This window comes from Xiphophorus hellerii, chromosome 16 (assembly GCF_003331165.1).
Source record: "Xiphophorus hellerii strain 12219 chromosome 16, Xiphophorus_hellerii-4.1, whole genome shotgun sequence".
Taxonomy (NCBI): Eukaryota; Metazoa; Chordata; class Actinopteri; order Cyprinodontiformes; family Poeciliidae; genus Xiphophorus; species Xiphophorus hellerii.
The window spans coordinates 21,773,851-22,030,504 of record NC_045687.1 but is presented as its reverse complement, the minus strand read 5'-3'; the positions used below and the strand labels follow the sequence as shown (position 1 = coordinate 22,030,504).

Sequence of the window (256,654 nt, the reverse complement as noted above, 5' to 3'; positions counted from 1 at the left end):
TTGAGAAAGACATGAGACCTGTGGAACACTTTTTTAGAAACCTGTCTGCTTTGTCCAGCTGGCACTCTGTGCACATGACTGCCTGTTTTTTCTTCCTCTACATGTGCACAGTGTGGCTTGGCTGGACCGTTTCCTTCGTCGTGCTCTTCATGATTCTCCAGCTTTCTGTAAATTATTTAATTTCCAAAGGCTGGAGAATCGAGTGGAGCATCATACCCGACATGGGTGAGCCAGTGGAACATCTACAAGAGAACCTAAATATGGTTCAGATGTTCCACTGGATTGCCAAAACTGCTCAGAAAACCCAGAAGCTTTTTGGAAACATGGCTGACATGCTTGAGAAGATAAAAAACCTCTGCATGTGGGCCCGGCCGGAGCTCACTTTTAGGTTCTACGTGGGACTTTGGCTGGTGTTTATCTTCTCATGCATGTTTCCATTCCGGCTGCTGGGTTTTGTCATAGGTGTTTCTGTAGGGATCAAGATTTTTATCATCAACTTGATCTTTGAAAGGTTCCCAAAGCTGCGGCAGCGGTTTGACGTCCCCTACAACTTCTGGGCTAATTTACCCACTGACCTGCAGCTGAGGGACCCCAGAAACACCTTGCTGAGCAGGTGGAAGGCCAAAGCAAAGGCCCGATGGAGCACGGCCCGAAGGAGCATTTCTGATGCTCTTCTCGGTGCCAGAAGGAGGCGCCTTTTCCCTCCACGCTCCCGCTTCATCGGGACCTTTCATGCATGGCGACGTCGGGTATGGCGACGATAGCGGACAAAAGTGTGTCCCAGGTCTCGCAGGATGATGGGAGCAACTGCTTTTGGAAAAGCGTTTCATGTTCAAGGAACAACCAACGGATGTCTTTGGGAAAAGGTAAGAAATGAAGTCACACCTGACGTTACGGTTTCTCCAGCCCCTCCTCTTGATCAAGGAACTTTTGGAGAGGAGCTAAAACTAACAAATTCGGAAGATGAAAGAATCCCAGAACAAATCCTTATTGACCATTTCGAGGCTGGAGAAATCTGACTGGGACTGAACATGTGTCCTGATGTGTTCAGTTAAATCAAATTATGGGATTTAAAGGTAAAAAGATTTGACAGGTTTCCTGTTTGCAGGTTTCTCTCCGGGTGCTCCGGCTTCCTGCCACAGTCTGAAATTAAGACTGTTTAGTTAATTGGCCTCTAAATTGTGCTCAGGTGTGATTGAAACATTTCTTTTCTTTTCCTTGACTAAACCGTTTGCCTGGGTCTGAATTCCTGCCTGGGTTCTTCTGTCTTCATGGGGTTTGCAGTTTCTCCGGTTCTCTCCGGCTTCCTCCCAGAGTCCAAAAAAATGATTGCTGATTTATTTGGCTTGTCTAGTTGACCTTTGCCCCATGTCTTCTTCCCTCTCTTTTGCTTAAAGTAGTTTTGGCTAAAACTACTTTTAGCAAATATCAAAAAGTAGTTTCCTGTTTGCAGGTTTCTCTCCGGGTACTCCGGCTTCCTGCCACAGTCTAAAATCACGACTGTTTAGTTCATTGGTCTCTGAATTCTGCTAAGGTGTGATTGAAACATTTCTTTTATTTTCTGAAATGTTTGCCTGGGTCATCTTGCTGTGGATTGCCACATGACTGCCCCTTGCTGTGGCAATCCATCTGCTCAGGAAGGTGTTTGTGGTTCAGCTGCAGGTCGGTGGGTAAATTAGCCCAGAAGGTGTAGGGGGCGTCAAGCCGCTGCCGCAGCTTCGGGAACCCAGCCTGGGCTCTTCTGTCTTCATGGGGATTGAATGTTCTCCAAGTGGGGCCAAAACTATCCCTCCATCCACTAAGGGGGCAACTTCGTTGGCGCAGGAGCCGAATCCCTGGAGATCCCTGGATCCGGCGGACAATGTCGGCACACGGGCCAGACCACCTGGAGGCGACGAGGGAGCCCTGGGACCACCTGGAGGCGTCGAGGGAGCCCTGGGACCACCTGGAGGCGACGAGGGAGCCCTGGGACCACCTGGAGGCGACGAGGGAGCCCTGGGACCACCTGGAGGCGACGAGGGAGCCCTGGGACCACCTGGAGGCGACGAGGGAGCCCTGGGACCACCTGGAGGCGACGAGGGAGCTCTGGGACCACCTGGAGGCGACGAGGGAGCCATGGGACCACCTGGAGGCGTCAAGGGAGCCCTGGGACCACCTGGAGGCGACGAGGGAGCTCTGGGACCACCTGGAGGCGACGAGGGAGCCATGGGACCACCTGGAGGCGTCGAGGGAGCCCTGGGACCACCTGGAGGCGACGAGGGAGCCCTGGGACCACCTGGAGGCGACGAGGGAGCTCTGGGACCACCTGGAGGCGACGAGGGAGCTCTGGGACCACCTGGAGGCGACGAGGGAGCTCTGGGACTGTGGCTGGCCTTTATCTTCTCATGCATATTTATGGAAATAAATATGTGCCATCAGAATTTGAATAAAAAATGCCTCTGAAATTTGAATGTTGTATATTAGTGCTTACTAGAGGAACTAGAATGACACAATGTTCAGAGTAGGTATTTCATTTCTCTGAGTCTGTACTGTTTATACAGGCAGTTTTAAATATGACACTGAAATTGTTTTTTATGCAAAATTTTATTGAATGTACTTAGATGAGTTCATATATGCTTGAAGTATTAGAAAATAAATTACATAAGACAAACAAAACTTTTTTCTGATTCTTATAATGCAAGAAATGGAAAGTCCTAGAACAATGTACAAATGTACCTACTAGGTTCCTTTTGAGTAAAGAAAAAACAATCGAATTACAAATTTAGAACATTTTAGTTCTTAAACATGTCTACCATAAAGACACTAAAATTCACCTTTGTGGTAACATGATCAGCATTTTGCTTTACATTTCATAAATGGTGAATTTTGAAACTGGTACGGAAGCTTATTGCTATTTAATCCAGGGGGAAAAAATCGAGCGCTATCACGTTATAACGTCATACGTATCTTATTAAAACGTGATAGTTATCTTGTTAAAACATGATACGCATCTTGTATAAACATGATAATTTTATGTCCAGGAAGTGGCGATATTATGCCAGGCTAGTACAGTGGCTAACAGGACTTGGTCGAGTTTCCCTTCATGTTTAGCCTAAAACACGGAGATACTGATGCTGCTTTGCACTGTGGTTGAAACCAATAATAGCAGGCACATGTTACTGGCACCAGACCTCGGGGAATCTGAGCCAGTATCAAGCGGTGCAAAGGCACATGAATCCTTTGCAACCAATTTCTGTGGATCACAGAGGAAGCGAGTTGAAACAATGTTACTCTGGCAGAGCTCGTTTATTCTGAGCCGCGCATTTTCAATTGAACAAACAGTCAACAACATCCTGAGTTTCCACAAAGAAATAAAATAAAATAAAATAAAATAAAATCCTCAAATAAAATAACATAATAGCAAAAGAAATTAAGAAAATCTAATCCTAAATTAACATAACCCAACTGAACAAAACATTCCATCTACAACACACAGTAAATTGACACACCAACGTTTGTCAGTTACAACTGTTTTTTTAACGTTTGTCAGTTGTAACTGTTACAGCGGCCACAAAAGAGATCAAGCCCACCACAAATAAATACACTGTTATAAGAAACAAAAATATTATAATGCTACCCAAACAATACTATGGAAGCCCATTTCTATGGAAGCCGATTTCCGCCATGAAAAAAAAAAAAAAAAGACCAACAGGAAGTCATAATTTCGACTTTCAAAGTCATAATTATGAGATTCAAAGTCATAATTTCGACTTTCAAAGTCATAATTTCGACTTTCAAAGTCATAATTATGAGATTTAAAGTCATAATTTCGACTTTCAAAGTCATAATTATGAGATTCAAAGTCATAATTTCGACTTTCAAAGTCATAATTTCGACTTTCAAAGTCATAATTATGAGATTTAAAGTCATAATTTCGACTTTCAAAGTCATAATTATGAGATTTAAAGTCATAATTTCGACTTTCAAAGTCATAATTTCGACTTTCAAAGTCATAATTATGAGATTTAAAGTCATAATTTCGACTTTCAAAGTCATAATTTCGACTTCAAAGTCATAATTATGAGATTTAAAGTCATAATTTCGACTTTCAAAGTCATAATTATGAGATTTAAAGTCATAATTTCGACTTTCAAAGTCATAATTTCGACTTTCAAAGTCATAATTATGAGATACCGGAGCAGTTGGAGACAAGCCTCCTTAGAATAACAGCTCCGCTCCAGCTCCCAGTTAAATCCTAAATCCAAGGTCCAACCTTTGCTACTGCGTTAAGAGTCAGTAAAAGGTAGGTTCGCCTTTTTTGATTTTTGATTTTGTTTAGATTCCTTCGTTTTGAATGCTTTTTGATCGTGTGGTGTTATGTACATCGTTCGTTGTATTAGCAACATGAGCTAGCTGCAGGTTAACCGTCAAAGCGTGCTAACCTTGTTATAGCATATTTAACCGGGTTTTTTTTAAGTAGTCCGTTAATTAGATTGTTTTTATTGGGGTATCAAAACGTGCGGCTCGATGCCGAGAAGGGAGCTATTATTTTTATAAGGAATCGGACTTACGATGGCGACGTAAAAAGCGTCAAACGGGCCAAATTTCCAACTGCCGAAACGCAGAGCCTAACTGACACCAACTGCCGCTTTTTTAGAGTGAGAAATGAAGAGAATTTTTGACCCCAAACTAATTTTGAGATCGCCCTCACGCCCACAAATATCGCCCAATTGGTATCAAACTCGGTCATGACATCGATACGCCTGCCTGCTCCGGTAAAATGTTTTCGAAATTTCTCTAGGGCTTACGGTTTTCTGTCAAGGTGCTTCAGAGCGAAATCATGCGCCAGGATAACTGACGCTCTCCCAGATTCACGTCCATGTATTTCTGAAAAATTTCTGAGCTCTGCATGCACCATTTTTGTCTCATCACTGCAATTACTGTGAGTGAGCTACAAATATGAATCGTGGAACTATGGGAGAAGACAAATAGCCCTTTCATATGCTTCAAACGGTTTTCCAATACTTCTCTCAGTTCCTGAACGGCAAGGAGTTGTTCAGGCTGCTTTTTCCATATAAACCAATGGGGTGTCTCATAAAGATAGAAATCTTTTTCCACCTTTCTGTGTCACACACACATGACAGTTAGCAGAGGATTGATAACCATAGCAATGGAACACAGGAGGCGATTGGCTGCTGGTCAGGACTACAAATACGCATCACTGTAGTTCTAATCAATACTCAGTTAAAACAGAGGGCTGAGCTGCCATTTAGAGCTACTGGCTGTTTTGGCCAGTAAATAACGGATTTAACCCAAACACTGTTAGACATGTTAATTAGTGTGATCATTTAATATGAAGCTTATGTTTTTTTTCAAAATAAAAGCCTCAATATCCCCCTCAGGATAATGCACCGCCATAGGCGGTGCAATAATATTAGCATGCATTATATTTTTCTCTCAGGTTAGGGAACTGCCTTGCGCAGCAAGGCAGTTCATTAGCATTAGCCTTTTACCTTAAATAAGCTATTAGCTATTTTCTTACTTATTAGCCATGTTTAATATACTGAGTGGAGTAAGTCAATTACAGACAACATTCTAATGATATCCCACATGCTATTGACAGCATGTAGGGAAAGATATGTTCATGGATTTAGTGTGGCAATTAAAATTTCGATTAATGAAAATTTCAAAATAAAAGCCTTGACAATTTTTACATCAGGTATTTGCTCTTTTTGGCTTTATGTGACTTTTTTATCCAAAGCACTGATACACATGGGATTAGTTTGGTCCTTTGAAATGAAGCTTAACAAAAATTTCAAAATAAAAGCCTTGAGTATTTTACATCAGATAGTTGCTCTTTTGAGCTTTATATAACTGATTTAACCCAATGACTATTACACATGGGTTTAGTTTGGCCCTTTAAAATGCAGCATACTGAAAATTTCAAAATAAAAGCCTTTAATATTTTTACATCAACTACTTGTGTTTTGAGCATTATATAACTGATTTAACCCAATGACTGTTATACATGGGATTAGTTTGCACCTTGGAAATGAAGCTTAACAAAAATTTCAAAATAAAAGCCTTGAGAAATTTTACATTAGGTAATTGCTCTTTTGAGCAATAAATAACTGATTTAACCCAATGACTGTTATACATGGGATTAGTTTGCACCTTGGAAATGAAGCTTAACAAAAATTTCAAAATAAAAGCCTCATCATGCCCCTGAGGTTAGTGCACCGCCACAGGAGGTGCAATAATATTATTCTGCATTATCTTTTTCTCTCAGGTTAGCATGACTTAGCATTAGCATTTTAGCTTAAATAAGCCATTAGCTATTTATTTGACTTATTAGCCATGTTTTTTCTACTGAATGGAGTAATACCATTATAGAAAACATCCTAGTGATGTCCCACATGCTAGTGACAGCAATGATGCTAACATTAGCATTTTTGCTAATTTTAGCTGATACACTTACTTTATCATACTGAATGGTGCAAGTACATGTTAGTCAACATTCTTGTCATTCTCCTCATATGATTGCAGCTTTCTTTAGCATCGATGCTAATTTCTAGCATCAGAACGCTGGGTCCAAACCGACGGGCACACTTTGGCAGGCCCCGGTTAAATTTCTTCAGGAATTTTCTAGTTTCAGAGTGCGATAAGAAGTTTATACTCCAAAAATTCAATAAGTTAATATGTATAATTATTTTGTGGCATTAATACAAGCAATAGCTAGTAGGTTAAAACAAGCTCCACAGCTTGATGTATGCACGTTTTGTTATGCATAATGTGATTGACTATCTTTCCCGTTAAATTGTTTTTGTCGATACATAGACAAGAGTAAAATATGGAAGTACAATATGCATCAGTTTTCAAACTGTTTTCTTAGCAGTTTCATGTACACTTATGCTAATGCTGGAGATCTACAGCTTTACATTGACAATATTTACAAAAGCAATTCAAAATAAGAAAAATTGAAAAACAAGGAACTTAAAAAATCCCCAAAACAGGCAGGCCCTGTTGAAAATTTTAACTCCTCAACTTTACTCAACTTTCAGGATACCTACAAAAGAGACAGAGGAGGTTCCTTTGACCTGAACCTAAACCTAAACAGAGGTAAGTTGCAACTCTTGTGAAAATCCAATTTATCATATTATCTGTTTAAATGAAAGTAATTAAGATCAAAACTAAAATCATTCGATGATGTTCATGCACTTGACTCTTTTATAAAGATGGGAATTTCATTTTGAGAATTGTTCAACCATTGAAATATTTTAGGGGAAAAATGTAAACAGAACTTTCAGACCTAAGCTCTACACTTTACCATTTAGTTGGTAGATTGGTAGATTTTTCTTTATTACTTTTATGTAGTTTCTTTGTGTATTGGTTTATTTTTGCAGATCTGTACAGCTGTTTTGTTGTCTATTGTCTTTATTTTAGCAGGAGCTTGAGTCTGAAATACAGTTTCTATTTGTCTTGTAGGGTTTGTCAAGAGAAGTGGAGTTTTGATGACTACACTGAGCCCTCTGTGACAACTGAGGATGAAGAATCTGCATCTTCACATCCCAGACGAACCTCTTCTCTTTCCAGGGGATGAGGACGGCGAACTGCAGGAGGGTGATGGACTCCCAGCATGTGAAAGGTCTGACCTCGTGGAGGGGGGTGTCAAGAAAACCCGAGCTCATCCCACTTCCCCATGCTGGAGATTTAAGTTTAACAGTAATAATAAATAAAGTTATCTTTAAAATGAATCACTCAAGTGACATCAAGGCCCAGCAGTAGACTTAGGTGTCAATAAAATAAATCTGGTTGTGTGTGTTGTTTTTGTCTCATGCTAACTTTGCTTTAATTCTACTTTTTTCTATCTAATCATAAGAAATCATAGTCAGACAGAAAGAGTCATGAAACAGGAAAAGCAGGTTTCCTGGAAAAAGAGGAAGTTTCCAGCCTGCAGATTTATAAAAATAGCTGAGACTATTCCTTATTTTAAAGCATGAAAGTTTTAAAGAATGAAATCTAAACATTTTGAGTAATTTGATAAGATTCAAAATAAAATTTTTATATTAATACAGGTTTACTTGTAATAATACTTACAGTTACATTTGTGAGAACACTTACAAGAAAAACAAGTAACTGTAACTTTGGTATCAAATAATTAGAATCATGGATTATTCTTGGTTTCTTTTCAGAAAAACATCTGTAATAACTCACATTAAGATTATAATAAGTATAATTAATAAGTTATGGTTATAAAATCATAAATGAATGCTAAATCAGAGAAGCTAAAGAAAATAAACGTGATATAAATGTGATTTTGACATTGAACTTGACATGGTGTAAAAAGGTGTAACTGCAATTAATTAAACATCACTGATATGTTGGAGGTAGATGGTAGGTGAAAGGTGAAAGGTTAAGGGAAAAGGGGGAACTAACAGAAGAGCAGAGATGATCAACGCTTTATTTAGAAACAGATTGAACAATGTAAACGTTTCAGAGAAAAGGTCATGCAGGCAAGGGACATAGGAGGTTGAGCAACCCTGAGACATTAGCACAGACATCAGGAAATGTCTGTAAGACAGTGATGGATATGAGATCATCTGTCTAAGCAGTCAGCCAATGAAACAAGCACAGCAACAGTGCTAGCCAATGCAAACGCACCAAAAGGTGGATAAACCCTATAAAAGGTGGGTGCAAAAGAGGAACCTTTGGTTGGATCCTCCGGGCAGCTTCGAGCCAAGAGATGGACAAAGAACTCTGCAGCTGAAGAAGAGCCGGGGCCACGGAGCCGAAGACTGTCCTGCGCATGGGGACCAACCCGTCTGGCCCACAACCTGTGGCTTCAAATCGCACTTCTCTCATCGGCTGGGTTCAGACCCCAAAGACAAAGATGAAGACAAAGGCAAAGACAAAGAAGAAGAACTGGTGCCTTTTTTCCTGCCAGCACCAAGTCCTGTGTGACCTCACGATCCATGCGGAGAAGAAGCCCATCAGACCTACAGAGATCCCTGCCTTCGCTGATCAACTTCCTCCTCCTGCTGCAGCACCTTCTTCATCATCAGGCCAGGTCTGGGGTTCGAAACGCCAAACTCCGTCCGTCTCTCTCAAAGGTTCCCTTTTTTAGTTCTCAGTGTCAGCAGTAGGAAAAGATAGATTAGATGATTGATTTTACTTATTTGATTATTTCTGCTACTGAATTAAGCTGTACTGACCCTTGCAAAAATGCCTTACTAATAAAATATTTAGCATAAAGAAAATCTAAAAGATGTTGTGGACATTCAGTTAATGAGTCACCTTAAAGTTCTTTGATGGTTGTAAAATAGCTGTGATGTTTGATTCTGGAGAGGAAGAAGTGGAAAATGTTTTATAGGTTGCTGGTAGCCCAAATGTAAAACATCATCCTTGGGACTCGCCCGAGTCACTAAAACCTACCTGGTTCAATAACAAATGCAAGTTGTAAAATAGAGAACGAGCGACCGTTAACAGGTGTGCTCTGTGAAACTAGCTGGCTGTAGGCTGCTCAGTCTGGCTAATTCACAGGGGGAAGAAGGGTGGGACACCTGGATGTAGGCCGTCAGAAACCAGGCGAATCGTTTCTCGAAACCAGCTTAAACAGAGTTTACTTCAGTTCTGGACAGGGTAGATCCCAGCAGATTTAGGAAACTCAATTAACCCGTTAGAAGGAGAGCTGGTAGCACATCTCCCCTCTCAGAAGAGGAAGCAGAGAGTGAGAGAGTAGAGAAAGGAGGGGGGGGTGTTGCGCAACAACAGGTTGGACAATAAATCAGTTATATGTATCTCGATACACACGTGATCAATATCAATAGATAGTAAGTCTGACAGAATATTCAATAGAATATTCTCTGAACTCTGATCCAGAACCACATACCATTCTGGAGGATGTAGGCACAGTCAAGGCTTCTCAACCTCTCAAGGCTAGCTCATCTAGGTTGATGGCTTCATTTAACTCACTGGTGAACTAGCAACAAGCTGTTGAGTAACTTGCGGAGCAGCAGTTTAATGTTTCACCACTGTGCCTCATAAATGTTTTTAAAAAACATTATGGTGTGAAAGCTGTGGATAAAATGGGAAAGGTCACATCACCAGTTTGGCAGTATTTCAGATATAAAAAAAATAATTGATATAAAATAATAAAAAATTCTTGTATCGTGAAATGTTTTTCAGTAATATCATTCAACCCTATTCTCATGTTCATAATAAATTTTTTGCAATGTTATGTTTTATTAGACATTATTCATTAGTTATTGTGTGTAATTGTCACAGGATGGATGAGATATATGACTTCTTAAAATCACGGGATGTTTCAGAGGAAGTCATACAACGACTGCAAAAGGATAAGGTAGCTAGATTGCTAAGGAAATCAGTACATTTAGAAGTTATCATACAACACTATTATAGAGACATGGTGAAGACAGATCAGTTTTATCATGTGGCTGTTTTTACTGGGTTTTCCCCCCCATTTTTATAGGTTAAATAACTGTTTTAACTTTTGTTTTCTAGATTGACTCCAGTGTCCTTCTGCTCATGACAGATGATCAGCTTAAGGAGTATCTCCCATCTTATGGTGACCGACTGGCACTTCTCGGATATTGCAGACGAAGGGAAAATGATCCTGCTGGCCGGAAATCAAAACCTTTTGACCGATTGAGAGCCAAGATTTCAAGGAACAAAGGCAACGATCAAAAGCAGATCTCAGAAAATGTTAGCATCAGAAATGCTCAAAAAACTGTTCGAAAAGTTGAGATAGGATGGATGAATTCTCGAGATGGGGAGCTTTTACAAGTTCGGACAAAGAAAGGTGGTGGAACAAGAAAAATTTATGTGTCAAAGGACTGTAGAAAAAATGACTTAATTGAAAAGGCAGTGGGTTTGTTTTTTCCGTCTCAAAGAAATTCACATGGAAGAATTACAGATTTTGAGGTTGACATGACAGATTTCCAGGAACATTCACTTGATGAACATATTACAGTTGGAGAACTTTATGAGCAGACCAAAACTACCTGTTTTGCGTTTTTACCTAACAACCAAAAAGAAGGACACTGGCAGCGACTCAGAACCAGACAACCCCAGTGGAAATGACCAAGACACTTTAAGGTTTTCTACTCACTCTCAAGTTTGCACACCACTGACTCAATCCAAAGCACCAGACAGCATTGATGCCATATATGTTGGAACCAGCAGTGTCCTGACAAACAGCAGCAGTGATAATGTTCACCTAGTTTACTCTACTGATGACATGGGTGATTTGTCCAATGTCCAAGAGCTAGATGCAGGAATCAATGGGGACATTTTAGAAGACAGTGGCACTGTTACCTTTTTCACAGGACACATTTCTGACACAGATAGTGTCAGTCTTGATGACACCCTTCCTCTGTCTCCACAGCCATCTAGTCCAGTGCTTTCTTCTTCACAATTTGATTCTTTGAACGAGCCAATTGTTCAGAGAGAAGGGATTAAGAAAATCCTTGTTCTTCACCGTGGCCAGATCCTGAAAGAACTAATTTCACATTTTTGTGATCCAGGTGTCACTCAGGAGGACATATGTATTCAAGTGGTGCTCCCTGATGGAAGGCGAGAAAAGGCTGTTGATGATGGAGGAGTTTTGAGGGATGTCCTCTCAGAATTTTGGCAGGACTTTTATGAACAGTGTACAATGGGCAATAACTTTAAGGTGCCCCTACTTGCGTCATGATTTTGTACAGCAACAATGGGAAAGCATTGGCCGAATTATTGCCTTTGGCTGGCAAAAACAGAAGTACCTGCCTATAAAACTTGCTCCAGTAATACTGGAACAAGCAGTTCTTGGTTCTATAAAGAGTCCTCTTGTTGATAGCTTCTTAAGGTATGTTACAGAGTACGATCGGATGGTGTTTGAATCTTGCCTTTCAGATTTTCAGAGTGTTGACAAAGAAGAGCTTCTGGAAATCATGGATATCCATAACTGTCGAAGAGTACCAACAGCTGATAACATAGAGCTACTACTTGAGGAGCTTGCCCACCAAAAGCTCATTCAGGAACCTGCCTTTGTTATTGAGCAGTGGAGCACTGTCCTTTCCCCTCTGAGGTCTGAGATGGAAAGTATTACAGCTGCATATGAAAATCTCCAGCCAACATTAAGAAAGGTTATAAATTCAATTGTATACCCTGTAGTCATGAATGCACAGCAGAAAAACATCAGCAAATATTTAAGTTCTTATCTCAGAGAATCAGACTCACAACACCTGTCACTTTTTCTGCGGTTCTGCACAGGATCTGATTTGTTTCTTCAAAAACTATCAGTGTTAGCTTCACTCAACTTCAAGGTATTCAGAGACGGCCAGTTGCCCACACATGCGGTTGCTACCTAGAGTTGCCAGTTAATTATGATAACTATCCAGAGTTTCGACACGAAATAAACAAGGTCCTAGAAAGTAGTGTATGGGTGATGGATATAGTCTAACAGACTTCAGCTGAAGAAACATGTGAGTTTAAGGAATCTTTGGTAACACCTTATTTGAAGGGGTGTGCATAAGACTGACATGACACTATCATAAACATGACATAACATCTGTCATGAACATGAAGTGGAATGTTTATGACAGTGTCATGTCAGTCTTATGCACACCCCTTCAAATAAGTGTTACCAAATCTTTTGTATTAAACTTTCAAAGTTTAGCATTATCTTAACAAGTTTTTTACCTCATCTTAACTCCACAGAGTTTCTACTTTTTGCAATTTATTTTTCTCTGGAGTATTTATAAGACCTGCAATGTCATAGTAGGTACTCTACTACTAGTGTTTTTTGGGGGGGGGGTTTATGTTAAAGTACTCCAAAGTTAAAGTTTAAAGCATAAATTTGAGTTGGCAGTAAAATGTATTTTCTCAATATTTTCTGTTTATTAAATTGAAGTATTTTATATTGTTACTAGAATTTTTTTTACTTTTAATTTTACTTGAGGCTGCAAAAGCTGGTTTGTTACATAATTAAAAATACAATATGGCCGCCGCGCTTGTAAACAAGCAGCTCTTAGTTGCATAAATAATTTATGAATAATTTCTGATGTTTTGTTTCTTATATTAGTCACATAATTTAAATGTTCAGTGGATGAACATGTTGCTACTCTGTTTGAATGCAGTTCTGGAAGAAATGGAGTAAAGTGTTTCATTTACCCTTATTCCTCAAAAATGTTCTTTTGTTTACTCAGCATTTTATTTATATTTTTGTTTAAGTAAACATAACCTTAAAATATTTTCAATAACAGATTGGTGCCATTGCAGTAGCTCAATATCAGATTTAACCAGAAAACAACTGAAAAAGAACACTTTCTTTTTTCTTTTTTTTTTTTTTACACCTTGAAGCATTGTCATTATCGATTATTTTAAAACACTCAAAGGCTTCTCTAATAGCTAAATAGAGACTTTAATTTTGAAGTTCAATAAACCGCTTTTTCCAGTTTATATGTGTGATTTATTTGGGGCGGGGGGAAGCTTTAAATCAGCATTGGGTTGCACACCTGAAAATAATGAGGTTTCTACAGCAGTTCTCAATTCCTTTATTTCCTGTTTAATAATCAGCATAATGTTCAACACTGTAATGCAATGATATTGATAATAAAGGGAAAATATCAAAACCAAAAATCATCTGTCCAATGCATCAATATATTTTTCTAATGTCAGACTTATTTTATCAGCTCAGCATGATTTATCTTATTTTAGTGTCTCTTCTTGCTTAGTTACAGAGCTTGTGAATGGCTTTGACCCATCTTTATACTGGTGCAACAATGTGTTGAAGCAAATGCTGCCACTCTCACAATGTCATCAAATATCTACTGAAGTCAAATTAGGGACGAGGTAGCAAACTGTCAACGCAACAAAATGTTTTTACAATTTATCAATGCAGCTCCAAATCTCTGGTAATCAGCTGTCTGAGTCTTATGTATAGATCAGTTGTTGCAAACACATCATCTGTGACATTCAGGTTATGCTCTGAAATCAGATCCACACAGATACTGAAGACATCTTCATCGCATGGAAAGTCTTTGAAACACACATTAACTATATGACATCAAAACATGCCAACACTATTATATCTTTGTCCATGGTCCAGTCTTATCTTCATCTAGGACTGCCATGCCTGCATTGGAGGTGATCTGCAGCCTGATTGGCTGGCTGTGCCTCTACCTGTTGTTCTGCTCCACCTTCTCTCACCGAGGGCCCGAGTGGAACTGCCCGCTTGGTCACCTTGACCCATGGCGTCATCATAGTGCTGCTGACGGCATACGTTGTGTTTGTTGACGGTCCCTGGCCCTTCACACATGCAGGTCAGCAGGAAAACACAGAAACTGTGATGCGATGGTTCAGTTCGAAGGCAACATGGCGCATTGTTACTCAGAACAATAATCCAAAGCCAATTTACGATGGTTCTCTATGTTTTAAACCAATATTAAGTGGTTTTATTAAGAATGACTGAGATCATTTTGGAAGTCTGATTCCCAGAAGTTGAAAAAAGACCAGAAACCATTCTGCTGCTGTTGAATCTGAAGACATGCTGAGCATGGACACAAAAACAGGTCGGTGGGTTTAGCTTTGCAAGAATAAGGGGTTAAAAGTATCACCACTAAACCTGTAGATCTCAAAAAATGATTTGAAGATGGATGTTATTGGTCCAATAGTTAACATTCTTATAGGATTAAGATTTCATTTTTTTATCTTCTCTGCAGGTACAGAAAACACTGACCCTCCAGATATTTGCCCTGGCAGTCTGCCTCGGCTACTTCTTCTTTGACCTGGGTTGGTGCGTGTGCTACCGGATGTAGTCGCGGGCCCAGTCATGCTGGCTGCATCACGCGCCAGCACTCGTGGGCATCCTACTGGCGCTGATGCATGGGCGCTGTCGGGCTGTGAGACTCTGCGGGGTGATCTTCGGCAGCGAGATCACCAACCCGCTGATGCAGAGCCGCTGGTTCCTCGCCAAGCTGGGACTCTACGACAGCCTGCTGGGCGACGCCGGGAACTGCTCTTCATCCTGCCTGTTCGCCGCGGTGCGCGTCGGCACTGGGGGACCGTCATGTTTTATTGCGAGCTCACTTCGCCCAGGACTTTGCTGATAATGAAGCTTGGCGGCGTGGTCATGTATCTGCTGGCCTGGGTGTTCATGGTGGACATCGCCAGGTTCGGCTACAAGAAGACCAGGGCCAAATACAGGAAGTGGATGGTGAACCGCGAGCTCAAAGAGACGAGCGAAGAAAACCAGTTTGGGCACGAAGAGTGATGATTGAGAAGACTAACTCAACCGCTTTCACATGTTTTTAACAGACGCTCCATGAATTTATTTATTTTATCTGCGGTACAGTGGACTGCAACATTCTTTTAAAGTCTTGTGTAAAAACAATTCTGAAAAGCCTTGATAAGTACATTTATTTTGCAAACTAAATAATGATCTGACAGCGAGCAGAGCATGCGCATTAAGAGGTCCGACCTTTAGAGGAACTGCCAGCAGGGGGCGCAACTACATACATACTTTCCGAGGTGTATGCGACCATGTCATCGCCCCCCCTGCTCCCCGACATAAACTTGTATAACTCATTTTTAATTAATAGTATCAATAATAATAAATGTACATATATGTGAATAAATTGTTGCCCTCAGGGCAATTAAAAAGAATGAAACAAAAAACAGGCAATATTTCATCATTTAATATATATTTGAGCCAAAGAGCCACTTCTGTTAGCCTTGTGTCTAGAACTGCTGTGAGCTGCAGGTCTGAGGCTTTTTGTTAGCATGTTTTCTATCATTCTTATAGCTTCATAGGAAGCCTGATCCAAACTGGCAACCCACATTAATAAAATGGTGAAATAATATTGACCACAAAACAAGGAGGGTTAGGGTGAGAACTGTCCATATAGTACCGTGGAAGAAATGTTTGAAGGCTTGTGCATGAATCAAGATGTATTTGAATCAGCATATAAACGATTTAGTAGGAATGGTGTTGAAAAGGCAAATTAAAGAAATCTGGATTCATCCATATAGTAGACCGCTGTTAAAAGCTTGGAATGCAAATATTGATATCCAATATGTGTTGATGCATATGCATGTTGTGTTTATATTGTATCTTACATGTCAAATTTAACGTGAAATTGGTTTTCTTCTAGGAAATGGACAGAAAGAGAAGCAGCCAAAGAAGGAAATGTTTGTGCTAAAGAAGCTTTAAAGAGATTTGGTAGAGTCTATTTGCATAACCGTGATGTTTGTGCTCAGGAAGCAGTGTATAGACTCACCAACATGCATTTAAAGGAGTGTTCTCGGAGCGTTATTTTTATTCCAACTGGTGATAATATTGTGAAAATGAGTTTTCCCATTTCTGTTTTGAGACAAAAGCTAGATCACAGGATCTTACCCCAAAAGACATGTGGATGACTGAGATAGTTGACCGCTATAAGAATAGGCCGAATGATAATATGTTTAATAATAGGTGCCTGGTTAAGTTTGCTTCAGATTATAGCGTTTTGACAAAAAATGAGAAATGTAGAAATGCAATAAAGTTGAATAATGACTTTGGGTTTATTGCAAAAAGAATTTGGACAAAACCAGCAGCAGCTGTTCGATATGCGCGTTTCTCTGAAACAAAAGAGCCAGAAAAGTTTTACCAAAGCATAATGCAGTTATTTCTACCTTATCGCTTTGATAGTGAACTTAAGCCTTCAAGTTGTGCAACCTTTGGTGAGTTTTACAGAACTGGTTTGTTTGGTTTTGTTGATGGAACAAAACCTTCAGTAAAGTCTGTTGTAGATTTAAGTAGGAGTGAGTTTGAGTTGGAATCTGTGGACAATGTTACTGGTGATGTAATGCTGGAAGACGATGGGCTGAATGGTGTTCTGAGGTTGAACTGGAACGCTTGGAGTGTGTGGTATTACAAAAGGAAGACAAATAGAAAACAGTGATCAGGAACAAATACCTGATTTAAGTCTGCAGTGTAAAGACGTTTCATTATTTGAGAAAAATAAATTAGAAGAATTGAAAGCCTTGCATTGATTAGATCTTTGAATGAAAAACAGTTCTCTGTTTTTGTTTTTAATTAAATCAGGCAGTATTGTTAGCCAAGCTTAATGGAATAAATCCTTAACAACTGCACATTTTTATTACAGGTGGTGCTGGCACAGGAAAAAATCATTTAATCAGGGCAATTGAATATGAATCAAAACGTTTATTGTCGACTGTGCGTCGATAGTTGCTTATCAGAAGTGTTGTTATTGGGTAAAGGAGCACATGTGTAAAAATGTGATGGCTGATATCTGACATCCGGGAGATGAGTTATTGTCACTTCCTGTTTAGTAGTGAAAGATTAGCAAGAACTTCCTGTAGGGTTTGATAGACCAGATAGTGACTTCCTGTTGGAAGTGGGAGGGGCAGGTTATGTCATCAGGTAACCATGTGAATGTGATGAGGGCTGGTCTATAATGACATAGAAAGTCTGATGCAGCTCTGACTTTGTATGTGGAAGTTATTGCACCTTGATGTTTTATGGCAAATAGTCAGACTTTGACACTAAGCCACGCCCACATGAAAAATCCTGTGATAACTGTTTGACCTTCAGTGCCTCAAGGTTATGCTGAGTGATTCTGAAGTCCGTATCTCAAAAGCTGATAACGAGTTCGATCAGATGCGACGTCTATAAAAAAGAGGAAATGGCAACTTTGATCCAAAATGGCCGTCTTCCTGTTGAGTTTGGACCATGGCGACTTTTTTTGTAGGTCCTGACCAGATACACATGTGTACCAAGTTTCATGAGTCTGGGTTGAAGCATGACTTGGGGCTGATTTTTTAAAAACTTCTAGGGGGCGCTGTAGATAAATTAGGCCACGCCCACCAAGGATTCTTATGGATTCCTGTCTGGGGCTGGATAAGGATCCATCCCAGTAAGTTTGGTGCAACTCAGCTTGAAACTGTGGAATTTAGAGCCAAACATATGGCAGCGGCGTGACCTGTCACTTCGCTGCGTCGCCATGGCCACGCCCTCCATTGAAAACTCTTAGCACTTTAAAGCAAGTGAGCCCAATTGTTATCTGTCATCCAACACAAAATCATCTTGATTAGGTCAAGAGAGCCAGAGATAACGCTTTCCAAGAAAAAAAAGGCACTTCCTGTTCTGATGGGGCGGGGCTTAGACGTCAGACTATGACGATATAGGATCACCAGGCATCCAATCAGGATCACTCTTGCCAAGTTTGGTGCAGCTCAGTCGAAACATGTGGAATCTAGAGCCAAACATATGGCAATGGCGTTACAGGTCACTTCGCCACGCCGCCGCGCTCCATCGAAACCAGTCAGGGTTGGAATACACAACCACTCATACCACAGCAGGTACGGAAAACCACAAACGCAAAATTCAATCATGTAGAAATCTACTGTTAATGTCTTCATGTTAAATAAAAAATATTACTTAATATTTAAGTATTTAGTCATTATTTCAGCTTGACTCATTCAGAACTGTTCTGATCGTTTCCATAGCAACGATCAGAAGCAAGACCTTGCCCCAGAAGTCCAGTGAGCTCACTGATGAGGTCATAGATGACATCATGTACATCACAATAGATCAAAGAAGTTCTAAAGACTTAATGTGTTGCGCTCCAACATTGAGCCCAAACAGTTTTCAGAGACCAGAAGCCAAAATGAAGATCAGTGATCGTTTCAGATTTTTTGGATCATTCCATTTTCATCATGGAGCGAATGAGGAGAGCGAGGACGGATTAAACCCCATTAAGATGACCCACAACATGAGACGCTTTGAAAAAGACATGAGACCTGTGGAACACTTTTTTAGAAACCTGTCTGCTTTGTCCAGCTGGCACTCTGTGCACATGACTGCCTGTTTTTTTTTCATCTACATGTGCACAGTGTGGCTTGGCTGGACCGTTTCCTTCGTCGTGCTCTTCATGATTCTCCAGCTTTCTGTAAATTATTAATTTCCAAAGGCTGGAGGATCGAGTGGAGCATCATACCCGACATGGGTGAGCCAGTGGAACATCTACAAGAGAACCTAAATATGGTTCAGATGTTCCACTGGATTGCCAAAACTGCTCAGAAAACCCAGAAGCTTTTTGGAAACATGGCTGACATGCTTGAGAAGATAAAAAACCTCTGCATGTGGGCCCGGCCAGAGCTCACTTTAGGTTCTACGTGGGACTTTGGCTGGTGTTTATCTTCTCATGCATGTTTCCATTCCGGCTGCTGGGTTTTGTCATAGGTGTTTCTGTAGGGATCAAGATTTTTATCATCAACTTGATCTTTGAAAGGTTCCCAAAGCTGCGGCAGCGGTTTGACGTCCCCTACAACTTCTGGGCTAATTTACCCACTGACCTGCAGCTGAGGGACCCCAGAAACACCTTGCTGAGCAGATGGAAGGCCAAAGCAAAGGCCCGATGGAGCACGGCCCGAAGGAGCATTTCTGATGCTCTTCTCGGTGCCAGAAGGAGGCGCCTTTTCCCTCCACGCTCCCGCTTCATCGGGACCTTTCATGCATGGGAACTTTTGGAGAGGAGCTAAAACTAACAAATTCGGAAGATGAAAGAATCCCAGAACAAATCCTTATTGACCATTTCGAGGCTGGAGAAATCTGACTGGGACTGAACATGTGTCCTGATGTGTTCAGTTAAATCAAATTATGGGATTTAAAGGTAAAAAGATTTGACAGGTTTCCTGTTTGCAGGTTTCTCTCCGGGTGCTCCGGCTTCCTGCCACAGTCTGAAATTAAGACTGTTTAGTTAATTGGCCTCTAAATTGTGCTCAGGTGTGATTAAAACATTTCTTTTCTTTTCCTTGACTAAACCGTTTGCCTGGGTCTGAATTCCTGCCTGGGTTCTTCTGTCTTCATGGGGTTTGCAGTTTCTCCGTCTCGTTCTCTCCGGCTTCCTCCCAGAGTCCAAAAAAATGATTGTTGATTTATTTGGCTTGTCTAGATGACCTTTGCCCCATGTCTTCTTCCCTCTCTTTTGCTTAAAGTAGTTTTGGCCAAATCTACTTTTAGCAAATATCAAAAAGTAGTTTCCTGTTTGCAGGTTTCTCTCCGGGTACTCCGGCTTCCTGCCACAGTCTAAAATCACGACTGTTTAGTTCATTGGTCTCTGAATTCTGCTAAGGTGTGATTGAAACATTTCTTTTATTTTCTGAAATGTTTGCCTGGGTCATCTTGCTGTGGATTGCCACATGGCTGCCCCTTGCTGTGGCAATCCATCTGCTCAGGAAGGTGTTTGTGGTTCAGCTGCAGGTCGGTGGGTAAATTAGCCCAGAAGGTGTAGGGGGCGTCAAACCGCTGCCGCAGCTTCGGGAACCCAGCCTGGGCTCTTCTGTCTTCATGGGGATTGAATGTTCTCCAAGTGGGGCCAAAACTATCAATCCATCCACTAAGGGGGCCGAATCCCTGGAGATCCCTGGATCCGGCGGACAATGTCGGCACAGGGGCCAGACCACCTGGAGGCGACGAGGGAGCCCTGGGACCACCTGGAGGCGACGAGGGAGCCCTGGGACACCTGGAGGCGACGAGGGAGCCTGGGACCACCTGGAGGCGTCGAGGGAGCCCTGGGACCACCTGGAGGCGACGAGGGAGCCCTGGGACCACCTGGAGGCGACGAGGGAGCCCTGGGACCACGGAGGCGACGAGGGAGCTCTGGGACCACCTGGAGGCGACGAGGGAGCCATGGGACCACCTGGAGGCGTCGAGGGAGCCCTGGGACCACCTGGAGGCGACGAGGGAGCCCTGGGACCACCTGGAGGCGACGAGGGAGCTCTGGGACCACCTGGAGGCGACGAGGGAGCCCTGGGACCACCTGGAGGCGACGAGGGAGGCCTGGGACCACCTGGAGGCGACGAGGGAGCTGTGGGACTGTGGCTGGTCTTTATCTTCTCATGCATATTTATGGAAATAAATATGTGCCATCAGAATTTGAATAAAAAATGCCTCTGAAATTTGAATGTTGTATATTAGTGCTTACTAGAGGAACTAGAATGACACAATGTTCAGAGTAGGTATTTCATTTCTCTGAGTCTGTACTGTTTATACAGGCAGTTTTAAATATGACACTGAAATTGTTTTTTATGCAAAATTTTATTGAATGTACTTAGATGAGTTCATATATGCTTGAAGTATTAGAAAATAAATTACATAAGACAAACAAAACTTTTTTCTGATTCTTATAATGCAAGAAATGTAAAGTCCTAGAACAATGTACAAATGTACCTACTAGGTTCCTTTTGAGTAAAGAAAAAACAATCAAATTACAAATTTAGAAACATTTTAGTTCTTAAACATGTCTACCATAAAGACACTAAAATTCACCTTTGTGGTAACATGATCAGCATTTTGCTTTACATTTCATAAATGGTGAATTTTGAAACTGGTACGGAAGCTTATTGCTATTTAATCCAGGGGAAAAAAATCGAGCGCTATCACGTTATAACGTCATACGTATCTTATTAAACGTGATAGTTATCTTGTTAAAACATGATACGCATCTTGTATAAACATGATAATTTTATGTCCAGGAAGTGGCGGTATTATGCCAGGCTAGTACAGTGGCTAACAGGACTTGGTCGAGTTTCCCTTCATGTTTAGCCTAAAACACGGAGATACTGATGCTGCTTTGCACTGTGGTTGAAACCAATAATAGCAGGCACATGTTACTGGCACCAGACCTCGGGGAATCTGAGCCAGTATCAAGCGGTGCAAAGGCACATGAATCCTTTGCAACCAATTTCTGTGGATCACAGAGGAAGCGAGTTGAACAATGTTACTCTGGCAGAGCTCGTTTATTCTGAGCCGCGCATTTTCAATTGAACAAACAGTCAACAACATCCTGAGTTTCCACAAAGAAATAAAATAAAATAAAATAAAATAAAATCCTCAAATAAAATAACATAATAGCAAAAGAAATTAAGAAAATCTAATCCTAAATTAACATAACCCAACTGAACAAACATTCCATCTACAACACACAGTAAAATGACACACCAACGTTTGTCAGTTACAACTGTTTTTTTAACGTTTGTCAGTTGTAACTGTTACAGCGGCCACAAAAGAGATCAAGCCCACCACAAATAAATACACTGTTATAAGAAACAAAAATATTATAATGCTACCCAAACAATACTATGGAAGCCCATTTCTATGGAAGCCCATTTCCGCCATGAAAAAAAAAAAAAAAGACCAACAGGAAGTCATAATTTCGACTTTCAAAGTCATAATTATGAGATTCAAAGTCATAATTTCGACTTTCAAAGTCATAATTATGAGATTTAAAGTCATAATTTCGACTTTCAAAGTCATAATTATGAGATTCAAAGTCATAATTTCGACTTTCAAAGTCATAATTATGAGATTTAAAGTCATAATTTCGACTTTCAAAGTCATAATTATGAGATTCAAAGTCATAATTTCGACTTTCAAAGTCATAATTATGAGATTTAAAGTCATAATTTCGACTTTCAAAGTCATAATTATGAGATTCAAGTCATAATTTCGACTTTCAAAGTCATAATTATGAGATTTAAAGTCATAATTTCGACTTTCAAAGTCATAATTTCGACTTTCAAAGTCATAATTATGAGATTTAAAGTCATAATTTCGACTTTCAAAGTCATAATTTCGACTTTCAAAGTCATAATTTCGACTTCAAGTCATAATTATGAGATACCGGAGCAGTTGGAGACAAGCCTCCTTAGAATAACAGCTCCGCTCCAGCTCCCAGTTAAATCCTAAATCCAAGGTCCAACCTTGCTACTGCGTTAAGAGTCAGTAAAAGGTAGGTTCGCCTTTTTTGATTTTTGATTTTGTTTAGATTCCTTCGTTTTGAATGCTTTTTGATCGTGTGGTGTTATGTACATCGTTCGTTGTATTAGCAACATGAGCTAGCTGCAGGTTAACCGTCAAAGCGTGCTAACCTTGTTATAGCATATTTAACCGGGTTTTTTTTTAAGTAGTCCGTTAATTAGATTGTTTTTATTGGGGTATCAAAACGTGCGGCTCGATGCCGAGAAGGGAGCTATTATTTTTATAAGGGATCGGACTTATGATGGCGACGTAAAAAGCGTCAAACGGGCCAAATTTCCAACTGCCGAAACGCAGAGCCTAACTGACACCAACTGCCGCTTTTTTAGAGTGAGAAATGAAGAGAATTTTTGACCCCAAACTAATTTTGAGATCGCCCTCACGCCCACAAATATCGCCCAATTGGTATCAAACTCGGTCATGACATCGATACGCATGCCTGCTCCGGTAAAATGTTTTCGAAATTTCTCTAGGGCTTACGGTTTTCTGTCAAGGTGCTTCAGAGCGAAATCATGCGCCAGGATAACTGACGCTCTCCCAGATTCACTTCCATGTATTTCTGAAAAATTTCTGAGCTCTGCATGCACCATTTTTGTCTCATCACTGCAATTACTGTGAGTGAGCTACAAATATGAATCGTGGAACTATGGGAGAAGACAAATAGCCCTTTCATATGCTTCAAACGGTTTTCCAATACGTCTCTCGGTTCCTGAACGGCAAGGAGTTGTTCAGGCTGCTTTTTCCATATAAACCAATGGGGTGTCTCATAAAGATAGAAATCTTTTTCCACCTTTCTGTGACACACACACATGACAGTTAGCAGAGGATTGATAACCATAGCAATGGAACACAGGAGGCGATTGGCTGCTGGTCAGGACTACAAATACGCATCACTGTAGTTCTAATCAATACTCAGTTAAAACAGAGGGCTGAGCTGCCATTTAGAACTATTGGCTGTTTTGGCCAGTAAATAACGGATTTAACCCAAACACTGTTAGACATGTTAATTAGTGTGATCATTTAATATGAAGCTTATGTTTTTTTTCAAAATAAAAGCCTCAATATCCCCCTCAGGATAATGCACCGCCATAGGCGGTGCAATAATATTAGCATGCATTATATTTTTCTCTCAGGTTAGGGAACTGCCTTGCGCAGCAAGGCAGTTCATTAGCATTAGCCTTTTACCTTAAATAAGCTATTAGCTATTTTCTTACTTATTAGCCATGTTTAATATACTGAGTGGAGTAAGTCAATTACAGACAACATTCTAATGATATCCCACATGCTATTGACAGCATGTAGGGAAAGATATGTTCATGGATTTAGTGTGGCAATTAAAATTTCGATTAATGAAAATTTCAAAATAAAAGCCTTGACAATTTTTACATCAGGTATTTGCTCTTTTTGGCTTTATGTGACTTTTTTATCCAAAGCACTGATACACATGGGATTAGTTTGGTCCTTTGAAATGAAGCTTAACAAAAATTTCAAAATAAAAGCCTTGAGTATTTTACATCAGATAATTGCTCTTTTGAGCTTTATATAACTGATTTAACCCAATGACTATTACACATGGGTTTAGTTTGGCCCTTTAAAATGCAGCATACTGAAAATTTCAAAATAAAAGCCTTTAATATTTTCACATCAACTACTTGTGTTTTGAGCATTATATAACTGATTTAACCCAATGACTGTTATACATGGGATTAGTTTGCACCTTGGAAATGAAGCTTAACAAAAATTTCAAAATAAAAGCCTCATCATGCCCCTGAGGTTAGTGCACCGCCACAGGCGGTGCAATAATATTATTCTGCATTATCTTTTTCTCTCAGGTTAGCATGACTTAGCATTAGCATTTTAGCTTAAATAAGCCATTAGCTATTTATTTGACTTATTAGCCATGTTTTTTCTACTGAATGGAGTAATACCATTATAGAAAACATCCTAGTGATGTCCCACATGCTAGTGACAGCAATGATGCTAACATTAGCATTTTTGCTAATTTTAGCTGATACACTTACTTTATCATACTGAATGGTGCAAGTACATGTTAGTCAACATTCTTGTCATTCTCCTCATATGATTGCAGCTTTCTTTAGCATCGATGCTAATTTCTAGCATCAGAACGCTGGGTCCAAACCGACGGGCACACTTTGGCAGGCCCCGGTTAAATTTCTTCAGGAATTTTCTAGTTTCAGAGTGCGATAAGAAGTTTATACTCCAAAAATTCAATAAGTTAATATGTATAATTATTTTGTGGCATTAATACAAGCAATAGCTAGTAGGTTAAAACAAGCTCCACAGCTTGATGTATGCACGTTTTGTTATGCATAATGTGATTGACTATCTTTCCCGTTAAATTGTTTTTGTCGATACATAGACAAGAGTAAAATATGGAAGTACAATATGCATCAGTTTTCAAACTGTTTTCTTAGCAGTTTCATGTACACTTATGCTAATGCTGGAGATCTACAGCTTTACATTGACAATATTTACAAAAGCAATTCAAAATAAGAAAAATTGAAAAACAAGGAACTTAAAAAATCCCCAAAACAGGCAGGCCCTGTTGAAAATTTTAACTCCTCAACTTTACTCAACTTTCAGGATACCTACAAAAGAGACAGAGGAGGTTCCTTTGACCTGAACCTAAACCTAAACAGAGGTAAGTTGCAACTCTTGTGAAAATCCAATTTATCATATTATCTGTTTAAATCAAAGTAATTAAGATCAAAACTAAAATCATTCTGATGATGTTCATGCACTTGACTCTTTTATAAAGATGGGAATTTCATTTTGAGAATTGTTCAACCATTGAAATATTTTATTGGAAAAATGTAAACAGAACTTTCAGACCTAAGCTCTACACTTTACCATTTAGTTGGTAGATTGGTAGATTTTTCTTTATTACTTTTATGTAGTTTCTTTGTGTATTGGTTTATTTTTGCAGATCTGTACAGCTGTTTTGTTGTCTATTGTCTTTATTTTAGCAGGAGCTTGAGTCTGAAATACAGTTTCTATTTGTCTTGTAGGGTTTGTCAAGAGAAGTGGAGTTTTGATGACTACACTGAGCCCTCTGTGACAACTGAGGATGAAGAATCTGCATCTTCACATCCCAGACGAACCTCTTCTCTTTCCAGGGGATGAGGACGGCGAACTGCAGGAGGGTGATGGACTCCCAGCATGTGAAAGGTCTGACCTCGTGGAGGGGGTGTCAAGAAAACCCGAGCTCATCCCACTTCCCCATGCTGGAGATTTAAGTTTAACAGTAATAATAAATAAAGTTATCTTTAAAATGAATCACTCAAGTGACATCAAGGCCCAGCAGTAGACTTAGGTGTCAATAAAATAAATCTGGTTGTGTGTGTTGTTTTTGTCTCATGCTAACTTTGCTTTAATTCTACTTTTTTCTATCTAATCATAAGAAATCATAGTCAGACAGAAAGAGTCATGAAACAGGAAAAGCAGGTTTCCTGGAAAAAGAGGAAGTTTCCAGCCTGCAGATTTATAAAAATAGCTGAGACTATTCCTTATTTTAAAGCATGAAAGTTTTAAAGAATGAAATCTAAACATTTTGAGTAATTTGATAAGATTCAAAATAAAATTTTTATATTAATACAGGTTTACTTGTAATAATACTTACAGTTACATTTGTGAGAACACTTACAAGAAAAACAAGTAACTGTAACTTTGGTATCAAATAATTAGAATCATGGATTATTCTTGGTTTCTTTTCAGAAAAACATCTGTAATAACTCACATTAAGATTATAATAAGTATAATTAATAAGTTATGGTTATAAATCATAAATGAATGCTAAATCAGAAAAGCTAAAGAAAATAAATGTGATATAAATGTGATTTTGACATTGAACTTGACATGGTGTAAAAAGGTGTAACTGCAATTAAACATCACTGATATGTTGGAGGTAGATGGTAGGTGAAAGGTGAAAGGTTAAGGGAAAAGGGGGAACTAACAGAAGAGCAGAGATGATCAACGCTTTATTTAGAAACAGATTGAACAATGTAAACGTTTCAGAGAAAAGGTCATGCAGGCAAGGGACATAGGAGGTTGAGCAACCCTGAGACATTAGCACAGACATCAGGAAATGTCTGTAAGACAGTGATGGATATGAGATCATCTGTCTAAGCAGTCAGCCAATGAAACAAGCACAGCAACAGTGCTAGCCAATGCAAACGCACCAAAAGGTGGATAAACCCTATAAAAGGTGGGTGCAAAAGAGGAACCTTTGGTTGGATCCTCCGGGCAGCTTCGAGCCAAGAGATGGACAAAGAACTCTGCAGCTGAAGAAGAGCCGGGGCCACGGAGCCGAAGACTGTCCTGCTCATGGGGACCAACCCGTCTGGCCCACAACCTGTGGCTTCAAATCGCACTTCTCTCATCGGCTGGGTTCAGACCCCAAAGACAAAGATGAAGACAAAGACAAAGGCAAAGACAAAGAAGAAGAACTGGTGCCTTTTTTCCTGCCAGCACCAAGTCCTGTGTGACCTCACCATCCATGCGGAGAAGAGGCTCATCAGACCTACAGAGATCCCTGCCTTCGCCGATCAACTTCCTCCTCCTGCTGCAGCACCTTCTTCATCATCAGGCCAGGTCTGGGGTTCGAAACGCCAAACTCCGTCCGTCTCTCTCAAAGGTTCCCTTTTTTAGTTCTCAGTGTCAGCAGTAGGGAAAGATAGACTAGATGATTGATTTTACTTATTTGATTATTTCTGCTACTGAATTAAGCTGTACTGACCCTTGCAAAAATGCCTTACTAATAAAATATTTAGCATAAAGAAAATCTAAAAGATGTTGTGGACATTCAGTTAATGAGTCACCTTAAAGTTCTTTGATGGTTGTAAAATAGCTGTGATGTTTGATTCTGGAGAGGAAAAAGTTTAAAATGTTTTTAGGTTGCTGGTAGCCCAAATGTAAAACATCATCCTTGGGACTCGCCCGAGTCACTAAAACCTACCTGGTTCAATAACAAATGCAAGTTGTAAAATAGAGAACGAGCGACCGTTAACAGATGTGCTCTGTGAAACTAGTTGGCTGTAGGCTGCTCAGTCTGGCTAATTCACAGGGGGAAGAAGGGTGGGACACCTGGATGTAGGCCGTCAGAAACCAGGCGAATCGTTTCTCGAAACCAGCTTAAACAGAGTTTACTTCAGTTCTGGACAGGGTAGATCCCAGCAGATTTAGGAAACTCAATTAACCCGTTAGAAGGAGAGCTGGTAGCACATCTCCCCTCTCAGAAGAGGAAGCAGAGAGTGAGAGAGTAGAGAAAGGAGGGGGGGGTGTTGCGCAACAACAGGTTGGACAATAAATCAGTTATATGTATCTCGATACACACGTGATCAATATCAATAGATAGTAAGTCTGACAGAATATTCAATAGAATATTCTCTGAACTCTGATCCAGAACCACATACCATTCTGGAGGATGTAGGCACAGTCAAGGCTTCTCAACCTCTCAAGGCTAGCTCATCTAGGTTGATGGCTTCATTTAACTCACTGGTGAACTAGCAACAAGCTGTTGAGTAACTTGCGGAGCAGCAGTTTAATGTTTCACCACTGTGCCTCATAAATGTTTTTAAAAAACATTATGGTGTGAAAGCTGTGGATAAAATGGGAAAGGTCACATCACCAGTTTGGCAGTATTTCAGATATAAAAAAATAATTGATATAAAATAATAAAAAATTCTTGTATCGTGAAATGTTTTTCAGTAATATCATTCAACCCTATTCTCATGTTCATAATAAATTTTTTGCAATGTTATGTTTTATTAGACATTATTCATTAGTTATTGTGTGTAATTGTCACAGGATGGATGAGATATATGACTTCTTAAAATCACGGAATGTTTCAGAGGAAGTCATACAACGACTGCAAAAGGATAAGGTAGCTAGATTGCTAAGGAAATCAGTACATTTAGAAGTTATCATACAACACTATTATAGAGACATGGTGAAGACAGATCAGTTTTATCATGTGGCTGTTTTTACTGGGTTTTCCCCCCATTTTTATAGGTTAAATAACTGTTTTAACTTTTGTTTTCTAGATTGACTCCAGTGTCCTTCTGCTCATGACAGATGATCAGCTTAAGGAGTATCTCCCATCTTATGGTGACCGACTGGCACTTCTCGGATATTGCAGACGAAGGGAAAATGATCCTGCTGGCCGGAAATCAAAACCTTTTGACCGATTGAGAGCCAAGATTTCAAGGAACAAAGGCAACGATCAAAAGCAGATCTCAGAAAATGTTAGCATCAGAAATGCTCAAAAAACTGTTCGAAAAGTTGAGATAGGATGGATGAATTCTCGAGATGGGGAGCTTTTACAAGTTCGGACAAAGAAAGGTGGTGGAACAAGAAAAATTCATGTGTCAAAGGACTGTAGAAAAAATGACTTAATTGAAAAGGCAGTGGGTTTGTTTTTTCCGTCTCAAAGAAATTCACATGGAAGAATTACAGATTTTGAGGTTGACATGACAGATTTCCAGGAACATTCACTTGATGAACATATTACAGTTGGAGAACTTTATGAGCAGACAAAACTACCGGTTTTGCGTTTTTACCTAACAACCAAAAAGAAGGACACTGGCAGCGACTCAGAACCAGACAACCCCAGTGGAAATGACCAAGACACTTTAAGGTTTTCTACTCACTCTCAAGTTTGCACACCACTGACTCAATCCAAAGCACCAGACAGCATTGATGCCACATATGTTGGAACCAGCAGTGTCCTGACAAACAGCAGCAGTGATAATGTTCACCTAGTTTACTCTACTGATGACATGGGTGATTTGTCCAATGTCCAAGAGCTAGATGCAGGAATCAATGGGGACATTTTAGAAGACAGTGGCACTGTTACCTTTTTCACAGGACACATTTCTGACACAGATAGTGTCAGTCTTGATGACACCCTTCCTCTGTCTCCACAGCCATCTAGTCCAGTGCTTTCTTCTTCACAATTTGATTCTTTGAACGAGCCAATTGTTCAGAGAGAAGGGATTAAGAAAATCCTCGTTCTTCACCGTGGCCAGATCCTGAAAGAACTAATTTCACATTTTTGTGATCCAGGTGTCACTCAGGAGGACATATGTATTCAAGTGGTGCTCCCTGATGGAAGGCGAGAAAAGGCTGTTGATGATGGAGGAGTTTTGAGGGATGTCCTCTCAGAATTTTGGCAGGACTTTTATGAACAGTGTACAATGGGCAATAACTTTAAGGTGCCCTACTTGCGTCATGATTTTGGACAGCAACAATGGGAAAGCATTGGCCGAATTATTGCCTTTGGCTGGCAAAAACAGAAGTACCTGCCTATAAAACTTGCTCCAGTAATACTGGAACAAGCAGTTCTTGGTTCTATAAAGAGTCCTCTTGTTGATAGCTTCTTAAGGTATGTTACAGAGTACGATCGGATGGTGTTTGAATCTTGCCTTTCAGATTTTCAGAGTGTTGACAAAGAAGAGCTTCTGGAAATCATGGATATCCATAACTGTCGAAGAGTACCAACAGCTGATAACATAGAGCTACTACTTGAGGAGCTTGCCCACCAAAAGCTCATTCAGGAACCTGCCTTTGTTATTGAGCAGTGGAGCACTGTCCTTTCCCCTCTGAGGTCTGAGATGGAAAGTATTACAGCTGCATATGAAAATCTCCAGCCAACATTAAGAAAGGTTATAAATTCAATTGTATACCCTGTAGTCATGAATGCACAGCAGAAAAACATCAGCAAATATTTAAGTTCTTATCTCAGAGAATCAGACTCACAACACCTGTCACTTTTTCTGCGGTTCTGCACAGGATCTGATTTGTATCTTCAAAAAACTATCAGTGTTAGCTTCACTCAACTTCAAGGTATTCAGAGACGGCCAGTTGCCCACACATGCGGTTGCTACCTAGAGTTGCCAGTTAATTATGATAACTATCCAGAGTTTCGACACGAAATAAACAAGGTCCTAGAAAGTAGTGTATGGGTGATGGATATAGTCTAACAGACTTCAGCTGAAGAACATGTGAGTTTAAGGAATCTTTGGTAAAACCTTATTTGAAGGGGTATGCATAAGACTGACATGACACTATCATAAACATGACATAACATCTGTCATGAACATGAAGTGGAATGTTTATGACAGTGTCATGTCAGTCTTATGCACACCCCTTCAAATAAAGTGTTACCAAATCTTTTTGTATTAAACTTTCAAAGTTTAGCATTATCTTAACAAGTTTTTTACCTCATCTTAACTCCACAGAGTTTCTACTTTTTGCAATTTATTTTTCTCTGGAGTATTTATAAGACCTGCAATGTCATAGTAGGTACTCTACTACTAGTGTTTTTTTTGGGGGGGGGGGTTTATGTTAAAGTACTCCAAAGTTAAAGTTTAAAGCATAAATTTGAGTTGGCAGTAAAATGTATTTTCTCAATATTTTCTGTTTATTAAATTGAAGTATTTTATATTGTTACTAGAATTTTTTTACTTTTAATTTTACTTGAGGCTGCAAAAGCTGGTTTGTTACACAATTAAAAATACAATATGGCCGCCGCGCTTGTAAACAAGCAGCTCTTAGTTGCATAAATAATTTATGAATAATTTCTGATGTTTTGTTTCTTATATTAGTCACATAATTTAAATGTTCAGTGGATGAACATGTTGCTACTCTGTTTGAATGCAGTTCTGGAAGAAATGGAGTAAAGTGTTTCATTTACCCTTATTCCTCAAAAATTTTCTTTTGTTTACTCAGCATTTTATTTATATTTTTGTTTTAAGTAAACATAACCTTAAAATATTTTCAATAACAGATTGGTGCCATTGCAGTAGCTCAATATCAGATTTAACCAGAAAACAACTGAAAAAGAACACTTTCTTTTTTTACACCTTGAAGCATTGTCATTATCGATTATTTTAAAACACTCAAAGGCTTCTCTAATAGCTAAATAGAGACTTTAATTTTGAAGTTCAATAAACCGCTTTTTCCAGTTTATATGTGTGATTTATTTGGGGCGGGGGAAGCTTTAAATCAGCATTGGGTTGCACACCTGAAAAATAATGAGGTTTCTACAGCAGTTCTCAATTCCTTTATTTCCTGTTTAATAATCAGCATAATGTTCAAACTGTAATGCAATGATATTGATAATAAAGGGAAAATATCAAAACCAAAAATCATCTGTCCAATGCATCAATATATTTTTCTAATGTCAGACTTATTTTATCAGCTCAGCATGATTTATCTTATTTTAGTGTCTCTTCTTGCTTAGTTACAGAGCTTGTGAATGGCTTTGACCCATCTTTATACTGGTGCAACAATGTGTTGAAGCAAATGCTGCCACTCTCACAATGTCATCAAATATCTACTGAAGTCCAAATTAGGGACGAGGTAGCAAACTGTCAACGCAACAAAATGTTTTTACATTTATCAATGCAGCTCCAAATCTCTGGTAATCAGCTGTCTGAGTCTTATGTATAGATCAGTTGTTGCAAACACATCATCTGTGACATTCAGGTTATGCTCTGAAATCAGGTCCACACAGATACTGAAGACATCTTCATCGCATGGAAAGTCTTTGAAAACACACATTAACTATATGACATCAAAACATGCCAACACTATTATATCTTTGTCCATGTCCAGTCTTATCTTCATCTAGACTGCCATGCCTGCATTGGAGGTGATCTGCAGCCTGATTGGCTGGCTGTGCCTCTACCTGTTGTTCTGCTCCACCTTCTCTCACCGAGGGCCCGAGTGGAACTGCCGCCTGGTCACCTTGACCCATATGGCGTCATCATAGTGCTGCTGACGGCATACGTTGTGTTTGTTGACGGTCCCTGGCCCTTCACACATGCAGGTCAGCAGCAAAACACAGAAACTGTGATGCGATGGTTCAGTTCGAAGGCAAACATGGCGCATTGTTACTCAGAACAATAAATCCAAAGCCAATTTACGATGGTTCTCTATGTTTAAACCAAATATTAAGTGGTTTTTATTAAGAATGACTGAGATCATTTTGGAAGTCTGATTCCCAGAAGTTGAAAAAAGACCAGAAACCATTCTGCTGCTGTTGAATCTGAAGACATGCTGAGCATGGACACAAAAACAGGTTCGGTGGGTTTAGCTTTGCAAAGAATAAGGGGTTAAAAGTATCACACTAAACCTGTAGATCTCAAAAAATGATTTGAAGATGGATGTTATTGGTCCAATAGTTACATTCTTATAGGATTAAGATTTCATTTTTTTATCTTCTCTGCAGGTACAGAAAACACTGACCTCCAGATATTTGCCCTGGCAGTCTGCCTCGGCTACTTCTTCTTTGACCTGGGTTGGTGCGTGTGCTACCGGAGCGAGGGCCCAGTCATGCTGGCCCATCACGCCGCCAGCATCGTGGGCATCCTCCTGGCGCTGCTGATGGGCGTGTCGGGCTGTGAGACCTGCGGGGTGATCTTCGGCAGCGAGATCACCAACCCGCTGCTGCAGAGCCGCTGGTTCCTCCGCCAGCTGGGACTCTACGACAGCCTGCTGGGCGACGCCGTGGACCTGCTCTTCATCCTGCTGTTCGCCGCGGTGCGCGTCGGCCTGGGGACCGTCATGTTTTATTGCGAGCTCACTTCGCCCAGGACTTTGCTGATAATGAAGCTTGGCGGCGTGGTCATGTATCTGCTGGCCTGGGTGTTCATGGTGGACATCGCCAGGTTCGGCTACAAGAAGACCAGGGCCAAATACAGGAAGTGGATGGTGAACCGCGAGCTCAAAGAGACGAGCGAAGAAAAACCAGTTGGGCACGAAGAGTGATTGAGAAGACTAACTCAACCGCTTTCACATGTTTTTAACAGACGCTCCATGAATTTATTTATTTTATCTGCGGTACAGTGGACTGCAACATTTTTAAAGTCTGTGTAAAAACAATTCTGAAAAGCCTTGATAAGTACATTTATTTTGCAAACTAAATAATGATCTGACAGCGAGCAGAGCATGCGCATTAAGAGGTCCGACCTTTAGAGGAACTGCCAGCAGGGGGCGCAACTACATACATACTTTCCGAGGTGTATGCGAACATGTCATCGCCCCCCCTGCTCCCTGACATAAACTTGTATAACTCATTTTTAATTAAAGTATCAATAATAATAAATGTACATATATGTGAATAAATTGTTGCCCTCGGGGCAATTAAAAAAGAATGAAACAAAAAACAGGGCAATATTTCATAATTTAATATATATTTGAGCCAAAGAGCCACTTCTGTTAGCCTGTGTCTAGAACCGCCTGTGAGCTGCAGGTCTGAGGCTTTTTGTTAGCATGTTTTCTATCATTCTTATAGCTTCATAGGAAGCCTGATCCAAACTGGCAACCCACATTAATAAAATGGTGAAATAATATTGACCACAAAACAAGGAGGGTTAGGGTGAGAACTGTCCATATAGTACCGTGGAAGAAATGTTTGAAGGCTTGTGCATGAATCAAGATGTATTTGAATCAGCATATAAACGATTTAGTAGGAATGGTGTTGAAAAGGCAAATTAAAGAAATCTGGATTCATCCATATAGTAGACCGCTGTTAAAAGCTTGGAATGCAAATATTGATATCCAATATTGTGTTGCTGCATATGCATGTTGTGTTTATATTGTATCTTACATGTCAAAGATTTAACGTGAAATTGGTTTTCTTCTAGGAAATGGACAGAAAGAGAAGCAGCCAAAGAAGGAAATGTTTGTGCTAAAGAAGCTTTAAAGAGATTTGGTAGAGTCTATTTGCATAACCGTGATGTTTGTGCTCAGGAAGCAGTGTATAGACTCACCAACATGCATTTAAAGGAGTGTTCTCGGAGCGTTATTTTTATTCCAACTGGTGATAATATTGTGAAAATGAGTTTTCCCATTTCTGTTTTGAGACAAAAGCTAGATCACAGGATCTTACCCCAAAAGACATGTGGATGACTGAGATAGTTGACCGCTATAAGAATAGGCCGAATGATAATGTGTTTAATAATAGGTGCCTGGTTAAGTTTGCTTCAGATTATAGCGTTTTGACAAAAAATGAGAAATGTAGAAATGCAATAAAGTTGAATAATGACTTTGGGTTTATTGCAAAAAGAATTTGGACAAAACCAGCAGCTGTTCGATATGCGCGTTTCTCTGAAACAAAAGAGCCAGAAAAGTTTTACCAAAGCATAATGCAGTTATTTCTACCTTATCGCTTTGATAGTGAACTTAAGCCTTCAAGTTGTGCAGCCTTTGGTGAGTTTTACAGAACTGGTTTGTTTGGATTTGTTGATGGAACAAAACCTTCAGTAAAGTCTGTCGTAGATTTAAGTAGGAGTGAGTTTGAGTTGGAATCTGTGGACAATGTTACTGGTGATGTAATGCTGGACGACGATGGGCTGAATGGTGTTCTGAGGTTGAACTGGAACGCTTGGAGTGTGTGGTATTACAAAAAGGAAGACAAATAGAAAACAGTGATCACCTGATTTAAGTCTGCAGTGTAAAGACGTTTCATTATTTGAGAAAAATAAATTAGAAGAATTGAAAGCCTTGCATTGATTAGATCTTTGAATGAAAAACAGTTCTCTGTTTTGTTTTTAATTAAATCAGGCAGTATTGTTTAGCCAAGCTTAATGGAATAAATCCTTAACAACTGCACATTTTTATTACAGGTGGTGCTGGCACAGGAAAAAATCATTTAATCAGGGCAATTGAATATGAATCAAAACGTTTATTGTCGACTGTGCGTCGATAGTTGCTTATCAGAAGTGTTGTTATTGGGTAAAGGAGCACATGTGTAAAAATGTGATGGCTGATATCTGACATCCGGGAGATGAGTTATTGTCACTTCCTGTTTAGTAGTGAAAGATTAGCAAGAACTTCCTGTAGGGTCTGATAGACCAGATAGTGACTTCCTGTTGGAAGTGGGAGGGGCTTAGGTTATGTCATCAGGTAACCATGTGAATGTGATGAGGGCTGGTCTATAATGAGACATAGAAAGTCTGATGCAGCTCTGACTTTGTATGTGGAAGTTATTGCACCTTGATGGCAAATAGTCAGACTTTGACACTAAGCCACGCCCACATGAAAAATCCTGTGATAACTGTTTGACCTTCAGTGCCTCAAGGTTATGCTGAGTGATTCTGAAGTCCGTATCTCAAAAGCTGATAACGAGTTCGATCAGATGCGACGTCTATAAAAAAGAGGAAATGGCAACTTTGATCCAAAATGGCCGTCTTCCTGTTGAGTTTGGACCATGGCGACTTTTTTTGTAGGTCCTGACCAGATACACATGTGTACCAAGTTTCATGAGTCTGGGTTGAAGCATGACTTGGGGCTGATTTTTTAAAAACTTCTAGGGGGCGCTGTAGATAAATTAGGCCACGCCCACCAAGGATTCTTATGAATTCCTGTCTGGGGCTGGATAAGGATCCATCCCAGTAAGTTTGGTGCAACTCAGCTTGAAACTGTGGAATTTAGAGCCAAACATATGGCAGGGGCGTGACCTGTCACTTCGCTGCGTCGCCATGGCCACGCCCTCCATTGAAAACTCTTAGCACTTTAAAGCAAGTGAGCCCAATTGTTATCTGTCATTCAACACAAAATCATCTTGATTAGGTCAAGAGAGCCAGAGATAGCGCTTTCCAAGAAAAAAAGGCACTTCCTGTTCTGATGGGGCGGGGCTTAGACGTCAGACTATGACGATATAGGATCACCAGGCATCCAATCAGGATCACTCTTGCCAAGTTTGGTGCAGCTCAGTCGAAACATGTGGAATCTAGAGCCAAACATATGGCAATGGCGTTACAGGTCACTTCGCCACGCCGCCACGCTCCATCGAAACCAGTCAGGGTTGGAATACACAACCACTCATACCACAGCATGTACGGAAAACCACAAACGCAAAAATTCAATCATGTAGAAATCTACTGTTAATGTCTTCATGTTAAATAAAAAATATTACTTAATATTTAAGTATTTAGTCACTATTTCAGCTTGACTCATTCAGAACTGTTCTGATCGTTTCCATAGCAACGATCAGAAGCAAGACCTTGCCCCAGAAGTCCAGTGAGCTCACTGATGAGGTCATAGATGACATCATGTACATCACAATAGATCAAAGAAGTTCTAAAGACTTAATGTGTTGCGCTCCAACATTGAGCCCAAACAGTTTTCAGAGACCAGAAGCCAAAATGAAGATCAGTGATCGTTTCAGAACATTTTTGGATCATATCCATTTTCATCATGGAGCGAATGAGGAGAGCGAGGACGGATTAAACCCCATTAAGATGACCCACAACATGAGACGCTTTGAAAAAGACATGAGACCTGTGGAACACTTTTTTAGAAACCTGTCTGCTTTGTCCAGCTGGCACTCTGTGCACATGACTGCCTGTTTTTTCTTTATCTACATGTGCACAGTGTGGCTTGGCTGGACCGTTTCCTTCGTCGTGCTCTTCATGATTCTCCAGCTTTCGGTAAATTATTTAATTTCCAAAGGCTGGAGGATCGAGTGGAGCATCATACCCGACATGGGTGAGCCAGTGGAACATCTACAAGAGAACCTAAATATGGTTCAGATGTTCCACTGGATTGCCAAAACTGCTCAGAAAACCCAGAAGCTTTTTGGAAACATGGCTGACATGCTTGAGAAGATAAAAAACCTCTGCATGTGGGCCCGGCCAGAGCTCACTTTTAGGTTCTACGTGGGACTTTGGCTGGTGTTTATCTTCTCATGCATGTTTCCATTCCGGCTGCTGGGTTTTGTCATAGGTGTTTCTGTAGGGATCAAGATTTTTATCATCAACTTGATCTTTAAAAGGTTCCCAAAGCTGCGGCAGCGGTTTGACGTCCCCTACAACTTCTGGGCTAATTTACCCACTGACCTGCAGCTGAGGGACCCCAGAAACACCTTGCTGAGCAGATGGAAGGCCAAAGCAAAGGCCCGATGGAGCACGGCCCGAAGGAGCATTTCTGATGCTCTTCTCGGTGCCAGAAGGAGGCGCCTTTTCCCTCCACGCTCCCGCTTCATCGGGACCTTTCATGCATGGCGACGTCGGGTATGGCGACGATAGCGGACAAAAGTGTGTCCCAGGTCTCGCAGGATGATGGGAGCAACTGCTTTTGGAAAAGCGTTTCATGTTCAAGGAACAACCAACGGATGTCTGTGGGAAAAGGTAAGAAATGAAGTCACACCTGACGTTACGGTTTTTCCAGCCCCTCCTCTTGATCAAGGAACTTTTGGAGAGGAGCTAAAACTAACAAATTGGAAGATGAAAGAATCCCAGAACAAATCCTTATTGACCATTTCGAGGCTGGAGAAATCTGACTGGGACTGAACATGTGTCCTGATGTGTTCAGTTAAATCAAATTATGGGATTTAAAGGTAAAAAGATTTGACAGGTTTCCTGTTTGCAGGTTTCTCTCCGGGTGCTCCGGCTTCCTGCCACAGTCTGAAATTAAGACTGTTTAGTTAATTGGCCTCTAAATTGTGCTCAGGTGTGATTGAAACATTTCTTTTCTTTTCCTTGACTAAACCGTTTGCCTGGGTCTGAATTCCTGCCTGGGATCTTCTGTCTTCATGGGGTTTGCAGTTTCTCCGGTTCTCTCCGGCTTCCTCCTAGAGTCCAAAAAAATGATTGTTGATTTATTTGGCTTGTCTAGATGACCTTTGCCCCATGTCTTCTTCCCTCTCTTTTGCTCTTTTAGCAAAAATCAAAAAGTAGTTTCCTGTTTGCAGGTTTCTCTCCGGGTACTCCGGCTTCCTGCCACAGTCTAAAATCACGACTGTTTAGTTCATTGGTCTCTGAATTCTGTTAAGGTGTGATTGAAACATTTCTTTTATTTTCTGAAATGTTTGCCTGGGTCATCTTGCTGTGGATTGCCACATGACTGCCCCTTGCTGTGGCAATCCATCTGCTCAGGAAGGTGTTTGTGGTTCAGCTGCAGGTCGGTGGGTAAATTAGCCCAGAAGGTGTAGGGGGCGTCAAGCCGCTGCCGCAGCTTCGGGAACCCAGCCTGGGCTCTTCTGTCTTCATGGGGATTGAATGTTCTCCAAGTGGGGCCAAAACTATCCATCCATCCACTAAGGGGGCAACTTCGTTGGCGCAGGATCCGAATCCCTGGAGATCCCTGGATCCGGCGGACAATGTCGGCACAGGGGCCAGACCACCTGGAGGCGACGAGGGAGCCCTGGGACCACCTGGAGGCGTCGAGGGAGCCCTGGGACAACCTGGAGGCGACGAGGGAGCCCTGGGACCACGTGGAGGCGACGAGGGAGCCCTGGGACCACCTGGAGGCGTCGAGGGAGCCCTGGGACCACCTGGAGGCGACGAGGGAGCCCTGGGACCACCTGGAGGCGACGAGGGAGCCCTGGGACCACGTGGAGGCGACGAGGGAGCCCTGGGACCACCTGGAGGCGACGAGGGAGCCCTGGGACCACCTGGAGGCGACGAGGGAGCCATGGGACCACCTGGAGGCGTCGAGGGAGCCCTGGGACCACCTGGAGGCGACGAGGGAGCCCTGGGACCACCTGGAGGCGACGAGGGAGCTCTGGGACCACCTGGAGGCGACGAGGGAGCTGTGGGACCACCTGGAGGCGACGAGGGAGCTCTGGGACTGTGGCTGGCCTTTATCTTCTCATGCATATTTATGGAAATAAATATGTGCCATCAGAATTTGAATAAAAAATGCCTCTGAAATTTGAATGTTGTATATTAGTGCTTACTAGAGGAACTAGAATGACACAATGTTCAGAGTAGGTATTTCATTTCTCTGAGTCTGTACTGTTTATACAGGCAGTTTTAAATATGAAACTGAAATGGTTTTTTATGCAAAATTTTATTGAATGTACTTAGATGAGTTCATATATGCTTGAAGTATTAGAAAATAAATTACATAAGACAAACAAAACTTTTTTCTGATTCTTATAATGCAAGAAATGTAAAGTCCTAGAACAATGTACAAATGTACCTACTAGGTTCCTTTTGAGTAAAGAAAAAACAATCAAATTACAAATTTAGAACATTTTAGTTCTTAAACATGTCTACCATAAAGACACTAAAATTCACCTTTGTGGTAACATGATCAGCATTTTGCTTTACATTTCATAAATGGTGAATTTTGAAACTGGTACGGAAGCTTATTGCTATTTAATCCAGGGGAAAAAAATCGAGCGCTATCACGTTATAACGTCATACGTATCTTATTAAAACGTGATAGTTATCTTGTTAAAACATGATACGCATCTTGTATAAACATGATAATTTTATGTCCAGGAAGTGGCGGTATTATGCCAGGCTAGTACAGTGGCTAACAGGACTTGGTCAAGTTTCCCTTCATGTTTAGTCTAAAACACGGAGATACTGATGCTGCTTTGCACTGTGGTTGAAACCAATAATAGCAGGCACACTCTGAGCAGGATCCTAAACAGAACGGGACTGCACAGACGGAAACGTCAGTCCGATCCTCTAGCTGTGGCGGCGATCCTAACTGATTCTGGATCGAAGCTGAAGTTGGCTTTAGATTGTAGCTCCTCAGTCCTCTGGCTTGCAGAAGGGCCTTTACCATTCGGTACCCAGAGTGAGGCTGCCTGGATCTAATGTCTCTCTCACACATTGGTCTAAGTCATCATCTGACATGGTGGTGTATAATGCCCTCACTGAAAGACCAGATTCTGCCATCCGTCGATATACAGTCCGTCTAGATATACCCAAGAGTTTGGCGATGCATGGGACAGGGAGATGGAGTTCTAAAAGACTGCAAAGGTAGTCTGAGGATATGACCATCCGTTGTCGCCCAGCTGGTCCTTGCTCAATATGCACAACAGTTGTTTGTTGTTCTTCACTTTGTTTTTCTAAATTAATTAGTCTGTGCAAATGAGCTGACGCATCCAAAATATTTGAAGGAACATCTATCTGACAAGACATGGCATTTAAAAAAATTAGTTCTAGAGTGCAGATAAAGTCCAGGAAATCCAGATCCAGGGGCATACGGTCAAGGACATGCTCCGAACGATCACAGAGTCTATCAAAAATATGATCCAGCAAAAGTTCCTTGAAAAGAGAGAGAGAAAAAAACATGTCAAAAGAATTGTCAGTAAAATAAAAATGTATTTTGAAATCAGTAGGTCAGTATTGAGAAATCACAGTAATATAAATTAAATTATGATATTTAATCTGAAATAAGTTAAAATATGTACTTACAAGCAAACATTTTTCTTGAAAATGAGTTAAAATCAATTGAAAAAACAAAGGGAGTTGTTTATAGTGTTGCTAGGTAACGGAAGAGGTTTTATACCGCAAAATAAAAAGAATGTAAATTAATATTGTATATCAACACTTGTCAGATAAGAGAAGCAGCATTTTGGATGATGTTGTAATGACAACAAATTTCTTAATTAATTCATAAATGAAGTCACCTGAACAATACAGTAGCTGAACAGAATGGGGTTGTGGTTATAATTAATGTCGGAAGTTATCACAGCCCCTCCTTGAAGCACACAAGGCAGCCATATTAGCTTAGTATATTAGCGGTAGCATCTCCTGAAAAATTACACTTTACTAAGACTGCCTGTCTCAGTCTCACCTAAGACAACAATCAAACAACCCAGAAAGTCGCCACCCATCAGTTCTCTTTCAAGATTCTAGACTTGGCGCAAGTGGTATTTCTTTTTGAAATAAAACGGGGTAAATTGGGTGAGGGGCAGCGGGGAGGGGCTGGGGGGGCTAGGAGGTAGCGAGAGGTAATATGCTAGCACTACATGGTGTAAGATTAACAACGGCCCAAAACCGTGTTTTAAATCAAGCTTTAAGATAATGTATCAAACTTCATGCGCAAAATAAAATATACTACAGAAATATGAAAGCATTACGCCTCCATGGTCGCCAGCCTGGGTGACGCTGGTATTTCTTCAATATGACGGTTGCGTCACGTGATTAGCTGGGTCCTGGAATCTGACATCCATTGCTAATGTCTGTGACCTGAAGTCACCTCGCCACTTTTACAGCGAATTTTTAGACGTTGAATTTGAGACAGCGAATTTGAGCAAGTTGAATTGGAGGACACTGAAAATATTGCATTTGAATTTTGAAAAGTTGAATTTTTTTATATGCTGAATTTTTTAACACTGAAAATTTAAACTGTGAAAAATATGTATATTGAAAATTTGATCACTTTGAAATAGGAATGTGAATTTTTTTAATACATGAAAATTGCAACCATGTACAAATAATGACACTGAATTTTTTTTTCATGTACAAATAATGACACTGAATTTTTTTCATGTTAAAAATATATTCTGAATTTATTTTAACACTGAAAAAGTTAGCACTAATATAAAACATTCAAATTTCAGAGGCATTTTTTATTCAAATTCCGATGGCACATATTTACTTCCATACGTGTCAGAAAGAGCACACGCTTCTTAAAGAGACAGAGGCCCATTTTTAAGGTACAAAGTCAAATTACTTTTCAGTCATATTTGATATATAGAGCTTTTTTTTTTATCTACTAAAGGTAACATAGTTACTTGATTGTGCTATAAAACGGTACTATGTGCTTAGAGAATACATAATACCGCCCCTTTAAGAATGCATTCATGTGCTGAAAGTAGTAAATAAATAAAGGAAAATTCATTTTTAATTTAGGTTATTGGTGGATGAAAGAAATGACTTTCTTCCACCGGTCTTCCAGTCTGCTCACTATAAGGAGCAGAGCATCACTTTCCACTCAGATGTTGATCAGAAGACAGAGACATGCATGCCAACAAGTGACTGAGAGAGTAGTAGCGTCCAACGTGGAGCGAGGGAAACACAGATATGTGGAAAGTGCGTGGTGTGCAACAGTGAGTAACATCAGATCTTGCCAATCTGTTGTCTGAGCGGAGGGAAAGGGTTAAGCACCGACGGCTGCACAGGGCAGAGCTCGGCCTGATGGGAAACACGGCTCTGCCTAATTAACGAGCAGTTTACAGCGCCGCTCAGACGAGCCGAGGCGACGGGGCCCACAGCGTCCATCTGCAACAGCCGCGACTTTGATGCTGATTTGAGCCAATGATGAAGTCCTGTAAGTCACGCTGACATCAGGCCGAACACAGGCCTCTGAAGGAAGACAGCCTCGGTGGCTCGCAGTCTGTGCTGCCAGAGTTCAGTATCCAGGACTGAGAAGGACGCCCCTAAATAAAATCCTCTCTAACATAAGTAGAGTCAATTAGTATTTGATTTCATTGCAGTATCAGCATCACTGTTCTGCACCAGTTATTAGCACTATCAAGTAACTAACTTCAGTCATTGTAAAAATATCAAATATGACTTAAAATAAATTTGACTTTGTAATTTAACGCCTTGTAAATTGGGTCGCTGTCTCTTTAAAAACCCCTGCTGTTTTGAAGACTCCGCCTTCAGGAAGTCATCACAACATGGCTCCTCTGTTAACCCTTTAGCAACGTTTTCACCTGCTTTGCACTCAAAAGTAGCTCCTATAATGAGCTCAGATGAGTGTTTGCTAATTGCTGCAGGCTAGTCTGAAGGAGCTGAGTGGGGTCACCGCGGGGGAGGGCTGGTCTGTGAGGCAGAAGCTCAGAAGGTTGGAAACGGCAGCTAAGAGGAGGAGCTGTGTGCCGAAGGCGGGGCTAGGTCCGCCCAGGCTGAATGGTTGGCACGGGAGATTAAAGGATTTCTCAAACATGAATGAAAGAACCAAGGCAACACTCAAAGTATGTTTTTGATGAGGGGAATAATAATATAACAGGACGTAAACCTCAAAAGAGTTGATTTTACAAAATATTGCCCCCTTAATATTTTATTATACCCATCATACCTAAACCAATGATGTCGGACATTTCAGTTTTTCTTGTTTTAAAACCAGAACAGAGAACCACACCATACCAACCATTACCATACTTTCAGAATCTGGTCATTCTACATCTTTTACCTCATTTTTCAAACCTAGAGTCTTGCAGTGCCTTATCTGTGCACATAGTCACACTGATGTGTGAAGTGATCACAGCCTCTCCCAACCGCTTCGGTGTCACTTCTCACAAAACTTGAGAAAGCAGCGACACGCTAACAGGAGGTGACAGTACCAAAAGGCCATGTTGGACCAGAAAAGAGAAGGCAGAGGAAGAGAAGACTCTGCTGGAAGCTCAACATGGCTCGAAATCTGAGTGTGCGTCTTCTTTTCCCGTCTATTTTCAGATAATAGCTCTCCTTCACCTGAGAGGAGTCGGATAAGTCAGGGAAACGGTGAACCTCACAGCCCACGGACATCTCTGTATGCAATTTTAGCTTCATGCCTCAGAAGATTCAATTAATATTTTTACAAATTTTATTTAAAAATAGCATTTTTGGAGGCCTTAGTCCTAGACGCGGATGCCGCGGGTTCAACTCCCGGTCCTGGCGACCTTTGCCGCATGTCCTCGTCCTCTTTCCTGTCTGCCTACTGTTGCGAAAAATACAAGCCACTAGCGCCGCAAGAAACTCTTCGGAGGAAAAAAAAAAAAAAGTAGGATTTTTGACAGACTGCGGGTTAGTTTGTCACTTTGCCCAATTTGTGATCACTTATTGCCTTTTCATCTAGTGCCACTCTGTTTAGGTGGGTAATTTTAATGTATGACAATATAGAGTCATTGTAGATAGGAAAACAAGAGAAGTAAATTTCTGAAAAAATTTCAGAAATTTTGCGATTAGTCTCAGAAATCTTCTAGAAAAAAAACATGGAAATTTCTGAGTTTGAAAATCTAAAAAAGATTTTCAACTTTTGTCCAAAAGTTTAAAAAAATTTTTTTTTTAAAATAGAATTTTGAGTTTTGATTCAGAAATGTCCATGTTTCTTTGCCTAGAAAATTTCTAATTTTTATCTCAAAATTTCAGTCTGTTTTGAATGTAAATTTACTGCATAGATGTAGTTTAAATTGTTATAGTAAAACTGTAAAAAGGCACTAAAACATAACCCTGACCCTCAGTGTAAAGTTGAGTCTCTTATGTAAAGTTTCTGTTCCAGAGGTTTAAGCAAAGGGAACCGTTTTATCTTGACTGACATTTTCGTTCCACTTATCAGTCAAAGGCAACGTTCTGAACCTGGCATCATGACAGGATCCATCATACGGCTTGACTGACGGGAAACAAGGATTTGTTGGAATGTAGATGTACGCTTTGTCCATGAACACCATCATATAGTAAAAAAACAAAAAAAAACAAAAGTATGATTTATTTTCTATTTCTCAATAGTTCATACAAGAACATTTTAAAAAATGCAGTTTTGCTGCCAATTGTCACTAAAGTATATTTTGTGTTTTTATTGCCTTTTTCTTCTTTGAACAATAAAAGTCAAGGCTTGTTTTTGTTGCCAAAAGATGAATTGGGCAAAATATAAATAAATAAATAACTTTTGGCACACAAAATAAAAAAAACACGCTATGTTAGTTAAACTACATTTTTTATCATTGCATTCATATACAAGAAGCATTGTTCTCCTCCCTAATTATCACTATAATTCTCTCCACATGTGGTTACGGAGTGAGGGGCCAATTAAAGCCCCTACAGTCCGTTTTCCTAAACTCACCAGGACTCCGTCAGCTCAGTTCACACGCGGACAACGGTCTGAAGCGGCTTGTCAGGCACTCCGAAGCAGACGTTCCCTTATCTCTGCCGCAGTAATAAACAGTCATCAATGGTAAATGATGATGCATCTCAAAGGGATCCAAATCCGCCTGACTTCAAACACCGAGTCCTTCAGCAGGGGGAAGCTTTGATGTGGTCTGTCGCTGCACCGCTAACCGCGGAGCGCTGCTTTTACACCAGGCTACCGCTGCAAATCCACCAGGGAATGCCAAATTCAGTAGTTAGCAGACTTATGAATGTCATGCTAACAGTTCAAAGTAAGGATGAAGTTAATTAGACATCTATATTTCAAATTTTCTTGCCTTTTTTTTATCTGAGGAATGTCAGGGAAGGGATTTGACTAATGAGGGCTGCAGGCGTAGAAATGTACTTTTAACGGTGTGAGAAAAGGGTGAAAGGTAAAAGTGCTGCTTTCCAACGCCGTCTTTTCCACTTCAATATTTATTTATCCATTTAGCATCTGGAATGTGGCATGTAGAAGCTTGGTTAAATATTTGATGAAAGTCTAGTTTTTAGAAATGCACGAGTCTCAAAATAAACGATCAGTTGCACTTATTTTGATACGAGTGCGATTATTTACATTTATCGAAAATAATTGCAATGATGATTATATCCATGATTAATCACAGTGAGGATTCACAAACAAAACCTGGAATAATAAACACAAAATGTAACCTAACCTAAAGAGTCCCATCTAAATTATACTGAGATGGAAAAGCTTGGAGGAGGAAGCGAGAAATGACATGAAGATCAGTCTGGAGTTTTACACAGAAACAGAAGAAAAACAGTCAAATCAAAGCATGAGGAGAGCAACAAACAAACACAGCAGAGTCTGGGAAAGTGATGCAGCTTTTTTTTTTTTATATATATATCTGTCAGCTTCAAAGTGTGAAACAACTACCAAAACCTGATCACCAATCACATCTCAATCCTACACCTTTTTATTCCAGTTATATTCAAAATCTGATTCAATCGAATGCAAAACGGACCCACTCCACATTCGGACTGGAATACAGTCCAAACTCGGACTGTACTCACACGTAGACTTCTCGGTGTATTTGAACTTGACTTTCTTAAGCTTGGGTGTAGCCAAGCGATATTTCTGCAATGCAAGATTCTCTCTTAACAACAAACACATTGTCTCTCTGACCTGGGCAGGAATTTGTTCCAAAAAAACTCATTTTTTCCCCCCACATTTGAACTGAAACTAATAGGTACTATAATGTGTTTTTCAGCATGTTTTTTTTTTTATGTATTTGTGCCGATTCTGTTTTGTTGCCAAGAGTTGTGGTTCTCTGTAACTCACACCATTAACCTCTGTTTTTGGTTTTAGGAAACTACCGAGGCTTTTCATGCTGTGGGAGGCCTGAGACTTATCAGCATAAAACAGTGTTTGCTGATAGACAGACTGTCCACACTGGGACACCCACCCACTCATCTCAGTGTGGCTGTGTTTATATTCGCCATTTGAAATGAAAAAGAAAGAGTTAGGGCATTATAAGTTTAAATTGTTAAGCACAATGTGTGTAGATGCATGCCAGCGTACATCCATGTGCTGCGTACTTTCCAATGATGTTAGAAATGTTAACATTTATGTGTATGTTGATTGTTGTCGTGGTTTCTAGGTTTTGTTTTCTCTCTCTCTCTGCAGGTTTAGAGGCAGACTTTTCCATTACATTTGAGAAACCCGCAGAGAGATTTCTAGTAAAGTTTCATATATGCATCAAGTGGAGCATGATGGTGAGAGCCGTTGTGAAAGTGAATCTGTTGGGCCTCACCTTCACACTAGAACATCTTTTTTTTTTTTGTGCCACACTGCTGGGCAGGACATATAAAAATAATAAGAAAAAAAAATCAGAAATATTTTAAACAGTGTTCACTTTTTAGACTTCGCCTCATTATGTAGGTTGTCTGCTGAAGACGTCGGCAGTCTTTTCTGTGATTTTGTGATCATTTTCAGATCATATTGTGGCATACTGAAGACGTCTACTGTTTAGCTTTGTAGTTTTGCACATGACGCAAGGTTACTATGGTTACACAGACAGCAAAGCACCAAAAAAAAGCAAAGCTCACTCTTTAATTCCTCTCCATGCTGGATTCATCCTGTCATTAAATTTCACTTCCCATTAGAACAGCAGTGGCTTCCACAGCCTAACATTTGAGCCTGAATTCTCCATCAGTAATCCTCTGAAGGCCTGACTGGAGTTTGCTCTGCCTCTTCTATACAAATCAAGCCAGAACAGCAACAACCGTCACACGGAGTGGACCAGCTTGTTTACAACTCCCAGTAAGAGCACAGATATCCCTCAGCATGCAGACAATCTGCTGAGTCACTGAACTATCCGTTCTCATACCCCTACTCTCCGGGCCAGCTGTATCTCCCTTCGTTAGTCTCTACTAAAAATATCCCCCTTTCCCTCTCTCTCTCTCTCTCTCTGCTTGTAACATACAGAGAACGCCTTGTCTTTAGGGAGCATGACAGCAAAAAGGGAGTTGCCGAAGTATAATATCAAAACGAGGTCGTCTTCCAAGACACGTACTGGTGTTTTCGCAACCGAGACCAGATCGCTTTCACTGGACGGAGACGCGACCGATTGAGTAGCCTCATTTGACCGATCCAACTGCACGGTAAGCACCTTTAGATTCAGAATTACATGGAATGTAGTCGGATCAAAAGGACTTTCCTCTGCTGGTCGCAGAGTTTCAGAGTTCAGAGTTTCAGAGACAGTCGTGGCAAGAAAGTTCTCAGAGTTTGGGCGGCGCAAAATAGTGAACAAGGACTTTTGTGCAACTGCCTACACCTCAACTGCCTTGGTACTGATGTTTTGCAAGTAGGAGGAAGAAGACAGAGAGGAAAACCTGTTGGATAGAAGTCTGATTTAACAACACAGTCAGGTGGAGTGATTTTGGAGTAGAAACAGACGAAAAGGTAGAAAATGGTAAATATGTTCTACTACAGCCCTTTATTAAGTCCACAGGACCTCTAAGTACTTCACACTACATTCAGTCACTGAAGGTATAGGCAGTCAGATTTTTTAGTGTCCTCCCATGTTAAAGTCTGACCATTGGTGTGTCCCATGACTCTCACATCATGTCATGCCTTGTCAGTGCCAAACAGAGATGCTTGCAAGCTGACGTCGCGCTCTGATGTAGCGTTCCGGGCGAGGCCGCTTGGACTTGGTTACGGTTTCGGATTCGCTCCTCAAGCTCACCAGCAGCTTTCAAGCGAAACGGATCTCCTGAGAGACGTGGGAACTGATAACAGACGACCTGCAGTTTCTGTGAAAACTGTACATCTAGATCGACAGACGGGATGTTGGGATTTTTTGGAACCATTTTCGACTTCGTAGATTCATTTTTAGATATGTACAGTACGTGACGCTTTGAAAAAAAACTGTCCTTGAGTTCGCCAGGTCAAAATTATAGATATAGAAAGAAACCAGGACATTTTTTTCCCCTCACTGCCTAACATTAAATCTGGCCAAGGTTTGGTCACCAGACAAAACTTCTTTATCATAGAGTAATGGCTTCTTCATTCCTGAGCGGCTTTTCCGCATATGTCACAATAACACTAGTTTCTCTTTGTATTGTAATACTTCTTTTTACTAGTTTAAACCAGCATATCAGTATTATGATACATAGCACATATATCATAAGCATATTTTGCAACAGAATACATTAATCTCTGGGACATAGAATGGAACAATGGCTGAATATTCCCATAGTGTTTAGATTTGCATAGAACTCTTTGAACAGGTGAACTTGGGACATTTGAGTATGTGGATTTTGTACCCAAGGATGAGCCGGACGTTTGGATTTTTGGAATTTTCTTCCTGATGTCTTACCTGATTTTGTTTTATTTTTGTTTTACGATGTCAGTCAAGGAAGCAGGCGTACCTTAAAATAAGTCTTCAGGTGTGACTCTGAATCAACTCAAAAGCCATGACATCATCAGTATCCACTTTGTTAAATCAAACTTCAAAGAATCCAATTTTTTTTAAATAATAATAATAATAATAATAAAAAATCCATCTCTCATTATTCTGACATTTGAAAAAATTTTTTGCCAACCTAAGCTAGATAAACGTAAAGTTTTAACAATCCTCGCCTAGTCTGAACATTACTTCTAGGATCTTCCAGAATCAAGATGATAAAAGACGCATTAAAAATAGCAACCTAACAATATCGGACAACAAAAAAAGAAATATATATATAAGTCAATGAATGGGAGCAGAAATGTCAAAACAATGTAGCGTTTATTTGATGTAGGACGAAAAGGCTCTCCATTAACTATTTGCGTGTTTCCTGCAGGCTACGCATATTTGAGGATAAACAACACTACATTATGTCTCCCCAGAGGCTGCTCATGCTCACTGGAACAGCCTCCCACACAGTGCAACACATACTCCATTTCCCAGCCAGAGGCTTCCTCAGCCACAGACGGTTTGTAGTGCAGGTGAATTTGGTGGAACGTGAAGATGGAGGAAAACCCTCCCACAGTGTGAGGAAGATAATGTCCTGGCAGCTGCATATATTACTCTTGAAGTTAAAACTTAGTGTTTGGAAGGGGGGATTGGGTTTACTTTATTAATAAAACTGAGCAATGTGTGATTAAATTCTTTAGTCTTGGCACAACCTGATAGTCAGAAATCAATAGCTTCACACTTTGACTGCATCAGTTGTTCTGTAAGTACCAGCCTGGGTAGATAGATTGGTTGTTGTCATGATGTAAAGCACTTTGAATTCTGAAATGTGCTCTACAAATAAACTTGGCTTCAATCCCAACAATGGGTTTCAAGTTATCTTGTCATGGATTAGCGTCTGAGTCAGGTGATTTTGTTACCGCTTAGCACCAATCTGCGTCACTTTTCGTTTCAGTCCCTGTCTGGCATCAGCAGCCTGTTTGCTTTAGTCATCCCAAAGGAGATCCAACATGGCAGCACAAGCTTTTGTTCAGCTCGTTGTAGTGAAGATAAAATGACAGACGACCGCAGCCAGACGGCAAGCTGTTCGTCTTGATCTCTTGAACGAACGCTTAAGAAGTGCGGAAAGCGCCCGTTGTGCAATATGTCTCGTCGTGTCAAAGCGACGTTTCCATGACTCTAAACGATCCAAAAACGTAAATGTAGAGTAAAGGATCTGTCAGGCTGTGTAATTTTTCAGCAAGCGTGGTGTTGCAGTTTTTAGACACGATGTTTTCACTGTCAGCTTGTCGTACTGGAAACACTTATTTCAAGTTTCAAGGTACGTTGCCTTCCAAAAGTAATCAGACATCTTGGACTTTCTCACGTTTTGCCACTTTACAGTAACATCTAAGCGTCTTGAAGTGTCTGAAAAGCACTATAAAAATGTAATGTATTATTATTGTTATTAAAATTCTACATATTTTATTGGTATTTTAAGCAACAACACAAAGTTGTACACAATTATGAAGAGGGAGAAAAAGTATTTGTGATTTTAAAGAGGCAGTATTATGTGTTTCCAAGAACAATGTGCCAATTTTAAAGCACAATCAAATAACTGTTACCTTCCCTTGTTATAATATGACTCTTTTAAAGTCATATATCAAATATGACTTTAAAGAAATTTGACTTCCCAAGACACCTTGAAATTGTACCACTGTCTCTTTAAGAAACTCCTGCTTTATCTGAATCTCCGCCTTCAAGAAGTCTCCTCAACATGGCTCCTCTTTTAACCCTTTAACATTTTTACCAGTGTTACTCTGACAAGTAGCTCCTATAATGACCTCAGCAGATTCGTAGTTCCTCCAGATGTTTTAAATGTGAACATTTTCCACCTGTATGAAAAACAGTCCAGAGTTTTTCTGAGAGAGTAGAGAGGCCTCCCTACTCAGCTATGAGTCAGTAAATAAGGCATTCTGACATCTTTAAAGCAGGCGGACAAGCAGAAGCCAATGAAAATACATCACTGCAATATGCCAATCTTATTCCAGAAAAATTAGCATTATCAACATTTATGAAAACGCTTATGAAATGCTTGTTCCATGTTCTATACAAAGTGGGAACATTTGGGACACAGACATCTGGCTCTTCTCCCTGATTCACTGCTGTGAATCACTGGTTAGGAGCTATATTGTGTTTTTATTTGTGCTGAAACATATTTTGTCTTTGGCATTGGGTGTGTGTGTGTGTGTGTGTGTGTGTGTGTGTGTGTGGGCGTGCGTGTGTGTTTGTCAGGAAACAAACCAAAAGTCAAAAGACGCCTGAGGAGGACACTATAAAGGCAGCTGCTGCCAGAAAGGAGGTCTCTTAGCAAGAAAACACAGACTGTATCAACTCTACTGCAGCCACAAACACACAGCAACTACTGGGTACGACGAAATACACAAAAGGCAACATGGAGTATTCTCTCACAGACTGAAGCTCAGTGATAAATTTATCTAGATGGGACATTTCAGTTCATTGTCTTCTAATCTGTTAAAGAGGCAGAAATATGTATTTACCAGACACATGATGCCATTTTGTTACTTATGTTACTTCGGTTTTTATTAAAATGCTGTATATATCAAATTTGACTTCATAATTTAACACCTTGAAATTGGGTCTCTTTCTCTTTAAGAAGCTCCTGCTCTTTCTGAAACTCCGCCTTCAGGAAGTCATCAAAACATTGTTCCTCTATTAACCCTTTTTATGACCAGCTCAACAGACTCACAGTTCCAGCGGGTGTTTGCCAATTGCTGCTGACTAGTCTGAAGGAGCTGAGTGGGGGAGTTGTGGAGGGGAGTGCTGCGCCGTGTGGCAGCTCAGAGGAGGAGCTTCGTCCTCGAAGGCGGGGCTAGGTCCATCCAGGCGTTTTGCACAGCTGAATGGTTGCCACGGGGATCAAACGATTTTTCAAACATGCATGAAAGAATCCGCTCAAGGCTTTTTTTAATGAGAGAATAAAATTATAACATGATGTAAAGCTGAAACAATTTTACATAAGACTGCCCCTTTAATGATGTCAGATCTGACATGTCCCTTAAGTCTGATTAGTAATAAGTAGCAGCAGGCACTGTAATAATAATTTTAGGTACATCTAAAATCATTCAAACACCTGGTTGTAGATTTAAGCCTGTTTTGCGCGTTTTTATTTAAATTTCTATGCAAAAAAACTTCATGGCAAAACTGCAAATTATGAATTTCTTTCAAATTATATTTCTACATCATTTCTATAATGACTGAGGGTTACATAGTTACTTGAATGTGCCATAAATTTTCACTATATGAATGGAACATTGACATAGTGAACATCAATATTCACTATGTCGAATATTGATGATTAGCTGAACATTAATATTTATGTACACATTAATATTGCATGTTTCCGTCTGCGTCCTCTAAGGGCTAAACGCTAACATCGAGCTGTTAGCGCATGAAGCAAAAGTCAAATCTCGTGTTTTTGAATACAACGTGGCCAATAAAACTGACTCTGGTTGCAGTGTGGCAAAATGTGAAAAAGTCAGGATACTTTTGTAAGGTTCTGTAGTCAAACTTTAAGAGTACAGTCGACATGTCTTCCAGTCCTCTATGGTACCCAGTGCTGGGCTAAAACACAACCACAATGCCTGTCGACATAATGAAGCTAATCTTGTCGTGCTATTTGTCTCACTATGACTGAAATGTTCATGGGCTCTGGAAAGGGAGACGGGGGGGGGGCCCGAGAGGGGTCACATTAAAGGGTCAGCGTCTATTTAAAGCGTGTGAGCGTAATTAGCCCCTAAAAACCTCTCTTTCCTCGCCTGGAGACGGACATCAACAAGGTCGAACAAGGTCAAGAGTTGGAAGTACGGGTCGTTAGCTTATTTCTCCACTCTATCAGTCTCGTTGCGATGCCTGTCTAGAGATTTTTTTATTTTTTTTCCCCAGAGGATGATTAACCGTAGCTAAGGCCTTAGCTGAAGAAAAAGAATTTAAAACAAAGTGACAGAGCGGAGCCACGGAAGGAAAACAGCTCGGCTTTGAGACAACAGCTCCCTTGTCTGTAATCGTCTCTCCACAGTGCGGGATCAGGGCTGTCACAGGGACTTATGTGAACCCATCCTCATCACATGTCAACACTGTGAATAAAGTTACAGAAAGGTTGAAGTGGGAACACAAAAAGTGAAGATGTGAAACTAAAGGCTTAGCAGCCAATACATCACTATGGGAAAAATAGAAAGAAAGAAGCACAAAAATGTGGTTGAGTATTTCTGCTTTATGCGTTGCCAGTTTTGTAGCGATTCCATGTCGCAGCCCATTAAAACTGTTCAACGAGGACATCTAGTGGCCACATTGTTTTCTGCAGTCAGGAAACATAAGATCGTAATAATAAAATCAAACTTCATTTCAAGAAAAGTTTACATGCGCTCATCGTGAGCATGAATATCACATTAATTTTGAGCTCTTTGGATGCAGTTGATCTGCTCTGAGGGTGTGATGGTTTAAAAATAACGTTATTAATATCTAAAAACTCAAAGTGAGTGCATAAGTTCATGTTGTAAGTGAAATAATCTGCCAGTGGATCTAACACTTTTTCATCAATGTTAAAGAATTATTGACTTAAAACAAGCTCCTATTTTTTTTTTATGTTTATCCAATAATCAGTTGTACAGCTGCACTGGACAAATGGATGTAAATAATGAAAAAATACTACTATATTTAATTATTTAAACTTTGGACCAAATCATCAGCTAAATCATTGGAAATTTGACATCTTAGGATTTTCCAACAGGATATTGAAAGCGATCAAACATCAAAACTAGCCTGAGAATAGTTCAGGTTGCCTTTCATTAAGTATGTGGCTGATTGAGTGTGTGAAAAATCACATCTCCACAACCTCTGCACATGTGGGGTTTTTTTTTTAATGATCGCACATCCTGTGCAGAATTTATGTTATTAATTTTTCCTTAAGGACTAAACTTTCCCTACTGACTTCGAAACATGTTTTCTTTTGCAGTTACTAAAGAAAGGGTCGATCTATAATCCAGTTAAATGGCACAGCGAATGCCTCATGAAGCTGGTGGACAAGATGGCCGATCGGGTGAGAAAAAAACAATCCTCTTTCTACATGGTTGAATTAATCATTGCTAATATTCATGTTTTATTTTTTATTGCTCTTCTGTTCTCCAACTAAATATGTCATCTTTATTCCATATCGTCGTGTCCAAGTTCAGCCCCAAGGGTACAACTGCAGTGAGCAGCGTGTGAACTACGTTATTTTTAGCCTTTTGTTGTTTCTTTATGTTAATTTTTTATGGCCGCTGGAGGCCTGAGTGGAAGTGGGTGGGGGAAAAGCGAGCTGGATTTTCTAAACTGGGTCGTTTTTACCTTTGTGAAACTGCAGTTTGAAACCACTTGGCTTCAAACTTTTAGACTTGGCATCTACAAGTTGCCAAGTCCTGAAACGTTTAGATGTGTCCCGTGTCCTACACGCTTGAATTAAATGGTGAAAATGTCTCACTAGCATGCAGTCAACCTTTACAGAGCTCTGCTAATGAGCTAATATTGGAGCTAGGTATGCTGAAGCAGAGAGACTTCTAAAAGTTGCAGGACACCGGGCCTTGAAGACTGGAGTTTGAGACCACTGGCTTAACCCATTGTTCCGACTTCAATTGCCTGTAGTACTTTTACTTTACTTGTGATTGCACCAGTTTCGCCCTTTGGGAGATGAGCGACTCTTAATGCAAATCAAATCAAGTAGCTTACATTGCTTATCTGCATGTGTATTAATTCCAATCTAGTTTCTTGTTGTCAAATACTTTTGCTTTGTCTTTGCAGTCCTTGGGATGTTGGCTGTGCAAGTGGAGAGAGACCCAAAGACGGGTGCCACCGTCATCAAATCAGTGGCCCCCATCTCCTCACCTCCTGGTGCTCCGACATCTACAACCATCTTTGACGATGGGAGGAAGAGCATCCACACCGTTGGCGGTTTGGTAGGTGAACCTTCGACCGAAGAGCTTGGTGAGATATTGACCGTCATTAATGACGTCGGGATGACGGTGCTGCTGGATGATGTAGCAGTGACGCCAAACAAGGCAGAGATTACCACTGGGAATGGAGAAAAAAACAAAAGTCAAGATCACGTCCTGAGTTTCATCACCCCTTATGGCACATCAGAGGAGGACTATACACAGTTGGACAGCTCTGGGTATAAAATGGAAGCTGAGAGGATAAAAGAGTGTGCAAGTGTAAGAATCCCGGATACAGAAGCCAAGATCGTCACCAAAGACACTACAGATATTCTGGAAAACATAAAGGGTCAAAGCCTGGAGGAAGATCCAGTCACTCTTGTGTTCCTGGGTTACACTGACGACTCGCCTGAGGAGGATCACAATGAAGAGGACTACGAAGGCATGCTCACGGCAGAGCGGGTCATTATTACCGAGGACGGCGAAGAACACGTAGTGGAGCCAGGAACCACTGCTTCACTTCAATCGCCCTCGGCAAGCAAAAGAGAGCAAGAGACTCAGGAAAAGACTCAAGGCACGACACTTCAGGATGTTCCACTGAATGATGACGACACAGAACCCGAAGCCCAGAGAGAAGACATTGTTGGGAATGACGGCAGGCAGAAGAAATGTCGGTGTTGCTCTGTCATGTAGAAGATAACTAATGGAAGATTATATATTTTTAGACACATATTTCCCTTAAGCTCAGTCTTTATCAAAGTTAAAGTCTGCTTTCCCCTCCTAGTGGACAGAGCACAGAGTTTCTTTTTCAGGACTCAAGCAAAAAAAATGTGGTCACATATCAGCCAAATAAGTTCAATACTGTATGTTTGGGGATTGCTGTCTGCAATCATGTTTTTGCCTGGATTAACGTGTAATTGGTCAAGTTTTATGTTCTTGTTAGGTACAAAAACTGTGACATCTCTTGACTAGATGCGTCAACAGTGCAGTCGCCACAGAGAACAAAAACATGGTTATGTTGCTATGGATACTTTGGTCTAAGTCTGCTCATGTAGGAGGGATTGCTGAAAAGAATAAGGAGATTTTAATATGTTGAATTGACTTCATTATGCATTATTGGATTAAATTGAGGGGTTTTTTTTAACTTGAAACTATTTAATAATTTTATATATTACGTTTCTTATGTTTGTTGTATAAAAAGAACACCTTGTGCCTACCCAACTCTAACGTCTGCGCCTTTTTAAAATAAATACAGAACGAATAAATAATCTTGATGTAAAGTTGAATGTGACACCTCTTGACTAGATGTCTACTATTAAACTGTAGTGCTAACGTAGGCGTGGTTTGAACCCTCTTAAACCTACGCGTACAAAAACGTTTAACCTTGTACTAACCTTTTATGTTAAACAGAGCTAACCAGCAGGACAAATAAAAACAGCTGACAGTGATTCTCTACTCACATTCTGATAAGAAATAGCATCAAAACCCCTAAATCCTCTCAAATAAATTGTTCACATTATTCCTATATTTTATAATGCTATATTCCAGAGCAAATGCAGATTAAAACATGAGAATATCAACTTTTTGCCTCTATCAGGATGACTTAAATCATAACTAAAGCTTCATCTTTTAAAGAATGGAGGATGACCCAAATAAAGGGACTCTGATTATACATGACCAGCAAATTTCGCTACTTTGTCATCTACCTTTTAATGAAATTGAGGTAAAAAATAAATAACTAAAAAATTATTCAATTTGATACTGAGCTGGCATTTTCCATGCTTATAGTCCATGAATTGCATATTTGATCATCTAATGAAGTAATTTTTTGATGTAAGTTGAGAATGCTGGCAGGATATTATGCACTGATAAATTACTGATCGTGAAACAGGTTTTTATCCATCCTTATATCTTAAACCTATAAACAGTTTTTAGTAAATCATTTTTATGAGCCTTCTCATTTTCAGGTGACGAACTGAACGGTGGCTCATGAACTGGTTGAAGCTTGGGATGTTTTGTAACCTGACCCTGCTTTAAACAGCTCCATGACATCATCACTGTGTTACTTAATGGTAACACAGTGATGCTGCTTGTTCTCTAACCAGTGTCGCTCCCAAGAGAGGGGGGGGGGGGGGGGCATGGCCCCCTCTTGAAAAATGTAAATATGAACAAATAAATAAAACTGCTTTTTCTTTTTTCCTTGCATTTACTTGTGTTATTTTTTCTCTTTTGTTGTGCAACTGGGTGCCAGGCACAGGAATTATTGGCCCTTCACCAATGTGTTCTCACTATGGTATATACAAGTCATTCCAAATGCACATCACATTAGCTACTGTGAATGATTGTCTTAAGTAACTGCAGAAGTTAATTTATTTGACTCCTCCTTTTGTTATGTCGTTTATTGTAAATTTGAGTTTTGTAAGCTGCAGTTGTGGAGGCCTGGTTTTGACTTACGTATAGTTATAATTATTTCATTTATATAGACTGGTTGACTGGTAACAACTTGCTCCTTAAGGGATCAATAAAGCTGTTTTGACCTGACCCGGCTTGTACGTAGGGTTATGGATATCAAAAGCGGTTGACCACATAAGCATTTCACACCTTTTCAGCTTTTTAACACTGCACTTTGAATCTTAAACTTGTAAAATACTATAGAAGCCATCTATGATTTTTTTTCCCCATTTGATTCACAGTTCTACACCCTGTGAGGATCAGTTGTGTACGACCCCAATGAAACTCTCATAAAAACCTGAGAAGTTGAATATTCCAGGATGAGTTTTTGGATGCAACTTTTTCTTCCAGTACACAATCTGGGGCAGAAAGGTGCTCCACATGTTGACTGCATTATTTAAATATTGAAGTATTTGAGGTTTTTTTCTGTGAAGGAGTTGCATTAAAACGTACCTTCTGAAACATAGATCAGATTCGACATCATTAGAATTGTGGACCATAAACTTTGCTCCTGCTCTGGAGTATCTGTAACCAAGCTGCTTCTCAAAGAGGAGGATTTCGTTTGTGCACGACACAGAGGACAGGAGGATACAGCTGCTAAGCAGATCACCTTGATCATTCATATTTCCATCGAGGTACTGCCACACACGGGCAACGACAACAGCTCTGTAAGGTGGGTCTCTTCCTTTAAAATCTACACAAAGTATGAATTTTTAAATGCGTTTGTTGTCTGTTGTACTCAAAAACAGCCAGGTTTGAACAGCACTGTTTTTGTAATGATGTAAAAAGTAGTAGTAACATTTTTTTTTATCAAGTCATAAGGCATTGCTTTTCCCAAAATGAGCACCGACAGATTAATTGTGTGCATTTTTCTGTGTGGGTTTTTAATTTGATCATGACCAGGTCCAAAACCGGACGGGACCCCAAAGAAAAGGAGCCGCAGTTTGATCCACCGCAAATACGAAGGGATTTATGGGGAAAATCAAGTCTTATTTTAAGAATCTAGGCTTAGGTCGGTTTAGAGGAAAGCTTAGATTATGTGTAGTTAAGATTGATGCAAAAGGTTCGGAAAATACACTTCCACATAGGGAAACAAACAAACATGGGAGCTGTCCAAGACGGTAAATGCTGAAATCACAAAAGTACTTCAAATATGATTGTTTAAATTATTGGTTTCATGCAGTAAAACAAAATGTTCTGCAAAAATAAAGTGTAAACAGGTTAAGCTCATTAAAGTGCATTAATATGTCTCGCTGGAAGAGCTCGGTGAACTACTATTGATAATCCAAAGGTGCGGTGTAACTGGCTTTAAATCCCTCAGTGCAGGTGTAAATATAGACCAGCTGGTTCAAATCTGCGTTGTTGTAAATCATAATTAGCCTAGAACATGTTAAGTTTAAAGAAAAAAATTTTTAAAAAGGTAATCGGATACATTGTATACTGATTAATAACATGAGAATAAAATTCTGTCTAGTCCAAGCAGAGCAGTTCGATTAGAGCTACTAAAGCACTGCCATGTCCCAGATCAGTTTATTTACTGAACCGACATGAATCGCCAAATAGAGTATTAGAGTCTGAGTGGCCAGCCAGTCAGGCAGACACTGTCCACACAGCTTTCCTCTGTTTAGACAGACGGAGGAAAGCCGATTACTCTTTCCCTTTATCAGCACAACTGAGAGGACTCGGACACGGAGGCAGAACAATGTCACCCGGGCAACACCGTAGCTGTGCACCAAGATAAATACAGAAAGCTAATTGAATTCTTAGTTGCTTTGATGCTTCATTAATCCATACACTTAAAGCCATATTTACTGTACATACATTATGTAAAAAAATTAACCTTTTATTTTCTCAATGCCAGACAACAATTCAGACTAAACGTTTTTTTCTGTTTTATTTCAGGTAGAATTGGCAAATTATTTCTAGTTGGGGTTTTTTTTTGTCTGTATGAGTGGCGTCAAACATTTTGGGTTTACTCACACAGGCTTCTCACACCCATTTACTCAAAATTTGGCCCCTTTCTCCGAAAAGAACAAGAGTGACTGTGTTAGGTTGTCGGTCAGCTTACTCACACACACATCTTGAAATCTGTCTACAAATATTCCTACCATGAGGCGTGGCCAAATCAACTTTTCTACTGGCCTCGTCTGAGGTGCCGCTGGTTCTAAGGACCTGAGATCAGGACTTTCTGGTAGCCACTCCAAAACACAGATTTTCTTGCCCTTAAGACATTTTGTCATCTATTTGGTGGCATGCTTATGCTCATTGTCTATTTGGAACACATGTTTGTGTCCAAGCCTCAACTTCCTGGTTGATGATTTGAGAGATTGCTTCAGTATTTCCACTTAATGTAATTTCTTTTTTGTGAAATGCAGAACTCATATAACATGCTACTGCCACCACTGTGCTTTACAGTTGAGATGGTTCTTCAACTAGCAAGCTTCTCCGTTTTTCCTCCGTTTTGTAGCAATAGGTGATTATGACCCAACACTTTTAATGTAGTTTTATAATGTCACTGGACATGTCTCCAAAAATCATGGTCTGAGTTAATTTATAATCTGTAATCTGACATTTATGTTGCTTTTTAATCAAATGGCCTCTTCCTGGCTGTTTGGCCTTTCAGTACAGGTTTCATTTCACTGTGGACAATGACACACTCTCGTTACCTTCAGGCAACATCTTCAAATGTCCAAAGTTTTCCTCCTGATAGCTTAGTTGGTTTCCTTTGATTTGTCCATGAGGTCACACAGGGAAGCAGGGTGTGTGTGTGGGGGTGGGTGGGCGTGTGTGTGTGGGCAGGGGAGGGGGCGTGTGTGCGTGTGTGTGAGGTGTTGCCTTAAAATACATTCACAGCTCTGCCTCCATTTAAGTCTTCAAGAAGCTTACAAAGCCACAGCATCATCATCTGGGCTTACTCACATTACCTAAAGGTTTAGTAATTTTAGTAGATGCAAACTTTTACATTTGAAGAATGTCATAAAAAAACTATTATTCTTGCATTACCATATGTACACATTTTAAGAAATCCTAGCTGACCTAAAACAGGAAAGGTTTGCTCTGATTTAACATCAGACAGAATGTTTACGTAAATGTCTGGTTACAGAGAAATGTCTTAAGTTTAGTGACAACTTTCATAGGGTGTCAGGTAAAATGTTCCTTCATGCATCTTAATAACTCTTGACTGGTGGTTTGTGATCTTTGCTAAAGGGAAGGTAATTTTAAAGAAAAGTTGTACACTGTCTTTGGATTGTAGACTTCTAGATGCGTGAAATAAACCATAAGACCTTTTAGAATGTGGCAAAATTTCAAATGTTCAAAATCATCACTTTACTAAAAATACAGGCCCAAGTCAGATGCTGTTTCCCACTTTTAGGAAACAACGACCATTATTTTAGGAATGGTCAAAATGTTTTCCACCCTTTGCATATCAGCAGAATAATCCAGTTATTGGCATAATTAAATTGTCTACCTCAATAACTATTTATGTTGTTATTTTATTGCAGCCTATTGGATCTAAAGGGGAAATACCAATAAACCTCTGAGTGTGTCTAAAAGTTGTCATTCAACAATATATCTCAGCTCATCAAGCTTTCTCTCCCAGAGCCATGGATGTAAGTGCATAAATCAGGACTGCAAAGACATGACCCAAAATACAACGAATTGCTCCAAAATCTTTAAAAATTCAAAAGATGATGCCGAAGTTTATTGTGATGCTCCTGCGCAGATCAAGCAGTACTACAGCTTGATGGACGACGATGAAGGGCCGGACGATGTGTTCATCCAGCCCCATTCTCCTCCGCCCTGCAGGGCTGTTTTGTCGCCAACAGAGGGAAGCAGAAGCGCAACACCAGCTGATTCTGGTGTGTCCCTACCAACCGAAGCGGCTGACGCAACAAGAGCTAATCCCTGCAGCTTAGCCAGGCACCATGGTGAGAAGCAGTTAATGGCAGCACGGAACGAGCTGGATGAAGAGATAACCAGTACAATGCAGCCCTCAATGGAGCCTATGGATGACACATTGCTTTCCAATGACATGAACTCTACATCAATGGATTATCAAGACCAAAAATCCACGGATGACTCAGCTTGTCTGGTGGAGCGACGCCATGACAAAACTGGAAAAGCAGAGAGGAATAACACATCAGGGGATGAAGAATCAAATGAGGAGCCTGAAGATGGCCCAAAGCCATGGAAAGAAGAAGAAAACTATAAACAAATATATACAGACGTGGATGGAAACCTGGGGGATACAACTAATCAAGAGAAAGAATGTGACAGAAATTACAAAGGTATTTCTTGCCTTGAGAGAGACTTGGAGTTATCAAGGACATTGTCTGATCTCAATAAAATCAATGATTTCACATTTTCAGAGCCATCAGAATTTACCAATGATGGAACGGAGGAAAGAACCAAGTGCGGTACCAAGGAAGAATATGTCGGAACCAGATCTTCGGACAACATCCTCACAAGCTCTGAGCAAGAATCTGAAGAAATGATTGAGCAGGTCGATGGGAACCGGAGAATAGCTTCTGACATCCAACAGGGAGAGCAGCTGCTGCAGCGTCTGCAAATGGTGCAGCTACGACATGATGACATCCCAAATACATCCCAGGAGATTATCAAAGTGGCAAAAGCTGAGGAAGAAGATAAGTTTTGGTCTGAGGTTGACAACGGGGGAGTTAGAGGAAAGAGTGTAACAAGTGACGAAAATGAAGAGGAGGGGGCATCAAAGGAGAAGGAACGGAGGGCAAATGTGACAGAGAACACAAACAATGAGGACAATGACACAGAAGCAAGGACAACTATGTCAACGCCACCAGGAATGGCACAGCACAAGCAGATCAACACAAAAGATGCAGACGAGTCTTTGGACGACTACAGTGAAATCTTGCTATCTTCAACTTTGCCACTTCACAGCCCTCGTGAAATGCCCGGTGAAATACCATTCATTTCTGCCGGGCATCGATTTTCAGCTGCTGAAACTTCAATGGAGAAACAGATCCAGGAGACGGCGCGGGCCAGGCAGAACTTGCAGAGGGCTGGGGGTGTTTTCAACCTTGCAGATAATCCGGATGTGTTGGAAATTCCATTCAAGACAGATGTTTCTCTTGAGTCACTCCTTACGAAGGCGTGTACAGTCCAGCAAAGCCAGTGGCAGTTTTCTGAAAAAAAGATGCAGAAAGAGATAAGCCAGGAAATTCAAAGGGAGCTGGTGCTGGTCAACCAGGGTAAGATTCCTGGGGAGTACTGCAAAGGGGAGGCCCGTCAGCTAAAGGAGACAAAACTGCTGTTTGAGGCTTTTCAGCAGGACAACATGGAGGGACCTACAAGGCATAAGAAGCTCCCTACCACAGCAATGAAGGGTCCCGTTTACCCCTCTGTTCTGGAGCGCACACGAAGCCTTGAAATGTTTTCCCTCAAGACCTGTCTTGTCTCTAGGGCGCATTCTCTGAGACTGTGCAACTCTACAACCCTCGAAGGAGACAAAAGTCCAGAAACCCTCAGATCGAAGAGCCCAACTGGGGGTTCTCGTGACAAAACGCGCTCATCTCCTTACTCAAAACACGACAAGCACCTACGACTGCACAGGAGCATGGACTCAATAAATAGCGAATCCTCCGCTTCCGCTGTGGAGTTTACGGGTAAAACAAAGGAAAGGCAAGGATCCCCCATCCTGTGGCAAAACCCTTTCTTCAAGCTGCGCCCAGCCATGGCCCTGCAGCCGGAGGTGGAGAAGGACATTCGGGAGGCTAAGGAACGAGAAGAAGAACTGCGCAGACAGCGGTGCACTCTGTATGGGGAGGACAGACACAAAAATGAAGATGAAGAAAAGCATCGGTGTACAAAGACGCTTAAATCAGGTCAGTTTGCATCAGCGTGATGCATTTGATAAAACATTCATCAACTGAGCACATACAAGGATTAAATTGAGAAAAATAATCGTTTATACAGCAGGACTTTTCCTTCTTTAATGCTTCAACAATCAGTCGACTAGTTCTAGTTTGAGAATCACAGGGATTTGTATTTGTCCCAACCACCCAGGCCTTTTGGCTCTTCAATGTATGCCTCTCAACATTAACATCAAGTAGTGTTATCTAATGAGTCTTATCGCAAACTTGGTGTCCTCCTTGTCACTTGTGGTCAAGGGCGGTTATTTTAGCAACAAGCTTGATCTGAGTCTATGGTTGCCAGCAGGCTGAGTGACAACAGGAGGCCTGTTATCTGTCTTTATTTAACATTTACGTTTTAATGGACAGCATAGCTACCCAGGAAAAGTGTGACAAGGTAGGGATATTTGTGAATTTTAAGTATTAGGTGCTTTGAGTCCTAGTTTCTAAACACAAAAAGAACCTTGATAAACCACCAAGTTATAGCAGGAGTTCTACTAAAGAGCTCCATTGATGAGTTAAAATATGCAATAATAGCTTCGATATTTTGTAGGACATATTATTAATTAGCAAGATATGTTTTATGGAAATTATAAAATTCCATCCATCCATTTTTCTTACACCGTTATCTCATTGGGGTCGGCAGGGGTGCTGGTGCCTATTTCCATCGGTCAACGGGTGAGAGGCGGGGTCACCCTGGACAGGTCGCCAGTCCATCACAGAGATTATGAAAATATAAATTTGATGTAGTTTAAGACGTTTTCTTATCATTAGATGCTTTTATTGAGAGTTACCAATACAGGAAATAAAACAGAGAGAGGAAGAAGGAAGATATGGATGGCTGTGTCGAGGACTATGGCCTCTATTATCTCTATTTAGGCCAAAATCAGCTTCTTCCTAAATGGTGGAGTAATCTCAGGCAATCTTGTTCTAAAGTGGGAACTGTATGCTCAACAAGTGAGATTGCATTAACAATATTCTACCCTTATGTTTAAACGTATGAAAGTTGACCACTGCTGTGCTCAAAAAAACAAACATTACAATTTCTGTGGTTATATAACTTTGTGTTCATTCCCATGCTTGTGTTTAAAATGAGTGAAGCGCTCCAATAAACACATATGTGTAACACAGTTTCTTAAAATCCAGAATTCCTTTGATACTCAGTTAATTAGGATAATATTTTTGGAGAAATTAGGTTTATTAGTTTTAACTTAATATAGTAAGTCATGCTATTGTTGTGAATTGGGGTTTGGTCCTCTTTAAATTGCCCAGGTTAGAAAGCTTCAGGGAGAAGACTGTGTTAACATGGACCTAGTTGTTTAAGGAAGGATTTTATTTTGACCAGGCTCACATGAAAAATTACAGATCTCTGCACGAATCTAGAGGAATCTTACTCAATTGTAAAAAGAAGTTCTAAAGAACTATGAACATCTCTTCATAGCTGTACAGACAGCGCGAACACAGTTTTCCATATTTAGTTTAAGTACTTTTAAATATACAGTAAACCTAAGGCCTTGAAATCTAGAGTCTCATCATATACCATGCTCTTTTTGTGAGCTAGCTAAAAGTTTAAGCTAGCATCAGCTTCTTCAGATATTTCACCAATTTCCATATAATATTCCAAACATTCTTATTCTGAAATGAAAACTGTATCAAGGATAAGCAAGTTAATTACAAAAATGTTGTGTTTGAACTAAATAAAACTCAAATATTTGTCGGTTAGCAAGATGTTCAACGTAAAACAAGCTTAGGCTAAGGTTAGCTTTTTCACATCTTCCATAATTGTGGAAGATGTGAAAAAGATGTGTCCTATTCTTTTGCTGAAACTAAATAAGATTTAAACATTTGATAGTTAGCAGGATGTTTAACCCAAAACAAGCTTATGCTAAGGTTAGCTTCTTCACATTTTCCACAATTTGACTCGCATAGCCTTGTTCTAAAATGACTGCTATTCTCACGATAAACAAATGAATTGCATCATTTTCCTTTCTTCTGTGATACAGGGATATATGAGGTAAACATTTTCCGAACAAACCTTTAGTCTACGGTGAGATTCTCTCCAAAAACAATGCCATTCTTCAAAATGGTTGTGCTGGTCGTAAATATTTCAATTTAGCATGTTTTCTAACAAAACTATCCAGGAATTCAGGTGCTGCCGAACATACTGAGGCCTAATAAACATTTGTAATATGAACAGGGGCCAAAAGGCTTGGATTAGTTTCAAACTTTAATTGTTTTTATCTTTTCTTTTTCCGTTCCTTTAGATGTCAAACTACAGTCCAGGGGAAAGCTGGAGAGACTTTGGCCACCTCCCTCTAAAACGGATCAGAAGAAATCTGGGGATTTGCAGGTAAAAATATATTTTTTTTTTTAAATCACGACGGTATCTGAAAGCAAAGATGAACTTTAATCTAATTTTCTTGTTCTTAGCTCAACCATTCTGTGTTTCTTCCACGTACAAGAACAGAAAACGATTATATCCGAATGTTTTCCAAATGCTTAGCTGAGAGCAAGAGTTGAAATCGAAAGGATCAAGCTGCAGTAGCTTATCTGCGCCTCTAAAGCCTCGTCTTTTCTCTGTCTTATCTCACAGCAGGAGGCGAAAGTTCATAGAGCCGGAGGTCAGAAGGCTCCTCTGTGGCATCTCTGGGAGTCCGGCCTGATCAACGGCCAGCTGTCAGAGGAGAAGGAGTGATGCCGGCCGCTTTTGTGGACCACAAAACAGAATCCCAGTTAGCGACAGAGCCGCCGTCCAAGTACAAACAAATCAGGGAAAATTAGAACAACAGAAATCTTTGTGTTAGTTCCAACTTCACCACTTTCGGACTCTTCGGGCTCCGCTTTGTGTTTGCATCAAAACATGCTTTTGATTTTTACTTTGATATAAAGTAGTCTTATATGGCAAGTAAGCAGAGCACATATTTATTTATTTTTTTCATACTTATATTTCTTTATTTATTCAGGACCAACAGATATTCTTTGAAAAATCCAGTTTTGTTTTTTTAGGGGGGGTTCTGAACATCACTGTGCAGTTGGAGTATTTAATCTTTTATCGCTTAGGCTGTGTTGCATTTAAAGTATTGTAAAGGTTTATCATTTTGGTCCTAGTGAGTCTTAGATCGAATCTGGTCCCCGTCAGGGAACATCTGGATTGTTTTCAGCTTAAATTGTGTGTTGGCTTTATTAAAATGAGTTTATACTTGTAATTTTTTGAGCCATAATGAAGATGTCCAGTCAAGTTAACTCTACAGACAGTAGTATACAACTTAGCTCATTTAACACACACTCTCTTGGGTTAAAACCAACAATAACAGACTTCAGCTCAAAGTTCAGTGAGATCCAGCTAAATAATCTTTATCTATATGGTCAAATGAAAGGCTTACCAAAAGACTACTAGCTGCGTTTCTATTGACCATATAATCCCACAATCGGACTTTTCCAAAAAATAAATTGGCTTAATTGGACACAGGGCAATTTAGAAAAACCTCTTGTTTCTCAATATGAAGTCTTGGTGCTGGGATGAGGTGGTTTTTTTTGTTGTTGTTTTTTTGTTTGCCATATTCACAAAACTGCAATGGAAACACTTTTTTGGCATCAAGAGTCACATGATCAGCAACCGGATGTTACCACTGGCGTAAACCGTGAAGAAGCCGATGACAGGAAGCAGTTGGAGGACGAGGTTGCGGCATGTTTTTAATGACTTATCATGCAAACAAACTTAATTGTTTTTTTTTTTTCTTTTTTGAGACTAGTAGAATATTGACAAAGTTTTGTGGACATTTGTAATGGAAACACAGCTACTGTGGTGCTGTGAAAAGGTAAAAATACTCCTTAAACTTTGTCACACTATATGCACACTATTCCCCCATTCACTTAAATATTTGCACTATGGGCATTTTGTGTTGGTCCTTTACATTCATACTTAATAAAACACATTGAGGTTTGTGGCTATAATACGACAAAATGCAAAAGAGTTCCAAGTTTTGCAAGACACATCAATAAGGTGTGGGGCCCAGCTTGATTTAAAGTACTGTCTACAAACTGTTAGCTGGATGCTAATTATTTTCAACATTTATTCATATTTTAGTGCTACTTCATCAGAACTTTTTCACATTTGTTTGCATTGTTAAGACTCGTTCATTAAATTTGAATATCACTTTAGGAACTTTATCACTAAGTGAAACATTATATGGGTTAATTACACACAAATGGATGTTTGAAAGTCTATATTTTCATTCCATTATGATGATTTTCCACTTAAAGCTAATAAAAACAAGACATTTACAATTACAACATCAGACCCATAAAAAAAAAACCATTTGTAAAAACAGAAAGGTATTACTATTAACATCCACAAGAGGTCAGTGTAGTCTCATTAACAGAGCAGAAGGTTTTTCAAAAAATTCACAACAGCAAAGACTTGAGGCTTCTGGATGTAAACTTATACAAGCATTACTGTTGAAATGTTAAGGTCGGCAAATGAATGGATGAATGACAACAGCTTATTTTCATGAGACGGTCCAGATGTCTGCTTCACAGGAAGACTCTTCATATGGCGAGAAACTACCACAGTTACATAACTGCTGGAATGGACTCAGTGATGAGTCATTTCACGAACCTATAGCCACCAGGTTCATGTTATGTCACGTCTATACGTAAGACGGGGGAAAAGGTTGCTAAATTTGAGCGGCTGCATCACTCTCTGCAGCAGAATGTGGGCGGCGACTTCTTCACGCTGAGTCATTTATGAGGGTCGCCGTGTGCGGAACATGAACCGGGCTTCTGGTGGGAACTCACTCATTAGATGACTCTTGCCGTAAAGACGGCAGTTTTAACATAATCTGGACAAGAAGCACAGATAAAACCAGGGATATGAACTGATAGACAAGTTTCTATCTCTAAAACGTTTGTGAAAAGTTGTACTGACACGGGGGGGATGAGTGAAGCCCCCCTCTGGATTGTTGAGTTGTACCACGATTAGGGTGTATAAATAGCTTTGTGAGGGGCTGCAGATGAGAGAGTGGGACAGCTAAATGAATCATTAGCTCTGCATGAAATGGGCTAAACTTTGCTGGATTTCTTGCACCTTCTTTCTTTGCACTTTTTTTGTTTTTATAAAAAAGTTTTGCCTAAAAATAAAGGCTACCAGTGCCACAGACATCTTAAAGGGGCAAATTTATGTCAGTGTTTCTGTACGTCTTGTCTGTTGGGTGTCAAAAGCCAGAAACAAACGACATTTGGGCGTGGGGGGGGGGGGGGGGGGGGGGGGGGGGGGGGGCCTTGCATGGATAAGTCTGGGAACCTCTGATGTAAAGGATAGTAAAAGAATCTAAAGATACACCGAAAAGTACCTCTTTGACGCAAATACGCTGAGGTTTATTATTACTTATTGATGTCAACTCATCAATAAGGTGTGGAGCAACACCGCATTACACACACAGAGGGCAACAGTACTGTGACATAGTGAAGTGGAGCATGGTTGCTCATTTGGCTGTAGTCATCAATGTTTAACCAACTACATAGAGAAGACACTGAGAAAGTCTATGCATTTCTTCACATTTTCCACAAATATACATATTCTGAGCACTTGACTTGCCTGGGCTTCTCCTTGAATTGCTGAAGTAAAAAGAAGAAAAGTCTGAACAAACAGTGGGTAGTGAGAGCATGAGGTAAGGACAGAATAAACAGACCTCTGATAGCCTCGCTGAGTTGAGCCATTGTCCTCAACAAACCCATCCATTTGCTTTCTCGCCCTTCCCCCGTCCTCCACTCCCACCTCCCATTCTTACACTATGAAAACTCAATTGTCTAATTACATTATCCCACATTACAACAGTGAACAATGACACAAAGAAGCCACACACATTAATGTGGGTACGTTTTTTTTTTTTGTCAAAGGTCCTTTGGTAATAGTGTTTTTCTTGGAGTACCTTCCATAAGCTCATTGGTTAAATGCGTATAGTTGTTTTCTGAGAAGCAGAACGATTTAATTGTCTTAATTTCATTGTCATTTTGCTAAATGCCTGTCAACAACTTATTGGGACTTCACATGAAGAAAGATACTTTATCTCTAGCGGCCATTCAGAAAGAGACGAGGTACACCATGGATGAGCTGCTAGAATATCAAAGGGCAGCACAGAGACAGACCGGATAAGCAACCATACCCTCAAACACCAAATGACTACTTAAGGGCCCAGAATGGTTAAACCAAAGTCGAACAGTGCGGTCAGGTGGTTGCAGGACATTCGTTTTTGCACACACCCTTCAAAGTACACATAACACAGAAGGCCCTCCTGCTGCAATAACGTCGTGGTGTTCTGTCGTATGTGTGGTTTACAACGATATAGTAATGACAGCGGATTGGCAAAGAGGGCCGACTATTATGCGTTCACAAGTTCAGAGGAGGAGGCAGCAATTATTGACGATCAGAAAAATCTGATGTCATCTTCCATGGTATCAGTGGGACAAATGTTGACAATTGTTCCTCAAAACCAGTCATCCTTCTCTCTGGCTGAAAAGGCTGGCTTCTGGAAGTTGAATAATTGGGGCAGTTGCACATAAACAAACACACCTACAAAATTCTGATCAATCAAACAATCATTTCGCATGCAGAGGGGGGCAGGAAGATCACCAGGAGGGTTGTGGCAAGAAGCGGTGGGCGGCATCAAGCTGAGAACAAAACGATACGATTTTCATCCCGCAACTGCGACAATGAAAACCAATTTCAGCACTGAGGCCCGACCGCACAGGACTCCTTAGAGACACTAATTAACCTAATAGTTATGTTTTTGGACCGTGGGAGGAAGATGGAGTACCCAAAGAGAGCCCACCATGCGCCGGGAGAACATGCTAACCCTAACGAGAAAGAACTCAAGCTGAGATTTGAGATCAGGAACTTCTTGCTTAAAGAGAACAGAACTAACAATTGTGGGACCTAGCAATCACAATCCATCCATCCATTCATCCAGAGGTCATTAGGTGAGAGGTGAGGGCAGAGTACATCCTGAAAAGGTTACAGGTCAATCACAAGGAAACAGAGAAACACAGGACAAACAACTGCATATGCATGCACTCATATCAAAGGACAATTATGTCATAACCAGTCAACCGGCTCACATATCAGTCATGTTTCTGAACTGTGAGAGGACACTGGAGTACCTGGAGAGAACATGCAAACTCTACGCAGAAAGACCCCAGGGTGGGATTTGAACTCAATGCTTTCTTGTCGGAAGGCAACAATGTGGCACTGTGCAGCCTCGGCAATCAACGTGAAGACTTACCCATGCCTTCTTGACAAGAGTAAGAGGTATGAATTATTGAGTTTTATCAATACTTCAATGGATTATGACACAAATGCTGAAGTTACCACTCTTACGTATAAAGAGTTACTTTGCCATGCTGCTGCAATTCCACGGTTATAACATCAGTTTCAGGGTCTGAATCCAACTAAATATGCAAATGCTTGAACCATACGCTTAAATCTACGCAAGTATTTCTGCATCATTCATCAAATATAAGGTTAGTAGGATTTTTAAGAATACGTAAAGTCAAATAAGTAGATAAGTAGGGTTATCTAAGGTTGCAGAAACGTCTACATTCACTCTGAGTCCAATCATTTCCCTGCTACACACTCTGAGCTTTGAAATGTCTTTTTTTCTTTCCTCTTGGCTAATGGCCTGGGAGGCTGGCTTTGAGCATCATGGGAGCAGTTCAGTCTGGGTTAAGCCCTTGCAACCAACTGTTCAAAGCCCTATTTGCACGGTTTGCTTCTCGGCAGCTGAACCGCCTCTCAAATTATTCAGATTTAAAGGAATGACGCCATTCCTGCTCTGATCTTGAGAAAACACTTTAACCCCCTGGCCCCCTCCCCCCCTGCATGCAACAACACTTGGATAATTATACCCTGTAAAAGTACGAGATCACATCCTCGGTTAATGCTAAGCCAAAAAGTTCTTGTTATCGACTTTCTGTCCGACTATGACCAAACAAGAGATTAGAAGTTATGTATTTCTAGGTATTACCTGCAGCAACACCACAATCTGACTTAGGACATAACTGGGTAGGTTTGATGATTCTGCTGTAAGCAGGATATTAGGAATCTCTCTTAGGATTATAGTGGCCAATCAAGAGATCAACAGGATTATCACTCGTTGCCGTTCTGTGTTTACAGTTGATTTCAATGTGGAGGTCAAAATTATAGAAAACTCTACAGGATTTGTAGACGACAAAATACATAAATGGTGTTCTACACAACACTGATGTTAAATCTCCAGGCCTTCATACAGAGTTTATTGTTATTATTATTCTTATATTTTAACTTTTTCAGTTCATTGCAGTTTATATAAAAAGCTGTGAATTCCCAGCAAACGATCTCACAAGGCCACCGATGTGTAGTCAGTTAAACTCTTAACATCAGCGAGAGAAATCAATCTTTATATACAAATAACTAGAAACCAAAGAACTGGCCGTGTTCCTGCTGCAGACTCAGTTCTCCTGACTGGAAATAATTAGAAAGTGCTGTTCAAGAAAAATGAAAGCCTTGCCAAAGCTGCCTTAGGTGAACCTTAGTGCTAAGGACACTGTGCCACTGTCGTGCTGGAATGAACCAGTAGGAAACTGGGCCATCTATATATGGGCCTGCCTCTGATTATGAACGGATTATGCAACTGCACATCATGCTTTACGTAACCGCTTTGAGCCATGCTCTCTTTTTCTGCAGCTTTTGTTCCTAAACCGAACGGTTTAATTGCCCCATCTGCCCACCTGACATGGAAACAAGCACACAGTCCATCCCTGAAACCCCGATCTCATGCATGTACTGGAATGTCCGCCTGGTTTTGCTCCCAAATTAAAGCTCATGCTCCAGTTCACCGATTTAAAGGAATGACATAGACTGTGTGTGAAACAGTCCCGCCGCGGCTACAGTTATGAAAAGCCATTAGTTGCGTGGAAAAAGAATTCACTGACAAAAACATGTGACTTCCCAGATCCCCAAGTCCTGTGACAACAAGACTGAAAAGACATTAGATATCAAGAGAACATGCACTGTGTGTGTGAGGACATGCACTGTGTGTGTGAGGACATGCACGGTGTGTGTGAGGACATGCACTGTGTGTGTGTGAGGACATGCATGGTGTGTGTGAGGACATGCACGGTGTGTGTGAGGACAAGAACTGTGTGTGTGAGGACATGCACTGTGTGCATGCACTGTGTGTGTGAGGACATGCACTGTGTGCAGGCGTGCATGTGTGTGTGTCTAGGGGAGGAGGGAGATTCTTGAGAATACTTTTTTTCAATGAAAAGTGTCTTGTTTGGGTTTTGTGTGACTCATCAATGACTCATTATGACTGTTAGCTGTTTTGTTGAAAACAGCAACAAAATTACTCACTGCTGGACTTCTCAATTCAACCTCAAATGTCACGGTTGCAATACCATGGGAGGATACGGTTTCTAAATTCCATTCCGGTGTGGTTTGTTTCAGGTCAAAGGTCACATTCATCAACAAAAATATCCAGCTTCCCAAGTGACGTTGAAGTATGGCTTAAATTGGTGGCATTTAGAATTCTCTCAAAATAGTTAATACCATCTTGTGAGTAATTTGTCATGAGTTTGAAGGGATGATGTTACTTTCCTAAATGAAAATCAGTGGACTTATCAATTAGGGCAAGGCTAACAGCTACGCAGAAGGCTAACAGCTAGACAGACAGCTAATAGCTAGGGAGAAGGCTAACAGCTAAGCAGAAGGATAACAATTTAGGCCGAAGGCTAACAGCTAGACAGGAGGCTAACAGCAAGGCAGACTTTGCTAGCCTAACACAACTCAAGTGTTAGTCTTTCACATCTTTCTATATCTAAAGAATTATTACTAATAATACATTCGCATAAATTTTCATAGAAAAATCTAAGCTACCCTTTCAGCCATGACCTAGTTGCTTGTAAGAAAACAAGCGGGGTACAAGTGGCTGTTGCTAACTCACAACAACCACAAATTAAAGTGGTTGTTGCTTCAGGTCAAAGTAAAATGTAAAAAAAAAAAAAGTTTTTTACATTTTTATAGACTCCCAGTCTTCCCGGCATTATTTCCAAACAACAGAAGAGGCCTGCAACAGGACAGGAACATCCAGTCATTGAGGCTATTGACAAAATGGAAGCCTGATGCCAAATCCAAGCTAAAGAGTAGTAGCCACTGAGGCGGATTAAACGTCTGGAAGCCACGACCAGAATATCGCACAGCAACATGGACATTGTTTGCCTCAGAAAATAGCAACACACTTCAGAACTACCTCTTAGACTGATATGCATGTAGATAACATGCATGTGTTGAATGGATTAGAACCTTTTCAATGGCAGCTACACTGAGGGACCATCACACTAGCCGTTAGCGAAAACTAATTGTGATACAACAACTTTCTAAGCCAACTAAGTAGGAAACAATAATAATAACTTCCCACAATCTCACTACAAAAAACATCTAAAATATTCCTTTAAAAAGTACATAATTAGCCATTTCCCCATTTTTTTTTCAGACTTATAACTATAACGCATGATGTGGGAGCCTTCCAGCCATTTTCCTCAGTCACACCATGTTCTCCTGGCACGTCTCCACTGACATATATCACTTGCTTTATGAGTATTTTATAACTCCTGTTCCCCATCCTCCCTTTAAATCCCCCCTGACCACCCTGTGCCCCACTCCCACTCCCAAAACCGTTGCTTTGGAAACAGTGTGACGTAGTTCGTGGTCCAAGAATAGAAGCATTAGGAGGGAATCGGGTGGAAGGTTCCCGACTTATAGTCTGAGTGCCTCGGCAATGATTTACCTCTAATAAGTGGCCGACTATTTATGTCTGAGAAAAAGAGAGAATTTGAAAAGCTTGACTGCGGTTTTGCAGGTAAGTTCTGTCTGATGCAGTGGGTATGAGGAGGGACGGAAACGTAACGCCCCTGACGTCAAATGTTGAAAATAATCATACCCCCAAATGCAAAAACCTCCGCAATCTGTTGTTATTATGAAACAACCCCTCAAGTGAAACAATATGAGTCATAGCTTACATATTTGTACATATATGCTGCTATATATCTCTCCTGTGTAAGAGCTTTGGACAAGAGCAGAGGTATAGATAAACTGTTACATAAATAAGTTTCTACACGCAGGTCTCAGTGGGAGTTTGTGATTAAAGCTGATGACTAAGAAAAACTGCATTTTTCTTAGTCATCAGTGAAACCATAACCAGTTACCAAAGCAGCTAATTTTAGCTGCAGTCAACATGATTTTGCACAAGTCTATGCATTCAGCATAGAACAAAAAGCCTTGTGGTCCTGAAAAGAAAAATTACCTTAATGGCATTTCTTTTTTTTTTAACCAAGTTTACTATTCTACACTTAGAACAAAAAGTAAATGAATCTGTGTTTGCCCAATTTTTTCTTTGTTGTAACATTGCATCTTGGGAATTAATCTTATACTGTTGAATGGATTGTCATGCTTCCCAGAACGATGCCTTTCAACAGTTAAGAAAAGAAATCTGGAAAATATTAAACATAAAGTACAGTAAGTTTTGTGTTGGACCAACTCAACGGTCATCTAGGATCTGGAAACATATTCAGACATATTTAATTTAATATGAATTTTAATATTTTGAAATGTTATAAGCCAACACTGTAACATTCAGTTAAACATGACAGCAGAGTAAAAAGTTACATTAAGAATGTTTTCACACCTGAAAAAAAAAAAAAAACAGGAGTCATTTCTCCCTCCGGCGTTTCACTCTCGCACTTGTTGTGGTTGTATTTACCCAGAATTCTGTAGTCTACTTCCTGCTTCTGGGCCGGTCTCCCGTTCCCTTGCGTTTGAGCCGCACCAGAATTAACTTCAACCAAACTGAGACACAGGTTTGTAGGCAGACCAGAGTTATCTTTCCTCATCCACATCAGAGTTCGATTGCGCACTCACACCTCCCCAAGCGAACTGGACTTTCTAGACAAGCGAACTAAAGTTCAGTTGAAGCGGACTGAACGAGTCTGGTGTGAATGCAGTGCACCCTCAGGTTAAGTGAACTTACTCAGGTATAAATAGTGTTTTTGCGACAGCCTCCTCATGGGAGAGATCGGGAGAACAAACACCAGAAACGAACAGGACTAAACATCTAAACACCTGAGCAGAGATCAAGTACATGTGAAGATGAGAGAAATGATTCACCAGTTGTGGAAATCAATTAGTATTTGCTAACATTATGTATTTTAAAGGATTTAGGCTACATGTGCTCTCCTGTTTCATAACATCATTTGGCTAGCACAGAATGCTGGTGTCACATTAGAGAAAGTTATGTTGCCGGTGAAATCAGGCCAAGCCTGCATGTTGCTCAATGAAACTGTGTCAGTGCGGCTCACTGTCTCATGGCGTTAGGACACAAACATGAAGGAACATTTCTCTTTGTATGTTTCTCTTCATTATTTTACAAATTCACATGACAAAAATGCTACGAGCCTTTTAGTTCCTCTTTCTTTGCCTGTACAGAACAGAAAGAAAAAAACGACAGGAGAATTGAAACCATTGAGAGCACAACGCAGAGATGTTCAAACATTTTGCCAAAAGTATCAAGTCGAAAGTGCTTTCTTTTTTTTATTTAAAGAAATCTTAAAATATTTTTTGTAAATTTTTGAGGAAAATGTATCTATAACTCATTGTAGAAATAAAACATAAATAGGGTTTTGAAGGTTTGTCTTATTAAAAAAAGAACAGTTCTATGGTGCTGGAAGTTTGGGATTCTGATTCCTGAAGAAATGAAAAGAAAGCAAGAAAAAAAAAGCATTATTATAAAACTATACGTGCTTTGTATTGAGCCTGACATTTTCAGTAAAAACATTAAATTAAATTAAAATACAGTAGTGTGACATCTTCCCTACTTACATTCTGTTCGGAGGCCCGTTTGCACAGCAGCCAACACCTTATTAGTATTTCAGTAGCACTGTATCTATTAAAGCCTCCACAGTTGAGGTCGAGCAGAACAGAGCAAAATGTTTGGTTAGACGTCACAATCATGAATGTCTGGAGTTAGAATTGTTTCAGAAAAACAAAACACTCAACGGTTCTCAAAGTGCTGCGGCGCACAGTGAAGCTCATTCGCTCCGACGGCGGATTTTCAAGCAACGAACTCGGGACAGATGAGTAGCTCGCAACTTTTCCCGTAGCACAGTCTCCCTTCCAGATTCTGAGAAACCCTCGATATTTGGCAACGTCTCTCAGAAAACCCAACTGTGAAGAGCAGGAACGTGCGACGTGCGACCTGCTGCTGATAAAGGTCAGCGGCCATCAGTAGCCACTGAAGCGGTGGAGGGTGAGAACAAGCTAACTTAAACTACCAAAATTAAACATACTGTCAGTGTTTTTTATTGGGATTTTATGTGTTAGGTGAACACAAAGCAGGACATAACTGTGACTCTAAAGAAAAACAATGCACTGCTTTCAAAGCTTTTTACAAATAAAGTCAGGAAGGTGTGCCTATTCAGTCACACCTTGTCTGATGCTTCTAAAATATCTGCTCCATTGCCAGCTCTCTCTCTCTCTAACCAGTCTGGCTTGGTTCTGGGGCAATGGGTAGGAGTTCATCCTGAAATCGTTGGGTTGTCGCTTTGAGCCCCCGCCCCTCGTTTGTCGTTGTGTCCTTGGGCAAGACACTTCACTCACCATGCCTGCTGGTGTTGGTCAGAAGAGCTTATGGTGCCACATAGCTGCTTCACCCCAGGCACGTCTGCCAGAGCGTCCCAGGGCAGCTGTGGTCACTAACCTGCCGCCGATCAACTCAACATCCGGCTACATCCGTCTTGTACCAAACTTGATTCCTTTGGAGAAAGGGAGTAGTGAGGTCAGTATTATGTAAAATCGACTTTTTTGAGCTTTTAGTCATGTTATAATGATATTCAGTCAACAAAAACATACCTGGAGTGCAGTGGTGGAGAAAGTACTCAAACAATGTACTTAAATAAAAGTACAAATAAACAGACAAAACTGTACTCTAGTAAAAGTAAAAGTACCACATTAATATTTTTTACTTGAGTAAAAGTAAAAAAGTACTGGCTTTTAAAAATACTTAAGTGCTAAAAGTAAAAGTACTTGCTGAATGCATTACGTAATCGCTAATACAATACTATTAAGTGTACCTATCGTATTTTATTTTAATACATCAGTAATGTGCCATTTTAATGAACAATGCCACAGATAAAGCATGTTTTTATTGTGTTTACTCTCTGTGACAGTTTAGATTTAGATTTGTGACTCTAATGCATCAAAAGTTCAGGGATGACCTGCAGGGTCAAATGTAACGACGCAAATTGAGAGGAATTATTATATCTTTGAAATGTTCTACTTAACATAAAGTGAACATGTTCAAGAGAAAGTTGTTTCCCTGGAAACAGACCTGACAAGTGTCGAGCGATTTGGAAACATCTCGTCTCCTGTCCTAACATAGCATGAACTTCACTTTTTTTGCCACTAGTGGCATTTATTTTTGAAAGAAATCCAACAGAAAGGGGGATGGAAAGAAGGTGGGCGGGGAAGGAAGAGGAGAGAGGACGGCCATGCAGCAGTGCCGTAGTCAAGACCACCCAACCCTAGATCAGCGCCCCGCGCCACATGACACAATAAAAAGTATGAAATATGATAAAAATTGCTCCTCAAATTGATCTGAAAGATTCACATTCCCATAAAAATTGAATATTAAATACCTAGAGCTGAAATAAATGTAACCACTGCTGGAGTGTTGCCTTGACGTTTTTATGCATGTTTGAGAAATACTTTAATCTCCCATGACAACCATTTAGCTGTGCAAAAACGCCTAGTTGGACCTAGCCCCGCCTTCAAGGACAAAGCTCCTCCTCAAAGCAGCGGCTTCCAGGCTTCCACCTCACCATGACTCTCCCAATCAGCTCCTTCAGACTAGCCAGCAGCAATTAGCAAACACCTGGTGGACCTGTGCATCAGCTGAGCTCATTATAGGAGCCGCTTCACAGTGCAACGCTGGTAAAAACGTCACTAAAGGGTTAATAGAGGAGCCATGTTGTGATGACTTCCTGGAGGCGGAGATTCAGAAAGAACAAGAGTTTCTTAAAGAGACAGAGGCCCAATTTGAAGGCGTTAAATATTGAAGTCAAATTTCCTTTAAGTCATATTTGATACAACATTTTTATAACAACTGAAGGTGACGTAGTTACTCGATTGTGCTATAAAACACTGGAAAACACACTGTAATAGAAAACTTCATTTCAACCATTTCATTTTAATTTCATCTAAATAAGGATTGATGGTGTTTTGTGTGTATGAATGTTTTTCTTTAATGTTTGTCTCTGTGTAAGTGGGAGAGAGCCTGCAGCTACAAGTGACTGATAAAGAAGAGCTAGAAGTTTCTGTAGGAATCCTTGTCAGCTCTCGTACATGCAGGGTGTGGGTTTCCAACGCAAAGTCTTAACTAAAAATCGCTCCCTCCAACGAGGTGAGGGACAGTTGCAGGACGGTGGATAAACATGTGGCTCTGTTGTCCACTTGGTTAACAAAGATAAGTTCAGACTTTGGGTGTGTTCTGTTTTGCTGTGACTATATAATCATGTTGCATGATTATATAGAGATGGGAGAAAGTTCCACAGCTATCAGTGCAGCCGAACACAGTCACTCCTCTGCCGACTGTGTTCAATGAGACGGGTCTTCGAATGAAAATAAAGACAGAGATGAATCTTTCTCTGGTGATTGGAACAGACTCTCATTCAAATTTCCCCGACACATCGTACTGGCCCTTTAAACGGTGCCTGGATGTGTTGTTGGATGACTCTGCCTGTTCTGCCCCCGTTTCCTCCCCCCTCTGATCAGTCGGTTTTTAAAGCAGCGCCTCGAGGGAAGCCGCGCTTTATGTAATCTGTCTTCCCTCATCATCTTGTGCCAACGCCTCTCACTTGATTCTGTCTGACTCTCGGATGCTTTATTTGGTAAACCGGTCAGCTGGCGTAAACAGACTCTCTGGAAGTCTTGTCTCTGCCACCCGCTTGGCAAGAACGCTGCGCAGATATTTCCATCCTTCCTGCTGCCCACATAGAACCCACCCAGAGAACATGAATGGTGATGAAGGGCCAGCAAAAAATAAATAAATAAACTGCCCCATTGCCCTTAAAAATATTTATATATTTGATTGTTTGAAGAGGAATGAAAATGCATGGCTTCAATAGATATACTTGTCATTTTTTAAACTCTTAGTGAGTTTCATGACTACATAATCAAATAATTTAATTTGAAATATTTATTGAGGAACTGTAATCATTGTTTGTTGAAACCTGCATAAGCAGAGTTAAGAAAATTAGAGCATTGTGGGAGAAAGTTCAGTTATTATAGTCTCTCATTTCAGAAAGCTGAACGTAAGAACGGGGCGATTATGTTTTCACACAGTCAGGTCTGTTTGGATTTTTTTTTTTTCCTCCTAATAAATTATTAATAAAAAAGCAAAAACATAACAATGACTATTCTGCGGTTCAATAAACTGCTGTGCACTGTAATCATCCACTTATTTAAAATCTATTTGAGAAAACAAATTAAGAGTTGAAAGTATGTTATAATGGACCGCAGATCAGGAAATACGAAAACATTAAATTTGGGGTTTTATGAGAAATTGTGCCTTCTAATAAAGTAAAACAATAGCTTATCACATTATTATATCCGTATTTCATGCATACTGTGTACATCAACTTCATTTAAATCTATCACGTATTTAACTGTCGCAATCCCTGGATCGTGTTGCGTTTGATGGAAGAACACCAGTAAACATCCAACCCTGAAAGGTTTGCGTCGTAAAAATGGCCGGTCACATGTGAAGACGTTGCGTCCCAACGATTTCCTCCGGTTTCCCAAAAACACCTCGCTGTTGTTTACCAATACAATAAATTCGGAGACAAACCGTCTGCTCAAGTATTTATTGTATTGAAAACCAATAAGTTCCTGGATGAAACGCTGCTGGATGTTGACACGGTAGGAAAAATAAATAAATAATGCATTACACAATGAAATAAACTGCGATTCAGCAGCTAGCTGTCTGTACCGAGTGACGCTATGGAGATAAATTCTGCGCAAGCCTTTCGAAACTCAGATGAGCTCAGCTTTGGTGGGATTAAGAAAACAATAAACCACTTTTGGAAATCTCCTTGCTGAAATCATGTGTGCGTAATTTTCACAGGATTAAATAAACAGACTGCTGGCCGGAGGAACCGAGTTTATCTTTCCCAGAGAAGCTGCACTGAGATCTGCATCATGACGCAATATTGCTAAGCAGCACGCAGGTGGTTCTGTGATTGGTAAAGTAACAGCAACGCTTAAAATACTTTTTATAAAAAAATATATATATATGATGGATAGAAATTCTGTTTTTCTTGTACGACGGATTAGTCTTTCTAAAAATGTAGCCGTTAGAAAGGGAGCAGCATCGTTCTCTCGCCACCAAACAGCAGCAGAAATGAAAACCCCTTTAGCTGGTGATCTTTCAGAGCACGCAGCTGGGGCCGCGGAACCAAAGGGGGCGGGGCTTAGAACCCGCAGCATTCACGCCACGGCTTTTCTCTGTGGAGCTCCGAAGGCTGCGCAAATATATTCAGATCGTTTTTTTCAAAGCGTTATCCCACCAATATCCGATGGTAAATGTGTTTCTAAATGTTATATCCAGCTAGTCGGAAATCACTGACTTATTTTAATGTCGTCCGATAGAAGAAATATTTAAAAGAGACAAACATTTTGTCTCCTCTAGCCTTGCAAACAGACCGCAATTTTTCTTTTTGATTTCAAAAAAAGCACAACTTTGGTTCGTTGACAATCCTCACAGCAGTAAATCCTGCTTTTCTTGAATTTGATACCATCCTGGCGTGCCATCGGGTGGCTTTTCTATTGTTCCCTGTTCACGAGAACCACTCTAGTTCTTTAAGTAGAGTTCATGGGAACTGAAAAGTAGAGTTGTTTTTCAAAACCTACTTGAGAAGTCCACTTAGCTGTTTAGAGTCTTGTGACCAAGTAATCTGGAGTAACACCAAATAAAGAAAGCTTGTGAGTTATCTAATCCAGATAAGATATTAACTTTTTATGATCTTCAAACAGAAGCTCGCTTCAGAAATATCAATTCAGATGTAAAAATAAGCCTGGACCTTAGAGGTCATGTCAAAGAGCTGGTGCCTTCAGTCATTGAGTGATTTAGCTGAAACAACTTGAATTAAATCTAATCAAGTGAAAATTTAAGTTCATCTACATTCATGACCATGATCAACTTCTTGACTTGAAGTGATCTAAATCCTAATCTTTCAAAAGATGTTATTGTTTTATGATTTCTTTTTATAGTTTCTGGTTGCGACTGAATGCCTTCGTGGAAACGTCACGTTCTGCTGAGATGTGAGATGTTTGTCGGTTGAGACAACACGCTCTGTTTGCTCAGGTATCTGCCCTCTTCGCCCTGCAGGTCAAGGACAGAAGGTGAGCGGCTCCCTGTTAGCCTCCCGCTACTCTGTCAAGAATTCAGCTTGAACTGGTTGAACTCTTGTACTTCCTCCCCTCTTTAAGTTGTTTTTATCCTCAGCTGCTCGACCCGCAAGTGCTTTTCCATACGTCATCCTGAGAAAACAAGACGTTCGGAGTTCACGCTCGCATCCAGCGTCTCCTGTCGCTCTCAACGTAACATAAGAGAAGCCCCGAGTCATATTGTGGCATGTTTTACTCTGTTTTATCTTCCTGCTGTACAGATTAGATCAGTATTTGAGCAACGGTTGGCCTTTTATGCAAGTATTTCCAAAGAATACTGAGGCAAGCCCAGTTTTTCAAGGAATAGTTTCAAAACAGCGTGGCGTAACTCGCTTCCTGTTGCATAAACCTCTGTAACTTAAGGAGATGTTGCTCATGACCTGTGCCTTCAGATCTAGCTGAGGTAAAAAATTAAAAAAAAACAGCATCGGCTGTTAATTAAAATGAAAATGAAGACAGTGACATTGTCCGTCTTTCCATAACTGTAGAGATTAGCTAGACGCATTGTGTGATGTCACGCGCATCACACAATGATGCACGTTGTGCAATGACCACCATTAGTTTGAGTAGCTCTCAAGTCGTCAACATGTTGCGCTAATCTTAAATGTACATCTAATATGTAAAAGAAAAAGGGATAAAGTGCTTTACTACTAATTGTCAAAATTACAACAACTAGATAACAAGGACAGGAAAAAGTTTTAATTTTAAAAAACTAGCGAGGGAGAGGGAAGTAGATCAGTTATGCTAGCTTGACTTTGACTACCTTACATGTAGATGTGTTGCAGAATTCGGTGCGTTTCGGTTCAGTAAAAAAAAAAAAAAAGAAGCCGACCCAAACACCAATGACAATTAATGACGGTGTTTAATTAGCTGATCAACCACTGCTGTGTTCAGACCATCACTTTCTAATAATCACAAAGTAAACATCAAGCTTGGAAACATAATATTGTAACAGACTGAATGTTTTGTTCTCTGAGTGGGAAATGTTTGAGTGTTTTTTGCCGTTGACTCCAGATACACTGGTGGAGCTGTTGTCTGTCAGTTGCTATGGCAATGGTCTGTTTGTAGCACAGCCAATAGGGAGCGAGAAAAAAAGGCGAGTAGGAGTGGTTTTGAATTGTTCTTCAACACAGAAGCGCTGCAATTTGTTCAGACGATGCTGTAACAACCGATAACGTCTAGGAGTACGTTGAGCTACGCCACAGCGCAAGCTATCAACAGCCGCTGGGAAATAGTAAATGTTAGACTATGGTTAGTAGAAACACTGAAATTAAAATAAGAAAGAGATGTTTGTTGAATTTGTGGCAAAAATGCCAAAAAGGCTTTTATGCAGCACAAGATTAAAATCCTGCCTTGTACTCATAAACCCCACATTGAGTCTTGTCTCGTGAGTTTTAGGCATCATTACACTTCTAGTTGTTAGGGAGGAATGCAAAATAAGATATTTTATGAGCCACTATCAAAATGTGAAGCTTGCAAAGCTCTACTGGAATTTAAACTGGATCTGTGTTTGCTTTTCAAAAACAAACACCTCAGGTAAGTGTGGGAAATAGTGGGATAGCATTGCCTCCTCACTATTAAGTATGGTGGTGGACCAGTGATGTGCTGGGCATACTCTTCTTTCAAATGCCCAAAATTGTTTGAAGTACTCTTTGAAATGCCTGGATATTTAAATTAAAGACTGGTGGAGCATCCTGGGGTCTCAAAATTGTGACGAGAGTCAAGAAATCTCCCATTTGTTTAGATTCCTCTGGTAGAATTTCAACTGGGCCAATCAGCAAACAGGAGAAGCTGTGAATGATGACATCTTTTTTTTTGCTATGTTTTAGAATTATAGTTTTAGCAATGACAGCAACCAGCAAAGTGTTGTCTGTGTCGGCCACACGTTGAAATATTGAATTAACACTAACAGCCATCTGTTTGGCTCGGCACTTCTCTCTTCGGAGTGAAGGATGTTTTTTGTTATTATTTTTATATACAGCACAGGCAATTTCTGGTAACCTTCATGGCGTCAAACTGGTGCATTACATACTATATGTCAAGGCCAAACGTTAGCAATTTGGTAAATTTTCAAAGTTCAACAGGGTCCAAGCCTCCGGAAAGCAATCGTTTCCCAATACTTGAGGGTCCAGCACCTCTGTACGAAGCAAAAAACAAGGGACTGGTCTTTACCTGGACATTCAGGAAAATGATTCAAGACCAATAAGACCAACAGAAATCATTCGGGGTGAGCTGAGGAGAAGAGAAAGACAGTACTCTGGAGGATCTCGGGAGATTGTGCAACGAAGAATGGTCAAAGATCATTTTCTGAATGCTCCAGTCTTGAGAAATATTGAAGCACCAGACTAAGTGCCGTCATGCTGCTGTACAAAGTACAGACAGCAGGGGTAGGTTTTAGAATTACTTCTTCATTTTTTCGTCCCCTGCAGTAAAGTTTTCCAATTTAAAGTTAGATTTTTTTCATTTTGTCAGAAGATTCTGCTGCAGTAACTGGAATTTGTTGTAAGGCGTCTACACATCATGTTGGCTAATTGCTGATTTAAGACTCAGAGCTATATGGACACAACTAGACTCTTTGTTCAGTGAACAAGCCCTTCCTTTTCACAGTTACAACTGACATTTTTTTCCCTTTCACCTTTTAGTATAATAAGCATTTTTGAGTCTTCCAGACACAATGAATTATGACACCCACAAGTGCTGCTGGCTCCTAAAGCAAACACTCTGCCTATGTTGTTTCCCAATCTATCATTTGTGAATCATTTCTGAAGACAGGTACAGGCCACGCAAGAACAGCCTGTTCCAGTTACTCAAGTTTAAAGGTACAACTCGAGTTTCACAAATTATGGCACTGCAGATGAAGGACTGCTGATGTGAATAGTAGGCAGCGTTTCTGCAGGATTTCATGTTCTCAGCTAATGGGGAATTTGGTTCGGTGTGTTCCAGGGTTAGGGTCCCTCCTCTTTGCTGCGCTGCTGTCTCCAGCGTTGGTCTCTAACAACAAGTCCTTCAGTGGTCATCTATTTATTTGCAATCGTAAATGACGTTAGGAAAGCTCACATGACACTTTCACAAAAGAAAGCTACAGTATATACTGTATGTTTCATGTCTAAACTGGGGAACTGAACTGTACCGAACAGAATTGGATTGAAGTTAGTTTAATTAAAATGAACTGAATTGAACTGACTAAATTCAATTGAACAGAAGTGAATGTTCATTTGAACTTAACTGAATTGATCAGAACAGAATTTAATTGAACTGACTGAACTGAACTGGGTTTAACTGAACTGAACTGGATTGAATTTAACTTGACTGAACGGAATTGGATTGAAGTTAGTTGAATTAAACTGAATTGAACTGAATGGAATTTTATGGAATTTGTTTCTTCCCAAATTCACAAGGATCCTACTTGTACATTTCAAAAAGTCAACATCTAAAATGGCGGCTGATAAATGACAACTGCAGAGACAGACATGGTAACGGCATTATTTTACTGTTTTACAACCTAAACCAAGAGTTTAGGTTGTCTGACAATGTCCCTGCCAGTGAACACATCTCTACAAGGAGTGGGAATTTATTGCATCGTTTATCATTTATCGTGATACATTTCTGATCTTAAGAGTTTTGACTTCCATTTAATAATGTTTAAAACAATGTTTTAAACCCCCAAAGTTGTCAGTATTGTTAGTATTTAAAATGTTTTCCATTGTTTTGTTTTTTTCAAATGAGAGCATCAATAAATATCAATAAATTTGAAAATATGATTGAATGCCTTTTGCTATGTGCAGTTTAGTGACACAAATGATTCTTCTTTATATGACTGGTAATAAAAATTGTAAAAAAATAAAAAATTCAGGAGCGGTATTTGTTTTTTTCAGGGCTACGATTGCAGCGCCATCCCGTCGAAGCCGGAAAGTGACCTAAAAAGGAAGTCATAAATATTTCTTATTGTCATATCGTTTATTATCACAAAATATCGTGATAAAAATTGAAGTCCATTTACACCAGCTGCATAAATAGCAGGTCTATTGTTTTGTATTTTTCATCTCAGTCATACCTAGCATCTAACGTCTGACTTCTGTTTGTCCAACACGGAATAACAACGGTGAATGCGTGTAAATAAATTTTCTTTTTTTTTTTTAAATCGTCTTTTATTTTTCACAACACTGATTTTCATTATTGTACTTTCTTAACCAAGACAATTCACCTAAATTAAGCCATGTTATTAAAGTTTTGCTGCAGCTTCTAGGTGGAAAATTCCACATTAGAGTCTGGCTTCAGGCTCACTGTGATGGTAGGCAGTGGCCTCAGTCTCTATCAGAAAACATAGGTGACCAAACAGTTCGGGGCCGAGGGGCTCAAAGTGTATCAAGTTGGGCATGTTTGCTCAGCGAGTTTACATGTATGATATAATAAAGTCCCTTCAGTTCACCGTCTCTTGCACACACAGGGATGCTGCACAAATGTTTGCAGGAGAAAAAAAAAAGGGAGGTCAGTTAAGGCTTACGGTCAAAACTCTCGACCTGCTCCGACTCACGTGTCGCCGCCGTCCGTCCTAAAGGAAGAGCTACCTGTTTGAACACGGAGGTACGGTCAGCTGCTGCTCTAAGTCTGAACCGGTCAGCCGCTGGAACCACAGGGAGCAACAGATAAACGCAACCGACTGACAAATACACACTTTGTTTTACATTAGCAGTGAATCTGTGCTATATGCACTCATTTACAAATGACATTTCTACATTTATTACACAGAAATTAATGATTGATAAATACAAATTTGGGCAATCCACTTTTTTTTTTAAATGAAACTAGTGCTTATGAATAATCGCTCGGCCAGGCAGGAAGCATTTCTCATTCAGTAAAAAGGTTCCAGTGGGAAGAAGCCAAATGTCATTAAAAAAACCCATCAAAGGTTCTTAAAGAGACAGTATTATGTGTTGTCCAACCACATTTTATAGCACAATCAAGTAACTATATTAACTTCGGTTGTTATGAAAATGCTGTATATAACTTATTGTTGAAATTTCACACCCTGAAATTGGGCCTCTGTCTCTTTAAAAACTCCTGCTCTTACTGAAGCTCCACCTTTAGGAAGCCATCACAACATGGCTCCTCTATATAGTTTGTAAACTAAATATCTATCTCAGACTTAGTTGGGAACTAAATATTTAGTTTGCATCCTAGATATATAGCTTCCTAAATTGAATATTTATTTTGAAAGTTAAATATTTAGCTTCCTAACTAAATATTTAATTTGTACGCTAATATTTAGATTGTAAACTAAATAATTAGCTTTCAAATTAAACATTTAGTTAGGCAGCTAAATATTTTCTTTACGAACTAAATGATTAGCTTGGGAATTAAATATTTAGTTTGGAACTAAATATTTGGTTTGGAAGCTAAATATTTAGTTTCCTAATTAAATATTTAATTTGAAAGCTAAATGTTTAGATTGTTTAAACTAAATTTAAAGCTTCTGAATTAAATATTTAATTTGGAGCTCTGGCGTTTCGAAATGTATGAATAACAGGGTGAAAATATAACTGAAAAAGGATCACCCACATTTTTGTTCTCCGTGACATAATAAATAAACCAAAAATATTGATGTTCTTTTTTTTTTTTAACTGTGTAGCTTTACTTATTTTAAGTCTTTTGAGAACCAGAGGGTGCCAACAAATATGGTAACTGCTGCTCCAAGTATATCAGGCCTAATAAACCCATTTCAATAACCTCCTGCACCATAAAATGGTGATGCAACAGGAAGCCTTGCATCACACGATGTGCAGAACAGGTGGTCTGTCACGTTTCCCATGTATTGAAGTCACTTCCGGAAACATCCTCGTCTTTCCGGAAGCTCCAGATTTCACCTGGTTTTTGCCGACCAGGTTCGGTCAGTACGTTTCCCCCGAGGGTCAAAACTCTTCTGTTTAGACAACAAATTAGCCAGTTTGGTTCCTTTCGGGTGAGAAGTCCTAACCTGCTGAGTCGGACGGATTCAGCCGTGAGAAAAGGACAAGAAAGACTCAAAAAAAAAAAAAAAAAAAGTTAAGACTGCGGCTCCACTTTCTCCCTCTTCGGTCGACTAGGGAGGGAGAGAGAGAGGGGCGCTAAATTATCTAACTGTTACGACAAGATTATCAGAGTGGGCGTGGCGTGTGAGGTCGGATGACGACGATGATGATGGCGACGATGAGGGGTATGATATGTGCGCGTGGATAGGACGGGTGGGGAATGGAGGGGGGGAGGAAAGGGAGCGAGGGGTCCGGGATGGAGGCGGACTCAGAAACACACACACGCACACACACACACACACACACACGCACGCAGGGTCCCGCTGGTTCAGGCGAGGATAGGCTCCGACCCGAGGTGAACTGCTCGTTACAAATAGGAGCTGCGGCATTCCACGTAGAGCAGAGTGGAGGCGCTCCTGCTCCACGCCGATGAATAATAATATTAAGTAACTGCGCTGAGTGAGTCTGCTTTATTTAACCGGAGTGGAAAGGCAAGAGGAAGCAGTTTCTTTCTGAGTGGGGAGGGAAAAAATATATAGGATTTAAGAGGACGTTATTCCGAGAGGACTGGACATTGAAGTCAGGTAGGTTGCTTCTTGTTTTCACCATTTGACTCACTCAGACATCTTCTGTTCAACAACCTTCACTTTTTACTTGATGATTCATTGACATTTCGTAAAAGTTAAATCCAAGCGTAAAACAAAATTGCGTTGAATTTTTATTTATTTATTTTTTCTGCGCTGTTTCAAAAAGTTGAAACGCCTTACTTTATTGTTTTGTTGTCTTTTTTTGTTTGTTTGTTTGTTTTTTCGTTTCTTTCTCTCTCGCTCCCTTTAACCGGTTTGAGCGGAGCGAATCTGCGGATGAAATGTGTCAGATTTCAGCGATGAGGCGCGAAAACAGTTCAGGTATAGTTAGAAGTGGCGCGACGTAAGATCGGTATGTTCCTGTTACTGAGACATGTGGGTCAGCAGCGCCGGACGGAGAGGCGCGATGAGCGCAGACCGACCGGAAGCCGCTCAGCAATTACGTGATTCTGGCTCATTGACGATAACAATTAACCTGGTTTACAGTAAAGGCTCGAAATGATGGACGTGGATTTTTACAATTGTAAAAAAACAAAACAAAAAAAAACATATATTAATAATAATTTTTTTTAAAAGAGCAAAATTATATGGATAGATTTTATTTTATTGTATGGAGATCAGGGTTGTGTGAATTTCACCTTCCCCCCCAAAAAATAGTTTGGGTGATAGCTATATCTGAGTGTTGCCTCATATTGGACACGTAATTAAGTTTGTAAGGAGGTGGTACAAGCTGCTCCTATTTTATTCCAGAGATGTGATAGGGTTACATAATATTGTGTTGTAATGACTCTTGCATAACAAGTACAATTCTCTTCTTTTACCACTAGGTGGCAGTGCTGCAGCATTTTCCAGCTATAAGAGTTCCTGAGAGTTGAGTGAAGTCCATTCAGCCCTCAGCTGTTCTCCACTCAGGTCCTGGCATGATGTTGGAGGAGGAGTGCCAGGGTGTGAGGGGCCAGCAGGAGTTGACCGTTCTCCGGACAGTGGATTCACCCGGTGCGGCGCCTTCCAGCGGCCCTGAGGGTCCTCTGTCCTTCACGGATGAAGCTGTGTCCATACTGACCTCCAGCAACCTGCTGGCCCGCTCCTTGCTGGGTCGCACCTCTGCAGTCAAGCGCAAAGAGAGTCCAGCTGCCACCACTGCCCGGCGCAAGCGCGAGTTCATCCCCCAGGACAAAAAGGACGAAAGCTACTGGGACAAAAGGAGGAAGAACAACGAGGCGGCCAAACGTTCTCGAGAGAAGCGGAGGGTGAACGACATGGTCCTGGAGAGCCGGGTGCTTGCTTTGCTGGAGGAGAACGCCCGGCTTAGGGCGGAGCTCCTGGCTCTGAAGTTCCGCTTTGGCTTGATTAAAGATCCGTCCAACACACAGATTCTACCGCTTGCTGGAGCTCCTCAACACAATCTTCCAAACCTCACTCCCCAATATTATCCCCACAGAGGTGATGGAGGCCCTCAAAGCTCAAATCCCAACAACCACTTAGGCCAGTCAGGCACCAGGAGCTCGAGAGAGGCTGGCAACATCTCAGAGGACTCTGGGTTTTCTACGCCAGGAGGGTCGAGCGTGGGCAGCCCCATCTTTTTCGACGAACGCTTTGGCGACCATGGGAAGTTTTCACCCCAACGAGTGGAAGAGATGGGTTATGACCTCCAGCAGTCACCGGGCGATGTCCACCACTCTGCGGCACTCGCCGTCGGGAAGCCGGACCAAGCAGAGGGGATGAAAAACCTTCCACACAAGCTACGTTTCAAGACCCCCGGGAGCGGGGAGGGCCTCGACATCGGTTGCGACAATGCCAGCGTAAGACGCAGCCCTCGGGAGACCAGGAAAGGGCCGAGCGGAGGCGAAGTAGGAGCGGGGCATTGTCCCGGCTCCTGGGTCCAGCAACTGGAAAGGGAGGAATGCCAGAAGGAGAGACAGACTCTTCATTACGGTACTTCTACTGCCGGCTGTAACCTCCATTCTCCTCCCATGCCCGGACAAAGCGACGTCCAGTATCAGCATGAGAACACTTACCTGAAATCTCAGCTCAGCTCCCTCTCTGAGGAGGTGGCTCAGCTGAAGAAGCTTTTCACAGAGCAGCTCATGTCCAAAATCAACTGACGGACCGAGGGGGTTAAATGTTTGCTAATGCACAGACTTATAAGGACATTTAGGAGAGAAAAACAGCAATATAGGGCTTGACCCGGCATTCAGAAAGACTTTCATGTTTAAATAGTTCTCTGTTGTTCTCAAACATAGCGTGTTGCGTCATTTGGCCTTCACGGCCATTTCGTGCCATTGTGTTTTGGATCATTTCATACCTGGAAAAAAAAAGGAAAATCAGGTACAAAATGGTGTCTTCTATGGCAGGATGTTTTGTTTATTTGTATCCACCTGGGGGTTATTTTGCACAAGATTCGACAATTTAAAGTTATTTTTCATTTTTACTTGATGTTTACTAAAAGAAAATGAGGTTATCTATCAACAGAAAGTTGCTTAGGCTCATTTTACCTAAACTGAAGGTCTTAATCTGAGTTCAGGAAATAATGTAAAGTTAAATAAAGTAAATTAGACGTGAAATTTTAGCATTTTATGACTTTCTTTTCATGATTTATGAAACTACAAACAAAACTATCTAACTTTCTTGAATTAACTGAGTACCGATTGCTGTTTTTTTATGGGTATGAAATGGTAGGGTGGGACATAATGACCACATGTGCTACAGTATGGGTACGAAGTGGTGAGATGGTGAACTGACCCAGTCTGATATATTACGTCTTTTAAACACTCGTATTATCTGCTGTTTAACAACTTGCTGTGATCTACCGTCCCGTGTCCGTTGCTCATAAATGTGAGTCTTATCTGTCGGTGTACGCAAAGTAAAACACTGTCACGGCCAACAACACACATATCACAAACCGAGCTGCATTTCCATTACAAATGCGCGCCAAACTTTGTCGACATTTCGCTAATGTCGAAAGAACACTATTTGCCGTTTCCATCAAATAAGAAGCGCAGTAGATAAGTTTGTTTGAGCAAGAAGCCATTCAAAAACATCATCCTGTCATCACTTCCTGTCGTCTTCTTCATCTTTCCCAGCAGTAGCAACATCTGGCTGTTGATCACACGACTCGTGTGATGTCGAAAAAAGCCTTTCCACTCCAGTTTTGCGAAATATACAAATTGAAAAAACACCTGATCATAACGGTAAAACATTTTACCATTAAAAGATAGCATTTTTCCTAAATTGGCTCGTTTTCTGTAAGGAAATTGATTTTCATAATTTCAATCTGCGCAATTACAAGGTCAATGGAAAGGCAGTCAATGACAGCTTCACACTATCACCTGACACCGCCTATGGTAGAAGAAGTAATTGAAGTGGTTTTATTTAACGCTCTTATTAAAGGACTATAAAGCACAAACAGACACAAACAGCGAATGCACCATGAGATTAAATCATTAACTAGTAGAAAGTAAAACACAACTCACATGTCCCTCAGGCTTTCTGAAACATTTCTGTTCAGGTTTGTTCCGACTTGTTACGCGTTAAAATATTGGCTTCAGGACAAAACACCGCAACTTGTACAGTTTTGGTTTGTGACTGTTTTTTTTGTTGTTTTTTTAACCCATTCCTTTGTTACCATCTGATCCAGTCTCCACTGTGTTTCTGTGCATTTTCATATTTAAAAACAATAAACGGATTTGACATATTCTGTGTCGTGAGGGTGAATCGATCACAAGGATCACACTGCGGGATCGTGTTTCTATTCAGCCTCGCCGTCTGACCCCTTTCGATAGGCATCAGCGACCCCGAAAGAATGAACCAGATCGAGAGTCTCTGATGCTGTGTAGAGGTAAAGGTTTTGGGTGACCGGCGCAGGAAGTGAGGAGAGGTTGCACACTTGGCAGGTTTACAGTCTCTGCAGGAGGCGATGCGGGCCGACTGCCAACCAGACAAAGACAGAAATGAGTGTTTGCTGTTACTCAACCGTCCCGATTACAGACCCTCAGAACAGAAGACATTGATTTTCACCAGCTGGAGGAGAGTCTGTGTGGATGGTGTGAACAATGACTTCTGGGAAAGTTTCTCAAACTATCAATTATTATTTTTTGCCTACTCCCACACAAATCTGATCTGTTTTGTTGTTCTTTAAACAGTATTCACTCTTAAACAGGAAATTCCAGATTGCATACCACCCTAACCTCGAAGGTGAAGAAGAAAATGTCTCAAGGCAATCAGCAGAGGGCAGCAAATGATGTTCCCTTTAGCGTTGCCACGGCGCACCAGTATCTTTGTGGCAAAAAATTATTTTATTTATTTTTTAATTAGCATTTTCAACCTCATTAATCAAAATAAGACTGAGAAAAGAACTCCCGCTTAAAGTATAAACATATGCTGACAAATAAGAAGTAAAAGAATATATATATACTGTATATTTATGATATAGCGCCACCTCCCTAACATAATGGCCTAAGTCAATTTTTGCCAGAATATGATTTGGGGGGGATAAAAATCACTTTTGGGAAAAATTGACTTTGCCCATTACTTTGGGAAGGTGGCATTATTTTTGAGGAATTTCTTTTCAGGATAATATATAGAGCCAATAAATATAGATGCAGGAAAAACAGATTCCTTTCTATAAATAGGTTGCAACTATATAAGAAAAATGCAGAATATTCAGTCTAATAAGCTGTTTTTATTTTGGAGGGTTATTTTGATACATTATGTAACAATTTAATCAGTTTAATATGCACTATTATATGGTTAATAATAGAAGAAAATCTCTATCAGAGGGTTTTCAGCATGATTAATGCTGCAGGCGTAGGATGGAGTGATTCAATGGATCCACTGCAACACGCTGCTAGTACGCTACCATCCTCACACACCCAAAGCAACAAAAAAAAAAAAAGCTGCAACCCCAACATCCCCCTCTTATGCTTATTCTGTTCCCCCCTCATTTTTTTTCCCAATGAAAGGATAAAGCCTGTTGCTAGGCAGGCAGTGCGACAGTTGCCATAGGAACGCTTGCAGACATAGCTAGAAGCAGGGAGGGTGTGTGTGATCGTCGGGTTAGGGTGGGGATAAGGATGGATAGCCAAAAGAGAGGGACTGATGCAGAGGAGGAGAGACAGAGAGGGGTGGAGGTGGGAGGGGGACCCAAGTTCACAGCCAATGGGTGTGCTCCTTCTGCACCGTCTGCCACCCCTACCCCCCTTCCTACAGAAGGAGACAAAGAGGTGCAAAGGAATTGGGATCAATATTTAATTCTGGAATATGAGGTTGCCCTTTAGATTATGGAGCGTTAAAAAAATCCAATAAAACGCACCTCAGACATGAAAACGACTGGCTTGTCTCAAACAGAAACAGAAAAAGTACTGAAATAAATAAAAAAAAATGCAACAAACAAAGCAAGTACACAGCTGGTAAATGTTTCTTTAGTATTCATTCAAATATTTTTCAAAAAATGTACGATGTATTCACTTTTAAAGAGGCAGTATTATGTGTTTTCCAGGCACATTGTGCCATTTTACAACACAGTCAAGTAACTATGTTGCCTTCAGTTGTATCAAATATGACTTAAAACAAATCTGACGTTGTAATTTAACACCTTGAAATTGGGCCTCTGTCTCTTTAAGAAACTCCTGCTACTTTTGAAACACCGCCTGCTGGAAGTCATCACAACACGGCTCCTCTATTAATCCTTTAACAACGTTTAGATGCAAAGTTTTACCAGAAGTATGCTAATTGCAGCTGGCTAGTCTGAAGGAGCTTAGAGGAGGAGTGGTTGTTTGGAAACTTCAGCTCGGAGGCGGAGCTGGGTCTACCCAAGTGTTTTGCGCCGCTGAATGGTTGCCATGGAGAAGATTTCTCAAACATGCGGGAAAGAGTCGAAGCAACACTCCCGGTATGTTTTTGATGAGTTAATAACATAATAATAATAACAAAAAAGTTGACTCTGTTTAACAGAGGCCACTTCCAGCAGCACCGGCGTGAAACGCAACTCGAGCACAAGTTGTTGTTTTTTTTACTTAACTGGAAGTTGATTTTTGCGATAGTCCTTTGCGAAAGAACCTTTCCCATGTTTTGAAATCCCAAACATAAATGTGCTCTATTTGAATGTCAAAAACAGAAAAATCACATAAATTTCAACATTTTGTATTCAGATACCTTCTGCTCTGCCGGTTTTGCGCTCAAAAATGGGCATTTTTGACTATTTTCCCTCTATCCTAACAGATTATGCTTTTGTCTGTGGCTGTACAGTTTCAGGAAACAACTGCAATACTCCTGCTGAATAACGAAATGAAGGCCCATGTAACTCATGGTTTCCTAGTTAAACTCCTTCTTTTCCGTCATCAGAAAGTATGCCATAATCTCCATGAGATTTAGAATCTTGATAAGGTCAGGAGGCGGCATAAAGGTCAATCAAAGTGCAGTGGCTCCTCCAGAAAAATTTCGTTGCGGTGGACAGGTCAGGCCAGTAAAAAAAATAATAATAAAAAATGTATTAATTTGTGTATTTATTATTTATTTTAGTTTTTAATTTTATTTATTCTTTTTTACAAAAGAGTAGAAAGTAATAGATACGTATCACAGATAACATTGGATTGTCAACATCAATTTTGTGGGAAACAAAGGAAATATCTAGATTTTTTGTGTCAGTTTTGTGGTATGTCACTTTAAAAGTTCGGCTAAGTTCACTTAGGCAGTTTATTAAGCTTTTTTACTATATGCTAACGACCACAATTTGTTCATCCTGCAAAAATAAAGAGCAATAAGAGAACTGGAACGTACAGGGAATGTGAGAGATATACCAACAAGATGGTTGTGACCGTCTTTATTGCAAACTGTGCATGAGGAAATCCATAAGAAACCTGCTATCAGCGGACACGGAGTAGTGCTTAGAGACGATAAAACCACTTTAACTTCTCTGATTTGTTCGTAGTGAGTATATTTTGAGAAACATTGTTTTTCTTTCTGACACGTGCTAGCTCTACTTCCTCTAGGGCTCATCATCGTAAACGCAGCGCATCTCGTTTGTTGAGTCCCTATAAAAGTGTAAAATTGTGTTTTACAGCTGCTAAAGGTGTGTTCATCCTTTTCTGAGTATTTATTTTTGGTTTATATAGGCCATAGTGCTGACAGTGATGACCTTTGATTGTAAAAAAAGGAAAAAAGAAAAAAACAACAGAAAAAGTGAAAGGAAGAGAAGCCAGAAGGTCAGATGAGTCCAGATTTACCCTGTTCCACGGAGATGAAGTGAAGTTCCTACTGTGAGGGCAGTAGCTATGATGTGAGGTTGCTACTGTTGGTCAGGCCTCGGTTCGGCCCAAAGAATGAGGTCAGCTGACAAGCTGGAAATACGGAGATTCACTCACTACGCCAGTGAAATTTTTCTTTCCTGATTGGTATTTTCCAAACCGTCAATGCCAGGATTCATCGGGCTCCAATTGTGCGAGAGTTGTTCAAGAAGCACGAGAGTTCGTTTTCACACGGAGACTGACCACCACAGGGTAAACAGGTTGCTCAAAGGGTTTGGTTGGTTTGACACAAAGCAGTGCGAAAGTGAGCCAGCTGAAAATGCAGCAAATGTTGCAATTTTGGTCCCCCGATCGAACCAAGAAAAGCAGCCCTTCAGGTATGAAAACACCCTCAGTTGTTCTTGGGAGTGAGCATGCTCTTGCACGGTTGTTTTGTTTTAACACGCTTTTTGACGTGTCGCATCAGAAACAGTAGACGGAAACAGCAAGATTTGAAATAATTTTCCGGATTTTGCGGAGAAAAAAAAAGTTTTTACGTTCGCTTGAGTGGGCTTTTGACTTTATCGAAAGAACGCCAATCCGCTTAAAGGAAGAAATGGAAACACATTTGCAGAAGAAGTTCTAACATAGTGAACGCTCCCATCCAGTGGTTGGTCTGTGTCTTACCAAGGACAAGAAACTCTGAGAAAGACCAGAACTCCAGCGCAGAGGAGAGAACTGCAGCTGGCAAGAGGCAGTCCAGGCTGGGTGGGACTGGAGGATCGCTCCTATTTACTGGTGGGTCTGGGCCTTACCAGAGGCACAAAACTTGGGGAAATGTGAAAAAAAACCTCCACGTTCAATGTGACAATATCACGCTTTGTGTTGCCTGACTGATTCACCTCCGCAATTAGATGGAAACGTACCTAGTTGCATTTTCATCTCTCTTTTGTTTTTGAGACATTTTAAAAGTTTGCTTAAAATTTACAAGACGGTTGGATGGAAACATAGCTGCCCTGCGGTGGACTGGCAACCTGGCTTCACCCAGTTGGACAAACTCACCCCGACAAGCAAAGACTGAATGGTCTGGTGTATTTTCAGGCCAACCTAATCAAGAACAGATCACATAAATTGTTAAACACCCCAAAAGTTGCTATTATTTATTTTATTTATTTCGAACATGACAGTAGTATAAAATCATGCACAAGAACAAGGAATGCAAAACACATATTTTTGTACCACAGTAATCTTGACATGCTCGCCAAGGAGTAGGAAGAAGTAAGAAACTTTGTAAAAGCATCCGTCTTCCTGTAGTTACATGGTTACAATGAGGCATCAAAACCTAATGTCCATGAAACAGCAAAATAACTTCTCTCTTTTTTTTCAATGCCTTGTTTCTGTGTTTGCGTTTCTACTCTGTGTCGCACTTTTTTTTTTTTTTTTGGTGTCTACTAACCTTGTTTCACAGACCTTGATCTGACTGAGGCTGGCTCGGAGCCCGACCCGGCCCTCTCCGGCCCAGTCCCCGCCCCTCCCCGCAGCTCCCTCTCCTGCAACAGGATTTGAAGGCGAAAGAGGAGAGGGGAGGGAGGCAGAGCCAAGAGAGAAACAAAAAACGTGACTAGGCACCCAAAGCCGCCTGTTATGCAACAACTGACCTACTAACATACATTAGAGACTCCACAGCGAAAAGGAGGAAATAAAGAGAGGCAAAATAAAGAAAGGGAGGGCGGGAGGAACAGAAGCGATCATGACGGGAGGAGCGCACCAAAACAAGGCACTGTGGTCGCACATCTACCGCCGGTAACACGGCAGGAGAGCGCTGCTGTTTCTGGAAGCGTGAGTGAGTTTTGAGAGAGACGCAGAACACCGGAGACCCGGTCGGGGGAAAAGGCGGGTTGTTGGACAAGACAACTTGGACAGCGTGGATTCTTTGATTTTTTTTTATTTAACGCATTTTAAAGGTAAGACATCACTGGACATATGGCGTTACCAAGTACCCGGTGTGCGGGTTCGTCTCCGCTCTGTTTGCCTCCGGTGTGGGGGTTTGTTTTGGTGCCACCTGGGCGCGCCTGACTCAATGTCAAGGCGAGGCTGCTCCCAGCTCAGTCAGCCTCCGCCGGGGCTGCATGTGGGGGCAGCGGCGGAGGTGTCGTACCCCCAGGTCAGGGGGTGGGGTGGGGCTCCAGAACCCGAACTTAGATACGCTGTTAAGTTGTAACCTAAAGTCTGTTTACTTAGTTGCCCATATGGTCACCCTAAAAACCATGTGGAACGATGTGGAAGTACAGCTACACTGATAAAGCAAGCTGGTAGAATTTAATGAATGCAAACGATCCAATTTTGCATGGCAGTTTAACGGCTTACTTCAAAATGACCTACATTTCCGTCCGATTTCTACTAAGTAAGCTAACTGTGTTAAATAATAATAATAATAATAAAATACTCAATTCGTTTAAAATAAACTAAAATTTAATTTTAAAATAATTAATTAAAGCAATGTTGAAATAGTCATAAAAATGTTTATGTCTATTCTAGCAAATTAGCTAGTAGCAAATTTTACTTTAGCATTAGCTTTGTGGGAAAACTAGCCAAAGCTGGATACAAACTCAAAATTCTTGCTCCAATATCCAAACTTTTTCCACTACAGTAGTGGTGGCTGTTCATATTCACTTGGTGAGAACATTTGCTGTGAAAATATCAGCCCTATAATTCACTAATTGAGACTCAACAGGACGAGTGAGAATCGCTAACATTCTTCAGGGAGATTTCAACTTATGGTAAATATTTGGCTAATATATGTTGCCAAAATAAAGTGGATATTAGAATTTAATAGCTATTAAACGTTACATCTACAACACATATGCTTGCTTATAATGTGATTTTTAATGGCTAAAATGTAATATTCCAAATTCATTTTTAGATTGTAGTGTAGGAATCTTAACTTGCTAGAGGAAGACATTGGTGGTCTTGTCAACATCCTCTCTCAAATTCGGTAAATAACGATCAACTAATTTGACTGCAACTGTTAACTTAGGTGTCTTACAATAAAGCCGGTATAAAATAAAGATGAACTTAACTAGGTGTAACTACCCATTAAATTTAACCTGAATGTTTTGGTAATTAAGTTTCTTGATTTGGAGTAACTTCAGTAGCATATGGAAGTTACACTACAACAAAAATAATAATAATAATGTGTTTTTATCGTGTACAGAACTTTTCTTGGCTTTACAGTAGCGGTTGTACAAGCAGCTATTTCTGTCCTATGAATAATTCATCAGCCTCATAAATAGAATCCTTCCTGCCACAGAGGCTCTGAGCCTCGACTTGTCCTGCATGTCCACCAGCTTTGTTTTAGGTTAGTAGGCTAGCTCATGTGGACAGGCGGGGAGAGAGAGGGTGGGGAGGAAGAGGGGTGGAAAAAAAAAAAATCCTATGCAGGCTGAGCGGACACACTTCTCCCCGTCACGTGTAGCAGCTCTTTGTAAAAGGTTACAGCGGCTGCCTTTAACCCTTTGGAGCCCTGAAGGTTGCAGCGTGCGCCGCGACCGTGCCGTTAAACATTTCAACACATCTGGAGCTTGGATGTGTCCTTTTTTTTCTTCTTCTTTTTTTTTTTTTCCCCCCTCCTTTTCTTGTTTACAACTTACACTTGGAAGCCACGCGCGGACAGCCCCCACGCTGCGGATGAAGAAGGGTGAGGTCCTGCGTGGGTTCGAGAACATCTGGATCAAATGTTGGGGTCAGAGGAGGTGCGGGTCTGTCTCTAAAAAAAAAAAAACGGTGGGATTCTACTTTAAATGTGTTCAAATGGATGTTGTGTTTGTTTTTTTTTGGGGGGGGGGGGGGGGGGGGGGGGGGGGGGGGGGGTTGGCGGTCGTAGATGAATTTCACGGCACAGTTGGAATCGCCTCGCATGACTGAGGATCCGATTAAATATGCATGGACACGATTTGTCAGACAGTGCAACAAAGGAGGCGTGTGGGGTGACATATTGTTCACAAGGTGTTGCTGGCTCTGCGAGATTTATTTATGCATTTTTAAAAAAAATATATATATATATTATTATTATTTATTTGTGCCTTCTTGTCTGAACGCACGCCGAACTTGCACCCACAACAACCAGCCCTTTAAAAGGCTGCTGATCTGTTGCGTCACGAGTCGCAGGCGCTAAGGACGTTTTATAGGAACAATCTGATCGCTGGGAACACACCTCCGATGTAGGATCTCTGCGCAGGCTTTATAGTAAGCCGCACGTGGGTATTATTACAGCTTTTCAGGAATGCCATTGGTCAAGCCGAGTTAATAACAAAATACATAACATAGAATTAATACGATTTGTTGTGAAAGTGACAGAACCATGACTTTTATGCGCACCGTGGCTGTAGGAAGATATAGGTAGAGGGAGGGGGTTGCATAATAAATGAATTAAATAATGTAAATAGATCAGAGAACGGAGCAGATTATGCAATCTGCGGAAACCCCATAGTCTGCGGCTATACGCAGCGCCGCGCTTCTTTTGCTGCTGCGGACCCGGCCGCTGCCAATTGGTCGGCGTGCGAGTTGGGTTTCTGTGTGCCAGCTACGAATGTAGGTCACAGCGGTCCCGCGGGATGGGGACGGGAGCTGAGGAAGGCGCGCGACCGCAGCCGACTGGAAAGGCAGAATCTGAACCCCACCAAAATAAACCCGAGCCATAACAAAGAGCCGAGGCAGTCATGCAGAAGCATGAAAGTGGAGCAGCAACTGCACAAATAACATTCATTTCTAGGTGTAGCCCCATGCAATTTTAATAACAAAGCACATATTTAAAAAAAAAAAACAACAACAACTCCTCCAGGGAGGAGATATCTAGGAACTTTAGTTTAAAGTAGGACGGAACAACAGAGACTTGTGATTTCAGAGGTTAGAGCAGAGTATTTGCAGTGGGGGGTTCTGTTGAAATCTAATATCATAGAACTCTCAGATTACTTTCCTGGCGTTATCATTTAACATTAATCCAGATAGCCTTGAAAGGCGAAGGTCACGGCTAATCAGAACCAAATGCCTTGTTTCCACTAAGCCATACCGCACCGGTCGGTGCGGTTCGGTATGCTATTTTACCCGTTTCCATAGTAAACGGTTAACGTACAACTGACCCATAATGCACCACTCCTGGACCCCTTCAGGTGTAGTAGGACAACGGTATGGTTAGCATGGTGCTAGTGGCGTCACATAACAGTTCATTGATTGGGGGACAGAAAAACGTCACTGCGCTTGGAACAAAGCGCGAGACAAACTAGTTCCTCACGTTTGTTGTCGCCATGTTGGATGTTTGGATTTAACCCCGACTGCCCAGTGAGAGTCCAACTGGCGGGGGAAACGGCTTTCTAGCCATGATAGAATAGCGTACCAAACCTAAAAGTTTGTAGAAAGAAGGTAAAAGTGAACTTTTAGTGCAGTAAAACAACTTCCTGTCACTTTACTTGATTGCTTTATTATAAAACTTTAAACGATTGTCATATTCACATTGGGAAGTTATTCATACTAGAAATAAAGGCATAAGTTTATTCTTTCGGAGTAACTTCTCAATTGAGAACTATGGCAGTTTAAAAAGAAAAAAAACAGCATTTACTTAAACTGCTGTAATCATTTTGATTTTTTTAACACCTCTTTATTTTCGTATTATACATAGCCCACTGATCATTTCTTTTTAAAAATACATAGAATGTCACCTCCTGTCTAAATTAGAAACAGTGGATGAGAAAGAGAACGTGAAAAGGCGTCCAGCGAAAGAAACCTACAAATGTCAAAATGTGCTTAAAAGAGCGCTAACCAAACTTGACTTTCAACATCTTTGTTCAAGTTAAATTTTGATTGGTGTTATTTTTTCTACAATCTCACATGGACTGACTGATCCTAAGTAGCCATTAAGTTAATGTCGACAAATGTCAAGTGCTTGGCAGGATACCTTGACTGGTAATGCTTTGCAGGATGTGTTTTACACGGGACGGTCATTAGCGGCACACCGCCTCCGTTCTCAGGTTCTTATGTAAACTTTGGCTTCTCTTTTTAATAAGCACCAAATGCAAAACATAAAGACGGTTTCAAGGTGTATTAAATAGCATTTCCATAAACCCCTCTGAAATGTTTGAAATCGGAGTTAGTTTAAGACGACTGAAGTCCACTTTGATCTCCGGCACCTCTTGGACTAGCCGTTAGCTTTAGCCTGAGGCACCAGCTAATCTGGATTTGTACTACATGAAGACAACTTGGCAATTAAAATATTAAAAGGGATAGTTTGGAGCTTTTATGTATATTTGTTGAGCCGTGATCAGCAATAGTTGCCTTACCTGTTGTAAGATGTCGGATTACGGGGCGTGCCGTGGTGGCGGAGGGGTTAGCGCGACCCACATTCAGGCAAAACGTAGCCTCGACGCGGCTGTCGTGAGTTCAACTCCCGGACCCAACGACGTTTACCGCATGTCTTCCCCCCTCTCCTTCCCCCTTTCCTTTCAGCCTACTTTTAAAAAGGGACACTAGAGCCCACAAAAAGACCCCTTGTGGGGCGAAAAAAAAAAAAAAAAGATGTCGGATTACAGCTAATGTGACACTTGAAAATGCGCTAGATATCAAACGGCTTTCATAAAAGACTGTGAGATTGTCGCGTTCCTAGATGACCAACGTATATCAGCTCTCGTAGTCACCTGTTTGGGAATCCCTCTGGATAATATTCAAAATACTACGAGACCAGAAAAAGTGCATTCATCAATGCAGATGAGCAAATGATGCAAAATCGAACAGTTTAACCATCCAAGGCAAACTCAGAATGGGCTGACGAATTGCAAGTGATAAAGCAAATTCATACAGTTTATTGTCCATAGCTGCTAACTTAACACCAGTATTGTTCAGCTGAGAAAAACTAATAATTGACTCTTGTTAAAGTCAAGATTATACTGTAGCTTTGTATTCCCTTAAAGTTGGTTTGAATTGTTAAAGTTAGCTAAAATTGTGTGCCATCTGATTAGCTGTCAGCATGCTCCTGCTTCCAGGATTTCTTCACTTTTCTACAAACTATCATCTTACTGGTAATAGCTTCACAGAACGTCACTTTAAAAAAAAATCTGTGCTATGTCTCTATAATTAAAGTTCTGAGGGTGTCTACCTTTGCTAAACAAAACTGCGGGACAAGAAGTTATAGTTAGGAGCTCTGTATGGTTTTCATCCTGGCCTACTTTTTTGGCCTGTGGGCTTTCTTGGAGTTTCCTGGCACATGGACTGTGATGAAAGATGAGGGCCTGGCTTTGTTATCGTTCTGTGGTTTGGAGCCAAGAGAAAGGCAAATTACAGCATTTAGTAGGCCAGGAGAGCACATGTGACTGGTGCACCACATGGACTGAGTCACCCTCCTTTTATTTATTTTTTTTCCTTTTTGAGAAAGAAATGGTACGGCTCGTGTTCGTGGAAAGGACTCTGCCTCGCCTTGTTGGTCTGCTGCCCAGACCTTTACCTCCACTCCACCCCCATTTTCATCATCTCCTTGACATTTTTTTTTTGCCTCTGTAAAACCAAATCAACAACTAGCCTTGGATTTCAAGCCTTCCTTGTCCATGACCTCCAACCCAGCACTTGCCCTATATTTAATTTGTCCTACTGTGAGCAGGGTGTGGGATCCCACGGTTTAAAGGAGCCTCTTTTTTTTCTAAATGTCGGACCTGTCCTCAATTCCTGAAACAGCCCCCTGAAACACGTGCTGGAGCTTTTGAACCACTGTTTCCAAGGCTCACTGCCCCATTTGGACTCCTTGCGGTGTGGGCACTGCGGTCGTGTGAGGGAGTTCAACTCCGGATTCTTTTCCCGTGCCGTCATTTCCAGAGTGCCACAGAAACCGAGCAATGACACGTGAAGTATTTATGACGAACGGGAAGACTAATCCAGGTCAAGAGAACGCTTGCGAGGGAAATAAGTGGGACACAAAGCAGGTTTGCTGCCTCAGTGCTTGTATTTGCATACTCAGTCTGGAAAGCTTTAGAGTGGGTTTTTTCTGGATTTAGCCCCTCTGCAAGTCCAGTAGAATTACCGTCATTGCAGAAGTAGTCGATTTACACTTATTTACACAATTAAATACAATTCGATAAAGAAAGCAGCGGTAGGAAACGGTTAGCTTGTTAAGGTCATTCATGTCTTTGCTCTTTCTGAGGACAGATACGCAACATGCGCAGCCTGTGACGTAAGTCAGCCCTGCGTTTCTTAATAAAATCTAAAATTGTGCATGTGAAGCCGCTGGTTTCAGGGAAAAGAAAAGAGCGTCTGATATGATTGGCTGTGCCCTCCGTTTCCCCATTTTTTATTTTTTTTTGTTGCTATGGGCGACAAATTCCTTGTAATGATGCAATACCGACAGTGTTCCAACTGCTACTGGTTCTCCCCCTACCAGGCAACCAGCATATTCTCTTTGTTTTAACTCTCTCTCTCTCTCTCTATTATCTGTTTCTTCTGCTTCTTTGTTTCCACTCCACTTGCTGTCATATTTGCCGATATTCACAAAACGCTCTAAATTTGCCACACTTCCTTCTTTCTTCTTTGTTGCTTCTCTTATCTTTTTTTGGACTTCTCCCTTTTCTCTTTCTGCCGGTCGGCTGACCTATATTCCAGCGAAAGAATACGGTAGAGAAAGCCAGGCTCTTGTTGACGGAGTGCGGCTCGTTCCCAGTTTCTGGGTCAGTGGGACACGCAAATTAAAAACGCCTCTATCTGCTCCGTCTTCCTCCCCCCGTGCCGCGGAGGCACATGTCAGTCGTTCATGACGATGACCTGAAACGGTTGAGTCAAGGAAAGCTTCTTCCAGCGGTGGCCAGCAACAAGTTGATGCAGATAAGATCCAGCTATGTTGTATTTGAACTGTGTGCTCAAAAGAAAAACCTCAACAAATCTGTTTTTGTTTTCCCAGAATTAAAACGGGGAATCTTTTCATAACAGCATCTGAGGAGGGGGGAGAAATGAGCAATGCTGTAAATACTTACGTATTTATGTATTACCTATATGAAAGGGCACATTTGATATAACAGTGTCCCCTTCTGCAATCTAAGCACACATTTGAATGCAGAAAGGGATCTTTTATTTATTTACATGCGGTACAGAAGAACTATTTCCTTTTTTTTTTTTTGTATATCCTGAAAAGAAAACCAAAAACAATTGTCTCAATTTAGGTCAACTCCGAAGGTTAGGAAGATAATAAACTTCATTTTCATGTAGATATTTTTTACACTTCTGTGTAAGAATTCCAGCTACTTCCTCTGTAACAAAGCTGGTGAGGTGAGTTTCGCTGATATCTGTAGGTGAATTCAAGTGGTGTGTACATAAATACTTAATCGTAATATGTTTCTCGTACGCAAAGTCACATTCGGAAAGTTATATTAAAAACATTATTGTTTGACATTGCCACGATAAGCTCGGTTGCCACTAACCCACATTTTTCTCGCGCTCTTGCGTGGGTTTACCTCATCACAACATCCCAACCCGGTTTTTTGACCTTATTCATTTCACACTTATATCATGTCAGACGAGGGCAGCAAGGGCAGTGGGGGAAAAAAAACAAAAAAAAACGGTTGGCTAAATGTATTATATGCAACCAGATTATGAATGCAGATCACTTATTGAATATAAAACCTACCAAATATTGAATTTATGCGGTCGATTGCTATTGCATTATTGCACACATTGATACTGTAATGACAGTACAATTTTATTGACTGTAAATCTACCTGTAGATCTAAGTCGAAGTGTTTGTCTTTACTTTCCAGTCAAAACACTAAACATAGACCAAAAATGTTGTTTTAAGAAAAATGAAGGAATTCTTAATAGGAAATAGATGTTATCCCACAAGATCTCGCGATATCTTGTGGGATAAGGGAAGTCTGTCCCACAAAGAGAAATATGAGGCTATGATATTAAGATGTGTGATTTTTTTCCCCCTGTTGTATCAGTGTTCAGGTTTCTCATTTTTAGGTTCTTGAGTCACCCCGTTGTGTTGACGTAGTCTGGGTGAGGGTCACCAATTGGTGACAAAACCTCTTACGCCTTCTGACTGTTTTAAATTACTTTTGCAGCAACAGTTTGGATACTTCTGTAGAAAAAACGTGTGATATAGTCAAAGACCAAATTCAAAACAATTTAGAGTTAGTGCAGAAATACAGCGACTAGCTAGCCATTAGCCGCTAACGATGCTAAAGTTTCTCATCGGCATCAAGTCTCGTGAGCCCAATAAAATGTATCCTTTTGCTTTATCTCATGAGCAGGATGTAACCGTGAACACTAAGTCATTAGTTATTAATCTTTAGGAAAACCTAACACATTTACCTGTAATTGTGCATCTCAAACAGTTAATGTAGAGAATTTTGTAATTTTTCTGAATTTGTCTTGAAAATGTCATTTGGTTTATTTTGTTTATCAGCTATAACAAAAATGTGGTAGGTCACCCAACACTGCTCTAGAAGAACTTCAGACTACCAAGGCTTGAAAGACATAAGGCAGAATTACAAAAAAAATAACCTGCCTCCTTTATGATGTTTTCAAGGTTTTATAGACACAGGTGGCCAGATTAAGACACAGGAAGCACCTTGTAGTCGGTCATTTTTCACGCTTTACATTAACCCATGCCATGTTCCACCTTTTGCCTCTTTTCTTTCCGGGGGCTCTTGACCTATATGTATCAGTGCCCCTCCTCCCAGCTTCTCCCACACCTCCAAGTCTCTCACTAGAGTCTCGGCTTCTTTATCCTTGACCTGCATTAGCAGATGCCTTTGTCTGCCTTATCTGCTCGCCCTGTAACATTGATTTGGCATTGACTTGTTTTGGCCAAGAATGCTGCCACATTCCTTTGTGGATGAGCACATTGGATTGGGGGGTTGGGGATTCAAGAGTGCTCATAGATGGCAGCTCACACACACACAAAAATCAGTCCCATGTTGAAGGGTATTTTTTTCTATATTTCCTTAAAATGCTCTGAAGCAGATCCAGGAAACTCTGACAGATCTGCAGCTGACTCAGCCTTTGCTCCGTTTTTTCGAACACTCATCAGACAAAACAAAAGAGCTAATCCTTACACAATCCAGTTTTCATGCTCTCAGCATGTCTGCAACTGATGTAATTTCAGTGGTGCACCATTTGTTATGCATGTGCTTGTCTTGGCTGCAACGTGTAAGCAAGCCATAATGACCACTTCTTGGTTTAGCGTCCGGCTAACCTTAAAAACATGAGATTTTCAAGTCCTTGAAAACTGGCCCATCCTTCTTCTAATGAACTCTTTGTCCTCCGTTGCATCACAAAAGCCAACATCAACATGCCAGGAAACGGGTCAAAGGTCACAGTTTGCAGACAGATCGCATCAATAGCAGGTCTAAAAGGTCAGACGCTAAGGTCTCGCAACCATTCAGTGGTTGCCAGGGGTTACAGAGGCGACAAAGACCAGACATGCCAAAACATTAGACGACGGCTCCGTGGTTTTAGACATAAATCTTTGATCTGCATGGATGCTACAATGTTAAAAAATCATTTATTTTTAAAATCTTATAAAAGATAAACTAAAACAAATGTATGTAACACAGTACCAGTCTATGTGGAATAACATTTCTTTTTTTGTTTCTTTGAATGTCTGCAGCCTTTCATCTTGCAGTCAGCTGCAGAAAGAACAGAGCGAGGAAGGGAAACTGAGACCAAGGCTCCCCAAGAGGCTAACATGCTGAGGTAGACAGAACGGCCTACATCCTGCAGCCTGCGTGGAGATCTAGGACGCGTCGTCTTCAGCTCAGCATACTGCTGTTAAAACATATAACAGTCAAGACTGGAGACTGATCTAATTCACCTCTGTTCTTTTGGACGCTGAAAGGAGAACCCCGAAAGTGGATAAATGAGGGTTGCCAATGTTAAACTTCACTTGTTCTTCATCTTTTTGAGAGATCTGGACACTTGAGTCCCAAACGATAAACAGGCTGCATACACCAGGAGGCAAGGCGTTTTCATTACAACCTCATCATTTCAAAGTGGCTGCTATCAGTTGCAAGAATGGAAAATTTTACGTTGAATAAACCCTCAGGGAACAACCTCAACAGCATCGAGACCTTTGACAGTTACGACGAGACTCTTCAAGGGACACCGGCTCGCTTGGGGCGTCTCATCAAACCCAAGCCCAATGTTTCCTGCAGACGGAAGCGTCAGTTTATTTCTGACGAGAAAAAGGACGCCTCCTACTGGGAGAAAAGGCGCAAGAACAATGAAGCCGCCAAGCGCTCTCGGGAGAAGCGCCGTCTCAATGACATGGTTTTGGAAAATCGTGTCATTGCACTGAATGACGAGAATGTGAGACTCAAGACCGAGCTGCTCCAGCTAAAGCTACGCTTTGGCCTCATCAGCACAGCCTCATACATTGAAAAGAGCCAACAGATCAGCGTGGCAAATGACGGCGGAAATGGAGGCTCTTCCTCGTCCTCCTCCTCTAATCAGTACTACTCCAGCGGTTACTCAAGTGGTTCTCAGGTGATGATTAACTCGGACTCCTCGGAAACAGAGCAGTCGGGACACAGCGATAGCCACAGGCAGCTGGTGAAGTACTCTCCACGCGGCTCCCTCTCCGATATGTCCGATGGCTCCTCGAGGGATAGCCCTGAACCGATGCCGTTTGAAATCAAACAGGAGGGAGACAGGCTGGAGATGGACATCACCAGTGACACCACAACTCAGATTATGTTCAACATCCACAGGGGTCCGGCATCTGGGTCCACAAGCCACCAGATTAAGCAACATCAGGAGATGGATGCTGCGTATCACCACCACCCGCACCTCCTTCAGCAGCAATCGCAGCCCCATCAGGTGACAGTCGCTGCTGTCAAAACCACCAGCCAGACTGTCCCTCACCCACCTGCTGCCCAAAGAAGTGTCATCCTGTACGGCGCCAGCAGTGCCTCCTATCCCGTTGACGTCATGACCAGGCCCCAGGATGTAGATCTGCAGGTAGCCTTAAAGCACAGCAGTAGTCAACTGCAGCAGCCCGTCACAAAGACCTCCATTGAGACTCTAGCTGAGGTAACAAAGCAACTGGAGAGAAAGACATTGGACTCTCCTCAGTATGAGCTGTCAGACAGCTTTAATGAGGCTAAAGAGAGAGAGGTGTACAGAGTCTGTCAACCTACTCAACAGCAGGAGGGGGGATCACCCAAAGAGATCCTCAGTGAACAGGTGGAAGGGGTTAGGCACACCCAGTTGTACCACCATCTTCAACAACCTCACCATTCCTACCGTAGTGCACAAGATGAGGAGCCACCAGTGCTTAGTTACGAGGGTGGACCCAGAGCCGATGGTTACCTTCAAAGCCAATCAACGTCGTTAAGTGACGCCGATCCATCTGACAAAGAGGCATCAACAGATGATGAAGAATCCCTATCTTTGTCCTGTTCGGACATGAGCAGCATCCACAACCAACATCTTTCTGGGATCCTCCAATCTGGTTCGCCTCTTCCCCAGTACCCAGGCTGCTCCCAGATGCAGGGATGGGATCCTCAAGGAGAGGTTCGGGGAACGGCGCTCCCCCACAAACTCAGACTCAAACACCGGGCCATGAGCACCGGAAGCAGCGGCGGCAACTGCTCCGGACAGGAGTCCCCAACCACTCCTCCCTCTGCTACTCCACCTCCCCTCCCTCAGCACCCCTATCTTTCCCTCTCACCGTTGCAGAACATTAAGCGAGAGAGTTCGAGTGGAGCTTGCAAACTGGTGGCGTCAGGAGAAGGTGCAAAGAAGGAGAGTGACAAAAAGGAAAGCGGAGGGCAACGAAACAAGAGGCGAGATTAGGAGGCGTCACTTTACAACTTGAAGATTTAAAGTTCTCCCCTAAGACTACTCTGCCATCATGCCTTTGCCCTACTATGAAATGCCCTTCTGACTCTCAGAGGATCTGATTCTGGGCTGTACTACCCACCAACTCCCAGATTCAAGAAATGAACGGACATATTGTAGGCTGTGTATCATATTTGTATATGTTGTACAGATTTGTCATTTCTTACATCCTCTCCATACTTACTGAAGCATGTTTGTTTATGGGGTGAGGAGAAATGGAACTCCCTGTTTTTTTCTACTCTTCTCATTCAACAGTATCCAGTAGAATACACCGGCGAAAGCACACTTTTGATATTATACAAAAAAGGAATGTAAACGAAAACAACAACAAAAAAAAATCAATTTACAACAAATTTGATACATATCCAGCTGTAGATAAACATACAAATGTATGGGTCTATGCCTTAACTATAATCAGATGCAAATGTACACCTGGGATATCCCCTCGACCAAAGAAGCACCAACACTACAACTGCTAGTTTTCATGTCTCACTAACTCAGCCCTCACTCTTTCCCTCTCCCTGCGAACCATCTGCATTATTTCATAAGAGATCATGTCACAATTATTTTTGAAGCACTTCTTTTGTACATAAATGTGATATAAATGAATATATGTATCTATTTTAAGCATCTATTTTAGGAAGAAAAAAAAAAGAATACACATCCAATAAAAATGCAACAGGAGGGATAAATCTAAAAATGACCATCCTCTGACAAATCACAACTATCGCACAGTAGGGGTGTAATGAGAACTTGTAGCAAAGACATTGCAGCGATAACCATTTGCTGACATCACGTGACTGCGTCTAGTGAAGTTTGTAATCTATTAGTATGAGCCCTGGATATGAAGATTTGTGCTTTCAGTTTGAGAGCTTCTATGTTTGAGATTCTTATTTTGAAGTATGAAAGGAAGTAGTTCCAGATTAGCCTTTCGTATTGACGGAATCTGCTAATAAAGACTGCTTTTAGGCGTCCTAACAAGTTTTAGGTTTACATAGAAGACTCCACAACTTTTAAATCATTGGTCTGACAGCATTTTGGTTACAGTTACAGTGACATTCCAGATAGAAATGATTCAATCACGACTAGCTAACTGCTAGCTGCTGACAACGCTAAAGCTGGTACCTGCTTATGCTTCTGTCTGTCCACTGTTACCCAAAGAGCTGTTTTTGAGGGGTTTTTATTTTTAAATAAGTTCGGGCTCCACTTGACCATCTCAAGTTCAAAATCTAAAAATCTTGCGTCTCTTCAGTCGTCACTTTTTAAACACGACAGACCCGTCTAATGGACACACCGCCAACAAAGCTAAAGTTAGCATCTGCTTTCATGCCTCCTATCAGGGCCATGAAAATTCATTATTGTGCGTCATGTTGTCTCATAATCTGTGTTGTTACACCCCTACTGTACAGCCATGTTGGTTTTGGTTGCAGCAGGATGCATTTAGATTAAACCTTTCTCTTCTGATTGCTGAGCTTTGGCATTAATCATTGGTAAATGTCGTGTTTACACAGAAATGGCCATCCATTGCGGAGAGCCAGGAGCACTGAAAGGAGAATTTGTTTCTCCCCGAGGCGAAGGCCTCATTAAAATGTTTGGATTAATGAACCTTTAACCAGCCTTTTAAATATTTGGTGGAAATCACCGGCTGCAGGCTGTAAGCCTTTTTAGTTTCTTTGAGCTTTATCGACCATATCTTGTTGTTACTATTCACTGGCCCGATGTATTTATTTCCTTTGCCCGTCAACATGCCATTCACTGTACAAACAAAAGAAAAGCACAGGAACGTAGACGGAGAATGTGTACAGAACCCTACACATACATATCATAGCTTAAAAGTAGAACGTTACATTCTGGCAAAGGAGACAAAAGCAAGAGGAGTTTAGAAAGATTCATGTAAAAACACTGCAGTGCACTGAGACTTAATGTAAACCCTGAATACCTACTGTTTACTTATGTCATGGACTATGGTTCTGTAATGTGACCAAATATGACTATCAAGGCCCATGACACACATTGAAAATTATTTCTTAAAGGGGCAAGTATTATGTTAAATTGACTTTCTTGAATTTTGCATCTTGTTGAATTATTCCCTCGCCAAAAACATACCTGGAGTGTTGTCTTGATTTGAGAAATCCTTTCATCTCCCGTGGCAACCATTCAGCTGTGCAAAAAATGCCTGGGTGGACCAAGCCCCGCCTTCGAGACGCAGCTACTACTTGAAGGTGGAGTTTCAGAAAGAGCATGAGTTTTTAAAGGGGCCAGAGGCCCAATTTCAAGGTGTTGAGTTGCAAAGTTAAATTTCTTTTAAGTCGTATTTGATATATATAGCATGTTTTTTTTTTAACAACTGCAGGTCACATAGTTACTTGATTATGCTATAAAATGATACTATGTGCCTGGAAAACACATAATAGTGCCCCTTTTAAAATTAGGCTAAATAACTTAACCCCAAAGGCAAATTCTACTTACGATTAAACTGGACTAAATTTCTTATCTTGAGCTTTAACTAAAGAGAGGGCTCCATCCTCATTTTCTGCCTCTATTATGCATTTCAAGGGGTTGTAAACCCCCTAACTTTCATGGTAGTTCTGCAACTGGATTGTGACAAAATGCCTTCACTGGATTCTAGTTTAATGTCTGTGTACCATGTTTGGCTTCTTTTTTTTTTTTTTCTTTTTGGTGCTTGTGTATAAATGTAAAGCTTTCACAAACACTGTAACGTTTGTTTCATTGGGTTTTGTATCCTGTTTTCTAGTCCAGGTGACGTTCCGTTATCCTCTATGCCGTGTCTTTGCTCCTAGCGACTGTGATGACATGTGTTTGCCTCATTCCTCTTCGTCCCCCTCACTTTTAAAGTGTGTATTAAAACGGTAATGTTTGTGGTTTTTTGCTGATGGTTTTTATGAAACAAAAAAAAAAACACGGCTACTTTGGTGTGGTGTTTAGAGACGGGTGGTGGTTGGTCCGGCTGGTCATTACCATGTAAAGACACTAAAGTTCATTGTTGAAAGATGGGAGCGTTTCGAGAAAAATAAAAAGTGATGTTGCCCTGTCGACATATCAATGAATTTCCTTTTTCTGAGTCTTGTTTTTGTGTGCCTCGAAGTAATCAGCTTTGAGATAAATAAAAACCAGGAAAAAACTCGTGAACTGTTACCATTTTACCAGAATCAACAGATCATCTCTTACTCACGACTTGCGACAGGAAATGAATCACTGTTATTAAGAAAACGGGAAACATCTGCACAATACACGTGGCTCCTTGGTCTAAAACAAAGGGGTTCGAACGCCGTTTTCTCCAGGTCTGCGTAATGTGGATTAAGACGCCGTTTCAAGACTCTCGTGTATAAAATAAAAGTCAGCACAAGTTTATAACTCGTCTACAACTAGATGTACCTTTTTCAAAGTGCCTTAAGCGACATGGAAGACATTCTGCAGCTGATTCCATGCAGATGGAGGTGGAGAACTCTTCCCCAGTTTGTGTTCTTCCTTCCTTCTGTCAATATGTCTCTCTCTTCTGTCCGTCCTTTCTCCTTTGCATTTTTTCCTTTTCTTCTATTCTTTTCTCCTTATGCCCTACCTCCCTTCCATACTTCTTCCCTTGTGTCATTTCAATCCTTTCTTGTGCCATTCCTTTCTTCCCATCCTTGCTTCCTATTCCCATTTCTTGTCCTTTCTTCTACCTTTTACCTTCTACCTGAATCCCCTTCTTTCTTTCTTTCTTCTGTCGTTGCTACCTTCCAGTGTGTTGCATCCTTTACTTCTCTAATTCCTGCCTTGTGTCACGCCTTTCTTCCTTCCTTCCTTCAGTGCTTGTGTCCTTGTGTTTTTCTTCCTTATATCCTTGTGTTCTACCTCAATACCTTCAGCCCTTTGGTTTTTTTCCTTGTATCCTGTCTCCCATTATTTCTGCTGGCAGCCAATAGCAGACCCTGCCAATGGTTCCTGTATCTGGCCTAAATTCATAGCGAATATTTATATTTTACTCTACAAGACTGAGTAGTCTGGAAAGCTGAGTCTGGACAAATCTGTCATTTTAGCACTTTACTGAATACTGTTGTGGAAGTTGAGGTTCATGAATCAAACAACTAGAATCAATCAATTAGAATCATCCAAATCTCCCAGGATTGGCTTCGACCCAAGACTGACACTTTTTCCTCTGTCTGCCCACTTAATGCTTCAAAGTTAAGAATTCCCACCATTTTCAGGCCAAGGACGCGTCAAGACAAAAACCTGTGTTTCGATGCACTGCTATGAGATGTATAAAAACCAGGAAAAAGGTTAGGTTAAACGGAGATAATCCAAAACAACATTTTATTGCGTCGTTTCTGAAACCACAAAATAAAATGCAGGAACACGTTTTTCCTCTTTTTTTGTCCTTAGGGAGAAAAAGCTGGAATCGGTAGGCTCAGCGTTGGTTAAAAAAAGTGTAATCAGTGCATCTCTAATCAGAAGCATACCATGTTCTCGTAATTTGTCCTGATTTTCTTTAAAACGATTTCCCAAACTCACGGTGTTCCCATAAGGACATCGCTTCTTTCTCAAGTTTCTTTGCGGTTTGCCACTATTATTTATTTATTTATTTTTTTGCCTTTTTCTCAGAAAAGCAGGTTTCAGAGAAAACGGCTCAAAGTTTAACTCTTGGAGGAGAGTCGACATTCAACACACTTTATGTAGCAGTACCCGCAAGCACCTTTTTTTTACCTTCCTGATATCCGACACCCGTCTGCAGCGAGAGGGAAGCGCTGCAGCGACGTACTGACACACTTTGCTCAAACGAGCCAGAAAACTCTCCAGAAAGCTCGTCTGATGCAATACTGGCCTACTTCTGCTCCTACAAGCTCGCTGACATTAAATCACACACACTCGCGTCAGCATACAAGAGGCAGCAGGGCATAACCTCCCCTCGTTACCGCCGCAGCATTTTATACTTGTGATTGAATGTGAGGCAGAGCAAAGATGGAAGAAAAACAAATTGGTTTGGTCCTGCTTTGAGGTACTTTCCCATGAAGCCATGAATTATTTTTCTCAAGTCATGCGTGTGGGGTCAATATGGCTTCCAAAACCACAAATTAATGCAGTCATATGCCTAAAGGACTTCAAAATAAGTACTAAGTGAGCAGAAAAATGAGTTTAAATGATCTAAGTTACATAGTGCTTTACATACATTTTCATCTGACACATCAAAACTAGAGATGTACAGATCCGATACTAATATCTGTATCGGTCCCGACATTGCCACACTTTAAAAAAAAAAAGAAAGTTATGTATAATTTTCTTCCACTTCACAATTATGCACAACTTTGTGTTGATTTTTCTCATCAAATCCCAATAACACCCATTGAAGTTGGGTTGAAGGTTCGACCAAAGTATTGAGAGAAAGTTGAAAGGGGGTTAGCAGTTCTCCAGGTGCAGCCCATCAGTGGATGTATATTCTATATTTTTCTGTCAGAAATCCTTCCTGGCACCTTTGTGTACATGAGCAGGTGACTGAACGCCATTCAGACTGACAGCTAGAGAGAAAGTCAGACCTGAAAAGCACAGAACAGAGCCTAGAGCCTCACTTTTAGCTGTTGTTGCTCCGACTGAACCAATACAAGTCATTGTCTCGAGGCCTGCCAAACCCAGAGAACCGGTACTACAGCATTATTTCTGTGAGGAGTGTAATGTAGAGATGATTAGAAAGACGTTTGCATGGAGTTGGCATGTTCTCCCTGTGTGCATGCGTGAGTTCTCGCCGGGTACTCCAGCTTCCTGCTCCAAAAACATGACTGTCGGGTTAATTGGTTTCTCTAAAATCCCCCAGTGGGTCTCTATGTTGCCTTGGTGACCTGGCCAGGATGCATCCCACTGCTGGAGATGGTAGACTTAAAGTTTATATCTTCAAGTAGTATTGTGATAATGATAAAAGTGGCAATGAAAACTGTTTATTGCTCCACTTTTAGGAAACTGCATGACACAGAAGTAACATCCCCACAAACACACATTCTGAAAAAGATTTCGTTTGTAATACCTTTCTTGGCACATCTGTCACATACAAAACTGTGATCTGTATCACTACACTGCCCGATGGAACTGCAGTTAATCATATTTTCACATCTATTTATATTTATTGATGCTCCCATTGAACAAACAGCAGATAAAAATAGTAAAAATAACGATCCAACAACACAGTTGAAACGTCACTAACTGGAATTTATCATAAAAAAAAAAAACCTCATCGTGATAAGAAATTTATCACGATAAATGATAAACGATACGGCTCTCTTGTGACTGGAAAACGGATTGATTGATAACTGTACTAAGTTTAACTCAATCGGCTCTGATCAGTAATCTGCAGAGGGGTTTGTTCTTTCGTATTCAAGTTAATTGCACCAAACAAAGAACTCCCACAATTCCCGGTCAATCAACCAGAGAGATCCAAGGGACTCATTTGGGTTCGGCTTAATTAAATAAGCGAAAACAACTTCACCTGGAAGTCTAAGTGTTTCAGTGAGATAGCGAAGCAGAGTTAATTTTCCCTTCCATGCCCCGATGATTGAAGTTACAGCTCCACTGAGTAAACTGATTGCTCTGAGATGCGTGATTCATGTCCCCCAGCAGCGGTTTCACTTAATACCCTTTTAATTTCCTCTGAAAGTTTTCTCAATGGGTCCCTCATTCATGCTTTGTGGACTCGCCTGCTGCTGCTGCCGCTCACATGCGGTGCCGTCGGTGGGGGAAGGCATCGGGGTGTTTGAGGAGGGAGATACAAGGCTGGTCATTGGCCGAGGACATGCAGGAGGTTGGCGTAGTTACCCAGGCTGGTGGTCAGTCCTGTGTCAGGCTGGTGGTCAGTCCTGTGTCAGGCAGGAAACCATGGTGACATATCCTGAAACGTGTTGGTTGGTTAGAATGGCTGTGCTTGAATTCATTGGAATTTGTTTGTTAGAGTATAGAATGAAAATATGTGAGATAGCGGCGAGGGGTGGGCGTTTATCGCATCGCTTATCATTTATCGTGATAAATTTCTTAGCGTGATAAGAAATTCTTTTGTCACGATAAATTCCAATTAATGGGTTATTTCTATTATTTCTATCCACTGTTTGTTCAATGAGAGCATCGATGAATATCTATGGTTTTGAAAATATGAGTAAATGCAGCTGCCGTGGGCAGTTGAGTGATACAAATCCCACTTTTGTATGCGACTACTGCTGTGCTAAAGAAACGGATGGAATGTTTGTCAAGAGCAGCATTTGTGTTTGTGGGGGTGTTATTGCTGCACCATGCAGTTACTGAAAAGGGAGTAATAAACAGTTTTGAAAATATCATGGAAAAAAACTCCATAATCGCCCATAATGACATGTTTTAGTTGATCTTTTCCTCCTGAAACCTTCCAAGCCTCTGTTTTCTGATACCTGAAAAAAAAAAAAAAAATTCCTCTCAGGTCTCACTCTCCTGACGCCTGCTGTTTTTCTGACAAACTAGATCCAACTGGATGAGAATGTAGGCTCAGCGGGTTCGCATGTACAGTACACAAAAAAAAAAAAAAAAAGCAGCGACGAAACACCTGAAAGCAAACAGGCGAGACGAGCGAGAAATGTAAGTCGTGAGAATGCGATGCAACTGGATGGAGGTGCATCTGTTACCTTTGCACAAGAAACCAATACGCCTCTGGAAAAGACAACAAAAACCAAACAGCACGCTGGAAACTATTGGCTTGATTGTTCAACCACAATCCTAGATTTTACGAAGCCTCTTTCGGTTCCTACTTTTGTTTTTCTCTGACCTTTTCTGCAAACGCCACTGTGCTGTCAGTCCAATATGAAATCCCCTCTCCCCTCCTCCTTTGTGCTGAGTTGTGTAACACGCCACAGCTTTTCTGTTTTCAGATCATATGTTGGTTATCTCACCTTATCTGCTTCCCTGTGAAAAACTGCTGTGATGCAGAAATGCTGCCTATGCACCTAATATGTAAGTCAAGCCTGCCAACTGTCTCTGAAGGTCAGAGGAGGTTAAATTAACTTTGCTTTTCTCTTATTTTCATTATTTGTCATATTACCATGAACCGTTACAAACATTTGTAATGACAATGAGTTACCATTACAAATGTGAGAAAAACTTTGCCAATATTCCGCCAAGTGAAAAAAAACCCCACTATTTCACAATTGTGTCATTTCCACTAAATAAGGAGCAGACTTTAAATCACACAATAAGGTTGTTCACGCAATGAGTCATTAAAAAACATTCTCCAAGTACTTCCTGTCATCTTCTTCTTCGTGGTTTGCACCAGTGACAACATCCTGTTGTTGGTCATGTGACTGGTGCGATGCGGAAAAAGTTCCCCCTTTGCAGTTTTGCGAAATACGCTAAAATCAAGACGGGCGAAGAACCACCTCGTCCACACTTTATATCAGAAAATGTTTCCGAAATTGGAGTGTTTCCATTAACCAAATGTATTTTTCAAATGTCAAATAGCATAATTATACGGTCAATGGAAACGCAGCTAGTGCTAACTTTAGAAACATGCCCTGTTTTGACTCCTTGTAAAGTTGACTCTCCCTCTCGGTCTGTCAGCTTAAAAGTGCCAAAGCGCCGCATCTGTTGCAGGAAGGACTGAGCTATTGGCGGTGTATGACACACTGCCCTGGACAGCAGACTCATAAGGGAACATCACGGTCAACAGTCCACAACCCTGCTGTCAGCTGCTGCAAAAAGCTCCCACAGTGAGTCCATACCGCATTCCTGTCTCCTGAGAAATAAAAAAATACCCCTTTTCTCTCAACCTTTTTTTTTCTCTCTCTCTCTCTCTCTGAACACAGTCCCCCCTTCTTTGTAGACACAACATTGGCTTAAATTCTTCCTTAAAAGGCATCCAAATGTGTCTCGACTGCTAACTGGTCACGGCACTTTGGGAGAGCTCAACTTGCTGATGTTTGGTTGGACGTGATGATGCGATCAGGGGGTCTCTGGGGGAAACGTGGCATTCGGGCCGTTGGCCAGCGAAGCGCGACCAAAGAGCAAAACACATGACTTCAGTTTAGTCCCGTGGTTTGTGAGGACTTTTCTAGAACTATTAAAATAATCCTGTCGTAAAAGGAAAAAAACACAAAAAACATGTTGTCAGGAAACCGTGGGGGGATTTGGGACGTGTGGGAGCCTAATAAAAATGCATAAACAATTCTTCCTGCTTCCCAATCAAGAACTGTCACTTCTCCTCACATCTTTATCTGCTTTGCCACGGGTTTATTTGAGGCTGCGCTGCTTGCATGGAAGGGTAATTTCAAGGTGGGGCTGAATTATAAAAAGTGGGAGTGGCTGACCTACATTACGCCTGCTTGTTTCCAGAGTGTACACAGTCAACCACCCTGCCCCCAAAAAATAAATCATTATTTTTATGATTTCTACAGCAAACAAGTTGCTGTAGAACGTTGCTGGTACAGTACAACAACATGACTGTGAGTTATTCCATGTTCTTTTCAGGAAAGGCGTGGACTTGTTTCAAAGTATGAGTTGCTCTTTTGCCTGTCAAGTTCAAAACAGAGTCACAATACAACGTAGCGTAACTCAAGCTGGAGAATATATCAGTGTGACAATTGTTATCCCCTTTGCTTCCTTGTTCCCGCCACTCCCAGTAAACATATCAAACATTGAGCCACACACACACACACACACACAGACTGCAGCACCTGTGACTCTCCTGAAGGTCACCGTGGCTGGAGCTCTTCCAAAGTCAACACTGAGCTGCCATTTCCGTCCCGCTCGGTGAAAACAGGCGACCCCCCCTGTTTTTTATTTTTTACATATTTTTTTTTAATCCCTCCTCCTCCTCCTACATGAGTTCATGATTAAAAACATCTAAAATTAGCCAATGAGCCTTAAAGTGCTTGAGTTATTGCAGAAATCCAAAAGAGCGCAAGAATGTTTTCTAATAGATCGATGTTGCTCCGCTGCACGTGACTGTTGACCCAATTCTCAGCTCTGACAACGGCAAGCTGAGGGTAATTTGGTGAGATTGAACCCTCCCGTTACTGACCTGCCGGCGCACGCACGCACACACGCACACACCCCCATCGCTACGGTGCGCGCGCACACACACACCCACGCCCGCTATACATGTTAGTCTTCACTGAGGCTTCCACACTCACCCTGCCGGGATTTTAAGCAACACTGGCAGCTGCGAATAACTCCAGTGTTGTGTAACACACACACACACGCCCACACACACATACACCTCCAGCCTCTCTGACTTGTAACACCTCACTGCTGCCTTCATGAACCCGGAATTCATGAGCAAATTGAAAAGAAGTGTGACAGAACATCAAAGCAAAAGACAAATGCCACAACAGAGGCTGTGACAGATTTTATCGCAACCGCTGTGTGTGTGTGTGTGTGTGGGTGCGTTTGTGTGTGTGTTTTCTTTTCTTTTCAAATTCGTCGAAGGTTGGAGAGTGCATTCTCCCTTAATGGCTCTGTTTCTCATGAAGATCCGGACCCGATAATGTTTGTGGACAACTTCCGCGCTGGACGTTGCACGCTACCTGTAAACGCTCCATCATCGTGCCGTAAAACCTTTGACGGCAATCGCGTCAATATTTGGAGGAGATTATTGTTTATGACCAATGTTTTATAGATCTGGCCTCTTCCGGGCGATGTTCTGAGGCGAAAGGCGAATGGCCTTTCAGCGTGATTTAGCAAAAAAAAAAAAATTTTTTTAAAGTATCCCGAGATTTATCAGGTCACTGTTAGTGCTCAGGTCTTCCTTGTGTCATAAAAAATGATGTAAAGTGTAATAAAGATTAACGTTCACACACAACAAATTTTTAGCTATTTTATAAAGGAGCAAAACAGAGCAGCACATAATAAAAACGGAAGGAAAACCATATATGGGCTTCAAAGTATTTTACTTAGAAACCTCTAAATAAAAACTAATGCAACCAACGGCTTTTTGGAGGTACAGTAGAATGAGGAAAAGTAGAACATTTAATTTGACATGATGTCAAAAAGTTAAATGTTTGGAAAGTATGAAAAATATGCTTACGTTTGCAAACCTTCTTCTTTACTCAATTTTTTTAAACAGCGTTCAAAGTGTCAACCCTTTGACCTGAGGCTGGAGAAGAGGTCGTCATTAAAGTCGGACAGCAACCCAACATGCAGTTAGGGTCCGTTCACACCAGCCCTGTTTAGTCCGCTTTAACCAAACTCTATTATGTTTGCCTAGGAAGTCCGGTTCGTTTTGGAGAGATGTGAATGCGCCGTTGGACTCATGCGGACCAAAAAAAGTGAACTCTGATCGGCCTAAACGCCTCGGTCTCGGTTTGGGGGAAGTGAACCCTGGTACGGTTCGAAATGGACATGTGAATGTCACGCACTCCGGGGACCGCTCTAAAAGCAGGAAGCGGACTACAGCGCAGGGCATTCTGGGTAAATACAACCAAAACAAAGGCAGGAGGCTAGCGCTAGCAGGAGAAATGACTCATGATTTTTTTACCAACCACAAAAGAGAAATCCTACAACTGCTAAAATCTGACGCTACTCCATTTTCGTTTCCATTATGTGAATAAGGAAGTTGAGCTCCAATTTCTTCTTCAGAGGTTTTTGTGTCACTTCCTTCAGGGGCTATTCGGGTAGCGCCACCGGAGGCCTGGAGGGGACCAGCTTTTTCTATTTGTTTGGTTCGTTTAACACAGTGCAGTGTAAAAGAGAACCGCAGCAGCTGAAAATGTAACAAATGTTGCAACTTTACCTTCAAACCGAGTCTACCGGACTATCAGGTGTGAAAACGCCCTTTGCTCTATTAATGTCAGCATATCCCAGTCAAAGTTCACACATGAATCCAATTAAAAATTTATAGAAAGTTGGGCGTGCCGTGGTGGCGTAGGGGATAGCGCGACCCATATTTGGAGGCCTTGAGTTCTCGACGCGGCCGTCGAAGGTTCGACTCCCGGACCCAACGACATTTGCCGCATGTCTTCCCCCCTCTCCTTCCCTGTTTCCTGTCAGCCTACTGTCATATAAGGGACACTAGAGCCCACAAAAGACCCCCTGGAGGGGTAAAAAAAAAAAAAAAAAAAAAAAATTTATAGAAAGTAAACAAAAAAGTTTCTTCAGACGCTCTCTTTTCACTTGGACTAAGCTTGGTCTATTTTCCTAAAAAGAAGGTGGAAGAACTCTGGATGTGCAAAGCTGTTAGCGGCATAGTTCCTGTGGACTCTTTTCATTTCTTGCAGACCAGCTTTAGTAGTTCTTCTTCCAGCTCGTTCACGAAGCATCATCCCGGTCCAACTTCCCCCCCCGCACCTCCTTCTTCTGTGGTACCCAACAACTATCGTGCGATACGTCTGAAATTGGAACTTGCAGAAAAACGTGCGACATATACACTGCAGTGCGAACATTAGGGTTCCTCCGTGAGTTGTAGAAAAATCCAAAATGTCACAGCCAGAACCAGAAGAACCGTCTTGACACAATGTTGATTAATTAAAATGCGTACTCCTAAAAAAAAACAAAAAAAAACCCATACACCTGCTACCATTTTTATTTGCAACCATCCCACCTCATAACTGTGCACTGCGTTGTTATTTATCACATAAAATCCTCAGTAAAACAGATTTAGTGGCTGACTGCTCGCGGTTTGGCACAGGCTGTGGCTGTAACGTGACAAAACGCTAAAAGAGGTTGCAAGATGTCGTACACACATGCAGTCTTGTATTGCAGTTATAAAACTATTTAATATTAGGCAACTTTGAGGGTTTGGAGAGCAGTTGTGAAATCTCCTCCGCTTCTCGCTGCGCTCACTGATTTATTGTGTTGGCCTTTTCAAAGCGACATATTCTGATGGCTTCTGTTCTGGTGTAATCAGACCGAAAGTCGCTTGCATTGCACCACAGAGGGGTCTTTCAACGCGACTGGATGATTTGATTCATCCAAGAGTTGTTTTGTTTTTGTTTGGTTTTTTTTGCTCCACTGCCCAACGAGAGCTCATCCGTCTCCATCACAGGAAGGTCTTCCCGACTGAATGCGGTTCAGCTTTGAAAAATGTTGAACTTAGAAACACATGACGTTTTTTCTGGGACCCTCGTCTCACCTTTTGCATAACTCATGTGAGCAGACCTGCTGCTTTAGCTGGAGAGGTCCAGGTTTGTGTGTTTTCTGGGTCTGGCCTTAGTCCAATGGAACGCGTTGCAGATTTTTTTTTTTTTTTCCTACATTTCCTTCCCTCTTCTGCTGCAGTTAGCTGCTGGCTTTGTGTCCTGACAGGAAGGAAGCCTGTGGGGCAAATGACCCAGCCAGCTCTTTTGATTTTTTCCTTCCTTCTTCTCTTTTTTCTTTTACTCCCTCTTTGAGACCTCAGAGGGCCTCCATTTAGTCATTTATTCTCATTCGTCTACAAGCAGTTTCTCCCCAGCCGGTGTGGAGCAGATCTTCATGCGTTCGCCTCCCTTTGTTCTCGCCCCCTCTGAATTGTTTTCTTCTTCTTCTTACTAATACGAGCTGGCAGACCCTGCCAGTCAGCAGCAGACTCTCTGCTGCATCGCCATTCTGCTTTGCTGAGGGGAAGCACGAGTGCTGGGGGATCCCACCGCACTGCAGGTGTGGGTGGGAACTGAGACGCTGTATGTGGATTTTTTGGGGGGGAGTTGTCAGCAGCTATGAAAATTTTTTTTTAGGAGTTTAATGGTTTTATTTTCCTTTCTGACCACAGTACAGTAAAAATACACAAAATCCTAAGTATTTTTTTGTCTAGTTTCTAGTGTAAATATCTTAGTACACTTGAAATAAGAAACAACTAGCTTACATATAGTTTTTCAGCAAGCTAAAAGCTAGCTTCACTTACTGGTTTAACAGGCTCAGAGTAATGGCATTCATTTCCAAGGCAAGTTTTGTTTTTGTTTGTTTTTTTTAAAGAGGCTGCTGTTCTTTCTGTGTAACTGTTCTGTTTAAGGGACCATTCATTCAATAGGTCCTGTTACAATAACCTGGACAGGCCACACCGGTAGGACCAACAACATTTCTTCACATACCCGACCAATGTGGGGGTTTTGTCCCCATTTGGTCTGCACTGAGCATGAGCAGACACTATAGCAAAATGGCAGCACAAAGACATGAGAATTTCCTGTAAAACTACTAAAATTACAAGTGACTAATGGTGTTCTGTCATTAGCTGGTGACTTTATAACAGTATGTAAGAGCAGCGCCACACAACAAGCTAAGTGTAGCGCCTGAAGAAACAGGTAATTTTATGGAGAGAAAAAAAACAACAACACAGGATTACGTTAGAGCTGCCACTCATACAAGAAAAAAAAAGCTGAACTATATCATGTTATCTGGGCCAAACGTTAGAATAGGCTCAGGGGGGTGGTTACCCAGGGTCCACTTTTTTGGGGGGTAGCATAAAGACCTCTCTTCTTTTTTTTCCCTTCTTTTTTTATGAATGTCACTGTACTTTAAGTAAAACTCAGAGGTCCATATCATGCAAACTGTGTCAATATTTTGGGATTTTTATTAACATAATACTTGAAAATTATGAAGCTATGGCACATATATTTTGGGGAACAACATGGAGCCAATGTTCAAGGATTTTATTAAACTTACGATGCATCAAGTCATAATCACTTAAGTATTAATACATTTTCATTTGCATTAGTTGAAGAATCATTCTGTAGCGGATAGGGCACCAAAACGGGTTCAGCCCAGGGCCCTCATCCTTGTAAATCCAGCCCTGAGTGTTACAATGTGAAAACTTTAATGTTCTAAAAATATATTTTTACGTAGTAGTTGCACAACTTACCAACGAAGTTCCCTTTAGCTCTCCTTTCCAAATAAAAAGTATGTTAAGATGAATTAGACTTTTCATTTCTTCGACTTGTGATGACAGGAAGTTGGCATGGGATGTTTTTTATTACCATGGCTTTGTGGTAAGTGTTCTTGGCAGGGATGTGCCTTCATCAAAACAACGGCTGGATCAACTATACATGTAAATCCTTGTTCAAACATTCAGGATTTGTTATCCATATCTAGTTTACATGTCTGTCTGTCTGTCTGTCTCGCCTGAATCTGACCACAGCAACAAAACATCAGCTAGAGATGCGTTGGATTTTGTTCTGGACAAAAAAAAAACAAACTTGATTTGATAATCAGATCTACAGAGTGCCGTTTGTAAATTACGCAGTAAAAAATGAACAGCATTATTTTTGGTTTATTTAGCCTGTCAAATAGAAAAAAATGTGGTTATATTTATACCATGTTATTCATACATTTGTAATATAAGACTTTAAAGCTAAACGTTTAATTCACTGGCTAAATATCTAGTTTACAGACAATTAAATATTTAGTTTGGAACTCAATGTATGAATAATATGACGAAAATGTGACTGAGAAATGAACACCCACATTTTTCTCTCTCTGTGACCGGCTAAATAAACCCAAAATATTGCTGTTCATTTTTTTATTGTGTAACTTCACAAACGGCACTCCGTACGCAAGGTGAAATTATTCCCCATTCTCGCCCGACCCCGCTAACCTTTGCCCCGTCTGAGAATTGGAACCAGGTAACACGAGAACAGTTTAAAAAAAATAAAACAAAACGGTGGTTGTTGGCAGAGACAAACCGGATCAAAAACCCACCCTCCCTGCACCTCTGCCTTGTATCGGTTTCTCCTTTCGCTCCCCGCTCCCGTCTCGCGCACGGTGACCTACTTTCCTCGTGACCCGTTTATGCAAGCGGCGGAGCAGCGAGTCAAATCAAGAAAACAAGGAGCGTGACGAACTGCGGCCTGAGCTCTGCTGTGGCTGCGAGTGGTCGGGTTTTATATTGGTTTTCCTAAAAATGAATAAATAAAAATAAAGAAATCTCAGCAGCATTTTGCTTGCGTTTTTTTTTTTGTTTTTTTTTTTGCTGTGCATGCATCCGTGTAGGAATGTGGATGTGTTTGCAAGTCAGTGTGTGTGTGTATGAGTGAGAGTATTGTAAAGGGCACTGATGTGTCAGTCTCAAAGAAGCTCTTTGTTTGCAGGCTAAGATGAAGTTAGTGTGCTGGGTTAGACCCCCTCCTCCCCAGTGCAGCCCCTCCTTTTGACCTTTATGCTGTTATGAAAATGACCTCCTTCTGGAGTGAGTGGAAGCCATAAGAAAAGACAAATCATTATTCAAAAGCTGGCTGAACTGCAATATTGCATAATACAAATATTGCATATTTAATCGCAGCATTGCGGCATTAATAGAGATGGTGTACGCATGTCATAATGTGACCTTTGTGGAAGATAGCGGCTCAAACTGTGAGTATTTTATGGGTCTGAAGCCGATTACTCAACAAGCTTTAATGTGCTGAATTTTGATAAACGTAAGACAAAGAAAAGTTTAAAGAAAACTTTTATTTTGAAATAGTACACTTTTTAAAGCAACATGGTGCCATTCGTAGCACAAAAAGCTTCAGTTCCAGAAATGCGGTATATAAACCAATTATGACTTAAAAGAAAGTTGACTTCGCAATCTGACGCCTGGAAATCTGGCTTCTGTCTCTTTAAGAAGCTCCAGCTCTTTCCGATGGTCTGCCTGTGAGATATTAAAGAGGCAACATTACGTTAAATGAACTTCTTTTGAGCTTTACATCACGACATAAAGTTATTCATGTATCGAAAGCATACCGCGAATGTCACTGATTCTTATAATGCAGGTTTTATGAATCCTTGAATCCTTTATGTTGACTTCCTGAAGGCAGAGTTTCAGAAAGAGCAGGAGCTTCTTAAAGAGACAGAGGCCCAATTTCAAGGTATCAAATTGCAAAGTAAAAATTTCCTTTGAGTCATGTTTGATAGATAGTGTTTTTATAACAGCTGAAGGGTAACATAGTCACTTCATTGTGCTATAAAGTGGCAATGTGCGTCTTGAAAACAGACAAGACGGCACAAATTGCTAATAAAGGGATGATTTGAAATGAAAGTTGTGCAAACTGGCAGAGTTTCAAAGATTTAGAGAGTCAGCTCCAGGGAGTACTGCGGCTGCACGTGATCCGGTGGCACGTGGTGACACCCAACACCTTACCGAGACTATTTATATTGGCTTCATCTGTCTGTTTATACGGTCAAATGTTTGGACAATAGTCCCGACAGATGGACTTCGTGCTTTGAAGAGCCTCAGCCGGCCTCTCCGCTGCGTGTTTTTTTTCCGCGCCGCACAAGCGCCATTCATGAGATCACTGCCATTATTTCCCCAGCGTGTGGGTCCAGCTGAAAGCGAGATGTCATTATCTCGTTTTTTAAACCAGCGTTAAGAATAAACGGACGAGATTTCTTTTTTTGTCTACAACAGCTAAAATCGGAGAAAGAGAGCCGGCAGTTTCTTACCACACACAGTGACTCACTTCGTCTCTGTGGGATCTGAATCACTGTCTCACTTTTACACCGAGGTCTTTAAAGACATCTGTGCAAAACAAAAAAACAAAAAAAGAAAACTTGTGCGCGCGTTTCAGCTTTGCAGCCAAAAATAATACAAAAAAACATCTTTACTATAGCGACGCAGTGAGTCACTGTTTTAAATATAATGCTAATTGGGAGCTAAAAGAAGTTGAGAGCGAACCTGGATGACAAATTAAGACGTTTTAAACGGGGTCGTGCGGAGGTGAACGCCGACGCCAACAGAGAGCCAGGGGAACATCGTGACGGCATATTGTTTTCTTTCGACCCACCACCGCGCAGTAACAGTGCGATCTCTTTTTATATTTTTGCGCGGCAACAAGCAATAACTTTTAGATTTCGAGTACATGGATTTGAAAGGAAAGAGTAGCTTCAGTTTACCTTTGGGAGCCTCGACAGTCCATTTCGGCTGCAGGAACTATGAAATAAACTGAGAAAATTCACATTTCATTCTGAATTCAACTCTACAGACATCGACTATAACAGTTATCTTTGGCTCCATCACCATGACGACGGGTCACGAGGACACACAGCTCTGGAATAAACACAAGAAAAAAAAAAACAACTTAAACTTCACAAGGTTTTTTTATGTTGTTGTTGTTTTGCTAAACGCAGATATGTTAACACATGGTATGATGTTGATTTTCTGTTGTTATTTATAATAACTATACAGTCGTTTTCAATAAATTAAGAGTATACGTTCCAATGAGGCAAAGTACCTTTTGGAAATAACCTTTAAGCAGGTATTAAACATATTTTCACTAAGCCCACATGTCTATATTAAAAATGTTGGGGGATTTTTTGGTTGGTCTGATGCAATGTTCTCTTCTTAAGTGCCGTTTTCATTAGCTGTAAGTGGAAACCCGTCATAATTAACGGGATTAAAGGCTTGAAAACACAAATCTGTGTGGAATTAGTCGACCTTGTGTGTTTTGCCGAGTGAATCGAGTGACTGACACTAATGAACTGTCAAAAAAGATATTCAAATTTGTTGAATGTCGCTGTGTAATGTAACTCATAAGGAAGTGTTTTATCAGATCACGAGGTTGTCATTGTTGTAAGGTTTAAGTTTGACTCTCATTCTTCTTTGTTTTGAAGAGAGGAATGCCTGTCTGTCCACACCCACACACCCACCCACCCACACACACACAAAACAGAAAGTACTGGCACAAACCTGGAATTTATTAATGATCGATTTAGACACTTATCTCAGTATAAATCTTTAGTGTCAGCAGCAGTTTATCCAACATCAACATGCTATTTTACTGCTAAGTCCATTGAACTTCTGGGAAGAGAGAGAGAGAGAAAAAGAATGCTTGCTTTGATGCCACGTGAATTTCTGGTTAAGTAGGTCAGTCAGTAAGTCAGGAGTGGCAGGGACGGAGTGCACAAACAGCGGCTAACTCCATTACCTCATACAGGGGATTAATGTCAACAAGCCCATCCATCTGGCAGCGGCCATCCCGGTTCAAGTGACTTGTGAGATTTGTGTTCCCGCTCTGCCGTTGAGCCACGAAAAGCCAGGCAAACACATAAACAACCCCGAAAGCGTGGACGTGAACCTGGAGCCGCTCGACACGCCGAGCCATGCAAAACAGGAGGTCAACGGCACGGCAACGGGCCGCCGAGGAGGCATGAAGGAGGGGTGGGGGAGGAGAAGAAGAAGAACAACTTCCTGTTTCTGGATTTGTTTTTCGAAGGGTGAAGCGAGCCTCGTCAACAACTCTTCAGGGTTTTAGTTGCACTGCAAAAGCACCAAAGTTTTTGTCCAGTTTCTGGCGAAAACATGCTAGTGCACTTAAACACAAAAGTAGCCTTTCTTCAAGATATAGGAGCTAGTTTTAAGGTTTTTTCCACTCATAACAAAACAAGAGATTTTTTCCTCCAGAGAGAAGGGAAGAAAGTAATATTAAGTCATCGTCGCAGAACCGGCCGAGTGACAACACCTACACATGCTTGCTGGTAATACCAAAGATGTCAGAGATGTGTCAATTTCAACATCGCATTCCACACGCGGGCGTCCAGGGAAGATGCCTGAGCACAATGGAGAAGCTCTGGCCCATTGTGAACAGGCAGGGAGGACAGAGATAATGACTCTCTCTGCTTTTCAGCTTACAGACACACAGGTTCATGACGACTCAATGTTCCTGGAGGTAATCGTGAAAAAAATAAAATAAAAAAAATCAATCCAATCAACCTGCACAACTGCCAACTGTAATGTTTTCTCGCTGAAACTGTTTCCTGCCAAGTTAAAAGGTGCTGATCATAGTGATTACAGTGAAACACAGCCAATAAATTGTGGACTGCACTGCAAAAACACAAAGTGTTAGTATTTTTGGTCTAGTTTCTTGTGCAAATATCCTAAAGTACTTGAAATAAGAGAAAGCTAACTTACACGTAACTTTTCAATAAGATATAAGAGCTTCTTAATTATCGGCTTCTTTCAAGTCGATAATTCCTTAATATTGTTTAAAAAGAAGTACTTGTTCCTTTGGCAGATTATTTCTCTTGTAATAAGACATTGTGCCCATGTTATAAATGTAATATTCTGCCAATGGAACAAGTACTTTTTCATAAATGTTAAGAAATTATTAACTCTAAACAACCTCCTTTATCTTGCTGAAAGGTTACTTAGAAGTTAGTTTTGTCTTATTTCAAGTTTACTAAAACGTTTCCAATAAAATCTAGACCAAAATACTTGGTAAGATTTTGTGTTTTTGCAGTGTACAGGAACAAAAAATGTTAAAAAAAGAAAAAAACCTTTATGGTAATCCAGATAATTGTCCTTTCTATCTTCTGGAAATAGATGATTATAGGCATTAAAGATCAGATACCACCCTGTAATTACTCTAAATAAGACAACATGCTAGGCTACGATGCTTTCAAAATCTACCCGACATGAACCCGTAAGACATGGCTGTAAAAAACAAAATGAACTTTTCCTCCTCTGTGATACATTTACGAGTCCCACTTATGACACCAGTTTTACCATAACACCCATTGTAAATCTTCATAGAAAATAGCTGAGGGTTTGCACTGATAAGACATTTGAAATGGAAACTTTTGAACGATCAGTTACAGTAAGCTGCTTCATGATCCAATCGTTAAACATCACTTTTCAAGAATCACCGTATGATCTCACTTAGATTTTAGGTCCGGACTTTGACTCAACCATATTTAGCGCATGCCGATGTTATACAGCCAGAGCACCTTCTTCCATGTTCGTTGCATCTTCCACTCAACTTGCTGCAAATGGCACTTTCTATGGCTTTCTTTCAACAATGTCACTGTCCTTATTGTTCAATAAGGGCCGGATTTGTGGAATCCATTACCTATAATTGTCTTTTCAACAGATTGCCCTACATGTTCTGTAGATCTCTATAGTTCCTCCAGAGACATAATGAGTTTCTCTGACTGAGCCTCACTATGCCAGGTTTGATGGTTTAGGTCAGGGGTGCCCAAAGTTGGTTCTTGACTGTAGTAACAACCTTTTTTTCTTAGGCCTTCTAATGAGATATTATTTGATCCAGATGTGCTAAACCAGGGAGAGATCTAAAACATAGGATGCCGGCCCTCGAGGACCGACTTTGGACATCACTGGTTTAGGTGGACAGATGTCTCTTGGTATGCTAGCAATTACGTCACACTCTTCAGACTTCATTGAAAACCTGGGGTTCTGTTATGTAATTGCTGACATACTCGCTTGATGAAAATGGCGTCACCTTGTTCACTGGGACGTGCCCTGCTTCCTTCCTCGTCACCAGGCCTGAGTTGAACTATTTCAGACAGTTCAGATATTATTTCAGATATTTGTGTGAAGTGTTGTGTGACTGGTTAGAAGTTGTGGCCGTGTTTTATGCAGAAATGCGTACGGACAGCAACGCTGATGTTTGTTGTCCGACTTCTACAACTAGTCCGCTTTTAGTATCCGATTTTGTATTGCCATAGTTCGTCCTGGGCATGATGTCAAGAAGGCGAGGCCGATGCCTTTCTGCAAACAAAATGATAGGACGATGGAGGTGACGGTGGTAGGAGTTCGCCCCGCAATGGGTGGGTTGCTGGTTTGACCCCGACTGTTCTTGCCAACCGTTGTATATTTTAGTCTTGAATTGTCTTTGTTGCAACACTTCACCCGCCTTGCCTGCTGGTGGTGGTCAGCCTCAAGGAAGCTGTGGCTACTGTCCATTAGCTTGCCACCATCAGCGCATGAATGTGTGTGTGAATGGGTAAATGACTGAATGTAGTGTGAAGCGATTCAGGGTTCCATTGGATGTGATAGAGCGTTGTACAAGTACAGGCCATTTACCAAAGTGACACAATTTTCATCACAGGTCTACGTCAGTAGTTGCGTTTCCATTAAAAATATGCACAAATAGTTGGTGATATTCTGCAAATGTGGATAAACACAATTTCACAATTGCTGTGTTTCCATTAAATAAGTAATTAAAAAAATTTAAACCACACGTGACTAAGCTTGTTCACTCGATAAGTCATTTAAAAACATCAAGGCAGACCTCAAAGACTTATTGAGGCACTGGAGCGACAAGCCTGGGAGCGGCTATGCATGCGGCGTTTTGGGAAAATTGTAGACGGCGATTTTACTGAAGAACAGTGGATTCAACACGATGGATTAACACACAACTTTTTATGAACTTTGTGATGCTAGGAGAGCTCAGGTGGAGTCAGCTGCACGTCGTCTGGAAAAAACCCAAAAGCAAACCATCATCCTCCTACCAATTCCTGTCGTCTTCTTCATCGTTTTCGTCAGCAGTAACGTCTGTCTGTTGATCATGTGACTTGTGAGATGTGGAAAAAAGCGTTTTGCAAAATACATCTATGTCGACACGGCTGAAGCTTATTAAAAATTTGAATTTTATTTTAAATTGCTGTTGTTAGAATGAGCAAATTTATTTACGCAATTTTGTGGTTAAAGAAAATGCAGCTAATGAGAGTTGATTTTGGATGGCTGAGCCTTTCAGTGTCTACGGTCTTTTCTTTATAAACCTCTGAAGCCTTCAGAGGTCAGTTCTGTTTCACAGCCAGATGAGTTCTGAAGACAATCGGTTGCACTGGATTTTAAAAGAGGGCTTAAAAGTCAAAAGACAGTTTCATTTTTTTAGAGGTTGTGATGTAAATGTTGAAGGGCAGTGACTAGCTTAGCAAGGAACTGTGAATGACTCTTGAGTAAGACTCCTATCCTAGAAGTGATTAAGTAGCTGAAGTACACACGGTGACAGAACAGGAGTCAGCTTACAGTAAGGTCCTCCCCGCTCCTCCCCGCCACTCAATCCTTCCTCCTCTAATCCAAACACCTGGAGGGGAGGGGAGGGGAGGGGAGGGGAGGGAGCACCGCGGGCCCCATGTGAGAGCCTGCTCACATGCAGCCAGGACTCAACGTGTTACAGTAACACCTTTTCCTCAGAACGGGCCGAGGCGTTACGTCAGGCCAACACGGACGCAGGCCCGCCGCGGCGAAGGAAGGTGGAACGAGCGGACTGGGGTTCACGGGCTGGAAGCGGGACAACCCCAACAGTCACAACATCAGCTGCTGTTTGTGTTTGCCGTTTCACTGCTTACACGGCATGTTTCAATGTGCCACCATAAGCTGCAGAAAAGGCTTTCCACACTGGGCTGGCCCGCCAAGGAAACACTGGAGACTGCTTCCACTCGGCGGGTTTGCCGGAAAAATTAGAAAGCGACAAATCTCAAACTGCAGAGATGAGAGCGCGACGAGTTGATGAAGTCTTCCAGAAAGTTTCATTAAGCAGGTTCTAACTTGTTGTCCCCGCAAACATTTTGTCTGGCCATGACAGACGTGTCTGGAGCTGTGGAGTTCATGGAGTCAGACAAACAGGAAAGAGAGTGTGCCAAATTCAACACACACCACCACACGCCCCCACGCACGCCTATAAACGCGCACAAGCTGCATTTCCATGAAGCTTCAGCAAGAAAGACGGGCGGGTTAAGCTGGGATTTCTCCCTCAGTATGTGGGTCACTGAACCTGGAGCATCAGGTTTTATTGACCGGATAGGAACGCTGGAAATAACTGTTTGAAAAAAAAGAAAAGAAGAAAAGCCAGCTGCGTTGGTTCAAACACTTTCGGTGCGAGGTGACCTTCTGCCTCAGCTATGTGCAAATAAATGACAGAAACGCAAACCCAGACTGGGCTTTGTCTGAGCCGCCGAGCACGCAGAAGAGGCGCCTTTTCTGTGTGCGTTTCTCAGCAGGAAAAAAAAAAAGAGCTACCAAAGTTATTTTCGCCCCGCTCAGAAACCACCTGAGGCTGTGTTTTTACGCATCTCCTGCGTACACGAATTCAAAAGAAGAAACGCAAAATAAAAGTGATGGCTCACCACGCACGAACAATAAAACCAAAACCATAAACGGACGCAAAATGTAAATGTGACTGCGTACCGAAGTCGACGTGGAGCGATAGCGTTCGCTATTGTCTGCGAAGCGACAGGCGGAAACTGAGGAGGAAATTGATGGATTCTCGGAAAAAGAGGAGAAGTGATGGAGGAAACGGGGCTGAGGGGGGAGGAGGACGGCACGTGAAGGCAGAGAGTGTGTTGTCTGAGAGCCATGTGCTCGGGCCGGGCGTGTGAGTGACTGAAGCTGTTCACGTCAATGCATGACTCACGGCGGAGGAGGCTTCATGTACACACTGCTGCCCGCACACACACACACACACACCATCCATGGAGGTAAAGTGCAGAAGCGTGCTTTATGTCTAAAAAAGAAAAAAAAAAACTCAGCAAAACAAGAATAAGAACGCACTTGACACCATAAGCCAGAGAAAACAAAACCGAATGAGTGGATAATCATGAAAGGAGTCAGGCTGGATTCAGGGCCACCGCTGGAGACAAAGTGGAAAACTTTTCTACTTAGGTAATATTAGCTACAGCTAATCGCACAAAATAATCACGTCCTTTGGATTTTTTTTTACATTTTGTCACTTTGCAACCAGCAACAATACCATGCGCTCGGCTGCATCGCACTGTGGTTATGCTAAGGCTTTTCAAAGCAAATTCAAAGAGCAGAGATAACTTCATAACAGGTGATTAGTACAGAAAAAAAAAAGGCCAAATTTCATTCATTCATTCTGATTGTAAACACACACCGCACTTTTCAGATATTTGTTTTTGGGGGTGGGAACATTTACAAATCTGTCGTTTGGTCTGTCAACATAAAATCCTGATAAAGTCATGGGCTGCTTAAAATGTTACAATATTCAACAGACTAATAGAATCATGTTAGCTGGCTTTATCTTTTAATTTTCAGAGTTTAAACTGCTTACATGGTTTGGTTCTCGATCATTTTATTGGTTATTCGATCAATCACATGTAGCCACATAGGCCTTTTTTTATACTTTGTTAGAAATACATTGAAAGATGGAAATAAAACAAATGATTCAATTCCTTTTTACGCCTCTTACCTGCCATAAGGACACCAGAGTCCTCTTAGACCCACTGACTAACATTAAACGTGTTTCTAGGGACAGAGTTAAGGGGCTTTGAAATACAAAAATAAGGGGGAGTGCCGTGGTGGCGTAGCGGTTAGCGCAACCCGTATTTGGAGGCCTTGAGTCCTCGACGCGGCTGTCGCAGGTTCGACTCCTGGACCCGACGACATTTGCCGCATGTCTTCCCCCCGACAAACAGGAAACTCCTTCCCTGTTTCCTGTCAGCCTACTGTCACATAAGGGACACTAGAGCCCACAAAAGACTCCTGGAGGGGTAAAAAAAATAAATAAAAAATAAACATTATACTGCATAAAATGCTAAACATCATTGCTTCAGTGAACATTTGATCATTTGTAGCGAAGGATTCATCTGAAACTAGAAAATACTTCTAATATCAACCATTTGATATTAGAAGCTTATAATCAGTGCAGTGTAAGGCTGATCTGGTGACTTTATTTCTGGATTAACTGATTGACAAAGGGATATAAAAAGATGCTTAATAGGACTTATTTTTTAACTGGGTGAAGCTAAGGCTAGTTCACTTGAGTTTTGGCTAAATGTATATGTTATTTGTACAGTTTTAGCTTGACTACTGCTCTGATTATGTTGTTCTTTGAGCAGCTGGTCTGTTCTTGAGTCTGTACACTCCCGTTAACGATTAATCAATTACGAAATTAGCTGACAATTATTTCGGTGATTGATTAATCAAAATTAATCATATTAATTGTTTCAGTCCTGAGAATCTTAATTACTGCTCTGAATATGTTGTTCTTTCAGCAAATGGCCTGTTCTTGAGTCTGTACACGCTTGTTACCGATTATTCGGTTACTAAATTAGGTGACGGTTGTTTCAATGATTGTTTAATCACGATTAATGGTTTCAGTCCTAGAACTCTTACACGAGAGAGAGAAAGCTGGTCGCAAAAAGAAAACACAAGTATAATTCAGTAAAGAATTGTTCTGTTCTTGCATTTTAAACGTGTTAAGATTCACTGAAATGACAAAAATCATGCGTGTTGACGTTTTTGTTTTTCCAACGCTCGCAGTGACAAGGCAGGAAAGACAACGTCTCATGATCTACCAGGCTCCAGAGCTTCAAGGTCTCGAATGCCGGTTTGAAAAGCTAAACGATCATCAGCTATCTTGAAACCATAACACCCATAACGGTGAGAGTATGAGATTACAAAAAAAAAAGCCCAACACTGCACAGCGCTGCCAAGAAGGATTAGGAAAATTCCGTCGATGGTTAGTCACTTCTAATTTAAGCCACATCCACATAATGGTAAAATGTCAACACGACTCAGATGGAGCTAGACAAACACGCAACATGACACGACCTCCTTGGTGAATTTGCAAGCCGTGCAAACAAACTTACTTTAAGGATTAAGACATTTTCAAGTGCTGTGCTTCTTCTTGTTATTATTCATCCATGGGAACCATTCAAAGTATTTCTAACTTACTTCAAGTTAGAGTTGCTTTTGATTAACAGCACGTAGAACATTAATCAACATATTTGCTATAAACGATTTGACAAAATGTAATGTTTATTGCTTGTTGACTGTGTTGTGTTTTTTACGGTGTAAATCATTTTGAACTTCAAAATAAACTTGATTGGATCTCCAGTGTTGTCCCTTTCTCAACCTTCCCCTGACCTCTGCTGTTCAGAGTGACATACAAAAACGACACTTTGAGGTTTCGAACGTGCAAGTTCAGGGAGTGTGATGGCGGATAGACCGCGAAGATCAAGAAACGTGATTACATTTGTCTCCGAATAGAGCGCCGTAACTATACCAACTCCATCCACCAGCCCCGTGGGAGTTGCACTTTGGCAACAGTAGCCATAGTGAGGAAAAACACCAAAGATACGGAGCAACATGCCGGCACTCCTTTGAGAGTTAAAACGTAGCAGTATGCGAGCTGTTGGTGGAAATAACATCAGGAGAAAATGATATGGAACCACATGGGGATTCATATTCAGCTCCTCTATAAATACAGAAGCAACAAATGTATGCGCTATCCCACTAAATGCGTGGGTTGTCAACACCTTCGACCTGAGCTCTTCCCCCTGCGAAGAAAATAGTCCAGGACTTTTGCCGGCTGTACGCGGCACCGCCACACGCAAACAAGGTTGGCAGATGGCGCCGCTTAGAATAAGACCTGCATACAGCCGCTCGCACCGCTGCGACGCAGCCGCCTAAAAAATACAATTACTGCAGCGCCAGCAGATACTCAGGATCAAATGCAGGTAAGTTCCCAGCATAGCTTCTTTATTTCCTCAACAGATTCCTCCATCAGTCTACAATACAGCAATACTATGAAGAAGTAAAAGGAAATGTGAAATAAAATTACATGAATAAAGTCAAATTAACACAACTTTAAATCGTGCGTTCTCCTTTTTTTTTTCTGTATGTATTTCAGGCTTATTAAAACGCACCGCAGAACCCCAACCCGGCCAATCAAGCAAATACTTCTGGCACCACCTGGCTCGGATTTCGGGGTCGGGCACCGGGCCGTAAATCTAAACTCCAGCCCTGATTGTATTTCAGCAGCTTTTCGCGCTGCCAGCATGCCGCCGCAGTTGGCGGCTGTTATGACACAACCAGAGAGAGCGGCAGCCTGTTCTCCACCAGAACGTCGGGTATTCTGCTTTCACATGACGAACCTGACCTGTGCGGCGGGCTGGTGGAAACAAAAATAAGCAAGGCCAAAACAGGGGCGCCGCTAATAATAACGAAACTGGAGCGTCCTCCACTCGCTTCGCCGTTCCGACGACGCGCTTCTGTCTTTCCAAGTAAACAGGACGTGGGGTCATCATTCTTCGGGCCGTTGCTAACGACGCAGAGGTTTTGAAAGTGATGGCCGCATGTCGAATCTGAACCGCTGGGATTGGAAGCTTCGTGTTGTGATTGGACTTGGCGCTCTACACTCGAAGTTGCCAAATAAATGCACTACAAGGAGTGTATACCTGGGGTGTGATATCAGCCACTGGTTTCAAATCCCGCCATGTAAAGACTCTCGTTTCCTCTAACAGTCCGAGGTCAAGAGGTGAAGACGGGTCAGTTTGTGTCCACGGTTACAGTCCGCGCCTCGTTGATCCTAGCTATAGATCTGCGGTTCCTGGACAAATCAGGGCACGACCTTCAATCTGAAGAGCAGAGTTCACATGCAGTTTGACACACAGTTCACTGTCATTTCTGTTTGTTTCACAATTTAGCTGTAAAATCTACGTCCCAAAAAAAAAAAAAAACTGGCTTCCTCTTTCAACTGCCTCTAGTGACATCACGAAAGTTGTAAGGCAACTGTAAAGAGCTTCTAATTGTATTTTTTTTCCTCTTCATTTGCATATTTTAGTTGTAATGTCTCCTTCAAAGTCATGGATTTCATTTCATTGTGGCAACAGAACACAGAGAAGACGATAGAACTCCAACGCTTCAGAAACCATCAGAACTCCCTAATTGACCGCACTGATATTAACATTATGCATTTCCCAGCCACATACTTTCATTTCATTGCACAATCAAGCAACTAAGTTACCTTTGTTATTATGAAAATGCTGTAAAAATCAAATATGACTTAAAAGAAATTTGACTTTTACAATTTGATGCCTTGAAATTGGGCCTTTGTCTCTTTAAGAAGCTTCTGCTCTTTCTGAAACTTCGCCTTCAGGATGTCGTCACAACACTGCTTCATTTTAACGTTCTTAGGAGCATTGCAATAAGAAGTAGTGCGTATGTTCAGTGCACCAGGTAGATTGCTAACTGCTGCTGCCGCTAGTCTGGAGGAGCAGAGTGAGGGGTTGCTCTGTGAGGCGGATGTTTGGCTGAGTATGTTTTTGATGAGGAAGGTAACATTAAAACATGAGGAAAAAAAGCTGTTTTTGTTATTGCGTTTTCATGAATGTTGGAAATAAACAGTCATAAAACATTTTCAAATCTTACCTATTTTGTGTAAATATTATAATTTAATTAAACGGTAGATTATTATCAGATTTGCATTGCACCCTAGACAAGCAGACCTTGCTTACCTTACCAGTAAGTAAGGTAAAGATACCTTACTTACTGGGCAAGAACAAACTTGTGCTTCATCAGTGTAAAGTTTTGTACCAGAAAACTGATACGAATGGGACAAAATGGCCAGGACACGCTACATTTTTGCACCTCTTATGATGTCACCAACCCACATTTTCCACCAAACTTAATCTGCAAGGGTCTTTTTTTTTTAAACTCACTTCGTGAGTCCATGCTGCTTTATTTTTGTCTGGCTACATTTACTAGTAACCACACACAACTACTGGATGGTACCTTTAATAGGCAAATAAGTACTATTTAGAAGTTTCAAGGGGGTTTTTTTCTTCTTTTTTGTAGCTACTCACAGTAAGAACACAAAGAGAGAGAAAGAGAGAGCCAGACCTCGCAGGCATGCATAATACATGAGGCAGCAAGAGACGAGGGGCAATGTCCTGGTTCTCCTCTACAACTGCTGACCTAGGCAACAAACCCTCAACACACAATGTGAGGCAAATCCTCATCTAATGCATCCAGACCCATATCCCCTTTGCTGAGTGTGCATATGCTGCAGCCAAGTGCTTGGCTGGACCAGCAGGGCACGTCAGGCTCTTTTCAGTTCTGTCACAAAAAAAAATCCACTAAAATCAGACTGAATCCTAATTTAAATATGAAGTGTAACTAAACTTAGCTAGTTTTTTTTTGTTTTTTTTTTTTAGGTTAAAGCTATCACCTCCTCAAAATATGTCCACAGCAGTGAAAGACCTCTACGGTAGCGAGGGTGACAGCTGCACTTGTAAGAACTGAATGTGCTAAAAAGGTTGGCCATTACTGACCCCATGCGGTGCATCAATGTCATTACAGCTCGGTAGTGAAATCTTTCTCCTCTTAGCGGCTCCTCAGCGCCGGTACGTGGAATTGTAGAGAAATGTGTCCACTGATATTAACGACTTGTTAGAATTTAGTCACACAAAAAAAGGCAGAACTTTTAAAGATTTTATTTTACTTAACAAAATTAGTTTAATTGCGACTAACTACAAGTATTCAGTATTTTCTTTTCTGTGTACTCCGGTTGCCAAGCAACAGTATTTCGTTGCCAAATTCACTGTCGTGTCTTTGGTGCAATGACAAAGTAAGTCCATGTCTAAATCTATTTTTGCTTCATCCTCTCATGTCAGAAGAAAGAAAATCAAAGAATGATTAAGGCATGAAACGTCAGCTAAACACTTTAAAATTTAACGTCTATTTCAACAAGTTAGCATGTCGGCCTTTGACCTGGCAACCACAGCTAAGACGTGCAACAACTGCTGGCAAGTTTGACTTTGAAATTAGCACTGTCACTTTGCTAATTACGGCTGGATATAAATTTAAAATTCTCCCCAACACAGAAACTTTCTCAACTAAAAGTCATATGAAAGTTTGTAACTTTTAACTGAGGTAATATATTTATTCATAACACAACCAGAGTTATGAATGGACTGGAATAGGGCTTACATTTCAGGTCCTTCTCAGAAATTTGGCCTGAGCATTTTTGACTGGTCTTATTTGATTTGTGCCAATGATCCTCATCAAATATGTTTGTATGTTTTAGGATTATACTTATAAATACAAACTTATGCCTGTTCATATGTGCTTATTCATACATATTCTTACACACACTCCTACGCATATACAGATGACCTATGACTTAGCACAAAATTTCATAGCTTTTTTTTTTTTTTTTAGAATTTAGCCATTATTAAACATTTACAAGCTTCAGGACAAGCTTGTATTTAGATCAGTTTGTTAAATTAAATTAAATGTAATTTAATTCCAAATTCCTGTTTGTAGTATAGACCTGAAGAAAGCTGTGTCTGACATTGCTTCTGTGTTTTGTGATTAGATTATGGATTGAATGTGGGACCACATTGCCTGAGCAGATTCTCTCTTGAATGCGTTTAGTTTATACGAAACAAACTCGACGAGGCTAACTTTATTAATGAACTGTGAGTTATTTTGATTTTTTGATTTTTAAAGCGTCTATGGCCGACAGAATTAGTGGGTGGTGTGACTACAAACGAGCACCAGCAGGGGGCAGTGCTGCTACGTGTGCAAAGACAGAAAAGCAGCACTTTTGGCGATCAATTTTGCAAAATTGGAAACCTATGGATTTAAATAACACTAATTGCTGTAGTAATTTTTTTGTATGTCAAACAACAGTAACATAATTAAGCAAATAACTATAATACAATGTGGACATATCATGCTTTTACATCTTTCCATATGTAAATCATTCACTTATGGTCCACATACAGTAGAAATGCAATGCTTTGGTGGGAATTCTTGTGGCTCCACAGAGCCCGCATGTGCCCCTGCAGTCTTTTTAAATGTGAATGAGACGTTTCACGCCCGGCCCCGCACCAGGTGGCACATCGTTCCACTCCACGCCATTCGGCCAGCTTGATAGGAACGATACGATTATGTACCGGCAGGGAAATGTTTTATCCAAGATGTCACCGTCCAGCATCCGTACATGTTGGAGCCAAAGTCAGAGTCTGACCCGGGGCAGGAGAATGAAGACGATTTTTAATGGATAGCAATTGTGTTATTTCTGTGTTTACATCCTCTCCATCTTCTCAAACTACAATTAGCTATAATTAACTATAATTAATTGTAGGGTAGCTTAACCATAGTGTTCATACATGTCAGATACCTATTAAAATATTAATGCTATCACAATATGACTGAAGGAAGTAGTTAATAGGAGAGAACTTCTTTGGAGGCATGGCGATGGGTTTCTCCTAAGCAAAAACGTTAAAAATAAATAATAATATGTTAAGGAGGCTGCTGAAAGCTAGCACACAACGCTAACAGAAGAGGAAGGAAAAATGCTGCTATCAAACCAATGACCAAAAACGTCATTATCACAAAAAAAAAAAAAATCGGTCTAAAATAAGCTTTGTTGTCATTTTAATGTGGTTTGGAGCTTACTTACCGCTTTGCTGTTTCAATAGAGGGAAGGAACCGACGTCTCAATCAGAGGAGGTCTTTCGGAAAATCACTCGATATTTCCGGAGGTTGCTGAAGCACTAAATGTAGGCCTACTTTTCGATCTTCACTAATGTGTGTACTTTTCTGACAAAAATAACATTTAACCAGACACTTCGAAGATTCTCCGATGACGGGTAATAAGAAATACCCAATACCGCTGGAACCTCACGTTTTGACTTGGTTACGTGCAACTTCGGCGTAGCTGAACTTGAACTACAAAAATTGGTAGAGGAAAAGAAAAATGGCGGATTCACAAAACTGATTAGCCGGAAGTCCATGACTCCCCCCCCCCGGTTCTTCTTCTTCGACGTTTTTTGGCGGTTGGCAGACAACAAAAATGGCGCATTACCGCCTTCTATGTTCTGGTAGCCTGATGTGTTTGCAGCACTGTAGTGTGTATGAAGCATGTAATGTACAAAGTGGCAAAGCAAAAATAATAAAATACATTAACTAAAAAGTGTACTTCATTAGCAATTATAATAAACCAAAAGTGTAATTGTAGCATACTGTAATCACACTACTAATATATAAAATATGTAATGCCAATATACTTAAAATACATTCTAAATATATTTTAAATGTAATTCAATCACAAAACTAGTGCACTCAAAATATACTAATCAAGCACATTTATATTACATAAAAAGCAATATACTTAAAGTATGCAAAGTATAACTTAAGTTGTCCAAAAAAAAGTACGTTGACGTACACTTAGGACACTTTAAATTGTGCTTTAATACAATTTAAATACTGTTAAAATACACTAAGCACAAAATTAGTTGTTTCAAAATGTCACACTTTAAGTTAACTAATCCTAAGTGAACTTGAAGTAAACTCATGATTAGTCTGTCTTAAAGTGTGCTCAAGAATGTTAAAAATTTTACATACTTAGTATATTCATTTTTCACCACGGCAGGTTGGAAACTTTTTATTTTTATTTAATGGCTTTTAATACATCCTGGTAATGCATATCAAATTCTGAATTAAAAACAGTAAATTATTTTGTTGTTGTTTGGAACATCTTTGGTAATTTAAAACAATTATATGATAAGTTTTACAGGAAAAAAAAACAACAAAAAAACTTTGTGGCTTCAGGTGTCATGTGCAGGAACACGTTACACTGAGGTGTGTTTTCCAGAAACAGCTTCTGTGGGAAGTGGAAAGTCAGGGAAAAGCCTGTTCATTATCTTCCCACAGCAGCCGTTTCTCCCCTCAGGGCTGAAAACCTCTCAACTTGCAGGCTTTCAAAGGAAAGAAACTCGTGATTTAATACATGTGTGTTTACGGTATCCGGTTCGTCTTTGCTGCCCTTCTATAAAACCGAAGATCTTGACGTCACCTCGACCGACGTGACTTTCTGGAAAATTCCGTCAACACAATCAAACGGTTAGCTGGTTTTAGCACAACTTCAATCCTGGGTGAGTTTGTTTAGTTACAGCTTAACTAAATACAGACTCCTTATAATGTTAGATATTCAAACATTCAAAAAAAACAACAAAAAAAAAAGAATAATCACAAAGGCATTAACGGGAACATTTTAAACTCTGTGTCGGATTTTTTTTTTTTTTAAACAAGCAATGTTTTTGCCATTTAAGAGATAAGCTTGCTAAGTGATGAGTCATCGAGATGTGCTCATCGAACAAAGGTGCGGTTAAGGTGAATTAATCACAGTGGAGGCAAAATAAATACAAAACGTTACAAAATTTTGAACTTTGAAAAGTCTAAAAGACAAACTAACACAAAAAAAAGAAAACCACACGTTTAAGGCTTCCTTTCATTTTGTATATTGGGAGTACAGATCTAGGACGTCAACGTTTCGCCGCTGCCGTCATGATCCCTGCCACAGGAATGCCCTCCTTCCAGTCAGAGCTGCCAGTCGCTCGTGGCAACCATCACAGGTACGCCATGAACCGGAGAGCTCATCCTCCACATGCATTTCTGAGGCCATCCAACTCAGCGACGTAGGACAAAGGCAGATGTTCTAACCCTTTATTGGGTTAAGTCTTAATCCCTTTTAATGACTCCAGCTCAGTCGGGAAACGTGCAATTGTCACTGTTATTTCTTTTTCCTTTTCCTGTGTAAATACGTTGGCACGTGCTTCCCGTACAAGGGTGTGTTCCCACACGTCATTATGATGAATAGCAAGTCAAATTGAATCAGCGCTCACATGAAATCTCTATGGGAAAAGCCACTTCACACCCAGCAGTCTTCCAACCAGGAAGTAATCTGATGAAGGAGTTTTAGGTTCCGTCACTAAAGTGCTTTTTTTTTCTTGTCAGAATCTGGTAAGCTTCCTTAAGCGCATTCTGTTTTCATCCCTTTTGGTGCAAAGTAAACGAACCGTAGAGTTTGGGAAGCTTTTATGAGTCGAAGCCCGTTTTCCCAGGAACCGATCTATCCAATCGGCTCGGCTTGCGGGCCTCACCTGGCGAAACGGCTGAGACTGGCGGTTTTTCTCAGCGGCTGCTTCTGGCTTTTGTGGTACAAGCGCAGGACGAAGTCAAAGTTAGCGGTCGTGGACATGGCGTAGAAGACGTTGGCTTTGTCCGGCACAAGCAACTCTGAGGACAAAGAAACATAAGCTGGTTATCGTCGTGTTACTCTCCTGACCGCGGCGTTTACGCAGACCGGCTCGGTGCGGTCGGACCTTTCTGCTGCGACATGATCTGCGACAGGGTGAAGTCCTGCGGGTTCATGTGCTCCAGGTGATGCTTCTCCAAAGCCCTCTGGATCACCTGGGCCGTTTTATCCTGACTGGTCAGCTGCAAAGACACAAAGAGACGCAAAAAAAAAAACACACACACACCTCAGTGAGTGGCAACATTCCGTTTAGTCACGGTGTGTGACGTGTTTTGGCATGTGCTGGTGACGGCCCGTTCAGCATTTTCTCTTGATATTTTGAGGAACTGCTTTTGTTTTGATTGGGTTTTCCATTTTGGTTTGTAGGTAAGGCTTCCTAAGTGATTCCTGTTCTGGTGTTGAGATAAGGAAAAACACCAGACAGATATTTATCGATGAAAACACCTGACTGAACAATGCAAAACCAAACCAAAGCCTACATACTCAAGAATTTAAGCAAAGATGTGGCCCCAAAGTAAAATAAAGAGCAAGAAGGACAGAATGTACATATTTTTAAAAATCAAAAGAGGACAAATCTAACTTGATTAGCATGCAGGAACATCAGGAATGCAGTATTAGCTATGTTAATGTGGTACCATCATCTATGGATACAAGCAGCGGCCTTTTGTGGAGCACTGACTGCAGCTTTTGTGGAGAAGTTTGTTTGGATGTGTAGTCACAGCTAAGAGTGGTGGGATTGTGACTGACAAGACTTCTTTCAAAAGTTCATAAGTATAATTTTCAACCACGGTTTACATCCGTGTTTACCACAGATGGCTTCTTCTGATGCAGAATTATGATCAAGAAAGTACCATACAGATCTTTCTAATTAAAGCAACATTTCTCTTGTAATTTTAAAACGTTCTTCTGGTGAAGTTGCATCTTTATTCTGCTAATATTATCACTGTGAAAACTTTTTTTTATTATTATTTTAGCCTGCTCCTAATACTCTGTCATACAAGTCACATACGGGATGATACAAACCACCTTTTGAAAATATTTTCAGTCATTTGGAATTTCTATTTTTAGAAAATAAAGTGAGAAAGTCTGATGGCATGAACAAAGACTTAACAATTTTTTTTAAAGTCGCATCTCGAAGCCGTACTCCAAACTGAACCAAACTCACCAAGATGCTTTTGTACATGTTGCCGTTGTCGAGTCCCAGGTCCACGCTGACGCGGATGATGCAGGAGTCGCAGACCTGCCGGTTGTACATGGGCAGGGACGTCATGGAAATGGAGCGCTTGTGGTGGGAGGACGGGTGAGCACTGGGTCGGGCGGCAGCGGTGGCCGGGTCTGTACCGCAGAGGTTGGAGCCGCAGTCCGACGGGGAACCAGACGGAGACTCTAGAGAAGAAGCCGCCGAGGGGAAAGGGGTGGATAAGGAAGAGGAGGAGGAAGAGAAGGCCTCGGAAACGTTGTTGTAGGAGCTGTGGAAGGACTAGAGAGGAAAAGCAGAGAGAAAATAAAATAAACTTTCTTGAATGGTGTTTAAGTATTAAACACCCCTTTGCTCTACTAATTAGAAATGCATAAATGTTGCGTTTGCTTCAAGGGGACGACTGTTTGAGAAACAGAGCGCATTTTGTTGGAGTCACAGAATGACTTAGCTTTCAACAAAGACCATCGCTGTTAACACTAGAAACAACAGATACAAGACAGAGACAATGGGCTTCATCTGAGAACAAAGACACACTCTCTCACACACACACACACACAGAGAGAGAGAGAGAGAGAGAGAGAGAGAGAGATGGTTACCTGTAGTTTAATAGAACATGTTGCGTTTGGGGAAGAAAGATCTTCCATCTCAGATCCACTGGATCCAGAGGATGAAACGCTGATCTGGTCAGCTGGGAGTTTCTTGGCGGTCTCACTCACCGACCTGAAGCTGAGGGGGAAAATCTCATTAAGGATGCTGCAGCAAACCAACTGAACCAGAATAATAACAATATTACACAAGCTGTTAATCAACATTTGATTCTTATCATCTAAATGTAAATAAATCTGATGAGTGCTGTAAATTATGAGCATCAACTTCTGGTTTGAATACGCAAACATAAGCTAAAGCACTGAGGAAAAGTATTCACACCCCTTCAACAGCTCCACATTTGATTATGTAACCACCACAAACTCCAAAGTATTTTATTAGGACGTCAGATCAAGACAAAGTGGAACATAATTGTGAAATGGAAGGAATGTAATTAGAGTGCTAATTTCAAATAATTACATAGATTTTAAACATTTTAAGGCATTTTTATTTTATTTTTTTAAATCTACAGACATCCTGAGCTGGAACCTTTGTATTCACGTTTCTGGTACGGCTGTAAATCTGACGCGCAAGCTGATTTCCTTGGCCAGGTGGGGGTTACTTTCTGCATCTAAAACCGATCTGATGGGACGCTGAAAAACACTTCTGTTATGTTCAAGGTGTGTTAAAAGGAGTTAGCCTAGCGGCGACGCTATTCAAGCCTAAAATAGCATCTCAATGCTCAACAGGTCGCAGCAGGACAAGTCTGAACACACAGCCAGCGCTACAATCCAAACGAGCTTGAGCTAGGTTACTAGCAAGGAGGGGAAGAAATTTTACCCTCCATGTGTGGGAAGGTAGTAGAAACAAACTAGCCCAATCGCTTCTTAGTCCTCTACTCCTTTTTATTGCTCTATTGCATAAAATATAATTAAAATTTGTTGCAGGGTGTGGTTGCATTGTGACCAAGTTTAAAAAGGTCAAAGAGTGTGACTACTTTTCGAGACGTTGTATGCAGTGCGACACTCACAAGGAGAGTTTCTTTGTGATAGAGCGGTTGCTCCAGGAATTCGGTGAACAAGCGTCCACCGGAGGCTCCAGCTGCTTTGACATTTCATAGCTGTAATAGGAAAAAAATAAAATTAGAAAACACGAGAAAGTATAGAATTTTCACGCAAACTGCTTTTTTCCCCCGAATTTGAATCTCCAAATCAAACATCCTGTATTTCTTTTATTCTTTTATGCAGAAAAAAGGTTTTGAAAAGCAACTTCTGTAGTCCACAGCAACCAAATCTTTACTACACTCAAGCAGGGTTGCGTGTGATTTTGTCACATGACGAAGGGGGAAATAGATAAACATTTTCGGCTCACCTCTCCTGATCTGTGAGCAGTCTGTGTCCGTGCAGCCAAACGGAGATTTTGGGATGTTTGGGGAGGCTGTACTGGGAACAGGACGCCTGCAGCACGCGGATCTGTGACAGGACGTCAAACTCCTGCGTGGGAAACGAGAAACGTTGACGGTGAGACGGTGAAAGCAGGGCGAAACGCGCCGCTGGATGTCAGGACGTCAGGTTGCATAATCTGGCCCGGAGCAACAAGGTTGCAGTTGCACTCAAGAAAGTCACATGAGAACTCCAGCTTCGAATATGAATTCAGGTTTATGTTTAACTTTCTGTTAACTCTGACAGCATATGTACTACTCTACTATCTAATATACACTCATCCAGCATGTAGAAAAATGTTACATAAAGACGAAGAATCCAGTAAATGACAGGAACTACTTACCCTCCTCCTCTTCTCAAAGTTTATAAGTCCATCCTGTTAGGAGAGTGGATTATTAGTGCTTTCATTTATTACATAAATCAATGATTAATTTGGTACAGCCTAAGTTGTTTTTTTCTAAATATTAACCATGGTGGTAAAAGTACAACAAATAGCTTTCTTGAACAACTCTGCAATTTTTTCCACACGTCTTTGGGGTCTTTTTTTTTCTATGTGAATTACTGCAACTGATACACAGCTGATTTTACAAGCACAAAACTTCAATAGTGTATAAAAGCATAATTTTAAATATCTAATTAGCGACATTGTTTTATTTCATTCTAAAAGGGCAGCAATTTCTTTAACAATCAAACTGAGCTTTTATTAGTATTAAAAACCACCATTATTGCTTCTCTAAGAATATTAGTTGTTAATGATCTACACGCAACAAAAAACTGAGGGTTACGAGAAACTCAAAAGTCTTTTTCCCGATGGGTAAAAGCGACATTTTTAACCGCTAGCAGCTCATGCTAATGCTAACAAAACCCTCAGCTGATGTAGCAAAGAGCAAGACTTCAGTAGACAACAAGAAGGAATATATTACAGTAAATATGTCAGTTTCATTTGCTTTCAGGTTCATTCTGTCTGTTATTGAGCGTACTGCTTGAAAAAGGAGTCCTAAAGAAAGTTAAAAGCGCCAATTCTTACAGCTACTAATGCTAACCATGCTAACAGTAACTAAAAGATGCTAAAGCCAGCCTAAAATGTAGAATTTTTATAACTTTTGCTTTTAAATAACTAAAGTAAAACCCAATTTTTTAATACATACTTTTAGTGAATATGCTGCTCAGGAGTTTATTCTTTTTTTTTTTTAATTGATAAACTAATAGGCTGACATTTGGTATACATATGTTGGCTAGCAAAAAAAGAAATTGACAAGCTGGCAGAAAAAGTGCAACTAACTGGTCCGCTTTTCATCTACACCGATTTACTTTAAAAATTAAATAAAAATGAAGATATTGCACTTTTAGCTTCATCCCATGTCGACACAAGGTCACAGTTTTCATTAGTCCAGTTCTAGAGCCACAAGTGGCACTTTGGCTCACTTAATTAAATAATTAGTAAATGATGAAACATCGTTTCATTCTTTTGTTCTGTTCTGTACTGAAATTCACTGGCCTTCCTGGTAAATTTGATCTAGAACTGCCAATAAAATGTTCAAGTATTCCAGCATAAACGTAGCATCGTTTACCTCTGTGGTGTCGGGTAGAGCCGTGTCCAACATGGTGAGGACGGTCAGAAAGGTGCCCAGGTAAGGAACCACTGCACTTGAGGTACTCTGTATGTGTAGAAAACCATTAAAATCACAGCAGCAGGTTTATTCCCCCTTTACTTTTACTCTAAAATTCATTTTGTTCTTTTTTTTTTTCCATTGGCTTGTTTTACATTGACAGATCTAAACAGGACAATGTTCACACCAGGATTGAACGCAGTCAGCAGAACCGCTCATATTACCACCCAGAAGAATGTGGACAGGACCCCATGAAAACCCCCCGTCTGGTCTATTATTACTGACCTATAATCCTATTGACCTGACGCCATTTGAAACCCGCTCAGCGCCGAGCGGCGCTAAAAATAGTTTCGGGTTCCAGCCGCGTTCCAGAGAGGGAAATCAACCCTCGCGGAGCTCTTTCAGAGGCGTGGAGTATGAGGGAGATTTGCATGAATCTTCTGCCTCATATGAAAATGACTCAAAGATGAAAGGCCAAGTGCTAAGCCAAGCCCCGGCTTAATCAAGCTCTCTTTTTTTTTTTCTTCTTTATTCGTATTTAGATATAGCTTACCATCTGCCGGAGTTGACACTTCTTGCTTAACTTTGGAGAAACATTATCCACATTGGCTTGGCTTCCGTCCTGTTGATGACAATCAAAGCTGTGCTCAGTTTAAGGTTGGAGACAGTTCCACTGGCAAAAGGAAGAGCTTTTATCACACATTAGCCTGAACATCCTGTTTAACAGTTAATCGTTAGATTGTTTTCTTTTTTCCCCAAAAGGATTTAGGTCCATTTCCAATGTACCTGAGCGCTTTTATCCATAAGCAAATAGGCTTAGGTTTGGAATACATATGAATACCAGTGTTTACATAGATAAGAGGACTGCCTGAAAAATGTAAGGCAATCAAGAGAAGGTATTGTGGGGCAACAAACGCTGGCTGTTTAGCTGCTGGGTACAGAAAGAGCAAGGGATCTGGTGACTTTAGGGTTCTTTATTGGAACTGGACAAAAGACGTCTGTGACGCAGTTCCCTAAAGAAAGTCACGGAGAGAAGAGTGAGACGGGAGCATGATGTGCTCAAAGCCCCTTGTTTGCTATTCATAACCATTTCTGCAAACATTAACTCAAAAGGGAATCTTTTTAAAGATTAAAAGAGTGGCATTCGTGTTCAAGGAGACAATCTTTGCACTCGTTCATGAGCTAACGTTCTGGTTTCTTTGTAACAGTTTTTTATTATTATTTTGCCTGTTCAAGATCCAAGTCTGTAATTCTAGGTTCTTTTATTTTATACGAAACCAATTAATATTTTATCAAAATTCTGTATGGGGCAAATTGTAATCGGCAGGTCATGATTTTTAAAGAGCGACCAGAAAACCACAATTGCTGCACCCCAAATATTAAGGATTTTACCTTAACATTCACCATGTACTGGTTACTGGTATTAAGGCATGCTAATGTTTTAAAATGTTCATATTTTAAAATTGATACTGTTATAAATTGAACAGTTTCACGTCTGGACCTTGAATTTTGAATACTGTAATAGTCAGAAAGTGTTACAACACTGCTGATCAGATGGCTGAAAGAAGATTACTGCAGTTTATCACAGTCTAACAGGAAATTGGGAATAGTTCTGTTTGCAAAAATACATGTAGAATCATGATGGGGGAACCAAGATAGCACCAGCAGTAAGAAGGAATAATTGTGACTCTTCTGTTATTATTAAACAGTCTTCCACTGTTTTAGATCATATTTAGCATTTTTTGATTAAAGTGTTTGAGTAAAAATGATAAAATGTCATATTTTTTTCAATCATGGTTAACACAATTGATTATCTCATACCAATTCACTATTAAACAGGGTCTGTCCACTTAAGGGAAGGTTTAGATTGGGGTCCGTTTTTGGCGGATACCAATTTTTCTTTGGTCTGAAAAGTCAAAGTTGCTAGGTTGGCAATAGGGGGATAATTATTGTTAACTACCCACATGCCTACATTTAAAGGGACAATAGCTAATTTTCAGTCCTTTGTGGATGTTGATAAGATCAGCTACTCATGGCCAATAACCAATCTACCAAGATTAAGGAACTCTGGGGCGATTTATTGGTACACCAGCAGTGCCGATCTTCATGAGTTGTGTATGTGAGGGCTAACTCCGCAAATGTGATGTGTTTTTCTCACCTCCACCAGGAGCTCTCTGTTGGTCAGAACACAGTTCTCGTCCGGGAACGTCTCCCAGAGGTTATCGAACGTGGCCATGCTGTCTCTGCAAACAGGGACCGAGACAACATGAAGACAACAGCTGCAGGTTGTTCTAACATTATCCACAGTAAGCACTTTTAAAGCTTTCCAAAGTTTAACTTATTTGCACAGTGAGCAGCTTAGGTGAAGCTTAGCACCAAACTAGTGAACTTTTAACTCAGTTCACGACCCGAGCTAAAATATGGGTCATCAACCAAAGGAGACGTTTGCCGATTCGGCCAATCGAGTTTCACAGATCTGTACCCATTGGCAGGTTGATGTTCTTGTTAAGCGGCTCTTATGTAGAGAAAATCTACTTAAGACCTTGGAGACGTGCCAAAGAGGCCTTTGAGATTAAATAAAATAGAAAGATGATCCGAACCCCACCTGCTGACAGCTGCCCAGGTCTTCCTCAGCCTGTAAACGGCATTCGAGTGCAGGGCAGAAAGGATGGCCTTGAGGGAGGAGAAGTTCTTCAAGCGACGACATTCCTGCCAAACAAAACCGACCCCCGTCACTTCAATGTTTCTCCAACTCTACGCTAACCAGGCACGGGTTAGTATGAGATTGTGTGTGATACACTTTTGGGAAAACATGCAAAGGTTCCATGGTGTTATACCCTATTGTTATTCTTAGTCGTTCTAGACTAAGAAGTGTAGCCGATTAATCAGGAAGTTGAAGCCAGTAGCCAACCTGCAGTCTGCTGCTGAACAGATAAGCCACTCATTGTAGTCCAACAGCAGATATTTCTCCAAAAGTTACACTAATAAAACACACATGGTGTCTCTGGACAACAGAACAAACCACCACTGCACTCACAGGTGTTTGCATACTGATTTTGATAACTGTGTATTTCTACTTCTTAGCATTATTTGTAGTGTTGTACACTTAGTGTAGGCGCCCTACACTGCCCCCTAGAGTCTAGGGTAATGTGGGTTACAGTGAGGACACACGCAGTATAAATTAGTGTTGGCGTGATTCCGAGCGTCTATTTTCATGTGTCAAGCATAAACCAAGCTTACCACCTATACATAATGACTAAATAAAGCTCCTGAGTCACCTGGCTACTATAACACACCTGTGCCACTTTGATCCACTTCTCAATGATGCGAGCCCTCTGGGCTGGAGTTGTAGGAGGCGACCCAGAGGAGCCGTTAGCTGGTTCTGCAGACTGGGAGAGCAGCGACACGATAACCCTGTTGGTCAACGCGTTGAACTGCGTGATGGTGGCTCGGATCGTGGGAGACATGTTTTCCTTCTTGTCTCTCTGGGACCACACGCAGCCCAGACACTGGTAGGGCACCACTTTGACAAACAGGGCCTGGAAAGGTCAAGGAAGCCCACCATCAGCCTTTATATAGCCAGATATAAGCAACATTTAATAAAGAGACATGAAACATATCCAGTGACGCACAGAGTCCATTTGAGTGAGCTGCTCAGCGATGGATGAGGCTGAGAAATCCATGATGCTGCCCTGATCCAGAGAGGTTTCACATCCTGAATCCTCACTGGCATACTCTTCCTCAAGACCAGCAGCAACATTCGACAATGCTCCTGAAATTATAAAAAGGAGAAAAAAACACTGTTAGTAGTGGGAACTTAACGTGTTTCCTACCACAATTACTGTCAAGAAGACCAACTGTGTCATCGTGGCCAAAGGAAAAGTTGTAGAATAGAGGGTCACCTTCGTCTTTCTGGAACTTTCTGAGCAGCTCCTCGGCTTGTCCGGCCAGTGAGCAGAAGTTCGGCTGGCTGCGCATGCCGCCGTGCACAGCGGAGCTGATCCTCAGGTGATCCAGCAGCAGGCAGAGAGCCGGGTGCAGCGGAGGGTCCCTGAAGTCCTCGCTGTACTCATCCAACCACGTCTGGATGAACGTCAACAGAAGGCTGGAGAGAGAGAGAGAGCAGAGCACATGGAGGACAACTTTACCAACCATGAAAAACCACAACAAACCTCAAGCTGGGACATTTTTCACCCACCTCCTGCAGTAACCCACGTTGTCCACATCTGAAGAAGTGCTGTCTCTGTAAGCAAATTTTTAAAAAAAATTTAAAAATCAAAAGTCAGCCTCTTTCTTTCTGTCTTCTAAAATCTTTTGATTATTATTTGCACCCGCCTACTCCCTAACGTTTAACCCAAACGACGCATAATGGCTGTTGTTGGGAGCTTCCAGCTAATGAGCACCTGCTCAGCACCGATCACATCAAAGCCGGGACGAGAGGCTCGCTTTATGGGCGGGAACATCAAACACAAGGCTCAATTCAAAACATGGGGACCGAGCATGAATAAACCCAGAGGCTTTGTTTTTCCAAGACTGATTTATGCTTTCTTTTGTCCTGGAAAATAAACTGAAATATTGGTTCCTAGGAGCATTCAGACCCTTTGAGAGGTTTCCTTTTGGGGTTTTGTCTCTATTAGATTTTGTACAATTAGAACCTGAAGTGGAGATGCAGTGATTTTGTTTAGCCAGCCGATCGATTGGTACAGACTCACTTTATTTTGGATGATGGGCGGATACTAGTATTTGAATACTTGCCAACTTCGTGACTCTTTCGCTACGTTTAGCAAAAATAAATTAATTAAAAATAAAAACAATAAATAATAATACTTTTTTTTTTCCTTAAAAAAAAAACTATCTGTGATCAGCCGGAATATAGAATCGGTGCGCCCCCAACCAGAAGGTTTCGCCCATTTTTTGGAGAAAATTAGCTCAAACTCAGTCAGAACATCTGTGAACATTATTTTACAAGTCCTGTCACAGAATCTGTAATGGATTAAAACTTTGACTAGGCCATTTTGACACAAAACCATCAATCTAGATAATTCCATTCTTTATTTCCCCACTGCATTGGTGTTGTTGCACTGGTGGAAAAATACTTGGTAAGATTTAGTTTTTCCAGTGTATGTGTGTGTTTGCAGAACTTTAAGTTTGTTTTGCTCATTTTGCTAAATTTAAGGCAGGAAAAAAATATCACTGGGAAAGTTTTCTATTTAACCATATCAATCTCCAAACTTGAGATGGAAAACCAAGTTTTTGCCGTCTTTCTATCGCCGTCCGCAAAAAATGCTCTGAATGGGCCGTACTTTTTACACCTCTGATGTAGATGGTACAGAATCTAAAAGACCAGACAGTGGCCAGCTTGGAGTGGGTCAAAGGAGGCAGCTGTACCTCTGGAAGAGCAGCTCTATGAGCGCCGTGGTGCTGGTGTAGGTCCGGTAGGTGGACAGGAAGATCCGGCTGTAGTCCAAGTCCTGGCTGCTGCTGCTGTCCAGGAGGTGATTTATGAGCATGTCCAGTGTGGCAGCCTTGAGACGCCGCACCTTACAGGTCCTGTACTGGACAAAACCGCAGCAGGAGCTCGTCTCGCTGGGGCCGGGCGAGGACGGGTCCGGCTCCCGGCGCAGCGTCACCCCGTACACGACGCCGTCCTCCTTCTCCTCACCCCACTCCTGCACTGGATTCTGGAGAAAAAAACCCAACAAAAAACACAATCAAGTATCGGGTGGGGAATGACTGTCAAGAATCCAAAAACTAAAAGATACAGAGTCACATGTTCAAATATGGATCGAGTTATGTTTGCAGTTACAACAGAAGGGTCAGGGCGTGCCGTGGTGGCGTAGGGGTTAGCGCGACCCACATTTGGAGGCCTCAAGTCCTCGACGCGGCTGTCGCGGGTTCGACTCCCGGACCCGGCGACATTTACCGCATGTCTTCCCCTCTCTCCTTCCCCCTTTCCTGTCAGCCTACTTCATGAAAAGGGACTCTAGAGCCCACAAAAAGACCCCCTGGAGGGGTAAAAAAAAAAAAAAAAAAAAAAAAAAAAAAAAAAAATAAAAACAACAGAAGGGTCAGAGGGCGAGCTCAGCAAACAGAAATAGTCACAAGCAATCCTGGCCACACACAAACAGGTGACACAGCAGCCCACTGAGACTTAACACTGATCCCTCGTAAAGCCGCAGCAACTAGGTAATATTTACGTCCGCTAATAGTCATCATCTCCAGCGGCGGCACAAACAGGTTGGCGTGTGATAATGACAACAATTATTTCAGATCTAGCTGATTCAGATAGATGGAACAGATTTAGAATAATAACATAATGGTGTGTCTGTTTTTTTTTTCTTTTTTAAACAACTTCCTTGCAACTCTGATCTTTCCAAGAATCTTATAGCTAAACATCAGTGTTTATGGACAAATAAAGGAAAATCAAGAGGTTGGCACAGCAACTCTATGGGGGAGAAAAAAAAAATTTCCAGTCTATTCAGTCCTCTTATTTAAAAAAAAAGAAAGAAAAAAAAGCACACTATAGCTCTGCAGGTGTTGACAACAGCAGGAGTCATGGCTCTAAGATTTAAATCCTCTTTTCATAAAATCAAAACAAGAGGTTAGACTTTGCGTTCTGTTAGAGCTTTCAGTTTGGCTTTAGGGCCAAAGCCAAAGCAGAGTTTTTAAAAGCGTGCCTGGAATGACACTGGAGAACCGGTTTTATCAGATATGTGCGCCTGAGTCAGGCCACCAGCTTATCACACTTTAACATGAAAACCATCAAATAAGCTACTTTTCCATAAACTGTAGGAACTCATTTTCAATTTTTATAGTTCAGTTAAAAATGTCAACATTAGATACTTTATTTAGGTAACAAATACTACCTATAATAAAAATATATATATATTAAAAAAAATTTTATAATTAACAAAATTTGCCTAGCTACCTAGTTTAACTACAGCTAATAAGTGTTAACCATTTATTATTACCTAGCTAATAAATTTAAAGTATTTAAAAAAAAAACTTTATCCCAAGTAGCACTGACTTAGCTTAGTGAGCTAGTTTATCTATGTAACTTGAGCTGATAAACTAATTTATCTAGATAGCTAAATTAGTCTGGCTACCTAACTAAACTAGTTTCAGCTGTCTATCGTTTTACCAATAAACAGCTAAAGTTGTTCATCGCTAAACAGTTTTAGCTAGTTTAGCAATAGCACTAAGTAGCTAAAACATAAACAGACAACAAGTCAATCTGCAGCATCTGAAATCCAGTTTCACAAAAACAATATTCAAAGAACCTATTATTAGACACTGCGTATTGCTACAGAAATCAGAAGGAATGACTTGGTGTACATGAGTTGGTGTCATTTATATGTTGACGTTACATTTAACTCAAAATAAGTTTTACAGGCCAGTACTAGGTTGTATCTTTTTCTCCCAAAATACCCAAAGATTGGAGCTAATTTGCTAATTTAAAAGTAGCTGCCCACAAACAGCTGAAATCTGCCAATACTTGAGACTCCTTCTAAAATCGATTAGAACTGCCTATTTTAAAACTTCAAAACACCAAAAACATCGCCACACGCTTTAAAATGCACTGTGGAAACCATCTTAGCACAACCGCAGAAGCTAATATCTACAGTGGTCCTTATTTCTACTCGTATGGATACAGCCAGTCAGTAGCAAGCAAAATGAACAGTCCTCGTGAATTGGCCGCATTGCAAATACCAACCAGTAGAGTGGTAACAATGCAGCTAAGTAGTCCAGCTTACCAAGCTGTTTTTTTGTTCTTAGAATATCTTCGTTCAATTTTGTAAAATCTGTTGTTTTTTTAGCTGAACTGTAAAGCAAAAATCTCTGAACAGGCAAACCTTTCGCAAATAATTCAAAGTACAGTTAAGTAAATAAAAAAAATTCAGAATAATTGAATCTGCAAATACCAAACAACGAATTGGTGGTTTGCAGACAAATAAACGTAAGCGTCATAGGAATATTAATAGTTTAATTTCCATAGTAACTGAGTAGGACAGATCCTGTCTGCTGCTCACGTCTTTGCTAGGATCACATTTCATTTGAAATGCTGAGCTCACAAAAAGATTTGAGACAAAAACAATCACCTCTTTATACCGTTCACTTTTCAGGCTTGTCTCAATCTGAAATGCCAAAAGTGAACACAAAAGAAGAGAAATTCTCTTATTGTGTCTGCAATTAGAATTAAGGTTTCAACAAACTTTCAGTGCTTGTGCCGCCCCTGACGACATTTCACCCGGAGCGGTGAGCCACAATGTTCATGTTAAAACCGGCATTATTGATTGAAAACACAACCTCTTCTCCCTAGTCCTACTATATGTACAGTTATTTTATCATTTATAATTTACTAATAAAATAGTGTATCCCACATAGCATTGATTGAAGTTAACAACAAAATAATATCTGCTAGAAATCAACAAATGTGCAAAAGAAAGCATGAACAATATTAAGAAAAACACATTAATGGTCATTTGGGTGGTTGCTATGAACCTAGCAACCGCCCAAAGGTTGCTAGGTTACGAACTTAACTAAATGTGGTCCTCTAAATCAAATTCTACACAGAGCCCGTTTGAATGGCGAGAAAATAACATTATTACCATTAAAAGAACAACTTTCCTCCCCCTAACTAAAAAACGTACTCTCCCCGAAAACAGCAGGCAACTTGCAGAGACACCTGATATGTGACGTTTCCAGCCAAACTCACCATGGTCAGCTCCCACTTGCCCATCTTGTCCGCTCGGCTTACGAAGTGCGGCTCTTCATCTCGACAGCAACTTCAGGTAAAGTTAACTTCCAACTAGCGAAGCAAAGAAAAAAAAATAAAATAAAATAAAAGTCTGCCTTTTTCCAACAAATTTAAAACCAAAAACGTTGGTCCGGTCGCGAGCTACCTTCACGCGCTCGCCTTGAAATGTTGAAGAGGTTTTTGCTACATTTTAGCTGCTGGGTATTTTAAAGGGTCGGCCCGGTTCTCTTGGCGTTCGCCTGCGGTTGGTGCCTGAGTGTTTTTGAGCTGTCCCAGCCTGTCCGACAGCACCGACACCGGCTCGGTGGCTCTCCCTCTGTGACAGGAGACGGGAAAGAAACCCGTCCGTCCTAATGTGGGAGGCGGCGGCTCTCCCGGGCCTGAGGGGAGGAGGTGTGTCCCCGTCATGCCTGTCTGCGTCTGGTGTGTGCGTCAAAAATCCTTTCGCTTCTAGTCAACCACTTTTATTTTATGGATCTAGTTACTATTTCAGTTTTAATTATTCTATTGAGCTATTTTAGAATAAATTAGCCTTGTTTTATTTTATTAGTTTTTAGCTTGTCCAGAGCGCTGCAGCTAGGAAAGATTAAAACGTTGTTCTTTCTCCCCATGGCAGTTTCTCTCTATTGTCTCCTTGTTAAGTATCGAATAGAGTTTTCTTCTCACATATAAAGCCCATAACACTCATTTTTGTTCTTTAATGGAAACTACTGAAAGGCAAAGTCTGGTCATCAGTTTATGACATTACAGCTAAAGCAGTCTGGTTATGCAGAAGAACAAAAAAAAAAAAAAAAAGAAGCACATAGCAGTGGCCTACTTAAAGTCTTACTTAAATCCAATGAAAACGGTGTGGTGTGACCTTAAACATGTCTTTCATAGCTATTTTCCTCCAAGAGTGCCATCACTCTATTTATATGATACTGTAGGTCCAGCTGTATTAGCCAGTTCAATTCAATTCAATTCAGTTCAGCTCAATTCAATAAAACTTTATTTGTCCGTAAGGGGCGATGTAAAAGCACAAACATTAACACAATCACTTAAAACACAATGACATACAAGAATAAACCTAAAATCAAAGAACAAACAGAAAAGAAACACCATGTAATGTCTCTCTAATTGTTGTGGTTTATTTGGGGTTTTTTATATGCCACCAGATGACCGAATCAGTAGAAGGACGCTCACGTAACCAAATGTTTGACTTCCAGCCTGGTGATGACTAAACACAAAGAGCACGAAAAACCCTCATGAGAGGAGAAAATGCGTACGACTGTCAGATAAAGTTGATGTTTCACACTGATGCCAAGACGGCATCTCACATTTGAGGTCAGAGGAACTGCAGGTTCTTCCTGAAGAAATCGTACTAGTTCCTTCAATTGAATTAGAGTTCAATGAAATGTCGATAGGTCACCTTGTCCGTGATCGAATGTGTTTATTGTTCCAAGCCAGATTCCCTCAGTGTGGCCACCATCATGTCCGCTCTACCAGGAAAGAAACACACTCCTCTGTTCTGTGAAAGATTATTTTTCTTTCATGCTTTTGGCATTTTCCTGGGCAACAGCTGTCTGCTTTGTTTCTCTCGTTCTAATAGAAAATCCACTAACAACAGTACATTTAGAGCATTAAGTGAATGAATATGAGTTGGTTTAGCCCTCATGCGTATAATGATGCGCATGTCTTTTGTGGGAACAGGAGCACTGACACGGTTAACGCGACATTCCGATCCTCTTCGTGCCTCATAATGCAGCTCGGGTTACGGCGAACAACCTCCCAGCATCGTCACTGACGTGAAGACGCTGATGCTGATGCTGGGTGGGGCCCACTAAGGTTTCATTTTGCGCTTCTATTATTATTGCTGCGTTTCCCAGGCTCTGTGTATGCGTGACGCAGTACATGTCCATTATATGTTACATTTTTGTAACTTCTCGCCTCATTCCAGTCATGAACTTCAATGTATTTTCATGGGATTTTATGCAATAATTTATGTAATTATTGAACCGGAAGGAAAAAGATTCGTAGCTATCCCCAGATTTTACAAATGTAAAACTCCTATTAGCATGGTGTGCATTTGCATTTGACCATAAATAAAATCTACTGATTCCCTTTAGAAATCTCCTCATTGGTAAACAGAGTCCGCTGGTGAACAAGCATCAAAGTTAAAATGGGTAAAATTTGGTATTTTAAAGATTTTCTACATTCTATTGTGATTATAATCACATAATCATAATCTATAGACAGGTTATGTGATAATAATAATAATAATAATAATAATAATAATAATAATAATAATAATAATAATAAAAGGGCTACGTGAAAAAGTCCTCTACACACACTTTTACTTTAAAGTAAAAAATCCAAGTTATTTGTCCATGCAGTTTATTGTTTTAGGATCAGTTCAATTGAATAAATTGATTTTATTCAAAAATATGCTATTTATCCCAAAGGAAAATTCAATGTCGACAGTCTCATGACAACCAATACCAGGGCAGTCCAGGTATAACTTTAGCTTTTGGAGATGCTAACCAGCTGCTCATAGGTTATACGTACCGTGGTAACAAAGTTACATACCAATCATCCAAAAAGCACAAAGAAGTCAGAAAACCAAGTGGCATGCTAAGTAAAATAAATAGAACTGCTAGCAATGCCAACTGGCGTCAATGCATACTTTTGCTTGTTATGCATTTAAACACTAGAGGAACATGTCCACAGATGGATTTGGTGCTTTCTGCTGGCTATGAATGCAGATGTGGGAATGACGCAACACCTGAGCCATGTTGTACCTTCAGTGATTACTGTGTGTCTCACATACAACCATGTCGGATATTGAAAAAAAAAATCTAGTTTCTGGCAAATAAAGATCCATTTCTTTTGGTCAGTAAGGTTGTTTAACAAGTTTTGTAGCCCATGAGAACCTTGCTTGTTCAGTTTTCACTCTAATAATCTCAACCTCGGTCTAAACTCCCTTTAGCCATTCTCCATACTAGACAGTGGTGGTTTTCTGGGGTTTCTTCTTCACAGATTTTGCTCACTTGTCACTCCTGAAATGTGCCGTAGGGTGAGATTGGCTTGGTATGTTGCAAACTATTTCTCTATTTTACACCACCATTTTTTCATGGCAATGGAATGTAAACTCTATGGTTGACTAGAAAGATTCATTGTTGAGGTATTCTAACTTCATGTCTAAGTCCAACCTTCGAACAACATCTGTAAAGAACAGCTTCTGCGCAGTGCGTTTGAGAGAGAGCCTTGAAAATTACATCGAAGGTCTTTGATCTGAGCATTTTCCACGAACAGAACATTCTTTGGGTAATTAGTTTGGTTCCGATTGGCTTAAAAGAATGCCAGGCAGGCTCTTGTCAGCGAGTCCACTGTGTCCTTGTGAATTATTCCAAAGTAAAATTCATAGATATCTGGCATTTGGACTTTAGACTCAGGAATTCAAAGACTTGGAAGGAACGCTGACAAACAATAGGTTACAGCACTGAGGAATGTAGACAGACGGTTCCTTATCACTAGAGCACAAGACCCAAATACCTGTTGAAAGTCTCCACATTCATCAGCCTCATGACAAGCACTTCTTGTCATTAGCGGTGTGCTTAGAAAACTACTTCACTAAATGTCAGCAGCTAGCTTCACTGGAGCGGCTCTGAAGCAGCTGACAGCTTTTTGTTCAACACTCCAAGCTGTTTCAAAGACTTCTTCACTGTTTGGACAATAAAGCAAGATAATTCCTTAAAAATCAACAAGAGAAGAGAAAGTGTGAGTAGAGAAAGGTTTGGTCAAAACTCCAAGCTCAGTTCTCAGCTAGTTCCTCCATTTGGCTGTAGACTACTGCCCCTAGGTGGCACACGCATGGCACTACATATAATGTACAAGGTCGATTTTCTAAATCTTTTATTTGAAAAAACAATTTGGAGTTAAAAGAAAACATGCGAGCTCAAACACTTCATACTTTCTTCCAGCCACTCTTTCACAAAGACCGGATATGTCAAAAGCCATCAAGGTTTTTTTATGTTTCAAATGTCTTTATTGGCCCGTGTCTTACCATTTTGGCATTAAAACAGCCTAGTTCTGGTTTCTTAATGACTTCACTGTCTTCTCTTTACCTTCTAAAATAGGATTTCTTTACGACTTTTTACAGCTAAGAATTACAACAGAAATGTACAGAAGAATATCTGTACAGTTTATTCTGTACATGCTCTCTACTATGGCGACGATGAACGTCTTCCTGACAATAAATTTGCTCTTGCGGCACAAAAAAACTTTAGCTGGCTAGCAGGGGTATATTAGCAGCTTGTTATCGCTGACTTGAGGTACAGAAAGCACTGAAGATCTGTACGCGACCAAAACCTTTGCAGAAAAGTCCAGAGAGAAAACAAACAAAAGCAAAGAATATTCTAAAAATTGTCTAAATGGTCCTGCCATGACAAAATTTAAGACTTGTAATTAACGCATTTAAGGCCAAGTTTAAATAAATAAATAAAAGGAAATTAAGACCTTGCCAGGCTTTAATTTTAGGTGTGCGAATTTATGACCAAGGTTGCGTGGACACACTGTAAAACTTTGGTGACATTTATTTAATGCAGCACAAACGTACTACTGGCACAGAGACAATATATGGACTGTATGGTTAAAGCCAATGATACTGAGACAGCTGTGAATGACTCCAGTGACGCTGGGATAGATTTTTTAATATATATATATATATATAAAACAGTTTTATTTTTAAACAAATACAGCATATGTCCCAAATACAAACCTGTACATTTATATAAACTGTGCTTTTGTATCTAATAAAACCCGTCCCATAATGTAAGTAGAGGAGGCCTCTGTCTGGCAGTGTGATGGCTTTAGTAACGTCAAGTAATAAAATAAGATTACAGATGAAGTTGTAAAAGCACTTTAAACATCAAGAAGTTACCGTGTACCTTCAAATAACATAAAACATGCTCAAGAAAATTTGCATGATTAAAAAAAAAAAAACTCTTAAAACCATGCAATACAAAAGAAACTGGTTATATATATTAGACTTTAAAAATTCACTTAACTGGAAAACCTTGGAAGCTAGAAAAACACTGACATGATGGTGTGTGATGCAGACAGACGCTCCGACCCATTACGAAGTAAATACATCTGACAGAAGAGGACGTCACGCAAATCCTGATGATTCAGGGACTTTGGTTCTTGTCTTCGGCAAAGTGTTCCTCAAAGCCACAGTCTCTTAGTTAACGGACTGGTCTCATATGGAGCAGCACAGTTCGATCAAAGGTTCTACTCCCCTGCTTTGTTCTTGTTCTTCTTATTTAGGATCTTGAGGAGGCTATCGGGCATCAGGTATGGCCTCTCAGAACTCCCATCATTCCTCTCCAGGTCCTCCACTGAAAAAGATTTAGTTAAAAAAAACAAAACAACAACTAGTCAAGCAGCTGAATCGTTTCAACCAAGCATAAAAGTTCAAAAAGTATAGGCTGGGGGAAGTTTCAGAGACAAAGACTCGTTTGTTTAATAGGAACAAAAGGCATCCAGCTTTAATAGTTCAAACAGAAACATGCAGTCGTAGTCATTCTTCATCACAGTGAACTGTTCATATGGATGAGGAAACTGTTCAACCAACAATATGTTTGGAAGAGTTGTCAAACATCTACAACCTAGAAAATAAAAATCATAAACCTTGCTTCGTCTTGGAAGTGCCAGTAGCTGTGTTTTCATTACAAATCTCAAAACTCTGTCAATATTCTGCTAATGTCATAAACGCCCCAGAAATGTTGTAATTGCAGTGTTTCAGTTAAATAAGAAAAGCAATTAAAATCCTATGTGAATACCTTTGTTCGCATGATAAGTCATTAAAAACATGCCATGATCCTCCTACCACTTCCTGTCTTGGTGGTTTGCACCAATTAAAATGTCCGGTTGTTGATCATGTGACTTGTGTGATGCAAAGAAAGTGTTTCAATTACAGTTTTGGGAAATAAACCAAAACTGCATTCTAACAAACTTTTCATCGAAAAACAAGACTTTTTCCAAAATTGTCATGTTTGCATGAAGCATCTTTAATTTCAAAGTGTTAAATTGTGTAATTGTATGGTCGATGGAACGCAGCTACAGATAGAGTAAAATGAAATATGGCTTAGTGTTGAAATAAAGTGCAGGATATTGTAGTTTTTTGGACATTAGTTTTAAAGCTACCTAATGTTTTACAGTCTTAGTAGAAATGGAGGACCAGAGGCACAACATGGCCGTCAAGTTTCCACTGGTTGCAGAAGCAACCATTTAAAAAGGCAAAAGTGTCAAAATGGCAGCCAGAGTTTCCCACTGGTTTAACTGAGGAGATGAACACAATCCCCAAAGAAGAAAAGTACGCTACTGTGCTACTGCACTTTGAAGAAACGCTTCAGATTAGAATCCCATCCTGTCAGAAATTCTTCACTTCGTAGACTTCTGAACATTTTACAAAAGTACTCAAACGATAATGCGTTGGCCAAATTTCTCAGTGATGAATAAGCAATGGAAACGTCAACTGTTGAGCGGTGAAAACCACTCATGAGGTTTGGTCTAAACAAACCAAGCAAGTAAAATGGTGCTGAATTATTCCTAATTTATTTTTAATGAAAGTTGCAAGTTATTTCTACACGTTTGACCAAAGTAGTAAAAACTTAATGTTTTTGTCAGTTTCTTTATAATTTATTTTTACATTAGCTGTTATAGTCCTTGCTGCACTGATTGAACAAATTAAAGTTGTGTTTTTACATGTCTGACCAAGCTTGTGAAGCTATCGGTGTATTAAAGTGAGCTGTACTTGTCCAAAAAATATATATAAATTTTAAGTCAATTCGGCACCATTTTTCTGTATCGGATCAGTATCGGCGGAACTAATCCGATACGGCGATACCTGTGTTGGTATAGGACGCGTTACATTTAATCATCACCTTAAGTTTTCTAATATTAATAAAAAGGAAGCTTTTCAACGGCTATTCGTAACTAAATGGTTCCATTTAAGGCAATTTGTCGTCGTATTGTTCATCAATGTTTCTGCTCCTCAGAACGGAGGATCACCACACTTTTTGTTGCGCTTCTAATTCAGCACAAAGTCCTCATCTCTAAAGTTCGTCCTTCTCCTGGGGATTTTTCAGCGCGCCGTCTTCATCCTGCGGCTGCAGTGCAGCAGAGGCACTCTGATCTGCCACCTCGCCCTTCCACAGAATCTCCCGGATAGTTGTTGACATGTAATAAGGCCTCGCAGGTGAGCCGTCATTGCGTTCCAGGTCTTCACCTTGATGTAGGGGTGTATGTGTGTGTGTGTGTGTGTGTGTGTGTGTGTTAAAATGGTGGAGCAGAAGATTAGAAGATTGAGAAATAGCAGGATTAAGAGAAATGGGAGTGAGAGAGGGGGAAGAGGAGAGACAAAAACAGAGAAAGAAAGTCAAATGGCAAGCAAAAGCACCCCAAGACATTGCAGATTTTGAAAATGAAAAGTTCATCACCAAGCAGCCACAACTTTCAGGTAATACAGAACAAATTAGCCAAGCTTTTGTATGTTGAAGTCATGCAGAAACGTGGCTGTTGTGCACCATATTAAAAGTATATAAGAATTAGTGAAAGCATCAAATCCAAGAGCAAAGTTGAGAAAGGTTTGATGGAGCCAGTCGCTCAATCTCAGTGACTGAGTGAACAATATAGCACCGTAATTACTTACAGAAACAGAGGAACAGCGTGTCCACACACATGTCGTATACACTGAAGAACCCGTGGGCGATGAGATACGAGCCAATCACCACAGTCTGGACGGGGAAACACGAGCCATGGGCCGTCATTCACAATACAAACACAGCCAAGTTCAAGACAAGGAATGAAACCCGACTCAACAGCAACCTTGACTTGTTCCTGAACAGATTCAACCTTGAACACTGAAAACTGATCAATTAAAAAAAAAAAAGAAAAAGAGCGTTGCTCACCAGGATTGGCACCCAGTAATAGTGCAGGTTGGGAGCTGTATTCTCAAAGGCTTTCACTCTTCCAGAGAAGAAAAAGAAGGCAAAGACCCCTAAGAAGAAGAACAGTAAATTCAATAACACTGGTTCCTAGTGGTTCCAAGTTAATGCTGCGGAGACTGATTTTGTGCATCACTTTGAAAAGTAACACCGACTCACCCACAAGCCCAACGATGAGCAGTTTTCCCAAAAACAACAGGAAGTCGGTCACCTTATCTACGACAGCGACCCTGCAGGATTAAACAGGTTATTAAGACAAAAGAAATAAAATAAAACGCTCACACCATGAGATGACGTTTACGATTACCTGAGGAGGTTTCTCATGAGGAGATTGAGAGCATTCATTGCAGAGGCGCAAAAGTTTTTGCCGTGGATCGCCACCTAGAAGCCAAACATGCACATAAACAACAGAGTAAATGATGCCAGAGCTGTTTGCAACACAAACAACAAATCTTGGCTGGTGAGGAATGTTGAGTCTCAGGTCAGATTTTTGGGTGACAAGTCATCACAATGGAAGAGATTTGCAAATATTTGCTTTTGCTGACGTTGGGTTTAGTTAGAGGTAAATGTTTTGCTAGCTTCTTGAATCCTAAAACAGTAATTCCCTGACAATGTTCGTAAAAAAAAATTTACAAAATAATAAGAAGAAGAATTTGTATCCCGAAATTAATTTAGGGTTACTCAGAAAAGACTTAATATTTTGGTTAGGGATGCACAGAAAGAAAAAAAAATCTAACAATTTTAAGCTTCTGAGTTTAATCCACAAAATGTCATTATGGAACATCATGGATTTCACAGTTACTAACTAAAGCTGGGACTTTAACTTGTTAAGATTGATTAATTACATTGATTTTAACACGCTGACAAAAAAATATACACAAAAGTCCTGAGCTGGAAACTTTGTATTTGCACGTTTCTGGTAAACCCACAATCTGCAATTAGCTTGATTAAGAATCTTATTCCACCTCTATTGGTAACATCTCCACTAATCCTATCCATTGACATTTGTGAAATCTTTAATTGCAGAGCTGAGCAACATTGGACGGTCTCTTTCTCACACACAGTGTGACATTGTCTCTAGTCCTAATTAAGGATCAATAGGAGAAAGGCTTCGTAAGGCTCCTGTATAACTGAGGTTTGCATAAAAGGTGGTTAGTGCGCTCTAATATATGACCTTGTATGTAGAAGGTTCTTCTACATACATCTTCACCAAACACACACCATAATGTAGGCGTTTCTGTTCAGGAACTTGATGAATTTCTCCAAACACCAGAAGCAGCACTTCAGACAGCACAGCAGGAACTTTGCAAATTTGTTTTGGGCTCCTGTCAATGACAGATTCAAGAGACAAATCTAAACCCAAGCAATTTAAAAACCATTTCAAGGACATGTCACAGTCTCAGCGATAAACAAACGTGGGGCTACGCAGAGAAACACACCTTTCAGCTTGTGGTCCAAATATTCCAGCAGAACTCTGATGATCTGAACGATTGCTAAGATTAGAGAACCAAACGCCAGAGACCCTGTGTGATACCTGGCGGATAAAAAAGGGGCACAAACAGAGGAGGAAAATAAAGCAAATATCAATGCTTAAAAGTAAGGGTGCACCGATTGCAGTTTTCAGGCCAATCAGATTTTTAAAAAAAAACCTGACCTGCCGTTTCTAATTTTGGGAGATTTTCTTGTGTCCAAAAAGTCGCTATATGTTACAAAAAAGTTGTCAAGTTGGGGTAACTATTGTTAACTGTGTAGGTGCAGATGTGACCTGGTGGCAGAAGTGGCTAGAGTAGCCAAAACATTGTACTCAAGTGAGAGGAGCACAACTTCAACATATTTTACCCGAGTAAAAATAAACAACCGTGAAATTACTCAAAAGCAAAAAGGAGTAATCAAGTACTGAGTAACTATTCAAAAGAACTTTTAATATTTCAAAAAATGGCATCAGATGGAACAAAGTATTTTATAGATCAAAAGTAATGAAAAACATTTACAATGTAACAAAATCAGACAAAAGTAAAATTGATCCAAATCAATCCTTACTCGCAGAGCTGAGCAACATTGGATGGTCTTACACAGTTTTATACTGTTTTCCAATGTAAAACTTCTGAAACTTTAACAAAAACTACGTGTCTGTGTCTGGTGAAATTTCGGTTTAAACAAATTTGTTCTTCATTCAATAAAGTTACTCACAGTGGGTAAAAGAAACAGAAACTTTACTCAAAAGTAGAGATATTTCATAACAAAGTCACATTTTTTTCAATTACTGAAGTTCTCTGGTTGGTTTAACATTTAAGCATCGGACGGTTGCCAATTTCCAAAGGTTTATGGGAAATCTGGGCTGATTTATATTGTACCCCTCAAAAAGGATGAGTTAGCTCACAGAGCTGACGTACCTTAGAGATCTCCCCATGGAGGAAAACACCGGGAAGGTGGGGATGTCGCCTGGCTTGGAGTAGGCCCAATAGTAGGAGGCGAAAGCCCCAGCTAAAGACATCTGTCCCAGAGCGGTGACGAAGTTGGCGCACCAGAAGAAGAGGAAGACATTGTAGAACTGCAGGGCAATCAGGTACTTGTGGTAAACCGTTTCTCCGCCGTAGAAGGCAAAATTGCACTCTGACTCCGGGCAGTCTGCTTTCATCTTACTTGTGGAATAGTTCTGAAAAACAGAAGTAGGAGTGACTGCATCCATAGGATCTAGAAGAATTGGCACCAAGCTGCTGGGACAGCTTCTACAATGAAAAGAACTGCAGTGAGATTAACTGGGAAACTTACAGCATGATCACAATTTGCTCCAGAGTGCACACAAGCCGACTGATTGACCACTTTGTAGATGGCCTCATTGGAAGTGGACAAGAAGCTGCTCTGTCAAGGTAAATGCAACAATAGACCGAAGCTTACAGCTGACCTGTCGGGGGATCAAACCTCCAAACACCAGCATTTTAACCTGAAGGATACTTTATGAAACATTAAACCATCAATGGACCAATATTTATGCAGAGTATAATTATTATTTACAAGGATAAAGGAGGTCAGAGGTCATAAATGATCTTCCTGTGGGAATCACCCACAGAGAACAGAACAAAGTCGTTGACTGACGGTAAACTAAGGAAGTGTTAAAAAAAAAAAGAAGCTGCATTTCCGTTGACCATATAATTGCCCAAATTGAGATTGAAAAAAATGGCTTAATGGAAAAACGGCAACTTTGAAAAACTTGATTTTCAATAGAAGGTTTTGGCGCTAGGATGAGGTGGGGTTCTTTTTTTTGACCATATTGAAGTTGGTCTACTTGGCAAAACTGCAATGGAAACACTTTTCGCATCACAAGAGTCACATGATCAACAACCGGATGTTGCCACTGGCAGAAACCACAAAGAAGCAAACAGGAAGTAGTTGGAGGTTGATGGTGCAGCATGTTTTTTAATGATTCATCGAACGTATCCATTTCTTATTTCATGGAAATTGTGTTTTATCAACATTAGCAGATGCACACATTTGTAATGGAAACGCAGCTTATGTCTACATTATTTTTTCCTTTTTTCAACACTTTTAGACAGTTATCTTTACTTGGCGCACTTAACATGCTCTGTTTTCAGTATGTTTTTCAGAGGAAGATCCCTCCCACCTCCATGTCCAGTGTAAATAAAGATTAGCTTCTGTGTAAATGTGTTAAGAGGTAAAAAGTTAATTTATTCTTTGTTTTGCTTAGTGCTCTTTGTAAAGTACTTTGGCTTTTGGCTTCTCATAACATAAGTATAACCTTTCTTATCTTTTTTCAAAAATAACTTAGGTAATTATTTTAGGAGGCTGGTGACATACTACTGCTGTAAAAAAATTAAATAAATAACACAGGTAAAAACTGAAATTTTACTTATTGAACAATGCCTGTTGAACGTTTTGTTGAAAGTTTGCTTTTTTCAAATGAAAAATGTAAGGTCAGGTTATCCAGTGTAGAGTCAAGGCAACAAATCTAAAGTCATTTCTTTGCAAGGCTGCCCTCTGCTGGCTGATCAGGATCAGGCGACAGAAGGTAAGTGGTTCATTTCTTACTTTCAGATCCGTGCTGGTTTACTACACCTGTGTGCAACTGTTTATCCCCTAGAGGTCAAAAAGATCAGACAAACAGTACAAAGTGAAGGATACACAGCAGTTACGGCCCAGTAAGCGACGACTATTGACAGGAGCAAGAAGGTGAACAGCGGGTAAAACATGGAACACATCATGTATCGAATGGCTCTGGAAAAGAAGAAGAGAATTCCAGGTTAGCATGGTCCAGGTTCTGCTGCAGAGGTCTGCCAAGGTTTCAGAAAGTACCAAAGTGTTCCCGTCATGCTGTTCCTATGGCAACGACCAGAACTTTCTCTGGTTATTTCTCAACACTCAAGAACGTTCTCGTGTTCTTGGCAAGAACGCACCCTGCAAGAACAGTTGAAAGTCAGTCCTTGCCGAGTTCACAAGGACGCAGTACGCTAGTTCTCCACTTGGAACAGGGTGAACTTGATTATGTCGGCTAAGATCTTTCTGAGAATTTCAATAAATTGTCCAGTTTAAAACAGGAATTATTTTTAATTTTATAATGGGGGGGGGGGAAGAATTGATTTCACATATGTCAAAAATGGGCAACTAAAAAAAACTTTAATTATAAGTAGAAACACCTTCAAAGTAATGGCCTTGAATTTTTATTATTATAAAAAGCTTAAGTTAATAGTAAATCATTTATCACCTCAAATTACTTTTTCAGACTTTTGTTGCCAGTGAAACTTCAGTCTTGTTTGCCACCTTCTTCAGATTCTATACTTATAAAATATTTGTCTCAACCATCGAATCCTAGATGATGGCCAGATTGAGTCATGCAGTTGACCGATTCCTTCCTTTTTCCCCAGGTTTGCAGAAGATCCACATGCAGGGAAAGTTAAAACAACTATTTCATATTTAATGTTTTACCAAGCGCCATCTGGCCAAAGCTGCTGTCACACAACGAGATGATTATTTTACAATAACTACTAAACACTGATTAATTCATTTTTCATTATCATAATGAGGTATACTCTCGTAAGATACTAGCATGGGAAGAGAGAAAATATTTTTTGTTAAAAAAATAAAAGTTGACCTTTTCACCTACTAATGCAAATGTTAGCTGTTTGCAAAGATTTCCAGTCATGATGTGGAAGCTGAAGGATCAAGATATTAAAAAATATGTGATGCACGCGCCATCATGTTTTTCAAAGTACCCTGATGAAGTCTTACTTGCTGGCCTCTTTGATGAGAGCAATGGCAATGAGGATCCTCTTCCGCAGGAAGATGAGCAGCAGGATGATGATGACCTCCACGATGGCCAGGATAATCACTAAAACAAGTCAAAGAGCGTGAGCTCATCGAAACCAAACAACAGAGAGCAGGTGGAGGTTTCTAGTCGCTCACTGAAGGCCAGCCATGTTTGTCTGATGTGCAGGTAGACGGTGAAGTCTGTCTGGAGGCCCAGCTCCTGCAGAGTCACGTTAGCGCCCGGCTCGTTCTTCAGGTTGGCATACTCCATGTAGCAGTGGAAGATTCCTAAAGTAGCATATTAATGGGAAACAAGTAGAAGAGTGGGAGCAGTAGAAGCTTCCCCAACTGGGATAACTACAGGCTTGGCCGGATTGTGAAGCAAAAACCTCTCAATCGTTTACTGATTTCAGCAGCAGACCACGTCGTACAAATTACCAGGACAGAACAACATCCTACAGCCAGAGGAAGTTTCATCAACATTAATTAGGTTAATTAGAATAAAACTGAAAATATATCACATGCCCCCAAAGAGTTTAACTTTCAGGAATGTTACTCATGTTCTGAGCAACGCTCTAAAAATCAGCCCTGCGGAACTCCACACCGCTCCTTGTTTGGTTCTGCAATACCAATTTCTCTGACAGATTGTACGGTAGTCGCTACGAAACAAAAAGATGCCCCCGCTTCCTGAATCCACTTTGCTCAACTTTTCTAAAATGTACGTCAAACCAGAACCACAGAAAATCTGAGTAAAATGGAGGAAAGTAAACAACTGTGCGCTTTTGGCCCTTACCGTATCCTATTACAGCTATCACAGCGATGATGATGATCCAGATCATGATGCCAGCCAGGAAGCGCATGAGGACGATGAACAGCAGACTGAGGAGCATGGCGATGACCAGCCCTCTGCAGAGGAAAGCTCAAACATTAGGCACAGAAACACACACAGTGAATTCAGTTGACAGTTAAAGGGGAAGTATTATATGTTTTCCAGGCACATAGTATCATTTTATAACACAATCAAGTATGTTAGATTCAGTTGATTTATATAGCATTTTATAACAAAAATGACTTCAAGAAATTTAACTTTGTGGTTTAACTTCTTGAAATTGGGTCTCTGTCTCTTTAAGAAACTCCTGCTCTTTCAGAAACTTCACCTTCAGGAAGTCATCACAACATGGCTCCTCTATTAAACCTTTAGCAACGTTTTTACCAGCGATGCTCTGAGAAGTTGCTCCTCTGAGCTCAGTAGATGTGCAGCTCCACCAGGTGTTTGCCAATTGCTGCTGGCTAGTCTGAAGGAGCCGAGCGGGAGAATCTCGGGGGAGGGCTGCTCTGTGAGGCAGAAGCTCGTAAACGGCACGGCTGAGGAAGTTCATCCTCAAAGGAGGAGCTAGGTCCACTCAGATGTTCTGCACAGCTGAATGGTTGCCATGGGAGATTGAAGGATTTCTCAAATATGCATGAAAGAATCAAGGCAAAACTCCGGCTATGTTTTTGATGAGGGAACAACATAACACAATGTAAAGCTCAAAAACGTAGATTTTACATAATACTTCCCCCTTATATAAGAAAAAGTAGAAAACAAAAACATAAAGAAACAAGAAGGAGAAATAGTTACTCACATAAGGATCCAGTACCAGGAATGAGTGTAATCCTCAAAGATTTTCATAACCACCTGACGAGCCTCCATGACCACAGTGGCATTCCTAAGAAGAGATTGATTTCCCAACCATGAAACCTGATTGCCGGCACGTTTTAATAACCGTTTTTGTGGTGTTTCGGATCTGTTGTGTACTCACTTTACTCCATCCACAAGATCTTTAGCATCCCTCATTTTTCCAGATCCATCATCAAACTTGGTGCTGTTTCCGACAGTTACTACACCTCCTTTTAGGCCCAAATCCGGAAAGCACCTACGGGTGACTAAAGAAAGAAGGAACCACACTGAAGCATATATATATATATACAGTGGTGTGAAAAAGTGTTTGCCCCCTTCCTCATTTCCTGTTTTTTTGCATGTTTGTCACACTTAAGTGTTTCGGAACATCAAACCAATTTTAAAAATAGTCAAGGACAACACAAGTAAACACAAAATGCAATTTGTAAATGAAGGTGTTTAGTATTAAAGGAGAAAAAAAATCCAAACCATCATGGCCCTGTGTGAAAAAGTGATTGCCCCCCTCGTTAAAATAGATTATAACTGTGGTTTTTAACACCCGAGTTCAATTTCTCTAGCCACACCCAGGCCTGATTATTGCCACACCTGTTTTCAATCAAGACATTACTTAAATAAGAGCTGCCTGACACAGTAAAGTCCACCAAAAGATCCTTAAAAGCTACACATCATGCCGAGATTCAAAGAAATTCAGGAACAATTGAGAAAGACGGTAATTAAGATCTATCAGTCTGGAAAGGGTTATAAAGCCATTTCCAAAGCTTTGGGAATCCAGCGAACCACAGTGAGAGCCATTATCCACAAATGGCGAAGACATGGAACAGTGGTGAACCTTCCCAGGAGTGGCCGGCCGCCCAAAATCACCTCAAGAGCGCAGCGACGACTCATCCAAGAGGTCACAAAAGACCCCACAACAACATCCAAAGAACTGCAGGCCTCACTTGCCTCAGTTAAGGTCAGCGTCCATGCCTTCACCATCAGAAAAAGACTGGGCAAAAATGGCCTGCATGGCAGAGTTCCAAGAAGAAAACCACTGCTGAGCAAAAAAAACATTAGAGCTCGTCTCAATTTTTCCAAAACACATCTTGATGATCCCCAAGTCTTTTGGGAAAATATTCTGTGGACCGATGAGACAAAAGTGGAACTCTTTGGAAGGTGTGTGTCCCATTACGTCTGGCGTAAAAGGAACACTGCATTTCAGAAAAAGAACATTATACCAACAGTAAAATATGGTGGTGGTAGTGTGATGGTCTGGGGCTGTTTTGCTGCGTCAGGACCTGGAAGACTTGCTGTGATAAATGGAACTATGAATTCTGCTGTCTACCAAAGGATCCTGAAGGAGAATGTCCGACCATCTGTTCGTGAACTCAAGCTGAAACGAACTTGGGTTCTGCAGCAGGACAATGATCCTAAACACACCAGCAAGTCCACCACTGAATGGCTGAAGAAAAACAAAATGAAGACTTTGGAGTGGCCTAGCCAAAGTCCTGACCTGAATTCTATTGAGATGTTGTGGTATGACCTTAAAAAGGCTGTTCATGCTCGAAAACCCTGTAATGTAACTGAATTAGAACAATTCTGCAAAGATGAGTGGGCCAAAATTCCTCCAGAACGCTGTAAAAGACTCATTGCAAGTTATCGCAAACGCTTGGTTGCAGTTGTTGCTGCTAAAGGTGGCCCAACCAGTTATTAGGTGTAGGGGGCAATCACTTTTTCACACAGGGCCATGATGGTTTGGATTTTTTTTCTCCTTTAATACTAAACACCTTCATTTACAAATTGCATTTTGTGTTTACTTGTGTTGTCCTTGACTATTTTTAAAATTGGTTTGATGTTCCGAAATACTTAAGTGTGACAAACATGCAGAAAAACAGGAAATGAGGAAGGGGGCAAACACTTTTTCACACCACTGTATATATATATATATATGTATCTGCACAGAGTTTGCATGTTCTCCCTGTGCATGCGTGGGTTCTCCGGCTTCCTCCCACAGTCCAAAAACATGACTGTCAGGTTAATTTGTCTCTCTGAATTCTCTGAATGGTGTGTGTGTGTGTGTGTGTGTGTGCATGGTTGTTTGTCCTGTGACAGACTGGCGACCTGTCCAGGGTGACCCCGCCTCTCGCCCGGAACGTTAGCTGTAGATAAGCACCAGCACCTCCTGACCCCACTAGGGACAAGGTGTTAGAAAATGGATGGATGGGTGTATATGCTGCAAATTCCTGTCAAAAAATGAGACATTTTCTGCTTTGCAAGCACTCTGGTGGTTAGATTCCCCTTCTGCAGTGATCTTTTATAAAAACAGTCAAGGACTGTAAGGGAGCTAATTTGAGACTAGCAGTCTGATTTGGGGGCCCGAGGTTATCAGGCAATAGGCTTCAGACTGACTGTTCTAAAACCAGTTTTTTAATATCATTTCTAATATTGCAAACTGAACGCATTCAATTGTATGCATTTAATGCGACAGCTTCAGGAGTATAAAATCCACTAACATGACTTGCTGGGGATCAGCATAGAGGGGCAGAGACGATTACGAAGAATTTCTTGTGGACTCTGAAATACAGGACCAAACACAGACAAAGGAAGAAAATGTGATTAGATTCATCTGTAGTAATCTAGGGACTAAAACATTTTACAGGGGGCGGGGGGACTCACCATTGAACGCGTCACAGTCTCCTTGCAGAATGTTTTGTAGTAATCAAAGTCTTTGTCGTTGGCATGGGCTTTGGTTAAGGTCATGAACTTGTCTGGACACGTCTCCACACACAGCTAAGGATCAACATTGGAAAAGTTTTGTCAAGCACAGATAGCAGCAAAAGGTCACTAAAACCACAGGAGACGGAAGATGGCAGAGTTCACACCTGTGTGGTTGGACACTGGAATGAAAGCAGCACCATGGGGCTGGCACACTTCATGATGTTGAAGTAGAACAACTTCCTCTTATTCCTGTGGGGGAAAAGAACATTTTTCTGGTCGACAATAGTTTGTGCAACTTTTTGGGAAAAAGCTTCCAAGGCTGAAAGTTAGTTTGAAGGGTTTCTTTTTCTTATGCCATTCTACAAAGCCTAAACAACAGGGTTTCCCACAGTGTGTTAAAAACATAGCAGGCCACTAGGCTTTACTTACCTCCTGCCCCACCAGGCTAAGCGTAATTAGTTTATTTTAAATATTATTTTTGATACACTACACATAGTTTCATATCTAGATTTGCTTAAGAAGTAACTCACTCGAGTGGAGTCCCGGCCTGTCCGCAGAAGTCGCCTCTACTATCTGTTGGGTAGATCGCCTTCCTTGGATCGCCTTGGGACCAGGCTGGAAGCACAAAGATTCAATGTAAATATTTACAACTTATAATTGGATTTTTTTGTTTTTAATTGGCAAACCAGACTGCGAATACTTCCTTACCAAGTATTCCCACTGCAATATAGCCCAGTATAGCGACAATAAAGAGGATGCAGCAGACGATATCGGTGCAGGATCTGGAGAGGAGAAAACGGTGAACGAAAGCTTTCATCAGCGACACAATGAGAAATCCAACCCTGCAGTCCTGGCCTCACCTGTTCTGGATGGGTCCCTTGAAGGAGGGGTCATGTTTGAAGGGTTCACCTACAGGAAACAAAGACCATCCAGAACTTCAGGGTATTTACTGCAGTGAGAACTGGAAGCATAAACTTAAGAAAGATAACATCCCACCAGATTTATGGAAGGGGGGGGAAGAAAAGAAAGAATAAACAAAAAAGTTACTGGCATCAAGGTCTACTGTGATGGTGTAAATTTCCACCAAATACCTCAGAGATTATTCTCAGACAAAACCACAAAGATTTCAATTTTGTAAATAATTGACACTTGAAGTGAAATACATTTTAAATATTCAAGATAAAACACAAAAAAGACAAAAATAAAGCCAGACACAACCGAAACCATAAATAAAATATATTATCAAGTCTCATAAAAAAAAACCCAACAAAGTATCAAAATCATCAAGCTCATTTTAACTTATGCAATTAGTTTATTAATAGTGACGGACTTGCATACATCACATCACCATATAGTCACCATATACGTTCTTTCACTAACCAACGTTAACCAGCTTATTTTAGCAACTGCCTGAATAATTAGTTTAGTGCTTGTCCAGCATTTATTCATGGGTTTTTCAGTACTTTGGTGGTTCTATATTAACAAGGGCTAAGAATTTAACCAATTTCTGCTTTCATGGGGCCAACAAACAGGTTCCTGTACAAACCCGTTCGGGTTTCCCACCCTGTGGAACTCTGTATAGATCGGACTGATTTCAGGTCACTGTGTGTTGACCTGAAATCAGTCCGATTCCAGGTCACTGAGGAGGGGAACAGTCAGTTCCTCTCCTCCTGCCTTTCTTCTGTCAGCTGATGTTTCCCTCCAAGCGCAACACACCCGGCAACCTACTGAATTCCTCCCCAGTGACTAAGCCGGAGCAAAACCATGAGAAATCTGCCCCCGTGCTTTACTTTGACTAAACTGGTCATGTTTATGAGGAGTAGTGAGCCAGAACTTGCTTTCCATCAAACAATCAAACACGTGCAAAAACTAGTTACATTTACTTGAATAATTTGGGAGAAAAAATTTATTCTACGAGTCGTTTTACTGCATTATACTTTGAATTTATACTTGAGTAAAACTATATTTTTAAGTATCTACTTACTTCACCTACCTTTGGTTACTTCACTAAATGGTTTTAACACCACACACAGATACACACCTACAGTTTATGCTACAGTGAGACTTCTTGTTTGTACACAAGCTTTCTTGCTCTAGTTTTATTTTTCCTTCTCTCGAGCCTGCTGTGGTATTTGGAGGTCAAGTGCAGCTACAGTAACACGGTAGAAGTTCTCACACTGTAAACACTTTGCACCTCTGTAACCTGTCTAGCAGGTGTTGATTGGTTACATCATGTTATGAAAATGTTGGATTTGGAGAAGAATGTATTAACCAGGTATTTTAGTCTTTAAAATGGCAGAATTTAATATTTTTGTCTGTCTAACTGCATTATTTTAACAAATTGAATCAGTACTTTCGTGGTCCGGCTGATACAGAAATGACCAACCATTTTGCGCAAATAATACTCCTGTGAAATCTATAACAGATACACCAGACCATGCTCTCTTTCATTAAATGTTTCGCTTCATTAGGGCACGAACGCTCGTCTGCACTCTGGTGCAAACCAAACGGGAGAAAACGGGAGTCTTGGACGGTTCGCTCGCAAGCAGACAGTTACAGTTAGCCTACAGTGGGAGGGCAAAAGGACCAAATTAAAAAGGAAGTGAACCAGAGGAAGGAAGTGGCACATCATTACAGTATGTACTCAGAATAATCACTACAACAGTGTCTGTAAGAGCAGCAAAAGTCATGTCACGTCCCTCTCCCGTCTTATTGTGTGCTACTGCATTAATTTAAAGCTAGAAAACAAAAAATACTTAAATGTGAAGCTCATCTTTTCTGCATTGTCAAAGGTCTAAAATAAATCAGCTACTGTCCTCTTCTGCTCCACTGAGAGAGAAGGTTGACTGATGGACCCACCCACCAGGTCTGGACCTGTCTGCATGTTTGCAGTTAACAATAGTCACCCCACTGGTGATAACTCAGCAACTTTCTTGCAATATTTAGCAACATTTCAGACAAAAACAATATATAGATAAATAAATAAATAAATAAATTGGCATCGGCCAAAATTGGAATTGGCAAGTCGTGCTCTTAAGAGATCGGTAATCAGAGGGAAAACCACAACCAGTGCAGCCCTACTTTTATTTGAATTGCGGCTACACAATACAAGCCATGTTTAGTGTTAAGCGGACGTCAGTCTGACATTTGTGTTTCAGAAGTAAATGTAGAATTCAAAGACTCTTCTTCATAAAAACTCCAAAGGAAGATGACTTAAAAAAGCAAAACATGAAAATGTTGATTATTGACATTATTTCCGTTTCTTGCAATAAATCACTGGTTTAAACTGTGAAGATAAATTCATGACTTTCTATTGGATGTGTTTATTTGGGGCAAATGCTACAGCAAGCCTCCGACCACTTCCTGTCAAAAAGGGCAACAGTCTCATATTTCATGTGTGCTGCCATTTGAGATCGTCACATCTGACATGCTGTCAAGTCAAGCTATGAGATGAATGTTAGAAATCCCATCGGATCATTTCCAGAACGACAAACAGAAGGGAAAAAAAAGTCAGGTTTCCATTGGAAACAGATTTAAAGTCCAGCTTGCTGCTCTAACACACCTGAGCATTGAAAAAAGCCGCCAACAGTAGCTGGCTGCCCACAAACACAAACTGAGGCTCAGTCTACTTCACAAACAAACAAAACTCTGATGAACACAGATCAAACGGAGGCTTGAGAAGTCGTTACCGTGTTTTCCATAGCTATCTTCCTCCTCGGGCATGTTGAAGCTCGCTTTCAGGGCCGAGATGTATAGAAAAAGTAAACTTCTGCTCCTGCCAGTGAATGAACGAGAGAAGCGCAAACGGAGCGCAAAACCAGTCCGACCTGTCTGAATAATCCGCAACACTCCTCCTCTTCTGCTTCTTCTGAAAGCAACTGCTTCCACCTGCCTGCACGTTACCAGTCACCACCCTTTTGCCCACAGACCTCATGCTGCGCCGGGAAAATATATAAAAGGAAAAAAAATAAAGCACACCCATAAAAGCATGCGAACAGATAGGGACGATGGGAGTGGAGAAAATTTGTGGGACGTGTTCAGGAAGAATGGAAAACTCTGGCGCCAGGTGTTTAGAACTGACTAGTCTTAGGTGTGGGGTTTTGAGGCAATCACCTGCTGGTTAGCAGGACGTGCTGCGTGGTCGCCCCCTAGTGGAAAACTTCAGAAACTGCATTGGAACTCAATCAGGAAAAAATCCAGCTCTATTTTTTGGGGGGGGGGTTTTGTTTGCCGCCTTTAATGGTGACCGGATATTTTGATCTGCTTCCTCTGTTCTGCATTTAGACCGTGTTAAATCAATCTGTTACTCAAACAACGAAAGCTCTGACGGACCAAAGTGTCGCAAATGTTTTCCTCAGATGTTAAGGGAGAAAAGAAAAGGAGGAGGAAAAAATTTTATGACAGAAAGTTTCCATCTGGCCTGCCCCTGTTTCATGGCCAGCATGACAAGCAGCGCTTCCAATGTTTCTGCCCACAGGCAAAATCTAAACTTCTATAAAGCACTACAATAAAATTAAAGAGGTTGTCTTTCTCCATTTCACTCATACTATTAAATGTAAATGATTCAATTGGAGGTAAACACACATAAAATGAAATCAAAATGCGCAGTAGGTAACAAGGGTGCAAAAAACGTGGGACAGTACGCGTCTGGGTCACAACTTCGACAACCAAAATGGCGGGACTCGTCACTGGTTAGGCATTTGTGCTGCTAAAAAGTACAACTACAACAAAAAGAGGTTTTAAATATACAGTACAGGGATTTTTGCTTTCCAACGATACTTTGCTGTTCAAATGTGTTTTGCTACATGTATTCGCACATGTACAGTAAGGTGAGACAAAATTTATTTCAATATTTAATAGAATAAAACTGATTTTTTTTTGTGACAGACAGCTGGCTTAGTGAACATTGACATATTTCCAAAAATTGCTGATTTTTCATTATGTTTAAAAATTGAATAATCCTTCAAAGGCATCTTTTTGTATTTAATCAGGTTGTCATTGTCTGATATGAACATTTGAAATATTGTAGCAAGTTTGTCCAAAGTGTGACAAAAAAATAAATAAATAACAAGGCGATTTGTTTCATTGTACATTTTTGGTACAAAAATATGTTTATTTGAGCCTGTCATGGGAACAAATTGTGTTGGACGACAAACTGTCCCAGAAGTCATTGCGACAAATAGTAATGATGTTGTTTCAAGACCATTTTCAAGTAACATAATGGTAATGGCATAATAATGCAAGAATATTATATTAAATATCCAAAATAAAAATAAAAGGCAAATAAAATGAATTATTTAGTCTCTAAACAAAAATGTCCTTCAGAAACAGGTTTAGTTGAGAACAAAGAACCAGACTGAAGACTTTTATCATGCAGTATTTGGTAGAAAGAGAGAGAAAAACAATGAATCATGCAAATGGAAATTATTGAGTTTGTTCTAATTAATTATGTGGTTAACTGATTTATTGCGACAGGCCTATGTTTACTTGTCACATATTAAAAGAAGAAGAGGGTTAGGATAAACTGAACATACTTTTGAGATCATGTTGTGGTAAAAATGTCTTGAACAGCGAAAGAAATCAGAGATATTAGGAATATTTGGCAATATGCTTTGATCCTCATGCACACTGTGCTTGTTGATGTAATAAACTCAAATATCTTGGCCACGCCTTATCTGACCAGCTACTGCTAACAAACACATTGCTCTCCATTTCCATTTGTCACTTTGTTATCCTTTCTACATCGTCCACCAATACATTCAACTTGGTCTGACAAAGACTCTTCAAACCGCCTAAATGAAACAGACCTGATAGCCTCAATTGGCAGTCACGCATATTTGCAACTGACATCTAATTGCATAAATAAACAAAGTCATCAACCACTGGAATGTGATCTCATTCCACCCCCACAGATGTAGAGCCGTCGGCGTTTGAGATGCTGATATTCCGGGTTTGGATTGAGTTGCAGCATCAAAACACATCAGAGGACGATGCCGTCACTGGGAAGCTGCAGAGCAACCCGGTCATGGAACTACGGTAATCCCACACTCTGATTTCAAAATGCTCCTTTCGTCAGACATGTGGGATGATGTCTAATTAGAGAGCTTCAAAGGCAGAACCGCAACTTTCATGATTGGTGCCAGCATCGAGAAGCTTTAATCTTTCTCCAAAGTGTTAGGCTGTTATCGCCAATGAAATATCCTTAAAAAAAAACAAAAAGAAAATTGCTGAAATGGGAAGAAATAACAAAAACAAACATCTACTTTTTGCCCAGATTCGAAAGAAAACGACATTTCATTAGAATAACCTGGACCTAAGGAGTTGATGTTATCTTTAGACACTGAAGCTGATGAGTCCCAACATTCCGTGACTTCCCTCCCCTCATTGTCTTGACTCCTCCCACCATATTCTGTAATGACGGAAATGTTCAAAATCTCTTGTGGTGAGTCATCTCCCAGTCGACAGCAACAGTGTGTTGCAAAAGTATCCGCAACCCCAGGACTTCTTCACATTTTTGTCATTTTACAACCACAAACTTCCACATGCTGGGGATTCAGTGAACACAGTAAAACACAATGCTGAAGTGAAAATAATAATAATTTTCTAAAAATGCGTGGTGCTTATTTGCATTCAACCTAAAGTTCAGACTAAAGATTGTTGCACATTCCTCTTTGCAAAACAGCTCAGTCAGACTGGATGGATTTTCCAATGGATCCAGGTCTGGACTTTGACTGGTCCATTCTGTCTCATGAAAGCTCTGTGATGTGTGTATCTCTTGGCTGGGAAGTGTGCTGGCTACTATTGCAGTGGCTATGGCTATGCTAGGATTTGTTATCAAGATGGCTCAGTTGGGAAACATTTAACTCCGGGTTACGGTCGCATCCCTCAGTGATAGTCTTTCATTAGGGACAGAGGGCGTGGACTTCTAGATGCGATCCTCGCTTTTCAGTCCAAGTTCAGATCTATTTATGGAGCTATCCTCTAGGGAATTAGGAAAGCGCTCTGCTTTCTCCAAAGTGACACGGCTGACCAAAGTGTCGGCACTGCTTCTTTCAGCCATTGTTGACATCCAGATTTACCACGTCTGGCTTCTTCTGGTGCAGAATTATGACGCATTTACGTAAATGTTGGATAAAATGCCAAGTGAAACCGCAGACACTTTGAAAACAATTGGAGAAGTGTCCAACTTCGTACCATCACATATGGAAGTGGCAGAAATTGGATGTTTTGACTAAGGCCTCTATATGTTGGCTGTGCCTAACCCCTGCGCCACCACAGGACCCCAGCTGCTCCTCACTATGGCTGTTGTAAATTAATATTTTAGTAATCGAGTAATCTATTGATTATTCTTATGATTAATCGAATAATCAGATAAAGGATAAAATAAAACATTGGTAAACCTAACATAACAGCAATGTTACTATTGCATATCAATATCAGTCCAATCTTTTTACATTTGAGCTTCCCTAATAATAACTTTTCTGAAGTTTAGAAAGTTAACCTGTAACAATAATAGCTCACTTTCCAAGTTAACCTGAAGAAAAGTTATACAAGAATCTGAAGTTGTATTCAATTTAATAATAAAGAGACAGGCGCACAAATACTAAAAAAATGTCTATACTCCATCCAGCTTTTTGTTTCTGTATTCATCTTCAGTCAGTTTAATAGATGAACTCTCACCTTACCCTGACATTTATAGCTTTTGTGTTCATGTTAGTGACAGGATTTGACACCTTCATTCGTCACACACAGAAATACATCTGTCGTGTGCCGTCACGATGCGCTCTGCCACCCATTTGTTGATACCGGGATGATGAGGAGACGCGTAAAGACCGTTACAAAGTCTGTCTTCTATCACGTAAAAACCAAAAGCAGGAAGCAGACTACCTGGGCATTCTGCGCTGTAGTCTCCAATAAAGGTGCAGGGAAAAAAAAGCATTCTGTTTAAAAAATCAAATAAAGGGGCGTGCCGTGGTGGCGTAGTGGTTAGCGAGACCCAGATTTGGAGGCCTTGAGTCCTCGACGCGGCCGTCGCGGGTTCGACTCCCGGACCCGACGACATTTGCCGCATGTCTTCCCCCCTCTCCTTCCCCATTCCTGTCAGCCTACTGTCATATAAGGGACACTAGAGCCCACAAAAGACCCCCTGGAGGGGTTAAAAAAATAAAAATCTCAATTCCTAGTTGTGGGAATTCTGAATAACTTTAAAATGCTCAATTATAAATTTTGCTAAAATACTGCATAATGCATTATGTGTCTACTCGGCTACTGTATACATTTTGAATAACACTGATATTTTTTATTTACGATTTAGCCCAGGCAGCTATGTCAACCCAATGCTGGTGATTTAAGTTACAGGATTTTATGCACAAAGCTATTCTTGTTTCAATACCAGCTGATTTGATACACTGATACAATCTGACACAGTCTGGAACCTCGAAGATTTGTTTTAAATAAATCTTTTCATCTCGTCAGTCACATAATTTAAACAGAATCTCTTGACCTTTTCAGTGGGAAAATTGGTTTCTGAATCGAATCGTGGCCCTAAAAGTCAAAATCGAATCACTACACAATAAAAGACTCGCATCTCTCCAGCTCTTTTCCTGTTCCACACAGCTGAATCAAATGATTCCACTACGTCTTCAGCATGCCTTCGAGTCTGGCAAAGGCCTGGCAACAAGACAGTACATCTCGAGGCCTACGGTTTGGAGGCCCCTGATTTGGTGTACAATTATTCTTTAAAGATGAAAGCTGTCTCCAGCCAGCTCTGGGCATGCTGATGATGGGTTTAGGGTTTGCACAAGTTTGGTCACATGCTTTTTTTTAATCTGTGGGTGGCCTATCGAGAACATCAAAGTGGAAGCGTGTGCTGCAGTAGCAGAGCAGGTTTTCACTGATTGCTAGATGTAACCTCAAGAAATATCAGAAGAAACGAGCTCACAGCAACCTGCAGATGTAGGCCGAAACGACTTCAAGTTGCACCACAAAGAGGCACTCGGATCAGGTTTCAAAGCCACTTCTCTACACATGGCACATAATTACACCTAATCTTTAGCAGGGCATGTCTGCATAGCTGCTCTCAGATCCTCTCATTGAGGTTTCTTCACAAACCAGACCCTGAAATAACTCAGAAAATCCCCCACTGTGCTAAGGAGAGCTTTAGGTTGTTTGCCGTTACCTTCTCTCCGAGTCAGTTTTAGGTTCGAAGATGCATTTCGAAATATAAGCTTGTTTGTTTTTGTGAGCACGCTTCCTCAGGGAAACCGCCGTTACTACAAAAGGGAGCTGCGGAGAGAAGCCACCGCCTATTACTTCCCTCACGCCAACATGCAAACGCATATTCCTTGCTCTGTGTTATGATACTAAACTGGAACTTGCCTTGTTTCTTGCAAGCACTGCAAGAGTGAAAGAGAGAGGGAAACAGAGAGGAAAAAGAGAAAGCAAACTTTCTTGGAGGCTAAGTGAATCAATTAGCCATCATGTGGCAGGCGGAGCGGAAATGGGTGTGTGCAGGCACACAATGGAGGAAAAGAGAATGGACGCCAGCAAATGGAAGGGTTGTGTTTCTCATTTCTGCTTGTCAGTATTCTGCAGGGGAACTGTAGAAAAACGTTATGCTGTACAAATACCTCAAGACCACCTAAAGACTTGCCAAGCTGCGTGTAAACAAACTCGTCTCAGTACCACTTTGCTCTGTTATTTGGACTTCTTAGACCAATAAAAAGTAATAAAGTGGCATTTTTATTCCACTTACTTTATTTCAATAATCCTCGGAGATCAAACTTGAGTTGTTTGCGAAAACAACCCACTAAAACTAGTTTGTGAAACACGGTGTTTGGAGTATCATACTGTGTTGGATCATTTCAAACGTCGATAGCCGAGTTTCCATTGACCTTAAAATTCCACAAATTGGGATTACAAGAATAATGGAAACACGGCAATTTTGAAAAATAAAAAAAAAAAGCGCATAGTTTTCAACAGACTTTTTGCGATACGATTTCTTTGGCCGTATCGAAATAGATATATTTCGCAAAACTGCACTGGAAGCACTTTTTTTCCACATCACACGAGTCACATGATCAACAACCGGATGTTACCAGAAGACGAACAGAAAGTGGTAAGAGGATGATGGCATGTTTTTTTTAATAACGCATGAACAAGTTTACTCACAAGTGATTTTAGCTGCATTGTTATTTATTTAACTGAAACGCCGCAATAGTGAAATTGTGTTTTTTCGACACTAGTGGAATTCTTAATGGAAACGCAGCTAGAGATGAAAGAAGCTGATCAGACATGATGGAATGGTAGATGGAAAGGTAATGAAAGAAAACTTATTAGCAGCTGCAGAAAATGTTTACCTTCCAACAAAACAGTGAAACTAAACTTACAAAAGTGTTTAGAACAAAGCATATCCATGTGCAAGGTTGGCCAAGTCAAAGCTCAGACCTAAATGCAGTTCGTCATCAGGAGCAAGACAGATACTTTCTATCCAATCTGACGGAGACTGTGTTATTTTGCAAGGAAGAATTTACAGCTGTTTCCGTCTTTAGAAAATATCTGCGAGGGGTATTAAAAGCAAAATGCACGCCACACCTTTAATCTGCTTTATGTTGGTCAGCCACGTTTTATCAGCCTTACAAAAAGTGAACACGTTTAATGGGAATGAATACTTGACCCAGACCAGGGGTCTCGACAGGCGCTATTTTTAACCCCACACATATCATTATTACCAAAAGCTCACTTTGGTATGAAACGAAAACAGAAAGACTGGCAGCTGACTTATGAGCTCTATAGATAGTTTGCCCCTGCTTGCCTTTCATGCCAGTCTGAGGAATGTGGCAGCAACTGGACGAGCACAACTGGGACTGGGACGCGTTTCATCCCAACAATTCAAGAAGTGCTGCCCCAACTTAACGCGAAAGCATCACGCGCAACATCGTCCAAGCCTTACGTTCGTTCATTTATTTACGTACAAAGCACGAGAGATAAAGCAGACCTTATACGAGCCACCAAAGGACAATTATTTGTTTTAATGTTTAAAGGAGAAAACAGGAGACTGAGAGCTAACGCGTCCAAAACTGCTTCACTACGTCACCGTGAGAAACTCTGTCGTGTATAGCCAACCAACAACTGGTTAACGTGTAACTAATGATAAGGTAACTGGACAAATAAAGCTGTAGCGTGGCCCGGAGCTTTAAACAATTACCATATTTCTTCTTCTCCTCCAGCTCCATGATGACGGGGTGCTTCTTCTGTAGTCCAGCTGCTCACAGGCGAAGACTAGCGCATATTTTCCAGCTCGGACTCCAGGTTATTGCAGCGCTTTCCTCCGTTTGGTTACTTTGCTGAAGTCCGCTCAGAAATCTTCCCAGAGCCATAAACATTTCAGAGGGCTTTCCTAGATGCAGTGTGGTGACCAATGACAGCGCAGGACGCTATGATTGACACGGTGGCCAACTAATCACCGACTGAGGCCGGGTTAATGTTTACTACCGTTAAGTGGCTGAAATCTAACTAAGTTACTCAATAAAAACAATTCCATTTTAATCAGCTCTAGTTTATTTCAAGATTGCAGGATCGGTTTGGACATAAATACTGATTTACTGTAAAACATGCGAGACTGGAAAATATTTCAGAACAATAAGAAATGTACATTCATAATTTATCGTAAAAGACTTGACGTTTCCTGTTCTGACTCATGATACAACAGTAAGAAGGCGACCAGGAGGAACTATGACTTCAGCAGAATATAAATAATAATGATTCATTAAAACACTCGATCATCACTTTGCTTTACGGAAAACCAATAAATTCGTAATATTCTGACAAATCCATAGAATGCATTTTATTACGCCTCTATAGTTCTTATCTAAAGGTTGCCCCTTTGTCAATTTTTACCATAGTTTAGAGTTTATTTTAAAAAAATAATGAAAACCATCAGCCTTCAAGGAATCATGGCTTACGACTGTTTTGGTGAATTATGACATAATTATTCACACAATTAAAAACACCTGACTAAAGAAGCATTAGTTATAAATGATTATAGAGAGATAACTTTTAAAATAATTTTAATGAAACCATTGTTAATTAAAATGTTGTGTCATGTTCATTCCACTTTAGAATTATGCACCACTTTGTGTTTCACATAAAATCCCAATAAGAACAAAGTTTGTGATTAAAACTAGGAAAAATATGACAAACTTCAACAAGTTCAAATCCTTTTCCAAGGCTCTAGTTGTACAGTAGCAACCTTGTGTGGCTGATTATTATTTCATAAATGTTTCAACTTTTAGACTGCATGCTCAGTTTACACTGCAAAAACCCAAAATCTTACCAAGTATTTTGGCCTAGTTTCTAGCGCAAACATTTCAGTACACTTGAAATAAGACAAAACTAACTGAGATGTAACTTTTCAGTAAGATATAGGAGTTTGCTTTGAGTAAATAAGTTCTTAATGTTACTTGTTCCATTGGCAGATTATTTCACTTACAACAAAAATATCTTGCGAAACGTTAAATTATCTGCCAATAAAACCAGCACTCTTCAAGCAACATTAAGGAGTTATCGACATAAAACAAACTCCTATATCTTGCTAAAAAATTTGTTGTAACTTAGTTTTGTCTTATTTCAAGTGTACTGCAAAAAAGTCGCTAAAGTCAGCAGAGTGGATATGGGAGGGGATGAATCTGGATTATTTTTGTAATTCTGCTGGACAGAGAAAAGAGAGACTTAGAGTAACCTTCACCAGAACTGATTAAACCAGAGTAGCATGCGGATTTAGCTGAGACAATGCAGCCCTTATAAAGCAAAATTAGATTTTTGTATGAAAAGAAATATCCGTCATACCTTTACACTTCCCTCACCAATATGAATAGTTAAGGATTAATCTTTGGTTTTGTGTTATTTGGCCAAATTCTGTCCCCAGCAAATGATCGGTGCAGCATTTATCTAGTGTTGATTATGTTATTGTCTGATTTTGGTGAGTCTGTGTGAATTGTAGCTTCAGTTTCCTGCATAATTATCCAATTATCTGTTTATATTAACAAACCATCTGACAAAATGTCTGAAATAAAGTGCAGTGAATGCATAATAAAATCTGAGAAATGCTTTTTCTTCTGACGCTCGAGCACTATCGAATATGTTTCTATTGGTTCCACAGTAAAACAACAACGCTAGAAAAAATGGTCACTATACAACATTCCACGTGTCACTTAACAGTGTATCTTGTCTGGCTCATCTAATAGTAAAGTTCATAATAACTGAGACGTTTTTTTCGGTTTTTTTTTTGTTTTTTTACAAGGTAGTGACACTCCCCCAAAAAGTGACCAATCAGATTGGCCCTCTTCTTTAAAAATGAAAGCGGATTTTTAATACTTCGTAATAAACACGGATAAAACTGATTTTTTCCACGCTCTACTCAAAATTTAAATATATTATTTTTAATTTTACAAAAATGATATCAAAATAAACACGTTTTAGTCACGCTACAACGAATAGGTTTGCCTTACGTGATGACGTATGCGTATGTTTTGACCGTAAAGTGTCAACGCACTGCAACTCGAGACCGACCGGAGAAGCTATTTTTTCCAACGGTACACAGGTAAATACTTAAACAGCCGTCCGCGAGGTGTTGCGGCTTATTTTGTAACACAACGTTCTCATTCCTCCTATGACTCTTGTATAATTTCAACCGGAAAGCTCAAAATTAGCAGAAAGCTACAGTGAGCATGCGCGTGTAGCTTGTTAGCAGCTGTAGTTACCTAACCGCACAGGTTAGCTCAGTTAGCCGAACTTGGCCGGGTTCCTGCGGTGTCCCAATTCATTTGTTTGCCGTCACGATAAAGCGGCTTCACTAGACGTTAATAATGCGGTTTTTCTACCAGTTTTAATTCTCCTCGGGATAACGTATGGCAGAAATGTTCTAATAAATGTGTCCATGAATGCAACGAGTTTGGTTTAATATAATATCCACAGACTGGTTTCTATCATGGCGTTGAGGAGCACCGTGTGTCGCCTGTTGGTGAACCCCCACAGGTGCGCCTTCTTCTCAGCCTCCAGAGCCCAGGGCACCGCTGCAGCTACCAGGCCTGGTCCGTAACTTGTCTTTATACTTGTCGTGCACTTGCCTAATTTGGTGTTTAACCTGGAACAGAAAGGGTGACTAAATAAAGAGTGCTGCAAAAGTGTACATAGACACTGAGCCTTGTCACAGTTTGCCATATTACTACCAGAAACTTTGTATGTGAGTTCTCTGGAATAGTGCTAATTTGTGTGACTTTTGTTCATATTTTCTTTGCTTGAGGTCGGTTTGTAGCATGTTTGAACATTTATTCCTTCAGTTTTTCTGTTTTTGAATGATGTGCAGCTGGAAGGATTTTTAGTCATACTTTTTTTTTTACTCTTTATTTACAATTTGGAGCGGCTAATTAGGATCTTCTTCTTTCTTGTCGTTTCCTGTTATGTTGCGCATAATGTTAACCCTTTCTGCTTGTATTTTGTGTCCCAGATGCAGAAAAGTCCGATCAGAGGGCTAAACCACGTGGGTATCGACAAACGCTGTGCAGATATCTTTTTGAACTGAACACATGTTTCCGGTTAGCTTAAATAATAAAAAGAATAATTTCCTGTTTGTGGGTCCGGCAGCTAAAGTCCAGTTCGACTGGAGGGACGCCCTGGACCTGGAGGGCCAGCTGACGGAGGAGGAGGTCCTGATCAGGGATTCCTTCAGGACGTACTGCCAGGAGAAGCTCATGCCTCGAATCCTGCTGGCTAACAGAAACGAAGGTCAGATGTTTTTCCTCGAGATTTCTTAGGTCTACATTGAATAAATCGGTTCCCACATTTCAAAAATACATTTTGAATGGGCTTGTCCCATCACCATTTGCCGATTCTGTTTAGAAAATTATATAAATGATATAAAAACCACAGGAGAAGTGGAGACGCAGAACACATTTTATATGAAAAAACTCAGAAAGTCTGAGATTAATCCCAGAAATCTTCTAGAAAAAGTTGAGTTTGAACATTTGAAAAGTTGCGAGAAAAAAAACGTAGAAATTCAAAGTTAATCAGTTTTATGTTGTTGCTGTCTGTTTGCTAGTTATTTCAAATCAAATCAAATTTATTTGGTTCTCAGTTTGCTTTATATTAGGGAAACAAAACCAATTTTCCAGCTCCAGCTGACGGGTTGTGTTACGTTTTGCTTCCAGTGTTCCACAGAGAGATTGTGTCTGAAATGGGAGAGATGGGAGTCCTCGGCCCTACGATTAAAGGTCAGTCTAAAACATTATGGGATAGTCAAATTTACACAAATTTCTTGCTTTTCGAAACTTTATAAGGACACATCTGGTTTTCTTGTTTGCCGCTCAGGGTACGGCTGTGCCGGGACGAGCTACGTGGCGTACGGTTTGATCGCCAGGGAAGTGGAGAGGGTGGACAGCGGCTATCGCTCTGTCATGAGCGTGCAGTCATCGCTGGTCATGCACCCTATTAATGCTTACGGCACAGAGGCGCAGAAACAGAAATACCTCCCAAAGCTGGGTAAGAACTAAAGAGTTCGTCCATCAGCAGGTTTCTGGTGTTCAGCAGCAAATGTCTGGAGGTTTCTGTTCTACTTGCCGAAGTTTAAAATGTGTCAGCAGCCTTACACTTATGCTGATCTGTACAACTAAACCTGTCATGATAACACATCGCTGGATGATACATTGTCCCAGTAATTATTACGATAAACGATAATATTGTTGTTTTGAGACCATTTAAGTAATATATTGATAACGACATAATAATGCAATTTTGCCTCCTCAAAGACCAATAAACTTTAAGTTTGTGAAGAACACTTAAGATATTTTACATTTCAAAAAAATAAAACAGAAATATAAAACACACACAACCGAAAGCATAAATAAAATAGACTATGATGTCTCTGTAAACAAACTTTACTTAGGTTTATGCTAAAGGGACTGTTAAGCAGTAATAAGTGGAACCTAAACAATTATTTTCTACATCTGATGTTTTTTTTTTTATCAGCTTAGGATTATAATATGTATTAGTGAGTGATACGTTGGTGTGTTGCAGCTCGTGGAGAGACCCTGGGCTGCTTCGGCTTGACGGAGCCCAATCATGGCAGCGACCCCGGCAGCATGGAGACCAGAGCTAAATATAACCCGTCCAGCCGCACCTACACCCTGAACGGCTCCAAGACCTGGTGGGTCGAGTCTGACTCGCAGCATGATGACGCCACACACACTGCAAAAACACAACATTTTACCAAGTGGTTCTGGTCCAGTTTCTAGTGCAAATATCGTAATACTCTTAAGATAAGACTAAACTAACTTGCAAATAACTTTTCAGCCAGAAATCAGAGCTTGTTTAAAGTCAATAATTCCTTAATATTGATGACAAAATAACTAGTTATAAGAGATGTAATCTAATTTTGGAAGGTAATCTGAGAATGTGTGAATATTAGAGGCATTTGACCTTGTTTATGTAATTGTTTATTCAGTAAAACCCAATTTCTGCAGTAAGGTTGTATGATCATAGTTATCCACACGGTGGCGCTCTTCACCACAGAAGCTCTTGTGACATGCTGAAATATTTACATGTGTATTTTAACACATAAGCATTTTACTGAGGGTGCTATGACGGACCTTTTTTCCCTATAATTATCAACATAGATAACTATATTTATGCTACTAGAATATATAATATTCTAGTAGCATAGATATTATGCTACTAGATATTATTATATATTCTATAATAATATATATTAGTATGCATACTAATAGCACACTATGCTATTAGTATGTCTGCATACTAATAGCATAGCAAAATAGCATTAGTATTGCTATTTTAATCAGACTGGTTTGCGTTTATTTGACGCTTAGACGTCAGCACGAAGCTTTGAGCCATTAGCCAGATAACTTCCAGATAATATATTACGTTGTTTGGGTTAAAACAGCATTCATGACAAAGGGGATACCCTATTATTGACCCTTTGCAGCTGCGTCACTTAATCATTCGAAGATGTACATTGGAAGTGAGAATCTGGAGTATTGAACTGAGCGGCTGAAGTTGTTTTCCCAAGTTGTTTTTGTGTTTATTCAAGGATTCTATTTGTTCAAGTTGAGCTACTTTGTCTGTGAAGGTAGCACACCTGGTTGGGGCTCATAGACGGCGGTATTTACAGAAGCCTGAAACAGCTAGCTTAGAAACCGACCCATCTCTCCTCTCGCCTGACGTGTTGATCAAATTACCGACTTTGCCTGAATTCACACCACATGATTTATGTCACTATGTCATAAAAAGTGTTTCCCCTTAAACCGGAGCAGCCTTATAAACGCACAGAAGACGAGACGCTAATAATTTTTTTCCATACATGCTAGGCTACATGACAGCGTGGCATTGTTTCCATGGTTACTGATGGTTAGACGCTATCTTCTCCATAATGCGATATTTGATATCTTTCTACTCATACTTACTTAAAGTAAATGAACGTTGATCTACTTACCTTGTATAAAGTGTTCGCTGTAAATCTGCAGTTACACCGAGAGCTGCCGGTCATTATGATTGACAGCTGCTATCCATCGCCGCATCTTTAATCATTAAAATAAAATGACAAGCTTGGTTTTGACCCTTGTCTGTCTGCACAGCTGACCGCGCAGCACCTTGTGACCATTTTACTGCAAAGTCAACTAAATAAAAGCGATATTAGGCTACCACATGTACGTATTTTTGACAGGCTTTATACAGGAGAGCATAGGTTTGGACATCCATCATGGTGGAGAGAGTGACGTCATGTGCAAAAGGTCATATTGTCATATTTGTTTTGGTTTTTTTAAAATTAACTTGTGTTTATTTACTTGCCCAATTAACGGCTGCTTGGCTTGATTTAACTATCAATAAGTGTCCTTATGATAAAAAATGTTATGCTTACTACCGGTTAACTTCGTGCTGACTAACATATGGCAGTTTGCTATGATAAACACTGTCAATATTGTGTTGACAGTCAGTTCTTCTAGATAAGGGATGTACACTGTCCGACAAATTGCGACAGCCAATTGGTCAGTTGCTGACAAATGCCCTGGAATGATTGGGGGAGGATTGCTCCACGTGTGCATGGGGGCGGAGCCGGCATCATGTCACGGAAGTGATAATACGAACAGACAAAGTTCAAATCCTCTTGCGTGATGTGTTTTTTGTTTTTTTAACTTAGTATATAATAATTTGTTTCTATTTTGTGTCTTTTGATGAAAATGCTGCAACAACTACATATAAGTAATGTTAAATCAGATGAAAACAAAAAACAAATCTAATATTTTCTCGGGGGTTCTATGGGGGTGCTATGACTTTTGCAGGGGGAGCTATAGCGCCCCCTAGAGCCCCCCTGGCGCCGCCACTGCTGTCAGGCAAACGTTTGAGTCACGCAGACATCTTCATTGCGTTCTGTGACTCAAGATGGTTGAGGCTACTGTTGACTCACACTTGCAAGCCGACTTTTCTGTAGAAGTGCAAATTTATCGCCAATTGGCTGGACGAAGTTCGTACATTCTTTTGTGATGCAGTCTTAAATTCCATTCATAATGATCTTAAAAAGTCTTAAATTGGAGTTGATGACTTGTAGAAACCCTGGTTGAATTCACTGACTTGTATATTTTTGGTAACACTCATCAGCACACTGGGAATGACTCTTCCCGGTGCGTAATGTGTCTGATTTAAGTGCCTCTCTACCTTTTTAGGATCACCAACTCTCCGGTGGCAGACGTGGCCGTGGTCTGGGCTAAATGCGATGACGGGAAGATCCGCGGCTTCATCCTGGAGCGCGGCATGAAGGGCTTCTCCACCCCAAAGATCGAAGGGAAGTTCTCCCTGAGGGCATCGGCCACTGGGATGATCCTCATGGATGAAGTTGAGGTTCCTGAGGAGAACCTGCTTCCCAAAGCCGTCGGTCTAGGCGTGAGTAAAGGGCTAAAACGAATGCCTTTAAAGTCAATTCTTTAGAACTGTTCAGTTTGTAATCGTGCCTCTGCAGGGTCCGTTCGGTTGCCTGAACAACGCCCGCTATGGTATCGCATGGGGTTCTCTGGGAGCGGCAGAGTTCTGCTTCCACGCGGCTCGTCAGTATACCCTGGACAGGTCAGAAAGAGTCTGCTGCGGAGAACTGAAACCCGGACATTTTTATCGTTTTATCAATTTAACATGCATCGTTTTGTGTTTTTTGCATTTTCTTTCTTCACCAGAATCCAGTTTGGTGTGCCTCTGGCCCGGAATCAGCTGATGCAGAAGAAAATGGCGGACATGTTGACGGAGATCACCATCGGTCTGCATTCCTGTCTCCAGCTGGGCAGGCTTATCGATGAAAAAAAGTAAGAACATCAAAGTCGGTCATCTTCAACGTGAAGACTATGCCGATGAGAGGTTAGGCAGAAATAAAAACCTGCTGGTGTCGACAGAGCGGCGCCGGAGATGATCTCCATGCTGAAGAGGAACAGCTGCGGTAAAGCTCTGGACATCGCCAGGCAGGCCAGAGACATGTTGGGCGGCAACGGCATCGCCGACGAATACCACGTCATCCGCCACGTCATGAACCTGGAGGCCGTCAACACGTACGAAGGTCAGAATGCTAAAATATTCATAAGTATCATATTCCTTTAATATACGCTTGATCATTTACATGTTCTAACATCAACACATAAAACGTTCAGCCTCTTCTGCTTGACTTCACATCAATTCAGTGTAGATGATCTGTTTGTTTTTGTTTAATTAATCGATTAATAATTGGATAGAAAAAAGGTGTTTAATAGGAGTATTTCCTTTTTGAGTCTGTGTCCTCTAGTTAACAATTAATCGATTATTAAATCAGTTGACGGATGTTTCAGCCCTTTTTCGACATGCAATACGCTATCACCAATAATTTAGATATTCTTATAGATTTGTTTAGTTACAGCCATTGTTTACTAGGTTTATAGATCTGCCTTTTCCCATCAGGTACTCACGACATCCACGCCCTGATCCTGGGCAGAGCCATCACCGGCCTGCAGTCCTTCACTGTTGGCAAATGATCCAGCTCTCAACAAACAACTCTGTGGGTGGAAATGAAATTCGAATTACAAGTCTGTTTCTTAAAAAAATCCAGTGTAAACGTCTCTCTCACGTTTGTAGAAAATCAGAACGATTTCCTTCAAACGAGTTCCTTCGTGTGTTTTAAACGAACAAATCGTCTTCTGAAGAACAGATCTCGTTCTTTAGCTGTGAGAGAACGGAGAACGAGTTTAAAACGTTCTAGATTTGTTGCTGTTTTGGTCCTGCAGTTATAAAAGCAACAAAGCGTGAATACCCGTCTGTTTGTGATTGCTTATGTTTCATTAATGGAGCAGAAATCGTTACAGCAATTATGACTTCATGCACTTTACACACTGTAACACTAAAATTTCGGCCTGCAATCATTTGAATGAATAAACTGCATCTGTTAGACGTGTGGAGAATGTCTGTATATAACTGAGGCATAAATAAAATCAGTTTCATAGCAGGTGTGTGTTCGGTTGAAATGACTGGATGGAGTGTGAAGAGCTTTGGAGTCCTCTGGACTTGATAAAACTTTATACAGGTAAAGGTTGAAATGAATCCAGCAAAGGGACAAATGCCATACATTTTGGGTTCTTAATGACTTAACTGGGACGACTACAAATATCTTCAACGAATTTCAAAGTGAAAGATATTTTTTTCTAATCCACATGTGGTTCAAATTATGCATGACAAATTTCAGGGGGTTTTGTGGGTGCTTTGCCTTGAAAATGCTTGAATTTAATTTTTTTTTAAACGACGATTTCAAACCATTTTACAAGATTTAGAAAATGCTTAATATTGATATTCAATCTGCACAGTTTTTAAATAACATTGTAATAAACTTTGAGCAGGAAGGTCATTTTACCTTAAACCAATTTGTTCAATAAATATGTATTATCACGAATGGCTCATGTTATATGTCAGTTTACTTTGATGTTATATAATAGTGATTTTTTCCTCTAAAGGGCTTGGATTTTACTATAGGGAGAATTTATGAAATTTAAGTGTCATAGAAATTTTGTAATCAAGTTCCACCTAATTAACCACACACATTTTGTAATTTTCTAACCAAACATTTAATTTTCAAACTAGACATTTAGCTTCCTAACTAAACATTTAATTTGAAAGCTAAATACTGTATATTGTTTGTATATATTGTAGTGAATTAAATACAGAATTGCATCTACATCTATAAATGTATAAATAACATGGTGAAAAAATGACTTTGAAAAATGAACCCCCCTCATTTCTTTCCTCTATGACAGGCTAAATAAACCAAAAATATTGCTGTCATAGTCCTGAGTGCAGAGCAGACCCATGTGTTTGCTGAGAGGAATTGCAGAGCAGCAAATCCCTGTCAGTACACGCTTCTTATATAAGAAAATTACTTCCCCCCCCCCCCCCCCCCCCCCCCCCCCCCCCCCCCCCTTTCTTTTTGTCTTGACTAAAAGTTTTTAATCTTTTTGGGAATGCGTAGATGTGACGAAATTTCACCCCCAAACGGACTTTTGTCCTCTGTGTTATTTCAGTCGAGCGGGAAGTAATGTGGAAAAAGTCTAACAACAAACAGCAGCTATGCGAGGATAATTACGTTCATAATCTCAAGTAATCTCATCTGGATTAGAATCACAGCAGGGTTCAGAACTGTCAAAATGAGATCTCCATATGACGGGGCTCAAACGCAAGTCTTAAAATCCATTTATACAGGGATCAAATATGCTAATGTTCTGTTTAAACCAAAATAAGGGATTAGAACTCGCCATTAGGATTTGTGAGTGGCATTAGAGTAACCAGCGTGTGCCAGGCTATAGCACATTTTCTGGGATTTCAATTCAGAGTGTGGTGGATGCAAAATTATAATTTGTACGGTGATTGACAGCGCTAAGACCCGCCTCCTGGCTTTTATTAGCTGTTTCTAGTTAGCACTGGGAGAAGCTGGAAGAACTCAATTTTTTCACAAATTGTCTCACACCATACTGTCAGCACATAACTGCAGTTTCAACAAATATGCAAAAAAAACCAAAAAACCTTTCATTATAAAAGTTACATACTGCAGTAATGTATGTAGCCTTATGTAAAAACATTTTGCTAGCAAATGTCAAACATTGTGAAGCTTTAATTATTGTTATCGAATGTTAGCAAAATGCCATTTTGAAGCCAGAAAAATGAAATATATAGGATGAACCACGAGACACAACTCACGAGACACAACTCCTCTAAAGTTAAAACTCAGTTTCACTAAAATTATGTAAACACGCTAGCATAAATGTTTGGGTGTTTAAGTGGACAAGGTCGATATCAAGCTAGTTTCCTGTTAGCATCTCCACATATCTTTTTGATAAACATTACTTTTCCAAGCGACATGCAAACATACCTTTATCTTGACTTATTTTTCTCCAACTTCTTAATATTTCTTGTCTCTATCCTGAAGGATAAGTTCCTTTTTGCGAGATTATTTTTTTGTCTACTTACTTTCCACAGGTGCTTGGCACGCTCTTATTATCAGTGAAGCGTGACCCAGCGCTGCCACCAGGGGGTGCCCAAGAACAATTTCTTTTTTCTTTTTGCATATGGACTGATTTCTACTATGGAGGACCAAAACTGACATAATAATAAATATAAGCATAAATATATATTATTTTTTCCTTGTACTTAGATATTTGTTGTCATCAAAAAATGTATATTAATTTACTTTTCCTTACACGTGTGTTTTGGCCTATTATTCCAAGACCGATAGAGCTTTGGAACCAACGTCACTGCGTAAGACGTTGTGGGGCGTTTCCCCATTTTAGATGTTTTTACATTTTTTTTTACGTTATTTTATATATTTTAAAAAAATATGATTGTGTTTAATAGCTCACATGTCATGTGACCCACTGGCAGGGAATAAAAAGGGTCAAATCGAATAAAAATGCCTCATCTATACATTTTAGTAGAACAATTTCACACTGATTTTTAGTCAATGGAGCACACAATATGGAAGCTGTTGAAGAAAATATATTATTTAATATTAAAATTATTTAAACTATTGAATATGACTTAAAATTTTGATGTAAAATCATGAATTACCACTTTTTTGTATCAGTTGGTCACAAGGCAAGGCATTTTTTAACATGTGTTTGACAGGAGTGTTTGGTTTGGAAATTTGTTGACAGTCTCTAAGTGAACCTCCGAGCGTTTGAGGAGGGAGCTTGAGAACGGCTGGCCAAAATGAACGTTCATAAATCGGCTCAACCTTGAGCTAAACGCCGCTTGCTCGGCGGATATTGGAATATTCAATATCCAACTCGAAACTAACTTCACTTCGGTCGGTAACACAATAAAAACACCGGGATAAAGTTGGTTTTGGTCTGTGGCCTGTAAAGATGGCACCGAGCAACTGAACGAGATGTAAACGCCCCACAACGTCTTACGCAGTGACGTTGGTTCCAAAGCTCTATTGGCCTTGGAATAATAGGCCAAAACACACGTGTAAGGAAAAGTACAATTAATATACATTTTTTGATGACAACACATGTATAAAGAAAAGAAAAAACAAAACATATACATTTCTCGACGACAACAAATGTGTAAGTACAAGGAAAAACTAAATATATATTTATGCTTTTATTTCTTATTATGTCAGTTTTGGTCCTCCATACTCTACATGGTTTATTACATATTATTGTCAAGAAAAACGTACAATTGTGTAATGAAATTGCTTGTTTCTCTTAATATAATCATGTAGAAACCATTACAAAAAAAGAAAATCATTTCCATAATCGGCCTGTTTAAAATGAAACCATCGAAAACAGCTTGAGAAATCCCTCTAGACGTGGCTGACGCCTGGGTAACATGCTCTGAAAAGCCGGAGCCAGACAGGAGTGACGAGTAGCAGCAGCTACATGGAGGATGCTGGAAGTGGGCGGAGCTAACAGGTTACATGTCAGAGCGCGCGCGGAGCTTCACATCAGCCCCGCGCGGACAACTCCAACAAATCACCGCCGTGGGTTCTGCTGTGAGGTTCCGCTGAGACAAACACGTTTTCCTCACGCCGATGGTTCGGAGACATTTAAAACTCAGAGGAGAGATGAAGAATATAACAAGCTTCTGCTCCCAGCCGCTTTTTTAGTCTGTTTTTATCAATTTTGTTGTAGCGGAAATATAGAATTTATCCATCTTCGCTTGGACTGGATTTTTGAAATATTTGGAAAATGCTTTTCTTTTAAAGAAGGAGACTTCCTCAGACGTCTTTAATATGAATGCATATAATTTTACCATCTTGAACTCCACCTATGACGCCCAAGCCTACCCGCTCTCGGGGACTTTAGACGACCCCCTGTACAAACAGTACAAACCCGCCGTGAAGGAGCTCATCCCGCTGCCGAAGGGAGTTCTGTACCTGATCATGGCAGCCCTGGTGGTCGTTGGGGTCGCCTATGCCATCGTCGGCCATCTCATCAAGGACCTGGCCATTGACATAGCAGGTACTGAGTCTTTCCAAGATGCAATTTTAATCACATTGTTGCTTTCAGAAGTTTACATGAACTCAAACTCATTATGGACTAAAACGTGCCAGTGATTCTGGTTTTTAGATAATTAAGTCTGAGGGGTTTTTTTCACGGTAGTTTGATTTAATAATTCAGTAAATTTCTTCTTCTTTTTTTTTTTTTACCCAAATTTTGAGCACCAGGTTTAAATTATTATGGATTTTCTTTAATCCAAAGAGTTTTAAAGTTTACACATCCCCCGTTAAAAACGAAATGTCTGATTTTGTTGTGACGAGACATGAGACTATGACAGGTCATCTATGTTTTTTGTAACAAAACCAAATCTCAAATCAGCACAGCCTTATAGTTCTTGACCGTTTTATGTGGAATCACACATCAGAATGCATGCAGAATACAACATTTATTTTTTTTGCTCACAGCATATATATATATATATATAGTGGCACGAACATTTGGGTCCAGTAACTTCCTTGCGTGGCATAAAGTTCCACTGTGCTAGTTGATTTTAGGGAACTTTTCCACATTTGCATTAACTAAGGCCGTAGTTTGTACAAAGGAGAAAGGTTCAAAAAGTCTCACAGCATTATTTATGCACCATAGAACAACGAATATAGTCACCTGGAAACGAAATTCTTAGCTTTGGGACACAAGTTTGGCACAAAAAACCCCATAAACACAGTGAAACATGTTGGTGGTACATTGTGTAGATACATTAATAAGGTTCCCTATAAGATGAAATTACATCAATCAATCCGTCCAGATTTTCACCATTGAACAATAATCCACAAAAATCAACACATCCCTACAGTTTTGGGGGCGGGGGGGTCGCGCTAATGTAAAACTGAGTTAATTGCAATTTTTTGTTCAATGTTTGTGAAAGAAAGGTCAAAAACACTGAGTTTAAGTGACTGCTAACTCAAACTTATAGGCGACAATTTTCTGTTATGACTCTGCTGCCTCTGTCTGATGCGATGTCAAGGTATAGTGCAAACATGATCTATACGGCCAGTAGCAAAAAGTTACAGTTGATGTCATACATAAGTGCAAATATTGCAAATATTTCTACGTTGGCACGAACTCTGTGCTACTTTATTGTTCCCAAAGGAAAAATAGCTAATTTCCTGACAAGCGACTCCATTCTACTTAAAATTGCAAATGCAAATACAACCATAAACGATGTCAATTTTTAAGTAATTGTAATATGACCTAAATGTACAAAATAAAAATAACAAGTATGTACATGGAAATATGTAAATCGTGGAAGATCTGATGATGATGAATACATTTATCATCTTGATATGGCTGAAAATGAAATTGAGTTTTACAGCCTTCATCTTAATGCTGTATTTTCTGACCCTGTGTGCAATAGGGGAAATCAACAATATTTGCTTTTAAAGTGTATGAGCAGGTGTAGGGCCGTTCAGATGCGTCATTAAATCCAATATCTGATGAGTTCAGGCACCGGAAGCTGAAGAGCGAAACGTCGTCGACGGGATTCAGTTGGTCCTCGAATACATCAGGGTGTATAATAATCATCATAATGCCTGGATAACGTTCATGCAGTCTGAAAGATTAATCCCGTTTCATAACAGCACTTCCCATCCGTTTATCTGTTTTATATTTTTTGCATCATCATCATCAGTTTAACCTGTGCACCGTCGCTGCCTGTCTCGGTCAGATTGTTTGCTGGGGCCGGCCGGAGACGAGGAGAAGAACGCGGATAGGAACCAGCAGCACGCCATGGGGTTCGGCCACCCGCCGCACCCCTTCGCCCACAACGCCTTCCACGTGTGGGACCAGGACGACGTGGTCGTCCCCCTGTCTCCGGAGGACAGCCCCCAGACCAGCCCGCTGCTGCTGGCCGCCATCCCCTACATCCCGTCCTTCATGCCACACCCGCACAGCCCGCCGGGCCACGGCCCTCTGGCTCTCTGGGACAGTCCGGGACCCGTCAGGGGGACCGCCGTCCTCCCGGGGGATTTCTGAGTCAGACGACTGCGTCCTGCGTGTTAGCTGTACGAGAACACGCGAGATGGTCTGCAGCGGAAGACTGCAATGGCCGATCGATGTTGTGCCGACACGATTTTTACAGGAAGTTCTGTAAAAATGGATGTGCTGTGAAGCAGATTTAATCCGTTTTTGCCTTTTTTGGGGGGGAGGGGAGTCAGATTTAAATGTTTCAGATCATCCAGTAAATTTGAATGTTAAAGACAATCTGAGTAAATACAAAAATCAGCTCTCTAATCATGAATTTATTTTTTTTGTTTTAAAAGGGGCAGGATTATGGAAAATTGGCTTTTTTTTAGCTTAACATTATAACATTATTCCTCATCAAAGACATTCCTGTAGTGTCGCTTTGATTCTTTCAGGCATGTTTGAGAAATCTTTTAATCTCCATGGCAACCATTCAGCTGTGCAAAACATTCGGTGGGCTTGGCTCCGCTCCCCCGAGACGCAGCTCCTCCTGGGAGTTGCAGTTTCCAGGCCTCACAGAGCAGCCCTCCCATGCTCAGCTCCTTCAGACTAGCCAGCAGCAATTAGCAAAGACCTGGAGGAACTGTGCATCTGCTGAGCTCAGTATAGGAGCCACTTCTCAGTGTAACGCTTGGAAAACATTGTTAAAGACATAGAGGAGCCATGTTGTGGTGACTTTCTGGAGGCAGAATGTTGGTCAAATTTTTTAAAGTCATATTTCATCTATTTATAGCATTTATATAACAACGGTACTATGTGCCTGGAAAATATATAACACTGCTTTCTCTTTTCTGTGTAGAGTTTTGTTATTCCCCAGACAAAAAACGAAGAGTGGTAACTTCCATTTTGGAAGAAATACTTTCTGTTTGGGCTGACAGGCTGCTCCATCTGTTCTGGTTTATAATCCACTTATGTGACAAGAGATTAGCTGTAGAAGTCAGAGCACAGATATCGATGTTTTCATATTAAAAAGGCATGTTGTACATGTGAAACGCTCTCCTCCTGCGTGGTGCTTGTTGAGGTTACGTAATTGAAGGTTTTTGGAAGTTTCCAAAGCCTCTCCCATCCTATTAAGACACACCGACTGGCTGCCGGTGCTCTGGTGAGTGTTATTTCAAGGCACTGAGAGATTAGTTTAAGAGGAAGACTTAACGGAGTTCTGGCAATTCGGCATGTGCGCACACAGGATGCCTTAATCCGACATTCCTTATCGCAGGTGTCGCACGCAGCCGTGGATTCCCGCGGTCTGACCCGAGCCAAACAATGCGGCTTATGGCACCGAGGCGTACGAGGCTAGCTAGCGAGGTTAAGCTGTCGCCAAATAACAGAAGCTCCGGGGAAACCAAGGCTTCTTAAGAAGAGGAGAATATTGGAAATCCCTGCTCATCTTTGCAGCCGTTTTCCGAACCTCTTTCTAGAAGGTTTGCTGAAAAATGGCGCCCTGCGGAAGAATTGGTGCCTTATAACGCCACAACATTTTTGTGTATTCCAGCAAAGTTTTATATGACAGACGAAGAAAAAGGAAAATAGGTTTTTCAATTTAATTCAGAAAAAAGAAATAGGATTTAGAGTGGATTTAACAGTAAGTTGACGGGGAACGGGGTGGCGAGAGAGGGAAGACAAGCAGACCGGAAGTCGGACCCCGGACGACGTTGCGTTGAGGACTAGCCTCTACACTTGGTGCACGCGCTCAACCAACTGAGCCACCCGGAAACTCGGTTTTAAAGATTGTGATAAAACGAAAAATAGATTAAAAACGCAAATTGGCTCATGTTCAGATATATTTCAAATTAATACTCCATTAAAACTCGAGCTTTAAATTGATGGTTGTTGTCCTGCTGGAAAAAGGATCTTTCTTCAAAAATCGGCCTTTGTTTAGTTCTTCTACCCACTTTTCCTGTTCCTACTCAAATCATCACCAGAGCATAATGGAGCCTCTCCCATGTTTCACTATGGGGACGGTGTAGTCAGTTTCCTCCAGATACGGAGACCCTTTATGTTTAGTTTAGGTTTGGTAGTTCTACGTTTGCTGCAACCGTCACACGTCTTATGGCATTCTGTCAACAATACCTGCACTTTCATCGACCATATAATCGTGGAATTTGACGTTTTGAAAATAAATGTGCTTAATGGAAACGGGCCAAATTCTTGAAAAATAACAGGAAAAAAAAAAATCGTTTTTAAATAAAACATTTTGGCGCTAGGATGAAGCGGTTTTTCAGTCCCGAAACTGGTTTATTTCGCAAAACTGCGCATCACACGAGTCACGTGAACAACAACCGGATGTTGCCATTGGCGCAAACCACAAAGAAGAAGACGGCAGGAAGTAGTTGAAGAATGATGAACACAAGTTTTGCACACATTTGTAATGGAGACGCAGCTAATGTAGGATGTAGGATGGCTCTGTTCTTGTTACTCCAAGGCCAAAAAATGTCATGTTCAGAGATTTCCCCACTTGAGCAACGAATCTCTGTTGCTCTCCTAGAGAAACCGATGCTTCTTTGATGACATCACTAACATGTCCTCGCATAACTTGTCAGATTAAATTACACACAGTTGGACTGAGTTTAGCATCAGAGTAAAGCATAAGCTTACGGAGGTAACCAGACGTCTGACCTCTCTCTGAACTTTCCTCTCGAGCCAGAAACGGATAACGGAGATGGAAAACGTTGGAAGTGAAAGATGACTTGATAAGAGCAACGTCACTGAAGAATGTGCTGGGAAAAATACATATCCGTATAGGTGGGGAGCATTTCTAACCCCGTTCTGGTCTTCACAGCCCCTTCCAAGAAGTTGGAAGGACAGATTTAATCCAATATTCTTAGAATCCCAAGCAGGTACGTCTGCCAGATCAACAGATATAGCAGAGAGAATAAAAATAGGGTAGTAATCGGCATTAGGAGGGAAAAAAAACAAAAAGAAAACAGAATACGTGACAGTCTGCGGTCACAGTTGTTTTGGGATTTTGTCACGTTTTGACATGGAGTAAGGCAAAAATAGTTGACTCACAAATCAGGATGATAAAAGGTTGAATCTGCTCAAGTTTGGAGCAACAGAAACCAAATCAACTAACAGTAGTTTGAACACCAAAGAGTTCATGAAACTTGTCCTTTTAAATAACGCAATGCCTGTTTCGTTTTGAGCTCCGGCAAGTTTTCATGGGCGATTTTAAAATGGATAATAATAAATAAGGAAGAGGATAAAGAGGTGCTCCAAAAAGAAAAATGTAATAAATTTCTGACTTTCGTTTCTCAAAATTCTGACTTTTGATCTCAAAAAGATTAAAATCAGAATTCTGAGAAAAAAAAGTCAGTTGTTATTTATTTATTTTTTTCCAGTGACCCTAATAGTTTTCTGAATATAAATTGGTGACATTGCTTCAACTTTGACTTCCTACAGCAAAAGGATTAAAACTCAACAGGTTTTGAAGTGTATTTGTGTTCAGCTCCCTCTTACTCTCACATTCATAAATGAAATCCAGTGTGCAACATTAAAAACTAAATAAAAAAAAAACAACCTTTGGTACCAAAACCACGTTCCTAATTCTAAATTAGCTGCCTTTTAATCTGTGAGGTTATTCTGGAGGAAAACGTGTTTTATAGTTGTGGCTTTCCAACATCAGAGATTAGGCTAACCATGACCTGATAGTTTATTTTAAAGGTGTTTGAATAGTTTTTTTTGAAGGCACTATATTTGTGTATATGACAAAATAGAAACTAAACACACTTTTTAAATAAAGACAGGTGACGAGGTTGCTAGAAAAAGATTTATTTTTCAATTTTTTCCCTATACAAATTGGACAAGATGGTGCAGAAAGAGTTCGCCGGGTGTAACAAAGGTGGAGGCCACTATTACGCTACTTCTGGGTTGGAAATCCCAAACATTTCCCCCCCTCCTTTCGGACTTTGACTAGGACAACCCGGTGGGTGGAGGGCTTTCCACTGTGGAAAGGTTTTGCGAGGGGAAGGAAGCTGGAAGGACAGAAGGCTCAAGGAGTGGATAATGTTAAGAGATGAAGGTGAAACTCAGGAGTCCAGTCGACATATGGGGCTGTCGTAGACCATCTGCAGGTCCACCTTGTGTCCCACCAGGTCTCTGATGTTGTTGATGCCGTATTTGATCATGGTGGGCCTGCGGAGCAGAGGAGACGGCCGAGTGAGGAAGAGGAAAACGCTGACGGAGAGACGGAGGAGTTTGACACGGAGGTTTTTAAATCAGACTAACTAAAACGCATGACCCCGGGGTCGTCTGCTCGTTAAACACAGACCGGGTCTCTGGTTCTGGTTGTAGCGCTTCAACAAACACAAACAAAAACTCTTTAGCGAGAAGCTAGCTGAAGTAAGATGGGTCGACCGGCTGTAAACCGTGTAGGAACTGATCTTTTGCAAACAGTTGCTTTCCACTTTCACAGTTAACAATAGTCACTGCCAACTTAACTTTGTTGCTATTTATTTAGCAATTTTTTAGCCTAAACAAACAAAAAAGAAAAATTTAAAATCTGTATCAGCTAGAAATCAAATCCGCAAGTCAGGCTTTTTAAAATATTGGTGATCGGACAGAAGTCCGTGCAAGAAGCGACCTTGATTTGAACTTGGTTGTGCGCAGCGAGTGGCTCACCTCTCCAGAGACAGACCCCAGGCTATCACCGACACGTCCTCTGGGAGGCCCATGGGCAGCAGCATCTCTGGCCTGAACACCCCAGAGTTTCCCACTTCCACCCACTTTTTCAGCCCTGAACCCACAGAGAGACAGAAGGTTAAGACTCTACATGAAACGAACGTAAGGATAAAACGAGAGCAGCACAGTCGACAGAAACATCACAACGTGTGTTTTCTGGTAGTAAAAAATTCGCCTTAAAAAGTGACTCATTTCAAAACTTCAGCACCAAGTTTAAGCTTATTTTTAATAGAGATGAACCGATTCACTTTTTTCACTTCCAATGCCGATATCTCGGGCTTATTATACAGAAAAACAAAAATGACTTAAAATGTTTCTGTTCTTTTTAGACACAGAAATTAAAGTAACTTAATTACAAATGTGTTTGCTAACTGTGCACCAGAACATCACACCTAAATTCACCAGTAGCTCCACAAGCCTGGTGGAACATGGAGAAACAACTTTCATTTGTTCAGTCAGTTCATTGAGGAGAAGAGCAGCCAGTGGAAAATAAATAATAAACATACTGGGGAAAAAAAATAGGTTGATTATCTTCGGCAATAACAACAACATGGTTCAAAAAGTGCAATTATGAATTCTAAACAGAATGTAGGATAAATAATAAAGCCCACAGCACAGAATTAGACTGAATAGATCTGCCCTTATGGGTCGTTCACATTGTAATTGATACCCAATGTAGATTTTTTTTCCTAATATATTGCATTGGTGAATCTCGTTCTGATCAGATATTAATTTCTGCATATATATAAATAAATATTTGATGATATAAGCTGCAGATGAACACAGAGAGCTATAGTGTACCTTCATGGTAGCTGAACACTTCCATACTGGGCTCTGTGTAGGGGTTGTAAGCCGGCTTGAAGCGCAGTTTGGTTATTCCTGGAAGAAACGAAACATTCATGTGACTCCGTGTCTAAAAAAAAAATTTTTGTAACTGCACACAAAAAGAGGAAATTCGGTGTTTATTTCCACATTCGCCTCTGGTAAAACAGCGTTCATGCTGTCGATTTAGTGAAACGTAAGGACAGACGTTAGTTTTTCCCTGTTATTCTTTATCCCATCCCAGCTCTCCTGCTCTCATCCATACCTAGTTTGGTGAAGAACTGGTGCAGCACCCCCATCAGGTCCCCCAGCGTGAGGTCTTTGTCGGCCACCACCCCCTCTATCTGGTGAAACTCCGCCAGGTGGGTGGCGTCCAGCGTCTCGTTCCTGAACACCCGGTCGATGGAGAAATACTTGACAGGCCTGAACTTTTCCTGGAGGACGAGAGCGCGTCAGGAGAGGTGCATCGTGGGTGATAACAGTGCAAGGACAGTCATTAGGAGTCTGGGTGGAATTGATTCCTTTTTAAGAGACGACGGTTGGGAAAATAAGGTAAGCAAGAGAACTGCTTTTTTTGGTAAAGAATCACATTTAAAGTCGGATCTAAGTTTTCTGCTGAGCTGAGGGACAGCAGAATGTTAGACTGTTTTTGTTTCCTAAGTATCTGTGAGCTGCAGAAGGATTTCACCGATTGCCACATTTCTGGACATACCAAATATTTGTTGCTTAAAAAGGGTTATATTTGACCTTACATTTAGAACAGTTTTAAGCACTTTGACAGGAAGCTTTGTGCATATTTCTGGCCATTCTTCTAAGCAGAGTCATTAATTTATTTAAAGCGTTTCTTTTTGAGGCTTTAAGCATAAATCACACATTTCTTTGTAGCTCTGAGATCAAGGGCATGTTAAGTAAAGCTAGCCTGATTCACCCACCAAAATCAACTTTAATTTGTTCAGTTACGCAGGAGGCTTCCTACTCAGAGTAAAACATATTTATATAAATTGTCGTATTTTGTATCATTTTCCATTTCTGGTAATTATTATTTTGTTTTTTTAGGTGGATTTTTGGATGACAACTTTCCTTTTTAAAGGCTGGCAAGTTTTCTGATTGGCCGAGCTTGATTGCCACTACGACAAGCGGGCAACAACTTAATCTAACGTAATTATTAATATTTTAACAGTTTCATCAACACATTCTGGCACAACCGGGCCTCGAGAACATTTGTAATCTCGATTTGGCCCAAACTGAAAAAGAGTTTGACCTCCCTGATGAAACACATCTCCTTAATAACTGTGTCTGTCTGGAGACCTGGCTCCTTCGTGCTCATTGGTAGGTGTGCTGCTCACCTGTGCTAGCTTATACAGCATGCGCGCGCTAACAGCTGTAGTGTGTGTTCGGAGGATGTTCTTCTGAGCCTCCTCCATCTTCCAGTCGTATTTGTACCTGAAAGGCAACATCGCGTTGACCCACATCTGCTAAACAACTTGACGTCGGTTAGCTAGATTAGCTAGCTCTCACCCCTGCGAGCCGTAGCCGCCCTCCGAGTGGACCTTCTTCACTCTCTCCAGGTAGTCCATGGGGAAGCCGTGAGCGAGTGACGGGTCTGAAAGCAGACGGTCACCGATCAGCAGAGAGGAGCAGCTGGAGGGAGAGGAAGCTGCGGCCGAGACTCACCGGACAGGAAGAAGGTGTCGTGCTGGTCTCTGGCCGGGTGCTGCTGAGGCTGGAACAGAGAGTCGAAATTCCAGAAGGAGCTCTCGATGAAGTTGTTGGTCGGCATCTCGGAGAAACTAGAAGAAGGAGAAGAGATTTGCGTTGCTTGTTTTTAGATCGCTTGACGATCCCTCGTTTCCTGCATGTCAGTGATGAACGGAGTCTCACCCCATCTCCAGGAAGATCTGCCTGAACTGCGTCCGCACCTTCATCAGAGGGTGGAGGTGTCCGCAGTCGGGGGCCACGCCCATCGCCTCGAAGTTGTACGGCTTAAACTTCTTCTCTTTCCAGCTGCCACTATGTCACAACAAAGAAGGTCAAACATGTAACCCCACCCTCCTCCTGCTCAAGGTAACAGTAACCTAACTCCTGTGCATGGAGGATACAGACCCACAGTATATCTGCACCAATACCAGTATTGGTCCAGTATTAGAAATTTCTCATATCGGTATCGGAAAATATTTGATTTTTTTTGTAACATGTTAATATATAATATGTTATATATTAATATATAATATAATAATATGTTCCTATATTAAATTTTTTTAAACTTACCATATTGGTCCGATATTAGATGTTTTCTTACATATAGGTTTTGTTCCAATAAATACAACTGGGTCAATATTAGCATTTATTTCAATCTCACAATGATGAAATGTGGTCAAGGTGTTGAATATTTCATAAAAAATATATACCCAATATTTCCTTCTTAAATCTGTAATTATCGGCAGTAATCGTAATATTATCGGTCCATGTTTTCCCCATATCTGTGCATCCCCAATGGTGGATATTTCAATCTGCAGTGAAGACGACAGAAAGCCTCATATTGATGTACTTATAATAGGTTTTCTGCACATCTTAATTTTGTTAGAAAAATCCGATCTCTAGAACATTTTCAGGCAAATGCAAAGCGAGACGCCACTGAAGGGATTTCTACAGTGGACAGGATTTAAATATGGAAGCTGGAAAATACATGGAGGCAGGAAGACAGATGGACAAACATGGAGGAACAAATGGAACGATAGAGAAGAGAGTCTGGAAATCTATCGGTTTTTTTTCTTCTTCGTTACTTATCCAGAGCTGGAACAAACTAACTCCAGGCTTTATTTAGGACAGTGAATCGGTTTAGCAACAACGCGTTCTGAAGGACAAACATCCGTCTGTCCTGCTCTGCCTTTAGGACCGAGGTGTCCATAACTCTGGACCTGTCCCCATGTTAGAGCAGACGTTCCTCTGCGTCCTCCGTCTGAGAGCCTGACCCCGCCACCGGCCGATGGGGAAGGCCAGACCGGACGCGTGTGTGTTCGTCTCCACACACACACACACACACACACACACACACACACACACCCACACACACACACACACACACTCACCTGGCAATCATCTCAGGAGTCAGCTCCGTCTCCTGTTTGGTTACCGTGGCGCTGAAGGAGTTTCCCTTTGTGATCCAGTAAGACTTAACAGTGCTGAACAAATAATAAGAATAAAGGCATAAAATGGCATTCTGTGTTATAAATCAATGCAACGTGTATTAATAAAGACACAAAGTCTAAAGAGCTGAAAACCTTTGCCAACATGAATATTTAGATTTTTTTTAAAGACATTTTGAGTTGTCCTAGAGTTTCAAACGTTTAGCAAAACTTCATGCACTTTATCCTGAAATCACTCCCAAACTACCATGTCCGCTGGTTGCTATGGAGACCTGATGACTATAAGATGCTAACGCTGTTTTCATGTCATATTAATATCGCCCCAAAAAACAAAAAGATTGCCAATGAACAACTGAAAAAAAAAGTGAAATACAAATTTTAAAAAATGCTGCAGTTTTAATTTATTTTAAAGAGGATTGTTAAGGCCACCAGCAAATTTTCTTAAAATCACAGACTTTCTTAAAAAATAACGATTATTTTCAATGTTTCTCTCAAATTAAAAGTCTTTTTTTTTTATCTCAACACTGAGATGATATAAGTAATGAAAAACACATTTCTTAATCATATTTTTTTTTTACACATTTTTACCAGGGTTGATAATAAATGTAATTGGAGCTGGAAATTTGTGTTTCCCTTCTTCGCCTTAAAGAATGAAAAATAATCCCACATCTGCTCGTCACTTGGAGGTCTAAAACGGATGTGAACAGCAGTAAAAAGCCGTGTTTTGGGCTCAGTGGGGATGATTTCCTGAGGACAAAATGAGTTGGAGCTGCTTTGCTCGTGTCCGTTTTGGCCGCCAGTCAGCCAGACTTCTTGGGTAAGAGGATTTGGAGGGAAAACATAAACCCACAGCATATTCTTTTCCTTTTTTTAGTCATCCAAAAATCAAAATCCAAATGTTCCCATCCAAGCTCAGCAGCATAATCCTGAACTCTCTTTATATAATGCTGGATAGAGAAACACTGAAAGCAGTGAAGTTGTGCAAGCTGGAGAGTGCAGCCTGTAAATCAGGAGGTAGTTTGAAATCAGTAGATAAATCATTTTAGCTCCTCTGATCAAACCTTCTGCTGCCCCCTACTGGCAGAGGAATGACCTACACTTCAGCGAGGAGTTTTCTCTTCTTCAGCTCGTTCTTCTCCTTCTCGTCGAGGCGCGCGGCGTCGCCCTGTTTGGCCAGCAGCAGCTTCTCTCTGACCTGGTCCTGTATGCTCTCCGCCTGAGGAAAACGGACGTAGACACACCGTCGCCTTGAACAGAATCAGCACGCTGGTTCCAGAAAGACCCGCTTTTGGTGTGAGGGAGGCTTCTTACGGTTCTGAATATCCTGGGGCCTCCGTCGTGGGACTTGTCCACGCGGATCCACTTGTTGGACATGGCCTTGCTGAAGCCGATCTTCCCGAAGGAGAGTTTCTACGTGAGAGACACGAAGACGGCAATGACGTCTGGGAGTCCCGGACCGTCGGCTAAAATAAACGGCTCCGCTTCTGCCGAGTCAGTTTTCAAATATTTTATTGTATAAAAAAAACGTACAGAAGTTTACACGCAACGAATGAAAATGCGGACATTTTTTTTTTTTGCCACCGTTTGATGTTAAATCAGACAAAACGTCTCTTGTTCTAGGTTTATTGGAATTACCAGAATTATTTTTATTTATGGTAAAAATAATTTGCCACAATTATATTTGACAATAAACAGCAAATATGTTTTGATCACACACTTTTTAGCAATTACTGGAATTTCACTGAAATAATTAATAATAATAATACTTTAAAATACTGAGATTTAAAGCCAAGAAAACAATTAAATAAAAATGTATGTGGGTTAAAAGCAAAATCAATAATAAAAATGTGACTAATGAAATTAAATAAAACATTTTGGAAAGTATTTTAAAACAATAAAAATAGATTAAAGTGACTCTTTTGTGGATTAGACTGGATTTCTGGCCTGGTTTTACAGGTTACATTAAAGTAGATGTGGGTTTCTAATTTGTTTTTTATTTTTTAAGATGTGCCACAATAAAAGCTTCACAATAAGTCATATTATACTTGTTCACTTGCAATATATTCCCTTTCTAATAAAGTTGGGTAAATCTAATGCGTGATAACTAACTGTTTAACTAATTCAGGTGAAATTAGCTCTAGTAACCTTTAATCATTAGTAGCTTCACGTGAAGTAAATGGCCCGGTCGGGAATCGAACCTGCGACAGCTGCCTCCAGTCCAGAGCCACTAATAGGTTATTTTTAGAAGTAACTGAGCGCTTTAAATTATGTTTTGGACATTTCCAGCTGCAAAGCGCATTATTGAAGAATCCTTTATTCTTAGCTGTGAAACAGAAAAGTAGGCTAATTTATGGATAAGGTGAGTATATAAATTAAGTCGCTTGTTTTAATTGGACAGACACAAATGATGACAGTTTACATCGTCATTTCAGAAAGAAATAACTACAACTTGTAGAAATAAATCCCTCACCATGAGCTCAGCCTGTGGCAGGCCCTCCAGAGGGATGGAGTTGAAGACCCGGGCTTCATGGCTGCCCTGCTCGGCTATCTCCGTCCCCTCCTCGGTCAGTTCCCAGTGTTTGGAGGAGCGCAGCTCCGCTGAGATAACCTGAACAGCAGAGAGCAACAATTGCTGTTATCTCACGTGAAAACAACCGAGACTGAGGCTTATTCCCCTCGGCTAATTCATTTAGCTGACTTATTTCCAAGTCCTCATTCTTTAAAACCCCATTGCATCAGTCGCGCTAAATGTTGACAGTGACACTCCAACTTCCGGTGACTCTCGGGCCGGAAAAACTCACGTCGCCAAGCGCCTGCAGACTCTTCACAGCTCCGACGATAACCTGGTGGTCCACCCCGAGGCTGGCTGCCACTTCCAGGCTGTCCGCGCCGCCGTCCACCTTCTCAATCCGCTGAAGAAGCGTTTCCACCACACCGGTGTCCGCCATGCTGGAGCCCTGAGGTGCCCGAAAGAGGCCGGATGTGACGTCACGGTCTCAGTAACTTACGTACCAGTCTGGTAGGGTATACCCCGCCATGTTGAGAGTGGCAAATACTCGTCAATAGGAAACATAATAGTTAAAAACTGATTTAGCGAATAAAAACGGTATCTGCTGGTTATGTGATATTCAATTTCTCAGACACTAAATTTTAACTTTTTATTATCTGTCGGTGTAATTAATAAATATTCAAGTTTAACTTTTCTGCCATACTTTTCTTCTATTCAACTTTGTTAAAATTTTTGTTTTTTGACTGAGGTAAAGAATTGTGGAAGAACCAAAATTCAATTGAGATTATTTGAATTTTAACCACTTAAAGTTCATACTTTCAACATTTTACCTTAATTGCAATATTACATGTAACTGTAGGCTTCATGAACAAGCTGTTAAAACTGAACTACATTGAGAGGTTCAATAATTTGGTAAGGAGGTTAACAAAAAAAAAAAAAGAAAAGACGGTTGTAATTAGCCACAACATTACAAAGACCCAATCTGTATAAACAGAACTGTTAATTCAAAATAAAAAGGATTTATTAATACAAACAGTCTGTTACACATTAACAAGAGCAAAACCCCACCCAGTTTAAAAGCTACATTGAGCAGAGATGTGGATTTAACAGCAGAATATATGTTCCAGTTATCTTCGAAAATCAGATGGTGAAAGCATCACCTCACCTCAGGTAATTAGCAAAAACAGTCAAAAATCACAACCACTGCTGGAAAGAAGAAGAAGCTATCAGCGTACATTTTAACGTTACCACAAAATGGAGCAAAAATAATAAAAGAAAAGGTGAAACTATTTTTCACATTTGTCCAGCCATAAAAAAAAAAAAAACAAAAAAAAAAAACAACTAAAGTCTTGTCTTACAAATAGGTTTTAGGAATCAGTCTTCATATTTAGTGGTAAAGACCAGGAACATAAAACAAAAAATTAAAAAATAAATATAAACAAAACTTTGAACTAATCATACTGAAACAGACCACTAACTTCGATCACAGCTCGGATTCGACATTTAAAAAGTCCACAGAGTGTGCCAACATGTGCTACATCTAAACCCGAAAGCACATAGGAAGCAGACATGGAAAAAGGCAAAGAGCACAGGCAGGTCTTCCATCGCCCTCTTTGGAGAAGGGTTGACACACTGATGCCGGGTGATTTCATGGGCCCCGTAGAAGCAGCCTATCTGTACTGGTAGTTCATGTTGCCGTCGCTCCTGCCGAAGCCGGGGTACTGGGTGTGGTTGGCGGGAAAGCCCTGGTTGCCACCTCCCTGTGTACTGTAACTGGTTTGAGGGGTGAAACCTGGAAGCCAGAAAGAGAGATGTTACAAAAAACAAAAATAAAAACAGGTGGGAAAAAATATTAGAACTTTTAGAAGGCTTGTTTTATGAGAATACAGCTCCAACTTGCGCATTATCTATAAATGCCATACCGCTGTGTTCGATCATAACCTACAGACATTACCACCGACATCTGTGGCTGTATTCTTTGGTTTCATACTCTATGCTCTTTTTTGTCTTCAGCTGGTTTCCCTCAACAATAACAACTTAGTTTAGGTTCAATTCTTCAACAGATAATACTGGTGCTTGACCGCTGTGTTTAAAAATCCACTAAACCTCCAACTTCAATCTGTGCCGCACCAAATGATGCTGTAACTAGTAGTGTCGCAGACCCGCTTTCTGGGGAGCTTTCGACACACCAGGGAATCAAAACCGTGACGTTGTACTACTGTTGTAAACGGGTTGCGTGACCATGTACTACTCAGATTTTTTGCGGATTGCGCGTAGCATCGTATCATCACCTTCCTAAAGTAGTCGCCCAAGTCTACAAAGTCTACAAAAGCGATTTTGACAAAAAAGGGGAAAAAAAGTAAAATAAAATCACCACCTTTCTTTCCAAAAAATGCTTTAGGGAAAAAAAAAATGTCTTTGCCCACAATTTTAGGAAGTTGACAATATGGGTTGGCAGTATAAGTGAGAAAATGCCAAAGACGAACGTTGTTCTAGAAAAGCTAGCTATGAGATTAAGACGTGTGATTAACATTTAAGGCCAAATTAATTTATTTTTCAAAAGACATTTGAAGTCCTTCATTTTAGATACAAGTTTAAGACTTTATAGGGACGCACAAACTCCGTTTCCCGCATTTTCACCTGAAAACTTCTAAACTTTACTTTTGATCATTTAGCGTACACACAACATTTAAGTTATTTCTAGCATATTTTCCAACAGTATTCCTCAGTACAATGCCGAACGTTTCCAGGCTGTGTAGGGACCGTTTTTAAAGCTTTAAAACAGATTAAACTCACCTTCATAATTGTACTCCTGGTTACCCCCAGATGCAGCCCCTGCTCCCCCTGTCACCTGGCTGGGGTAGGCAGTGCTGTAGGAATAACCACCCGCACCCCCTTGGTTCTGGTTGAAACTCTTCTTCGCTTGCCCGTACTGGTTATACGACCCCTGCCCTACGGAGATGTTTGATTGATAGCCTCCCGGTGGACCACCCTTCTGCATGGGGGGTTTCTTTTTGGGCATTTTGTTGGCCGCCGGTGCAGCGTAGGATCCTTCATTTTGATAATATGACCCATAGGAGCCTGGAGCCGGAGGTTCTGTGGAGCTGAACGGAAGTCCGCCCGAGAGGCTGCTCGATACCCCAGCGCTGCCATTTGCCCCGTCGTCGTAGTAATCTATGGAGCGACAGCATGGCACAGGTTCAAAATGGGGCAGATATTTTGTTCGCTCCAGCTTGTGTGTCGTAAACAGGCAACCAACAACTTAAGTCAGTCATGAATGCAACATTTATTAATAAAAAGAACATATATAAAAACAGCTAGAGTGAGGAAATCCTCCCACACCAAACACATTCTTACATTGATCCAGTCTGAGCACAAACAAGCCTCCGTTCGTCTTTGCCAGCCGCCAGATACAGATCGGGCGAGAAGCAGACAAAAGCTAGACAGTGCCAGAGTAAGACCTTCATGCAGCTAGTTTATTTCTAACTCCGCAGTGCCAACAAGACAGGGAAATAACAGATTTGATGAGAAAAAATATAGTTTCCTTAAAATGAGGTCAATCGTGGTGGACAAGAGACACACAGTTAAAAACAAAAAGGAAGTTGTTTCATCTAAACGTGTGGAGGCAGAGACGTCCCGAAAGGCAGTACGTGTCATTCGGCTCCCCACAGGTCGTCCGGACTGCGAGAAGACACTGAGCTAAAACGGGTCCGATGTGTTCAGGTACATCCACGGGTACAGAGGTTCGTCTTATGGCTGCGTGCATGCAGTGGAGGATCGTCTCCCCAGAGGCGGCTTGGACGTGACAAGTGGGATTGGCAAGACAGGTTAGATGGAGTCACTTTGTCCCCGGGGGTTGTGGACTTGATGGTGACGCGACTTTCTGATCCCGCTGGAACACTACTGAGTATTTTTGTCCGTTCAAATCCTCTCAACAGGTTTTTTTTTTAATTATTATTATTATTATTATTTTCTAACACTGGAGTTAGGGGAGGGGGAGTTCTATGTCGCAAACTCGGGGTAGCCATAGTAGTCTGAGACAAAGTCACCTAAAGAGTGAGACAGGGCAGAGAAGGGGGGGGGGACAAAAAAATATATCAAAATTAGATTATTTTGAATTTTTCTTCTGCCTTAAAAAATGGCAGGCTGTGTTAGGTCAGATTATTTTTTTTATTGTGTTGGACATTATATTTGTTTTTTTTTTAGATTTCTCTGCTCCTGTCACGCTCAGGTAGGTCAGTCTTCAAACCAGGCTGCCAGAATGAAGAAAGGGAAACTCATAAGAGGAGGCTTGTGGGGAAAAAAAGAAAAAAAAAACTGATTCAACCCCTGTGGCTTAAAGCAGAGAAATGTAAAATCACTCAGCTAGGATAATCCCAGCAAGGCATTAAGGAGCTTTTTGTTTTTACAGAAACCGGACCCCACTTCCCGCCCTGGTGGGTCGTTGCAGGATGCACAAGCGTCTCTGCCAACACAATGCTCCACACTGTTTACTTCTACTTTCATCAAGAATAAACAGATAAAACTTCAAACAGCAACATTAGAGGTGAAGAAACTAAATACTCACTGTAGCCAGAGTTGGTGTTGTTCCCATATCCGTACGTTCCAAATCCACCTGACAAGGACAGCACACGTTCAGTGGCTGCAAGTCCAGTTAAGTCTACGAAAACCAGGAAAAGAAGATTCCTACCTCCTTGACCGTAGCCGCCTCCGTTGTTGAAGCCTCTGCCTCTTCCACGGCCTCGGCCTCTCCCTCTGCCTCTCGGTATGCCAACGTCCAGGCCAAACGGTTGGTGCTGAAATGGATACAAAGATGTTTTAAAATGAATCATATAAGAAAAAAAAACAACAAATGTACCCAACTGCGAGTATTCTTAATCCTTTTTTGTTGTATTACAACTACCCCCACCCCAAAAAAAACAGTAGGGACGCACCGATGGCTTCTTCTGGCCAGTCACTGATACCATTTTTTGTAATAACTGATAATGTCAGGTAATTTTAGGTCACATACACCTTAGTTGTTCCAATCTCATTTTGTGAAAAAACACTGACCAATGCTATTACAAGACACAAGCTAGTGCTCTGAAAAATTAAATAAAAGTTGAAGCCGTTCCTCTCTAAATGAAATAACCTAAGAAAAATTACGAGTTGCGGCTAAGCAGGTACACTTATTTAAACATGTTACTAGAGAGCTCTGACAGGAAAAAACCCACTAAACACAGCAATAAAGTTGCTAAGTTAGCAACAGTGGGGTGACCATTGGTGACCGCGCACATGTAGACATGACCTGGTGGGCAGAGCGAAGGTGAACACTAGCTGCATTTTCATTGACCATGTAGGTAATTTGCGCAATTTGACATTTGAAAAATTAATTTGCTTAATGGAAACATGGCAATTTAGAAAACACTTTTAGTTTTTGACAAGTTTTGCTGCTAAGATGAAGTGTTTTTTTTGTTTTGTTTTTTGGCAATATAAAAATTGGTTAATTTTTGCAAAACTGCGATAGAATGACTTTTTTTAGCATCACGAGTCACATGAACGACCAGATGTTGCCACTGGCACAAACCGCGAAGAAGAAGACGACAGGAAGTAGTTGGACGATGATGGCGTGGCATATTTTTAATGGCTTATCATGAAAACAAAAGTATTTATGTGTCATTTGAACTGCGTTTCTTACTTGACGGAAACACCATAACTGTGAAACTGCAGGGTTTTTTTTACATTTGTAGAATACTGACATTTGTAAAGGAAACAGAGTGGTAAAAAGTAGACTCTGGGGAGTGCCGTGGTGGCGTAGCGGTTAGCGCGACCCCTTATTTGGAGGCTTTGAGTCCTCGACGCGGCCGTCGCGGGTTCGACTCCCGGACCCGACGACATTTGCCGCATGTCTTCCCCCCTCTCCTTCCCCGTTTCCTGTCAGCCTACTATCATATAAGGGACACTAGAGCCCACAAAAAAGATCCCCTGGAGGGGTAAAAAAAAAAAAGAAAGTAGACTCCAATCTGGTCCTACGCGTTTTGCTTCGTCCAGAGGGTCTGGACCCTCAGCTATTGAGAAACGATCTTTTCCTGCTTACCATGGGCGGTCCCTTCTTCTTTTTAGCAGGCTCAGGAGCAGAGCCTTCAGGAAACAGCTTCTCCAGAGCAGCCAGGGCCGCGTACGCCTTGGCCACCTTCTTATTGGACCCGGTGCCCTGGAACTTCTGCTCGTCGATCTCCACCTCCATGACGAAGCGCTTGTCGTGACTGCCGCCCGTCTCAGAGATGAGCTCGTACTTGAGGCCGCGGCGCTTCTCGTTCAGCTCCATCACGGGGTTCTTGCCGTGTTTGGTCAGGATTGGTCCCTGCTGGCGAGCCGTCTGATGGAGAGGAGACGGGTGAGGACAACAGATCTGACTACGCGACACTGTCTGATATCGTCAGCCGACGCTTACCTCGGCAGATTCTGGAGTGGCGCCGGCTGTGGCAGTGGACGATTCGGTTTGGATTACTGCTGGCTTTACTTCTTCTGCAGCGATTGCTACTACAGTTTCTTCCAATTTCACAGCGACTTCAGTACTCTTCAGTTCCACCCCGGTGGGTAGGCCCATGTCCTGCAGCACCTGAACACACCCAAAGAAATTCACTTTCATTTAGATAAAAACAGCAAACTACCACGTTTAACAGAGATAAATTTTGCTCCAAATAAAGTTTGCTCAACTTTGGCTTTTGACACTTAAAAAAAAAACAAAAAACAACAACATGTAATGCGAAAAGAAAAATTAGATGGGGAAAAAAGGAATCTGAAAATGATTTTGAAGTTGAAGATAATGAAAAAAATTGAAGCTGAAAAGAAATCGAAACAAGAATAAAACTTACAACTGAAAAGCAAGAGAAAAAAAAAATTGAAACGAGAAAAGATTTGAAATGGAAAATAAAAATTCAAACTGAAATTTGTTTTTGAAACTGAACAAAAAAAATATTTGAAACAAAAATAAATTTGTTTCAAATTTGTTTGAGGAAAAAAAATTCTGTTTTCTCAAACAGAAAATTTAGAAACTGAAAAGTTTGAAAATGGAAAAAAAATTGAGACAGGAAAAAAATTCAGTTGAAAAACTTCTGAAACTAGAGAAAGAAATTTGTAATTGAAAAAAAAAAAGGATTAGGAAGTCAAAAGTAAATTTAAACAGAAAAACAACTTTTGAACTAAAAAAAAGTTTGAAAATGAAAAAAAATATATTCAAGTTGAATTTTTTTTTTTTCAATTTCAATAAACATTTTTGAGCACATTTATGACCCAATTTGCTCCATACATTTATCTAACCACACATGCAGGAAGCAGCGCTCACCTTGACAGCTACATGCAGCTTGGCGGTTCGCTTGGACGGACCAGAAGCCTCAAACGTCTTTCCGTCCACCTCCACCGCCATAGTGAACACTGGAACATGAACCGGACCGGTTTGAGATATCAGCTTGTACTGCAGGCCTGGTTTCAGCTGATTCAGCCTCATTAGGGCGTTCATTGACTGAGCCGGCTCCGCCTTTTCTTCTGCAGCTTTGGGAACCAAACAGAAAAAGGGTTTTAAGCTTTCATGCCCGTCCAAAAGAACAGAAACAGTGAATCTAGGTATCCCAGTGCTAAAGGAACACTTACATTTCTTCTGCAGCTTTTTCTTCTTTTTGTTTGGACTCTTATCATCGGTTCCTTCTTCTTCTTCTATAGGCCTCTTCATAGGTGGGGCATACGCTGTGCTGGGTGGGATTTGCACTGAACAACACATAGAATTATCCCGTTACAACAAAATCAAACCCAAAACCCGCTCTTGTTGTTGTAGTTTTCCAGCACCTGTGTAATCAATCGGGGTGTCGCTGCGAGGTTTTTTGGGCATTTTTGACGGAAGCGGGTCCATTCCGAGAACTTTGTGGAGCTGCCCAAAGGCCGACAGCCTTAAAGCGTGCTGATGGCAGCAGAGACGGCATTTTAGTAAATCACAGGACTAATTAGCTGAAAATGTACAAAAGACTTCACTGGACTCACCTGAGCGCTCGCTGTGACGTCTTCTCTCTGCTGCTGATCCAGGTGACCGATGGCGTCTGTGGGGTCCTTCTCACATGGATCATAAATTCCAGGACCGTCTGCAAAATGGCAATTCAGAATGTTATTTGGAACGAATTAAAGGCACAAAACACTCAAGGGGACGCCCAGGAGCTGAGTGCATACCTGTCATGAGGATCCCCGAAGCGAGACACTCTAAAACTCTCCGCAGAGCTTCGCCTGCCCCCATGGGCCTGTTCCCTGTGCCGATTGCTTTCTCACAGATCAGCTCCAGTGGCTGTGAAGCACGAAAAGTTTTTAACTCCCTGACGGGATGATTCTGTGCAGTGTCACTTGAACTTTTTGACTTTTAAAAAAAAAATTATTATTTTTTTTTTTTACCTCCAACATGTTTAAATTGACATTTATGTAACAGAGATTTGCACTAATCTGGTGACAATAAGTGAATAAATCAGTTGATTGCAGGATCAATTAAAATGAGTTTTAGAATTTCCATTTGGACAATAATCGTGATAGAGACGCTGCTGTTTAATATCGCTGAAAACTCCGCTCAAGCCGAGGAAAGACTCAAGATTTTTTTTGGAATCAAAATGTATGATTCACAACAAGCCAAACTGGAATCTTTCATACTTGAAAATTGATGTTCTCAGAGGTTTACTACAAGCATTTCACAAAGAAGAAATGTGTAAAGTAAGCTTGTCATGATGACAAATTTTGCTGGACGATAAATTGTCCCTGTAATTACGGCGATAAACAATAACATTGTTGCCATTAATATATTGATAATAGCTTAGTAATTCAACTTCATCCTCTCAAATACCAATAAACTTTGATTTAGTAAAGACCGTTTAACAGTGGCTCTGGAAGATATTTTAAATATACAAAATAAGACAAAATCTGAACCAGAAATGAACCAGATTATGTGATGGGAGTTATCAGGCTCATCATTATCAGATTAATTGGTTAAATGCTTGCTGCAACAGGTGAGAAATTGCGATGTTGCTAAAAAATTAAAATTTTTAGTCTTTTATTTTTCTTTTTTGCTATTGTAAAACTTTAATACGGTGCAGCCATGCTGAATATCAAACTCAATACCAAGATTTTTTTTTTATTAAACAAAACTCAAAACTCTTGGTATTGATGATACATTTTTAGACAAACTGATGGGAGAGAAGAGGATGTAATTGACAGAAGGCAAATACATCAGCACACCACATAGACAGCCCCGCCCATAAAAGACAATCAGTAAGACAACGTTAATCAAATAAATATTTCGCCACTGCTTTTACCATTTATTCCACGGTTTGTTAGCTTACCCAGCCACGAAGCGGGGCCCATGTGGGGACTCGGGCGCACAGGTCCCTCAGGATGCGGATGACGATGACACAGGAGCGCAGCCCGTTGGCTCTGGCCTGGAAACACAAGCAGGAGCGGGGGGGAGGTGGGCGAGATGGGAGGTGGGCAGATTTAGTCAAGAAGAGACAACTACGTGAGACAAGCATGATCAACACCAACATGGAACAGAAATGAATAAAAATGGAGCCACAGAATATTACAGCTTAGCTTTGTCGCTATGGAAGATTTCCCCAGGTATTAAAGGATTGCTTTGTAAGATCGTATGATCATGATCATATAGTTCACACATACAAATAATTGATGGTTTAGTTATCAGGTGTAAACAAATTCTGTCTTTGGGAGGGGGGGGGGGGGGGACATGCATCTAACAAAGATCAGAAGAAAAGAAGTGAATAAAACCACCTCAAACTCAATTCTAGGCCAATGTGAGAAACAAGTTAAACCATTACAAAAAGGCTGTGCAAAAACATGTGCCGACACTTTAAGAGGAAGGGGGTCGGGGTCACGGTTGAGTTAGAGACAGAAATACTTAGAAATTACTCGAGGTGCAATATTCCTGTTGAGTTTGTGGCACACACACTAACAAAAGCAGCCAGGAGAGCAGGAGAGGTCGAGGCCACATACTCTACACTTAACAAGCTGCTGAGACGGAGCACTGACTGTTACGGCGTGACAAGCCAGAGGTGACACAGGCAGCAGGACTATGAGGGATAAAACACAGTTAACCACATGGAAACAGTTCCGTCTCGCGCGCCCTCTCGCACGGGGCACCGGGGAAAAAAAAGGAAAAAAAAGCGCTCGGTAAGTAGCTTGCGTGTGTACAGTTATGGGAAACAAAAAAAATGACTCATTCACAGCAACGATGACGTTCTAGAAATATTGCACCTGGATGCATAGCTATTAGTTCCCGGATTTGGTTGATTGGAGTTAAAAACTAAAGTGTCGCTAAATGAGCAAGCGAATGAAACTTAGAGGCTAGAAGCAGCAGCTTCTATTTGGTATCGGTGTTAACTGGCAGAGAACCTGTAAAAAGTGAGCGAAGCGACTGAAGCGTGTGATGACACACATATCCTAAAAAAAACAAACACCCAAGTCATCAAATTATACTACAGGAAGTACACCTCAAAAGAGGAAACAAAAAATAAATAAATAAAAAGAGAGAGAAAATGTAAGAAATTTTTAAAATAATATAAGAACAGAGAGCATAAAACCAAACTCAAAGCTACATCTGTTTTAGAGACAAATAAAGACAAGATTCAAACCTGGAACCACTTAGCGTGGCGTAGAGATGCCAAGGCAGTTAGGCATTTCTGCCTGTCCAGAACATCCGGGGGATCGATGACTGAAAGCGTTTCTATTGGCAGGTGGAATAAGAAGACAAGGTACAGTTTGACCAAGGGGAGTTCTGTCAGCCGGCCAGGGGGAACACAGGCAGCCTTCCCAAACCACAGGCAGGAAGGGGGAAGGGGAGGGGATCCCTCCACTGGAGAACCGCCCAAAGCTTTCAGCCTCCCAGTTAATGTTGTTTTACAACCCTCCTCCCCCCACTCCCACAAAAAGAAACAAAACAAACAAACAAAAAAACCAGGCACCTGAAACTAGAGATGCATCGAGAAATTCGATGGCGGCCAGAACTAGAAAAATTTTACGCTTTGTCGTTAGTCGGAAGATAAACATCCTATCTTTTTTTCTGACAGTTAATGCATCACAACTGCTACTAAAACAGGCTAATATTGCTCTTCGGTGTGGACGTTTTTACGGAGCGAAGGCTCGAGCATACTCATTTTCCAGTATTGTAGTGATGTGTTTTTTTTCCCCCAGAGATATGTCGGCCTTTCACTAAGGACACCACAACAGGAAGTTAGGCGTCAACAAACAGGAAGTGGATTGTTTTAGAACAGAGTTTTTCCGTTTTATCCTTCTGACTTATTTTTTAACATGCTGGATTTGAAAACTTTGGCCCGCTTGGAAATATTACGCTTAAGACAAGGGTATACCAACTCTACAGGAAATATATAATACATTCCATGTAGGAATTAACACTGAGGATGCTAATTGCTAATGAAAGATCCTTAGGGCAGATTAAACCATACTCCGAGTGATCACTGTTTTTGTTCTATATCACATTTCATGGGAATATAAATAGCAATTAATCATAACAGAAAGATTTCTGTGTGGTTACAACAAAATGAAGAATTTAATACAGAAGCAACTTGAAGCCTCTCCAAAGGTATGTTGTCGTTATTTTTTGTCACGTAAGCCTGGAAGATTTTTACTGTATCTGAAGATGCTTTTGTTAAAACGTTTTATTTTTATATAATCAATTTCATTATTAAGATATTTAAAAACATTTTTTATCCTTGTCCAGAAAGCGAGATAGTTCTCACATAGAACTATAAGTTAGAAGTTCTATGTCAGTACCAGCAGTTCAGGGCTTTTCCAAAGCCGAAGACTGGAAAGTGGCCGTAGAATTTCTGATCGATGCATCCCTATTTAAAACCCAGCATACTTACAGGGTTGTGTCTTAAGTCATAAGCTGTGTAAAAACTCAAAGTTAAACAATATGTAAAAAGACTAAAATAAAAAAAAATAAAAAAAGTATCAAATGGGAGGTTGTCTCCACGTTTGTGTCAGCTCAAACAGATGCTTTCTTTCCAACACTAACAGGAAGTGGAACCCCTCCCCTCGGCCCCCCATACTGGGTACGCTGCACTTTGCCCCTTCCGAGACAGAGAGCGGCCAGTTGGTCAAAGGTCCAGCGTCCCTAAAAATTGACAAACTAGAAGGCTTGACAGAGAGAATCAGAATTGGAACCACAGGCAGAAATTATCAGATGCACAAAAAGTGGGTATCAAAACAAGTCCACACTGCAGCAAAACTGATGGCTCAGAAACGAAGGCCCAAAAGGGGCGTCGCTGTTAGTGCAGGGCTACAGATAAAGTCAAGGCTCAAGCCTTACTGCTGTTGAGCACTCGGACTAAAAGGCAGGAACCAGAGAGCCTGCTTTTCACCAAACTTTTCATTCACTGATGCTAAGCTAGGATGGGTTGCTAGGACCTCTACAACAGTTGATGTACATGCCAAATTCCTGTGCCCCTTGTCATTACCTGTAACCTTGGACCTTTCCCGCTAAGAAAAAAAACACACAGAAAAACAAGACAGAGGCGGTTAACAGCCCACTGTGGGGGTCAAACAAAGACTTTGGGTTTTTGCTACTCATTTTTGCTGCAATGCAAACCGTTCATCATCAATGATAAAAAAAAAAACACATGCAAACACAGTGGTCTCAGTGGTTTTGTATTCGGGTAAATTCTCAGTAAGCCTTCATTTCATTGGTTACCTGCTCTTTAAAAGGGGAAGAGAAACTATGTCTTCAACAATAGTTACACTGCCTGCCCTTTACTGTATATTGGGCCATCAAAAATGTACGATTACATTACATGGAACTACGAGAGTGTCTAGAGAGCTACAAGCATAGCAGGGTTTCATTATCTGAAGGTCTTCTTGTCCCCTAGCTCCATTGAAGGCCCAATAAACAATATCTGTCTAGCCTTGCTGCCTGCCTGGCCTCGCAGCTGGAAGTAGGTTAGCACTAATGAAGGACAAGGGTCTCTGTTTGGGGGGGCTTACCTCCAGCGGTCGCCTTCTCTATCTCTTCGCGGACCAAAGGGGATGTGAGGTGAATTGTGAGCGTTAGAGGGGGCTCCTTTGTGTTGTGGATCATGATGCTCGCATCATGGATGTCCTGCGTTACTATGTATTTATCTTCTGTTATAGTCTGGAAAGAACAAATGGGAAAAGGGCATACTTTAAAAAAAAACAACATTTGAGCAGATTACTGTTAATACAGGAGGAACAGAAATATACCAGTCATACATCTGGGTGAAGATCCCCCAGCCCCACCCCACCAGCTCCAACCTAATTCAAATCAAAGTGGTGTCAGAAGTTTGTGCAGCAAATTTTATTTTTGTGCCACTTTCATTTTAAAGATTTTCTTAAAATCATTGCCAGGGTTCAACAGAGGTTGACCAACTCTGTTACGTTTTTGTGGTGCAAAAATTTCCATTTGTGCTGCTTTTGTTTTGAAGGTATTACTGAAAGATATTTTGTCTGGTTGACATATGGAAATTTTTTTTTTACATTATTATTATTCAAAAGAGAAAAAAACTAAAGATTTTGATGGCACAAATGTTTGGCATTAATTTTATTTGGGAAAAGTGAGGGGGAGATGTTGACCTTATGACCTTTATACTTCAATTAAGAACTTCAAAACAAAGGCAGCACAAATGAACATCTTATCAGAACAAACGCAGCAGAGTTGATGGACACCAGTTTTTTTTTAATTCTGTAAAAGGGAGAGAAGGGGGATAGTTGACCTTTCGCGACCTCTGAAAACACATTTGTGACGCACAAACGTTTGGCACCAATTATTGGTTGACCTTTTGAGGTTTAAACTTTCATTAATATCTTAAAAACAAAAGCAGCCCAAATGAAAATTGTATCAGTACAAACGCAGCAGAGTTGATGGACAAAAATTTTGTTTATTTTATAAAAGGTGGAGAGGTTAGTTGGCCTGTCGCAACCTCTGGAAACGCGTATTAGTATCTTTGAAACAGAACAAAACTTTGTGTCACACAAACGTTTCACAACAACTTGGTTTGATTCACTCAGGTCAGTCATACCTGCAGCTGTGCAAGAAGGTTTTCAGACACCCTTCCCAGCAGACTGACGGTGGGCTTGTCCTTACAGAGAAGCACCAGCTCTAGGTCCAGGTCTCCTTTCAGCAGCAGACCTTTAGCAACCAGACCCACCCTCATAACGCCACGCAGAGTCCGGGTGGCCTGATCCTTCTGCTCACTGTTAGAAGACGGAGCAAGTTAGACGTCTACATCGTTATCATCAAGTAACCAAGAGGAATGTGCAATCTACTATATCCTGACCTGTCTTTGTCACAGTCTTCGAATTCAGACTTTGTAGTTCCCTTTTCCTCCTTATCCAGCCAATCAGAAACGGCCTTCAGAGCCCGCTCTGTGTGGGACACCATGTTCTGGACGCTTTCCAGCTCCTCCTGTGTTGGATAGATGGCGGAATGTTTGGCCATGACGTGGCGGTCGCCGTTCATGAAGACGCGCATCGTTCTGTGGCGAACGAGGGGAGGCTGGGGTTTGGACACAGGAGTGGTAGGATTTTAATGAGGAGGTTCTTCAAAACACATGATAAGTTGAAGCAACATGGACTAAACATGGTACATGATATACATTACAGAGAACCCTGTAAATAGGAACGCATCTGAATCCAGGGTTTTATAAACACGACTGTGTTGTTTACGAATTTCCTTCCAAATACGAACGTGTAAAATGTAAATCAGAAACAAGTGGTCCAGGATGGAACTAGGGACTAGTGTCCTAAAGAAGGCAATATCAAATAGGAGCAGTATTCAAGTTTGAGTGGCTATGAGTCGTGGGCCTGAACATACCTAAAAATGTAGCAATAAATGGTTTTATTTGATAATTGTTGTTATCGCAGCAGTATTTCAAAATATCGTAATAAAACTAAGTCTACATTACCCACCACATACAACTGTACTGTATGGTCCGTGTGCGCTCTCTCTTACTCTGTACAACAACAATGTCATTAATGTGGCCTTAACATTTTAAACTGCAGGAAAAAGCAAGCAGTAAAGAACCAGTTTCTCTTCTGCTGCAAAATGGTGACGCAATTTCTGTCAGAGTTCAAGGCAGTCGGTATGGAAAGCCGTTGATGCCACAATTCGTACATTTGTGTTGGGTTTTGGGACCTCATCACCTTAGGGTCTATAAATCATAATGAAAGTTGTTGGTTCTAAATGTAAAAAAAAAAAAAAAGTATTCCTGGTTCTCCCCCAAAAAATTGGGTTAATTCTCTTCGGTAATTTACCATGCAGTGCTTTTAGCAATGTTATAGGAATCATTTTGTCAAAAGTAGCCATATTGGAAAATATTTCATTTGTATTTAGAGGTTTCCCTGTGTTGACCCTGGTGTAGTAAAACTACAGCTAAATGTGAATTACTGCAAACATCCCTCATATATTCTCTTTGTGTTTTAACATATGCTTATGTTACAGATGTCAAATATGCCAAGCTACTTAAAAAAAACAAAACGAAAAACAGTTAATGAACTATTTGTTTTTTTTACTAGAGATGCAAATCTTTCGAAGTCCAGTGATTCAATTCAATTTTTATTTCAGAAACCTTTTTTTTTTATATTCAAAGGGTCTAGAAATTCTGTGTAAATTATGGGACTCAGCAGACGAAAAGATAGCGTAAACAAATGAAACATTTATTTAAAACAATTCTATAAGCTTCCATTTGTAACTTCAATTACCAGTGTTAGCTTAACTTCGCTTTTCCTCAAGTAAAAGAACATCAAGAATTATTAAAAATATACATTTACAAAAAAAAAAAAATAATTAAGCAGACTAAAACTGATTTTTGAGGAATTACGATTCTCTATAGAATCAATTTTTTTCGGGACCTACTGTATAATGGTTTCTAGTCTTGTTTTATTTCCAGATCAGGCTTAAACATTTACTTAAGCTAAAGCATTTATAAGATTCTACAGAGTTTAAAGTTAGGTTTGCTTTTTATTTGTTTTGTGACTTGACTTTAACGTGAAAGAAGGCACAACTTCGCGACACGTTAAATGCAAAAATCAGATGTCAGAGACAACAAAATCTGAGTGCACCAACAACCTTATGTCTTTTTTTGCACACGTACATAAAGTTGAAGGTATGCTGGAACAACTCAAATAAATTTTGAAAGTCCAAGTCCAAAAGTCTCCACATTTGGACTTGGAGAAGGCGTTCGACAGTGTCCCTCGGGGAGCCCTGTGGGGGGTTCTCCGGGAGTATGGGGTACCGGGCCCTTTGATACGGGCTGTCAGGTCCCTGTATGACCGGTGTCAGAGTCTGGTCCGCATTGCCGGCAGTAAGTCGGGCTCGTTTCCGGTGAGAGTTGGACTCCGCCAGGGCTGCCCTTTGTCACCGATTCTGTTCATCACTTTCATGGGACAGAATTTCTAGGCGCAGTCAAGGTGTTGAGGGGATCCGTTTTGGAGGCCTTAGGATCTCATCTCTGCTTTTTGCAGATGTTGTGGTCCTGTTGGCTTCATCAGGTTGTGATGAAGACCCAGGACACGCTGGAGGGACTATGTTTCTCGGCTGGCCTGGGAACGCCTTGGGATTCCCCCGGAGGAGCTGGAACAAGTGGCTGGGGAGAGAGAAGTCTGGGCCTCCCTTCTGAAGCTGCTACCCCTGCGACCCGACCCCAGATAAAGCGGAAGAAAATGGATGGATAATTTTTTGATTTGAATAGTTACGTAGAAAGACTAGCAGATCATTTGTATTGCTAAATCTTAACACGGCCTTTTGACTGACGGCAAGAAAATTAAACAAAAGCTGCAACGTTACCATTTTCTTTTTAGTGAAGCTGGCGACTTTATTGCCCAGTGATTAACACTGATAAACGTGTCTTCTCTGGAGGGAAATGACACGGCTGCTCCTCGTTTCTGTGAGAGGAAATCAACAATCAAAAGACGTGGAGTAAAGACAAATGTGGTGAGTAAAGGCTACCCTGATAGGAGAACAGCAAAACGTCTACTGATTTTATTTCATGTCACTGATTTAAAGATGTCAAATTGTGAAATAATCCCTAGTGCAACTAATGAGCCTGAAAAAGGAAGACTTCTTTTTTTTTTTTTTGCTTTTTTAGTCGTTCGTTTCTGCCCTTTTGCTGAAATGAATTTAATAATAATAAATCAGTATGGGTTGTTTTGGAGAATGTGGATTTTCAGTGCATCAGACTGACCTCACCCTCAATTAACTTACAAAAATATCCACATAATATGTTGTACACCAAAAAATGTTGACTATATATTTCTCTCTTCAGTGGAATTAAAACTAAGGACTTTAAAATATTTATGGCCAGAAAAACTACAGATGAATTTATTTTTTGTTATTGTGGGTTATGTTGAGAAAATACCAATACATACGGCAAAATAAGCACAACAAGAAAATTACCATTCTTTTTAAGTCCTGTTGAAGACATTGCTGGAGTTTTGAGCTGAACTTTTAGTCCAGCAAAACAGTTTAATTTGCCCAGATTTTCTTTTTTTGTTTGCTTTTTAGGATTTTTTTTAAAAACATTTGTAACTATTTTACAGTTTTAAAGCAGCATAAAATATGAAATAACTAAAAAGGGGAGAATGTGTCTGAAGTTTGAAGACAATATCTAAAAAGAATAGTAGAAATTGTTTCAATTTTGTTAAGAATTACCTTGTTTTTTTTAATCATTTAACTTGTAGGTTTAAGAACATACATGAACCCTTTTTCATTTTTTAAAAGCACAACCTTCAACATTTCGAGCCTACGTACATAAACCTGCTTATCTTTGAAGGCCCCTTCAATGTCCTTCGGTTGAAACCATAACAATCCTGATATAACTGACTCCGGTCAGGAACATTTTACCGCTACCGTAATATCGGTTTATAGAAATAAGGACTCGTGGATATTTTAGTACGTGTCGTCAAAACGCTGTTTAAAAGATAATACGGTGAAAACGCGACCGTATCTATTGTTCCATTCATTAACTCACCAAACAGAAGCATCAACTCAAACAGACCTAATAAAGGGAGCCTAAAACGCGACTGACGTAGATTTAACATTTATATGAAACAGTTGTTGCAAAATGGAGAAATAGAAGAAAAAATGCAGTCGGCTCCAAATCCAAATTGTGCGTCAAAAAAAAGAAAAAAAAAGAAAAACAAAATAGGAGACGCCATCTTATTTCGGTTCAGTTAGCCTGGACCGAAAAATAAATAAATAATTATCCCATCATTTCATGCTACTAGCATGCTCCCCTGTGACCAAAAACGACAGACATGGAACCTATGGCTTCTATTGGTCATATATAATCCTACAAATATTCAAAGCATCAAATTATATTCAGCTCTGTTGGATAAGGGACACCAAAATGGTCGAGGAGACGGGAGAAAGACCCCACGAATCTCCGACCACATTTAGCTGTAGCACGTTAGCTTTCCCGACCCCGACCAGCCGCAAATACCAACGGCTGAAGCACACGAATGAGCACAGGAAATAACAGAAATATCACCATTGTGGTAATGTATGAGCATGTACATTTTTATGCTATATTACAAATGTGTAGGGGACTTAGTCTACACATTATATTGTTGACACTTACATATATACGTTTTCCACTCACGAATCGTGCCACCGTCGAAGAGCGCTAGCTCAAATTCTAGTCTGCAGCTCAAGCGTAGAGGGAGACGCCCACGATCCCGAAATCACTTGCGCTCATTGGACAAACTATGGGTGATGCTACGGTGTCAGCCAATGAAAAATAAGGATTTGCAGCTCAGGCTTCAAAACATGGCGATCTACAAAGTCGTCATTATTTACCCCCTCCCACCTCCAAAAGGCACAAGCTGCAAAAAGATAAAAAGTTCCCTGGAAACCACGTGTTTCTTTGTAAAAAAAAAAAAAATAGATAAATAAAATAAAAAAAAGATGTTTTTTTTAATTAAATTAGACCTTTAATAAAGAATGAGAACATTTCTCTAACATTAAATAAAAAGTATGCATCATCTACAATGTGAAATAGATATACTGTATGTGGAAGCAAATTTTATGTCGTGTATGGTTTCTTTCATTATATATTTTGTTTTGTAGGATCTTAATATATTCTGGGGAGACATCATATGCCCAAGTTTTGGGTTTCAATGTGTCAAAATATGGAAAACGGCAACCCTTATCACTTCTTTTCCATATTTTGGGTGTAGATGTTAAAAAATTATTGTATAGTTATAAAAAAAAAAACATTATTCTCACTTTCACAAAGGAACAATTTTATAATTAAAACAAGATTTGCTTCCTGTTTCTAGAAACGACATTCCGTTCTTTATGACTCAGAAGAACGTGACACAAGAATTGAAGAAATCAGTTTTAATAAACAGTTTTACATTCTTTTTTGTAACAGCACCACATTCAGTCAGCTTCACTTCACTGCCCCAGACTTATGGGGAAAGCAGACGCACAGTATTTACATTCACAACATCTACATTCCTGTCACAGGACTACACGTAATTTTCACATCTTCATGCTGAGGTAAAAGTCTGTCCTTTTACTCTCATGTGAACACAGAGACAAGTCCCTGACTTTTACAGAGTCGGACAAACGAACCGCTGTTTACAATGAGATGTTCTCTCTAAGACTTTTGCAAGTCTTACCTCAAAAACAAATACGAATATATTAAAGTTCAGACAAAATGGTTTCTATTTACAGTGATACTTAAACAGTTTTACATCCTTAACAAAACTTAAGAGTTAGGTATGTCCTCAGTTGAGAATGAGAAACAAACTTACAGACAATAGAGTACAAGTATTTTTAAGTGTGAATATACAGCACCCCTCACAACCTAAAAAGTGCTACATGAATTAGATTTATTATCATTATTTACGGTAAAGATGTGTGAATCCCTTAAATTCTTAAGAGTCTTTGAAAGAGAAACCATAGCATCACAGATCCTCTACCGTATCCTCCACCGATTTGTGTAACCTCTAGCAGTTGCTACGGAGACTCCGCTGTTTGCTGCAGTTGTTTAGAGGTGAGCTTTGGAAATTTATTTCACTCTCTTTGTGGTGGGATTAAAAATAATCTGCCTCTGCGCCAGATCATGCATAAATGCTTTTGTTTTATTTGAGAGTAACCGTTAGGGGAACCATTAACTGTGGAATCTGTGATTTTGTGGAAAATAATTATTATTACAGGATTTTCCTCTCAAACGTCGTAAATATGTTCAAATTGAATCTGCTTTTTTTCTTCTTTCTTTTCCATTTGAGATCAGCTGCTGCATGCGATACATTTATTTGAAAGTGTTTAAACATCTTTACCCGGGGTGCCAATAAATATATAGGGTGCTTTTTATGTTGAGTAAATAGATTCAGTATTACAGACTAAAGTGTTTATTCCCATTCTCTGAACAGGATAGCTTTTGTTCCTGGATTTCTCTGGCTTTCCAAATCGCTCTTCAAGTTTTTCCCTTCTTCAACATTAGCATTACTTGTTAACACATTCATCTTCAATTTAGCGTTCAATGCTTGTGTTCATTGTCTTTAAATATGATCAACATGCTCTTCAGATTCGGTCCAAACAGGATTTCCAAACATTTCGCTGGTACAAGCCAGAGCTAATGATTCTTCTGAATGTGAAAAAAAATGTCTTTGGCTAAGTTAGTTTAAGCTAAGATTCTTAGCTCAGTTTTGAAAAACAGGCCAGAAAAATGATAAGACCACAGTCACAATTTGCAGATAGTTTTGCACACACGTGCGCACCCCCGCACACACACCCACACAGACACACACACACACACTGCTGGGCTTTTTTGTTACCTCAAATGCTGCGTCTATGCTGTTGGGACAGTGGTGTTTACATGCTAATAGCTAATGCTAGCTAGGGTCATCGCAGACAGTTTGCCCAAAGAAATGGTCATAAGCTTGTTATGAACACACAATATTTTACACAATGTTCTATGCATAAATATTTGCAAATTATTGTTTCTGAAAAAACAAATTGGATATTATTAGGTTTTTGTTTTAAGTCCCCTTATCTATGCTTAGCTTTTCTCTGAGTATTCTGGCTTCCTCCTACCATTTAAAAACATGCATTGCATGTGTTGCTGCATTGCTGTTTGTCTTGCTCAACTCCATGTTGCTTTATTACAGGTGGTTATCTTTCCAGGTTGTATCTTGCCTCTTGCTCATTGACCCCTGGAAAAACCAGTTCACCCACCAGTTCAACCCCAAGATCCAATCTTTCCTGACTCTTGGTTATGCTTTCTTTCATTCCTTCTTTAAAACTACAGATTGTTCATTTTAACCCATTTTTTTGAGTGGAAAACCAAACAACAACCCAAGTCGGTTGAATCAAATCAATCCACTTTGGACCTGGGATTATGCTAAAGAAAATTGGGCTGTTTTAGCAGTTTTTACCTCATATGTAGATGTCATTTCTTATTTCTTTCCTCCTGTTGCTCATTGAGACTAAAAATAAGTGCTGGTTTGGTTAAATATGTCCACAATACAAATTTCTAAACGTTTTCCCACTACTTCATAGACCAATCAGCATCATTGCTCGTGAGTTACAACACAGCCAATGTGAGAGATGTCTTGGTGACATCACTTTCTGTTTCTGGAAGGGATCTTCATTAGCCAACCATTTATAGGTAGTAATACCGACGCAGGGGATTTTTATCTTCTCCATCTGAGCTACTGGAAATACCAACTCTGGTGGTCTCGTCTTCAAATCTTTAGAAATCTTCTTTGTTTGTTGAATATTGCACTTCGGCACATTGAATCGAGAAGCTCGGTCTTTCCTGTTTACGAAGACAGGAAACTCAGTCCCAACTCAAAGTTTATATCACGGAAACCATCTGCCGTGGTATATTTGCTCATACATAGAAAACCTATGTATTTTAGCCATTTTTTGGTCTTCTTTGTACACAAAGAAACCATGACAGGCAGACTTTATGGCCGTTTCATTAGTCTCCTGTTAAGTCTTTTTCACCGGCATACTGTCCGGCTTCTGGAGGGAGCCAACATCCCAGCGGATGGAGCGGAAGGTGCTCCCCTTGAAGCTGGCCTGCTTTTTGGTTATGCGGTAGATTTTTCGGAGGATGGCCCGTCTCAGCAGGATGTAGACCCAGGGGTCCAAGATCTGATTCCAGGTGGCCATTCTGACTCCAGTCATCATGAGTTTGCTGTAAGTGCAGGTGACTTCCTCGCCCAGGTGGGATTCGCTGTAGGAGCGCGTGGCTGACATCAACGAAAAGACCTTAAGACAGAAAAAAGACCCAGTGATGAGTAATTCTGTGTTTTTGCATCCGTTTACCTGTTGACACTCAATCTTTTAAAGTAACTCGCAAGGTTTTTCTCTAAAATCACCTGAACTCACTACAGATGTTGAACCGTAAAACAACATCAGTGTGAGTTTCTTTACTATATTTTTTGTAAAACTGAATTTCATTACAAGAAAATCAACCCTCCCGAAAACAAGCTTTTACCCCATCTTGCATGTGATGACATCATAAAAGGAACAAGCCAACAGAGATTTTACTTTTAAGCATTTTACTTATTTCTTTTTCTTGTGTAATTTATTCTTTCTATTAAAATTTCTCCTTCAAATGTGTTAACTTTTATTTTGTGTAGTTAATTTCAAGTTTCTTCATGAATCTTTGGGAACAATAAAACGCACACAATAGCTGTTTGCAAAAAGGGCCTTCACATTATAGAATTGGAGTAGTAATTTCTAGAACTTACACTCAATTATGTCAAAAGTCAAAATTTTCACTATGGATGCACAATACATCGGAACTAACATCGGTATCGGCTGATAACAGTCATTTTTTAACAAATCAGTATGGGTCCGATAAATAAAATTGGGCCGATATAAACAACTGAAATGTATTTCTGTCCTGTTGTCGTTTATTCTGGAGGTGGAGGGGAAGAAGTTGATCATGTTTATTTCGGATGTTAATACTGGCCCAAATTTTCATGTTGGTGCTTCCCAATTTATAAAACCAATATAGCCGATATCGATATCCGATAACCAATATTTCCCAATGTTTTATATTTCTCTACCCTTTTGACAAAGTAAAATGGCCACCCTGCTGACAATGCTTCTCTGCTTTCCCACAATCCTACACTGCATCAATATTACTGTCACATGATCAAACAACTAGCCAAGCCTTCACATAACGAAACACAAACAGCAGCAAGATAGATATAAATGTCAATTGTTAACATCGGCCAAGTTTTACCTATTGAACTGATACTGATATGTTAAAAAAATGACTAACATCAGCTGAGACCGATGTTAATATCGATACATCACGCATCACTAATGCACAATACTTTGTATTTGGGGAAATCCATACTTTGCAGCAAAATTATCTTAGGAGTTGAGAAACTAATTTCTAAAAACTGAGATTACAAGCAATACCAGATGAGAAATACAACAACGTTAAAGGCCTAACTGTTTATATCCAGACTTGTTATCAGATTTTACTCAAGAACAGTTTGGACCGACACTAACACACTTTTTTTCTGCTTCTTTCTCTTTTTGGATTTTATTTATTTAAAAAAATAGGAATAAAATGGTGGTTTCTAAAAAATATTACCAAAAAAAATTCTTGTAGAAGATATTTACCTAAAGTTATAACAGGTCATTGTAGAACACTGATCTATACAATGTTCATGTTATAAAACCCTTATTGTCATTAGCTTGTGAAAATATAACTTTATTCATTACATTTCCTCTTTACATGTAAAATTGGGGCGGGGGGAAGTATGTATATTTTCTATTTTAAACCAATAACTTTTGTTTTCCTGTTTTAGAAAAACTTCATATAGATGAATTTAATGTTTAAATTATGATGTTAGATTTTATGTTAGACCAAACATATAAAGTCTCATTTGAGTAATATAAACACATATGAAAGAGTGATAGATTTGTACTATAAGGAAAACACTTTAAAATTTTGTATTTAAAATTCAAATTTTTGGAAATTTAAATTAGCAATTTTATTTCCAAGTTTTTAAAGTCCTTTTTGCATTCAAATAAAGCAGTATTTCATGAATCAACATAAAGTTCAATTTCACCAATCTGAAATATTAAAAAAATCCAAAAATTTAACAGCGTTATTCAGGAACAACAATTTTGTAGAAATTGTAGAAAATTGTAGAAAAAAAGATAGAATTTTTCAATTCTATTTTTAATAATGACCAGCTTATTAATGGTTTGACTTGATTATAATTTGAGCTTCCATTCCATTTGAGACTCACCAGCAGAGGGCTCCAGCAGATGCAGGAGGTGACCATGATGCCAACCAGCTGGACCACCATCTCAGTGTCATGAGATCTAGCAGAGAACCTCTGGGAATAGGAATTCTTCTTTAGCCGCGCTCTAATGAGCGTCATCCCACTGATGGTGTTGCAGATAAAGGCCAGTGCAAGAGAGCTCAAAGCCAGTCCAGAGAACAGAGTCACAAAGGTCAGATCTTTGGCATTTGTGTCCATCACTTTAATAAAGCACCAAGTACCCGGGTACTGGTAAGTGTAGTCCCCTAGTTGGAAAACGGGCAGCAGGGCCACGCATAGAGCCAAGAACCAGATCATAGACAGGGCTATTTTGGTCCGCGCTGTTGTCACCAGCCGGGCGTGCAGCAGAGGTTTGGTGACGCCGAGGCAACGCTCGGCAGCCATCGCACAGCCCAGGAAGAGCGGGCACAGCCCGAAGAACACCAGGCACCCTCCCAGAAATTGACAAGGGCTGTCTGGATCTCTCGGACCATCCAGGGACGTCAGATTGGCCGTGGTGTATCTCCTCAGCACCAGTCCCCCGGAGACCACATGTCCCGTGAGGTCCGTGACCACGAGGGAGCTGGCGAAGAGCAGGAAGGTCGCCTTGGACCGCCGCCGGAAGCGGGTGTAGGCCTTGATGAGAATGATGAGGGCCACCACGTTGAACAGGATGCCTAGAGTCATCGTGAGGCTCGCAATGATGGGGTTCGAAGGAACGCTGTTATGCGGGCAGTCCACTTCGGGTGCCATGGTGCTGCTGTTGATGTTGGAGTTGAAGTCTGAAGAGTTGGAGTCCGGTTTAATCTCCATGACAGCTGGGTTCCAGGTTTCATGTGGTTCCTTTAGGTGAAGCAACACTGACATGGGAGAAAGATGAAGCGTTAGCGTGATTAGAGTCACTGGATGTTGTAGAGTATCAAGGCAAAACTTCCTTGTTTTTGTCTGCACAGATCGGATTAGTCTGCACCCAAAGGCTGGTAGAACTGCCAAAAATTGTATTCAAGTAAGAGTGGCAATACTTCAACATATTTTTACTCAAGTAAAAGTAAAAAGTACCCATACATGACACTGTAAGAGTAAAACAGTATTTGGTAAAAAAGGTAACTCAAGTATTGAATAACTGATCAGAATCAGTTATTCAATACTACAGTTATTCAATCAGTTAGAATTCATTCAGTCAATGAATATTTAAAAATAAAAAAAAGCTACTACCCTGTTCTGTAATCTATTTTCAATAACAAATGTTCATTAACAATAAAATCCAACTGCATGGGAGATAAAGTATTGATTTCCAGTGTAGGGTGTCACAAAATACAAAGCTTTTCAAAAACTTACTGAACAAACACTACTGCTGGTTGGCTTGTGGTCAATGACATCACAAGAGGCACAAGAACTGAGCTGATCTACATTCATTAGCAAACACAACAGTGGACAAGTGGGTTTTCACAGATTTTGACCCCGATTCTGAAGCATTAGGTGTTTGAGTTCGCTAAGCTCCCGCAGAGTGAATGCAAACTAAACGTTTTATTGTTGGCAAATTTCCCTGAACGCCAGCTATTACTTAATGTTTGCTGCAGCTGTACAGAATACAAAAAAAATACATTCAAAATAGGAATATGATCTGAAAGTCTGTGAGTAAAGGGGGGAAATATGGAGCTAACTTGGGGCCATAAAGTTTATTAAATTTGTTTTGAACATGGTGGGAAAAAAAGGATTTGAAACTGAAAAAAAAAGTTCTCAAATTGAAGAAAATATTTGAAAATTAAAACTTATATTCAAGCTGAAAGAAAAATAAACTGACGGGGAAACAAGGATTTGAAAACAAAACAAAATTTATTTTATGAAGTTGGAGGGAAAAAAGTTTAGAAACTGAAAAACAATTTTGAAACTGGACAAAAACTTGAAACTGAAAAGTCATTTTCAACTTATTTCAACTGAATATTTTTTCCAGTTTCAAATCAGCTTTTTAGTTTCAAAATAAAAACTAAATACTGAAAAAAAACTTTATGGTCCCAATTTAGCTCCATAGAAAACAAAAATCATATAAATGTATGTACTCGAAAGAACTGTTATGATTTATCTTGTCCACTTTATGTGATGCAGAGTTAAGAAGCCTGTGGAAACCTGTTTTTGGGAGGGTAGGGTTTTATCTTCATTAAATTGATTTTTACAGAGCAAACAGCTTTAATCCCTTAGTAAAAACCTTCCAGTCTTTTGAAACACAAGCCACATTGAAGTTAAAAGACAGAAAATGTCGACCATCAGGACGGATAGGACACACGGCCAGAGCTGAAAATATTTCCAACTACTTCCCCACCCTCTGCATTCCCACCTGCACTTACAGCTTTTCAACATTTTGTTTTGTTCACAGAAAACCTGAAGCAATTTTTTCTCTCTCTCCTTTTTGGCCCTATATGACCTGTCGGCGGTATCCCAAACCTTCAAAACCACATGGGCATACTTTAGACATTTGCTTAAAAAAAAACAAACAAAAAACCTAAAAGTTATCTGTTTTTGGAGCACTGTGCGAGTTTTTTTTTTCTTCATAACGAGGGAATCCTGAACAAGTCCCGACAGCTTATGCTGCCGAGCACAAAGCACACATTCCATTAAAATGCAGCAACGACCTGCAGAGACACTAGTATGGAGATCAATTAAAATTCAGTCCACAGCGTCAAGTAAATGATATTTCTATTTTATTGCAAGAGCAATTTCTAAGTTTTTCCTCAATAGAATTCAATATTACAACTTCTTACTTTAATGTTTCATTAGAATATATATTTTTTAATATTGCTGTAACACGCGTAAGACGCATTCTCGTGACATGTTTAAATGAAATAATTTTGCGTTAAAACCTTAACAAACTGGGAATAAAAATGGTTTAAGAAGGGAGTTTCATTTAAAAAATGTGGATTTAACACAATTTTCTTTGGGAACATTAGCATTAAATGCAGGTTTTTTGAATCTTAAAAGGGGGGAAATATATACATAAACCGAGTAGTTATTTCACCTACCATGTAAAAATAGAATCCATGGAGATGAACTACTGACGGGAGTTTGACAAGTCCGGTGAAATTGCCACAACTAGCGCCGCTGCTCAGGAACTCAGTGAATCCAGGTTTTCCAGAGATGTTTTCCCGGCGTAAAACAAGCCGTTCACCTGACGCGTCTCCTCGGCAGACATTGCTCTCCGCCGGACAGGCAGCTTACCCGGATGCACCGCACGAGCGCGTTTGGTGTTCCTGCGGGGCTGACCGACCCTTTTATACTCCACAGCTGCAGTGCGCTCCCATCGCCTGTAGGTGTCTCTGTCACTGAAAAGCCCCGATTCTCCTCCCCACAGGCTGACACTTTGTGAGTTATGTGGAGCGAAAAGCCAGGCAGGGAGACGAATGAGTCCTTAAAGCCCGGCTAACTCTAACTTCACCTCTCTGATAATTATAGACTATCACACCTCTTTAGTTATAAACCCTTACCGCTGAGAAGAAATTTAGCTATGACTAGCTTCTTTTAAAAAGGCTACAATTTTTATGAAGTGATGCATGGAAACACATGAAACAGTGAGACGCTGTGAATCTTTGGCTTTTACGTTTTCGTACATCATATAAACCTGACATGTGTCTTGGTTTGCCACATGAATTAGTTTTGGTCTGATTATAGTTGGTATTTTTTAAAAATTATTATTATTATTTTTAGCTGATGTCAACAATTAGTTGAATTCGCGTTCTTGTTCTAAAAATAAAAAGAACATTATTGTGACCCACGTAAAGGCTGAGTCACCGATCAGCCAGGCTGCATTCCCTCAACAATCGTCATTAATCAGTAACAGTTAGAACCAGATGCACGAGGCACAAACACAAACTGCAAAGGAATCGATGGTTCTGTTCATTTTTTATTATTATTTTACAAAAGAAAACAAACTGGAACGTATGTATGACAAAAGACATGGAAATCTTGAATTGCTTTAGGCCTTGAGGCGAAATCGTTTAATTTTTGATAGCTTTATGCCCCACTGTTCCACCTCTTGTGTTTTATTGAGTTTCATATCTTTCACTATTCTACTTTTTTTTAATATACAGTATATATTTAAGACAACTGATATGAAAATATCAGTAAAATACAGCTGTCCTGTGAAGGTTCAGATGTAGGGAAGAAACGCAGCCTCGTGACAATCTGGCTCTCTCTTCTTTTAGACATACATCACTGACTTTTCAGCCTGTGCAATTAAATGTGAACTTTGTTTTTAAAAAATTCACCAGCAAAATAATGTGTTATAACCTTCTAGTGACCCAAGCCAAAGCAATCAACACTGCACTGCAATAGCACACACTCACATATTTTTGGTCTAGATTCCGGTGCAAATATCTTAGTTAGTACACTTCAATTAAGACAAAGCTAACTTACAAGTAACTAGTTATAGGAGCTTGTTTTAAGTCAATAATTCCTTAATATTGGTGGAAACGTTCTAGTTCCACTGACAGACATAGGAAAATATCTTGCTATAAGTGAAATAATCTACCAGTGGAACCGATACGTCTTCATCAATATATTCACTTGAAACAAGCTGCATCTCGCTGAAAAGCTAATTGTAGCTTAGCGTTGTCTTGTTTCAAGTGTATTTGCACCATAAACTAGACCAAAAATGCCTGGTGAGATTTTCCGTTTTTGCAGTGTCGATTGAGTCTCTTGATCACGTTTCTTCTTTGTGGCATCAAATTTAGCTTAAAAAGCGGCGCTGTATTTAAGAAAGGATGGAACCCTTTGAAGACATATTTCCAATTAATATTGTAGTAAGTAAGATAAATGTAAACACACAGGCACATATTTTATAGGTAGATTTAACACATATCTCCGTTATGATAAAGACAAAAGTCACTCGAGAAAGATTTTTCCTTTATTTCATCCCCCATGTAAAAAATCCTGGATCTTCAGCTCGCCGACTTGTTTGGTTGTTGTTGTTCAACTGTTTGTCTGGTTGTATTGGAAATTGTTGTTTCTGACTTATTGTATAAATCATTGATTTTGAATATTGATCTGATAAAATAAAGTCTTTGTTCAAAAAAAAAAAAAAAAGCGGTGCTGTGTTTTTTAGTGTTGTTGTTGTTGTTGTTGTTGTCGTTCTGTTTAAAAAGACCCAGAGTTGCTCCAGAACAAACGACTTGCCTGCCGTTCTGGCCCCAGCAGCCTCGAGCATGTTCTGCGGTCAGCGTCCAGATGTGAACCGGCTCTGTTCTCCCTCCACTACAAACACCTCTCCGCCTGCTGCAACCTGGAGACGCAGCTGCGATCGCAAATGATTTTATGTTTTGTTCCCCCCCCCCTCCATATCGTCAGGAATTTTCCAGTCCTCTGCTCCTTACATGAATGCAACAGTCGAACAATAAGGGTTCAAATATGTAACAGGAAATTAATTTGGAAGACCTGAAAAAACAAACAAAACAACAACAACAACAAAAAAAACAAGGATGAAATGATTCAAACAGAGAGTCATACCAGATGCCTCCAGAAAGGAAGATGGCGTCTGATTGGGCTCCACCTGCCCCCCATCAGGGCATCCTGGGAGAAAACCTGGAGCAGAGTGGGTGGTGTGTTGATAAAGCTGGCCATTAGGATGGAGACAGGAACTCCTCCTCCTCCGCCTTGAGGAACGGGGAAAAGAGCTGATTATTTGCGAGTGTACGTGAACACGCTTCATCAGGACTTGCATAACTATGTTTTTCGAATGTCTGCGACAACAAATGGGCTTGTATTTGTTTTCCTTTCCTTTTTTTTATCAGAAAAAACTCCTTTTAAGGGTTTCTATGTCGATGACTGTAGGTTTATTCTGCAGCAACTGGTAACTTTTTACATTTTTGTAATGGATGTTTTCTTAATCTTTCTCTAATAAATCCAAAAATAGTAAGCAAATCCCTAAAAAGGGCAGCGGGGACCAAACAAAACATGATTTGGAGTCCTTTTTTTTTTTTTTTCAGCCTCCTTTCTACTTTCTTTAAGGAATGTTGGTTAATTTAACCGGCTCCTCTTTATTGCTCCTTTTTCAAATCGCGATGAGCTGATTCGCCCTTTACCTTCCTTTAGCGTGCAGAATAAAGAACTGCCTAAACAGGCTTGATTCTCTTTAGGGTGGTCTTGGTCGTCAGCGTGAACCCGAGTTCCCTCATCTGGCTGACCACTGTTCCCAGTTTGGCCCGCTTTGACGACGCATCGCTGAGCTTTCTGTATCTCCGCGGCTCCAGAGCTGAAGAAGCGGTGCTGGAGATCCGGGAGAAGGAGGCGACCGGACAAGCCCCCAAACTCACGAAAGGTGTGAATAAAACTGATGCGCTTTATTTTTGCGGGTAAATAATAAAAATAAGACACATTTCGACCACCGGCTCCTTTGACTTGGAACCGACCGGCCTATTGGGAAACCTCCCCAACCTCCCGATGGCCGACCCGCCCCTGGACTCCGGTGAACCACGGTGAGAGCCATCATGCACCAATAAAAATTCCCTTGAAACGTAACCCAAGAGGACATCAGTGGGGTCAGAAAAGAACCCAGAACAACATCCACGGCTCTTCAAGCCTCACTTGTCTCAGTTAAAGTCAGAGTTTGTTATCTGACAATAAGAAAGAGACAAAAATGGCCTCCTTGGGAGAGTCCAAAGCAGACAAAAAGCGTTGGTTTTTAGAAAGAATGCAAGGCCTGTCTCACATTTCCAAAAGGAAAAAAAAACATCTTGATGACTGACAAGAGAATTGGGAAAACATTTTGCAGACTAGAGAGGAAAAAACTGCAGATGTTTAGGAGGTGTGTGTCCTCCCACATCTGGCGTAAAACTAACACCCAACGGGGGCGATTCCTCCTGCATGACTCATCAATGAACTCTTGAGGTAACTTTACTAGGCCATCGCCACTCCTGGTAAGATTGAACATTGCTCTGTTCAAGTTCAAATTTTGCATATTAGTGAACAGTCACATGTAAATACTTGAGATAATAGCCAGGTGGTGAGTTTCCATCTCTAGTCTCATTGATGAGTTGACGTTAAAGCACAGATATAAACACAGTGGCTAAAAAACACTCCATAGAATAACACTATGGAATAAGAAATGCATAAAACAGCTTTCAATTCTATCTATGTTTGCGTACAACCAATGTTGTCATTTTTGGCTTTCCAACAATCAGTTCTTAAGACGATGTTTTACGTGAAACTGAGTCGTTTCGACTCTGTCATCTGTTCTTGAATATCTTTACACGATGTTGCAATATTGAGATCTTTTATAGCCTACTTCATGTTGTCAGGGAGGTTCTGATTGAGTGATTTCTATGGTTCAGGTGTAGCTGGGAAAAAAAAGAACTCTACTTTCCAAAGGAATGGCGTTGATCGCCATTCCAAGAGTAACGCATCTACTCTTGTTCCTTTTGTCTGATATTACAATTTGTTTGGTTTTAAGCATTTATGTGTGTTAAAAAGCAAAACAGAAATATATAATGGGGCTAATACTTTTTCATAATATTAGCCTCTGGTGTTTCCATGAACCTTGTAAAAAAATCTAAGGGAGAACCAAAGATTTGGGCTTCGATAAGAAACCATACAAGACCCTGCAGAATCCTTTTTTTTCTTTCTTTCTTTTTTTACTGCATTTCTTCTCGCTGCGTGTCCATAGAAACGTCAGCGCTCCCAGTTAGACGTAAGAGTCCAGATCGGCTGCTCTTGGTTTATAGAAGCCATTCTCTGCATACCTGCCGGAAACACAACCGCAGGAGAGAGAGAGAAAGAAAATGACTGAGAACCTCATAATTATCACATTTCTAGAGCAGATTTTTTTTTGTGTAAATATTATGAATGTCATGCTCCTCGGGTTTTATAAAACAATCATTGCCCGGAGGCGTTTGTATAAGATAGCGGGGGCGGCTGCGAAAACGTTTCTGACTTGAAATGCCCCAAAAATCGAGGATTCAGGAATTAAAACCTCCTGAATCCCTCTGTCCCACTCTGCTACGTGGTTGTGGGGGTCAGCAGGAGAGGATTTCCAAGAAACCCTTTATTTTTTAATATTTTTTTCTTTAAGCAGTGCTTGTCTGGCCAAAAGGTGTTTCTGCTGAACTGGGGTCTATTTGTCCTCAGGGGCCTCCTTCGCATGCTGCCCTTTTTAGGGCTCATCCGTAGAAAACCAAAACAAACAGACGCCCTCACGGTTTCGCGGCTTGTATTAGGCTTCTTGTTTTCAGTCCAAAGTTGTCCCATGATTTTATCAGATGAGCCTGTATACAGGCCACAGAGAGGCATGCAGGGTTCCCACATGGCGCTTTAACAGCTCCTCAGATGCATGTCCAAAATGTTCCTGGAATGTGAGGCCGAGGTGCCAGTCACACGTTTGTGAATGCTGATGGATATTTTTGAAAAAGTCAAAAGTAAAGAGACGGTGACTGGAGATGAGCAGATACAGAGCCTTACAAAAATATTCGTAACTCTAAAATTTTTTAGTCAGGTTTGATAGGACATTTCAGCTTTATCATAAAAATGATGAAACAATGAAATGACGTCATCAAACTAATACACATCAGATGTGCTGATAGTTTCCACTTGCTGCTATTCAAAGGAAGCTCTAACCAGGTGAGCTTTTAGTCTGGATTTAAATGAAGTCGATACTTTGGCAGTTTTCTAGAAGCTTCTTCCAAATCGGAGAAGAATAGAAGCCGAATGCTGCTTCTCCGCGTTCGGTTCTGGTTCTGGGGATGCAGAGCAGAACCACAAGACCTGAGAGGTTCTGGAAGGTTGCTATGGCAACAGCAGATCTTTAATGTATTGTGGTGCTAAGACGTTCAGTGATTCACGAGCTAACAACAATATCCTAAAGTCTGTTCTCTGAGCTACAGGGAGCCAGTGTAGGGATTGTAGAACTGGGGCGATGTGCTCCATCCAACTGGTTTTAGTGGGAATCCGTCCTGGATCAGCTGCAGCTGGAGGATTGATTTTGCAGGCAGACCCGTGAAGACACTGCTGCAGTAATCAATGCATGGATGAGTTTGTCTAGATCTCGCTTTTAATGTTAGTCTTTTAATACTGGAAGTGTTCTTGAGGTGGTAAAAGGCTGACTTTGTAATTGTCTTTATGTGTCTTTGAAAGTTGAGGTCTTAGAGGGTCACTAAGAATCAGGCTGAATAAGTTTGATTGTTTGGCGCCCTACTCGGAGCTGAAGGTTTCTAACAGCGGTTGTTTGCAATGAATTCTGTGTGGGATTATCAGAGTATTGGGATCTGAATGAGTGTGCAGATCTTTTACTTGGAATTATTACACTGATCCATCACGTCTAATACCAGACACATTGAATTTTCTGCCTGTAACGTGACAAGGTTCGAGCGGTGTGAATGCCTTTGCGAGGCACCAGCAGATGTTCGTAACATAAAAGGCGCACAAGCAGCTCCCGCTAACTAGCCCACAGAGAGCCGGTGTATTAAAGGGTAACGGAGAAGGCCAGAGGATGGGGGAAGCTGGAACCCCAAGGAGGAATATAAAAACAAAGAGGCCTCCGGCGTGTGGAGAGGCATCAAAGCACTGAAAGACTGCAAAGCCAGAACCCCACAGTTAGCAATAACACTGTCTTTTCTTACAACATGAGCCAGGTGAGAGACTGAGACAGCAGAAAGGCACATAAATAGCATTTCCAAGAATTTTAAGAGATCTGGTCTCGGATTGACTTTCCTAGCAAGAAGAACGAGAGGAGAGCTTCCTTCAATTACAAAATACACCCAGAGCCGGCCCAAGGCACTATGCGAGTTATGAAGTTGCCCAGGGCCTCCACAACACCAGGGGCCCCCCAAGAGCTTCAAGCTAGCATGATAAAAAAAAAGCATTTATATATGTTTAAAATAAAATTGAATAATACAAACGAAGTGCTATTACACACAGAAAAAACATTTTCTATATTATTTCATAAGGTGGTAAACAAATAATAGATCGATCTCCCTGCTGTTTGCTGCTGTTAATGTTAAATATAAGATATAAAACTTGTTAACTTGTCTACTGTAAATTTCGTATTTATCAGCTAATGTTAGTTTCAAGTAAATGAAATAATATGCAACTGAATATTTCCCCAATGTTTTATTTTTTTGTAGTTCACCACTCCTGTAAGGTTAAAGTACCAATAATAACACTGGCATGATGTCAGCTAAGTACAAATTATGCTAGTGATAGTAGGTAAGTTGCACACATAGAGCAGGTTAGGAATGATAGAGGATCTGGTGTTGACTTGTTTGTTTGGGAGGGTTAAGAGAGTTTAATGTTTATCAATCAAACAAACAAAAAAAAAGAAACTGAATATAACGTCCGGTCAACTGGGATCTATCCTCCTTTCTTCTATAGCCGTGACCTTGTGGAGTGATTTTCTATGACTTAAGTTCCTGAGATTCATCAAAACAAAGGAGCTTTTGTGATCGCTCCACATCATACATATCGAAGAAAGCTCAAGTGAGAACGTTTCCTGCATGAGAAAACCCAAACAGGCCAAAGTTTCCTGCAAGAGGCTCCTCAAGAATTCACAGAATGTCCAGAAAAATGTAAGACGGATTAGGAGAAAGGCTTTCTGTACCCGTCCTGTAAGAGAAGGACGCTGGTCCAACGCCCCACGACAACAGAAGGAAAATACAGTCACGTCTGTTATGGTGCTTGATACGTCTTCCAGTGTTTCTTTGGTAAAAAGTCATTTGCGGGGACAGGTGATGAGAGAGCAGGCTTCTTTGGGCGGCTTTTAGCGGCTGGGGGGGCGACTGAATGGCATGAGTACTGTGTGAGACGAGGCAGGAGAACGGGAAACTGAAATGAAGACCTGAGGGAAAGTGATGGACACCAAAATGATCACAGAGGGGGAAAAAAAATAAATAAATCAAGACACAAAACCAGTTTGCAAAGAACGAAACACGAGAAAGAGCCATGGAGTCTACAAAAATGACTAAACTCTGTGTGGACCACCATTAAAGAAAAATAAACCACAGCAACAACAAGAATGTAATTCAAATATAAAACCAAGTTACAACAAAACACAAAGACTCACAGATTGTTCGTGTTTCTAATTGTTCTGTATTAGCCCTCGTCACTGGACATATTAACTGAGGTCCAACATGTAACTCCTTTTTTTTGTTTTGGCAATTTAATCTGACATACAGTACATACGGAAGCCTATTTCAGCCACTCTGATGAGGAAAATAAACATCATTGCATGTTTATTTTGAGACAGTATCTCATAATAATGAGACGGCTTGAATTCTCGTCCTGCCGTTCTCAGGAAGCCAATTCAAGCTTCCTTAGAAACTTGAATTTTAACGAATCGAATGACACGCTTCCCTCGAATAATAACTCGTATGCAGCCGTCGTCATTCTGAAAGGATCGTGTAGGAAAAACCGAGACGTGTTGTTGGACAGGACGCGTCTGCATTTTGAGGTAAAAGAGTGAAATCCAAGTTTCAAAGATTATCTGATTCATATTGATCTCATTAAATCCCCCGCTCAGCCACAGCTCACACAAACAGTCTTTGACGCACAATTACTTCATGTACGGTATCGGTTTTATTTTTTCTTCTTCTTCTTCTTCGTTTCCCTGCTGACATTATTCAAAATGATATTTATTTTTTTGAGCTCATGATGCGTTTTCAGAGCGGATACAGCCAAACTGAAACTAAGCAGACTTTGGGTGTGTTTATATGAAGACTAAAAAAAATAAACCTTTGTTTTATAAAGTGTTACACTAAGGCGACTCAGAGCTCTGCTCCCACACAAATATTTAAAAGTTATACAGCGGCAGGTGACTGTGTTGAAATATTTTGTATTATATTTAGCTCATTTCTATTATTTTTTATTCCAATCTAACAACTCCCACAGATGACTCAGATTTATTCTTTAGCGTAAGTTTCTCATCAACGCGTACATTCATGCTAATCTTTTAAAGGCACATTTGAAGACTAAACATAAAACTTTTTATAGGGAACGTCAGATGCAGCTACTATAAGGCAAGTCAGAAATGTAAGAGGCGGTCCGGTTGGACCCTGAAGTCACATGGTGGTGGCAGCATCATGCAACATCATGTTGATGGGAAGATGGATGAAGCTTTATCCTGGGCAATCCTAAAAAAAAACAAATCGTCGGGTTTTGAAGGTTCGGCAGAGGCTACGAGAACCCTTCGCGTCAATAATCCACGTAAACATGTGACCTTCCCAAGTTGTCACATATTGACGCGAAGGCGGTACCCTTCGCGTCAATATGTGACGCATGGTCAGAAATTGTCCCAAATCGTCAATATATGACGAGTCGGGAGTGAGAATGTGTTGCACTGCCCATTTGAAGGGGCAGTATTATGGGGCAGTATTATGTATTTTCCAGCCACATAGTGACTTAATTATAGCACAATTAAGTCACTATGTTATCTTCGGTTGCTATGAAGATGGTGTATATATCAAATGAGACTTAAAAGAAATTTACCTTCAGAATTTAATGAATTGAATTTGGGTCTCTGTCTCTTTAAGAAGCTCCCGCTCTTTTTGAAACTCTGCCTTCAGGAAGTCATCACAACAAGGCTCCTCTATCAACCTTTTAACAACATTTTTTCCAGCGTTGCACTGAGAAGTAGCTCCTATAACGAGCTCAGCTGGTGCTCAGTTCCACCAGGTGTTTGCTAATTGCTGCTGGCTAGTCTGAAGGAGCTGATTGGAAGAGGTGCTTGGAAAAGCAGCTCTGAGGAGGAACTGCGTTCTGGAAGGTAGGTGTCTCACACAGCTGAATGGTTGCCACAGGATATTAAAGGATTTCGCAAACATGCATGAAAGAATCCAAGTATGTTTTTCAATATAACATGATGCAAATCTCAAAAAAGTCGATTTTACATAGTACTGGCCCTTTAAATATAAATTGAAAATGTGCAACTGTTATGTTCTGTGTTTTTCTGTGTATTTATTTCGAGTTTCTGTCTCTGAGTCTCCGTGTTGTCCTGTCTCCCCTTGACTGTTTCCCAGGTGTGTCTCGTTTCAGTGATTACCCTCTCTGTATTTAACCTCACCTGTGTCCTTTGTTCCTCGTCGGGTCCTTGTCTAAGCAGTCGTTTGGCTACGTGCTTGTCTATTGTATTCATGTCCATTCGTGTAGTCAGTTGCTACCTGTATTGAGCCCTGGTTTTCCGCTCAGCAGTGCTGCCTGGGTTTTGGACGTTTTGTGGGATCCTCATGATTAAATATCATCATTTCTACTTCTTCCTACCCCATTTTGAGCATGATATGTTAACTGAAACAAAAAAGCTGTATTTTCTCTTCTTTTTTATGCACTTCTTGTTACTGTGCACTATTTTATTTTTATATTTGTATCATGTTCGAATAAATTTCATTTCATTTCATTTCATTTCATTTTTCACTACAGCCTGGTTCCACCGCGTCCGCCTCACCACCCACCACCACAGCACATGACAGCAACAAGACTTTGTTCATTTACTTCGGAAAGAAAGCGCTCCGCAAATCCGATCTCTGGATGTGCAAAGCTGGTAGAAACTGCACGTTTTTCCTTCAATTTTACAGACATTCAATTCTTTGAGACACACTACGATGCATGGTTGTGATGCAAAGCTGAGGTTCTCAGACTGCTCTTGCAAGTCGAAATACAATGAGAAATGCAGCAGTGTTTTGCGAAAAGCTTATTAAAAATTTGAATGGCATTTGACAGCAAACAGACAGCAAACATTTGGATGTCAAAGATGTTAGGTAGGTGGGTGAAGCTACAGATGTGATCGTCCAGCTGAATGACCGTGTTGACATTTCAGGCCAAGCCATGGTTTCCATTACTCTCACTTTAAGACGTCGTCTTTGGGCTCCGCTCAGTGTTTTTCTGTTTTCTCCTGCTGTTTGGGCATAAAAGCAAACCCGCTTGTTTGAGGTCAGGCCCAACAACGCAGCGTGGAGGATCTGGCACGGACCGAAACACGCGCTCTTTTATCTGCACCATAACAGACCGGCGTCCACTGACCACGGCTCGCCGAGTTCTGCACTGTCAGCGAATCACACTAAACGCTGTGGACACTGCAAATCGTGGTGGGTGGTGTGAAAAAAATAAATAAGACACAGATGTCACGCTGTTTTTTGCACAAATTTTTTACTTTTGTAACCATTTTGTCGTCGTCTGAAATTCAAACTGCAAAATCTGGTCTGTATTTGTAAAAGACTAAACACGGAATCGCTTTCTGTGATGACAGTTCAGTGTTTTTATATTCTTGTGCAAAGCTATAAAAACAAGAGACACAAACTGAGTTGAAACTATTGTGTAAATGTCAAGGTGGCTTTCTCCACAGGTAGATTTTATTTATTTATTTTCCTCAGAGACTGGCATCCATTAAAACTGATCGCTCCAGTAAACAGAGAACACTTATGAAAAAGTTTTATTTCCCCCTAATAGATATCGTCTTGGTTTTTTTTTTTTGCTTCACCCCCTTCCCCACACACACATTTAAATGTAACAGGAGATACAAAATGTAGATCTTATTAAAAACAAAACAAAAAAACATTTCTAAACCAACCTGCCCCGAGGTGAAAAGTAATTGGCTCCTTTTACTGCAGTGTTAGTAGGACTTCTGGCCGTTTTAATTCAGAAACATTGGAGGGTTTTCAAGAATGAGTAGATTAAAGTCTGGAATTAAGAGGTGGAAACTTTTCTTTAGTATTTTCTGCTAGAGACCAGACTTCATGGAGTCCATCAGGTCCTGAAGTGGTAAATCAGCCTTAGTCCATCGACTACCACCATGTTTGACTCAGTATGATGATTTATTCATTTATTTTTATTGGTGAAACACAAATGTCATGGGGATCATTAAAGGAGCAGAGTTTAACTTTTATATTTTAAAAAATGTTTTTTTTTTTTACATTTGTTAAAACTATCACCATGTCCTGGTGACACTATGACATAAGACAGATAATCTGAGAAAAGATAAATTTCCTCCACCTCCTCCCTTCGCTACTATTACCGTCTGAAGAAATGTGCCGCTCCCTCTCAAAAATAACCAATCAGAGCCAAGGGGGGGGCTTAGTCAATCAACCTAGTGATTGACTAATGATTGATCGCACTGCTAAATGTGGTAAGAGCGGAGAAACAACTTACCATTCCAGGAAAACCATAAATCCTTTCATGTATGGCTATGCTAACTAGCATGAAGGAATCAAGACAACACTCCAGGAAGATTTTGATGATTGGAACAACGTGATGTACACAAAAGTCAATTTTACATGCTACTGCCCCTTTAAAAAGAATCTAACAAAAAAAACTACTGGGTTCTTTTGCTCATGTCCTACTGCCTCTGTCAATAGTTTTTCTGCTGCACCGCGTCTCATACGTGTAGGCTTTACAGAATTGTAAGACCTGCCCAGCATGTTGTCAGATGTCCTCTGCCTTATCTAGAAAAACAACATCACCCAAAGGGAAACTAAAAACATTTCGAAGGACTACTCACACCGGCCCTCACAACTTGCTCCAACTGCTGCCATCAGGGTGGAGATTCAGAGGCACTAAAGCCAGGACTGACCGACCATAAGCAACTTTTTCCTTCTGCTTTCAGGGGCCTTAAATTCCTATGATAGTGATAACAACATTCTATTTTATTCCAAAATACTTGAACATTTTATTCTAACCTAATCATAACACCCCTACTAATCATTGTAGATTGCTTTCTATGACAGAAAGGGTAAAGACCTCTGACAATGGCATCCCTTTTAATGGTCTCTCTGTTTGGTGAGAGACCACCACCAACATCAGTGTTTCATTGGAACAAGCTTTTTTTTTCCCTTCTTCTGAATGCTGTACTGTAAATCAAGCTACTAATAATTACATAGTAATTATCTTGTTTACAGCCGGACTATAAATTCCACACTACTAGCTGTTGTGTTTACTGCCTCCCCAATCAAATGTGGAATATCCACACTTAACACTCCGCCTCAGGCTGCGAAGCGATTTCACCATAATGCGTGCTGCGCAGGGAGTCAAATTATGTGTGATTGCTCGGGGTTTCACGCCATCCCATCGCCGTGAAGCATTCATGGCATTCGCTGCGACGGATTTTGGTTCCCCACTTTAAGGGAAGCCGTTCTGGCCCCGCCGTCTCTCCTCCCTTTCCTGATGCGTTGTGTCAGGAAATTTAATGACCTGCTAAGTGGTAAATGGACACACACACACACACAGATGCCGGCATGTAAAAGTTGAAACTGGATAAAGGAGTTGTCCGGTTTATCAAACAGAAATTACCTGTATGATTCGTGACATGAAGAAACAGATGTTTATGAGGGGGATAGTTTAAAATTTTTTTATCTAAAGACATAAAAAATAACACTTCTAACAACTTTTAGTCGCTACACTGTTATCAGTTTATTAATCAATCGACCTTTGATATAAGAGCACTTTTCATACACAATCAGGGCTTTATGCTGGAAAAAATGGAAGGTGATGTTAAAAAACAAGCAAACACAACACTAGTCATGCATTAAAATGGCAAAGATAGATATTTTAGACAATGTAAAAGCACAAATGAAAATTTGTTGGACAATTAAAATGTGGAAAATGGCAGTTAATTAGCCAGAAATTACTATTATTTCATCATTTTTAAAATTTATTTATGTACTTTTTCTTGAGTACGTGGAGTCTGAAGGAAATTCCCGTCATGATAGAAGTGTTTGATACTGAAGTCCCAGTCAAGGTCGTCTCAAATAATTGGCGTCCGTACTTCTGATTAATCTCAATTTCCAGCAGATTTTGTTAATTTTCTTGTCAATTTTTTTCCCGTTTTTGTAAAAATCCCAACCCATTTTTATGTGCTCAGCTTGCAAAATTGAGTTATAATGTGCATCTATTCCCAAAAAATAATATTGGGTTTTTACCTAATAAGCTAAGCGTTTTTTACACTTCAGAATGACGTCATGGTGACAGATGGACTGAATTGGCTGCTGCTGCTTCCTGTCGAACATTTGACCTTTGTGCTCAAATCATATGTTTACCTATTTTGAAATTTGAGCAGCCATAAAACCAAGATTGATGATTTTTTTTGCCTAGGTTGAGCAAAACCAGGGAGGCTGAATACAATATCATAATATTATTATTTATGAAAAGTTTTAAAAACCTTTCACACTCAATTAAGTTCTACTTTGTGTTGGATTTCAGCCTCACAAAATCTAAAAAAGTTCAGCGGGTTTAATGACTTGAGGCGGATTTTTTTTTTTTTCTTGACTCAAAAAGTCTACGTCTTCATAACTTTACCTACTTGGTCATTTCCCAGCAGGGACTTATGTTTATGTAAAAGCAAAGCATTTAAGAGTCGATAAGCAAGAGCAGGAGCTCTGGTTTTTAGCAGCCTTCTGTTTACTCTGAGTGTATTTCCATCCAAGGTGAAAGGCACGATTCATCTCAAAGCCAGGTTTCAGTTACCCGCAGCAGGCAAAGGGGAGCACTGAGAGCGTTTTGTTCAACTTGGGGGGAAAAATAGTGACCGGATCTCAGGCACTATTTTGTAAGATGGAACCAAAACAGAACGCACACGTTTCTACATGAACTTGGAGACCATGTTTTTCTTCCCTCCATCACCTTATCATAACTGCAGCAATCAGCTCGCCTCCATATGCAGGGCACAAATTAACTTGAAACCGGTTTTGCGCTCAAAGGTGACCAGAAAAACATATCAAAAAGTAAAACAATAGTTTTCAACATGTCGAGGTTAAATGAGATGGACAGAGTGGGTGAGGCGTTTTTGGCATTCAGGTTGTGGCGTTTATGCAAAAAAAAAAAAAAAAAAAGTTCGTTTTGTGAAAAATGTTTTAAATTGACGATGGAACAAACTCATTTCAAAATATATTGTTTTGTTTTTATTTTCTTGAAATTAGAAAACTTAGGGTCATTTATTCTGAGTTATGTAAATAAAGTTGCATATGGATGTTAATACTAGTTAGGGAAATACTTTCATCTCCCATGGCAACCATTCAGCTGTGCAGAACGCCTGGACCAACTCCTCCTTCAAAACGCACCTCCTTCTCAGAGCTATAGTTTCCAAGCTTCCGAGTTTCCGCCTCACAAAGCAGCCCCCCGCAATCCCTCCACTCAGCTCCTTCAGATTAGCAGCAATTAGCAAAACACCTGATGGAACTGCACATCTGCTGAGCACATAGGAGCTACGCACTTCTGGTAAAAAAATAATATATTGTTAAAGGGTTAATAGAGAAGCCAAGTTGGGATCAATATTTGAAGGCAAGTTTCAAACAGAGCAGGAGTTTCTTGAAGACACAGAAGCCCAATAGTCATATTTGATATATATATATAGCATTTTATAACAACTGAAGGTGACATAGTTACTTGATCATGCTATAAAATGGCACTACTGCCACCAGTTTATAAGGGATGTCTTTTTTAAAATAGAGTTTATGTTGGTACTTCTTCAACAGATCTATTTTTTTCACACCCCTGGTCAGGCCCTCCATTAGCATCTGCTAATTCCTCCAACATTATATGCTCAACGGCTTCTTTGAAAATGTTGTTTTTTGAGTGTCAAATTTGTGTGTGACGTCGGAAGCCTTCCAGAGAAACAAACCTCTACACACCTCCACATTTAGGGGTTCAGAGGAGCACAAGGAGGGCTAAGGGGGTGCCGGTTCTTAGCTCTGGCAAGACAAGAGATAGGGTACACACTCAATAGTCATACACACACAAATTCAGTGTTATCACAAATTAATCTAACGTTCCTATTTTGGACTGTGCAAGGAAGGCGGAGAACCTGGACAGAAGCCATGTACGCATGGGGGGAAGATAAAGAACCTCATGCAGAAAGACTCCTGGGCAGCGATTAAACCCAAGACCTTCTGGTTACAAAGCAACGATGCCAACACGCTACTGAGCAACACTACATAAAGGTTCATATGTTCATTTTACAGGAACTACCTGGGTTTGTTTAAAGCTTCGCACACATCTTACCAGCATGTTGTTATTTGCTGTCATTTTAATAGGCTTCTGGCCATAAACCTATTAAAATGTCAGAGCTGGGTTTGAATGGCTTGTTTTATTTTGTTTTTTTCTGTGCACGGACGTATAGCCAAACGTCTCATAAAGGTCTCATTCAGTCAGTGCCAGTCGGGTTGTAATAGTCTCTCCTGCCTGTGGCCTCTTCAATT

At 40.6% G+C, this 256,654-nt stretch overlaps 11 protein-coding genes, 3 long non-coding RNA genes and 1 pseudogene across 25 annotated transcripts; 9 read left to right on the top strand and 6 right to left on the bottom strand.

The window, feature by feature from the left end:
• Positions 1-4,075: 4,075 nt before the first annotated feature.
• LOC116735041 (uncharacterized) lies at positions 4,076-10,985 on the top strand. The gene is made up of 3 exons (XR_004342317.1): positions 4,076-4,282; positions 7,041-7,098; positions 10,501-10,985. It is a non-coding gene; the product is annotated as an uncharacterized LOC116735041 (long non-coding RNA).
• A 3,124-nt stretch (positions 10,986-14,109) lies between these two features.
• LOC116735476 (TLC domain-containing protein 5-like) lies at positions 14,110-15,250 on the top strand (annotated as a pseudogene).
• Positions 15,251-31,279: 16,029 nt separating this feature from the next.
• LOC116736270 (TLC domain-containing protein 5-like) lies at positions 31,280-33,958 on the top strand. Its single transcript, XM_032588645.1, is given in 3 exon segments — positions 31,280-32,576; positions 32,579-32,648; positions 33,051-33,958. Coding segments are annotated over 3 exon segments (729 nt in total). The 5' UTR covers positions 31,280-32,456; the 3' UTR covers positions 33,590-33,958.
• Positions 33,959-39,599: 5,641 nt separating this feature from the next.
• Positions 39,600-47,347, bottom strand: LOC116735984 (uncharacterized). The gene is made up of 2 exons (XR_004342465.1): positions 45,338-47,347; positions 39,600-40,830 (listed from the first exon to the last, which is right to left on the bottom strand). It is a non-coding gene; the product is annotated as an uncharacterized LOC116735984 (long non-coding RNA).
• Positions 47,348-47,469: 122 nt separating this feature from the next.
• Positions 47,470-57,490, top strand: LOC116735983 (paralemmin-2-like). 3 transcript variants are annotated; one of them, XM_032588190.1, is made up of 5 exons: positions 47,470-47,683; positions 47,849-48,024; positions 51,594-51,727; positions 54,334-54,417; positions 55,155-57,490. In XM_032588190.1, exons 4-5 carry the CDS (start codon positions 54,369-54,371, stop codon positions 55,976-55,978), a joined length of 873 nt encoding a protein of 290 aa, XP_032444081.1. In that variant the 5' UTR covers positions 47,470-47,683; positions 47,849-48,024; positions 51,594-51,727; positions 54,334-54,368; the 3' UTR covers positions 55,979-57,490. The 3 variants fall into 3 exon arrangements, with proteins under 3 accessions (XP_032444081.1, XP_032444077.1, XP_032444078.1); XM_032588186.1 differs by lacking the exon at positions 51,594-51,727; XM_032588187.1 differs by lacking the exons at positions 47,470-47,683; positions 51,594-51,727 and having other exon boundaries at positions 47,778-48,024.
• Positions 57,491-60,572: 3,082 nt separating this feature from the next.
• LOC116735026 (uncharacterized) lies at positions 60,573-66,830 on the top strand. The gene is made up of 3 exons (XM_032586615.1): positions 60,573-63,597; positions 65,889-65,974; positions 66,218-66,830. Exons 1-3 carry the CDS (start codon positions 61,377-61,379, stop codon positions 66,317-66,319), a joined length of 2,409 nt encoding a protein of 802 aa, XP_032442506.1. The 5' UTR covers positions 60,573-61,376; the 3' UTR covers positions 66,320-66,830.
• A 21,581-nt stretch (positions 66,831-88,411) lies between these two features.
• Positions 88,412-92,442, top strand: nfil3-6 (nuclear factor, interleukin 3 regulated, member 6). The gene is made up of 2 exons (XM_032587654.1): positions 88,412-88,745; positions 89,576-92,442. The coding sequence occupies exon 2, from the start codon at positions 89,669-89,671 to the stop codon at positions 90,851-90,853; it is 1,185 nt and encodes a 394-aa protein (XP_032443545.1). The 5' UTR covers positions 88,412-88,745; positions 89,576-89,668; the 3' UTR covers positions 90,854-92,442.
• A 5,109-nt stretch (positions 92,443-97,551) lies between these two features.
• LOC116735722 (uncharacterized) lies at positions 97,552-111,699 on the top strand. 3 transcript variants are annotated; one of them, XM_032587776.1, is made up of 2 exons: positions 97,552-97,935; positions 107,610-111,699. In XM_032587776.1, the coding sequence occupies exon 2, from the start codon at positions 108,014-108,016 to the stop codon at positions 109,793-109,795; it is 1,782 nt and encodes a 593-aa protein (XP_032443667.1). In that variant the 5' UTR covers positions 97,552-97,935; positions 107,610-108,013; the 3' UTR covers positions 109,796-111,699. The 3 variants fall into 3 exon arrangements, with proteins under 3 accessions (XP_032443667.1, XP_032443669.1, XP_032443668.1); XM_032587778.1 differs by lacking the exon at positions 97,552-97,935 and adding an exon at positions 99,407-99,668; XM_032587777.1 differs by lacking the exon at positions 97,552-97,935 and adding an exon at positions 99,407-99,723.
• Positions 111,700-136,307: 24,608 nt separating this feature from the next.
• Positions 136,308-138,620, top strand: LOC116735100 (uncharacterized). Its single transcript, XR_004342330.1, has 2 exons — positions 136,308-136,939; positions 137,113-138,620. It is a non-coding gene; the product is annotated as an uncharacterized LOC116735100 (long non-coding RNA).
• A 3,823-nt stretch (positions 138,621-142,443) lies between these two features.
• On the bottom strand, positions 142,444-158,248 carry LOC116735742 (ral guanine nucleotide dissociation stimulator). Its single transcript, XM_032587809.1, has 18 exons — positions 158,051-158,248; positions 157,864-157,956; positions 154,536-154,828; positions 153,346-153,390; positions 153,050-153,252; positions 152,780-152,919; positions 152,444-152,686; positions 151,753-151,856; positions 151,306-151,390; positions 149,701-149,769; positions 149,109-149,195; positions 147,881-147,913; positions 147,467-147,588; positions 147,126-147,215; positions 146,107-146,236; positions 145,475-145,789; positions 144,377-144,491; positions 142,444-144,290 (listed from the first exon to the last, which is right to left on the bottom strand). The coding sequence occupies exons 2-18, from the start codon at positions 157,885-157,887 to the stop codon at positions 144,151-144,153; spliced, it is 2,238 nt and encodes a 745-aa protein (XP_032443700.1). The 5' UTR covers positions 157,888-157,956; positions 158,051-158,248; the 3' UTR covers positions 142,444-144,150.
• Positions 158,249-162,572: 4,324 nt separating this feature from the next.
• Positions 162,573-186,912, bottom strand: LOC116735231 (choline transporter-like protein 2). Of its 3 annotated transcripts, none has more exons than XM_032586971.1 (22): positions 179,217-179,432; positions 176,388-176,436; positions 176,236-176,309; positions 176,058-176,142; positions 175,692-175,776; positions 175,486-175,599; positions 175,323-175,383; positions 172,955-173,078; positions 172,778-172,861; positions 171,946-172,058; positions 171,309-171,440; positions 171,135-171,234; positions 170,031-170,123; positions 168,663-168,747; positions 168,284-168,546; positions 167,330-167,424; positions 167,112-167,215; positions 166,198-166,271; positions 166,050-166,120; positions 165,855-165,943; positions 165,596-165,680; positions 162,573-163,280 (listed from the first exon to the last, which is right to left on the bottom strand). In XM_032586971.1, the coding sequence occupies exons 1-22, from the start codon at positions 179,248-179,250 to the stop codon at positions 163,174-163,176; spliced, it is 2,121 nt and encodes a 706-aa protein (XP_032442862.1). In that variant the 5' UTR covers positions 179,251-179,432; the 3' UTR covers positions 162,573-163,173. The 3 variants fall into 3 exon arrangements, with proteins under 3 accessions (XP_032442862.1, XP_032442861.1, XP_032442860.1); XM_032586970.1 differs by lacking the exons at positions 162,573-163,280; positions 179,217-179,432 and adding exons at positions 163,381-165,172; positions 186,734-186,912; XM_032586969.1 differs by lacking the exon at positions 162,573-163,280 and adding an exon at positions 163,381-165,172 and having other exon boundaries at positions 179,217-179,439.
• Positions 186,913-189,007: 2,095 nt separating this feature from the next.
• Positions 189,008-196,048, top strand: gcdhb (glutaryl-CoA dehydrogenase b). The gene is made up of 12 exons (XM_032586968.1): positions 189,008-189,127; positions 189,502-189,617; positions 190,034-190,066; positions 190,171-190,311; positions 190,734-190,796; positions 190,894-191,064; positions 191,599-191,728; positions 194,259-194,475; positions 194,552-194,655; positions 194,760-194,885; positions 194,973-195,133; positions 195,508-196,048. The coding sequence occupies exons 1-12, from the start codon at positions 189,039-189,041 to the stop codon at positions 195,579-195,581; spliced, it is 1,425 nt and encodes a 474-aa protein (XP_032442859.1). The 5' UTR covers positions 189,008-189,038; the 3' UTR covers positions 195,582-196,048.
• Positions 196,049-205,801: 9,753 nt separating this feature from the next.
• On the bottom strand, positions 205,802-213,687 carry farsa (phenylalanyl-tRNA synthetase subunit alpha). Of its 2 annotated transcripts, none has more exons than XM_032588331.1 (13): positions 213,496-213,687; positions 213,165-213,302; positions 212,006-212,104; positions 211,792-211,910; positions 210,638-210,730; positions 209,430-209,558; positions 209,223-209,338; positions 209,067-209,151; positions 208,895-208,991; positions 207,814-207,985; positions 207,528-207,605; positions 206,667-206,781; positions 205,802-206,180 (listed from the first exon to the last, which is right to left on the bottom strand). In XM_032588331.1, exons 1-13 carry the CDS (start codon positions 213,640-213,642, stop codon positions 206,075-206,077), a joined length of 1,494 nt encoding a protein of 497 aa, XP_032444222.1. In that variant the 5' UTR covers positions 213,643-213,687; the 3' UTR covers positions 205,802-206,074. The 2 variants fall into 2 exon arrangements, with proteins under 2 accessions (XP_032444222.1, XP_032444223.1); XM_032588332.1 differs by having other exon boundaries at positions 207,814-207,982.
• Positions 213,688-214,200: 513 nt separating this feature from the next.
• Positions 214,201-231,933, bottom strand: ilf3b (interleukin enhancer binding factor 3b). 5 transcript variants are annotated; one of them, XM_032588325.1, is made up of 18 exons: positions 231,833-231,933; positions 230,041-230,138; positions 227,534-227,751; positions 227,276-227,453; positions 226,224-226,371; positions 223,856-223,947; positions 222,554-222,649; positions 221,403-221,514; positions 221,220-221,317; positions 221,028-221,139; positions 220,836-220,949; positions 220,531-220,736; positions 219,637-219,804; positions 219,280-219,561; positions 217,894-217,999; positions 217,771-217,818; positions 216,000-216,377; positions 214,201-214,995 (listed from the first exon to the last, which is right to left on the bottom strand). In XM_032588325.1, exons 2-18 carry the CDS (start codon positions 230,041-230,043, stop codon positions 214,874-214,876), a joined length of 2,481 nt encoding a protein of 826 aa, XP_032444216.1. In that variant the 5' UTR covers positions 230,044-230,138; positions 231,833-231,933; the 3' UTR covers positions 214,201-214,873. The 5 variants fall into 5 exon arrangements, with proteins under 5 accessions (XP_032444216.1, XP_032444217.1, XP_032444218.1 ...); XM_032588326.1 differs by having other exon boundaries at positions 227,276-227,450; XM_032588327.1 differs by lacking the exon at positions 230,041-230,138.
• A 645-nt stretch (positions 231,934-232,578) lies between these two features.
• On the bottom strand, positions 232,579-240,884 carry LOC116736092 (prostaglandin E2 receptor EP1 subtype-like). The gene is made up of 3 exons (XM_032588333.1): positions 240,521-240,884; positions 237,489-238,363; positions 232,579-235,479 (listed from the first exon to the last, which is right to left on the bottom strand). Exons 2-3 carry the CDS (start codon positions 238,314-238,316, stop codon positions 235,198-235,200), a joined length of 1,110 nt encoding a protein of 369 aa, XP_032444224.1. The 5' UTR covers positions 238,317-238,363; positions 240,521-240,884; the 3' UTR covers positions 232,579-235,197.
• Between the last annotated feature and the right edge of the window lie 15,770 nt (positions 240,885-256,654).

Excerpts from the sequence above, each read along its gene's own strand:
- LOC116735983 (XM_032588186.1), top strand. The coding sequence starts at position 54,369 with ATGGCACAGCGAATGCCTCATGAAGCTGGTGGACAAGATGGCCGATCG. Across the intron at positions 54,418-55,154 it reads TGGACAAGATGGCCGATCGG|TCCTTGGGATGTTGGCTGTG; the intron begins GTGAGAAAAAAA and ends TTGTCTTTGCAG.
- LOC116735026 (XM_032586615.1), top strand. The coding sequence starts at position 61,377 with ATGACCCAAAATACAACGAATTGCTCCAAAATCTTTAAAAATTCAAAA. Across the intron at positions 63,598-65,888 it reads TACAAAGACGCTTAAATCAG|ATGTCAAACTACAGTCCAGG; the intron begins GTCAGTTTGCAT and ends CCGTTCCTTTAG. Across the intron at positions 65,975-66,217 it reads AGAAATCTGGGGATTTGCAG|CAGGAGGCGAAAGTTCATAG; the intron begins GTAAAAATATAT and ends CTTATCTCACAG.
- nfil3-6 (XM_032587654.1), top strand. The coding sequence starts at position 89,669 with ATGATGTTGGAGGAGGAGTGCCAGGGTGTGAGGGGCCAGCAGGAGTTG.
- LOC116735722 (XM_032587776.1), top strand. The coding sequence starts at position 108,014 with ATGGAAAATTTTACGTTGAATAAACCCTCAGGGAACAACCTCAACAGC.
- LOC116735742 (XM_032587809.1), bottom strand. The coding sequence starts at position 157,887 with ATGGGCAAGTGGGAGCTGACCATG. Across the intron at positions 147,589-147,880 it reads ACTTTGAGAAGAGGAGGAGG|GAGTTTGACGTCCTGTCACA; the intron begins GTAAGTAGTTCC and ends TTTCCCACGCAG. Across the intron at positions 146,237-147,125 it reads ATCACAAAGAAACTCTCCTT|CTTCAGGTCGGTGAGTGAGA; the intron begins GTGAGTGTCGCA and ends TTTCCCCCTCAG.
- LOC116735231 (XM_032586969.1), bottom strand. The coding sequence starts at position 179,250 with ATGCCCGAGGAGGAAGATAGCTATGGAAAACACG. Across the intron at positions 171,441-171,945 it reads GATAGCTGTAATAGGATACG|GAATCTTCCACTGCTACATG; the intron begins GTAAGGGCCAAA and ends ATGCTACTTTAG. Across the intron at positions 168,547-168,662 it reads GAGCAAATTGTGATCATGCT|AACTATTCCACAAGTAAGAT; the intron begins GTAAGTTTCCCA and ends TCTGTTTTTCAG.
- gcdhb (XM_032586968.1), top strand. The coding sequence starts at position 189,039 with ATGACGTATGCGTATGTTTTGACCGTAAAGTGTCAACGCACTGCAACT. Across the intron at positions 189,128-189,501 it reads TTTTTTCCAACGGTACACAG|ACTGGTTTCTATCATGGCGT; the intron begins GTAAATACTTAA and ends TAATATCCACAG. Across the intron at positions 194,476-194,551 it reads CCAAAGCCGTCGGTCTAGGC|GGTCCGTTCGGTTGCCTGAA; the intron begins GTGAGTAAAGGG and ends GTGCCTCTGCAG.
- farsa (XM_032588331.1), bottom strand. The coding sequence starts at position 213,642 with ATGGCGGACACCGGTGTGGTGGAAACGCTTCTTCAGCGGATTGAGAAG. Across the intron at positions 213,303-213,495 it reads GTCTGCAGGCGCTTGGCGAC|GTTATCTCAGCGGAGCTGCG; the intron begins GTGAGTTTTTCC and ends TCTGCTGTTCAG. Across the intron at positions 209,152-209,222 it reads CGACACCTTCTTCCTGTCCG|ACCCGTCACTCGCTCACGGC; the intron begins GTGAGTCTCGGC and ends GTCTGCTTTCAG.
- ilf3b (XM_032588325.1), bottom strand. Across the intron at positions 220,737-220,835 it reads GAAAAAGCTGCAGAAGAAAT|CTGCAGAAGAAAAGGCGGAG; the intron begins GTAAGTGTTCCT and ends TGGTTCCCAAAG. Across the intron at positions 218,000-219,279 it reads AGAAGAAGGGACCGCCCATG|CACCAACCGTTTGGCCTGGA; the intron begins GTAAGCAGGAAA and ends TATCCATTTCAG.
- LOC116736092 (XM_032588333.1), bottom strand. The coding sequence starts at position 238,316 with ATGGAGATTAAACCGGACTCCAACTCTTCAGACTTCAACTCCAACATC. Across the intron at positions 235,480-237,488 it reads TCTGCTGGAGCCCTCTGCTG|GTCTTTTCGTTGATGTCAGC; the intron begins GTGAGTCTCAAA and ends TTCTGTCTTAAG.